General features: G+C 38.9%; 12 protein-coding genes, 1 long non-coding RNA gene and 2 pseudogenes across 20 annotated transcripts; 6 read left to right on the forward strand and 9 right to left on the reverse strand.

The window, feature by feature from the left end:
• Positions 1-2860: 2860 nt before the first annotated feature.
• On the reverse strand, positions 2861-13042 carry LOC306870321 (RNA-binding protein EWS-like). Of its 2 annotated transcripts, none has more exons than XM_079417531.1 (16): positions 12766-13042; positions 11831-11867; positions 11600-11651; positions 10376-10535; positions 8519-8702; positions 7876-8141; positions 7642-7777; positions 5867-5904; positions 5403-5432; positions 4561-4673; positions 4298-4427; positions 4062-4175; positions 3848-3974; positions 3618-3715; positions 3302-3518; positions 2861-3205 (listed from the first exon to the last, which is right to left on the reverse strand). In XM_079417531.1, exons 1-16 carry the CDS (start codon positions 12779-12781, stop codon positions 3169-3171), a joined length of 1755 nt encoding a protein of 584 aa, XP_079273657.1. In that variant the 5' UTR covers positions 12782-13042; the 3' UTR covers positions 2861-3168. The 2 variants fall into 2 exon arrangements, with proteins under 2 accessions (XP_079273657.1, XP_079273656.1); XM_079417530.1 differs by having other exon boundaries at positions 5403-5435; positions 12766-12830.
• A 26-nt stretch (positions 13043-13068) lies between these two features.
• LOC306870052 (rhomboid domain-containing protein 3-like) lies at positions 13069-17264 on the forward strand. Its single transcript, XM_079417088.1, has 5 exons — positions 13069-13506; positions 13585-13968; positions 14474-14603; positions 14699-14881; positions 14964-17264. Exons 1-5 carry the CDS (start codon positions 13344-13346, stop codon positions 15127-15129), a joined length of 1026 nt encoding a protein of 341 aa, XP_079273214.1. The 5' UTR covers positions 13069-13343; the 3' UTR covers positions 15130-17264.
• On the reverse strand, positions 16252-104139 carry LOC306870050 (EMI domain-containing protein 1-like). 3 transcript variants are annotated; one of them, XM_079417087.1, is made up of 16 exons: positions 103621-104139; positions 86538-86651; positions 86161-86264; positions 43564-43653; positions 43045-43106; positions 42708-42828; positions 37321-37365; positions 36768-36866; positions 29901-29993; positions 26429-26518; positions 23027-23079; positions 22884-22946; positions 22771-22815; positions 22602-22646; positions 19229-19313; positions 16252-17735 (listed from the first exon to the last, which is right to left on the reverse strand). In XM_079417087.1, exons 1-16 carry the CDS (start codon positions 103788-103790, stop codon positions 17599-17601), a joined length of 1416 nt encoding a protein of 471 aa, XP_079273213.1. In that variant the 5' UTR covers positions 103791-104139; the 3' UTR covers positions 16252-17598. The 3 variants fall into 3 exon arrangements, 2 of the variants coding, with proteins under 2 accessions (XP_079273213.1, XP_079273212.1); XR_013784232.1 differs by having other exon boundaries at positions 16253-17735; positions 18930-19313; XM_079417086.1 differs by lacking the exon at positions 19229-19313 and adding an exon at positions 18930-19020 and having other exon boundaries at positions 16256-17735.
• Positions 104140-110131: 5992 nt separating this feature from the next.
• On the reverse strand, positions 110132-112612 carry LOC306869711 (patatin-like phospholipase domain-containing protein 7). The gene is made up of 8 exons (XM_079416591.1): positions 112551-112612; positions 112328-112477; positions 112181-112244; positions 111335-111552; positions 111199-111252; positions 111007-111124; positions 110791-110918; positions 110132-110712 (listed from the first exon to the last, which is right to left on the reverse strand). The coding sequence occupies exons 4-8, from the start codon at positions 111422-111424 to the stop codon at positions 110644-110646; spliced, it is 459 nt and encodes a 152-aa protein (XP_079272717.1). The 5' UTR covers positions 111425-111552; positions 112181-112244; positions 112328-112477; positions 112551-112612; the 3' UTR covers positions 110132-110643.
• Positions 112613-114252: 1640 nt separating this feature from the next.
• LOC306869712 (diphthine methyltransferase-like) lies at positions 114253-118889 on the reverse strand (annotated as a pseudogene). The gene is made up of 12 exons (XR_013785820.1): positions 118768-118889; positions 118353-118437; positions 117425-117519; positions 117200-117356; positions 116750-116818; positions 116547-116612; positions 116062-116234; positions 115301-115482; positions 115092-115174; positions 114886-114971; positions 114745-114787; positions 114253-114356 (listed from the first exon to the last, which is right to left on the reverse strand). The product of XR_013785820.1 is annotated as a diphthine methyltransferase-like (transcript).
• A 277-nt stretch (positions 118890-119166) lies between these two features.
• On the forward strand, positions 119167-121263 carry LOC306869710 (protein PAXX-like). Its single transcript, XM_079416590.1, has 7 exons — positions 119167-119403; positions 119955-120015; positions 120092-120141; positions 120243-120427; positions 120516-120566; positions 120809-120899; positions 121004-121263. The coding sequence occupies exons 1-7, from the start codon at positions 119291-119293 to the stop codon at positions 121047-121049; spliced, it is 597 nt and encodes a 198-aa protein (XP_079272716.1). The 5' UTR covers positions 119167-119290; the 3' UTR covers positions 121050-121263.
• A 68-nt stretch (positions 121264-121331) lies between these two features.
• On the reverse strand, positions 121332-189385 carry LOC306869220 (ATP-binding cassette sub-family A member 2-like). Of its 2 annotated transcripts, XM_079415891.1 has the most exons (49): positions 189076-189385; positions 163042-163135; positions 154346-154457; positions 152511-152674; positions 151465-151586; positions 150907-151017; positions 149124-149300; positions 148767-148988; positions 147819-148171; positions 147579-147738; positions 147231-147359; positions 146962-147129; positions 146650-146746; positions 146208-146381; positions 145566-145668; positions 144369-144483; positions 144072-144262; positions 143788-143938; positions 143498-143702; positions 143229-143387; positions 142845-143025; positions 142468-142680; positions 142189-142385; positions 141901-142080; positions 140318-140493; positions 140074-140194; positions 139692-139973; positions 138918-139130; positions 137860-137962; positions 137427-137752; positions 136211-136424; positions 135359-135464; positions 135156-135267; positions 134926-134986; positions 134668-134842; positions 134443-134558; positions 134168-134315; positions 129852-129975; positions 129631-129763; positions 129421-129541; positions 129136-129314; positions 127870-128011; positions 127492-127626; positions 126403-126506; positions 126232-126324; positions 126041-126143; positions 125601-125738; positions 125222-125431; positions 121332-123376 (listed from the first exon to the last, which is right to left on the reverse strand). In XM_079415891.1, the coding sequence occupies exons 1-49, from the start codon at positions 189139-189141 to the stop codon at positions 123341-123343; spliced, it is 7515 nt and encodes a 2504-aa protein (XP_079272017.1). In that variant the 5' UTR covers positions 189142-189385; the 3' UTR covers positions 121332-123340. The 2 variants fall into 2 exon arrangements, with proteins under 2 accessions (XP_079272017.1, XP_079272016.1); XM_079415890.1 differs by lacking the exons at positions 163042-163135; positions 189076-189385 and having other exon boundaries at positions 154346-154726.
• Positions 189386-191554: 2169 nt separating this feature from the next.
• On the reverse strand, positions 191555-193990 carry LOC306869858 (E3 SUMO-protein ligase ZBED1-like). Its single transcript, XM_079416784.1, has 2 exons — positions 193707-193990; positions 191555-193248 (listed from the first exon to the last, which is right to left on the reverse strand). The coding sequence occupies exon 2, from the start codon at positions 192757-192759 to the stop codon at positions 191851-191853; it is 909 nt and encodes a 302-aa protein (XP_079272910.1). The 5' UTR covers positions 192760-193248; positions 193707-193990; the 3' UTR covers positions 191555-191850.
• Positions 193991-202107: 8117 nt separating this feature from the next.
• Positions 202108-202801, reverse strand: LOC306870210. The gene is made up of 2 exons (XR_013784235.1): positions 202398-202801; positions 202108-202300 (listed from the first exon to the last, which is right to left on the reverse strand). It is a non-coding gene; the product is annotated as an uncharacterized lncRNA (long non-coding RNA).
• Positions 202802-207771: 4970 nt separating this feature from the next.
• LOC306869497 (alpha-(1,3)-fucosyltransferase 7-like) lies at positions 207772-208830 on the forward strand (the record flags this gene model as incomplete). The annotated part of the gene is made up of 1 exon (XM_079416264.1): positions 207772-208830. One exon carries the CDS (start codon positions 207772-207774, stop codon positions 208828-208830), a length of 1059 nt encoding a protein of 352 aa, XP_079272390.1.
• A 1135-nt stretch (positions 208831-209965) lies between these two features.
• LOC306870279 (BOLA class I histocompatibility antigen, alpha chain BL3-7-like) lies at positions 209966-213847 on the reverse strand. The gene is made up of 6 exons (XM_079417451.1): positions 213679-213847; positions 212438-212695; positions 211982-212263; positions 211455-211754; positions 211142-211249; positions 209966-210957 (listed from the first exon to the last, which is right to left on the reverse strand). Exons 1-6 carry the CDS (start codon positions 213725-213727, stop codon positions 210803-210805), a joined length of 1152 nt encoding a protein of 383 aa, XP_079273577.1. The 5' UTR covers positions 213728-213847; the 3' UTR covers positions 209966-210802.
• Positions 213848-217087: 3240 nt separating this feature from the next.
• Positions 217088-220542, forward strand: LOC306870278 (carnosine N-methyltransferase-like). Its single transcript, XM_079417450.1, has 8 exons — positions 217088-217247; positions 217498-217693; positions 217844-218010; positions 218824-218964; positions 219098-219276; positions 219366-219479; positions 219582-219685; positions 219782-220542. Exons 1-8 carry the CDS (start codon positions 217099-217101, stop codon positions 219956-219958), a joined length of 1227 nt encoding a protein of 408 aa, XP_079273576.1. The 5' UTR covers positions 217088-217098; the 3' UTR covers positions 219959-220542.
• An 84-nt stretch (positions 220543-220626) lies between these two features.
• Positions 220627-222427, forward strand: LOC306870281 (uncharacterized protein). The gene is made up of 2 exons (XM_079417452.1): positions 220627-221078; positions 221707-222427. Exons 1-2 carry the CDS (start codon positions 220716-220718, stop codon positions 221860-221862), a joined length of 519 nt encoding a protein of 172 aa, XP_079273578.1. The 5' UTR covers positions 220627-220715; the 3' UTR covers positions 221863-222427.
• A 4025-nt stretch (positions 222428-226452) lies between these two features.
• On the forward strand, positions 226453-245545 carry LOC306869498 (transient receptor potential cation channel subfamily M member 6-like; annotated as a pseudogene). Its single transcript has 23 exons — positions 226453-226488; positions 227668-227842; positions 227927-228101; positions 228205-228326; positions 230047-230187; positions 231709-231825; positions 231934-232181; positions 234055-234248; positions 234859-234998; positions 235552-235594; positions 235748-235922; positions 236129-236209; positions 236824-236857; positions 237081-237271; positions 237690-237781; positions 237967-238892; positions 238976-239052; positions 239133-239252; positions 243366-243448; positions 243538-243732; positions 243817-243868; positions 243985-244094; positions 244748-245545. The product of its transcript is annotated as a transient receptor potential cation channel subfamily M member 6-like (transcript).
• Positions 245546-248119: 2574 nt separating this feature from the next.
• LOC306870423 (nuclear receptor ROR-beta-like) lies at positions 248120-270629 on the reverse strand. Of its 2 annotated transcripts, none has more exons than XM_079417684.1 (10): positions 270368-270629; positions 254980-255065; positions 254340-254481; positions 253787-254206; positions 253546-253667; positions 252204-252336; positions 251960-252067; positions 250946-251056; positions 250649-250761; positions 248120-250528 (listed from the first exon to the last, which is right to left on the reverse strand). In XM_079417684.1, exons 1-10 carry the CDS (start codon positions 270372-270374, stop codon positions 250370-250372), a joined length of 1401 nt encoding a protein of 466 aa, XP_079273810.1. In that variant the 5' UTR covers positions 270375-270629; the 3' UTR covers positions 248120-250369. The 2 variants fall into 2 exon arrangements, with proteins under 2 accessions (XP_079273810.1, XP_079273809.1); XM_079417683.1 differs by lacking the exon at positions 270368-270629 and adding an exon at positions 256640-256709.
• Between the last annotated feature and the right edge of the window lie 17729 nt (positions 270630-288358).

A 288358-nucleotide genomic window follows, 5' to 3' on the forward strand; every position in this document is an offset into this window, starting at 1 on the left:
CTATTATCGTTGTGCACGAGGAGCACCCATATTGGCTAACAGCGCTCCGCAACGCCTCGTTCACTCGGAGGACGCATGGCCGGTTGAGGCAGGAAGGCAGCCCCGTTCTACTGGGACACTTTAATAATAATCTTCGTCGGTTGGAAATGATGCGACCGTCCTGTGCGCCTCCTCCTGCCCAACACGTCGAGCTGCAGTGGCTTATACATTCATTGAGTTACATCTCATTAGACTAGAGGATCAAATTCAACTTTATCCCCGTGCATCCCCTTTATTTCAGTTGCCCAAGTAGCTACTGACGGCCAAACCGTTCAGATTTGCATGTGACATTCGGTGGATACCGATAATTTTTATTCAAATACAGTTACCGTTGTGCAGTCGAGCGAAAATAGAAACAAGGATGTTGCTTTTGCTTATCATATCTTCTTCAATTTGCATGCTCGTTGATGGGAACAGGGATCCTGTGATTGCTGGTTTATGTAATATGCTCATGTAATATGTTTGCACGCGCTGCCTGTGTGTTTAAATCAATCACTCATCTCAAATCAACAATGTGATGATGTAATTAAACATACCACCATCATGTGATAATAAACTGTGGTAAGGCCAGTTTAAGGATACAGTCAGGCGACGCAAAGTGGAGAGTAGGCCTTGTACCACGATGACCGGATATTTGCTGCACAAACCAGCGAATGTAACGTAACGCGTTACTAAAAAAAACCGAAACCGCGGAGTAATTTTGGAGACGTGCCAGTAGCGCCGGTGTGTTGCCATGTGCGATAAAACGTCGATATTTTGACTAATCAGATTCAGAATTAAGTATTTTTGAGAGCCCTGAAATAAATATTTGTTGTGTGTTTGGGTGTCATATATAGCTAAACTTAAAAAAATAAAATCTTGCTGTACTCGTGTAAAGACCACTGTAGAACTTTAAAGATAATCTCTCTTTGATCTCTCAGTGAGAAAACATACTTTTTACAAAAAATGTTTGCCACTTTATCTGCTCCATTGCTCAGTAAAGCCAATCTTTGTTTTAGCCACATTCCCAGAAACTCTCATTGCCAAACTTTAATCAAGTCTGTCAAATTAAATTAATGTGGTTATCCAACAGGCTCTGTTCCTGTTTGGGCTCCAAACCTTTAGTACAGGCTCATTCGCACTGGTCTGCCAATGGTCTTGGTCATCAGCAAATGAAAGGGGCCATTCTGAATAAGCAGACAAAAGACGGACATGAGGACATCATCATGATGTTAATCAGCGCTCATTCATCTCCTTTAAACACTAAGTTTAATGGCTGTAAGACAACGGAAAGGCTGTCTTCAGAAACTCAACTCTTAACAATCATAGGTCAAAGCCACACAAGGGCACATGCTGTGAATGAGAAGACAAGACAGAAAGGAACTTGAAATAGGAGTATCTAAACGTCATGGTTTAATACAATCCTTCCGATTATGTCTTACTAGTTAAAGCTAGTGGATCAGAAATTATCCTTATGAGGAAAACTCAAGTGTCCAGCTTCCCTCCCTAGTGTCATCCTATTTTAAGAGTCACTTTTGCTTGGATGTTTTTGCCGTACTTCAAACAAACCAACTGTAGATTTAAATCACACCAACTCTCTTCTAAACATTACAGCAGACCAACCATAAGACATCATGATTGCTTTTGTGCATCGTTGATTTTTTTTATTCACACTTTCTTGTCTGCATGATACCCTAATGGGATCTGAGAGCATAATGGAAATGTTTTATTTTCTTTTGTTTTAATTCCTGCTCTGGCAGTGTGCTCTTCAATAGCTCGGCCTGGACCACTGCAGCGTGTGATTCTAAAAGCAGCCATGCAGCCAAAGGGAGGCCCTTGTTTTGATTTGAAAAGCATCGGTTGTTTCTTTAAGAGAGCTAGACAGAGGGGAGGACACACAGCGAGAGAAGGAATGAGATCATTCTCCAAGGCCTGGATGAATCAGCTTTTCTGTGAACACATACACAAACCAGTTCATTCCACAGCTCTCTCAACAAGTGAGCATTTGGCTCAAAGATGTCTATTAAAAAGGCATCAGTTGGTGAAACTGAAACACTATCCATTCTATGCTTTGAAATATTTTATGACTGAAATTACCTTTGCTTAATTCAGTTTCTGTATGTAATAAGATATGAACTTAAGATGGGGTTTGCAAAAAGGCTCCAAAGCTGGTACACGCATAATCCTGTCAGCTCCTGCCAACACTTCAATTAACAAGAGCAATGATTCAACACAGGCTCATGGTGAACACATGCCAGATGCTTTTCAGATGATGTTGATAACGGTCTCAAATTTTACAGGAGACCAGTTTCAACTTGTGCCGTTACAGAAGTTAAACGTCAGATCAGAAAACACTGCAGTGTTCGTTTTAATAGAAACATTCTGCACAGCTAGCGATTGAACCGCTTTAAATTCCCCCTCCAAAATTTGACTTAAATGACCCTACAGTAACTGCTCATTACCTGAAAAAAAAAAAAACTATTTACTTATGATCATTCTAGAGTCAGATACACCAACATTGTTCATCAAGTGGTTCTAGTGGAGGCTTAGTCATGCTCCGATAACAGCCTGGCATCATTTCACTTGGTACTCAGCAGATATATCTGCTCTATCATGCACATGGCAGTGATTGAAACTAGAAATGGAACAAATGAGACACCTAATGGTTAAAGTCTGAATTGAGACTTTTGGAACAGCTTTAAGAGCTTAAAGCATGAATCAACAGGAGGCTATAATCCCTATTAGCTAACATAGACATTAATAAATGGCATGTATGAAGTAATAATTGCCAACTTCAGTAAGCAAAAACCACACTATGAAAACAAAAAAAAAAACAGCTAAATGATTGGAGGTGGAAAAGTTTATTTTTTTAAAAACAGTTCAAAGTACATAGTTACACAGGGAGACATGTAAGACGGACATCCCAAAAAATGGTAACTACAGGGCAACGGAGTATCTTTAAAAATAAAAATGCCATTATTGCATACAAAAAAAAGCAACCTAAAGGTTTAACTAAAACTACAAAGTGGTACTGAAATTAAAAACAGCAAAAAAAAAAAAAAGATAGCCATGTATAAATATGGAATCATAAATAAAAAGGACTTTTAAAATTTTCCTGTATGTAAATTTCCGTTTGCTTGATGCATGATCTCAGTAGGGTCTGTCTCTGCGCTCCTGACGATGATCCCTGTTAAACAAAAGAAAATATGTATCGTAAGTACATGAAGCACCACCCAGTCTAAAGCATTTTGCATTTGTCATACTCGTAGTAAATGATGCTCACCTCATATCCATCTTGCCTGGGGGTCCCATGCCTCTCCTGCCCCCTCTGTCCATGGGAGGACCACCCCTGCTACCTCCTCTGAATCCGCCCCTGTCCATTCCTCCACGGCCGCCTCTGAAGCCGCCGCGATCTCCTCCCCAGCCTCCACGCATGCCCCCCGGACCACCACGATCCATTCCCCTACCGCCCCTCATTCCACCCCTGCCACGATCACCGCCTGAATATACAGTTAAAACAAATCATGCTTCTTCTGTTACACAACACATCTCACTTTTAGAGATCAGCTGATGTGGGAAGACTGTCAATCTGTGTGTACCTGCAGGAGGGAAGGGAGGAGCTCCTAGGCCTTCAGGTTTTGGAGCTTTACATTGGTTACACTCCGTCCTCCAGGAGAAGTTCTGATTTCCACACCCACTGTAATGAGATAACAGATAGATAGCCGGAAACATAGGCGTCAACACGGTTTTTATGCTTATTCAGCAGGCCTCATGTATTGCAAAAGAGATACATCAATTCGATTGCTTCAAAACAGTTTATTTCACTCACGGGTTGGGACATTCCCAGTCTCCAGCTCTCTTCTGCACATTGCCTCCTGGAGGCCCGTTCCAACCCATTCCACCTCGAGGGCCTCCACGCGGGGGGAAACCACCTCTCTCCCCTCCTCTTCCCATACCTGTTGGCATTCAAAACAAAGCCACCGTAACAATACAGAAACACCCTTCACCTGAAGGATTCCTGCTGGCTTAAGGATTTATCATACCTCCACGGTCCATCCCAGGGCCACCTCTCATCGGCATTCCACCTCTCATACCCCCCATCATAGGCTTCCGGCGAGCCATAGAAACCTTTAGCCTTCGCCCCTGGAACTCCTTACCTGAGGTACAAGAAGCAGGTTAATGTTTGAGAACATGTTTAAAAGTGAAGAGATCTCTGGTCGAACGGGCAGAATAAATGTCAAGCAATTAACAGCAGATGAAAATAATCTGAGAAGCCAACCATCAAAGTGTTCAACAGCAGCTTTGGCAAAGGCAGGTTCCTCATAGGACAACGTGGCATCTCCCTTTGGTTTGCCAGTGTCTTTATCTGTGTAGATGTTTATGGCTGGTTGGTTTAAACGCCGATTTATCTATGAGAAACAAAAATTGTCAGGATGGCTATGAAAAATGGGAACTGTCAAAGCAGCCACTACAACAGCTGAATTTTGATGAGAAAAGGCTGACGTTGTCATTCAGAATGAATCTAGTCATGTAGCTCCTCACCCGTATCGCTCCAGAGTGTTTGAAGAAGTCTGCCATCTCTGGTAGAGTGGCATTCTCAGTGAGGCCTGTGATGTAGATGGTGCTGTTCTCAGAGTCCTGCTCTCCTGAATGCCCTGTGTTTGTGAAAGAAAATCTAATTTAACACTTATAACCTAGATGTATTTTCAATACATTTAACTTACATTATGGTTCAAAAATGTAAAGTCAAGATTTTTTCAAAGAAGCCTCTTATGCTACTCAAGCATGCATTTATTTGATCAAATATAGTAAAATGAAACCAGCAATATCTGAGGTTACAATTCAAAACAGCAGTTTTTTTATTTGTCTTTATTCTGACAGGAAGCAAAGTGGGAGAGAGAGTGGGCGGGATCAGGAAAGGTATTCGAGAGAAAAAAGGGATTCGAACTTAGGACACCCGTAGCACAGTAGCGTTATATGCCAGCACACTGCCCACAAGGCTATTGGCGCCGACCAGTTTTCGATTTTAACATCTTTTAAAAATAACTTCTTGTGATGCCAAAGCCAAATTTTCAGCAGCCATTAGTGCAGTCTTCAGTGTTACATGATCCTTCAGAAATCATTTTAATATGCCGATTAGGTGCTCAAGAAACATTTCAATGTTGAAATCAGTTGTTGCTGCTTAACATTTCTGTGGAAACTGTGCATTCATAATTTTTTCAAGCTTGTTTGAATAAAAATTCAAACAAGTCTTTACCGTCACTTTAGTACATATTACTGCATCCTTGATTAAAAAAAAAAAAATAAATTTGAAAAGACTACTTTTTCTCTGTGAATGTAATGCACATATATTAAAAGAGAGGGGGATCATTTACAGCACATACCCATGTCACGATCCATTCCACCCCTCATGCCTTCTTGGTTTCCATGGATCAAAGAAAAGACAGACAAGAAACATTATTAGACACCATCACATCTTAACAGCAAACCTGCCCATCTGCCAAGACAAAAAACCTGTGAGCAGTATTAAATACATTGAGAAAATGACCATTTCCAGGATTACCCTTGACCACAAAAGATTCTCAGAATGAAATGGGAAAAAAAAAAATTAAATAAAAAAAATGCAGAATTAAAAAAAATAAAAAATAAAGACGCTTCTGTCAAAGGACACGTCTCAACTTTTGAAGAAATCCAAATATAAACCATTAGGACACTTTTTGCTCTTTTGGTAAAAAAAAAAGAAAGAAAAAGTGGCACACCAAATGAATCTCTTAAGCACACATAGGCATGAATGGCCTCTACATTAACTCGAGTGGACTAGCCAATGGAATACGCTTTAGGAACTTACCACCAGGCTTATTGAAGCCCCCTCTGTCTCCAGCGATGCTAAACATGAAGATATGAAGGCGATATTCCTTTTAGTCTCCAACCATAGGACTTGAATAGGAAATGAACACAAATATCTCCCCTCTAACCTTGCCCCATGTGACAAATGTACAGTGTATTTTAGTAACTAATTGGGCTGCTTCATGACTTCTATAACAAGTTATATGGTATTTAACAGTTTGGTTGCATGTAAGGTAAAAAGACATCCACACAGGACCAGAAATACATTGCATTTTTGTAAACCTTTTTTAAAATGAGATGAATTGTCAAGTTAGCTTGATGCCTCATGCTTAGGGCTGCAACCAATATAATAAATGTTGAGGCAAATTTTAAATACAGCAATCCTGTTAGTTGGAAAAATCCCTTTAACATTTCAATCCAAAATAAACCAATAAAACATCAGCACTGAACACAAGTACACTCAAAAATGTATAGTACAAATGACAAATATTTACAAAGGGTGATAAGTATATAAAAAGAAAATCACAAATATGCTGGTTAAAGAATGATCCAAACATTAGCTAAAAAAACAATATCAAGAAAATTCCCCATGGTTCTTTGAGCTGTCGCCTTTGAAATGGAAAAAGGTACTTAAAGAATAAGTACTGCTGTTCTTACATCGATCTCTGATACCTGTAGCGCATAAATGTGACAAAGAATGTTAAAACAAGACCTTTGAAATTAGAAAACAGTTCACAAATGCAAAAATATTTAAGTACATAAAAATGTCTAAAATTTAAATATCAGAAATGTTTAATAGCATGCTCACCATCCCTTGAAACAAGTTCAGTTGGACCAGAAATAACTTGATTTTCCTGTTTTGTTTGAAGTCAGTGAATACTTACTAGTTTTATGGGTTAACGAAACCACCTACTGAGAAGTGTTTGAAGAACTGTCTATGCATAAAAGAAAATTCTTACCTCTGGTTACCAAAGTATTTCATTGTATGGGTGTCCATTAAACATTCAAGGATTCTGTACAAGGTTACTCCAACCATTTCATTTAAAATAATCTTTTCCAATGCTGAACCAACCCTTCTACTTACAGTCACCATTTTGAAACCCGATTACTTTCTGCATACTTTCAATAGACAAAGTTTCATTCAGAATTTAAAACCCAGTAAATAAAGAAAAATTAAACACCCATGATCGTGTGCCACTGTCTGCTGCGATAAAATTACACCGTAAACTACCCATTTTTCCAAGACTTGATGTGCGTTTGTTAATTTTTCCATTTCCCCATTCAAACTCAACAGCAGTACAGATCCTCATACAGCTTTTGAAAGAACCAAGATGTTGTTAATTTAGTAGGCAGCTTACTGCAACAAAAGAAATAGGTTTAATTAAATACCTCAACACCAAACAAAAACCTCAAATATTTGATACGCTGCCACACTTGAAATAACCGTGGGTAAAGAAAAGGCCAAAGACCATTAAGCTGTACAAATAAATTACTTCCTCTGTCTTAGAATAAGCATTAAGTGCCCCTTCAAAACTGTAATAGTAAAAATAAGGTTTGCCATATGCAAGACCAAAATAAAACATCCCTGCAACAATACACTTGGGGTATCACAGAAACCTCTACAAATAAAGTAATAGTTGGATGAACTACACAAGAAACTCCACTCTTCTTAGACACCTGTACATACAAACCCTGCATGTGGTGAGTGCTTCCGCTCAGTGAAATGAGCGAGCGGGAGAGCAATGAACAGTTAGTTACGTTAAAGTCTGAACTTACCCCATGCCTCCGCGGCCCATACCCCCACGCCCACGAGGACCTCGATCATAACCATCTCTGCCGGAATCTCCTGGGTATCCACCCCGCTGCTGCGACCCTGGGTAGCCACCGCTTACGCCACTCTGACTGTAACTGCCTACAGGAGAGATCATACACCAAGCATATAGCCTTAACTTGATAAGAAACTGACTAGAAAATGAACAAAAACACTGTAAAATGGTGAAGCACCCTTACTATATGGGCTTTGCTGGTTGTAATCGTTTTGTGATGCACTCTGCTGGCCGTACTGAGATTGTCCATAAGAACTGTTCCCCTGAGGGGGGTAGGCAGCAGGTGGGCCTTGCTGGTGCTGCTGAGGTGGCTGTGCCTGCCCATAGCTGCTCTGCTGCTGTTGCCCATAGCCTGGCTGCTGAGCCTGGTACCCACCCTGAGCCTGAGAATAAGCTCCAGGCTGGGAATAGGCACCTTGGTTGTAGGCCGGCTGGCCACTTGCACTATAGCTGCAATACAAAAGAATAAAAAAAAACATTTGAAAGATTAAATTAATCAAAACAAAGAGTTAAGATTTACACAATGCTGTCCTTTTGAACTTTCTATTCATCTAAAACTGTTCTCACAATAGATATGCACAACTGTTTTCAACATTGATAATATTAAGAAATGTTACATATTAGAAATATCAACATATTGGCATAAACAGCCCCTTTGATCTTACACATTCATTACAGAAATAAACAGGGTATTTGCATGGGAACTGTGTATTTATAGTGGCGTTCACATTCAGGCAGCATGAAGAAAGAACAGCATATGGAAATACTGTGGGAGGCTCCATAACAGCATCCTGTTGATGTGATGCTCTAGGAGACGGTCCAGTTACCTCTGAGGAGCGGAGGCAGCAGGCTGCTGGCTGTAGCCAGAATAGGCCGACTGGGTGGAGTATCCGGGTTGGGAGCCATAGGAGGCCTGGGCGGCAGGGGCCGCAGTGGTGCTGGGGTAGCTGCTGGCCCCGTAACTCTGTGCAGGCTGATTATAAGCTCCTGGCTGTGCTGTTCCATATGCAGCTGAGAGGAGGAATAATGATTTAACAGTTATGAGACTCATGTTCTATGTGCACCTGAATAAACAGCATGACCATGTGTACAAGAGAACTGAAATCGAGCAATTCAGGAAGCAGGAATTTCCAAGCCTAACAACTAAACGGCCTGGAAAGCACCAAACTCAAATGTCAACAAACATTTCCAATTTTTAACGTTCTTGCAAAAAAATCTACTTTTTCAGATCCTTTTAACCGTAATACAATAAAGGCCTAAGTATACTTCATTTTTTTTGCGTGTACGCTAGCGTATGCGCACAGTCGAACGCATAGCCTTTCAAAGTATACTCCATTTGAAGTTGTACGTGAACTCAGACATGTGTACTAGAAAGCTTCATTCATGTTCAGTGTCTGCTCTATTTTTCCCTGTTAAGTCATGACTGATAAATATTTTTGAACTCTTTTAAACCAAAGCTGAGCTGTCTCATCCTCTCTGGCTCACAAGCGCTCTTCAATATGAACGTCTGTTCTGATGACGCAATTCGCTTCATGCGCACTGTATGCGGTCCCTCGCAGCCGCGTAAACAGTGAAGTATACTTTGGCCTTAAGACATTATGCATTGCTTGCTAAGTGTCTCTCCCAACAAAGCTTGCTGGTCTCTGCATTTAAAAAAAAAAAAACGAACAAAAAAACCCACTTAATGAAGTATAGAAAATTGTGCTTTAAAGGAATTTTAAGAGAAAATTGAGAAATTTAAAAATCAATTACATTAACCAATGGATCCTCTGCACTGAATAGGTGCTACCAGAATGTGTTCAAACAGCTGATAGTCACAATCCACGTGACAGTGAAAAGTTGTTTGTAAAATCCATCAAGAAATTAACTTCAAACCATTGCTTCCAGCTAAAATACAGGTCCTCTAGTCATAGAACGGCATACAATTAAATTATTTCACCCTCTCTGAATCAGGAGACAAATATGCACAGACCAGACAGTCCAAAATAGCTGTAAACAAATATGTTGGGTGTTTTTTTAATGCAAGAGGACATAAGGGGCTGGACTTTTTCACTGGAGGGTGCATTATATTGGATTACTTGTATTAGAGGATGCCTTCTTCCATTGCTGATAGCTGACAGACATCACAATGTTGAGCCGACATCGTGATTCTCCCAAACCCAGTAGTTACCACACATTTTACCAGATTAGATGTTTGTCAGTTGTGCTCAGGATCTGCAAATCATTCGCCACCGTTCTCAGTCATCTCTCCTTACGCTGTGTGTGTGCGTGGTAAGTGAACTTATGTACTGTAATGTAACAGGCTACCACTAGCAAGCAGCTAACCATGTCTCTTTAATGGCTCTGTAGAATGCGTTATTTGTTTTCCGTGCCTTTCTGAATAAGGATTCACACTTTGGGCACACAACACAAATTGACGGACTGGAGTCGAATGGATTACTTGCGGATTGTTTTCATCAGCTGTTTGAACTCGCATTCTGATGGCACCCATTCACTGCAGAGGATTAATTTCTCAAAATCTGTTCCGATTAAGAAAAACTCATCTACATCTTGGAGGGCCTGAGGGTGAGTAAACTTTCTGGGAGAACTCTGGGACATTTCAAATCTGCACAGTCATGCTCCAGTCACAATGACTAACAGGCAAATTTATCTGGTGTAATAGTGAATAAGCTTTGCCTACAGACCTGGCGCTGCTGCTGCAGCAGCAGTTGTTGTTGCTGCTTGTCCATATGAGGATCCATACTGCTGCGCATACGCTCCAGCAGAGGGCGCTGCCTGACTATAGGTGGACTCGGGTGCAGCGGCGGGTTGAGTATATGAGCCATAATCTTGCTGAGAATAACCCTGTTATAAAATAGATTCTGCTGAATTACATGCCACTGGATTCTCTTTTACACAAAACATCAGATGCGACAACAAGGATTGCTCAGTTCATCATTTTCAGGCACATGACTGTTTTGAAGACCTGGAGGGCATAACATCCATTGAACTGCAGTACAAGCCTGTCAATTTTCCATGTTTCCAATCCCCTGATATTTAGATTACCTCTCAAAAGAATAAAACAAAAGATATGTAAACAAAATGCAAAGCACCCACTGCAATATTTCAATTACTAACAACAGTGGGACATTATAAAATGTTTAATGTGAAAAACACTTAAAGGGATAGTTCACCCAAAAATGTAAATTCTGTCATCATTTACTCACCTTCAAGTAGTTCCAAACCTGTATGAATGTCTTCGTTCTCCCGAACACAAAAGGAAGATATTCTGAAGAATGTGGGAAACAGAGAAGTTCTGGGCCACCATTGACTTCCATAGTAGTTTTTTCCTACTATGGAAGTCAGTGGTACCCCAAAACAGCCTGGTTACAAACGTTCTTCAAAATATCTTCCTTTGTGTTCGGCAGAACGAAGAAATTCATACAGGTTTGGAACTACTTGAGGGTGAGTAAATTACAGAATTTTCATTTTTGGGTGAACTATCCCTTTAAAGGGCCTTAATGAATTAAAAAGAGTGATATTAAAAGATCAAATTCAGTACACAGCTCTCTGATGATGCATACAGATGAGCCCGGAAAACAAACACAATGTGCCAAGTGTTTTCTTCATAATGTTTTTTATATGGATAAACATTTAATGTGTAACATTGCATTAATATTCTGTGTTCATCTGCTTGTCTGCACAAAGTATGCATCATCAATAAGTTGTATACTGAATTTGGCCTTTTAATATTAGTTTCTTGCTACTTAATGCAAACCTAAAAAAAAAATAACTAGCAGTCAGTGGAGGAAAGTTTTGTTTTGCCCTCCAGGTGGTAGTTCCTGTAAGGAAGTGACGTCATGTGGAAATTATGAATTAGCAAACAAGTACACAGCATTGGTATGGGAATTTGAGGAGTTTAGGCTCACCTGTGCAGTCTGTCCATAGCCCTGAGTAGGTGGGGTGGTGTACGAGCCATACCTGAGTAAAATGTGCATTTTATGTAACTATGCGTTATTTTTATATATATATATATATATATATATATATATATATATATATATATATATATATATATATATATATATATATATATATATAAATAATCAAAAGCAAGCATTGTTTTAATGTATACAGCATGTTAATGGAGGTGGACTTACGACTGCTGTGCACCGGCCTGGTTGTAGCTGCTATAATCTACAGGGAAGTAAATGGTTACAAAAGGTTAGAAATCCTGCAAACATTTAGAGCTGCATAACATCAGGAAAATAAGATGCATACTGACTGCACATCTAGCGTTTTATTATAGTCCAAAAACGATGGGAGAAACATGCATGACTTGAACAGACCCCTCAAAACATACAATGAAGTGCAGCCCCTGTTAAATTCCAGCTATTCAATTGGAACAAAGCTTATATCAACAAGACAGGCGTAGTTGTTTAAAGCACCAAATCATTCACAAGAAACAGGGGCCCGTGATATTGAACCACCACACATTTTAGTTAAGCGCGACAAATTTAAGAAAACCAAGCAGGTGAACGATCACGATTTCGCGTTATTTTGACTCTAAAACTGACGATGAAAAAACATCAAAAACAAGACTTGCAAAAATACAAATCTCAGGTGTTAGTTTATTTTACAACACCAAACAAAGAAAGAATGCAATACCAACACTAAACATTGCGTTCGTCGAGGTGACTGCGCCTTTATCCCGCTGTTTTTAAACCACGCCTGCTAGCCACTGTTTACTTCAAACGAAACGAGCGCTGGATTTAGGCTCTTAAAGAACAAGAAAACGCATTACAGTAAATTATTTTGATGGTGTGTAGAATATATGCTCTTAGTATACTATAAAATAATTTTAAAACCGGTTGGGCCGAGCTAACGATCCGTTAGCTTCAAACAACCACCTTGACCTAAAAACACAAATCATAGGCCGCGTGCACGGGGAATGTCGGTTATACAAAAACTCCCAAATTCTTTACATTATTTAACGATTACCTCAACTGTAACAAATTCTAGCATTTACAAAGTACTAAAATCCTAAAAAATGTAAATAATAAAACGACAAACGAAAAAAGAAAAAAAAACTCACTCGTGACTGACGCCATCTTTCCGTTGGAGAACGTACGCGATGTGAACACGACAAGTGCGCATGCGTGAAGTCAATATGGAACGTACCAACACACCGAGTGTAGAGGGGGGCGAATGCTAATCTTTGTTTGTAAATATTAACGTGTTATTTGCCTAATTATCTATACAATTGAGTCGATCAATTACTAATATGTATAGACCAGTTAGATATAGTTGAACAAATCCACAAATATGCGTATTAAAATTACGTTTTACTAAACACATTCGGATACTCTCCCAATGCGCTTGCCCGTAAGAGGAAGTTATTCGCTGTCAAAATAAAAGGGTTTGCAAAAGACATTGGTTTTTGGTGTTGCTTGGTCTTAGCCTACTTGTTTATTTATTAAAATAAATTGGATATTTGTGCAAATTTTAGTAAGTACTCTCATTGTTAGATGAAGTACCTGTTAAAACGACCTCATATGCCAGCGTCGTAAACTGGAAACATGAACACATACACTATGATATTCCTGCCTATCTAGATATATAACGTTACTTGTAATGATAGCAACTGTCAGGTGATGCGTTTTTCTTTTTACAATGCTTGATCATCTCTTTTCGGCATGGATGTGGTTTGGATCAAACCGTCCAGGTTATTGTAGTGGAACATGTTTGATAGTCCTATTAATTCTGTCGACTTGGCTCTGTGGTATTCACGCCAGTCTAAGTTTAGGACCAGGCGGGGATTTTCCTGGATTTTATGGTAAGCAATGCACGAATGTATAGGACTATGATTCTAGATTCTAAACATTCAGTTCTTGATGTTCCTTGTGTATTGCAGATTTCATCTTCTACATCTTCAGTAATGAGGAGTTAACCTCATTTCTCTACAACATCACTCTGCTGCTGTGGCTCGGGCCCTGCCAGGAGAGAAGATGGGGCACTTTTGTCTACCTAGCCCTCTCCTTTATCTCCACTGTGCTCCTTCCTCCTATTTATGCCCTCTTTCTCTTTGTTACCGGGGATGAAGCCAGCAGGGTCAGTGGTTATTCAGCCACCCACCTTGCCCTGCTCACAGCTCAGTGTCGGCAGGTGAAGCAGAGGAGAGTCTTGCGCTTTGTTCCTGTCTGGTCCTTGCCTTGGCTCCTCTTGATCCTTGACCTCTTCCTGCTTCCCAGTGCTCCTGGCCTGCTGCACTTTTATGCCATTTGCCTTGGACTCAACTGTATCCTTTCTCAACTTTTTTTTTTTTTTACTCCCAAGACTCCCATCACAATGTCCAACACAATATTAAGGCCCCACATGTAGGCTATTTTTGATATATTTCTGCTGTAACTATGAGAAAGTTTTTAACCTTTTTTTTATGAACAGAAATTGTGGTTAAAGGGATGGTCTCCCCAAATATGAATCCTGTTTGCAAAATATTGATAACTCAACAGTTCTGGTTCCCGTTGACTTTCATTGTATTTTTTGTCTATAGAGTGGACGTCAATGGGAACTGAAACTATTGTCAGCATTACATAAAAGGAAGTCATACAGGTTTGTAAGTACATGAGTTGACAGATTTTTCATTTGTGGGTCCCTTGAATTCAAATATATATTACACAATTCGTATACACAATTTTTTTTTTTTTTAGCAGTTAGATTATTGCAACTGCTTTACACTGATATTCATTTTGCGGTATAAATGAATCTCTTTATTAAAGTAATGGCCTTAATATATTATACAGACAATAAAGAGTTTATTGAAATACTGGAGCAGATAGAGAAACTTTGTGCTTGTGCCTGCTTGCCAAAATGGGCCTACATCCCTGTTACCTCTCATCCACACTTGCCTGTTTACCACAACACCTCAATAAGGTTACTGTGAACTTTATGCTAGTAATTCCATTTGTTTTGTTTTTTTTTGACCACATCATGTAACTAGAATGAGCTTTATTATTGTTCTGTAATAGACCAGAGCCATCAACCAGTAGATCCCAGTTGGAAGATCATTCGGCATGGCCTTTGATGGCAACCGATTCACAGCTGTTAGAGGAGGAGATGCTGAGAGCAGGGATACTAGCATCACTCCACGACGCACCCGAAGGTGTTATGGACAAAGTGGAAGTATCCAAGTCCTCAGTGTCCTCTATACGGTTAGTGCATACTGTACATGAGGCTTTCTTCAACAGTGATCCCTTGAATGCTCTGCATCTATCTAAACTCCTGCACTTTCAGGTTGCAACAGCTAGAGAAGATGGGCTTCCCCACAGAGAAAGCTGTTGTGGCTTTGGCCGCTACAGGGCAGCTGGATGGAGCAATCTCTCTGCTTATTGATGATCAGATTGGGGAGGAGGCTGTGGTCATCTCAAAAGGCAAGAAGTCATCATCAGCAGCATCATAGCTCAGGGATTCTGCTTCAAATTGAAGCTGTACTATAGGATTGGCCTAGTATTATTCCATTACTGAAGCAATAGTTCAACCACAAATGAAAATGTGCTGAAAATTCACTTACTCTCAGGCCATCCAAAATGTAGATTAGTTTGTTTCTTCATCAGAACAGATTTGGAGAAATTTAGTATTACATCCCTTGGGTGCCATCAGAATGAGAGTCCAAACAGCTGATAAAAACATCACATGACATACATGTGTCTCCAGTCCAACAATTAACATCTCATGAAGGGAAAAGTTGTGTGTTTGTAATAAACAAATCTATCATTAAGGTGTTTTAATGTTAAACCATCACTTCTGGCCAAATTATGTGTTCATAATCTATAACTTTTCACTCGTAAACGCTGCCAGATCTGTTCATATTTCTCTTCTGATTCAGAAAAGACAACTTTGTCACTGGAGAAAGAAATACTACGGATAGAGGATTCATTTGAAATGAAAAGGTTTTGATGGATTTGCTTTTCGCTTCACAAGACGTTAAATGATGGACTGGGGTCATATGGATTACTGTGATGTTTTAATAGCTGTTTGAACTTTCATTCTGACGGCACCCATTCACTCCACAACTGAGCTAGTGACGTAACGCTAAATTTCTCCAGACCTGTTCCGAAGAAGAAATTCATCTTTATCTTGGATAGCTTGAGTACCCTTTAAGCAAATTTTCATTTTTTTGGTGAACTATTACTTTAAGCAATGCTTCGATCTTCATGGTGAACTGTTACTGTGTATTGACTACTTCATGACGTGTGGATGTGCATCAGAAAATCCAGTGGATTATGGGTGTTGTGGAAAATTCATATATTTATATTATGGTGTTGGCAGCTTTTATGATGAAAGTTTAAAGAATGGAAAAACGCTCTGAACAGCAACCAAACTGTCCCAGTGGATGAGACATGGACGTCCAAGAAACTTCTCCACGGACATGCTATCATTAAATCCACATTAGCAGATGTCAGGCCAGGAGAGTCATGTGCATATGTCAGTATTTAAGGTTTCTTGGCTACAGAATCTTCATTAAAATATCACAAATTAAACATTCAGGTAGTATGAGTATTAATAAAACATGGATGGTCTTAAAAATAGAAACACACAACAAAGTTTATTTCGTTTTAACACCAATTGGTAAGAATGCACACTGGCAAGACAAATTCACACAAGAGGCTAGAAATGGAAAAATACAGGCGAGTCGACGTTACATGAATTGGAATACAGAGTAGAGACAACATCAATTGCTAATAGTCATCTATAAATAATTAATACAACAATATTTATATAGGAATACAAAGACATGGAAAGGTATTGAGGAAGGAAACCAGTCCTATGCATGTGCATGTAACTGATGGAAAGACATGCATGATGAAACACAAAAACAGAATTCAAGTTATATGAGTAGTTTTCCCACTTCCCCTTGTGCTCTAGTTGGATTTTGTGTGGTTTATGGTTCTGTCTCCTCTAGCTCACACAATTACACACATTTGATTTATTTAGGGTTACTTAATAATTGTTGTCCTGAACTAGAGGAGAATTCAAAAATTTTATTCAGAACCACTTAAAATCATGCTCAAAGGCACGTTTTAACAAAAGATTCTAAAAACATCGAAACAATTTGTTTTCACTAATTCAGATCTAGTTACAGCTTTAGTCTGTTTGAAAAGGGAGAGGAAACCCAAGCCCAAAGCATATTACCACAGAACTGTCTATTAAAGTTTATACATGTTTATGTCCTTCAGTTGTCCTTTCTCTTAAAAAACAAGGTGATTCTCTATCTACATAGTGCATTTAATCCAAGGAACGGAATATGAAATCAGTTTTTATCATTGGGGAAAGTGTGGCGTGTGGCTGGATAGCAGAATTGTTATGTGCATTTTGTCATACAGTACATTTGCTGAATTTATAGGGAGCTCCTAACAGCAGCTGGAAAGACTAATAATATGGTTTGATACTGTCCAAAAAAACGTTCTTCATGTCCATCACATTTTGTACCCTTCTTTGCCAACAATTTTGTTAAACAATTATATAAGCACCAATACTGTTTCTGTATATCATATAATAAAACATGTTTCCTTTTTCATGTGAAACAACGAATTGACATTGTTTTTGAGACTAATTCTGTTCATTTGGTCTGTTCATCATGTCATAAGAGTGACAACATGATGGCAAACCACAATAATTTGCCAGAGGAGAGGTGCTAGGAACCTGCGAGTCCCGTTAGAGGTGGTTAATTTATACAGCACCAGTTGGTCTTCCCTGAGGTGTCTCCCCCTTCTTGACTAACTGGAATATTCCAAAGCGGTTGGATCTGTAGTATGTGTGTGTGTGTGTGTGTGTCTTAGAAGACTTGTGTAGTTGTTGCCAGTTCAGCTGATTTATTGATAATGAAATTGAGATGGAAACGATGGCTTCGCTCTTTGGAATATGCAGACTACTTTCCTCGAACCTTGGCCTCAGCAGTGATTAAGGGAGAATTGACTCGGGAAGATGACATTCTTGCCCTCTTAATCCGGTAGACATCTGGAGACGGTGTGCCAAAGAGGCCATCTCCTGACCCTAAATCAGGTTCTGTTGAAGGAAGAGAGAGTTAAGGCTGCTAAGTGCTAATCTGTTACTCTAAATACTTTGTAAGTGGCTAGTTCATTCATTTAGTTCATTCTAAGAGAAGTGGCATATGGAGATATTATGGAGATCACGTTATACCATATTGAGATGAAGAAGGGTGGTAACAGGGCCCCAGACTGACTAAAATTGTTGCAAAAAATAAATAAAAAATTTATTTATTTATTTATTAGTCATAGTCATGAAAAGATCTGAATGAAAAGTTTCATAAAGAGTTACGTTGATGTGAGCATGGATGCCCAAAACATGAACAAATTACTCTTATGAATCGAATATTTTTTTTTATGTAGACTTAAATCAGTCTATTTAATCACTGGTTGTTCGTATGCAAATAATTGGAGATTATTGTAGTTATTGATAAAGTCTCAAAACAGAGTTTTAACTTTATGGGACACTTTGTAAAATAACAATATATTATTGTTTTTTCTTTAGTTCAGTGCCGTCCATTCGTAAGGCTAGATCAACTGTAAGGGAAACTTTTTATGGGAATGTAAGACAATCAACATAATATTTCATTTTTCTCTGAACCGGAATAAATATTCAAAATGCATGAATATATGGCACAAACATAATCTTGATCACTAGAATACCCTGGTTTATACAACGTCTGAGCAAAAGTCTTTATCAGGCAATTCCGAAATTTGACAAATAAGAATTAATTTGGCTCCTAATTTGACAGCACGTCTTTTAGTAGCCAATTTCAACCTAATGATTTTGGAGTCTGGAGCCCTGTGGTATGGCTGTGTTTTGGTGGGTAATGAAGGGTCTCCAATCATGGGAAGAAGTGGGTAAAATCTTTACTCGTAATTCAATGGATGTTGGTTCAAACTTCAGAAGGGGTGATTCATGAACTACACACTGCATGCTTGAGGGAGGCACTGAAACTGGGTTGTTGCAGCAGCTTTATCTCCATAGTAAATGTAGCCTACTGTAAGTCACTATGGACGGGAAAGCATCTACTAAATACCTAGTGGTTGCATATCAGCTTTATGAGAGGTAGTAACTGGGAAACACTGCCGGAGACTGGCCCTGGATGGAGTCTTTTTTTGGATTCATATAATCCTTCCTGTGTGCTTATCTTCTAACTGGCCAGGAGATGGCAGTAGATTGACTCGCTAGACGAGGGAAGGCGGGCATTACCTGGCCAGATGATCGCCTCCAGCAGCTGCACCCTGCGAGCCAGCAGCTCTAAGTCAGCCTGCAAGTCTTGGAACTTCTTCAAATTAAAGTCCTATCAAAGATCAAGAGTTTTTGACAAGCATGGTGGGGGGTTGGGCTTGTGGATGGCAGGCTGAGTACTTGGCCCCTGTCCTCCACCACACTTTGCTCTTCATTGGCTTTCCAAAGATGTTGTGGGGTAAAGGATGCACTGAAATCTCTGACCCCTGGTCCTAAGGCCTTTAAAATGGACCTAAATCTACTTCTGGCCTCCTACTCACCATGGATACCAATCATAGTCTCGAGGATTAAAACCCTCTCGGCTAAGATCTTCAGGGCCTCGCGGATTTGGTGTATCCCATCCCCCTGTGGAGATAGATACAGCCGTCAAGGTATTGGGCACAAGCCAAACAAAAGCGCTCGCCAAGATGCATAGTCATTCTGTTAATCAATTACATTAATCTCAATCCATTACCGTAGTTAGCAGGTTAAGTTCTCAGCTCCATTCACTACATAACTCCAGTTAATTACACATCAGATTTAGTGCCGCCTGTCTTTTCTCATTCATTTCTTCTGTCGCCATGCCGTAAGTCTTGACTAAAGAGCATGCATTGTTTTTTCTGAGGCCAGGCCAAAGTCTCCTTAGAGCAAATCAAGACCAAATGTTCAATCATTTTAGATTTAAACATGCATTTAACATTCCCAGTACACTCAAACTATGTTACTGATAGACCAAGAGGTGAGCAGCTTCCTTCAAACTAAAGAGATGTTAGAGTCATCTGGGCAATACATGTACTTAGTTGACTATGTATTGACCACTTCTTTAGCCTTTAGTCTGCTCATCTCAAGGTAAAAAATGCTCTTACACCAAAGCCACCATAATTAGCTCAAATTGAAGACATCGCTAACAAATACTGGCGTCCAATCAGAGCCAGTTAATCATTTCCATATGATACATATTAAACGCCTGATGAATTCTGACAATCCCTGTTGAAAAAACAGCATATGCTGGTTAGGTATGTTTTGAAGAATGGCAGCTGGTCCTTAATTGGTCATGAGCTGGTTTAAGCTGGTCCTGAGCTGGTTATGAGCTGGTCATGTGCTGGTCCTAAGCGACTAGCTTCTGCTCAGGACCAGCTCATAACCAGCTTATAACCAGCTCACGAACAACTAAGGACCAGCTTAAACCAGCTCAAACCAGCTGCCATGCTTCAAAACATACCTAACCAGCATATGTTTTTTTTTTTTCAACAGGGATTTCAAGTTCATGGAATTTTAGTTGGGTATCAATAAAGATTTCCCGGTTCAGTTCAAATCAGATTCTCAAACTCTCGGTTTGATATTTCACTCAGTCTGCATTCAAGAAATTCTCTCTTATAATTCAAATTAGTAACGTGTTTTTAACTATTTATGAAAAGAACCAGCTCAAATGAGTCATTCCTTTCAGGAATAGGGATAAACTGACCACCTGATGCACATTTTTGATTAATTATAAAGAACTGGCTCGTAGGAGTCATTTGTCTGTTAATCAGACTACACTGATCGAGTTGTATGTTTGTGATTCATTAAAAAATTATTTTGTGAGATATGTGGTACATTTTTGATTCACTAAAAGTAATCAGCGCATAAAAGCCATTTGTTCTTTAATCGTACTTCAGTGGTAAAATACTCTGACTGCTTTTGTCACCGTGCTGAGTGTTGTTGAAAAGCAGTACAGGAAAGACTGAGAGAAAGAACCTTCCATCTTACGTAGGCCTACATTACTAAAATATTAATAGGAAAATTTATATTTTTACCCCGCCCTACAAAGAATCAGTATATGTGGACATCAAAAACAAATCTAATGGAAAACCTTTGTGCTCTTTTACAAAAAAATTTAAAATCTACTGAAATACTTGTGGCTTTGGTAGGCATTTCTTGAACAGTGTAAAGAAACTGGTCACATAACATACATTCTACACAACAGTCCCAAGCTCAAGCACACGTTAGAAAAACGGCATTATTGATGAACTCAGGAAAGAGTTATGTAAGGCTTATGTAAAAGTTAGTGCATGTGAGCGCAGGAGGTAGTTCATCAAGCCAAATAAAACAGCAAACAATATATAATATCATTTCTTCCAAAAAATACCATATTCATTGAGGGATGTAAGAATGGCTATGGTCCAGAATCTTTCTCCAGGGTATTAAATGAGCGCTTGGCCTCACATTGATAAATGTGAAGAGATTAATCTTCAAATAATTGTATGGTCTTTATACATGTTATATATACACATCTCAAAGGAGTCTACATACAGCAAAGAAGCTACACCTATAGGATTTAATGAAATTATCTGTCTTATGATTAATAACACAAATCTTCTGGGTTCTGCAGGCCATGCAGAAAACCATACATCAATTTGCTATGAACTAAGAGGCTTTTCAAGCCTTTCACAATCGATTGAGTATGATAACGTAATGCAATTAAACAGAACATTTGTTTGACTAGTAATCGCTCAGTGCTACAAACTAAAAATCTAATGGTTAAATGTAAGTGGAGGAGGCAAAAGGAAGATCACAAGCAGCACAATGAGATGGGACCATGCAGCAATGCACTGTAGGATAGCTGTATCCATCCACACATCCATCCACACACCAAATCCCTGCAAATGCAAAAATGTAGCATATACACAACACACAGCGTCTTGCAAAGATGTTTGTTCTTATTTCTGTCCCCTGCGGTTTTGACCCAGTGGTTTGGTAGCTGGACAACCCAGATTAATCAGTTTACAATAGTGAACACACAAAGGTTATATCAACAGTATAACGATTGTTCTTTGTCGTAACAGCACGATAAAGCAAAGATTTAACTTCCCTGTGTGTTGGGTATATGCCAGAGTTGGTAGCTAAGAGACTGGTGGCTGTGAAAGGCAGCCACGGAGACAGTAATGAAAAGGAATCAGCTTTAGAAGACAGGGGAAACACTCAGAGACAGCCCCAACCACCAACCAATCAAAATCAACAACATTAACAACATCATTGCACATTCTGAATAGATTATGCCCTTGTATGCTAACATGAGACTAGTTCAGAATCCCCCTTAAACAGCGAGAAGCCAAAAACCGGTCTCAGATCAGCCATAAAGGGCAAACTCTTGTTCAAAAACATATGGAAACAATACCAGTGCACACAAAACCAAGACGTATAATGTGCTAACAGTGAGTACTGTAAGTAAGCAATGAACAGCGTTTGTGGAGCAAATCCTTTCAGTGGAGTTTTCATTCGTTCTTTAATTTGACTTATATTTTTTCACAAATTGAAAATAAGAAAATCAGTCTGCACCCATTTATCAAGATGAAAACTCCACTGATGGATTTGACGTGGTTGTTGATGTTAAAACACAGATGGATGTCAGGGTGAGCAATGAAAACCTAAAACCAAGAACGATAAAAACATCATGGCAAATGTCAAAATCTCTTACGTTCAATTCGCTCTAGAACAACGATAAGCAGGTATAAGGAAAGAGATTGTTGCTGCATTAAAATCAATCCATCTAAACAGTGAATGACATTTTCCCTGCACTCGTGTGCTCAGGGACTGATCATTTCTCTCTCACGTTCCCTCCTGTAAAGGGAGTGAGTGTGCAACTAACAGGACTCCTGATAGGGCTTGTCTTACCGGAAGACCTTTCTCCCCTAGCTCTCCTTTAGGTCCTGGCGCTCCCTAGGAAGAAAAAGTGTCAGTAATGATCTATTTCTTATACAAAGCTACTGTACAGCTTCAGGAGTCATATGGTCTAGAGCGGTCCTTGTGCTTTTTTGGATGATGTAGGAGGTGGGCATCTTACCGGCTCTCCTTTGAACCCTCTCTCTCCTGGATATCCAAGAGGTCCCTGTGGAGGTAAATTAAGGGTGAGGACTACACAGTATGTTCAGGCAGTGTTTATGCTTGTGCACTCACTCTTTCGCCTCGATCGCCCTTTGGTCCTACAGGGCCTTGCAAACCAGGAGCTCCTGGCTTTCCCTGAATACATGAGAAAAAGAAGATGTGACTAGTACACACACATATTCACACGCTTACATAAGGAATAGCCTTTAACTTACAGTTTGTCCCATAGGGCCTGGAGATCCACTGGGTCCTATCGGTCCTGGAGGACCTGCAAAAGACACATCTGAATAAACCCTTCATGATCCGACGTTATGGCATTGCACTGACTGTTTCATGATGCAGCTCGAAACAACATATTGAAAACATTATGATGTCCAGCGTGATACTCAAATGACAGAATAATGATTAAAACTGTCCATTTGGACCAAATCAAACTGTTTCAGGCTTACTTTCATTTGTTAACCTGCTGAAATAAGTTCTTACAATTCAAATGTCACATTTGGGTTTAAATATACCTGATGGATGCTGCTATGAGAAAACATCTTTTAACATAAAACAGCTGGTAATTAAGAGTAACTCAATAAAGAAGTTATGGATATATAATGGTCTGAAATTATGCAGGAACTTCTAGGTGAAATGTATCTCCCAGCAAGCATTATTTAACAATTAAGGGCTTTAAGACTTTAAAATCTCTTTGATAAAAACAAAAGCGTTGTATTGGGCTGCAAAAGCTGAAATTTTGTTACATATTAGAGAATGGCCCATTATGGCCCATGCTAAGTGTTAGTTTCGTCTTGAGCTATTAGCAGTCCTTTAACCTTATTGGCTGGGCTGATCAGAAGCCGGCCACAGCGACTGTTAAAGTATTTAAACTGTTCGTTCGCTGCTCTAAGGTTGGGAAAGCCGATTAGTCACCAGAAGAGACGGACGGCAGCTCGCGTAAGTGTTTTGAATACAACCACTACATATCTCTGACCATTTCTTAATTACATTTACTTTACATTTTGCTACCCAGGTGCCACCATCTCCCTTACCGGTTACTTTCAGACGCAACCTACGCTCCCTTTCCCCCTCCCTTCTTTCCTCTGTAGTATCCTCCTCTCTTCCCTCGCCTACCCATTTCTCATCTCTGGATGTGAATGCAGCTACTGACACTTTATGCTCTACCTTAACCTCTTGTCTAGACGACATCTGTCCTCTCTCCTCCAGGCCAGCACGGGCTGCCCCTTCTAACCCCTGGTTATCCGATGTTCTTCGTGAGAATCGGACCAAACTCAGAGTGGCAGAGAGAAAATGGCGCAAATCAAACGATCCGTCGGACCTGAGTAGGTATCAGTATTTGCTTTCATCTTTCTCTACTGAAGTCCACACTGCCAAATCTTCCCATTTCCACAACAAGATCAACAGCGCTCCAGACATGCGTAATCTCTTCAGAACATTTAATTCTCTCCTCTGTCCCCCTCCTCCACCTCCCACCACTTCGATAACCGCTGACGACTTTGCCTCTTTTTTCACAGACAAAACTAGAACAATCAGTAACCAGTTCTCAACTCCACAGGACCTCTAATCAACCACATCCACTGCTCTAACTCCCATCTTCTCCTTTTGTCCCCTCACCGAGGCAGAAGTATCCAAACTTCTCCTCTCCAGCCATCCTACAACATGTCCTCTCGACCCAATCCCCTCACACCTTCTCCAAACAATCTCTTCCACACTCTTACCGGCACTCACACACATTATCAACACATCTCTCCTCACAGGCATCTTCCCCACAGCATTCAAGCAGGCTCGGGTAATGCCACTGCTCAAAAAACCTACATTAAACACTTCTCTTTTAGAAAACTACAGACCTGTCTCTCTCCTTCCATTCGTAGGGAAAACACTCGAACGTGTTGTCTTCAACCAGCTCTCACGGTTTCTTTCACAGTACAACAAACTGGATGCTAAACAGTCGGGTTTCAGGAGTGGCCATTCAACAGAGACTGCGCTACTCTCAGTCACTGAAGCCCTGCGAATTGCAAAGGCCGATTCCAAATCATCAGTCCTCATTCTGCTTCATCTTTCTGCTGATTTTGACACTGTCAATCATCAGATTCTCCTGTCTACCCTCTCATCACTGGGCATCACTGGGATTCCACTTCGCTGGTTTGAATCCTATCTCACCGGTAGATCTTTCAGGGTGGCCTGGGGAGGGGAGGTATCCAAACCACATCAACTGGTCACTGGAGTTCCTCAGGGATCGGTTCTTGGACCCCTCCTCTTCTCCACATACACTACATCACTGGGTCCCATCATACATGCACATGGCTTCTCCTATCACTGCTACGCCGATGACACACAGCTCTATCTCTCTTTTCAAACAGATGACCCAACGGTAGCTGCACGGATCTCAGGTTGCCTGGCGGACATCTCGGCATGGATGAAAGAACATCACTACAGCTCAACCTGGCAAAGACGGAGCTTCTTGCCTTCCCTGCCACTCCGACTCTACAGCATGACTTCACGATTCAGTTAGGCTCATCAATGATTACCCCATCAACTTCAGTCAGAAATCTTGGTGTAATCTTTGATGACCAGCTGACCTTCAAAGAGCACATTGCAAAGACTGCTCGATCCTGCAGATTTGCACTACACAACATCAGAAAGATGAGGCCCTTTCTGACAAAACATGCTGCACAACTTCTTGTCCAGGCCCTTGTCGTTTCTAGACTGGACTACTGCAATGTTCTTCTGGCTGGTCTGCCATCAAACACAATCAAACCTCTACAAATGATTCAGAATGCAGCGGCACGACTGATCTTCAACGAGCCCAAAAGAGCACATGTTACACCTCTCTTCATCTCTTGCACTGGCTACCAGTGGCAGCTTGCATCAAGTTCAAGACACTGATGCTTGCATACAGAACGACCACAGGCTCAGCACCCTCCTACTTCCACTCACTTTTACGAACCTACATCCCCTCCAGAAGTCTGAGATCTGCTAGTGAACGACGCCTTGTGGTACCATCACAGAGAGGCTCAAAATCACTCTCCAGAACATTCTCGTTCACCATTCCTGGCTGGTGGAATAATCTTCCCACCCCTATCCGGAACGCCGGATCCCTGTCAGTCTTCAAGCAACAACTGAAAACTCATCTCTTTCGGCAGTACTTGACTTCATCCTAAACTCCAAAAAAAAAACTTACTCTTTCCCTCTATCTTTCTCTCCGCTTACTAGCTTGTACTTATTTGAACAATGACTGAGACTTGGTGTTAAGAGCACTTCCTCTGTCTGATTGCCTCTTCAAGATGAATTGCTTTTTGTATTCCCCAATTGTAAGTCGCTTTGGATAAAAGCGTCTGCCAAATGACTAAATGCAAATGTACTATGGTGATTTAATATAAATTCAACTGAAATTTTTATCAATAAAATTACTTCAATTACCTTCATATAATCACATATATATTCAGTGAGTATGTGGCATTAATTAATCAGATTTTGTATTCTTTGCTTTCAAATCAGGCTTTCAAAAGCTTCATTTAACTTTCGTAATAATCCATGCTATAAATGTACAATAGTGAAAAATACTGTAAAAAGCTAACAAACAAACACGAAGAAAATAATTCTGATTAACTGACCGGTGGGTCCAGGTGGACCTGGTGGTCCTTGTGAAGGGGTCACTCGGAGGTCGGGGAAGTTGTTATGAAGCAGACTATCTTTTTTCAGGCCTGTGACAAAAAAGAAAAATTGATGTCCAGGATCTGAAGCAGAGTGTCATTATGGCTACTTGCCTGTAGACGGCGCTGTTTAGACATGAATAAACAGTGATGTCATGTGTAGCAGGTTGTAAAATATTAGCGCACCATAAATTATAATAGTGGTTGTGGCATTTTGATGTGCTGGCTTTTTATTTTCTGTCAAGAAAAGTGAATTAAATCACAAAAGTTACATAAAAATACAAGCCAGCGGTTTTCTTTTGTATCACAGCCTAATGGTTTTCTTTGTCTCTTTCTCTTGTGTGGTCTGTTATTTTCCCCTTTGTCACCCAAAACCCTGAAAATCAAGGCATATATTTTATACATTTATAAAATCGACCAATAAAAACATATAGAAATGTGCCAAAAATGCTTGTCTCTTTTTTTACTGCTGAATTCCTATTTGTTTATATATTTTACTGGCACCTTGTTTTTTATCAATACATTTTCTCTTGTTTTTTGTCACTGCTTTTGTCATGTGCATTGGTGCTTTGGAAATACTGTAAGTACTGTATCACAATCAAGTCAATGCTCGTCTTCTCTGACTGGTTTTGTAACTGCTGGCAATGTTCTCACAGAGGAAAGGCTAAGTACTGATTTAGCCTTTGAAATCACAATGGCAGATTCTCATCTCTCTCTGTCTGTCTGTCTCCTCCCAGCAGGTGAGTTTGCTGCTGTAGTCTCGGTGGCTGCAGGGCATCCTTGAGCTCAGACCCAGACAGGAAACTCCAATAAAGACAGTGTTTGTCTATGGAAGCCCCTTGCAGACCCTTTAATTGATTACTGATTACTTTGAAGGTAGAATCATGGGAATAACAGCCTTAACTGAGTTTTAAAGTTCTAAGGCCCCTAAATTTAAAATGATCAAACTTTATGAGGTCTGGCCTGTGTCCCCTTCAACAGAGTGCAGATATAAAACTGAGCTGAAGTGAAGAGTCAGTCCTCTACACAGGCCAGTCCTCTTCGAGGGTGACAACACACACTAAAATATTATTGCTTCTATTCTAAAACAGTGCCTCATGCTTATAGTTTAACTGAGTGTAAGTCTCAAGACAGCACACATACACACACTTCTCCTGCTCTACCCTGCTGTTTTGGCCGTGCACATCTGGAAGTGGTTGAGTGACATCAGCAGCAGACAGACAGGCCTTTTTCCCAGCATGTGACTATTGAGTCTAACCTTTGTTACCTCCTGAAACCTGCCATTTTAATCTATGGCGGGAAAGGAAAAAAGGGGGAATGAGAGAAGAGATGCCCCTAAGTTAGACTAATTCCTTTTCTATTCATATTCATTTTGGACTCATTTGAAGCTTCCCATTACACAATCAGGAAGTATCAGTGTAAAACGTAGATGAATTTGAACTGACCGTCCCATGACTGGCTATTAATGAGGTTTTGACTTGCAGAACTGTCCTGCACTCACAGCTGAACCTGTTCCATATTGAAAGCAACTGACTACAGCGTGTGTGCGTGTGTCCACATGCATCCATCTGGTTCTGCACTACTGCAATTTCCCTCACAACTCGATTCTAAAGGTGTGAAAAATCTGAAGAACCACATGGAAGAGTGAGTGCAGCGTACATAGTTCCTGAAGCCAGACAGACAGAGAGAGAGAGAGCGAGTGAGAACAGGGTCCAAAAACAGCAAAGCGGGCAAATGTAACAGCTCTATTGGAAACTTGATTCTGATTGGTCAATTGTGGCATTCTGTGGTCAAATATTGTTGTATAATGACCACAAAACTGTATGACTGCCTTTGCAGGGAAATGATTTCCTAACTTTTCACATGCACCGTGGTCTGTTTTTTCTTACATAACAAAATAATAAAAATTTGTAATCTTTATCTTTAGATCTGTCCTAGGTCCTCTGCTATTTTCAATATACATGTTGCCTCTTGGTAATATTATTAGAAAATACGGGATTAGTTTTCATTGTTATGCTGATGATACTCAACTATATATCTCAACAAGACCAGATGAAACTTCTAAACTATCTAAGATAATAGATTGTGTAAAAAATGTAAAAGATTGGATGACCAATAATTTCCTCCTATTAAATTCAGTTAAGACCGAGATATTACTTATTGGGCCAAAAAACAGTACACAGAATCTCTTGGATTACAATTTGCAACTAGACGGATGTACTGTTACGTCCTCTAAAGTCAAAAATCTGAGTGTTATATTAGACAGCAACTTGTCCTTTGAAAATCATATTTCCCATGTTACAAAAACAGCATTCTTCCATCTTAGAAACATTGCCAAGCTTCGATACATGCTACCTGTTTCTGATGCAGAAAAGCTAGTTCATGCATTCATGACCTCTAGACTGGACTATTGTAATGCACTGCTAGCTGGTTGTCCTGCATCTTCAATAAACAAGCTACAGATAGTCCAAAATGCAGCGGCTAGAGTTCTTACCAGGTCAAGAAAATATGATCATATTACCCCAATTTTACAGTCTCTGCACTGGCTACCTATTCAGTTCCGTATCATTTACAAAATATTATTACTTGCCTGTAAGGCCCTAAATGGTTTAGCTCCTGCGTACCTAACTTTTCTTCTACCACGCTACAATCCAACCCGCTCCCTAAGGTCGCAAAACTCTGGACTTTTGGTAGTACCTAGGATAGCAAAGTCCACTAAAGGAGGTAGATCTTTTTCACATTTGGCTCCCAAACTCTGGAATAGCCTTCCTGATAACATTCGGGGTTCAGACACACTCTCTCTGTTTAAATCTAGATTAAAGACACATCTCTTTAGCCAAGCATTCACATGCATCTTATAATCTTGTACTGCAGTTATATCTGATCAAATGTACATTTATTATTATTCTTTAGCTTGGGTTGAACAAATCATTTTTGCTTAGATGGAACACCAGCTATGCTAATTATGTCTCTATTTGTTTCTCTGTTTCTTTTATCTTTTCTCAGGTGTTCAGTCATCTCAGATCATTTAAGGGTTGGATCCAACCCTTAAATGATCTGAGATGACCGAACACCTGAGAAAAGATAATGCCAACCCCTCAGAGGACTTCGGAGGATGCCAATGCTCAGATAACATACAGAATTACCAAATTTTGCCATAAATCAAACATATTAAGGTTCTGCAATATATAAATATAGTGTGGAAACTTAAATTCCGGTAGAGCTGCTTTGCAACGATTTGTATCGCAAAAAGCGCTATAAAAATAAACTTGAATTGAACTGAAACTTGAATTGAATTGAACAAGACCTAATCACTCTGGGTTCTGTTTTTTATTTTATGATAATGACTGGATGCTTGTACATTATTATTTAATCCCCTTAAATTATTGTAATCATACCATTATTTAATCCCCTTAAATTAAAGTAATCATACCATCTTGTTCAGGTACAGGGGCTGGTGGTCCGGGGGGCCCGGGTGGCCCAGGGAGGCCCCTCTCTCCTGGGAGGCCCGGTGGTCCTTGAGGACCTGATGAGAAAGCAAAAAAAAAAAAAAAAACTATGAGAAAGCTCAACTAAAAAAACCCCACAAAGTGCTACCTTTCAAGCTATCTTTCCCCTGAGTAGTCAATTATAAGGCACTCTTGTCCTATTCAACAGAAAGCTAACAGGAAACAGGAGAACATATGGAGTGTTTTTTTTGCACACTATGTTGAGCAGCTACAGTATATGATAAAAGGATTCCAAGGAAGTTACGGGATGTTTAACATCCTAAAGAGAAGGAGACGAAGTAAAAGAGAGCGCAGATTGAGGTAGAATGAGGTATTTGGTTTCTATACATGGCTGTTCTAGGAAACAGGTTAATAAGAGGGGCAGGAGAGTGGTGTGTATTTGTATTTTACTGTGTGTGTGGGCTGTAATTAACAAGAGGGGGTTCATAATGGCCATGTGCTGGGCTCTAACAGGGAGAGCTGGGAAAACTCAAATAAACATTGCTAAATGCCGGAGCATATTAGCGACTCTGGTGTGTAATAAATTAAAAGCTGGCCAGTGACTGCGCTGATTCATACAGCTCTCTGTCTGGATGTGTGTGTGTGTGTGTGTGTGTGAACGTGTGCATCTACATAAGATCCCTCCAGCTGGTTCCTTGTTGTCTGTTAGTTTTGATTAATTGGGAACAAAATGCAGGAATGAAAAGCTAGGTCATGGCTGGTGTGGGATTGTGATTGCAAAACAAACTGAACGAGAGTTTCATCTGCCTGTCTTTGTTTTTCTCTGTTCCTGTCCCTTCTTTTCTTTTCCTCTGTTGTGACATCCCTTGGTACTTATCACTCAATTTCTCATCAGTCTCTTCTTTAGGTGGTTGACAAAATGTTTACAAAAGTTATTTGGAAAAGAGGTTAGATGAGATGTAGGATAAAATTCCTTTAATATGAGCTAAAAGTTTTCATTTTCCTAGGGTCAAATTCACTTCTTATTATTCACTAACCACCCACAATCCAGCTTAAACAGGTGCTAAATGTAATGAAATAGTGCCGTTTCATGAGACAAACATACCTCCTTTCTATGTAAATTGGACTTATTATTATCGCTGTTGCTTGATTTGCATAATACCTGCAGAGAATTGGTCAGTGAATCAATAAATAAACAGCCTTACCAGTGGACAAAATTCATTCTTAGAGAAATGTCACAGCACAAGTCATGTGGAGTCTGCTGCTTTATGGAATGCTAATTGAGTGAATAGCAGTTCATTGTGTGTCTGTAAGAGCATCATTGTAAAGAGGATGTCCTGTTTCCATTTAACAGGAAGTGCGTGGACTCAGACACACAAGAATCCACACCCGGATTCACGAAACATTCTTAAGAAGAAATTTCTTCTTAACTGCCATTTTCTTCTTATTTTTTAACTTAAGAAAAAAGTTAAGAATATTTTGTATTCCCAAAAATTCTTCTTAAGAATATTCTTATCTTTTTTCTTAAGAAAAAACGTCAGAAAAATTCAAATTCTTGAAAATAATCTTCTTAAAAATCATCTTAAATAACTTCTCAAAGTTAAGATAACTGCCAACTAGTCGTAGATCCATAAAGGGTAAGATTTTTAATGAAATTATTATATTGTACATTTTAAATATTAAATATTACAAAATTATAAAACTTATAACATTCTGTGTAAGTACTACAATATTTTACTTGTATAAAATAGCATAGTTGGCTTATTATATGTTTGTGTTCCAGATGGAAATTCTATGGGTTGTCAACAGGGAGCCAGAGCCAGAAAGGCCTCTTAGAGACAGAGCAGATCCTCTCACCTTTCCTGACCATGTTCTGCTTAGAATTTATAGGCTTCCATGAAACTCAGTAATGTATCTTGCACATATTCTGAGAGATAATTTGCAGCGAAAAACAAAAAGGTCCTCTCCCCTTCCCGTTATACTGCAGATAATGGTTGCCCTACGCTTCTTTACTTCTGGGTCATTTCAAGCAGTTTTAAGTAATACTGTGGGAATTAGTCAATCTAGCATAAGCCGAATTGTCTTCAACGTGTCAAGGGCTCTCAGCAGAATGGCGAAGAACTTCAAGTTTCCATCTACAGTGGCAGAGCAAATCCTCATTAAACAAATTATTTGAGATTGCAGCATTTCCAAATGTATTGGCTGCAGTGGATGGGACACCCATTGCCATTAGGGTAAATAATATGTAATACATGAATTAGTTAGATTAACATTATTTCTTTTTAACTTGCTTTCAATATCCATCTTTGTAGGGTGCCTGATGATGAAGAACTGTATGTCAACAGGTAGAATTTTCATTCAATTAATGCCCAGAAAGTCTGTGATGCTTCACTGAAAATAACAAACTTTGTAGCAAAATGGTCTGGGAGTACCCATGATTCTTTCATACTCACCAACTCAGCACAGGGTCAACAATTCAGTGAAGCCCAATATATATATATAATTTTTTTTTGGCATATCAACCACAAATTAATTTTACATATTACATTGATTATCTTTTTCAGTCTCATGTTTTCTATGTTTTTAGTAAATTCTATGCTTTTAGTGTCTTCTTTCAAAAGTGAACACATGCTAAAAAAAAAGAAGAAGAAAAAATCATGAATAAATATTTTAGTTTGGGAATGCCATTGTTACGTTTGTGTTCAGTTAGCAGAAAATACCTGTGTTTTACAGGGGACAGTGGCTACCCCTTGAGACCTTAAGGCTGATGACTCCAATTCTTCATCCAGCATCAGAGGCACATGAAAGATACAACAGGGCACAAAGGAAAACGAGGGGAGTAGTGGAGAGATGCATTGGAGTTCTGAAATCTAGATTCCGATGCATTGATCACTCTGGTGGAGTGCTCTTGTACACACCTGAGAGGGCATGCCGAATTATTGCAGCAGTGTGTGTACTGCATAATATATGCCAGATGCATCGTGTGCCACTTCCCAACATTGCAGAGGCCCCTGATGAGCCTCTGAGGGATGTAGAAAACCCTCTAAGCAACTCAGGAATGCAAGCACGAAATAATCTAATAGCACGACGATTCACCTGAGAAAAACTAATAATGCTTTACTGTTACTTCAAAAACTTTACTGCATTTATTCATAAAACATTTGACACATTTGATTTTTCATATAAAAAATTTATTTTATTTTCAAGTAAATTATTACAATACAATCAAATTATTAGAATTCTGTCATAAAATATATATTTATATTATAATATTATAAGATATATTTCTTGAACTATAATTCTACAGAATAAATATTTGTATGTGATGTATATAATGCATAATATTAGTAAATAATAAATATTTGTTGAATTATTGCAGTTTACGTTTCTTTATTTCCAGTGTTTGTCTCTCTATTTCCAGCCTCTCTCTCTCCACCTGAAGCAACTCCTCCTGAACTTTTCGGAGTGCAGCAACTTCTTTCAGCAGCTGGGTCTGTATGTCAATCATCTCCTCTGTGCAGAACCTTTTTGGCTTGGGAGTTTGGCACAGATGAGGGTTGCCATCTAACAGGATCTGGGATAAATTCATCTCAGGCTCCAGGAGGGCCTTAAAAAAAATGCCACTTTCATGATACATATATGCAAAGATATACTAATTATAAAATTCATGATGCACAGATTACCTCTTCAACTTCTCTCTCACCAGCAAAGTCCAATGTGGAAGGTGAAACAACCGGCAGGAGCTCCAAAGTCAAGGTCACTGCATAGCAAATAAAGCATTACCCTTGGCACTTGCTGACTTGTTTGATATAGGCCTACTGTGTTTGGGTTAAAACAACGTCAAAAGTTATAATTTACAATTAGTTAAGCAATTTCAACAGTTAAGCAAACATTAAATCCGGCTATTGTAGATAGCGTCTGTAACTAGTAATGTTTCATTAAAAAAATACTACAAACATATGTGAATAATAAAAACAATTAGCTGATGTTCACTGTACCTAAACAAATGGGATAACTGCTTACCTTCTTCTGTACCCACACCGGATTTGACGCCTGTCACTGCTGTATCTCCGATGACTGACATAACCTTCTCTTCAAATGCATCCAGAATAATAGACGCCGATCCACCACCTGTCATTTTTTCCTCCCTCCTCGCTGCTCCTTTTTTTTTTAACTGCCGACTTTAAGTCATTTCTTTTTCACCCCATCCGCATCTCTAATGGAGTTGGCCACTGCTGAAACGGCCTCCACCACCCGTTCCCATGCGCGTCGCTTACTTTGCATCGAGATACGGTTATCCAGTCTCCCAAGGAGTACTTTCCTCCTTGCGCTAATTTCCTTGATAAGAACCTCCATCTCTTGCCTAGTTTTTGTTTCTTTTCTTGTCATCCATGTCAAATTAGCTGAGTAGTTTATGCTTTTCTGCGAGTAAATTTCTCTTTTGACGGTTAATGTCGTTAAACGAACACATCTCACGCGCTTTACATTCAAATAGTTGACCGGAATGTGGGTGCAATTTTAAAACAGGATAATAAAGTGATACAATTCAAATGTAGCGGTAATTAATTTGTTGTTGCTTATTTTTTTTCTTCTTAAGATTTTTTCAAGAATTGCACTTAAGAAAATTCTTACGAACTTCTCAGAATTTATCTTAAGAAATTTCAAAATGTATTTCTTAAGAAGATTTTCATGAATCCGGCCCCTGATCACTGAATTTGCCCATACCATCTTTCACTTACAAATAAGCACTATGGGATTGTCATGTTTATGCATTTAAAATAAATAAATAAATAATTTATCATGATTACAATGCATTTTGCTCTTTCATGTAAATACCATTGAATGAATGTCTATGAATATGGTATTCAGTAATTATCTTTCTCATGCCAGCACTGTACTGTAATATTGCTCCCATTTCTTCAAGATTTTGTTAAATTTATATGAATCTACAATTTATGTCATTTATTTGATTTATATTATTTCATTTTTAGAATCACTTTTTAGCTTAACTAGCTCATTTGAATAAATACATTTTTAAAAGTACAAATAATTAAAAGTACAAATGACTGTGTAATCCCTCGGTTAATATAAAGTTGTAAAACTACATAAATAAATATAGAAGAAATATCATCATGCTTTAAGTGAAGTACAGCTTGCCACACTACATGACATGTCAACTCTCCCAAAGTGTGTCATGTCAGCTACCCATATACCATGACATCGTTTTCCTATAGATCTACTTTGCTTTATGTAAACATACCTATCTTGAGAGAATACAGCAATCAGATACAGTTCATTGTGCATGACATGAAGGCATAAAGAAAAAGGCAAATCCAAGAAAAACAATACAATGGCAAACATATGGAAGAAATAAGAAGCAAGAATCGTATACATATTTCATGTTCAATTTAGATTGGATTCATATGGCTGAGGAGCCTGGGTAAAGACCTAAGGTCATTTGAAGCCCCTGTCAGTCAGTCATGGCTCTGGTAAAAGACTTTTCATACCTGTGGCCATGTTTCAAATATTATAACTAAATTCTATACTATTTTTGAGCCTTGGGGTAAAGTGATACATATGTTAGTCGATGTGTGTGTGTGTTTTAGGCAAACCCCAGCACAGCAGTACATGCTGTGAACAAAAAAGGATTTTTTATAGTGTGGTCCAAGCACAAATATTTTGGCAAGAGGGCTTGGAGCTCAATGCTGACTCGGCAACGTCTCCATATACTGTCTCTTATGGCAGAAAAGACAGCATGGCGAGAAACCACATTCTAGCAAGTCACAGGTCAGCACTCCACAAGAAAGCAGTGCTCTGCTGTAAGTGGATACAATTATGTAAACTGATGTATGAAGACAACTTTTAGGAGTCTAAGACAAAGATGAAAGCAAAAATTAAGTTCACCCAAAAGTTAAAATTTGCAGAAAATGTACCCACCCTCAGGCTATCCAAGATGTAGATGAGTTTATTTCTTAATCTAAACAGATTGTGAGAAATTTAGCATTACATCACTTACATCTTCTGTAGTGAATGGGAGCCGTCAGAATAAAAGTTAAACAGCTGATGAAAACATCACTATAATCCACAAGTAATCCATGTGACTCCAGTCCATCAATTAATGTCTTGTGAAGTGAAAAGCTGCACGTTTGTAATAAATAAATACAATCAAGGCATTTTAACTTTAAACCATCTCTTCTAGCCAAAATACCAGTCGGTAATTGATAACGCTTCCTCCAGTGAAAAAGTTATTCCCATGTTCTACCTCTCACATCAAAATCCATTGACATAATTTGTTTACAACAGTTTTGGACATACTTGTTATTAGTGATTTATCTGTGCATAATCATTTCCTGATTCAGATGACTTTTCCACTGGATAAAGCAAAATAATGGATAGGGGACTCATATTTTAGCCGGAAACAACAGTTTGAAGTTGGTTTTTGATGATGCTTTTGTCGGTTTAATGGTGGTTGTTTCTGATAAACATGTAGCTTTTCACTTCACAAGATGTTAATTGATGAACTGGAGTCATGGGATTACTTGTGGATTATTGTAATGTTTTTCATCAGCTGTTTGAACTCTCATTCTGATGGCACCCATTCACTGCAGAGGATCCATTGGTGAGCAAGTGATGCATTGCTACATTTCTCCAAATATGTTTCGATGAGGAAACACTCATCTACAGCTTGGGGTGAGTGGTGAGTGAATTTTCAGGAAATTCTAATTTTTGGGTGAATTATTCTTTTAAGTGCTCTACACATTAGACAGCAACATGAGATGTGTTAAGAGGACATAGCTAGTCTGCCACGATGTTCGTCTGATAGTACGGTGGGCTTGATTTTTTGAATGTACCTGGAGGACCAGATGTTCCTTTAGACCCTGGAGCCCCAGATGGACCTCTGCTGCCTGCATCACCTTTGGGTCCTGGCAGACCTCGAGACCCTGGTTTACCTACAGAGACAGAGAAAATATGTAATGTACAAATTAGTGCTCAGCTTTTTCCCCTCTCAGAGTGAGAATGTCAATTTTGTTATGATTTATTCATGATTTCGTTTCAAACCATACTTCTAAAGAACACAAAATAAGATTTAGAAAATATTTTAACTGATTAAAGAGATATTTTGCCAGTATATATCTGGCAGCAAAACTCGAAAGTCATTCAAGTTTTGAAATTAGTTTAGAGTGATTAAATGGTGAATTTTATTCTTTGGGTGAGTCTCCATCATTTCTTGTTTTATGCATGCAGTGATCATGGGAAACCTGCTGCTTTTAGAAAGGTTCTAGTCCTTACAAACTGTATGAATGAACCACGGTTGGGCAGCAGGCCTCTAATGTGAGTGTGCACAAGTGTGTATGTGTGTATTTTAGATTGTACTGAACAGGGAAAAGACATGAAACAACTCACCGTCTTTACCGGGTAAGCCATCCCGGCCTTTCTCGCCCTGTGGACCTGGGACAAACACACGCAAATTTACCATTATACAGGAAGTATAAGGATTCTCCAGTTCTTAAAGCGCTCTCTATTCTAATCTGTAAAAAAGTCAATCTTCTATAAAGTATCTTCTAGGCCTGCCATTGGAACCGTCCCACAACCTGATAAAAATCAGTGGATCAGTGAAGTGCCTGTTGGCAGACGCAGTCTAAATAACACTGAGCTCATCATGTGAGATCATCATCTGTGATATCACTGCAGAGACAGGATTCCCTGAAGGAATAATTTATGAACTGATACATCGATATATTTACACAGTCACTCATGTTATTCTCCCTCTGAAAGACTTTATGATAAAATAAAATCTCCTCATGTTTCTCTCCCACCAAGCATCTGGCCATAAACACATCCACACAGTTTATGTAGCAGGAAGATGGTGAATGAGTAACGCAAATTCAACAACCCTGTTGTGTTACAAAAAATGCCCCCCTATGAGGATTACCTGCAGAAGGCCACAAAGGCTTTGTAGTTTATATCTATATCAGCAACCAGGCAAGGAGAAAAAGGAGACTGTAATTTGAACTATCTTCTTGCCTTTCTCATTCGGGATATCTTATGATAGACAAACCTTACTCGACATGGAAAAAGTCCAACACAGATTAACATTCAGCTTCCATGGACTCCCGACTGAGCCGCAGAAGAGTTTTTGGGGTATGGCTTCATGCACAGCTAATGTCTTGATCAAACTAACGTCCTGTGCCAAGCATCCTGCTTGCCAATGTCTGCTCACTTGAAAACAAGCTGGACGAGGTAAGAGCCAGGAACAAATCAGTGGGAAACCAGGCAGGGACCGCTGTACCTTCATTTTCACTGAAAACTGGTTGTCTAAAACACTGTTCCGATACTGCACTGCTGCTGAATCTACAGTGCCACTGTAAAAGAAATTACATTTGTGTTTATATATTTATTTATATTTTTTAAGTTGTGAGTTTGCAGTATAAATTGAATGAGATAAAATAAAAGATATAAAACATTGCAAAGACCACACATCTTATAGTTGTTCTTATTGTAAACCCTAGTGAAAAAAATATACAAAAGGTGTTTGAAATACATTTATTTCATGCTACTGTTTCATGTAGTACTGTTACTACTGTTATCGCCCCCTCCCGGAACGGCGCGTCCTTGCGCCGACAACAGTCCAACAGAGGAGGGAGGCGGGCGTGGAGCTGATGAGGGGCAGGCAAAAAGAAAGGGGCAGAAAAAGTAAAAAAAATAAGTTCATGGGGGAGTGGAGGGTGGGAGGAGCCAGGGAGGAGCCTGGAGCAAGAGGAGCCAGGTGGCAATCCAGAGGCCAGCCAGGATGGCGGCCCATGGTGGAGTCGACGGCGGGAGGAGCCATGGTGGAGATGGGACCACCGACACCAGGGGGCTGACTGACGGAGATGATGCCAGTGGAGTAGGAGCCCAGGTTGGAGCAGAACAGCCGCAGAGCCTGGGTGACAGAGAGGATCCGGAGGGCTTAGGCGGAGACAGGGGCTCAGGCGAATGAGGCGGAGGCAGGGATCCGGAATGCCGTGGCGGAGCCGGAGTGACAGAGGATGAAGGTGGAGCCGGAGGGAAGGAGAAGCCAGAGGAGTGGAGTCCCGAGGCGGCGGATGATCGTCGACTGACCGGAGCCGGAGGGACGAGGGAGCCCGGTGGAGCTGGTGGAATGACGGGCCACGGTGGAGACAAGGGAGCCAGGAGCCAAGGTGGAGCCGATGGGTCGGAGGGCCGAGGTGGAGTCCGAATCTCGAAGGCTGGAGGCGGAGAGTGGGAATCCTCCAACCCTGAGGTAGCTGGTGATAGGAAGTCCTGAAGCGCAACCGACCCATGGCGTGCTGAGGGTGAGCTGAGGGGCTTTTCTGAGGCCGCCAAGACAGGGCTGATACAGAGGAGGAGGGAGTGGGAGGTTGGGAGGGAACCTCCTTGAGATTTTCATTGAGTAGCTGGCTGAGGAAGGAGTACTGGGCGGAACCAGCAGGAGCTCTGGAGAGCTGGACGGAACCAGTAGGGGCATTGGAGAGCTGGACGGAACCAGCAGGGGCTCTGGAGAGCTGGACGGAACCAGTAGGGGCACTGGAGAGCTGGACGGAACAAGCAGGGGCTCTGGAGAGCTGGACGGAACCAGTAGGGGCACTGGAGAGCTGGACGGAACCAGCAGGGGTTCCGGAGAGCTGGATGGAACCAGCGGGAAAGGGAGAAGCCTGAATTCCTCCTCACTCAAACAGTCCAATAGTTCAGAGTCCAGTAACAGCTCACCCACAGTGGTGTGAATGTGGGCGTGGTTATCCTCCATTCACTCGATCTCCACAATTATTCCCACGACACACAGTGTTGCTGGCTCACACACCTGGTCAGTCGAGTTCTTGAGTCCTGGCTCCGGGGCAATGAGAGGCTCTGTCACTTTAAATGGTGTTGGCTCTTTAATCGTGGCCGGCTCGGGCTCTGCGGTTGCGGTGGGCTCTGGCGAACACTCCGTGCAGTCCTCGGCAGGGCAGACAGAGAAAAACAGTCCATTATTCTTCAGCTCCCAGTCCACACAAGCGGCGAAATTCTCCTTTGGACCGTCCGCTGGCAGGCATGCTTTACACCGGTCGCTCAGGCTGGTGATGTAGAATCCGCAGAGAATCCGGTCCGGGAAGTGTGTAAGGCACACCAGATCTAAAAGGTCCCTGGTGTGGTCCTCCAGTGAATGGTCCTATTGCTCTAGGCATAGGAGTTGGATGGCTAGGTTGTCCATTCCGGGAGATAAACGAGGGAAAAAATAAATAAATAAACAAAGAAAAACGTCGCTAATTATTACTCACTTTGAGGGTCTGCTATTCTGTTACGAGTCTGGTGTGCAAAATAAAGCGCACGACGAAGGAGTACAATCAAGTAATTTTAATATTCCACAGACTGAGCAGGGCACAACCAAACATAAATCCAAAACGATAGCAGACAAAGGAACATGGGAGAACACAGGCTTTAAATACTAAACACAATCATGGAGAAAAAGAAACTGTGGAGCTAATTACCTAATCAGGGCAACTAAAGAAAACTAGGTCAAAGGAAGACTAAGGCAGGAGGACTAGAACACAAACAAAAGTCCATAACTGTAACAACTACAAATACATTTACATATTTATGTACTTAATAAAAATACCCTGCAATTGTACTTTTGTTATACTAAACTGGTATACTTAAAGTCTGCCAAATTGGAACAACTAATTTTGTGCTTAATGCACTTTAATAGTGCAGAAGTGGTCCTGAAGTTCAACTAAAGATATTTGGAAGTATACTTGATTGAACTATAGTTCTGAGTGGAACTATTGCAAGTATATTTCAAGTACAATTATATCTTGCATTTAAATAATTATATTATTCAAAGATCATACAATCCTCATCAATAGTGACATTAAAACACATTTTAGGCTTAATAAGAAATGTGCATTGTGCACAAGCAGTACTCCAAATAAAGTTTAATTTAAATTTTTATATCAGTCTTGAGCGATATGTTAGTAAGTATGATGATGTCTAATTTGCATCCACTTTTTCTATTTCAATCAGACTAAATCAATAATCGTGCATTATAGTGAGCCCTGCAGAGCATCACACACAGTTTAAGAGCTCCACACAAATGCTCGTTCCTCCCATGAAAGCACCAGATTCACTTTCACTCCATCTGTGTAACCAGCACATGGAAATAATCCCCTCAAGGCTAATTTGTGCCTCATCCTTCCACCACAAACCCTCCATGGATGTGGTATTTCGAAATGGATAGAGGATTGACTTTGCACTGAGGTGGAGAACCTCTGGGCAGCAGATCTATTCAGTGTTCCGTGTGGAAAGAACTGAATTGCCCTGATTTGTTGAATGGTACTGCCAAGTCAGCACAGGGAGGACTCTGGAAATCTCTGGACCCGCCTTTTAATCTCTTCCACACTGAGCATTGACAGCGAGGGATAGCCATGGAGTGGGTAAGGGGAATTAAGGGGTCGGTATTAACCATGCCTTCAGATGGAGAAATAAGAAGCTTCAAATAGGATAACCATACTCTGCATGATCCTAAAGTGAGATCCACCAATCAGAGAAGGGTTAACGTGGAAACTAGAACGACAACAAAAGAGCACAGCAGTGACAGCTCATTTCCATGAGGTACTACACATTTTTGCTGTTATTTGTTTTGTATTCTAATATTATTGAATAGAAAGTCTTTCACTTCAGGTCTTTTATGAGTGTGTGTAGTAAAAACACAGTCAACATTGAAATAATTTGCACTGGCTTCAGTACAATATCAATATAAAAGCCAATTATTTAACTTTGTATAATGTCACATCTTTTCACCTGGTAAATGGGTCTTTAAACACAATATATATGTATATTAAAAAATATAAATATATAAATAAAGACTTTTATGATGTTACAAAAGATTTCAAATATTTTGATATTTAAATTTAGATTTTTCTATTCACCAAAGAATCTTTTTTTTATATATATATATATATGATTTCCATAAAAGTATTAAGCAGCACAACTTTCAACATTGATGATAAAAAGAAATCAACATATTAAACTGATTTCTGAAGGATAATGTGACTTTGAAGTATTGATTATTTATATTTTAGAAAGGCGCTCATCCGATTTGGGAGTCCATCTTCAATTTTTTTGAAATACTTAGAGAAACTGAATGGGTAAATATTTCCTGAACAAAGGCTGCTTGAAAAGTCTGCGGTTACAATTTGGCTGGTGGAAATGACATCTGTGACAGTGTCAAGTGCAGTCCTACAATTTTTACTATACAATTAGCCCCTTCAAATCCCCACAAGCCTCTTTAATGTCTCAGTTCTACATCTCTATGGCAACTGGCAATGAATTGCTGCAATTCAAAGCCACATGCATCATGGCAGTCACCCAAAAAACACCCACAACCGTCAGTGCTCACATCGTCCAACACACATACAACTTAAATCTACTCTAATCTCTCCACAGTGAAATCCCCAACAACTGTAGTGGGAGATAAATGAAAATGTGGGTGGGTTCTGGGATTATCATTATTGTTATAGGGAATGGGATTATCTCCACATGCTTATTGGCTAATAAAGTTTCCTCCGGATGGATCCAGTGCTAAACTGCCATTATGAATAAACCACAAAATGATGTGATTTTAGCTGTGGCCAATTACATGGCTTTGAACCCTTGACTTTGGCACTGAACGACAGGAACAGTGGCCTTTTGTCCAATGAACATCAATCTTCAGTCCATTTAAATCAATGGTACAGGACAAACACCACTACTAAAACTGCTCTTTATTCTGTAACACAAAGTGATAAACATACCTGCGGGACACTGAGCCCCAGGATAACCTTTGGCAGGTGGCGCCCCCATCAGCAAGTCAGATTCATTTTTTAACTGCGTCTGTCGATGAGATGTGGAGGCAGGAGCAGTAAGAAGCTGAACCTGGGAGAAAGAGCAACAGGAAGGCAGAGAGACAGAGAAGGCAAAAAGGGTAATTGATTACACTGTGTTACACGGGGATTGTTTTAGTGATAAAGGAGTACTGGAGCGATGAGGACAGAGCATCATAAAACAAATAAACAAAGCTATCAATGGATGTAATTCATTCTTAGTGAATTCCCCCGTGAAAGAATCTCAAAGTGAAAGATGTGGCTTTACCTTGGCCTCCAGAGAGCTCACACGATCTGTGAGGGCAGTGATACGACTGCAATTCAAACAGTCTGAGAGAGATAGGTGGGGGACAAAGACAAGTCATAATCAATTAGATCAATAACAGCTTTCACAGTGTTCTTTCCAAGGTGAGTTCTTTTTAAATATATTGCTGTTGTTTACAAAGTTTTCTGTGGTATGGATCTCTTAGCACCCTGAAGAAGAATAAATGAAATGGTCATGCTCAAAAACTAATCAGGAATCAGTCTGAAAATGTGCTGTTTAAATGAACCAGGAAATGTGCATGCAAGCTCAAAATGGCCAACACAAGTGGGCTGTTTACTGTTACAAGCTGGTTACATCATTAAGTCTTGCAACAAAGGGCCTTGGGTACAATTTATAACAGTTCCAGATGGACAAGTTCCTTCAACGCTGTTTTATGGATGCTTTTGTCTTTATAGGGCTTTTTCATCGCTTAAGTGGAACATATTTTGAGTTGATAATGGAGATTAGAGGTTTGGTTCTTACTTGAGATATGTTCTCCTGTTTTAGAAGCAGGTTTCAGAAGTGTAGCCTGTTTTCTTACAGCCTCCTGGGCAACCAGGTTACTTGATGATCCTGCATACAGAGATTAATATATGAATGGAAATATGAAACATTTATGAGCATCACAGTTCAAATTTTGGGGATTAAATTGAAAAAAAATTAAATAAATGTAAATAAAAAAGTAAATGCTGTTCTTTTGAACTTTCTATTCATCAAACAATTCTGTGGGGAAAAAAATCAGTTTACACAAAAATATTTCATATTTTCATTCATGAAATATTTTCAACCCTGAAAATAGTAATAAATGTTGAAATAATAAGAAATAAATTACATTAAAAAATGCAGCCTTGGTAAACATATAAGACTTTTTTAAGACGTGAAAAATTCTATACAGCCACTAAATTTTACTATAAAACTCTATATATACAGAGTTCTGGCATGAAACTCTAGATGGCGCAGTCTGATAGGTCTAACTCAATCTGACCTAATAACATCATCACTTGGCACAGCTGACTGGTTCTCTCCTGTATCGGTAGCGAATGAGCTCTCTGCTCAACATTCAAATATATGACTAGTGCTTGTAGCAGTTTCGCAGCGTGCTTCAGAAACCATCCACCTTCCCCAGCTCCACCTGTATAGATCTGCTACGAGGTGATTCATGTATGCTATAGGGGGTTATTTCATGTATTGTGACGAGCGTCCCGATTACTCATCAGCGTTGCCCTGGAGACAAAGGAGAAACACCTGCTCCTGCTCATCACGGCTGGATCGCTCACACCTGAAGCTCGTCAGCCCGCGGCCAGATAAGCCGTGCGTGGCTAGGAGTCAGGGAGAGAGACATCTCCCTACACGCTGAGAACTAATGTGCCGTACTCTTCTCATCTTTTGCAGACCCCAGCGAGTGAGCGATCCTGCCCTGCCACAAGCACCGCACAGCTGCACCACCCTGGGAAGAAAGCGCACCAAGAAGAGCACCACAGCACCTCAGCCACCTTTTTTTGCACCCGACACCCCTCTGCATTAATAAATCCACCCTCCGGGGTATTTATTTTGAGCCACCCTTGTTGCGTGTTTCTTCCACCCTGCCACAGTGGTGGAGAATGCGGGCAGATTAAGGAAGTACACCAACAAGTGATCCCAACCGATTGTCTCACGATTCTTTTTTTTCCTCCCTCTCTGTTTGTACTTTCAGAAAGAGCGGCACTCCTCCCCAAGGATGGAAGATCTGCTCCGCCAGCTTACAGAGGTTAGCCTGCGTCAGCAGCAAATCGTGGAACATCTTGCTGCCCGCCAGAGCCAGGTTGACGAGAACATCGCTGCCCTTCGCACGGCCGCCCGCCAGCGCGTTCCGTTACCAGATCCGCGGATACAGGCCGCGCAGATGCTGCCGAAAATGACCGCGCACGATGATGTTGAAGCCTACCTGCAGATGTTCGAGAACACTGCCACCGCTGAGGGTTGGTCTCCGGATGACTGGACTCGCGCGTTAGCCCCACTCCTCACCGGCGAGCCCCAGCGAGTTTTCTTTAGTCTACCAACATCTACCGCGGAGAAATACGAGGATGTCAAGAGGGAAATCCTGGCCCGAGTGGGGCTGTCACCCATCTGCGCGGCCCAGCAGTTCAACGACTGGACCTACCAACCCCAGCGACCGGCGCGTGTCCAGGCAGCAGAGCTCACCAGGCTCGCACAGCACTGGCTGATGGTTGGTTCTCCCACGGCAGCCCAGGTAACGGAGCGCATCACCGTCGATCGCCTCCTCCGTGCCCTACCGCGCATGTATCGACAAGCTGTTGGCATGAGGGATCCCACAACCATCCTCGAGGTAGTTGAGGCGATCGAGCTGGCTGAGGCGGCCCAACGGCGTGAAGCTGGGGAGCGAGTGCCGCCTTTTCCCCGGAGGGTGGCTCCGGAGCAACGCGCGCTGGAGGGCACCTCGCGACACGTGGACAGGAAGGCGGTCCCCGAGCCCCAGGATGTATCCATGCCATCAGCGCCTCCTTCGCCCAAGACTCGGACTTGGATGGCAGGCTGTGTCCTTCATCAGACTCCGCCCAAAGGAGCCCCGACGGCCGAGGTAAAAATTAATGGGCGGGCCTTCACAGCGGTGCTCGATACGGGCAGCGCCGTCAGTCTCGTCAGGGCGGGGGTCCTCCCTCCCCGCTACGAGATAAAAGGAAGACTTCCTATCACCTGTGTGCATGGAGATACCCGGGAAGTCCCAGTACGACGGGTATCTGTCGCCACGTCCGTTGGCTCCTGGCCCCTAGAGGTGGGCCTCGTAAAGGATTTACCCGTACCGGTACTACTGGGACGAGACTGGCCGGGACTGGATGCCCTCTTGGGCACCGCCACACAGCCTGCCAGCCCAAGCGGGGGCCGCCCTGGACGGCAGCCAACGAAGAGGCCCAGCCGCCGCCCCGTTCTCCTAGCCTCCGACAGTGGGAGAGATGGTGAGTCCCCTTCCCAAAATCCTAACCTTTTCTATGATGTCTACCAACAGGTTGTGGGAGGGGGCTCCTTTGGCCGAGCCCAGCGAGAGGACGACAGGCTAAAACATTGTTGGAGACAGGTGTGCGTCTTAGAGGGGAAGGACGTCCGGCCAAAGCCCCATCCTCTCCCCCACTTTGTCGTGGAGAACGGCCTGCTCTACTGTGTCGCCCAGCGGAGGGGGGAGGAAAAAAAACTACTGGTGGTTCCAAGACCGAAGGCGGAGACCGTCCTACACTTGGCACACGCCCATCCGCTGGCGGGACACCTCGGCGCGGCCAATACTACTCAGCGCATCCGTGACCGGTTCCACTGGCCTGGCCTGGAGGCTGATGTGAAACGCTTCTGTCAGGCCTGCCCAACGTGCCAGAAGACATCGCCCAGGCCACCTCCCCCCTCGCCGCTCATCCCGCTACCCATCATAGAGGTGCCCTTCGAGCGTATCGGGATGGATTTAGTGGGGCCGTTGCCAAAATCAGCCCGGGGGCATGAGCACATCTTAGTCGTCGTTGATTATGCCACCCGGTATCCCGAAGCCATACCCCTCCGGAAAGCCACAGCCAAAAACATCGCCCACGAGCTGTTCCTTCTGTTTAGCCGGGTCGGCATCCCGATGGAGATCCTGACCGATCAGGGAACACCGTTCATGTCCCGGCTAATGGCTGACCTCTGCCGGCTGCTCCGGGTAAAGCACCTGCGGACCACCGTATACCATCCTCAGACCGACGGACTCGTCGAGAGATTCAATCAAACTCTCAAGCAAATGCTGCGGAGGGTGGCAGCCGAAGACCGACGAGATTGGGACCTAATGTTGCCCTATGTCCTTTTTGGTATACGGGAGGTTCCGCAGGCATCAACGGGCTTTACTCCGTTTGAGCTCCTTTTCGGAAGACAGCCTCGGGGGCTACTCGACGTTGCAAAGGAGGCTTGGGAACACCAACAACCCACCCCACACCGGTCCCTCGTCGAGCATGTCACCGAAATGAGGCAGCGGATCGATCGAGTCATGCCGTTAGTCCGGGAACACCTGGCCAAAGCCCAGCAAGCCCAACAACGCCACTACGATCGCGCAGCTCAGCCTCGGGAGTTCCAGACGGGCGACCAAGTCATGGTCTTGGTCCCCACCTCTGCCTGCAAATTCCTGGCCACGTGGCAGGGGCCGTACACGGTGGTAGAGAAGGTGGGACCGGTTACTTACCGCGTGCGCCAGCCTGGGAGACGGAGGCCCCAACAGCTCTATCATGTCAACTTGTTGAAGAAGTGGGTGGGGACCAGAGAGCAAACCGCGGCTTTCGCTACCACGGAGCCCGTCTTGGTGGACATCAATCCTGAACTGTCGGCGGCGCAGAAGGCTGAGCTGCAGCACCTGATCGGTCAGTTCTCAGATGTGTTCTCGCCTGTCCCCGGGAAGACCCAAATTGTTCAGCATGACATCAAAACGCCGCCAGGGGTCGTTATAAAGCAACGGCCCTACCGTATCCCTGAGGCTCGTCGGCAGGCTGTAGAGGAGGAAATTCAGCAGATGCTGAAGTTAGGGGTGATTGAACCATCCCGTAGCCCATGGTCCAGCCCCATCGTCCTGGTCCCGAAACCGGATGGCACCCTCCGCTTCTGCAATGACTTTCGACGCCTCAACGAAGTTTCAGATTTTGACGGCTACCCAATGCCCCGAGTGGACGAACTCCTGGAGCGATTGGGAAGGGCCCGGTTCATCTCCACGCTCGACCTCACGAAGGGATACTGGCAGGTACCTCTATCGGACAATGCAAAACCCAAGACAGCTTTCTCCACACCCAGCGGACACTGGCAATACCGGACCCTTCCCTTTGGCCTTCACGGGGCACCGGCCACGTTCCAACGCCTGATGGATGTTATACTCCGCCCCCACCAACAATACGCGGCCGCGTACCTGGATGACATCGTCGTTCACTCGGAGCGTTGGGAGGACCACCTAGACCGTCTGCGGAGGGTGCTGGTGGAGCTCCGACGGGCTGGACTCACCGCCAACCCTCGCAAGTGTCATCTAGCGCTCTTTGAGGCCAAGTACCTGGGCTTCCGAGTCGGACGGGGCCTCATCAAGCCGCAGGAAACGAAGGTGGAGGCTGTCCGCGCTGCCCCGACGCCGTCCTCGAAGTCTCAGGTACGAGCGTTCCTAGGGTTGGCGGGTTACTATCGCTGCTTCATCCCTGACTTTTCCTCCTTAGCCGCCCCTCTGACAGACCTTACCAGGAAGGGGCAGCCCGAACGCATCACCTGGAGTCCAGAGGCGGAGGAGGCGTTCCAGAGGATCAAGCATGCCCTAACGGCGGAGCCGGTCTTGCGGGCCCCAGACTTCGGCTGCCCCTTCCTGTTGCAGACGGATGCCTCTGAGACAGGGTTGGGAGCCGTCCTGTCCCAAGTACAGGAAGGTGAGGAACACCCTGTCTTGTTTATCAGCAGGAAGCTGACCAAGGCCGAGAGGAACTACGCCACCGTCGAGAAGGAGGCTCTGGCGATAAAATGGGCAGTCCTGGAGCTGCGCTACTACCTGCTGGGCCGTAAGTTCACCCTGTTCACAGACCACGCGCCCCTCCAGTGGATGGCCAGGGCTAAAGACACCAACGCCAGGGTGACTCGGTGGTTCCTCGCGCTCCAGGACTTCTGCTTCGACGTCCGTCACCGAGCCGGAACCTCCAATGCCAACGCCGATGGGCTCTCTCGGTTCTGGTCAGCCTACGCAGGTCTGTCAGGGGTCACTCCCCACCCACCCCCTATTTCCCCCTTGTTTGCTCCATATGTTTCCACCAGGACCAGGACAACGCTTAGGGGGGGGGAGTGTGACGAGCGTCCCGATTACTCATCAGCGTTGCCCTGGAGACAAAGGAGAAACACCTGCTCCTGCTCATCCCGGCTGGATCGCTCACACCTGAAGCTCGTCAGCCCGCGGCCAGATAAGCCGTGCGTGGCTAGGAGTCAGGGAGAGAGACATCTCCCTACACGCTGAGAACTAATGTGCCGTACTCTTCTCATCTTTTGCAGACCCCAGCGAGTGAGCGATCCTGCCCTGCCACAAGCACCGCACAGCTGCACCACCCTGGGAAGAAAGCGCACCAAGAAGAGCACCACAGCACCTCAGCCACCTTTTTTTGCACCCGACACCCCTCTGCATTAATAAATCCACCCTCCGGGGTATTTATTTTGAGCCACCCTTGTTGCGTGTTTCTTCCACCCTGCCACAGTATGTTATATTTGCAGCACCAGTATTTCTTACATGCTCCAGCAGCATTTTGTGGATGTATTGGCAGTTGCAAGTCTTGGCACTTGCTCTGCCACAGCAGCAGCAGCGGCGTAGCAGATATATTTTGCCAAGACCAAATACATTACATTGTCAGGTACATTACCATGCCAATCCCTCTGAGAGTTATCATGACAGAAATACGTATTTCAAGTAAAACCTTTATAGAAAATTTTTGGTTTCCAATTTTACAGTTAATCAATACATATACTGATGTAATTCAAAATTAAAACAAAAACATATTTGGACATGTTCTGGTTAACGTTAGTGCAACATGTCCACAGTTACTTTGATGAACACCACCTGTGGTTACTTTGCTAGGATTGTGTGAACTTGTGTGAAAAATGGGTAGAAAAGAGAAGTTATGGTTAACATTTTAAAAAATTTTTTGCAGACACAACTATCTATTCATAACTATGCATAACTTAGACATAACTACCTATTTATCTAATCAATGAAATTCAATGCAAATGCAAATATTTTACTTTGTCGTTTTAGGTGTGAAAATCATGCAATATCCCAATACACAACTGGCCACCAACAAACTATGCGCACTTTATTAGAAGGGTAAGGGGAAGGGTACACAAGGGTGGGCTGAACAGGATACAAATCTGGAGGGAGAAACTTGGATATGCTTTTCACAAGAGAAACACACCTTTGGGTATTATATGTTTAATTTTGGCTTAAATTAAGGAATTCGTGGAATAAAATTAATTAAATTAAGGAATAAATTAATGGAAGTCGTGGCCTAATGGTTAGAGAGTCGGACTCGTAATCGAAAGGTTGCGGGTTCGAGTCCCCGGCCGGCAGGGATTGTAGGTGGGGGGAGTGAATGTCCAGCGCTCTCTCCACCCTCAATACCACGACTGAGGTGCCCTTGAGCAAGGCACCGAACCCCCAATTGCTCCCCGGGCGCCGCAGCATGGCTGCCCACTGCTCCGGGTGTGTGTTCACGGTGTGTGTGTGTGTGTGTGTGTGCATTTGTTCACTACTCACTGCTGTGTGTGTGCACTTGGATGGGTTAAACGCAGAGCACCAATTTCGAGTATGGGTCACCATACTTGACAATACGTCACGACTTTTAAATCATTTTATGACATTTTTTCTTCTATCTTCCTAGTGATCTTGACGAGGAAGAGGTAACTTTTGGCAGACAAGAGAATATATAGGCTCACATTTAAAAACAATGGTTTCCTTGTGCTGTTCAAATGGACCTCAATTCACTTTCCCCCAACTCCTCGCTCTCTTTCTCTTCTTCTATCTCTTTTTTCAAAGGTAGTGAGAAGTTTTAATACTCCCTGGACTGACCTAACTGACCCGTTTCAGATTACTTCAGCAAATGTCTCTTATATTAGGCAGTCTGTGGCTAGCTCAGGTGCTCCAGACATAAACAACTGACCCAGTTCAACCAAGATGGCGCCGCTGATGGCAGCTATTGTGCGTTGTGCTCCAGTGTTTGTACTGTTTTTGTTTGTTTTTTGTTTGTCAAATACGATCAGTTTTACCAGGGATGACCTGCTGAACATTCGGCAGAACACACCACAAAATCTTTTACTGGATTTTGATTTTTCGGATGTTTTGCTGGACATTGTAGTTGGTGGAGCCGTAGCTCTGGTCAAACGCTACAGGAGGCGCAGGCGGGGGAAGCGAGCCGGCGTGCTCGTGAAGCTCAGACAGCGCAGATTTCAAACGGCGTTGCCTAGCATCCATCTGGCGAATCTCCGCTCTCTACCCAACAAAACGGATGAACTTCTTCTGCTCTCCCAGACAAACAAGGATTTTTCTAACTCTGCTGCCCTGTGTTTCACGGAAACCTGGCTAAATGGCAACATACCGGACAGCGCGATTCATCTGCCTAATTACCAGCTGATCAGAGCAGATCGCGATCAACGGGGAAATCGCGCGGTGGCGGGACGTGCTTTTACATCAATGAGGTGGTGTACAGATGTAACAGTGTTAAAGAAGATGTGCTGTTTAGATCTAGAAACGCTCTTCATTAACTGCAAGCTGTTCTATTCGCAGCGGGAGTTCTGCTCGTTCATTCTCGTGAGTGTCTACATTCCACCGCGAGCGGACGTGAGCACAGCTCTACAGAAACTCGCTGATCTGATCACAGACACAGAACAACAACACCCAGACTCTGTTTTAATCATTCTCGGGGACTTTAATAAAGCAAATCTCTCCCGTGAACTGCCAAAATACAGACAGCACATCACATGTCCCACCAGAGACAGTAATATATTGGATCACTGTTACACAACAATAAAGGATGCATATCACTCGGTTCCACGAGCAGCTTTAGGACTCTCTGATCACTGTTTGGTTCATCTTATTCCGACCTACAGGTAGAAACTTAAATCTGCAAAGCCTGTATTAAGATCTGTTAAAAGATGGACTAATGAAACAAAGTGGGATCTACAAGCCTGTTTCTCTCTCACTGATTGGACTGTTTTTGCCACCGATCTGGACGAGCTCACAGAGACTGTGACATCTTATATCAGTTTCTGTGAGAATGTGCATTCCTAACAGGACTCATCTAATCTACAACAACGACAAACCATGGTTCACTACAAAACTCAGACAGCTCCGCCAGGCCAAAGAAGATGCTTACAGAAAAGGGGATAAAGTCTTGTACAAACAGGCCCAAATACACACTGGAAAAGGAGATCAGAGTGGCAAAGAGGAATTATTCTGACAAGCTAAGGAACAAATTCTCTTCCAGTGATCCTGCTTCAGTGTGGAAAGGAATGAAGGATATCACCAGTTACAAGTCACCATCCCCCAGCACTGTGGAGAATCAATACCTGGCAGACGACTTGAATGAGTTTTATTGTCGTTTTGAAAAATAACACCACACCCGCCCTGAACACCTCTCCACACAATCATTAACACCTCCAGCAACCCTCATCTCCCCCACACCTACAATTCAAATCAGCAACGAAGATGTGTGCCAGGTCTTCAGGAAGAACAAAAGAAGGAAAGCACCAGGCCCAGACGGTGTGTCACCAGCCTGCCTAAACACCTGTGCTGATCAGCTGGCCCCCTTCTTCACACAGATCTTCAACAGATCACTAGAGCTGTGTGAAGTCCCCTCATGCTTCAAACGCTCCACCATCATCCCAATCCCAAAGAAAAAAATTACTGGACTTAATGACTACAGACCTGTGGCCCTAACGTCTGTAGCCATGAAATCATTTGAAAGACTGGTTTTGGCTTATCTGAGGGACATCACTGGTCCCTTACTGGTCCCCCTGCAGTTTGCCTACAGAGCAAACAGGTCTGTGGATGATGCAGTTAACATAGGACTGCACTTCATCCTAAAGCATCTGGACAGACCAGGGACTTATGTGAGGATTCTGTTTGTGGACTTCAGCTCCGCTTTTAACACCATCTTCACGGACACCCTTCAGAATAAACTAACCCAGCTCTCCGTCCCCACCTCCGTCTGTCAGTGGATCAACAGCTTCCTGACAGACAGACAGCAGTTAGTAAAGCTTGGTAAATTCACATCCAGCACTCGTACCATCAGCACTGGTGCTCCTCAGGGCTGCGTACTCTCCCCACTGCTCTTCTCCCTCTACACCATCGACTGCACTTCTAAAGACCCCTCTGTCAAGCTCCTGAAGTTTGCAGACGACACCACACTGATCGGCCTCATCCAGGACGGTGACGAGTCTGCTTACAGACAGGAGGTTAAGGAGCTGTCTGTCTGGTGCAATCTTAACAACCTGGAGCTTAACACGCTCAAAACTATGGAGATGATCATGGACTTCAGGAGAAACCCCCCTGCTCTCCCCCCACTCACCATCATGAACAGCACTGTGACTGCAGTGGAGTCATTCAGATTCCTGGGCACCACCATCTCCCAGGACCTGAAGTGGGATATTCACATAGACTCCATTTTCAGAAAGGCCCAGCAGAGGTTGTACTTCCTTCGCCAGCTGAAGAAGTTCAACCTGCCACAGGACGTACTGAAACAGTTCTACTCCGCCATCACTGAATCCATCCTCTGCACTTCAATAACTGTCTGGTTCAGCTCAACTACCAAATCTGACCTCAGAAGACTACGGAGGGTAGTCCGGACTGCTGAGCGAATCATTGGTACAACCCTCCCCACTCTCCAAGTGCTGTACTTATCCAGAGTGAGCAAAAGGGCTGGTAAAATCACTCTGGACCCCTCACATCCAGCACACTCCCTCTTTGAACTGTTACCGTCTGGTCGACGTTACAGAGCTCTGAGCACCAGAACGACCAGACACAGGAACAGTTTCTTTCCTCAGGCAATCCATCTCATGAACACTCAACAATAAACGTGGAACACACAACTATAATACATTATCCATTCACCACACTCACTTATTTTATTTTTATTTTCTCATTTCTAATTTGCACATACTTGACCTGTACATACATAGTTGTCTATATTATATATTGTGTTTTTGCTGCTTTGTACATTGCCTATTTGGATATGTGGATATTATTCTTTTATTATCTGTGTCCTGTCCTGTTGCTGTCTTTCTGTTGCACTGTAGAGCTTCTGTCACTACAACAAATTCCTTGTATGTGTAAACATACTTGGCCAATAAAGCTCATTCTGATTCTGATTCTGAGCTTCATTACTGGCTAGGGACAGGAAGTCTGCTCAGCGACTCTGATGTAGATAAACCACAGCAGTAACAGGACCAGAACCAATGAAGTGGCACCTGCCTTGTTCTCGGACTTGGTAAAGGAATAATGGTCTTGGAGTCTCGTTTTCTAGTGAAAATGTAATGGGATCATGTGAGCAAGTCAAGATATAAGAAATATACCGCAATAGAAAAAGAAAAATTAGTGGGTAAATCAAAACAGAATTCAAAGAGAAAGACAAAATGTTTTGTGTTAAACAAACCTCACAAGCGGAGAAAAGGGAATGGTAAGAGTTTCACAGTTAAATCATGAAACCTGGGATAAATGTTCCCTTCAGGAACCTCTTTTGATTTACTTTTTGTGTGTGTGGAGGAGACAGAAAGGAAATTTCCCATAGTGCATTGCTCTTACAGATGCTTGTGTTTTGTTCCAAATGTCCCTGTGATTTTAAAATATAGACCTTTCCACCTCTATGAAGTCTTTTTCCAAAAGCAACTCAAAAAGTGAAGCTAACCACAGACAAATGCGAACAGCCTTCCATCTCCCAGCAATGGCACTAGATGGATAGTTCATCCCAAAAAAACAAAAGACAAACGGAGTCCATACTGCTTTCTTCTATACTCCAAATGCATTTAGGGACCAGTGGCTGTCAAACATTGTTTATTCTACATGACCAAATTCTACATCCCTAATCCTACCCAATACCTAAACTTAACAACTACTTTACTAACTATTAATAAGCAGTAAATTAGCCAGATATTCCACAAAATATCTTCTTTTGTGCTTGGATCATAAAACACAGGGATGAGCAGATGATGAAAGAATTTTCAGTATTGTGTGAACTATCCCTTTAACACATTCCTAAATCTCTATTTAAATGGAAATATTTGAGCTGAATATATCACATTCACAGTCATCATAAGAATACCAGGATGAGGTATTCAACCACCCCCAGATTTTTAATATCCCTTCTTGGGCTATTAATATACTCCCCCATACGAGTGCCAAGAGTCACATCAACCTGCAATGTATATGAGATTGACCTCTCACCCCTGGGTGTGTGTGGATGTATACTGGTGGGAGCAGCCGTCGATTTTATCAGCAGGTTTTTAATATCCATGTTCCTTCTGAGTCTTTAAGGAGCAGAGTGGACGGTGACATCAGAGCATGTGATAAAATCTAACCCTCTCAGAAGAGTCACATGTGAATGTATGTGTGTGTGTGTGTGTCAAGGGTTGAGTGCTTTTAACACCATTTCGAGGTCACTTCCTGTTAATATGCTAGGGAAAAAAGCTGGACAGGGTTATCGTCAATTTCTTTTGACTAAAATATCACATAGGGGAAAGCACTGAAAAAAGACAGTGGAGTCTCTTTTTGCTTTCAGGAACAGCGTGAAGTGTGGGAGTATTTATCCGGAGAGGTTTTCCTGTTTATCAGCTTATATACAATTAGAGAAGTTTGTGGAAGGAAGTGCCTAGAGTTTGTGTGTGTGTGTGTGTGTGTATGTGTGTGTGTGTCTGAGGCCTGAGTTATGATGCAGTGTGTGTGACTACAGAATGTGTTTAGTTAAGTGTGGGTGCACTTATTTTAACCAACCATCCATTGCACATTAAACAAAATTACTGTTGCACTAATCTCATACATTTTTCACCTTTGTAAACAACTGACAAAAAGAGAGCTGTCATACAGAGATCAATCTCTTCAGGTTAAGGGCATTAGGACAATAACATTACTGATCTTTTATACAAGCAGCTGAGGAAATATAGGAGTGTGCCTGGAGAATTATGGGTATGCAGTGGGCCACTATAACTCACAGGAAGATTGTTCCTTGTTTAGCCCTGAAATTATTAATGGCCCAAGGTCAGCCCTTAATTCTCCTCTCAAAATAAAAATAAACCTAGGCACACGGTCACAAGATGGCACAGAAAGTTCATCCTCCAGAGCAGTGATTTATTAACTACTAAAATAACAAGAACAAATAGGCAGAATGGGGGAAAATCTACTAAAATGTCCTAAAATGTGCTCAAAAACAAGAATTTACCATTTTGCAAATAAAAGAGTTGAGTTCTTGTAAAATTATATTATTCAGTTTTTAAAGAAAATTTTTAATGAATTAAATATTAAATAATACATTAAAAAGTATGTTTAAAATTATTTTTAATTAGAAATTTACCATTTAATTTAGTCATTTTTTATTTTATTTTATAATTTTTAAATTTCCCTCTGGGTGGTTACGGTCTCATATTTAAATTGTTAAGTGCCACTGTCTACATAGCAAGGTTAATTCACTAAGAAACAGATGATTATGGCAAGTGATGATTATGTTATTCCTCTTCACTAGTAATAGTAACCCTAATACTGAACTACAATCTGCTTTGAGAGTATAGATCCAGGCGATCTGAAACAAGACCACATCCAAATCCAGTCTGTTCAGGAAGACAACATTTTCCTGTATTGAGTAAACATCTGAAGGGTTTAGAGCACTATTATGGGTTTAGGGTCCAACTGGCTTGAAACTGAACAGAGGCTTTATTTAACCTGATTAAAATCTGAGTATTGTAGAGAGGAGAAAAAAACACACGTCTGCAGACGAACAGGAAAAAAAAGAAAAAATAAGTCTCCATCCATCTCTGTCGGCGAAGACTGCTGCCCACAGCACCACAAGCTCATTAGAGACCAGGTGGTAGTGATGAAAGCAGGTGAGGTGGGTGTGTACGTCTGTGTGAGGGGGTGTGTGTGGGACGGAGAATTTTAAGTCATGCTCGCTCTCTTTTCATAAGATCCGCCCTATAGAATGTCGAGTCTACAGGGAGTCGCTTGTGCTGAGAAAGCAGTCTCTGTGTTTTAAGACAGAGTGGGGTAAGCACCTTATGTCTCTCTTTCTGTTCCACACAGTCTACATCGTTTCTGAGCTATTCATATAAGGTACATAGCTCAAGGTCGAAACTGACCGCTGATATACATATTCAACCTCGAGCAGTATGGACATTAACCCACATCTTCATGAGGGTCCAACACAACAATAGACTCTATTCTCTGTGTAGACAAAAAAAAAAAAAAAAACCTTTTTCTTTTATGTTCCACAGAGGAAAGAAAGAATGTAATAAAGGTTTGGAATAACATGAGGTGAGTAAATGATGACAGAATTAAAATTTTTGGGTGAACTCTCTCTTTAAAACAGACATAGAGAAAGAGCAGCACACACCTGACCCAAAAACATACAATGACAACTTTGGTGCAGCCTTGGAGGTCTTGGAACAGACCAAAGCCAAGCTAGAACAGACGGAGAGAGGGAGTGATGGAGGGAAATGAAGTAGAGGGGGCGAACTCACCTCCTACATACATCTCACCTCATCAGTCAACATCGCACAAACACACATTTTAGTCTGGCTTCACACACACCCACAAATTTCATATTGAATCGCACTCAACACCTTAGTCTGACTACACCTAATGCCATTGCTGCAAGACAGAACTATAGAAAGTCAGTAAGCAATAACTTTTGTTGTTTATGTGTACAATGGGATCCAGAAATCTGAAAGAATTTGTGAAAATACTTAAATTTTGTATTTTTTAAATACCATAATAACAATTTGAATTGAAAATGTAATATAATATGGAACCATAATCAATATCACAAGAGTTGCTATCGCTGTCATTGAAATAGTGGATTATTATTAAATATTTAATTTTATGTCATAGCATTTCTTTTTTATTAAAGGGGTCATCGGATGCCCATATTACACAAGTTGATATGATTCTTTAGGGTCTTAATGAAAAGGCTATAACATACTTTGGTAAAATTTTTCAATGGTAGTGTAAAAAAAACACCTTCTTTACCCTGTCAAAATCAGCTCTGTTTTCAGCACGCTGCTCTAGTCCAAATGCTAGTGAGCTCTGCTGACTCCGCCCCTCGGTTCCGTGGAGTGACGAGGAGACCATAGATATGTGCAGAATCCCTATTCGACCGCTCCAGATACGTTGATGCGTCAGCCATCTCGCATTCACCATAATAATCAATGAATATTCTAATATATACAAGCGTATAACTTGAAGTTGTATACGCACACAGTCAATGCGCTCAAAGATTCGCAGACCGTTCCAAAAATGGCGTATGGCTTATGTATCGCGGCCCATAGAAACAGTCGATAATGAGGCATCTAGGTATATATATCTATGGTGCATACTAAACTTCAGCCGTGAAACTGGCTAACTAGCACATTATTAGGAAAGGCAATTTGCAAAGATTCATAAAAACCCTTATACTCACTTCTTCTGTAGATAAAGCTGGATCACGAATGATTCGCGCAAACATAGATGCATTTATGTAGATCGGGGATCGGCGCATTCCCTTCAAAATGAAATTAACGTTAATCCTCTGCGGCTAATCCTGATGTCGGGAGTAAATGACGACTGCTATATTCATTATTACATCCAACAAATAAACACTTCAATCACTTAATTGGAGACATCTTGTCTTCCCCTGCACAGGAGGCGGACAGCTCTCAGCTCACTCAGGGCGGGTCTAAGGTAAGATGGTCTTGTCAATTAATTACCGTGTTGGGCGTGGGGGGGGGGGGGGGGGGGGGGGGGGGGGGGGGGTTGAATGACAGAACTACATCATTCTGACAGGGCTCTCAGAACAGCCTGATTTGAGAAAGGGGATTTTAAAATAGGGATTTAAAAAAAAAATCTCTGGGTGGATTTTTATCATTATAGGATGGATGTGTACACACACTTCCAACACACATTTATGTTCAAACAACTTCTAAAGTGAATTTTGCATCCGATGACCCCTTTAATAAAAAACTATCAATCAATCAATCAATCAATATTTTCAGGTTTAAAGACACCAAGATTTTGACTCCTGCAACATTTTGGACCCTAATATGGCACCATAGCAGTAGCTGGCTGCAGAGATTACCCATAATGCAATGAGACTTGAAGATTAGACCGGGATTGGAGCCCATCTTCACAATCAAGTACGACAAAGCTTGCAGACATGAGTGTTTCACAGTCTTCTGTGTGACAACTGTCACTCGCCCTGCATTAGTTAATCACCCCTCTTCTAAATGTGTGCCTGTCATAAACATAAGCATCCAGATGTGCACTTGCAAACAGCCCTTAATCTTGTACAAGAGAACTACTCTAATATCTCCCTTTTCTCACTCTTTGCTATACATTTGCCCTAGTCCACCCTAGATGCAGTAGCAAATTTATACACTAAAGGTAAATAAAAGGGTGTTTGTGAATGGTTTTGATTTAGCAATTTCATTTAATTCCTGCTGTGTTGCTGGGACTGTGTTTTTATGAAAATGTAAACTTTAAAAAATTTTCACACTTATCCTTTAGCAACAGCAAATCTCTCCGGCACCCATTTTAAACAAAGTGGACTTCATTTAAAATTAACTAACAATTGTGACTCGATGATGCAATGAAGCAGTGAAGACTGTAAACTTCGAAAACAAAGGGTTTTGTTTTCTTCTGAGTGCATGACCCTGTTATTCTGATTTTGTTTCTCTTACTTTTCCATACTAAAAATAATGAACTCTTGCAGTATCTCAGATGAAAACCACAGTAAGAACTGCAATAAAAACTAAATAGTAGTTTTAATTATTTTCTAGAATTCTAAATTATATCTATATAATAATATTTTCTATAAGTGGTTTGAACTGCAGTTGAATTGTGGCAGAAAACAGTATGCAGAAATACAAATTCCCACAATTAAAATCCATTGAAATTCTAATTAATTCATATACAGTACTACCTGGGTGTATTCTAGACGGTTGCCAAAGTACTCTGGGATGTCACAATGATTTAAAAAAAATCCTTGTCTGCTTGTTTTAGCAAACACCACTAATAAATGGTGTCTCAAAAGCAGTTTCCTGAATAACGGTGTCAGGTTTTGGAACCACTTAAGCCTCTTCTCTCAAAAAGGATTCTAAAAGAGGAGTCTGCCCTCCATCTGCTTTGATATCCTCAGGCATCTGTGTGGAAATACATTTTAAAGTATACAAGATGGAAACATTTTTCTACTGGAGACAAACAGGCATGTGGTGTCTGTGGTAGATCTAAAATAAGCCCCGGGAGCACGTGTAACCATGTAGGTCACAGACCATCCGTACCGTAAGCTCCTGAGATGAGACGTTCCACACCGCAGAACTGCCTCTTGGTTCTTTGACACTTCCTTCCACACTAAGAAAACAGATGTTGAGAGAAGACAAGCCCACTTGTCCTTTATTAGTCTGAAACACAAAACATATAGATCTTCCTCCCATCATAAAACACAATTCCCTTTCATGTCTTTATCTCGTGACCTCAGCTGACCTCATGCCAGACATGTGCCCATGTCATCTCACTTGAGCCCTATATGACTCAAACAGCTTCCTTAAACTTGTTCACTTCCGCAATTCAGTAGCTGACACCCCCTCTCCATTCAATTGTCTTCTAAAAAAACAACAGTGGGTGCTATCGAAAAAACGGTCTGTCTGAACCACGGAATGTTGTTTGCGAGGGAGACAGGCAGGGAGGGGATCATCTCGGCTACCCACACCAACCACTCCAAACACTGTGCAGTCATTAAAAACCTCTCAGCTCAGCGGACACACCACCACAAGAGATTCACAAAACAAGCACAGGAAAACAACGCCTGCCACATATTGGACCTCACAAAATCAGCTCCTCGGTGTGCAAGAAATGAACACAGACATCAAGGACAGAGCCTTAAAAAAGTAAATAAGGGCCTAAAAGTACCATGTAACACCATTACAGACTTTAAATGAGAAGAAAGAGCTGTAGTTGTCATATTGTGCCAGAAATAGTCATCTTATTTAAGTTGCTTTGCTGCTTGACAACCAAAAACAGCCTACAGTTTTATAAACAGGCTTATGAACTCATGCCAAAAAACACCCATCACATGAGGTAAAATCATTGTGACACATAACCTCAAGTGGATTATTGTTATAATTGAAGAAGAGAAAAGAAAGAGATTTTGTGGTTTGTGTGAAGATCAAGGTCAGAAGTACTGTACTATTCCAAGTGTGGCACATCCTTCTGAGTTAAAACGTACTATTTAAAATGACACACTCTCAGATCTTCAAAGGAACCTGTTTGTTCCACGAGAAAAAAAAAAGATCTTTTACTAAATCTAGTGCTTGTGTTGTGCCTTCTGGAGAGGTTTTATTGAGTTTGCTCATGGTGAGTTCAGACCAAATTCACAAAATATTTTTGGCCACAAGCTGCATTGTAAGTACAGCATGATTTTTTAACAAGACCTGCAGGCCGTATGAGCGCAGCACAGATGGCCAAATCTCATCCTACCTTTAACCCCCCAAAAATAACAAAAACATTTTGAGGTCCACTACAATAACAGTGCTACCACGGCAACGCCATAACTATTGCGTCAACTCCAGGAACTATAGCATTATAACATTACAGTTCTCCTGGCCAGCACTAAACACACATTCCAATATTCCTTGCAGCATCTCCTGATGATCTTAATCGCAGATCATAAACCTGTATTAATGTGCTAATGAACGCACTCTCACTCATCAAACTGTGTGGAAAGAGCCTTATTCTGCCTCATTTCACTCTTCGAAAGAATACCTTCGCATTAGGCTATGGAGCAGCATATGATCCAATTTTGGCATCTACCTCTACAAAACCTGTCTCACAATTTCAGATCATTTCCTTTACAAAAAGTTGGATGCACGTGATGGAATTTCGACAATCTGCTTTGGAAGTGTTCAGAAAATCGGACTTTTCCTCAGCAGGTTTATAAAGTCGTGACGTATTGTCAAGTATGGTGACCCATACTCGAAATTGGTGCTCTGCGTTTAACCCATCCAAGTGCACACACACAGCAGTGAGTAGTGAACAAATGCACACACACACACACTGTGAACACACACCCGGAGCAGTGGGCAGCCATGCTGCGGCGCCCGGGGAGCAGTTGGGGGTTCGGTGCCTTGCTCAAGGGCACCTCAGTCGTGGTATTGAGGGTGGAGAGAGAGCTGTACATTCACTCCCCCCACCTACAATCCCTGCCGGCCGGGGACTCGAACCCGCAACCTTTCGATTACGAGTCCGACTCTCTAACCATTAGGCCACGACTTCCCCTTTTATGCTACAAAAGGCCTAAACGGGACCGAGAGGAGAGTTTTGGGTTCGTCTCCCAGAGGTCAAAAGGGATTTTAGAGCAAAGATAAAATAGCTGACCTTGAGAGTGAAAACACTCTTAAAACACAATCCCTGTAGAAAACAAGATGAGAAAACTGTCTGGAAGATTTGGAAAGCCTTCGGTTATTAGTCCCTTTGGATAATGATAGTGCGCAGATAGTATAAACACCACAGTCTTTCATATTTAAAAAAAAGTGTATGCAACTAAACAGCAATAGTAATACAAAGAGCTTTGAAACAGAACAGACATTTACGCTGAGTGTAGCCCCCAAACTGATACTGCACAGACAGCACGCCAGCCGTCTTGCAAACAGAAGATGCTCTTTGTTGTGGTGGCAGCTGAGACTAAAAAGGACTAATTATTTTGAAAGCATTGATAATTAGGGATTATATAATCTAATGACATAAAAGTTCTGTAAATGCTTTAGAACACATTTAACTTATTGTCTGTGATGTCAGTTATTCCGAAGATCTTTTTCTGTAAACGCAAGCTTAGCAATTCACTCATGATGAGGTTAAGATCAGTATCACTGGACAAATGTGAAATAATTTTTTATAGAGTACTATAAAAATACAGTGCAATTGTATTTTTAGTATACCAAACTGTTATACGTAAAGTCTGCAAAATTGTGTGCTTAATGTACTTTGTGCAGAAGTGGTGCTGAAGTCCAACTGAGGTGTATTTGATTGTGCTAAAGTGGAACTATTGCAATTATACTTCAGGTACACTTTAAATAGCTTGCTTTTAAAGACCAATATTATTCTTACAATCCTCATCAATAGTAACATTAAAACACATCTTAGTCTTAATATTAAGAAATGTGCATTGTGCACAAGTAGTACTCCAAATAAAGTTTAATTATCATTTTTATATCAGTAAGTCTCCAGCGATATGTCAGTAAATATGTTTATAGATTTGAACTGAAATAAATGTATTTTAAACATACCACTTTTTTACTAGAGTAGGAAGGAGTAACAATAACTGACAAATCATTCTCACTTTGCCTCTTTCCTCAGACATCCACAAACCGCGCTTATTCATATTTTTCATAAAATGGAAACATACCCAGTCAAAAATCACTTCTTAAAAAACACCTTTCACTATGTAATGTTTTAAATGCCAAAGCTATCTTCAACTATGGGCACGAGAAGAATTGTTCCCCACTCACCCAGTCAGCCAAAGTCATTTAGTGTGTCTGTGCATGTGTGTGTGCCGGTGTGTATATAATTAGTTTCAAAGTCAGAGTTAAAGAGAGTGTAAGTGGTCGGTGAACTTCAGGGTGGCCATAGACCATTACAGGAGCAGTTGCAGTGTCCTTTGTGGTTGCGGCTGCCCATAGTAAGTCACATGAGCAATCATACCTCACTGTTTCCTTGTGTTTAACTCAGTAAAACCCAATTAAAACACTTACACACAAAGCCAAGAAATTACAAGGCTTGAAACAAAGAGGTGCAGCTGCTTTTCTAATGTCCTGAATGGATTTCTGTATGCTGTACATTCTGAGCATTGTTCTGGATTAGAAACGTCTTATTTCTTTAGATCAAAGGTCACAGTGAACGCTTGTCTAAATTTGGACTTTACACAATGGAAATTGTTTGCCGAGTGTCAAGTCTTAAGTCGTTTTCTAATTATATTTAATGTGTTTTGACAGAAAATGTATTAATCATGACATTAATTTGTGAGGAATTAGCAACTACAGATACATTTACTTAGTTAGTTAGTTAGATAATTCCGATGGTTTTCAAATGACTAAATGTACCATAACCATGATGTCCAAAAGCTGATGTAGGATCAGTTTGGATCTTATCCTGTCATCTTATTTGGAGGTGATCCTGAGATCTTTGTGTTTTCAGCACAGAATCTTAACCATCCAGCTTCAACTGCTTAATATTTTTTAACATCCCTAATGGCTAGTTAATGTGAAATGTCAAAACAAAGACTCTCAGAATCACATCCCGTGAAATGGCATACACATATGCACACACTCACACACACAGGCATTCTTACAGAGCTTGATCTTTGCGCACAGGAATTCTGACACCTCATCTGAACCGTGTGCCTTAGCCTAACACTAAAATAACACCTGACAGGAGCTTGATGAGCATAGACACCTGTATAGAAAAAGTATAGAAGCATACAAAACACAAAATGCAACATTCAAGAAAAGCCTGTTTCAGAACGAAATAAGCTATATTTTGTGAAATAATGTGCAGTATGCAGCGCTACATTTTCAATGCTGTCACATGGCCTCGGTATGTTTTATCTAGTCACTGTTACCTAATAATCATCTCAGAATTAAAACCTAGGCTATATTTTATTTTTAATTGCGTAATTAAGTCTTGAGATTATGGCAGTCTTTTCAAAAAATGTATAAAGAAGAAGAAGAAATGTTTTTCATTCTAGTTCCTGTAGAGGAACTATGCCACTATGTTCCAGTGGAACAAGCAAAACATGAAATGTACATCTAAAATGCAATGCAAGATGCTTCAGATGATTTTTTTAAAAGTATCTCCCAAATGCATTGAATATAAATTTGTCATACATTGACAGTAAAGCATGTTGCATTGCAGGATGTAGCATTTCACGTGGAGTGCCCTAATTTATTTATTTATTGCACAATTTGGCAAATAACAATCATCTGGGTATTCTATGCATATAGAACATATGCACAGTAAAAATACATACTGCAAAGTAAATACCATGACTTAACATTCTAAACTAGCCAGCAAAAATTAAATAGTTGTAATAATAAACTTTACTATGAAATAAAAACATGATAATTTTTACATTGTAGAGTCAATGTTAACAAACTGAAAAAAAAGCCTTTTAAATCTTTTACAATATCAACCCTTATAAAAATCATAATTTAACACAGAAGTGTCATTTTACATACAAAAAGCAATAAAATTACCAGTGCTGCGTTTCGCAATTTGTGCTAAATAAATGTGATTTGATGATGTTCAGGACTGAAAATTCTGAATCATAGTTTACAGAATAAAGCAATTATCATAGCTGAACTGAAGTCAGAAAAAAACAGTTCACTTGTGAACTCTGCTGATGTTGTGCTAAATCAGATGTGTATCAAAATAGTGAGGGGTTGGATTTGGCTCATGGACCGCCAGCTGAACAGTAGTAGTGCGCATCACAGTCCTTAAGACTCATTATGCAAGAGCAGTGAGGTCCATCTGACCTGGCAGAATCCAGCTGTTTCTCTTCATATTAGTTTAACAGGAATCGAAACATAAGATGATCCCTGAGGTCATATGGCTTCATATCTCTCCAGGTTACTGGCATGACTGACAGACACTCAGAGATGAGTAGGAACAAGACAATACTGAGGTTGTAAGCGCTGGGAGTTGAATGAACTGCTTTGTGCCAAGAACTCTGTATGTGTGTGAGAAGAGCTCTTGTTATCACTGGGATAGGCTTCTTATCTCTCCCCCCTCTTTCTGCCATCAGGACACACACATGCAGCCTCTTGTTCTCAGTGTTATCTAGACAGGTGTAATTATCTCTTATCTGACCTCATGTAACCTTCTTCTCCTTATCTTTGTCTTTCTCTCCTTTTACTCCATGCCTGCATCTGGTCTGTATCTCAGGTGGACAGACACGGTCAGTGTCAGATCTTCAGAAAAAAAGGACACTCCAACTCTTGTGGCTTACTTGAGTCTGTTTACACCTGGTATTGACCTGATGGGATCAGTGGTCACAAGTAGTCAGCATAGTGGACACACAACTGTGGATAACTGTTTCCGTGAAACGCACTAGCTCACATTAGTTCAATTTATTTATTTAGCAGACAGTTTTATCCATGTGCAGACATAATTCTCTGTAAATGCACATGGCATACTGAATATGTTCTGCAAGCTTGTTGACATCATTTCCTGACCCCCACCCCCCCACACCTTTCCTGCCAGTCTCTTTGTGTTTCCAATTAAATTTGACATACAAAGGCAAAACTACACATAAAGCAACTTTTATAAATTTCACTATAACTAGTTAAAGGGGTAGTTGTTAAATGTTAAAATGTATTTAAAATACATTTATTTCATTCTAAGTTTAGAATACTTAAAGTCTGCTAAATTGGAACAACTAATTTTGTACTTAATGCACTTTAACTGTATGGAAGTGGTGTTGAAGTCCAACTAAAGATATACTGAACCTAAGTATATTTTTGATTGTGCTAAAGTGGAACTATTGCAAGTATACTTTAAGTGCACTTTAATAATCTCACATTTAATTACTGATATTATTCAAAGATCATTCATCTATATTGACATTAAAACACATTTAGGCTTAATATTAAGAAATGAGCATTGTGCACAAGTAGCATTCTAAATAAAGTTTAATTATAATTTTTATATCAGTAAGTCTTGAACGATGTCAGTAAATATGTTAATAGATTTGAACTATTTTTAGAATGAAATAAATGTAATTTAAATATTACTTCTTTTTTTTTTTTTACAAGGGAAACCTGTATTCATTTATTTTTCAGCAAAACATAAAAAATATATTTAATAAAATGTCTAGATGCTTTTTGTGTTCATACAATAAAAGTCCAATAGGGTGAAATGTTTTGAACATTATTTACTTTCTCTGTATGAACAATCATGTTCAAATTTAAGATGTTTTTTTAAACAAGTCTCTTATTCTCACCAAGGCTGCATTTAATGTTTATAAACACAAAAATATTGTGAAATAATAGAATTTAAAATATTGTATTTAATTTTAATATGTAAAAATAAAATGTATTATTTCAGTTCAATTCATTTAATTATTTATTTCCTAGTTATGGCAAAGCTGAATTTTCTTCATCATTACTCCATTGTTCAGTATCACATCATCGTTCAGGGGTGTATTCCAGAAAGCAGATTATGTGACATACCCGGGTAAGTTTGAAGATAAGTGAGCAGATAACCTCAGTTTTCGGTTCCAAAATCGGAGGTTACTTTCGGGTTATGTAAGTAACCATAGTAACTTGCTTTCTGAAGATAACCTACTCCGGAGCAGGTTATGTTCGAGGGTTAGTTCCCTTCAGTGCTATCAGTGCTATCAGTGCACGCGTGACATACTGACCAGCCTTCAGTGGGCCTGACAGATAGCGCACAACATTATATAATATTAGATTATATAATATAGCCTTATATATATAAAGCGCTAATATAAGTAATAAATAAGGTAATATATTATTCGAATATGTTTATTTTATTGGCATATATAACCGTTATCTGTATAAATTATAAAACACTATGACAAGGTAATGTTTCATTTATTATATTATACATACTTATTACATTTTATATTATCATCTCACACATGGATTGACATTTTCTATAATGTATTTCTATAATAAAAATACATATCTGATTTGACTTAATATATAATTAGCATCAAACTAAAAATATAAGTCATATTCTTAAGGAATAAAATAATTATTAAAATGATTTAAATAAAAAAAATTATTACACAACCATTGTTATGAGTGTGTCAAGGCAGGAAGGCGCTGGAGACAACGGAGATTTCGATGGTGATAATATTTAATGAAAAAACTCAGGACATAAGGTAATACACACTTCAATATAACTATAACTAAGATCGGACAAAACTGCAACGAAACTGAATGCTTATAAGGAACAGGAAACAAAGGAGTAAATGAGATTATTAATACTAAACAGGTGAAAAGAATAAACGATGATGAACTTAATTAGAACCGGAAACCCCAAATAAGGAAAAACAGGAACTAAACAGAAACCAACACGTGACAACCATCAATTAGGTGGCGATATGCACTAAGCATGTAAACGACCATTGAACAAAAGAAGAAGAAAGAAACAGCATGGTGCGCTTTTTCTTAGCGTCCGTTTCTATAGTGACTCGTCGATTCGTCGCTCTGTTGAGAATGTCTTGAGTCAGGAACATACTCTGTGTTGAATGAACTTACTCCCGGATGCGTTTTTGGAACCACATACCTCGAGTAAGCAAGGTTTGGGGTTAATCAACCCAAAGTTCAGGGTTTAGCTGAAGGTAAGTTAACCGTGCTTTCTGGAATACACCCCAGAAATAATTCTAATATACTGATTTGATGCTGGAAAAGTTATAATTTCTAAAAAACAGCTGCCCTGCTTAATATTTGTGTGTAAACTGTGATCTATTTTTTCAGGATTATTTGATGAATCAAAACTTCAAAAGAACAGCCATCTTTTGTAACGTTATAATAGTTAAATAAATCCTTACCAAATTAAAGTATAATCCCTAACTTTTAAATATACAAAACAGAAACATTCTTCAATGTTTCATAATTTTCATCATCATCAAAGAAAGTCAAATATCTACACTTTTTCTCTTCCTCTGAAGTTCAAGAGTCACTCACAAAGGCTGTTTATGGAGCGTGTGATAACGCTACTGCAACAGAGAGTTCAGTTTCAGCCAGCAGAACTAAATCTTTATGGCCTTCAGACCTTCAACGTTCCTGCTAAAAGAAGCATCATCCATTCAGCCCTGACAGAGCAGCATATCATCACCTTGTCTCTCCTGTTTGCCCATCTGTCTGTCTGTTTCCATCTAATGAAAATAATTACACTCAATATTACCACTCAGCTGTCCCCACTACGACATAAGCACATACAAACACTCCCCACACACTCAATTTTACTGACAAGAAGCAGACCAGAGACTTAAATGGATTCCCACACTCCCACCATCTCTCTTCCCACAGATCTGAGCTTTATCTTAAGCAGCCACTTCAGCAGAACATCCACACGGCCTTGTGTTTGTGTTAATATAGTGGATGAAAGATCGGGTTGACTAGGATGAGAGAAACCCTGTGAGCATAGCGATGAGGGGGTATTCAAATACAAGAGAAAAAGAATGTCAAACAGCACTGATCTCACTATGAGAGAGTCCTGATCAAAACACACACAGATTCTCCATCACTAGCCAGTCAAAATACACCTGTGAGTCAAACTGGAGGGTCAGGTCACTGAGAAGCATGCTCTGGAGGGTTTAAAAAACATGGTAGACTACTATAAACCTGCAAGACAGTGTGGACAGAGATATGCAATAATTATATAATATGGTTAATGACTTCTGTCATAAAAACAAAAGTAGTACCTTTTACAAATTTCTGAGGCACTAAAATATATATATTTTGATATTTTTTAGCCTTTAATTTTGGACTTGAAAGGGTGTTTTGGTAGTTATGTTGTAATAAAATGTTTTATTTCACAATAACTAAAATAATACAGTTTTGCAATGTCTAATAATCCACATAAAATCTGCAATATTAATTACGAAGAATGAGATCATAATACCAAATGACTGCACAGAGGAAAATAATATCTCAGTCCTACTCAGCAAATTTCATTTTATCAGCTGCCTAGTAGCCAGACTCTTGACTCATAAAGCTTTTAAGAAAACAGGGCGGTTAGGCCTTTCAAACTAACTTACGGATGCCTTTAAGCTTTATGAATACAAATGACTTCACCCAGTGGCCAGATAATGAGACAGTTTGGGCAAATGGAAAATGAATTCATGCTGTCTCTGCAGGAAAATGTCTTTTCCATATATTGTGTGCGGGGTTGTTGGGTTATCATAATTAAGGAAGACTTGATATATGCAGCTCTAAGCTACTGGATGTCTGAGCAATGTGGGTGAAGGAGCTTTTATCTGAAAATCTGACGTGACTCATTGAGGGTGTCAGACTTTGTGGTTGTGGTTTGATAGACTACTAGCCTATAAAAGCTCCAGACAGAGCTGAACCAGACAACCTCCGAGAAAGAAGTTGCATTGTAAGGTGGTGCTGTTCCTGACTGTTTCTGGTGGAATAATCTCTTCAAAAGGTCTAGCACTCAAGTGGACATTTCACAATACACTTTTCAGACCTTTTTGCACTTAACTAGAACTTAATTCTCTGCACAAGTGAGTCACGCACCTGACCCTCTCTATTCTTCCCCTCCATGGTGGAATGACACAAGCAACCCTCTGCGGAACTGAAAAAAAAAAAGATAAAAGGGGCACCATTTTGTGCAAGAAAAGCATGTTTAAAAGAAGAGCTGGGTGTGGTGCCAATGTGTGGGAGATGAGACTACAGGCTGGCACTAGTGCCATGTGAAAGATTAGAGTTACACTCACAAAACAAACACTGAAATAGATCATGAAAAGATTTTGGATTTTGATAAGGGAGGGCGGTGCAGTAAACTTGAACAAACATGCTACGCACGATCAAATATAAAGAAGAGAATGAAATCATGAATAAATGAGAATGTACAGTCTTAATTTGGTCTGCTCAACTGAACACACGTAAATTAATAAAGTCTAAAATAAAATGCAAATGTGAAGAGAAAACCATGAAGTAATGTTACACCTTTATAAACATAAATTTATCAAAATTGAAATTTCAATTTGAACTTTATATTCATCGAAGAATCTTAAACAAATCTATCATGGTTTCCACAAAAATATTAAGCAGCACTGTTTTCAGCATTGATAATATTAAGAATTGTTACTTGAGCACCAAATCAGCATATTGGAATGTTTTTTGAAGACGACTGGAGTCATGGCTAAATCCATTGGCAAGTGTAGAATTCTAAGAATCTAAAATCCTTTCACAAACCAAACTAATCTACACAGCACTAATGATAGTGTAAAAGCCACGTGGGCTAGGCCCTATCATTCAGACACTCAGAGGTTCACCACGGACTCTTTTACATGTTGGATCAAGTGGAAAAAAATGAGAAACACAGCCCCAAACAGCACAGCATTCCCATAACACTCAAACCTCTTACAGAAATAGCTGCCGTACAAACCACAACTATATATGTACTCTACATACACCAGAAAAATTAATTTCTGTTTTTTTTGGGAAGCTTCCACCAAATATAAAAACTAGATTGCATAGCCCAAAAGAGCAAGTGGCTGTTATGACAGTGTTCTGTTAAATTTGGACTTGTTTGGACTACCTGTCATAGTTACAAATAACAGTTTGTGGCAATCTGACAGCCACATTGTTTAGACCAAAAGACTCAGGTTTCTAAACATCAAAATTATTAAACATTCATATCATATGTTTTTGAGGTTTCCTCAAAAAAAAAAAAAAAAAAAAAGAATTCAGTTTTACCCACTCTCTGACCATAAATAGACTGCTTTTTGCACTATTGTATCTTTAAGACTACCATGTTGCAGTCGATGTGAAGTAAAACAGCATTATTTTTGAAGGATCATGGGACACTGAAGACTGGGGTAATGATTGCTGAAAATTCCACTTTGCCATAAGATAAAACATATAACATTAAAAATCAAAAATAAAACAAAAAGGAATAATACATAATAGTTCTGCAGGCACAAATTCCATGTTGACCGGATTACATGCCAAGTGGAACAATAGTGTTGATGTATTAATAGACATGTAAATGTAGGTTTTCATATGTTAATGTATTTGACTGTCTGACAGCAGAGATTCAATGTTTTTGCAATGAGCTGTTATTACAACTTAGTTTCGTTTCATGGTCTTATTGCATTAAAGTTTTGGGTTCTAAAACATACAGTATGTTTTTATAGTGAAACTGTTTAATTTTAAAAAACAGCAAGGAAAAATATTTTTTTTATTTTTTTTATCTGTTTACCCCTCGGTAATGTTGAGAAAACATGATCACTGACATGACTACACTAACCTCCCCTTCTTCATTTAAAAACTGAAAGCTCTATCTTTCTTTGTTGCCCTTCCTCACTCTCTGCCTTTCTTTCACTCCAAGTGCCCTACAATCACCATTTTTCACCAGAGACTCAGAGGGAACTGCTATCTAAACCCTTTAGGAGCCTCTGCCAAACTGAACACAATGTCAGCCTTGACAATCAGTTAGAGTGTTAGGGAAACAGAGAAAGTGAGAGCTGATTGACTTGTTGCATCACTGATACCTGGCAGCAGTCGTAGGAAATGTGTATTTTTGGATTTCCCCAGCCTTTCACTCGCTTATCCTTCATCATGCTCTTTCTCCATGATGACAGAGAGGGAAAAGATCGTGATGCAGAGAAAAAGAGACGGGGAGCCTTTATCACACTGTCTTGCCATCTGGAACTAAAACCGATCGTTTATACGGCATTTACAGGACCTTGCGGCGTGTAACAAACTCATCTTTATAAAAACAATTTGAAAAGAACTTTTGTTTATGCAGTTTTTAAACATTATAACTTGGCCTCTAGTAAATTTGATCTAGTGGTTTATCCAAAAGGATAAGTAGGAACAGAAACTGCCATCAAATGAAGGATACTTTTGTCCGGCCAGCTTGATACTTCAAACTCTGGCATGGGAAAAGCTGAGCTGTTCAAAGCCTCAACATCAGCTCTATAAATACAACAAGAGTTCAAGACCAGCACGTCACTGACTCCAGCTAGACTGATTAAGGTCCAGAAACAGTTTGACTCTTCTGCAGCACGCACTCACACTGCCTACTACTTCAGGTGTGTGTGAAAGGCAGTTTTTAAGACAGACGACATGGAGCACGTCCAGCCCAAATAACAGAGCCAGACATCATCCTACCAGTGCCGAATAGCGCAACCTCTACTCTCCTGTCCCATCCAGTAGCATTTCAGGCAACCCTCAGCGAGCCTTCTCATTGGCTGGTGGGAGTCCAGATCCCGCCGCACACATTATGTCACAACACGGTCTATTAAAGTGATTTACTACCATCACTGTCTGTCTGCAAAAAAGAATGGCGGCTGCAGTAGCGAGTGAGTGTGTAAAAAGGGAAGCTAATTTGAAACTGTGGCTTTTCAAGTAACTACTTTACTTCAAAGTAGTTAAACTACAGTCAAACTAAAAAGTAGTTAACTGCCCCTAGTAAAAAGTAATATATTTAAAATACATTTATTTAATACTAAGTACAGTTCAAATCTATTCATATATTTACTGACATATCACATATAGCTTTTAAATTTTTAATTAAACTTAATTTGTAGTACTACTTGTGCACAATGCACATTTCTTAATATTAAGCCAAAAAAGTTTTTAATGTCACTGCTGATGAGGACTGTATGATCTTTGAATAACATCGGTCTTTAAATGCAAGATATTTAAAGTGTACCTTTAGTATACTTGCAATAGTTCTACTTTAAATAGTTCTACTTTAGCGCAATCAAATATACTTCAGTATATCTTTGGTTGGACTTCAGCACTACTTCTGCACAATTAAAATGAATGAAGTACAAAATTTCCCTTGTGAAAAAGAAGTGTGCTGGCTTGCAGTAAACGCGTACTTTTTGTGTACTTCAATTATTAAAATTATACTTTTAAAAAAGTGCACTTGCAGATAATATAATCTAAATTAAAAGGCCACTTAAGGGTAATTAAAGAGAGTACACTTTAATGACAATATGGCTTAACATACTTAAGTGCACTTTTTAAAAATGCACTTTATAATAATGTCTAATTAAGTATTACTTAAACATACATTTTACATAATTATGATTTTATTGTGTTTTAAATAAGTACACTTATTTTGATATATTTATCAATATACTAAAGCACATGTAAAATAATTTATTTTAATTTCAACTTAAGTGTGTTCTTCAAAATTACATTTGTTAATGTATTTTAAATGTATTTAGTCTATCATTTATACTATGTGCATTAATGCACTTTAAATGTATTTTTCTTCTAAACTTAAATACACTTTCTTATACAGTATACTCAAATAAAACTTGTTGAAATTTTCATCAGCTCTTGCGCTATGAACTCTATGAAGTTTAATTTTCGACATAACATTTGACATACAGTGTCATTTATGAGAGTACTGCATTTGTATGTAATATTACTGTACTTTACATCTATGTACAGAATACTTTCAATACTATTATGTTGTTCTCACTTAAACACACATTTAATTGCATTAACTGCAAGCAATAGTTTAACAGATCTAAATGAAATTAATTAGCATTCAAATACATTTGATTTTAATTAGACTAGGCTACACGGTACTGTAAAAAATGTCTGACCTTTAGTCAGGTGAATGAGTCATGAATGAGTCTAACCATAGTCTTTGGTCTAACTACACAATTAATTAGGACAACTTGAACAGAAATGAAAAGCCTGAAATAACATGTAACCATGCAAAGTATCTCTTGTTTTATATGCATATGCCAAAAATACTATGTCTGCTACTTCAGCAGAGTTTGAAAAATACGCTGCGCGCCATGTTTCTGGAGTCGCGACGCGTGAGGGAGCTTCGCTGATCAACCGACAACAAAGGAGCTGGATGATTACAGATGAGAATTTCTGTACTGCAGTTAAAGAATCAAGTAAGTATAGCTTAATATAAGATTTCTTTATTCTTAATTTAGTCTTGCCATTCCTGCAATTCACACCCGGCAGTTCTTGCTATATGGACTTGGGAGGTGAATTAATCGTGTCCTATAATTTATCTATGAATGCATTCTGATATCGGATTATTGCGTGTGTGGACCAAGAGATTTGGCTGCTGAAAATACAATATTGTATTGTATTTTTAACTAAACGATTTAAAATTCCATTTAACGCTACTAAACAAAATTCAAAGATCCGATCTTGTAATATTTAATGTATATAATCGATATTATAACCACCAGTAATATTCAATATATCAGCCACCTCTAGACATAATGTTGTTGTTGTGTTTTTTTCCTTTTTTTTGCATTTGAAGAGCGAGATGTTCAATTACTGGTTGTGTTTGTAATATGTAGTAGTGTTGTACTTATCTGGAGTTATTCATTTTGCAGGATCAGCACAGATTTGTTACTGGAGATACAGTGTGGAAACACGTGATGTTAGAAGTAAGTCAGCTCACCCTGATAACACATTACTCGCTACGTAAGTCTGTGATGCAATGCCCTGTTACACTGCATTTCTTTGTAATATTTATGGTTTCTATAGCAGTGGCATCATTATGATGGCATTAAGAGGTGGATTAATTCATGTAGGATGCCATTGAAGGCCTAGGTGTAAATTGCACAGCCCGCCACTGCATTTAAGTATATTTTAGTTCACATTAATTGCTTATTGAGAAGTACATATTTACCATATTTCAAAGTACATATAAAATATACTAAAGTCCCACTTAAGTGGTTCAAAAATATCACTCAAAAGTTCAACTAATTGCATTTAATGTAATTTTAAACTAATATATTTGCAATCAATTACAAATAACATGCATTTAGGTGGTCGAAAACATTACATTTAATTCATGCTTAAGTGTATTGTTAACTGACATTAAAGTATATTTTAGTTAACATTAATTGCTTGTCAGTACATTAGTAGTACACTTTTAACATATTTTAAAGACACTAGAAACAATTATGAAAGTACATATAAAGATGTACGAAAAAAAGTCCCACTTAAGTGGGTTAAAAAAAATCACTCAAAAGTTCAACTTATTGCATTTAATATCCCTTTAAAATGTGATACATTTGAAGTTAATTACAAATACAATGTATTTAAGTGTCGAAAATAACACTTAATTTGCACTTATGTGTGTTCTTTTAAAGTATATTATACTTTAGAACACTTTATAAAAGTATACTTAAGTGCACTTCTTTTCACAAGGGTAGTTGTTCCAATTTAGAAAACTTTAGGTATTCCAGTTTAGGGTATTTTGCAGGGTATTTTTATTAAGTATATAATATGTAAATGTATTTGTAGTATGCTTAGCATTAAATACATGCATGTCAAATACATTTTTAGTATATTTCTTTTTCACTAGGGACAAGCTACTAACAAATGGCTATTTAAATATGCATTACCATTCAAAAGATTATTTTTATGTTTATGAATGTCAGGTTAAAGATAACATTAAAAATGATTTCCGACCACATCCTGTGTGCCTTATGCAGGTTTAGAATGACATGAAGGCAAGTAGAGTAAATCGTGAACTACCCCTTAATCCACCTTCTCAAGTTACTACTACTATGCAGGCACACATTAAGTTAGTCACACACAAGATCAGCAAGCACACGCATGAAATCAGTTCACTTTCAATTTCCTGCTGCATTTCATGATGGATCTCTTTTCCGACATCGATTTGCTCTGTTAAGATGAAGTCAGCACTGCACACTCCTGGCCAAAACCACAGGCAGAAAACTCTAATGAACACAGCATACTGCAACTCCATCATCCCTCTGTGAGCACCAGGACCTCCATCATCTCTTAATACAATAATGCTGTCGCTAAAACCCCAACACAACAGATTAACATTAACACAGTCACTTACGTCTGACTTTATCATTTGTACTCACACATACTGTTTTACTATCCTGCTAGTAAAAAAAAAAAAAAAAAAAATCAGGTCGGGTTCTGAAAAAGTGCTTTTCTAAGTGCATTTAAATCTGTTCACTCAGGCATTTATATGTGATGTGGCAAGACACAAAAGGTTACTTATGATAATGTACTGTATTCCTTAAAGCATATAATATCACTCAGCATACACGTGTGAGGAGTGTAAATTTACTTTGAGAGCTCCGTCATGGATCGCTAATAAAGGAAAATATAAAATTTTCTTTAATATACAATACTTTGTGTGAATGGGGGTAAATTCAAACATAATCTATGAGCAGAAAATAAAGATACAACATGACAGCCCTCAATGCACAACGGGGAATCACTGCAGTTTACTGTAACACAACACCCCCTGCGGTCAGCTTTCTTCTTAATCCTTTTATCATATAGGTTTCTACAGCACTGCTGCGGAGCGTGGCTCTAATAAGCATGCGTTTGTGTAAAGCTCATCCAAAACCTGCCTCACTAATCACAACCATCTTTACACCACCACGTAAGCACGCATAGATCCAGACGCATACAGTATGCACACACCAACACACACTTACAAATGTTTGCAAATGACATCAAAGAAACACTAGTTTTTATGTCTTTGCTTAATCAGCGTGTCAGGATTAAATGAGCTCTTGGAAACCACAAAATAACTTGAATATGTGAATGACATCAAAACCATTCGCCACAGATGAAGACTTCTGTGGTTGTCTGTCAGTCTCAGACGACCACAGGAGTTAGAAAGAGAGGTGGGAAACAAGAGACAAAGAAACTGCGTTTTCTCTGATTTTCTAATCTTGTTCTCTAATATAAAAACACTGCAGTGCCTTTTCATGTGGCAGATGCATAGTTAAGTTTTACAAGGCCATGAAAAAATACAACAATAAAACCAAAATACAGCCCAAACAAGATGTGATGTATGCAACAAACCTCTGTTTCAGTGCATTTAACAATTGAAGAAAGCCAAGAAACAACAGGTAGAAAATAAATTAAACGGCTGAGAATTGTTGCACATGGTTTTTTTATGATGCCAAAGCCTCCGATATATGATGAACCCTTTACGAGTGAGCCCCCTTAAAAAATAAAAGACCTCCTATAGTGTGTAATGAAAGATATTAAGCATGATATTACACATTGGTTGTTTTCATGCCTTTCACAAGACGTTGTACTATTGTTTCATGCTTTTCAACTTCAGACAAATCTATCTTCTTCCCCATATTGAATGAAAACTATGACTTGCTTAATAAATAACCTCTTCAAGCTATTTTTACATTTACTCTACCTAAGACGACACAATAATTTCACAAACCTGTCTGAGATTGATACAAGTTATCTTAAAGGAGATAAGAAATAAAATAAAGAAATATTTTCTTTGAAAAACTCAAATCTGAATATTATATAATATTATATTATACTTGCATAACAATTTGGAACACAGCATATAAAGATGTTTTCAGCTAAATTAAATTATTGATTTTTACAGTGTCTTTGTACTAAACCAACCTTCTACCAAAAAGTACTGTTACATTTCTAAAAAAAATTATTTGTCTGGCACTTTCACAGCCAATATAGTTTCAAAGCAGTTTTACAGAAAAAATTTTTAAAAATCCTTTAACGGAGTTAAAGGAGGCCGTTGCAATGAGAAAAAAGAAGGTCACTAATCTTCACATTACATTTTATTTCTAAATGCTAAAAACTAGAAGTGTAATAAAATAAACTGCACATAAAAATATTGTTAAACAATTAAATAAATTAATATTGCAAGTTGGCATGCTAACTTTTACATCCCAGATTTTGTCAAATCTTTGTTTTTCTTAAAAAAAATTCTGCAGCCCCTGACCAAAATCATCATAAAACTATATGAATTAATAATATATAAACTTGATCTCCAATATCCTTAGAAAAAGAAGAGCACTACTAAACTAAGACAACTGCTTGAAATGGCAAGCTTAGGGTGAAGAAAAATAGAATGTCTCCTCTATAAATATGTACTTTCCTTCCTTAAACTCAATTCATTTGTTTATTTCCATCTCCAGACCTTCACTTCCTCCAGTGGGGCCCCGTGCAATGCAGCACTTCCTGTTTGAGTTTATGTGGTGGGATGCAGAGTGATGGGCCTGTTAAACCTGAAATTTCTTGGTTTATACAGAGACGAACGAGTATACATAGATTTCACACTCATTTCAGCAGGTGGGTTCTGTCGTCCTGCAGATTGATTGGGGCCTTGGGAAGAAATGGACAGCTCAGAGCAGAGAAAGGAAAAGAAGGGAATAATTACAGTACATCACAAATATACAATATACAGAACAGGCAGCAAGAATTTAGAATACCAAACAGCTCACACAACTTACAAAGTTGTTTACAGTAACGAAGATGGAAGATGTGGGGTGAAAGAGAGAATAAGACTTCATAGTCCGCTGATAGGCAATTTGCAATGTGAATTAAGAATGTGTTCATAATGTGTGTTAATAGGGTGCATCTCGGTTCTTGAGCTGTGTGAAAGGTAATGAATACATAAAATGTACAGTATATGTTATTATTATTTGCGCAAAGTCAAAAGGTGTCTTCGGAATGTTTGTTCATAATGTGTTTAGAATGTTTGTTCAAAGTCTGTCTTCAGAATGTTCATTCACAGTATGTTCAGAATGTTTGTTCAAAATGTTCATTCAAGCTGCGTTCTCAGATTGTTTGTTCATAGTGTTTTTAGAATATTCATTCAAAGTGTGTTCAGAATGTTCGATCAAAGTGTGTGTTCAGAATGTTGATGCTCACAAAGTACAAATGCACACAGACACAACAGCTGCACAATGCACTTCTTGACACCATATCTCCCACACACGCTCACACACATGCAGTGTCTCGCTTGAGGAGCATAAACACACTGCAGCCACACAAAGCTGACTGGCTAACACAAAGACAGGCAGGAGGCTCTGGCTGAGGGTTTGGCCCTTTCCCAAGTCATTAAGGACAACTTAAATCATCACAGAATGAAAAGTGCTCTTAAAAAAAGAGCCAAAAACCGCTCCCAGCTGACTGCCTCCATAGTGAGTGTGTGTAACTAACTAATGTTTGAAGCGTGAGAGCTTAGCATGGAACCCCCAGATAAGCCGAGCTGAGCTGTGAAAACACAGATTACATTTCTATGGCTTTAAAGCGCCCGTCGCATGCCTGCGAGCCGAGCGGGTAATTAGTGCATCAAAAGCGCACAGCCTCACTTTGACCGAGGGGCGGAGTTTGATACGGGGCCCTTCGCACTTCTGAGACAAGCGTGCTAATTCAACACGTCCTCCCACACGACAAACACACAAGCTGTTCACTTCCACTGCATCACTCGCTGACTGTCAGTCAGTTTCTTTTAACTGCACACACACACACTTGAGTAGGGTGAAGAGTTAATGTGTATAAATATAAACATCTCAGAATTAATCCTCATCATTTTTTAAAATAAAACACTAAAGGTCTGTGGAGAAATCTTCTAAAAACACTGAGACATTGAGGGGGGAAATAATGATTTAACAAGTGTTAGGTCATTACATTTATCAACAACATAATCTGTGGAGCTCTGTTGAAATAATAAACTGAACTGCAAACAGATATGTCTGAACAATATGTTGACAAAGCCTTGATAGACAGTATTTCATTTTTATAGGATAATATATGATGTAATTTGTTCAGTGCATTTTAATCTTTGTTTTTTTTTATGATCAAGGGTTGTTTTTTTTTTGCTTGCAATTCCAATGAATTCTTTACAGATGAGACATGAGATATCCATTAATGCTTGCTTACAATTACAGTTCAGTGTTATTTAACAGAAACATTTATCAGATGAGAAACTAAAAAGAAACAAAAAAATTTCAGAGGAGACACCCCCCTTCTATGTAAAGCGCTTTGAGTACCCAGAAAAGCGCTATATAAATGTAACAAATTATTATTATATCAGAAGAGGATGCACTACAACACTGGGCATTTGAAGTGGTCCACTAATACAGCTTTAAAGGTCTGTGTACAGTGTGTGTGTGTGTGTGTGTGTGTGTGTCTGTGTGAGAATGTGTGAACGTGTGAACAAGGGTGGGACACTGATCTTTATGAAAAAGCTTGACATTTACTTCAAATATGTTTTTGTGTCTTATCAGTGATGTAATGTTTTTACTAGTTCAGACGACGCCGGTGAGAGAGGGAGAACTAATGAGCAAAGAACAAGAGATTACAAGTATGAGAGCAAAGAAGTGTTTGGGCCGAAACTGAATGAAAACAAGATAAATATTTGGTATCTCTAAATCACAATCAACTCTTTAAAGCAGGCCTGTTCAATTAATATCCCTGCAGATAAAGAAACTGCAGATCAAACAGGTCACTACCAAATCTTTTTTTGGTCTGTACTTTGTCAGAATTTTCTTCTAGCTATAAATGTTTCTCATGACAAATAATAATATATTAAAAAAATGCTATAACGCTCAAGTTTTACACACCCATGAAATAGTATACAGCATCACAGAACTGCTATCTGCAGATAGTAGTTTTTGTTGCACTAAGGAGTTGTTCTGTTTGGATTACGTGAATAGCTCTGCTTTAAAGTGGAGATGGTGTGTAAGAGATATTGTTTGACCGAAGCAGCATATTCCTCTTTCCTCATTCCACACACCAGAACACAACTAACTGATCCTACAACAACACAGATTCACTGCGCTGAGATGCCATTACACTTTACATTTCAAACTACAACCCATACTGTGTGCATGAACATGACCTGGAGCCAATGTAGACACAAACAGAGACAGAGACAGACAGACAGTGTTATAAAACAAGATAATGTGGGGGCTGTCTGGACAGTATATCTCACCATATATAAGAGAATAAAGCTCATTCTCCACGGTCTGATATACCAGACACTAATAAATGTTCATGCATTGCACACAACATGCTTTCTAGATTCTGTTCCTCGCTACAGTGTATTGCATCAGTGACATGAGCATGTCTTGAGGGTGCTGAAGCCCACTGTAAACTGTGGTTTCAGAGAGACAGAAAGACAGAACGGAGCTGTCAGTTCCACTCAGGGGTGTCTGTGATCAGAGTTTGTCTCACATGGTACCGATAAGACATTAATGTTCACAGGCCTCACAGTGTCCCGCTTAAGGCGGTATCCTCTCTCCATTTCATCATCCCTCTCTTATGATGAACAGCTTTAACTTAATTCACCCACTTTATCTCTCATTTCATGGATGTCTGCTGCCTTTGGGGTATGTAATTGTGTGAAAAGAGAACCGTTTAGATTTTGGTTGGCGGTGTGGGTGTGGGTTTGTCTGTGCTGTTTCATCTTTGGATAAAAGTAAACTCGTTTAAAAAATAAGGAACTATTAATGCAATAATCAAGTTCGGATTTGCCCTCTCGGATCAAACCGATTTGCTATCCACATCAACTCAGTTCGCACAGTTACTTGTATAGAGTGCATCTATGAGTTAAACAGCACTACTAAATGGTCAGTGTTGTATTTTTTTTATCAATCTGAAAGCAGAAATAGTTTACCCAAAAACTCTTAAGACATTCAATCGAGTTACAGGTGTAAGATTTGTGTCCTTGTTACAATTTACATTTAAGAACTGAGTAATATTAATTAACTACCCTTAGCAGCCATATCACCCTGCAGCCCAAGACTGGTTGCCCACTGAAGCTAAGCAGGGTTGAGCCTGGTCAGTACCTGGATGGGAGACCTCCTGGGAAAACTAGGTTGCTGCTGGAAGAGGTGTTAGTGAGGCCAACAGGGGGTGGGGTGCTCACCCTGCGGTCTGTGTGGGTCCTATCACCCCAGTATAGTGATGGGGACACTATACTGTAAAAAAAACACCGTTCTTCGGATGAGACGTTAAACCGAGGTCCTGACTCTCTGTGGTCATTAAAAATCCCAGGATGTCCTTCGAAAAGAGTAGGGGTGTTACTCCCTGCCATCCTGGCCAAAATTTGCCCATTGACCTCTGACCATCATGGCCTCCTAATCATCCCCATACACTGATTGGCTTCATCACTTTGTCTCCTCTCCACCAGTTAGCTGGTGTGTGGTGGGCGTTATGGCACACGATGACAGCTGTCGCATCATCCAGGTGGATACTGTACATTGGTGGTGGTTGAGGAGATTTCCCCCCCCTTCTATGTAAAGCGCTTTGAGTACCCAGAAAAGCGTTATATAAATGTAACAAATTATTATTTACTTACGGTACTATATGATTAGGGTTTGGCTTAGGGATACTTTCATGTAATTATGCATAAATTTATTGTTATTATAATAGTAAGTACATGTAACATATGTAACAAGGACACCTTAAAATAATGTGTTACCAAATTTTGAATTTATTCATCAGGTTAAAATGGAGGGGAAACAATAACTCAGGTAAAAATATCGGGAACACTTTACTTAAAACCTGTATAGGCAGTGGCTATTTGCAATAAGTGTAAATAGCAACGGATTCCATTTACACCAAGTGAAAATAGCAGCATTTTTTAACAATATGCTATTTACACTAAGTGCAAATAGCTATAGTTTCTATTTACACTATGTTAAAATAGCATGTTTTTCTGCTATTTATACTACTTATTGCAAATAGTGGCAATTATCTTCACCTCAGTATTGTAGTACATTATAAAACATTATGCAATAATAACGTATTGAGTGTAAATTATCGTTTTAATTCAAATTATTAAATGGATGCCACCTTCTTGGGACAATAAAGCCCTCCCTACACCTACCCTAACCCTACCCGATACTTTTATTTTCAACTTTTTGATTATTTCCTTAATTTTTATTGAAAATAAATGCCTTTCCGATGCGATATGAGACTTGAAAAGGGAGAAAAAAAGTTTGGCAAAAGGCGGTCTCAAACTCGGGTCGATCGCATCAAAAAGTGAAACTGACACTGAATGAGTGTCTTTTTTTTAGTGTTGACTAACCCAAGGTGGGCGGAGTTAGTGTAAATAGAATTTCCCAACAAGGCGGGCTATTTGCACTTAGTGTAAATAGACACTCCGGGTTATTAAAAGGTATAATGCATCATAATTATTCATAATGTGCATTGTAATACATTATATCTCGTCGTAAATAAATATAACTGAATTTAAAATGCATACTGTAACAATGAATTGATAAGTGTTATGGTAATTGTGGTTACAATTATTCATGATTTTGCCTTATATGATGTATTACAAGACAATTAATGCATTAAAATTTATTTTATAATGCATTATAAATAAAGGCTTCAAATAAAGTGTTATCAATTTGTTTTGAAGATGAACAAAAGTCTTATGGGTTTGGAAAGACGTGTGTAAGTAAATGATGACAGAATTTTCATTTTGGGTGAACTATCCCTTAAATTAATCATTAAAAAAAGAATGCATCTGAGCAGTCACTGAATAAACATCTGAATTGTTTATTCAGTGAAACACTGAATAAATCATGCATTAAACCTGCATTAAACAACATAAAAAAATGGCTGAGAGGTTTTTATATGCAAGCAAAATAGATATTATAATAGAAAGATTTACCTAAATTAATCTGAATAAAATCAAATGTTATGATTGAAAGTTATGAAATGAACAAATTAATTTAAATCAAGCCGTTAAATAAAGTCTGACTGAAACCAAATTGACTTTAGATTGGACACATACGTGGAGAAACATGAGAGTGAGTAAATGATGCTAGAGTCATTTTTGAGTGAACTAAACTTCTGAAAATGTATTAAAATGATGAGTGTACATATTACCCAGAGAAGAAAAAGAGCTCCAGGTGGCCAAAGGCTTTGGCTGTAGGCTAAAGAAACGCCACTTTGCCTCACAGACAAGAAGTAGTAAGTACAGTTAGCATAAAGTTACTACTTGAGATTTTAGCATACGCACACACACAAACAAACACACAACCACATGACAGACACAGTTCAGCATTAAGATCCCTCAAAGCAATTTACAAGACACATTAAAACCAAACCTGTCTATAAAAGTAAATTAAAGTTCAGTCAAATGAAGACTTGCCACCCTGGCAATGCCTGCCATATTAAATCATTTAGCAGTGCTTAAAAGAGTCCAAACCAACTTAAAAACTACTAGTGGGTCAGTGGGTACAGCTGGTTCAAACAACAGCGTAGAAAGCCCAATTTTGGCCAGATCACACAAGACCTGGCTCATTTGGGAGAGGATAGGAGACTCTCATAGCTGCTGGCTGGTCCTCACAGTTACTCCCAGCACGACTCACAATGAGGCTCTGGCTGACACTCAAGAGAATGCAGCCAAACACACACACAGTCACAGAGCAAAGCAGCCAGAAACAGCACACAAACACAGCTGAGACACGCGCTCACATTAATCACACACTCGCTCACACACACACGCATGCTTTTGCCGTCTCATAATAGTCATCCATCCCGTTTCTCTTCTTTTGTCTTCTCCGCTATTTGCTCTCCTGACAGTGGGACATGATTTACAAACAGACAGTGGAGCAAACGAGAAGAAGTAAGTGAGACATGAACTGTGGCCAGGGAAGGACATTAGTTGTGCAGTGGTCTCCTTGTGTGAGCCTGTATAAACATTAAATAACAAATATGGCTACCTCGTAGACCCCAAACACTTGTGTATCATCGCCCATTCCGAGATCATGTCTAGTTCTGCACTATGAGTGTTCTGGGGAATATCTATTAGGAGTAGCTATGCTACAAAGTGTTTTTTTTTAGCCATGCGACAGCAGTTCAGTCTTCCAGCAACGTTTTCCAATGAGTAGCATTATGAAATCCTACATAAATGCTTTTTGTCACAATGTGTATCGTGCACACAGCCAAGTAAAAGAGGAAATATATTCTCTCTCAAGTAGCATTGGGAAGTCAGATTAACTTTTCGTTCTGTCAGGCAATTTATTTTAATAAACCTGTTAAAAAATACACAGTCCCTATGCAACATTTCATGTTTAAAAAATTATAGATATTAAAAGGAACACTCCACTTTTTTTCTGTTTAACTCCCCAAGAGTTAAACAGTTGAGTTTTACCATTTTCGAACCCATTCAGCCGATCTCCGGGTCTAGCGGTAGCACTTTTAGCTTAGCTTAGCATAGATCATTGAATCGGATTAGACCATTAGCATCTCGCCCAAAAATGACCAAAGAGTTTCAATATTTTTCCTATTTAAAACTTGATTCTTCTGTAGTTACATCGTGTACTAAGACCGACGGAAAATGAAAAGATGCTATTTTCTAGGCCGATATGGCTGGGAACTATACTCTCATTCTGACATAATAATCAAGGAACTTTGCTGCCATACCATGGGTGCAGCAGGCACAATGATATTACACAGCGCCTGAAAGTAGTCCCCAGTTATATCATAACTAGTTACCTAGCTGGGGACTACTTTCAGGCGCTGCGTAATATCATTGCGCCTGCTGCACCCATGGTACGGCAGCAAAGTTCCTTGATTGTATTCGGTATAAGTTAAACGCTGTCACCCAAATTTTGGGCCAGAAAGCCAAAAAAAAACAAAAAACAAAAATTGTTTCATAATCTCATAGTCGATTTTATAATCTAATCTTTTGAAAACTTTTTTTTTTGTCAAAAGAGCAGCTTGATTACTTTATAAGTTTTTTAATTTGGTAGATTTCCCAACACTGACAAAAAGACACGCACAGTACAGAGATTCCTTCTTCATACATTAGTTCTGTTTTGGGATGCAGTTAACATCACCAGTCAGTCTTACCTTCCTCACACTGAGGTCCGCTGTATCCAGGACAACATTTCCATTCTAGAGAGGTGATGGTGCGGTACACGACTTTATAGGATGGCCGGACCACCGTACGATAGCTGCAACACACACACACAAAATTTTTTGAATGGTAGCATATACTTATAGCATTTCATGCATATTATAAATCCTGTCAAGAACTGCAAAACGGAATTATGAGATTATAACTTTACACATGCAATATTTAGTTTTAGATATGTTTTTGGGACTGTGTCCTGTTAGCACATGACCACTGAACAGGAAAATGCCATTACATTTACTGCACAGGCTGCAAAGGGAGCTCCCTAAAATGATATAAACACCTAGTGAGTGTGTGTTGATAATAAACCCACCTTCCTCCATTGCATCCCTGAGGCCACCTGCAGGTCTGATAGACCCTCTGGAGAGTGGTGCCATTCTGCACCTGACAGGTCACCGTCTTAGTCACTGTCTGCAGACACCAGTTCCTAACAGAGAGACAAATATGAGAATCAGAGTACAGCAATCCAACTGACCTCCATCCTGTACTGGATGGCTCTGATGACATAAGAATAATAACACCATAAAATGATCGAATCCAACTCCCACATACTGTAAAAGTGATCAATGTCATCTTCTTTGAAAACTCTTTATGATGTTTACGCAGGTTAAATGATCCGTACGCCCAGCAGGAGAGCATTGTCAGCTCTCTTTACTTTGCGGCCTTTCGCTAGCAATACACATCCGCCCATTTTTATTCTTTCCGTAGCACTACAAGCAGGTCAAGTCACGGAGGGGGACAATGTCCTGCACGTGTGAGCATGTGGGCTGCTCAAAACCCGAGCAGAGGCACAGTCCCCGGGAGAAAGACTGGTTCTTTTGTGCTGCTTTTTATCAGTGCTTCACTTCACACAGCTGAAAAAGCCCAGAAACATTTAAGCCACTCGAAAAAAAAAAAAAATGGCTTAACATGAGTGACTGCTGACAAAAGCCTGAATCAGGTGCCCATTTATTTTGTTTGACTGATTAAAAAAGTAATAAAGGTCTAGAGAGAAATAGAGTGTGAGAAAGAGACTATATTGACATAAATTGTGATATATATTATTGTGAACCTTAAAAAATCCTTCAAAATCTTTAAATTGGGTGGGATGCTAGATGGTGCTGTGTGGTTATCTTTGTTGTGCAATAGCCTACACAATAAAGGCCCCGATACACTTCAAACGAAGTTCGTTTTCGATCTTCGTTTGAGGGCAAAAAAAGTTTGGAAAGGCTGAGCGACGGTATACTGTTTTCGAACATTCCAACACCCCTGCGCTGCTGGTGGCGGGGTGTAGATTAATGTAAACGTGTTGGAACGCTCGCGTGTATGCCCCAACCACAACAACGATGCAATGATGGTGTATCTAAGTGTGAGATAGGTACCAATGGTTAAATATTATAGACAAAAGAATAATGATTAGCAGCGGTTCAGAGTCAAGTATCATGTCATGAACCATACCATTTCCATAATCAGTTCTTTCAGTGTGAATGGCTCGGTTTCATAGACAGGGTTTAGCCTAAACCAGGATTAGGCCATAGTTCAATTAGGACATTTAAATAATTTTTTATAAACATGTCTTAGAAAAAAGGATTACTGGTGTGCATCTTAAGATAAAAAAAAGCACTGACATGTTTTAAGATCAGTCAGTGCACGTTTCTTTCAGTTGAAAAAGTTCAGATTTACATTTTAGTCTAGGACTAGGCTTAAGCCTTGTCTGTGAAACCGGGGAATGTCTGAAAACTTTAGCATGATGTGGAAAAAAATATTTTATTTTATTAAACTGGATAAATTATTGCACCTTTTTATATTTTATATGGTATCATGATTTGATAAAAGCAAAGGTCTATTATTGTATGTTCTTTTGGCATTTCATTTGTATACCTTTTAAATTCGCTTATTGAAAGAACAACAACAGCAGCAGCAGTAGGCTATGGTGTAACATTTATTTGAAACACATGTTTTTGGTACTTGCTACCTTATATCTTTACTCTTTCCTTTCATGGCTTTGGAAAACTTGCATCTGATGTTTATCTACGTCGCTTTTTGCATAACTCCGGGTCGTCGTCGCCAAGCTTCATTGCAATTTCTTTCTAGGAATTAAATGCTTTCTCTGAATCTTTAAAGTCTCTCCGCGAGCGATAGTACAGGTGCGGATATATTTGTGGCAGCTCAGCTATTCGACAGTGTATTTATGTTGCTAGTGACTTGAAGATGTTGTTCTCCTGCCTGGCCTCCATTGAATGAGAAATGAACCGGGGGGAAAAAAATAATAAACAAATTTGCACGTCAAAGAAGGTGGAGTTCCAGAACACACCCACCGATTGCATAATCGCCACGGACCAATGGTAGCTCAAAGGTGTTTAGGAACCAAAACGAACTCCCCCAGAAAGTTTGCTTTGGTGAGCTGTATTGAACTGCCGAAACGAACTGAAAACAAATTTTGTTTCGGCCTGATTTTGTTCAAAATGACGTCATATCAGTTCTTTCTTCGATTTCATTTGAATTATATCGGGTCTTTAATGCAAGGCATTTTTACACTGATATTTTTTTATAAATATTAAAATATTTTAAATTATTTTAATAAATATAGTATTAAAATTGCATTCCCTCAAGCTATTAATCAAAATACAATTTGACAAAGATTTCAAACGATTGATTTGATCTATTTTCTAGCAGAATGAGAAAATTATAAATTTCTGATCTATATCTGAGAAATTTCTGATCTATTACACGCGTAATAAGAAAAACTGTGCAATATCTGCAGACCCAAACCAAAATTCAAACCCTGATTAAAGATCAATACTTGGAATTCATGTCACAATATAATATAGCCATGTGATACAAATGTATCGATTTTCCTTCCACCTCTGTACATACATACAGTATACATTTGAAATCCAGACTGCCCTAAAGGTAGCTTTGTAACATAGAAACTCACTCAAGGTATGATTTCAGTCATTATTTAGCGTAAAATGCAAACAAGAGAAACAAGCCTGGGAGACTAAAGTCATCTGGAAAGTTTGCCACGGTAATCATTAAATGTGCCCATGTGGAACTTTCTAATTGGGAAGCCAGTGGCAAATCCAGCCCTGATGAGGAGCAGATCAGAGGCAGGACAGAGGAGAGGAGAAGGGGAAAGTAACACAGAGAACCAAAACAAAGCTGCACGGCCCAAGCCCAGACTCTCAGCACATGCCAGAAGTCACAAAAGAAAGGAATGAACGTGGGTTTGAAGAGAAACACCAATCAGATCTCTTTCCCCCTGAGCTCCCTCATGATTTTTACACAGAGCGACTGGAAACAAAGAGCCATTGATATGTTCACCTCAAACAGACCTTTGTATGAACCACTATGTCTCAAGTTGAGCAAACATAAGTCAAAGAGATGTGGAGCAGAATTCAAAGAGAGTTAATGCACGTGTAACATATGGAGGTCGTTATATCTACTATACTTCAGCGGCTATTATCAATGGCTCAGTTTATGCACAGCTATGATCACACACCAGGAAAACAGGCCAGAGGGCAGTTACATGCTCAATAATCAGCATCAATCTGCCTAGATTACTGTAGATTGTCTGTCTGTTGCATTGATTGTATGTAGAATTTTAGGGGTTGCTGGAATTGTGAAAGCGTTTTCAAGCACACACGACATGGCATGCCATAACAGCCAAACAAATAAATTTTAATGATGCAGTTTAATACTAGGTGTAGGTAAGAGCTAGATGACTGGTGAAAGATCAGTCTCTCTTTAATCTATGAATATTTTTTATATAATACTTGAATAGGATTATCTTTTACATAAAATATATAGATTTTTTTAAATAGAAATATAAATAATTACTAAAATTGTTTGCGTACATATATAAATCTTTATTATTATTATTATTATTATTATTATATAACAAATAGTTCCAGTCCTTGTTCATGTTTGAAGCTGTAATAAAATAGTCTGTAACCATTCTGCAAAACAGATGAAGAACTACATTTCTTGGCTTGGTGGAAGAACTGTTATTTGTAATCAATAAATTATTCATTTTTGTTGCTATGTGTTTATTTCATAAAACTTTGCTATTGTAGAATAGCAAACTTAACTATTGTAAATCATTCTAAACCAAACATATGTTGCACACAAATACATTTGCATAATATAAAAATGTATTAAATGTATCATGTATTATTGGAATGAAGTTGTAACCAGAAGCAACATGGGGTGCATCTTCTTCATGCACACGCATTTACAGATCTCACACGTGCTGTTTCCTATTCCATTCCCAGAACCTGCTAAAACTGTGGCCCACAGAACCAGCCCTCAAATATTCCAGAAATTTCCAAAGCCTATTAATTTTAGGTGGTTTCCATGCCCTGCTTGAGATGAGGGCCCCGGGACTCAGAGTCTGGAACAGAACTGGAGTGGCCACAGCCTTATCCGGTCACTACCTGCCCAACTGCTCCGGCCCAGCCAACAACACAGACTGGACACACAAACACAAAGGCCCTCTGGCCACAGCTGAAGATCATGGAGCTATTTCTGTAATCTGCTTATTATTGAACCTAAAACCACAAATCATACCCTTGCCCTTCTCTAGGAAACACAGAAATGCACATCTAAACTCTACCATAAAAAAAATACACATATACATACATATATATATATATATATATATATATATATACACACACACACACACACACATATAAAAAAAAGGAAAGAATCACTCGATAATTTACCCAAACAGGCCATGTTCCTACATCAACATACCCTTACAATCCGAGGGCAATGATGGGTTGAGAAAAATGCAATGTAATTCAATAAAATGCAATAAAATAAAATGCAGTAGAATTAAAATATATTAAAAAAATGCAAATCAATAAAATAAAATATGTATTTTATTATTGTTGTAAAATAATGTTCTTCGAAGCTTGAAATCTCCATCCAACAAAAACATCATCTTTTGTTTTTCAAAGAAGAATTAAAGTCATATGGGTTTGTAATGACATGAGTAAATGACAGCAGAATTGTATTTTTGTGGTGAACTGCATTTGTACAGTCACTTCACCTCTGTCAACACGTTAAATCATATAAATTCACCTAAGCAAAAACTATCATATATAATTTCTTCCATATTTCACAGTGATTTCAGTTGCACTGAACCCCATCGCACTGATTCTGTCCGTTCATCATCATTTTAGCCTGCAAATCTGCTACATAAGAACAGAAATGAGCCGAACTCACTCACAGTAGGAGGAGACGTCCAAGCAATGGACAGATAGAGATCTAGAGCGGCACAGTCATCAGAACACAGTTCCCACACTTCCCCCAATCACAATGCCAGTTTGGTGAACAGGGTGATTTGTTCGAGTCGCCCCTCTCCTCTCCTCTCATCCAGAATTCATTTGGTACTTTCCTCAACTGTAACTTCAATTATCTCCTCTACTCTAAAACACAAAATGACATAAAAACCATGCAAAATATCCTCTCTACTTTAAAACAGCACACAGTGCATAGCATTCTCTGGACCTTCATGGACACTTTCTGGACACAGTCCAGCTCCATATAAACTAATGAGAGGATTTATAGGGAACACATAGCACGAAAGCCTTTCAATGGGAAATGACCCCTCGCCCGCTTTCTGAACGGAGAGAGATAGAGGCGAAGGTGATCCAGATTTAAACCTCTGGGCAGGGAGAGACCGAGGGTTAAAAGAGGAGCAGCAGTACTTACAGACCATTATTCCTGTAATCTAACATCTCTCCATCACAAAGCATTTATGAGGGCTCATTATGCAACCCAGTTATCAACCCGCACTCTAATTCTCTCTATGATAACAGTTCCACTTATTGTTGTGCCTGGAAAATTCAGTAATGTGAGATGTAAAGAACTATCAAAAACCATTTTTCATTACAAATCATTTGAGTTGGCGATATGGTTCACACCACTTCAACAAGAAATGTGAAAAAAACAACAAAAAAACCCCACCAAATGTTGACTATCGGGTCAATGTGATCATGACATTTCCAGTATGTTTTCCAACATTTAAAATACCTAACACATTAATATAGTGCACTTTTTAAATAAATAAATAAAACAATTAAAAAAATAGATAGATAGGCCTAGATAGATATATATAATGCCTATAGAAAGTCTTCATACCCCTTCATTTTTTTCACATTTTGTTATGTTGTGTTCTTATGTTAAACTGCTTTAAATTACTTTTTTCCCCCACATAAATCTACACCCCACTCACCATAATGACAAAGCAAAAACCGGATTTATCACAACTTTGCAAATTTATTAAAAAGGAAACACTGCACAAATGACATTGCACAAGTCTTCATAATTTTAACTCAAAACTTAAAGCACTTTGGCAACAATTACAGCCTCAGGTCTTTTTAGGTATGATGCAACAAGCTTTGCACATCTGCATTTGTTTTTTTTTTTGCCTTTCTTCTCTTTAGATTATCTCAAGCTCTGTCAGGTTGGCTAGGGACCATCGGTGGACAGTCATTTATAGGTTTCTCCAAAGATGTCTGATTGGCTCCAAGTCCGAGCTCTGGCTGGGCCACTCGAGGACGTTCATAGAGTCGTCTCTAAGCCACTCCTGCATTGTCTTGGCTGTGTGCGTAGGGTGATTGTCATGTTAGAAGGTGAACTTTCAGCCCAGTCTGAGGTTCTGAGCGCTCTGAACCAGGTTTTCATTATGGATATCTCTATATTTAGCTGCATTCAGCTTTCCATCTTCTCTGATCACTTCCCCAGTCCCTGCCGCTGAAAAACACCGCATGATGCTACTGGCACGGCATGATGCTACTGCCACCATGCTTCTTCGTTGGGATGGTATTATGCAAGTGATAAGCGGTGCTCGGTTTCCCTCAGACATGAAAAAGGAATTGAGGTTCATCAGACCAGAGAATCTTTTTTTCATACTCTGAGAGTTATTTGGGTGTATTTTTGTAAATTCCAATCAGGGTTTCATGTATCTTTACTGAGGCGAAGCTTGAGTTTGGTCACTTTGCCATCAAGCCCAGATTGGTGGAGTGTCGCAGTGATGTTTGTCCTTCTGTAAGTTTCTCCCATCTCTATATAAGATCATGGAGCTCAACCAGAGTGACCATTAGTGTCTTGATCACCTCTCTAACCAAGACCCTTCTCCTTCGATTGCTCAGTTTGGCCAGGAGGCTATCTAGGAAGAGTCCTGTTTGTTTCAAACTTCATCCATTAAGGATTATGGAGGCCAAATGCTCCTGTGAACCTTCCCCAGATCTGTCTCAACACTATCCTGTCTCTCAGCTCTGCAGGCCATTCCTTTGACCTCAGGCCTTAGTTTTTGCTCTGACATCCATTTCAGCTGTTAAACTTTGTATAGACAGGTGTGTGTGCCTTTCCAAATAATAATTATAACTATAATTACTATAATAATTATAACTATTATAACTATAATTACACACACAGCTTTAGGTTTAGGGCCAGTTTTACTAACAGCTTGCGCCAGCCAGCGCAAACCGTCTTTCGGTGTTAAAATTGTACTGTCGGGTTTTACTAAAGACGCGCAGTGACGAATTAGCACAGAAAAGGCGTGGACACTTTTTTGCACCTGACCTTATTGAATATGCATTTTTAGTAGTTTCCCTTTCAGATGCCAAATTTACGGGAGGAGAGTATTCAAATAATAATAAATTTACTAATGCGTGCGCTCGTCACATTACTGGCATTTGCGCCATTATTTTAATGCCCCCAAAAAGCATGTCTTAAACTATTTTGTGCTTGAAATGGCTGCAATTATTGTTGCAAGGAGGAGGCACCGCAGAGAACAGAGAGTGCATGGTAGAAGGGAGAGGATTTTTTCCACACATATTAATTTATTTTGAATGCCAGAAAAACACATTATCCGAACATACCTTTTGCCAAGCCATGATATTTTTTTATTTGCTTCAGGAAATAAAAGACGACTTGGAACCCTCAACTAGGAGTCACGCAATACCAGGTCTATCAAAACTTCTAGCAAACCTTAATTTTTGGTGTCCGCTTCCAAGTTTATTTATTCTTTATTTGCGACTATGCTAATTTGCGCTGTGCTTGGTATATTGCGTCGGTCAATAATTTAATTTGTGGTTCTTTAATTTGTGCATTGTTATTAAGTCACCCGCAGAAATGTCCCCTCCCATCGGCGCTGTTTTGGAATTGCGCTCTCGCACTAATTTGCCCTGTTTAGTAAAACTGGCCCTTAAACCCTTGAAAAGATGATGTACTGAAAATCACCACTGAGCCCCTGTACAATCTCTGTAAAGAGTGCACTCTGAATTCAGCATCTGCTAAATGAGTGCTTGCATACTTTTCTTTCTAAATGAAGGCAATTGAAGCACAAGCGAATACAGCATCATATTTATTGGCCTTTTCAAAACACATTGCACAGAAAGCTTCATTGACTTCAATACTGCTTCTATCTTCATTGTGTCTCAGATATGCGGTAGGTAATGCAAGTTAAAAGGTGTGAAAGCTTTCAACAGCCCAGCAATGCTACATTTCACTGGCATCAACATGCACTTGGCCAACAAATCGAAAGAATGACTCTCTTCCTCACATACACACATGGGACCAGAAATGTAATAAATAACTCTGCAATGCACGCAGATCATAGCACAGACTGTAAGGGGGAGATAACTCAAATCAGAAGGGATGGCAGGAATCACATAGTGCTGGACTGAGTGCAACTCAGCACGCAGTGAGCGGCAAGCAAGCCAAGGTCATTAAATAAAAGCAGCACAACACACACATGCATACAAACCAGAGGAAAGATCATGAAACTGTAACTGAATGCTAGCTTTCAACACACAACACGTGAGACAACGCTGAGACGTAAATGTTGACTCCCGCAATGTAGCACAGACTACAAAGATGATTGACTCTGGAGGCAAATAAATTAAGTTTGAACAAGACGACAAAGGAAAGCTGTGGCAGCTGGACAGAAGGGGAGGAAAGAGAGCATTTCATCATCAGGTTAGGAATGAAGCCCTCCTGGGATGCACTAGGGGGGGTAAGATAACCCAATTAGGCCACGCTCATGACGCCCAATGCTAGGCAAAACAGTGAGGGACAGATAAGATTAATGGGCTGCTGAAAGAAAGCATCAAAAAGTACTAAAAGAGAAAAAAGAAAGAAAGAACGACAAAGCAAAGGGACCCCTTTTCTGTTCCTGCGATTTGCTCAAGAATGGTTCAAAGGACAGGTCAAAGGCCATGGTGGGAGACAGTCCTTCTCCAGAGTCGGATTTAAGGGCCAGCCTCACAGGATAAACAGCCCTGAAGCGGATGATATGGATGAGTGAGTGCACACACAGAAACACCCATAAATCATGAAGATTACCAGTGCATATTTTCTTAAGTATCTCTATCCTCACATTGAAACCGACTCCTTGACTGAGTTTCATGCTCTTCCCTCCACGTGACAATCTTGATTTATATCTGACACCAAATGAGAGTGCTGACCTTATTTTCCAGAACAGGGACTAAATTCATGAAACAATCTTAAGAATAAATTTCTTGTTAACTGTCATTTTCTTCCCATTTTCTAACTTTGGAATAAAATCAAGAGTATTTTTTATTTCACAAACGTTTCTTAAGATTATTCTGAAGACAAAACATAAGAACCTGAATTCCTGAGAATAATCATCGGTGAAAATTATTTTTATTGAGTTGAACAGTCTTTTGTGAAAGCCTGTCACGTTCTTCTTTAAAAAAGAAAATAGCTTAATATCTCAAGAATTGTTTTCAAGAATGACATTTACAAACTTGACAGAATTTATCTTAGCAATTTTTTTACTTCTTTTTTAAGATTTTTTGCGAATCCACAGAATAAATAAATTAAATGTCATATACATATTAATACATATTAAATAAATTAAATATGTCTATTAAAACATGAATGAAAGTAATGAAAATTATAGCCATACATATAACAAAAATTTGCTCCTCCTATTTTACTATTTACAGGGTACTCACAATGCAGAGGAGAAAAACAAATACAGTAAACAAAATGTATCTAATGTGTATAACCCACGGAAGCATCAAAGAGTCCCTGCTTTCCTGGAGGCAGAATGAGTTAGAGTTAGAGGTATGTTGGTTGGTGCTGATGGGTCAGCAGTTAAAGGTCCCTCTGGGGCCCCAAGTCTCACACTCCCACCCTGAGCGCTGCTCTCCAGGGCAGTGAAGCCGAGCAGAACAGGAAATAGCTGCTGACTTAACCCCCAACTGCGCTCGGCTTCACCGGCCTAATTAGACAGATATTATTAAGGGGATTTTCTCAGAACATTTACGTTTCAGGCATTGTCTTGGCTATGTGCAAAATGGATTAGGTTAAAGGTTAGGATGTGGATCGGGGGTTAATTATGATTTATGGCAGAAGTTCATATGCCTGTTCAGCCTCTCTCAGTGATGCTTTAGAAAGCAGAATAAACAGTTTCTCTGTGCTCGAGCATGGGAAACTAAATTATGCAGGTATCTATACAGTACATTGACATGCATTTCTAACTGACAGTCAGATTCTGTGTAGCTGAACTACAGTAAAGTATACGCAACATATCAAATTCAAATTCAAATTTTATTTGTCACATACATATACATACATAGTACGACATGTAGTGAAATGTATTGTACGACTGTCCAACAAATTGTCCAACAAAATTAAGAAAAACCTCAAGTTTACAAAAATACAAATAGAAAAAGTACAGTAAACATATATACAGAAATAAACTAGCAATAAAATAAAATAACAAATAGATATGAGAATAAAAATAGATATGAAGAATAAAAATAGAATATGATTCTATATAGATTCTATAAAAAGTAAAGTGTATGTCAGTGATAAAGTGTCCGTGTGCTGTGCAGTGCAGTAAAGTGTATAAGTGAGTAAAAGGAATACTAAAGACAAAGACAAATGGTATGTAAGTCCCACTCATTTATCCTTACGTAACCTTCTACAAATTAGTGCAGATTGTATTTGAAAATGTGCAAAGTGGAAGTGTGGGGTGATGTGATTAGAGTGGAGAGTGGTTAAGACTCCGAATGGCCTGCGGGAAGAAGCTCCTCCTCATTCTCTCTGTGTTCGCCTTCATGGAGCGGAAGCGCCTCCCTGAACGCAGCAGAGAAAAGAGTCCATTGTTGGGATGGCTGAGGTCCTTCACTATCTTCCTGGCCCTGGTCAGGCACCGCTTGCTGTAGATCTCCTGCAGGTCAGGGAGCTCGGTGTGAATGGTACGTTCCGCTGAACGCACCACCCTCTGGAGGGCTCGTCTGTCCTGCATAGTGCAGTTCCCGAACCAGGAAGTGATGCTGCCCGTCAGGACGCTCTCGATGGTGCAGGTGTAAAAAGTCTTAAGCACCCGAGAGGGAAGTCTAAAGTCCTTTAAGTGTCTCAGATGGTACAGACGCTGCCTGGCCTTCTTCACCAGGGTGCTGGTATGACAGGACCAAGTCAAGTCCTGCGTGATGTGAACACCCAGGTATCTGAAGCTGTCCACTCTCTCCACTGGAGTCCCGTTGATCGTGATCGGCTGGTATGACCGCACCTGCTTCGTACTGAAGTCCACTATCAGCTCCTTAGTTTTGCTGATGTTCAGGTGTAGACTATTCACCTGGCACCAACTCTCCAGGTTCTTAATCTCCTGTATGTAGGCCGTCTCGTCGTTGTCTGAGATCAGGCCCAACACAACAGTGTCGTCAGCAAACTTGATGATGGTGGTGGAGTTGGAAGTGGCCACACAGTCATAAGTGTACAGTGAGTACAGCAGGGGGCTCAGAACACAGCCTTGAGGGGCTCCAGTGCTTAGGGTGATGGAGGATGAGGTGTGTTTACCCATCCGTACGGCTTGCTGTCTGTCCTTCAGGAAGCTGGAGATCCATTGGCACAAGTATGTGCTGAGACCAAGGACCTCCAACTTGGAGGTGAGTGTGGAGGGAATTATGGTGTTAAACGCTGAACTGTAGTCCACAAACAGCATTTTTACATAATTCCCTTTTCTGCAGTCCAGGTGACTTGTTGTGGTGTGGAGGAGGTGTGAGATGGCATCCTCCGTGGAGCGGTTATGTCTGTATGCAAACTGTAGTGGATCCAGTGTGTCTGGTAGTGATGCAATGATGAAGTCTCTGACCAGTCTCTCAAAGCACTTCATCACCACTGATGTGAGGGCTACAGGGCGATAGTCGTTTAGGCAGGTGGGCTGCGGTTTCTTGGGGACAGGAACAATGGTGGACTGCTTAAAGCATGAGGGGACTATGGACTGTTCCAGGGAGAGGTTGAAGATCTCGGTGAACACCGGTGCTAGCTGGTCAGCGCAGGCCTTCAGAACCCGACCTGTGATGCCATCTGGTCCTGCTGCCTTCCTGATGTTCACTCTCCTGAATGCCCTCCTCACGTCATGCTCCGTGATGGTGAACACGTTGTCCTCACCGGCTTCCTCAGCGTGCATGCAGTTAGCACTGCTAGCGCCGCTAGCGTGATTAGCTGCAGCCTTGAAGCGAGCATAAAAAGTGTTCAGCTCGTCAGCCAGAGAAGCGTCCGCATTCCCCGATCTGGAGGGTGGTGTTTTATAGTGATGGTTCTAAGTCCCTGCCACAGGCTCCTAGAGCCGCCATGTTGGAATTGCGACTCTAGTTTCCTCCCGTAGCGCTGCTTCGCCTCCTTCACTGATCTGCGCACGCTGTAAGATGCAGCCTTGTAGTCATCCATGTTCCCGGTGATGAGCCCTGTGTTGTAGGCAGCGGAGCGGGATCTCAGGGCGTCGCGGATGGTTTTATCCACCCACGGCTTCTGGTTGGGAAACGCCCTGATGATGGTTTTCTGCACCGTATCATCCATTAGTTTCTCTATAAATCCCACAACTGCTTCCGTAAACAAGCTGACGTCATCAGAGCTGCGCCGGAACATGCCCAGTCTGCGTCATCTAGTGCGTCCTGCAGAGCGGCCACCGATTGGTCCGTCCAGCGTTGGACCTCCTTCTGCACCGGGGCTTCCTGTTTCAGCCTCTGTTTGTAAACAGGCATGAGGAAGATGGCGGCGTGGTCCGATTTCCCAAACGGTGGTTGTGACTGTGCCTTGTAGCTGTTCTTGTATGGGGTGTAACAGTGATCTAATGTCCTTTCGCCCCTGGTGGGGCAGCTGATGTGCTGATGGAAGTTCGGCAGTGCACGCTTGAGGTTGGCACTGTTGAAATCTCCCAAAACAATGAATGCGGCGTCCCGGTGCTGTGTCTGGTGAAGGTGTAGTGTTTCATGTAAATCCCATATCGCAGTGTCCGTGTCCGCTTGAGGTGGAATATAAACGGCACTGACGATGACCGAGCTAAATTCCCGAGGGAGATAAAAAGGGCGACATTTGATGGTCAGAAGTTCAAGATTCGGTGTGCAGGAGCGTGAGAGGGGTACAATGCTCGCGCTGTCGCACCAGTGTTTGTTCACCATCAGACATACTCCACCTCCCCTAGTCTTCCCCGAGTCCAGCGTTCTGTCCATGCGGTAAACCGAGATGAACTCGGCTGGCTGGATGGCGTGGTCTGGTACCGCTGGGTTCAGCCATGTCTCGGTGAAGCAGAGAAGGTTGCAGTCCCGAATGTCCCTCTGGAACCTGACTCTTGCCCTGAGGTCATCGAGTTTGTTATCCAGCGACTGGACATTGGCGAGCAGGACACTTGGTAGGGGAGCGCGGTGTGCGCGTGCCCTCAGCCTGTTCCTGACGCCGGCTCGTTTCCCTCGAGGACGCCGGTACGGGTCGCGTCCTTTGTTCCTCCTCAGGATCTCGCTTGGCCAGGATGGGTCCGGGTTCAAAAACGGCGAAAGGTTAGTGCATTGTGCACCAATAGAAATAAGAGTGGCCCTGTCGTATGTAAGAATGGCCATCTTACAAAAAGAAACCGGTGTTTATAGTTAACAATACGAAAAAATAACAAAAGAAGACAAAGTTTGGTCGGAGAAGTCGTGACGGCAGCCGATCTCACCGGCGCCATCTTAGTTAATCTTAGCCCTAATGCGTAATCGAATATTTAAAGGATTAAAAACATGTTGTGCATCTTTCAAAACAAGTGCACAATGCTAAAACCAGTTGTAGTCTGATTAACGAATAAAAAATGCTGGACAAAAGCTACAAACACATGATTTAGGTCTGTTAATCAGGTTTCTCAATTTTAGTTGAACTAAAGCATTTAAATAACATTTTAAAAAAGATGATTATTTTAGTCATACTGAACTTCTATACATCTAAAAAAATTAGAATATCGTGAAAAAGTTAATTTTTTCTTGTAACTTATTTCAAAAAGTGAAACTTTCATATATTTTAGATTCATTACATGTAAAGCAAAACATTTGTAAAACAGTTTTTTTGTTTTAATTTTGATGATTAGGGCTTACAGCTCATGAAAGTCCAAAATCAGTATCTCAAAATATTAGAATATTTACATTTGAGTTGCAATTAATGACCATCCCTACAGTATAAATTCCAGGTATCTCTTGTTCTTTGAAACCACAATAATGGGGAAGACTGCTGACTTGGCAATGGTCCAGAAGACGAACATTGACGCCCTCCACAAAGAGGGTAAGTCACAGAGGGTCATTACTGAAAGGTGTAGCTGTTTACAGAGAGCTGTATCAAAGCATATTAAATGCTAAGTTGACTGGAAGGAAGAATTTGGGTAGGAAAAGGTGCACAAGCAACAGGGATGACCGCAAGCTTGAGAATACTGTCAAGCAAAGCTGATTCAAACACTTGGGAGAGCTTCATAAGGAGTGGACTGAAGTTGGAGTCAGACGTCTTCAGGAAAAGGGCTACCAAGCCACTTCTGCACCAGAGACAACATCAGAAGCGTCTTACCTGGGCTGTGGAGAAAAAGAACTGGACTGTTGCTCAGTGGTCCAAAGTCCTCTTTTCAGATGAAAGTAAATTTTGCATTTAATTTTATTTTTTATTTTTTTATTTGGAAATCAAGGTCCCAGAGTCTGGAGGAAGAGTGGAGAGGCACAGAATCCACGTTGCTTGAAGTCCAGTGTGAAGTTTCCACAGTCAGTGATGATTTGAGCTGCCATGTCATCTGCTGGTGTTGGTCCACTGTGTTTTCTGAAGTCCACAGTCAACGCAGCCATCTACCAGGAGATTTTAGAGCACTTCATGCTTCTTTCTGCTAACAAGCTTTATGGAGATCCTTATTTCTTTTTCCAGCAGGACTTGGCACCTGCCCACACTGCCAAAGATGCCAAAAGCTGGTTCAATGACCATGGTGTTACTGTGCTTGATTGGCCAGCAAACTCGCCTGACATGAACCCCATAGAGAATCTATGGGGTATTGTCAAGAGGAAGATGAGAGACACCAGACCCAACAATGCAGATGACCTGAAGGCCGCTATCAAAGCAACCTGGGCTTCCATTACACCTGAGCAGTGCCACAGACTGATCGACTCCATGCCACGCCGTATTGAGGCAGTAATTCATGCAAAAGGAGGCCCAACCAAGTATTGAGTGCATAGAAATGAACATACCTTTCCGAAGCCTGATATTTATGTTTAAAATATCCTTTTTTTATTGATCTTATGTAATATTCAAATTTTCTAATTTGGTAATGTAATATTCTAATTTTGCGTTTTCATTATCTGTAAGCCATAACCATCAAAATTTCAAGAAATAAAGGCTTGAAATATTTCACTATATGTGTAATGAATCTATATAATATATGGGTTTCACTTTCTGAAATGAGTGACAAAAAATATTGACCTTTTTCACAATATTCAAATTTTTTTTAACACACAATGAAATATGTTTTGCAGGTAACCTAAATGACTAAGTTACAAAAACAAGTCATTTTTATAAATGAGGTTAGGAATAAATTGCTGTTTAAATGTAAAAAAGAAAGGCCGAACATGATTTACTATATAAACAAGTAAACTCAAAGCAGCTGCATCTTGAGTATTTCAAACGTCCTAAAGTATAAACACAGACTTTGTTCTTTATATCTACAGTTATATTGCATCTCTCAGTAAACAGTGCTGCCTAACCAAGGCATCTCAAAGATGTCTGTGACCTCTCCTCACTGAATCATCAGACAGCAGTCCAATAAACTTCTCTCTCACAGCATGTAGACGATGCAGCTGCATGTGTTTAGTAAACACCGTCTGTTTCATCAGTCTGTGACTGATGGGAGGAGGGGGTGAGAGATCAAACCATCAGCACAGAGAGCGAAGACGACTCAACACCTGCATACTTCAGAGACACCTCACAACAACTCTAAGCCATTTACCCAAATAGAGTAAATATTTACATGAAGATATGAGGGTCAGATCAAGGCCATAAGCTGTGGTCACAGGTCAGTCAAGGTGATGAGGTCTGGACAGAAGTGGAGGGCTCACATGTTGGATGATGTTTTGCCTAATTTCTTGCCTTGTTATGTCTCAAAAAAGCCTAATCAACCACATGCAAAGCCAGCACGAGAGGAGGGAAATGAAAAAGATCATATACTGATAAAAGAAAACACTGTTGATTACATCTGATTTAGCATTTCAAAAAAAGCTTGCCTGAATATAAACCTGAAAGCAAGACTGCATAAATATGCAAATATTCAAAAGCTCTCTGTCCTGATGAATGGGCGAGTTGAAGTTTGAATAAGTCTGGACAGTGATTCTAAAACATTTTACGCATGTTTTAACTGGAATAAACCATGGACAAAGGTACAGACAGGAGAGATGGGTGTTCCCCCATCTCAGGAAAGAGGAAACAGACTGTCAGACTCACAACAGGAGCATTAGGTGGAGAGCAGGGATATCAGAAATGCATTTAGATAGAAGTACAAACAGAGTAAAATAAAACTGATTAATAGTTTATTCTCACAATATATCAGTCTTTATTCATCTACAAAATGCCACAGTTATAAGCAAGTTACCAGCTGTCATTCAATTCTGCTGTGTGCTCTTCTGGAAATCCCATCTTAAACTGGTATCTGTTTTGGAGCATGTTGGTTTCTAGCTGGTCATCATCAGCTAGGCTAATTGACCAGCCACAATGTTTTAGAAACTAGCTTAACTTTCTGGTCCATTAGTTACTGACCAGCTTGGACCAAATAGGTTTTCACACAGCTGAATTTTTCAAATGGGAATGTAGCAAATTCAACAAACATTGAAATATGAATTTACATATCTCAGCTCTTTATACACTAACGGGTTGCCTCTTGTTGAAATATTTTAACGGTTATCTATTTTGTGTGAAAAGGAGCATATGCTACTTTTCCCCTTAGAAATCTTTACAGTGTTTGACTGTCAGCAAACAATCGATAAAAAGTAGCTAGTTGAAGTGGACATAAATGGCAAACATTACTCGAAACAATGTAAAACTTCAACTGACAACTACTGCTTGTACAACAAGTTACTTCTGTAATGTTATATAAACCTTACCTCTTCGACTGATCTTTGTGGAGTGCTGTCCCGGTCTGGTATTTGTAAACTCCGGGTCCCCACGTCCCCTGAACGCATGTCAGCCACAGTATCAGCAGCAGCAGCAGCGTCCTCAGGAGGAAAGAGCTCCGGTGAACCGCAGACACCGAGCGCCCGTCACCCGCTCCCATTTCAGCCGGAGACCCTAGTCAGCAAAATACCTCTCCTATTACTGTCCCGCTTATGTTCAAACTGTGACTAGAGGACAGATATACGACTCGCAAAACTAATTTCTGAACTGCCGTTTCTCTTACGAGCATTAAAATAATAAGTTTTGTTTATGTGCACTGTTGCGTCTCAAACACGAGTTAAAGTTTCAGAGGATTGTCATCGGCAGACCCCGCCACAAATAAATCTCCTCACAAAGTTTGCTCGCAAACCGCAAGACAAACGTTTCTTAGCAGCCAACCAAACCGGTCCCGCCTCACTACTCCATCTCTGTCTCTGTCTGTACGTTACGGTATATTTCTTGACTACATCAACACAATGGGCAAGAAAGCTGTTTTATAGTCGCCTTGAGTCCCACAGCCCGTGTAGTTTTTTTTCCCCACCCAGCCCAGTTCCCTCTCCCTCTGTCCTCTCACACATGCAGCACTGCTCTTGCAGTGAAAACTTTTACACATGCAATTATGCACAGAATTATGCTGGTCTCATTTTAAAAATAAAAAAAGAGCCATAGAAGGCTAATGAGCACATCAATACTCACAGAAATGACAACTGTCTCCTGAGGTTCAGAAGCGACCTGAGCAATGTCTCACACTATGCTCAAAATATCCAAGATACCAAAATTTACAATCAACATGACCTCTATAAAATAATCTCATCAATATGTTCTTCCAAGACACATGCTATCAATATAAAAATAAAAAAAGGTTAAAAAAAACCTCATCACTTGTTTCATTTGTGTGTTTTTATATCTCCCAAGAAATATTAGGTGAAACATCTAAGACAAAGTTAATGCTTTAGGAATTTGTATTTGTATAATTTTCATTGTTACTTGCACTGATGCCAGAGCAAATAATAAAAAAAAACATTTATTTTAAGTTGACCTTGTTTCCTTTTCTATTCACTAATGAAGTAATGGTAGAAACATTTCCAATTTATATTTATTTATTAACAATAACAAAAATAAAGGTTCCAAACGTTTTCACAGCAACGTCATATTTAGAACCATTTTGGGTTCCCCACAGAACCCTTTAGTAAACCGTTCAAAAGAACAATTTTTTCTTTGAGTGAAAACATTTTAATAATCAAAAGAAACTTTTACCACTATAAAGAACCTTTTGTGCAATGTTAAAGGCTCCTTGTGGATCCACACTGTCAAAAAATGGATCCCTAAAGGTACACTTTTTGCACAACAGCTTGTCACTAAGTCTTTGTCCTTATCATCCCTGAAAGTTGCATACCTTAGAGTAGTTCTTAAGGTACTACTTTGAATCTTTTAGGTGTACTGTAAATAAGGAGTTAAGGGTAGGCTACTGCCTCAGTGACAAGCTGTTGTACCCCTAAATGTAATTTTTTCCTAATATTTCAGACTATAAAGCCTTTCATACTAAAGATAATTTCAACTGTGTTTTACGGTTCTCCCAATGCATTTTATAAAAAAATCTTTTTTTTTCCTTCTCAGTTATTTGGTCGACCCCCATTATAAATGATAAATAAACAAAAGAGGTGCTAAAGCATTCTTTTCAGCATCGGTCTCGCCTCTTCATATGCTTACAGTTCAGATGGCTTAATGAGTCATACGACTGCCATAACATGAAAACCTCCTCCAGAAGACAAAGCACAGTCTAACGTCTGGATAGCATCCAGAACAGGGCAAGGGGAGAGAGCGATACAGAACGAGAACCTCAGGAACATGGTTTACTCTAACCTCTCCTCTGCCCAGTGAAAACAGGGAACTAAGGGGTTTCTGAAAACCACAAAACTGTGGTCCACGTCCAAGTTAAACACGTGGCTCAGCAGGCAAGATGGACTCCAGCCCACTCATCTATATCTGAGGTCGAGGTGACTACGCTCGGCGGACCCCCTGACAGCCAGAGAATAAGCAAAGCACGGAGCAGGGGCATCAATCACACAGGCCGCCAAGATCTGCAGGTGTTGAGGGGATGCCACTTGTCATACATTGTTTGACATGTTTGACTAAAATAAAGGGCAACAATGAACTAGCAGAATGTGAGGTACTGACAATGGAAAGTAAAATTAGTGCATCATATCCTGTGTTTGATTAAATAGGCTTTATTCCTGCTGCCAGATTTGGTCAAAAAGAAGCAAGAAGGAAAGTTACGACGAGGGGGTGTGCAACATCTCAGCACTTTAAGTTTGGTGTGCGTCCGTGGCATTTTAAAAAGCAGCCATGCCAACCCGGCACTGGAGCATTTCAGGGTTAATATAAATCCCTGCTGTGGAAGATATCTGAAAATAATCTGGGCTTCAAAAGAAATAAAAAGTTAGGCCGGTAGTGGTAGGAGTCTTTGAATTAACAAACTCTCTTGTTTTGCTACTCGATTTTCTGTCTTCATCGCTCCACTGAGAAATTAAAGCTTGTTGTGGCATAATAATGTTGGAAACAAAATGTAAAATGCTAATTATTGCCCAGCTCTAATCTGCTAAATTGTGGCTATAAAAAAAAATGTCGATATTAAGATATTACAATTATTAACATTGTGATTTTCTGCAAAGCTGCTTTGTGCTATAAAGTGCTACACAAATAAATTTGGCTTGATTTCGACTTGACAAATTTTTTTAGCAAATTCAATTTGGGTTGAACAGATTATCTGAAAAGGTTTCACTTGGTCAGTTGTAAGAAAAGGTTTGTAGTTTACGCAGACAAAACGTTTCTGCTTTGAAATCCATAAAAAATGAGTCCCATTCACTTCTACACTAAGTGCCTCACCGCAATACTGTAGTGTGTCCTTTCATTACGCTACAAATGCTGAAAATTGAGCTTAACCTGTACTGAACCTGAAATATTTCTAAAAATGAAGCCACCTTATTGTTTCCTCTGATTATTTACCATTCCATCTAAAATTCCTCTGTTTCCCGCTTCATTTCATCAGAGTTGTTAAACACACTCTTTATAGCTTTGAATTGATTGTGTAAACTTTTAAAAGTGCCCCCAATGAGCGTTCCTTGTGGTCACCTCTATTGTTAACGGAGTTCCTGGTGCAAACATTGAGCACTTGTTGGCACTTAAAACATTCTGGAAACAAGGATTTAGAACTTAGTGTTGGCAAAGCTGCCTGTATGTTCTCTACGCTGTGTTGGAAAGATTTTGTCCCACTTAATTATAAAGAATCGGCTCACCTGGCCATAATTCATCTATTTTTAACAAGGAGAACAAAGAATCAGCCAGACTCAAGACAAAAAAAAAGAGGAGAGGAAGAATAAAAAGAGGTGGAAAAGTTCCTTTCTGCTCTATTTGATACAGATACAGACGCTTGCTTTCTCTTGGGCAAACTTTGAGCTTTCAGAAGCAGGAAACATATATCAAGCTCTATAAGAATGGGTCGAATTCCTCTGGTGACCCACAGGTTATGTATGAAAAATGTGATATGCCAAACCGAAGCATAAACATATGCAGATCGGACATGAAAAGACATGCATCTTAAATTTATGCTCTCATATCCATATCCTGTACGTATATATGCCATATGAGTTATGTTATGATGAATATGAATATGAATATGATGAATATGTCCGAATATGAATATGATGAATATGTCCGCCCTGACTGATGTGCTTTTTTTCTTTGAGGTTTTGTTGGAGAATGTACTGTTGAACAGGACCATGAGTGAGGGGTCTGGGGGAAGCCTCAGATGGGAGCTGGTACGGATGCCTGGGTGAAACAATCTATAGAAAGAAATGTTAGGACTGTAATTAAGTGAACACAAAGCAGCCCCTCTTTCTCCTACTGGTACCATCCCCCATGATTCTGAAGGCCCATGGGTGTCAGAACCGTCATGCAGAATCATATAGACAGAAGAGTAAATAAAGAGATCTATCCTCTGAGATTATATATATCAGGGTCTGGAGAGGGACCAGGAGATCGAGGTGAGATGGGGTGCATGAGCTGTGCTGGCAGGAGTCCAGACATCAGACAAACAGAGAGACAAGAATATAGTTGTGTTCTGCTTCTTGTGGCTCAATGGTACCACAAGACACTAGTTTGGAGTGTGCTGCCTCCTAGTGGTACACACACACACACACACACACACACACGTTGGTTTTTGTGGTTTATGGGGACTCTCAACATAAACCATAGGCGTAATGGTTTTTATACTGAACAAACTGTGTGTGCTATTGCCCTACACCAACCCTACACCTAAACTTAGCCCTCACAGGAGACTTTGTGCATTTTTAGATTTTCAAAAAAAACACCATTTAGTATGTTTTTTAAGCCTTTTGAATTACGGGGACATAGGCAGTGTCCTCATAAACCACCTTCATATTGTAATAGCTCTGTCATACCCATGTCATTATACAAATTTGTGTCCTCATAAACCACATAAACATGCACACACACACGCACGCACACACACACAGTGTATATATAGAATAGAATACAAAACTTATTTTAGATTTTTACATTTTATATAATTTGCAATGGCAAACATAACATATTACTGTAAATTAGCAATATAAGTGTAGTTTTGACTAGTGATCTTAAAAGTTTTTGGCCCCACTGTATATATTTTAATCTTAAAATCTTGACTGGCCAGCTTGTGTCTAGACTGTCTCTAGCTCCTCTCGCAGAACTAAGTTTTACAGGAGCATATAAAGACTCCGGAAGGCTGGGTAAGAACATCAGTTTATCATTATAGATCGTAAAATGTGTTTCCTTTATGCTCAGCTTCAGCTTCTTACAATTTAAAGGCAAGGAGATGAGGAGATGCACATTACAGTATATAATACAGAAGTAAAAAACCTAAATCCCTTAAATGTAAATCAGAGGAGTGTCACTTTAATTTGACTTCCATGCAGGTCTAAAGCAGTTAAGTGTGTTGTGGAAGTCTTTAATGAATGGAGTGGTGAGCCACAGACGGAACTCTGTGTGAGGTTTACTGATTATTTCCAGTGATTCCTCCAGGTCTTTCATTTTCACTAATAAGTTGAGACGTATTCACCAAGTTTTGGTGAAATCTCCTTCCACTTTCTCAAAATGTGTGTTTAATAACATACAGTTTTGGTAGACATTGTCATTTACAAAATATGTTTTATATATTCATTATAAATACTGACAAATCCACCATTAACTTCTACGAATGAGTTAAGATGTTCAAACGTTGATAAAACAGCGTATTTTTAAGCACATCCGATATGTATACTCTACCAATTAAATGCTTGTTGTCAGTAAATTTTTTTAAATGTATTTTTTATTTTCTTGAAAAAGAAATTAATACTTTTATTCCGCTTTTATTAAATGTTGTTCTTTTGAACCGCTTTTATTAAATGTTGTTCTAAATGATCATGTGACACTGAAGACTGGAGTAATGGCTATTGAAAATGTAGCTTTGCATCACAGGAATTAATTAAATTTTAATATATATTAAAATAGGAAACAGCTGTTTTAAATTGTCATAATATTTCCCAATATTACTGTTCTGTATTTATTTAATCTAATAAATGCAGCCTTTGTAAGCATTAGAGTCTTCTTACAAAAACATTAACAAATCTTACTGACCCCAACTCGTTGAGGTCAGCTATTTTTAAATTTCTACAATTTTGTGCAATTCCCCCCAACAAAGGGCATTTCAGCTTATGAACAACAACATATTTACTTCTACTTCAACATATTTCTAACCTCTGCACCTCCACAGTAGAGATGGCTGAAACCCTGATTCAGTCAGATTTTTATTCAGCTTCTCTTCTCACTGGTTGCAGCACATTTTGATCTTGTCATGCAGTCAGTTAATTCTGAAGATCACTGGAGGTGAAAGGCACAAATGAGAGACATGTCACTATCAATCTGCGAATCAAACCCTTGGTAGGAAGCAAATTTCAGAGATCTCAGAGTGCCAGATCAATAAAGAACCAGTCACTCATGCCAACCAGAATAAAGTTTGAAAACACTGACCTTTGTCATAAGTTCTTCAGCAGTATATGAGGAAATACCATCGCCTGTGTAGGGGGGTCTTGGTATCTTAACTTTGACTGGAGTTACAAAGATGGAGATAGCATCATGGTTTTAGTGATAGTGTACAGTATTTATTTTCTGTAGTTGCAGAATAAGTTTTCATAAATTATTCCCCAACACTGAATTGAAAACATTTAGTAAGGCCTTGTCCAAGGTCCTGAAAATGATTTTGCCGTGACTGCTTCATTTTTGAGGAAGACACTACAGATCCAGATATTTCAGGCATCTTGACATGTTTTCATAGTACAATAACCTCTCGTTTCAGAAGATGAAGGAAAATGATTCCTCATCATGTGAGATACTAGATATCTAGTATTTAACAATCAACCAAATATTCAGACAACTATGAACTTTTAATAAGGCAAATAACACATTAAGACATTGTCAGCTGCTTCAATCAACACTTCACCCAAAATCCACAATAAAAGGATGGTTTATATCGTGATTTACCAACATATAAATGGCTACAAATACTGAAATCAGAATATCAGTTATCTCAGTTCTGTTTACTAGTTCATCATTCTCTTCTGGTTATAACCCAGTTGGACTAGTGTTAACTTCACATACTAAAAGTAAAGGCAAGAAAGCCACTTTGTTTCAGAGTTTTATCAATTGTTACTGGACTCTGAGACAGCTTGGTGTTGTGTTAGCAATCCTTCCCAAAGAATAAAAAATGAGAGTGGTTGCTTGCTTTTTCTCTTAAGCACATGTTAGTTTCTAACAATTCAAGTAAGTCAATTCCAATACTGATAATGTTACTTATTAAAATCCTCAAAAACCCTTATAAAGGCTTTAAATACTTAAAAGAAGAAAAAAAAACAGAACATCTTGGAAAAAAGTATTTGATGTCAGGTGGTATGATGGCTGTTGTGGTTGAGTACTCGATGTCGCCTTGTCCTGATCTCCATTTCATCATCCTGTTTAAAAGTTATAAATCGTAAGTATTATGATTAACCATACGAAAAAAAAAAAAACCATGCACCCAGTTATCTTACTGTATCTGCGGTCTCATCCTCTTCATCTTCAGTATGCTCACGGTGTTCACTGTTTGGATTGGACAGATCAAATTCTGATAGCACTGCATCTTCATCATAGTCATAGTCTGTCTGGTACTCAGACTCATCTGTGTGTGTTAGTGAATGTAAGAAACAAAACAAAGATGAACAAACGGCATGGAGAAAGGACATGAGTGAAGATCATCCATTTCTCACCATCCACCACGGTCTGCTTCATTGGCTCTATTCTGGACACTATTTCAGCTAGATCAGTGAAAGAAGCATTGGGACAGGTCATCTGGAAGGTAGCTAATCGTGGAATTAGTTTGTGATGCTGCATAAGAAATAAGCAAAGCTTAAAATAAGGAATTCCTCTTGATGTTGGTCTTTGAGCATTGTCTCTCTCACCCCACTCCGACACCACACGTCAAACACGGTCTTCCCATGCTGGTAGCCAACGTCCTGCAATAACAGAAAAAAAGTCATTGCTGCAGTCAAGACCAAGGCAAAAGAAGTTTCTATGAGATGATGACAGCCCACTCACAGCAAACTCATCAAATTTGCCAAAGTCCAGTGTGCCATAGCGATCTATGGGCGGTCGCAGGTACTCGCAGTATTCGCTGTCTTTTACCATCTCCAGCTGATGCACAGAACACACATAAGCCAGACGGGTCTGTATCTCTGCCACGTTCAACACCTAGAGGATCCACAGGAATCCCTGCCTCACTCAACGCCCGAATGATGCCCACTTGAGAGCAGCCTCTGTGGGTACAGTGTGTTTTCATATTCACATATTGGCTTAGAGTACTTAGTTGAGCATTGTGTTATATTAGTATTTTTGGTTACACTTTATTTCGATAGTCCACTTTAGACATGCTACTAACTATAAACTTTAGTCTCTTTCAGTTGCAGAAAAATGGTAAGGAATGCAGAAGTTGCTTCAGTGTTTTTCTTTGCATGAGTGTAAAAGTTAAGCAGGCCATAAAGATTTGTAAGGTAATGAATTTAGCTAGAAGTTAACACCTACATCTGCACATGCAGATGCTAACGTTACAAAGGAAGCCTGTGAAATAAAGAACATTCATGATGTAGTAGTGTGTCCAAAATCTGGCATAATGTGTTTACACATTTCTATTAAATAATATAAGTATATTTTTCACATGCATTTCCCAGTGCATAGTATACAAGTATCCACCTTTTTCTTCCTGTAAAAATGGGCTAGCCATTTGTAAAGTCTGTGGGTCTAGCTTCCGGTCTCATCCGCGTCCAGCTATTTTTAGCTGTACAAAACAGTTTGTTTTGCTGCTTGATATTGAAAATTGGTGTCTCACCATATTATTTTAATGCATTATCTTAAATATTGAAAGAAAAAGGTGGATACAACTCTCACCTGTCCAAGGCTGCAACACCCAGCCGCTGTCTGATGACGTCACTGGTTAGGAGCAAAGTGGGGCCTAATTAAAAAGTTAAGACAGTCAACTTAGTATTAGCTTTACTTTGAAGCAAATTAAGGAGGGAAAAGAGATCAATAGCTGACCAATAGCACTGAGAGCATGCTGCAGCTCCAGCGTGAAGGCGGTCAAAGGCACCTCCTCAGACACAGGAAGTATGGCGACCGTTGACAGATTGGCAGATGGGTTACCTGCGTCCCACTTACTGCTAGGGGTGTGAAAACCCAGACTGCGTACTGTGAAGGTCATTAATGTACATTAGGGAAAATACAAAACACAAACACACAGAAATGTTTCATAAACACACACCTGATAGTGGACCATTCACTTGCTGCATGTTGCCCAAGATTTTCTGCCCAAGAAGATGAATCAGGCGAGTCACAACCTATGAAGGAGTGTGACGTGTTAATATATATGCAACAGAATATCATGATGTGTTAATGATTTTCTTTAAATGGTCTAACCTGTGGGTATTTCCTCTTAATAGAGTTAAGAGCTCCTTCAGGCAGTTTGGATAGTTCAGAGTCTCGGACTGCATGGACTGTAGTGGCTCTGTTTAAATGAGTCAAAGCTTCCACTTAACACCAGCACACACATTTTTAAAAGATGGAAACTACAGCAGGAGTTTTTACTAAACACTCCACAAAATTATCTAAAATGATTGTTTCCTTTCATTTATTTCCTATTAAAACATTTTCAATATAATCGGTAACACTTGACTTAAAGCATTTATGTATAGTGTATTTTAAAGGGTTATTAAGGGGTATAATACAATAAAATTATTTATAATGTACATTATATCTTGTAAATAATTCTAATTAAATGTAAATATTGTAACAATTAATTGATAAGTGTTATAATGTATTAACTGTAGTTACAATTATCCGTGCAATTGTACAATGCATTATAAGGTGCATTACAATACATAATTAATGCATTAAAACTACTTTTATAATGCATTATACATAAAGGCTTTAAGTAAAGTGTTGCCAATATATCTTCTAAAATTGTATTTTATCAACTTTTGAAAGTACACCAGTATATAGACAGGCACAAACATACACACACCTCCACTTACCACACCAATGAGGTCTCCCCGCCCATACTCTCCTGCAAGCTCTTTTTTCCCATCATCCTTCATGATGACAGAACGCAGACATCCACTAAGAACAATGAAAGTGCTGTCTGACTTATCACCTTGTCTGAGAAAGACAAAAGAGAAAAATGAAAGTATTACTTGAAATATATTTTACATGCACTTTCAAGTTCTTACAACACCGGAAAGCAGAACAGTGACCTTTGACATAGAGATCTGGAACTGAGAGATTGTATTGGAAAAGTGTGCTTACCTATAGACAGCCCGTCCGGCTTCCAGTGCCAGCCAGTCCAGGGCAAAGTCAATCTGTCGGACAAAGGAGGAGACCCTCCGTACCACTGTGTGAGCTACATTTAACACCATCCGAGGCTCAGCACGCATTATCCTAGTGGATAAAACACACATGTTAAGCAGTGTTCTGATACACTATACTTCATTTTATACAATCTTAAATTATTGCATAATTATTTTTTAATTTACATTTTTTTGTATAATAATTTAGTTTTTATTGAATTATGTCCTACAAAACAGCCAAAGAGTAATTAAAAATGCTGAAAAACATTTACATAAAAACCTGTCTCCATAGGGTTTAATAAACCCAAAAGGGTTTGGTGTCTATACTTCATTTTCAGAAGCAGTTTATAAATACTGGAAAGCATCAAATGATGAATTTTTCTCAACAAATGATGAATTTTTCTGCATAATAGTCTTGGATTTTGTTGGATTTGTCCTTACAGCTGGTGGGGAGTACATTTGCTAGAATTTTTTAATTGTCTTAAGTGAAATTTGGTGAGCATCACATACTCATAGAAGTGTGTTTTGGAGATAGACAGGAAGCTGCAGTCACGGTGGGCACGCACAGAAAAAATGAGAGGCTCTCCTGTGAGAGTGGCCCACCATCTCAAGTGGCCCACCATCTCTCCAGGGTGAGTCACAAGAAGACACGTTTCGTTCTCTCTGTCAATCAGTCTCTGGTACACATGGAGAGTTCCTGAGATGACAAACTGCACGCTCCCATCCTGTCACAGACACAAAGAAGAAACAGATTAACATGTGACTTGAAATTGATAATTACACTACAGGGTAGTTAAAGTCACAGGTATCTTTCTACCTGATCTCCTTCGCTTGCAACAACAGAGCCTGCCTTAACTTGTCTCAGAGTCACCCTATCATCCAGAAGACTGGGGTCCTTGAGCACAGTTACATTTTTATATTACATAAAAATCCAGGGCAAACATTATAACTACATCAAACTTCTTACTTCAGTAGATCAATATATAAAATGCGGCCTGACCTGAAGCTGAATAATTTTAAGCAAGTCCTTCTTGGCAGCTTGGAAAATGGCATTAACTTTACAATGGTGCATGTGGCTGGATTGCCCCCCAGTGTCTGAGTAGTGAAACACACCTGAAGGAGAATGTTGCATTGTCACCGACTTCTTCCGTATGGACTGGATGAGAAACAAAAGGAACACTTAAGGTATACAAGAAAAAGAAGGACAGTTTATGGCTTTTTTATGTGTGTTATAAAATTACACCAATAAGGTACCTTATGAATGGTAATAGGACTTGTAGGGGCTTCCTCTTTTGTAATGCGTGCCCTGTCAAAGGCCATATTGTGGTCAGGAGAACCAGCTGGAAGATAAGCACACATTAGCACACTTAAAAATGTTCATTGTAAATGTTTTCAACCATTTTGAACAAGGTCGAAGTCAGTACTGGGTATTTTGTCAAAGGTGCATGGTGAAGCACTACCATGGGCGCAACGAAAGGTGTTGACAGTGAGCGAGACTTCCTGAATGAAGCGGTAGGACTTTCTGTACGATGCTTCCCACCATCTTAAAAAAACAAAAGAGAAAATAAGACCTAAAGGCTGTTTTATAACTCTTAGTGATTAATTAGGATAATATTAGGAAAGTTTGAACAAAATTGTACAGATTAAAGTTATTGATTAGCCTACTTACGGACAGCACTTTGGTTCATTCTAATGGCTTTGAAAGTGCTTTATAAATAAAAGTTGAGTTGAGTTCTTGAGGAGAGGGGGGTGTGGAGTTGCTTAGGGGGAGTCTGGACCAGTGTGCTCCATATGCTAAGGAGTTATGTAGAATATAGGAGGCCAGAACTGGGCATGGTGCATCTTGTCTCTCTACAAACATGAATATTAGGGGAAAAAACAGCATAAAGAGTAGAATTCAAAAATCGAGAACTGTTCAAACGTTAGGGATTGGTAAGATTTTTAATGTTTTTAAAAAGAAGTCTCTCAGGCTCATTTATTTGATCAAAAATACAGTAAAAACAGTAATATTGTCAAATGTTATTGCAGTTTAAAATAACTTCTATTATAACATTTTAAAATGTTATTTATTCAAGTGATGGTTAAGTTTTCAGCAGCCATTATTCTTCAGTGACAGTTGATCCTTCAAAAATCATTTTTATATCCCAATTTGGTGCTCAAGGAACACTTATTATTAATAATGATGAAAACTTGCTGGTTAATATTTTTTTCCATGCAAACCACGATACATTTTTAGATAGATAGATATATAGATAGAACAGTATTTAATTGAAATAGAAATAACATAACTATGTCTCTTTTGATAAATGTAATGCATTCTTGGTGAATAATAGAACTGATTTCTTAAAAAAAAAAAAAAAAACATTGACCCCACACTTTTGATCAGTAGCGTACATTTTGTAATTGCCATATATTAAGAGTAATTCTTACCAATAGCTTTCTGGCAGTGGAGGATATGGAAATCATTATGCATGCATGCAGCTAGCAACAGGTGCTCTTGACTGTGGTGCCACTTGAGTCTCCACACACCTCCACCTACTGCAGTCTCACTCAAGGGCTGCTTCACGTTCCTCCCGTCCCAGAGCAACACGTGCTCATCATAGCTGCAAGAGGCACAAACACATAAACCGCTACACTGTTGACAGCAGTCAATGGACATTTTTTGCCCATGACATTAAACAAATGTGACCACACATTAATACAGCTGCTGAGGGAGTAACTATAAATTCTTTCTTCTGACTGCCATAATCCATTTATCTATAGCTTTTTTAAATCTTTTGAAAAATGGAAATGCAATCAAGGTATATATATAATTTTTTATTTTTTTGCTGGAGCAAATGGGAATGCAAAAAAGATATTTGTTACAGTTTCCCATGTACCCCAGTCGAGGGTTTTTTTGACTGAGAAGCACTTACCTTCCTGAGGCTAGTATGTGCTCTGGATGGGGGTTACGGTGTATGCTGCATACTCCCATAGTGTGTCTGTGACCGGAGAGCAGTATTTACAATGACTGCATAAACAGCATGAACAGTCATATAGAACATAATTAAGTTAAACAGTGACTCAGTAAATGCTATAAGTAATGCTGCTGGCTGAAAAACCATAGCTTGTGTCTGACCTCTTGCTGGTGAAGGTAGAGGAAGAGGGACCCATTCTCAGATCCCAGCCCTTTAGTTTACATCACCACCTGGGACAGCAGATACACAAAAGTTCTGATGGTCAGAAATACTTTTACATAAAATCAAACCAATGCATTCAAACCATTTCAGTATTGTATTGTATACTATTAATACATTGAATTTGCTGATAGTTTTATATTTTCAATTTGAATTTTAAGTACAATTTAGTAACTTTTCAGCTTGTAATTTTTTTTATATATTTCTATTTAGCTTTATTTCCCCCCTGTTTCTTTTAGTTAGTTGACAAGTTTTTTCCCCTACATTTTTTAATCTCAGCTTTATTTCAAAGAACAAAAAAGTTTTAATAGTGTATAAATTACCGTGAATAAATGAGCATACAGGCAACAGCACCACAAACAGCTCCTTTTGCTTGCTCTTTTTCCTCATACCTGAATAAACAATCTGTATCTCCCAGTAACTAAATGCTGAGATCCAAGCTTCAAAGTCATGAGCTTTCCACTGACACACAGCAGTTAAACTGGCTTCCCTTAGAGACAGCGCTGTGAACGAGCCACTCGAGTCACTGGACACCACACGCCATCACTGCTGCAAAAACACAACAGTAACCATTATATACAGAGACAATGCAATACTAAATCATCAATGACGAGCACACCTTACCTCTCCCTGTGGACCAGTCTAAAGACAAGGCCAGTCTGTCAGGACCCAACTCTGTGCTCAACTCGTACTCCAGACCGCACATGCCCTGCTACTGGAGACACAGTCCAGACAGGCAGAAGACACTTAATGAAGTACAAATACAATAAAATGCAGTGTCCAATGCCTACAGTAAACATTAAACTGCTAATTTTGTCTGGCCAGAGGATAATGACACTATTTCAACAAACTATTTCCCCGTCTAAATACTGTAAAGCTGATATAAAGCCACTCAGCTTTATATCAAGCCGATGTAAAGCTGCTTTGACACAATTTGTATTGTTAAAAGTGCTATACAAATAATAGTGACTTGACTTAGAAGAAAGAAAGAAAGTATTTAAAGCAGTGGCTCTCAACCAGGGTACCTCAAAGGAATCCACAGGATGACTTTAAATGAGATAGATAGATTAATGAATAAAAGTACTGACTGAGTGACATGTATGAATTTCTTTCTTCTGTTGAACATAAAAACATATTTTGAAGAATGTGGGTAACCAAACAGCTGCTGGTCCCCATTGACTTTCGTACTATGGAAGTCAATGGAGACCAGCAAAAAGAAATTCATACAGGTTTGGAACAACTTGAGGGTGAGTAAATAATGACAATTTTCATTTCTGGGTATTAAATTAATATGATAAATAATATAATATATTTAATAATAATTTGAATATTAAACTTAATTATTTAACCTTATTAACATATTTCCTTTTTATTCTAACTTTTTTTAGAGATCAACATCTAGTCATACATTTCCAGCATAATTCCAGGGGCTGGGTTTTTCTTTGATTATTATAATTGGTGGTGTAAATAGAGATGAACTTTGATTATATCAGGAACAGTCCTTGAATGTGAATTTCACCATGCAGCATGAGAGGCATTTGTCACCTGAGGTATCATAAGCTTGTACAACTGGATTTCTCCACCTGCAGTGGCCATACCCAACATTGGCTCTGATATCGGCACGTGACACCTGAGAAATTAAAACAAATAAAAACACTCATAATTCATGTTTATTGGCCAGTTACATAAAGCATTTGACTCGGCATCAACTCCATTACTCCAACTCACTCTTCACACACTCCCATTATATACATATGGTGTGTAAAGGTGTAGGTGAAGAGTGAATTGTAGTGAGCAGAATGAATAGTGAGATTCACTTACCATTTCAGGTCGAGTATAGCAGGAGAGTCTATCCTCTGAGTCTCAGTGGTTTGCTGTTAACAGAAAACACTGTTTCAACCTAGAACTGATACCACACAATACCATAAGCTAAAGCCGAAAGATATTTGCATTAAGTTACCTTCTCATCGTCCCACATGCCAGAACATGAGACCACTGTATTAATGGGCACCACTCCACGGTATCAGCGCTTAACTCCGCGTCAAACACCTGCAGGGTTCGGGTTCGAGACTGCCAACCCATTTAAGCGGCTCGGCATAATATGAAGCAACTACAGTAACTGACCAAGAAATTACTGACTGTAGGCGTACTGTCAGTCTGTGACCCCTAACGTTACATGCATGCTGCACGCTAGACCAACTGTCATTAAATATTTTATCTAAAATTGTAATTTTATATCATTTTTTATTTTAAACGAATAGTATATATTATAACTTGGTATCAAATATTAGTTTCCAGGTCATAAACATTTTCGTGTAACTTCGCCTTTTATCGTTTTTATCGTAGCACAACTACTTCCGGGTTGCTGAGATCTGACTGGCTGAGCGTTTAAATCGCGCCCTTGTTGATGACGAGGAGCAGTTCCTGGTTGAGAAGCATGTAGTTTTCAATTTTGTTTTTATGTGATTTTACGTTAAATCAGTATGGAACAAAACTCCGAGTCAAAAGCTGTCCTTTGCACATTGCTGGATAAAAACGATCAGTCCAAATATGTGTTTTTTACGCAAAAGCGATCAGCAGGAGACATAAACATAGGGTGAGTTGTTCACATGAAAGCAGTATGATATGCAGTACTGCTTTTAAAATTACATATATATTTTTTTTTTGTTGCGTGCGCAGTTATAAATTCAGGTTAAATAAACCAGTGTTGTAGTATTTTTAATATACTATTATTGTATTTATTCATATTTTGAATTTGCTTTTGTTTTTATATTTTCAGTTTAGTATTTTTACGCGGTTTTGTCATTATTATTATTATTATTATTACTATTATTATTTAAATATTTCTATTTAGCTTTAATTTATTTAATTTTTGTAATTCAAGTAGTTCAGCTTAAACTTACTCCAGGTGGTTGCTTTGGTCTTTCAAGGTTTTTTATGCAACAGTTGTATTTTATTTTATTTCAATTTTATTTTCTGTATATAATTAATTCTATATATTATATTCGGTATATATATTTTTGATACATTTTTTGTTAACACTAAATTACACACTCATATCAGTTGGCTACAACATTTGTCAATAATAATAATACATATTATGAATTGTATATAATTGTATATATCATGATGTCCCGTTTGCCGTAGACTTACCAATGGTGAAGATGTTTGGAAAACACATCTTTCAGAGGAGATTCTGTCTCAGTTTGTAAGGATTTTTTTCTTTCTACATGACAGATATTTGTTTCTTATAACAATAATACAATGCTTTTATTTCTTTACAGTTTAAGAAATTTTCATTGAAGTCCACAGAGGATTATACCTTCAATCTCAAGTGAGTTGCAATCTGAGGGCCAATTAATGAATCAAAAATCTGATGTCTCGGTTGGCAAGATCTACTGTCCTCTGAGTACCGTCTCTTGTGTATGTGGACAGATGTGCGTGTAAAGCTGGCAGAGCATTTGTGAAGCTGCAGGAGGACAGTGCTGTGCTGCATTTAGGAGCGGAGCCCACAGACCTCAGTCTGTCCCTGTCAAAACTCAAAGACTCAGAGGGAAGGACAGAAGTCAAGGAACTGCTTTTTAACATGGCTGACAGCTTGCAACAGCTAGAAAGTCAAGGCAAGCAAATATATTTTCATTTATTCTACTCATTTTCAAAATAATAAAACCCTGTCATACTAAATGTTTGCTATTTTATCATTTTTAGGTTCTTCATCCTCATTTAGTCCAGTCAAGAGTCCTCAGAAAAGGAGTTCTGGTAAGTTAATGCAGTAACTTTTAAGCATGCTAGCTGTCAAATGGATCTAAATAACTTGTTAAACATCCAGGGGGGCCTTATAAATCTTTAACTGATTTAGTTATATTATCAATCTTAATTAAACTGCTAAAAAGGGCTTTTTTAAATTTATTATTTGTTTATTTTATTACATCAGAAGTATCAGTGGTGTACTGTATATCAGAATTACTTGTCTAATTGTCCAAGCTTATTTCTTGTTTTAGAATTTGAACCTAGGAAACAGCATAAGGGTCCAGTAGTAGCAGTCAGAAAACGTCTTCCTGGAGATTCTCTCATCAACCCAGGAACAAAAAGGTGAATATTTTCATTGATTTTAGTCTCCAAAACAAATGAATAACAATCTGTGAATATCTTACACGGGGTATTCTGCTCACTGAACATTTCTGTTTATTTTATAGAAAGAAACCTGCAACAGGTGTGGCTTTTGATGAAGACAACGAATGAAGTCAACACGACCACAGAGTTTTATAAAAACATGAATTGTACCTTTTTAACCAACTCAACACTATCTGTTTTTAAAATGTAGCTTGGATAGAAATCACAGTGTGTACTGTTTTAAGTCATCATGTACCGTTTAAGGTTTTAATAAATGACATAAAATAATTTCCTCCTACTTTTTTCCTTTTGAAATGTGTTGCTAATAAAAATATTTATTTTTAAATAACTGTGTTCACTGAGAATGTTATTTTCAGCAAAAGAGTAGACAAAAAAAATTGAGTCCGAAAATCAATTTAACAATTTATTGATTTAATTTTTCTCTTTTCTCCCTGTTAATATTAAAAACATCAGTTCATCCCAGTTAGCACAAGATTATAGAAACAATAAAAGTAATTTAAAACAAGCTGAAAAGGTCCAGTCAATCTTGTTACAAGGGAATCCACCTGAACATAGGTATTACTGGATGAAAAATTTTTCAGAAATATCGAATCATATTCACATGTACTGAATTTACATTCCAACGCACTTACAAGAAAGATAAAACTAAATCATCTCCTTAACCATAATGCTATTTTATATGATACAGAACCACACTCGTGTTTGCTGGTGTCTTAAATCACTGCACATGTTAATTTCCAAAGTGAAAAGCAGCTTGCACTGATCTTTAGTTAGGCTGTTGAGGTTCTCCGTTAGCAGGAAATATATTGTGAAGTGGCCCAGACGCCTGATCAATATGTAAATAAGTGTTCAGTAGGTCAGTTTTCACATAGCTGGTCACAATTAATTTGCACATTTCAAAAACTACGCTTCATTTCCCTTTGGTCATCGTACATGAAAATGCACCAAGGGCCTCCTTATCGGTCTCTGCTTTCCTCTCTTTGAGGAGCTCCCAAATATCAATCATACTCTTTTACGCAGTAATGTCAGAAAAATAAGACACCATTATAGTACTAAGTGCAGACAACTGTGCAAGATTCAGAGATTAAGCACGGTTAGACTGTCACTGAGCAATAGGACCTAACCGTCATGTACATCACTGACATGAAGGAGAAGCATCATTTCTTTTCAAATGAACAATACGATCGACTAATTTCAGGTCAAAACTAAAAATGTACACTTGTTACATTACAGTGCAAAGGACAAAACCACCTGCTATTCAATAAACAAACATTTCAAGGGTTCTCATAAATACAATAATCAATAGCAATGACCTGATTTCTGTCTATCTGTAATAATAGTGACTAAGAGCTCACTTTTGGCTTCACAGTGATAGCGTGACAATTATGAACTTTCTACTGACATCTGGTGTAGGAGCTCTTTAAACTGACATCTGGTATTACTCAGCTTTTAACCATGATGCAACGTAAATTTTCCACCGAGACAGACACTGGTATCAATTACAACTCATATCAGAATTCATTCATCAAAAAAAGAGAGAACCCCCTGGTTTGGGAGACACAAAAGTCAGCACAAAACACGTATGCCGTTTACATTCAATTACAAGACCATATATATTTCCATAGCAGGGCTGGTTCGGTACGGTTCAACTAAAGGCCTTTGAATCGGTCACGAGTCATTCACTATTGAGTGTCCGATTTCAAAACTTCAATGAAGGTGCACAGGTACATTTGCATTCTTCCACAAGAACAACAGGTCTGTTCAAAACATTTAAGCATAGTAAAATTTCTTCAACCCACAACACGACAGGCTTGTCTTTTATAGCATGCTCTCAATCAACAGAGTAGGTCCGAGTAAAGAAAAAAGATTAGTTTAAACTCAACGTGAGGATAAACAAGTTGCAGAGGCTGAACCCATTCGAGTCCTATTCCTTGAGGGATGATTATATTATGACAATCAACACTATAATTAAAACAATTCAACATGTGATTCGTTTAAAGATAGTATGATCATATTCAAATTTAAAGCGATACCAAAATAAACCATACGGCCGGTATATAGCCTATCTAAGAAATACATTCTCTTTAATTCCCATCCAGCAGGCTTGAATATAAAGTACAGTAATACACGATTCCATAAACCATCATCTCCGAAATGCAGGAGGGGAGGCCTGATCACGTCCAGGCACCGACTGTGTCCGCATCTCTATCCCAGAAGAGCCGTTCTCTCGCTCCGCTACTGAAGTGCAAATGGAAACAAGAACAACCCACTCATTGGGCCAGAGAGATGGATCCTCTCCAGCAAGAAAAAACGCACAAATGTCTTTCACCATACAGACACGGGTCTGAACTTGAGGCTTATTTTTTAACATCTCTCCGTCTGTGAGATTAACAGCTGTTTCAGCACAAAGTGTCCGTATTAAATGACAACTGCACCTGTGAGAAGGCAAAATAAACATGACAGAGAAATATTTTAAATAATGTAGTTTAATAGTCTTGTATTAATTGCTGTTCTTTTAACTCTTTTCTATTTGTCAAATAATCCTGAAAAAAATAAGTCACAGTTTCCGCAAATATATTAAGCAGGAAAACGTTTCAATTGTGATAATATAAAAATGTTTCTTGAGCACCAACTCAGCATGCACTCTTAAAAATAAAGATTCTTTATTGGCATCAAGGGTTCCACAAAGAACCTTTACCATCCATGGAACCTTTTTATTCCACAAAAAGTTCTTTACAGTGGGAAAAGTTTCTTAAGATTATTAAAATGTTCTTCACACTAAGAGAAAATGGTTCTTTAAGAACTGTTCACTGAAAGGTTCTTTGGGGAACCAAAACTGGTTCTTCTATGGCATTGCTGTGAAAACCCCCTTTTGGAAATGTTATTATTCAGCGTAATTAAAATGATGTGTTAAAGCTGCAGTCCGTAAGTTTTGCCTCTTTGTCGCCATCTCTGTTTGAAAACCTGGAATTGCAGTTACTTGCGGAATTATCTTGCTTGTGTGGGCTGTGCTCCGACGCGGATAAATATAATGTTTTGAGGTGAATGTGGCAGTCAGTCACCGCACCGGTGTGGATGTTTACTGTACTTCTCAATCACAGATTCTAGTCTATGTCTTGGAATATATGACCCAAATAAGAATTTTCCCCGTATATTGCCATCTGAACAAGTAAGTAACAAGTCTGCCACGTTTGTTCTGACCAACTGAAGAAAAAAGCATTACAATAAATCGCACTACCAATGGTGATTAAATCTAACGATTGGTTAGCTCATATCACATCAAACCGTGCAAATTATTATTATTGTAATACTTTATTCTCAAATTATTAATGCTCCCTTCGAACTGGTTTTCTTTAAAATACAAATCTTGTGTAATCCCAGGCTATCTGTAATCAGCACATTTAAAACTGGAATATAATTTAATTTCATTCACATGTGTTTCATAAACACATAATACTTTCTGGATTACAATCCACCATCAAAATGATACATTTAATTATTCTAGCTGCTGTGAGAAAAGGCTAAACGATCTGCCACCTGCAGGATCCTCACGAGCGATAGCCTACAAGCCGGGACATCTTTGTGTTTGCAGACGTGACGTAATGACGCAGTGCCATGCTCCAATTTCCCGCGAAAACCTACCCATACTACTCAAATTAAAAACATTATTATAAGCTAACCGTTGTGAATCGGAAGGAAGGCGATAGTTTTAAACACTGGCTGGTTATGTACTTGCTCAAATATTGATTTCGGATCATTTTTAACCAAAAAAAAGTTACGGACTGCCCGATAAATTGTAATAATATTTCATAATATTTCTGTTTCTACTGTTTTTGTAATTTTATTTTTGATCAAATAAATGAAGCTTTATAAGAAACCCATTTCAAAAACATAAAATCTCCAAACTTTTGAACAGCAGTGTAATATTTTGTTTAGTATGTTGTACAATTTTTGAACGTTTAATAGTAGTATCTTGCCTCATTTTTGTCTTCCATCGTTTTACAAAAGTTATTGTTAACTTGTGAGATTATTAAACATTATAATCCATTTAATTTACTTTGTGACATTCCAACAGCCACAGCCTGATTCTGAATCCATAAGAAATTTTATTTGCTGTATCATTTTTTAATAGAATAAAGCTTTCTAATAACAAATGTATTTATAAATCATAACCAAATAAATCATAACCAAAGTCTCTTGCAGACTGTGCCAAGCAGATTTAATTGAATTATCTTTTCAAGTGAAATATAGTTTGTATGCGCCTGTGTCACAAGTCTTACCCTCTCTTCCTCAAAGCTGATCAGTCCTTCATCATCATCACTCTCAAGTTCTTCTGGCTCTTCACTTACGAGAGCGTTGAGTTCTGTGTTAGTGGGACGCGGCCGGAGGATGCCGAGCAGCCGCTGCAGTGGTGACTGACCAGCACTAGATGGGGAACTTTCTTGCTGTTCTAAGTTATCGCTTTGCTTTTTTGCAAAGTTGACAAAGACCTAAAAAAAAAAAAGAATAGAAAAGAAAATACTACTTTAATTGTTACAGTATGTAGCTTTTGAATTTATATTTAACACATTTAGTTAATATTTTGCATCAATAACTACTGTCTGTTCACTTTCAATATTGACATTTTTCTTTCATTATTAGTCACTGAGGTATACTTACGTTGTCCAAAGTTGTCTGGCTGACAGAATAATCTTCGATGCTCAGCACTTCGACCACCTGCTCCATTTTGCTGAAGACCTGAGCCAGAGAGATGCTCTCTGACTTCAGCTGGTACTGAATCTTTGTGTGGTGCCGCTCCTTATGTGAAAGAATACGCAGAAGTTTACAATTTTTACTGCAAGCAAAGCAAGCTCAAAATATATGCACATGTACACTTAGTTTTGTCAGCACTGCACAAAAACACCTTGTGAGAGCTTCTTGCGACTTTGAAAACTCATCGTCTTTTATATTACAATCCAAACTGACAACGTGGAGGTACTTGTATACCACGGCCATCTGTTTTGGAGAAATTGCAGCTGATGCACGGCAAATATGAAATATTTGCATTTCCAGTGTCCTTAAAATGACCTTTATATATGTATTTCCAGTCAAAATCTCACCTTTAGGATGGCCTCTGGAAAATTCCTGTTGAAAAACCGTATCACTTCCTTGATGCTAGCGGTGGTCTTAGTGCGTACTGTTATCATGTATCCATCCCCAAATCTGAAAAAAATTTATTAATTAATTAAAGAACAAACAGTGAGAACTGCAGTCCTGTATCACACATTACAGTGCCTGAGACTTTTCAAACCTGTTTTTGAGATGCTGGATGCTTCCTAGGCACTTGAACCTGCCGTTAACCATGATGCCGAGTCTCGTACACAAAGCTTCACACTCCTCCATACTGCAAACAAATACATCAGCACATTAGTGTTATTAAAACTAAATGTAAAACAGAAATTAAGACTTATAGTTACCACACCTGTGTGATGTCAACAACACAGAGCGTCCGGTCTTGATGATGTCAAGAATCAGATTCCATAAAAAACGACGAGCCTTTGGGTCCATACCTGTGGTGGGCTCATCCTATAACCAAAAACAACAGATCACGAAAAAAATCATGTTTAGACCATTTTACAGTAATTAAACTCATCTCAGCTGTAAAAATTCAATCCAGTCTTGTTTTAAGGATGTTTTGATATTCCTTACTGGAAAACATATTCGATTACTTGAAACACTTTTTATTAACAAGTTTGTTAACAAGAAGGGACTTGTGTTCAGATAGTATATTTTTAGTTGTATTTTTCTTACCCTGTTGACAAATAGTTTTTTCTTTTTTTAAGAATAAATCCTAAATAATCTTGTGACATTTGTTTTTAAAATAGTGTAAAAATAGCACATTTTCCTGGAGTTTTAAGCTTAATAAATCACTAATAGAGTAAAAACAATCAGCTTAATTCAAGACATATTCTATATTCTGTCAAAAAATACCATGTATTTTTAATACTGAAAATTAATCAGTAGCTTCATTAGCATAGCAACACGATAACATCAAAATTTCCAAAATAAAACATAAAATAGCGCAAGATAATCCTTGTTTATTTATTTATATATTATTTACACGTACATTTACCAACATTTGATTGAGGTTTATGCTTAAAGAATCAGAAAAAAACCTTAGTTCGAGATATACTCTACATTCAGCCAAAAATACCTTGCATTTTAAGCAATTCAAATTAAGCAATACCGTCGTTAGTATACCCTAGTGAAAAATAAATATACTAAAATGGATTTTAAATACATTTATTTCATGCTAAGTATAATACAAATACATTTACATATTTATGTGCTTAATAAAAATGCACTGCAATTGTACTTCCTCACTGGAGAGGATCCGTCTCTCTGGCCAAGTGAGTGGGACATTTTTGTTTTTAAAATAGTGTAAAAATAATTAAGAATGATTTTTGTTTTTTTTTAACCATAAATCAAGACAAAATACTGATTAAAAATTATTTTTTGCAGCAGCGAGTGTGGAACAGAAGCAGATAAAACAGTGATAGGGAGATCTAACCAGAAAGATGAGTGAGGGATATCCAATCAGAGCAATAGCTGTGGAGAGTTTGCGTTTGTTGCCTCCACTGTAGGTGCCAGCAGGTTTGTCAGCATACTTGGACAACTCCAACTTCTCCAGAGCCCACTTAACCACCTTCAGGACACAAAGAGAGAGTGAATTAGAGAGTGAGATCTTTTATTCTTAACTACAAGAACAATGAATTTCAAACTGCAGCTGACAATTATAGATTGCTAAGTGCTCTTGCACTTTTGAAACTGATTTCAAGAGAGCTTTCAGGAGCTCTTATACACACTTGACTATCACTGATAAGTGCAACACAACCTTTAACAGAATGTTGTGTGACTACACTGAGTGTGTGTGTGTTTGTGTGCTCACCCGTTCTTCATCTTTCCAGGGGATGCCGCGGAGGCGTGTGTATAGCTCCAGATGTTCTCGAGCAGTCAGGTCATCAAAAAGAGCGTCAAACTGAGGGCAGTAACCGATGCTCTGCTGCACGCGTAAAAGCTCCCGCAAGATACTGCAGGATAATGAGAGACTCATTAGTAGTATGTATGCAAAATAAAGAAGAAAATGAATCAACAACACAGAACTGCATTAGGGATAAGCGGTAATAAAATTTAGACAATAAGACTTGTTTGAATTGTTTATTTTTCTTAATTCTTGGGAGAAGAATCCTTCTTAGTATATATATATATATAAAAATTTTTATGCTTAATAAATTACCAATAGGGTAAAAACAATCAGCTTAATTCAAGACATATCCTATATTCTGTCAACAAATAATTTGTGTTTTTAATACTGAAAATTAATCAGTAGTGTTTGTTATTACGGCAACATGCTAACATCAAAGTTTCCAAAATAAAACAAATAAATAAGCATTATCGTAGGCTATTTTATATTTTATACACAAATTTGCCAACATTTGTTGGGGTTTATGCTTGAAGAATCACAAAATAGGGTAAAAACAATAAACTTATTTCAAGATATACTCTACATTCTGCCAAAAATACCTTGCAAATATGTGAAGCTTGAAGTCCAACTAAAGATATACTGAAGTATATTTGATTGTGCTAAAGTGGAACGATTGCAAGTATACTTTAGGTACACTTTAAATATCTTACATTTAAAGACCAATATTATTCAAAGATCATAAAATCCTCATCAACAGGGACATTAAAACACATTTTTCATATTAAGAAATGTGCATTGAGCACAAGAAGTACTCCAAATAAAGTTCATAATGATTTTTATATCAGTAAGTCTCAAACAATATGTCAGTAAATATGTTAATAGATTTGGACTATACTTAGTATGCAATAAATGTATTTTAAATATATTACCTTTTTACTAGCTAACATCAGAAACATTCAAAATAATTTACTTGAGAATTAAAAAAATATATATATATACTTATGCAATTTTAAGTTTATTTTTCTTATTCCTTGGAAAAATGTTTTTGCCTTGTTTTAATATATATACATAAATATATTTTAAGCATAAACCAATAATTTGTTTATAACACAAATAAATAAAACTAATTTGATATATATTCTATATTCTGGCCAAAAATGGAGAAGGATGAGGAAGAGAGGGAGGATTTAGAATTCTGTTAACACATCAAAGCTGGTCTGAATGTAGCACCTGTGTCCCTGAATCAAGGCCTCTCCCCCTGTTGTGCTCTCATCTCCAGTCAACATTTTGAAGGTGGTGGTCTTTCCTGCCCCATTCACTCCCAGTAGCCCGAAGCACTCCCCAGGACGGACCCCAAGACATAAACGGTCCACCGCCAGGATCCGGCCCATCTTGCGAGACTTGTACACCTGTGAGGAAACACAGGCACTGAGCATACTTTGAGGACTGAACAATGGGTTCAGGTCAGATGCACTGGGTTAGGGGAAAGTTTTAAAATGTCATGGCGTGTCTGACCTTGGTTAGGTTGTCGATCTTCAGCATGTCATTGTCAGCATCTCCCCTCAGCACTCTGCGTCTCTCACAGGCCACATCAACATCATCGTCCTCAACTGGCTGACTGTTGACAGGCACTCTCCTTCAATGAAATGAAAACAGTGACCTTTAGAACATTTTCATTTTAAACTGTCAAAGGCACACACATGCTGTAAACAAAATCACACCCACTGGGCTTTCCTGAGGAAGTTGTACTGGCACAGAATTGTAATGAGAAAGCCAACGAAACCCTCAATGGTCATTGCCACCAATCCCCGTGTCACAATGTCCCATTCAAATGGAGACTTCACCTTATCAAACTGGCCTGCAGGGAAGAGAAGGCATTTAACCATCTGAAAAGAGCAAAGAACAACCCTCAATGATGCCTTGAGATGAAGAATGCATAAACACACCTATCTTGGCGTAATACTCATTGATATACTCATTATAGGCCATCTCCATCAATCCATGGCCCAAGTTATAATTGGGAAAGATGAGAAAACAGGACTTCAGATAGCTGTTTACCAACTTTAGATCCTGTGAGGTAAAAACAAACAAACAAATGTATATTAGTGATAAAATGTTACATTGTTATATGATTTTAATAATTGGATACAGTTGAAAAGGTCAAGATTACCGAGGTGGGACAGGCAAAAATGTCCATTTAAAGGGATAGTTCACCCAAAAATTTAAATTCTGTCATTGATTATTCACCCTCATGTTGTTCCAAACCTGTAAGACCTTCATTATTTTTGATGAAATCCAAGAACTTTCTGACCCTGCATAGACAGTAACACATCTAACACATTCAAGGCCCAAAAAGATAGTAAGGACATTGTTAAAATAGTCCAGTCGAAGACTGACACAGAAGAGAAGAAATTGTTAAATAAAGTTATTACTTTTGTTTTCTTTGCGCACAAAAAGTATTCTCGTAGCTTCATAAAATTACGGTTGGACCACTGATGATTTTAGCTGTAGCTGTCTATGCAGGGTCAGAAAGTTAGTTAAACTTTATTGTTCGTTCTGCTTGTCACAGAGCGGAAATTTGTATTTGACATTGGTGACATAGATACATACACATTAATACTTAAAAAAACACATCACACATTAATAACACAACGCAAAATTACACAACTTTGGGCAACTGACTCAAAATAAGTAAATAAATAAATTTTCCATTAAATCCATTAAACACTGTACTACCAACCACTCTCTTGCATTTCCTTCAAACAATAATCCGATTTAAAATAACAACTGCCATTGGGACAAGTAATTTTTTATAAGCATTTCTTCTGGCCAGAGGAATTTTAAACCTACGCACTGATGGAAGCATTTCAAAAGTAGAGTGGAGGGGATGAGTATGATCTTTAAAAATCCCAATTGCTGTTTTTTCCATAAAACAATCAAATAAGACCTGAAGTGAATGTTGTTTATAGCCAGTAATCTTATTTGCCTGATTAATTATTTGTGAGAGTTTGTTCTTGTTTAACTGTTATATTACCGTATATGTAAGAATGCTCTCAATCATTGACCTGTATACCATAGTTAGAGTCTGTGTACTAGCATTAAAGCTCCTTAATTTCCTAAGAAGACCAAGGCGCTGTCTTGCCTTCTTATAAACAGACTCTACATTACTTTCAAAGTTGAGTTTATCGTCAATAATTGTTCCTAGATATTTAAAATTTGAGACCTGCTCTACAATTTTTCCTTTTATAAGTATGTGAAGTTCTGACCCATACTCAGAATTTGTGCTCTGCAATTAACCCATCCAAAGTGCACACACACAGCAGTGAACACACACACACACCGTGAACACATACCCGGAGCAGTGGGCAGCCATTTATGCTGAGGTGCCCGGGGAGCAGTTGGGGGTTCGGTGCCTTGCTCAAGGGCACATCAGTCGTGGTATTGAAGGTGGAGAGAGGACTGGACATTCACTCCCCCCACCTACAATTCCTTCTGGCCCAAGACTCGAACTGGCAACCTTTGGATTACGAGTCCAACTCTCTAACCATTAGGCCACAACTTCCCCAATAAGTGGTATAATAATATGGGCTAGTATCTACTATTCTTTTTTGACTCCTCAAGCATAGCTCTTTTGTTTTTCCGATATTAAGATGTAAAAAAAAACAACTATCAAGCCAACCAATAATGCTATAGATATGCTCAAAATATAAAGGGCTATTAATTTCTTCCTGACAGGAAACCAGTGCCATATCATCAGCATACTTTATGATGGAGAAATTATCATCATCAGACTGCAGTTCATTGATGTATACAGAGAATAATATTGGGTATAATACACATCCCTGGGGTACTCCAATATTTAAAACCAAGCAGTCAGACATTACATTATTAATACAAACGCGCTGTGCTTGGTTTTTTAAAAATTCCTTGATCCATAAAATCAACCAACCAACCACTAACACCTAATTTGTGAAGACGCTTTAAAAGAATGTTAGGTTGGACAGAGTAAGAGAGGCATCAAAAGAGTAAGAGAGGCATCCACAGTGCTCCGATTTGCCCGGTAGGTAGGCAAACTGCAGGGGATCGATAAACCTCTCAATCTGGAATGACAATTCCTTATACACTATGCGTTCCATACATTTGCATAGAACTGATGTGAGCGCAATAGGACGAAAGTCATTTAACAATTTTGCATGAGGTATTTTAGCTACCGGGATAACTATAGAATTCTTCCAGGCCAATGGTACAAAGCCATTGTCTAAAAAGATTTGAAATATCTTTGTACACACATATCCAAGTTGTTCTGCGCATTCTTTCAAAATTTCCCCTTCAAGCCATCCGGGCCAGATGCCTTGTGTGATTTAACTTTACGAAGCACTGTGACAACCTCTCTTTCCTGTATGGTCATGGTCTGTGATTGCTGCATTACTAACAGTGGACTCATTTAAATAATCAAATCTTGAATAAAAAATATTAAGATCATTTGCAAAACCATAAGAGTCCTCACATTGTTGAATTATTTCCTTTGAATTATTTCCTTTTGCCTACCCATTAATGTATTCAAGCCCTTCCACGCCTCTCTTATATTTCCTGTTTTGAATTTCTCCTCACTCTCTTTATATTCCCTCTGTGCATCTTTTATCTTACATTTAACTCCTTTATTTAACTCCTTTACCTTCTGCTGATCATTCTGCGAGAAAGCAATTTTCTTCATATTTAAATAATGTTTTAAATCTTTGTTTACCCATGGCTTATTATTTGGATAAATTGTGACATACAGAATTTACACAGAAATGAACACAGCCAGTTATTGTATTATTCAACAATTCATATTTACTACAACAATCGTGATCATTAAAAAACAAGTCCCATTCCGTACACTCAAAGCAACCTCTTAATTGTTCTATTGAGTCTCTGGATCATATCTGAACCTGCTGAACGGCAGGATTATTCTTCTTTAATAGTTGCCTATATTTCGGTAACAGATGGATAACATTGTGATCCGAGCATCCCAGAGGTGGATGTAATCTTGTCACATATGCACCTTCCACGTTACCAAAACATTTATCCAGAGTCTTAACCAGTCTCGTCGGAAAGGTTATATATTGCTCAAGATTTGGCAACAGATTAGATACAACACATTTATTGAAATCTCCAAGCAGGAAGACTGGATCACTCGCAGAATTACACAGTGCTCTGTTGTAACTAGCAGCTATGCCTTCGGTGGCCAGAGCAAAATTTGGTCCAGGCACACAGACTAAAATAACTGTTATTTGTCCGAATTCACGAGGTAAATAATACGGTATGAGACAGTCAAAAGTTCATAATGAGCTGAGCAATGTGTTTCACGTACCGTTATGTTCTTCGCCCACCTACTGTTAACGAACATACATAATCCTCCTCCAATGGCTTTAGTTGATTTGACACCGTCACGGTCCAGAAGAATGAATGAATATTCATCCAGATTTATATCGTCAATCGCCTCCGTCAGCCATGTCTCCGTGATGCAAATCAGGTTAGCTCTGTTGAAGTCTCTGTTATAATTCACCAATGCTGTAAGTTCGAGCATTTTTTTAGTTAAAGTTATAGCTGGAAGAGGGAACCGATTGCCGCGATGTTTAAGTCTGTTTCGGATTCTGCCTCTGGCACCCCTTTATTTTCTTCTTTCCATAGGTAGTTTGTGTGCAACAATTTATTTTAGTAGGGGCATATAACTTTGGTAGAGTTTTAACATTATATCGGAGTCTCATCAAATCTTCGCGGCTGTAGAACATCGTCCGCATCAATCCGTTGTTCCTTAAATTTCCCAAATTCACTCCATCGCCCAACGCACAAACACAATCGATGACGCATTTTAAAATCCAAAACACAACAAAAAGCTTAAAAAGCATATTGCTTTCAAAACATAGACTTTAAAACAAACAAACAAACAAACAACACGAGCACACCAGTGTCTGGGGTCAGCAGGTATGCATGTGCCCCCGGAAGTAAGAGAAAGCTCTCGGATTTCATCAAAAATATCTTAATTTGTGTCCCGAATATAAACGAGGTCTTATGGCTAAGGAACGACAAGAGGGTAATTAATAACAATTTTCATTTTTGGGTGAACTAACCCTTTAAGGTGGTGGGAGATAAAAGAGAAAAAAAGAAAATAATTTCTTCTATAGAGCATGAGCTCAAAAGAATGTTGTCATACAGCTTATACACACAATTTATACACATGCCATGCCTTCAGTGGTAAAAATTTCTCTGTCTGACCTACCTTGTCACGCTCGAACAACTGTAGGAGGAAAGTGGCCACCGTGGCTGTGATGCCAATGAAGAGATTGATGACTATGAGGAAAACATAAGCTGTGCTGGGCACCTCAAACCAGAAAGAGGCTGGATACATAATGGGGGTTATAGACCAGCTAGAAAGAGAGAGCGAATTGTGACGTTTTATGTGGCATTTTAAGACCTGAATAAAACTGACAAAAGAAAAAACTGTATTTATTGTCTCTCTACATCTGATTGAGTCTTCATACAGAAAGAGCTTACCCATAAAGGAGGAAGAGAGAAAGCACTGCTGGGAAGTTTGTAGGTGACGTGTACGCAGGAAGGTCAAATACAAACAGAATTAGGACACAGCACGTTGCTGGAACCAGGTAGTTCAGCTAACGAAGAAAAAACAAAAGAAATCTGTGTGTAAACCAATTTAGCCCTCAGGACTGTTCTTGTTTGTGAATAGACACCAAATCCCATACAGTCTCTCCTTCACCCTACCATGTCCCATATGTAGTTTGCTAGCCAGTAAGTGACAGGGTCACATCCGCTGACAAACTGTAGGTGTTTGGCCTTGGTGGATTTTTCTGCTACCAGGAAGACCACGAAGCTTGCTGGCACAAAGGACATGGCTACAATGATGAAGATGGCAATAACCACATCAGTGCCCTGGAGCCTAGAAGAGCGGATATGAAATCAGAAATAAGCAATGAGTGTTTGAGAGCTGGAACAGGAAGAAGAGAGGAGAGTAGGACTTACAGATAATCCAGAGAAAGACTGGCACTGGTTCTGTTCATGGGATGATTGGTCACTGTGATGCCTGTGAACGTTTGCGCATATAGAGTTTTCAGTACAACTAAACAATCTTTATGACAAAAAAAACAACAGAATGCGGACTTAAAAATAATTCAGTAAACATGCACAATTAAATAGAAAAACAATTGATGATTTGACTTCTAGCTAGTTAGCAGAAGCTAATTCAGACTCACCGTATGCAGCAGGGTTTCCTTTACTACTGGGCAGATTGGCTCTGAGGATGGCATTGTTCAGAACATTTAGGTAGGTGGGCATACTATGATATCCTTTGTTATTGTAAAGTACCTGTAGAGTAATACAAAAACATTAAAATTACGATGAAATACTAGCTCAGAAATATATATCAGCTATAAAGGGTAAGTATGCTCTGACTTGCCTGTGAGGATCGCCTCACTGCTATTTTGCGCACCATAGGTGGTGTTTTTCTCCCAAAGGATGCTGGGACAGATTTCTGAATGTTTCCTACAGTAAAGCCTCCATATCTACAGGACAACACCAAAAACATGCAGTTTTTGAGTTCTTGTCAAAAGAATGAGAGGTTTAAAAAAAAAACTTAATTTAAAAATGTATGAGAATTTAAAGTTGGTATGAAATAGTAACTATTTTACCTATTTCATTTTATAAATGCATTTTATTGATCTCATTGTAAATGATTAATTCATACATACGTTTTATTTTTTTAAATAAAAGTAGAACTGCAATTTTTTGCCTCCATCCAATCAACAACCATACATTAAAACAAGATCACCCAAGACTAGGGCAGGGCAGTATATCGAGATTGTATGATATATCGATATATTATTTATAGAATCTAAAATTAGAATCTAATTTTAACCCTTTTTAACATAATATATGGTTACATTCACTTTATTAGTTTATTTGTTTAATCTAAATTCAAAAGCGTAGAACATACCGAGATTTATACTGTATCAGCCAAATAGAGATATGAATTTTTGCTCATACCACCCAGCCCTACCCAAGACCTGTCGCTACTTCTGTTATAAAGCGATTTTAAAGGAGTCATATTTTGTATCCATGTTCAAAACCCAAAATGTCCAATCTGTCTAAAAAGTCCATTAATCAAAAACTGCAAAGTCTATAAGTAAACCATAGCAAAAAAAGCCATCTTAAATCTAAAATGCTATGTTACTATGTTATATTAATTCAATTTGTTAATAAATGAAGTAAAATATAATATTATTCCTTTGACACGCTTTCAGAAGATTACCTGTGTAATCTGAGACGATCAGAGGTGTACAGGAGATATTCGGACACGTTGCGACCTGTGATGTCCACCAAGATGTCTCCGGTTACTACCTTCATAAGGGGCGGTCGACCCCCAACTCCACTGGGGCAGGAGAAGCCCGTGCCCTGCATGGAGCAGATACAGCGTACCGGCTCCCGGATGGTCAAGGGCAGCGTGGGGGGAGACGTTGCCATCTCTGTGGGAGCACAGCAGGGTGAGAGGAGCCTTATCAAATGAGTGGAAGAATCCATATTACACAGCTTCATGGAAAAAGACAGAGTCAGCACACAGGATGTTCTAGAAAAATCTACATTATGCAAAGAAATACATTTTTCAATTTTAGCAATAGTCAGCAGGTGTGCGGCACAGGAGTTATTTTCAGTTTTTCCTAATATCATATCCAAAGGTGCATAACTTTAAGTATCAATTACTATTTTTCATTCTTTTACATCTGTTGGCTGCCAGCGAGTGTTATTTTTATTTTTTAGCTTTTTATTGTGGTCATAGTTTGTGTCTTCTGATGAAAATTCATACTAAATTATAGTTTCATCGTGATGTCATATTCATTCACTTTGACTCACAATTACTAAAATGACGTCTAATTTTTGTCCAGAAAAATTACAATGTATTTCATTTTAAAAATGCTAAATTAAACCAAATATTCAATCATTTTTATATATTAATGTAGTATTAGGTTTTTTTATACTGTTCTTACACTACTGTAAGATGTTACTACTGTAAATACTTTTCGTTCTGCTAGGATGCATTAAATGGATTAAAAAAATATATAATGTTACAAAATATTTCTATTTCAAATAATAATTTTATATTCAAAGAATCAAAAAAAAAAAAAAAAAAAATCACAGTCCCCACAAAAATGCCAAAAAAACAATACAACTGTTTTAAACATTTATAATACTACAAAATGTTTCTTGAACACTAAATCAGCTTATTACAATGATTTCTGAAGGATCATGTTACACTTGAGACTGGAGTAATGGCTGCTAAAAATTCAGCTTTGCCATCAAAGGAACAAATTACATTTACAAATTTATTAAAATAATAAAGTTTTAAAAAAATTTAAATTGTAAAAATTATGGTGAATGTGCAGCAGTATCTACATTTTGTCAGTTTTACAAAAAAAAAAAAAAAAAAAAAACATGCATATTTAACCATACACCAGTCTGTAAACTCTGACCTCGGACAGTCGTGGGAGGAGCAGCAGTGTAGTTCCAAAGGCCATCTTCAAAATGCGCATCTGGGTCATCTGAGGGGGCAGGAGAGGGTGGCGGGGGCACAAAATTTGATAAAGGCACACCCTGTGTGAAGGAATCCAGGCACATAGAGTCAAAGTAGCGGGCTGCCAGGGTTTTGGAGTTGTTGGCATATGGATTCAGGGTTTGGGCCAGTTGGTCCAGAGTGCTGTTGAAGGGAGTTTTCAGTACACATGTCGCACCAACTCCAGAGGGTAGACGCAGGGTGTTAACAATCCTCTGTGGACTGGCATCTGGAGAAAGTTTACTCCTGGAGCAAAGAAAGGTTGATAGGGATTGAGAGAGACAATGTCTGTGTCTTCATTATAATGCAAAAGAAGCCTGTAGATATTTAAAACGATATTTCTTGTGGCTGACCTGTACTGAAGCCTGTCTTCATTGGCATAAGGGATGAAGTTTCCACGAGGCTGTGTATAGTTGTGATACTGAGATGGAGACAGCATCAAGGGAGGAAGATCACCTACAGAGCCAAAGAGAGACCAACAGAACAGTCTTCACTTAAGTCTAATTAAGATCTGCATCATTTTTTGTGCCAGATAAACACTGCTCTGATTAAATTGTATTATCTTCATAATTATATTTTTAAAAAGATATTAGGCCTTAAATTAGTTTAATTGAGATCTAGTGGTTCTATGTTAGTAGCTTGTACTACTAGCAAAGCTTTCATTTGTAAAGTATTTAATTCACTGGATTCTTCACATTTTAATTGATATAAATTATAATTAAATCATTTAAAACTTATATAGTATACACTGTTTAAAGGTTTGGGATTGGTAATATTTTTTAATGTTTTTGAAAGATGGTTTTATGGTCATCTAGGTTGAGTTTTCAGTAGCCATTACTCCAGTTTTAAGTGTCACGTGATCCTTCAGAAATCATTCTAACATGCTGATTTAGTGTTCAAGAAACATTTCTTATTATCAGTGTTGAATATTTTTGAGGAAATCATGATACAAAAGAACAGCATTCATAATATATATATATATATATATATATATATATATATATATATATATATATTTATTTATTTATTTATTTAGTCATTTAGCAGACGCTTTTATCCAAAGCGACTTAAAAATGAGGACATAAGAAGCAATCAAAACCAACAAAAGAGCAACAACGTGCAAGTGCTATTACAAGTCTTGGTTAGCCTAACGCAGTACAGATAATTATTATTATTATTGTTATTTTTTTAATAAAAAGACATAGATAAAATACAATTAGAATAGATAGTGCTAGAGTTAGAGGATATATATATATATATATATATATATATATATATATATATGCTTACCATGATTTGTACCATCTTGATATAAATTATTTATGCTGTGATACAATATTTTTTCAACCTACATCCTCTAGAGAAACAGAACATACAAACAATCACAACACAAGGTGCATCATGTCCTTACCAATCTCAGGCACAGATAGAGCTACAGTCATTGCCACACAGATGAAGAAAGCAGGCAGCAGGATCTGTGAGAAAATGCCCTTGGTGTTCCTCTTTGCGCAGTGAAACCTTTTCACTATCAGCCCGTGAAACTGCCGGAGTTTCAGCCACCAGCCCTCAAGCTTTAAGCTGCCCTGGCCCTCGTGTATGGTCGGCTCCGGAGAGGACTCTTCATCTGGAGAACAGAGGGTATATACTGTATACACTGAGCGGTAGGTAATCTTTATCTGTTACCTACAGGCCATTCAGAGATGCATTTGTCTCAGACAGACTTCCGCTTTGTGTCCAAAGGCGGCAAACAGCACTAGACACAATGTTCTTTTCAAAAGCCTTCAAGATATAACCACAAAAAAAACTGGTTCCTAGTCAGTTCCTTCGCAGTCTACAAACACAACTACCAACTGAGCTATGAAGAAAAGCGTCTAAAATATCAGTGTAATTAAATTGATAATAAAAATAATTATCATTAATTAGGGCTGTCATTTAAAAACATTTAATACAAATGATCTGTGCTAAATCATTTATGTAATTAATGCATTCAGTTTTTTAAAGAAACAATATGATAATGTTTAATTGTGTTAATTTTTTTTTTTTTTTTTTTAATCAGAAATGACAGAGACCACAATAAAACAGTTACAATGTCAAACTGAGTAAATGTGTTTTAACCTACAATTATCCACTTATAATTGGATTAATAATAATAATAATTCATTATTATTTAATCCAATTTACTCACCTCTGAGACTGGCTGTGTCAGGATCCTGGCCATTGTTAAATAATGGACAGTAGTCTCCATAGAAGTCAGAATAAAGGCCCCCTTCATCCCCTCTCACTGAGCCGAGAGAAGAGCCGGACTGTAGAGATGCTTGGCTTGGGCTCAGCCTGGAGCACATCATCAGGTTACTGAGCTCCACCTCTGGCCGGATCACAGCAGGAACTGGTGCCCCCTCACACTGTGGCCCTCCTACAAGTTTAGAGGGCTTCCGAGCTGATGCTTCGCCGGGAGAGTCCTTCATATCTGACAGTGAAAAATGAGATGGAGACATGAAATGTGAACCATAAATAAAATCTCATGGCTTTAGATGCATTGCTTTAATAGATCTGTCTGACCATCTAACCTGCATCGCTGTTCTCCAGTGAAAGATCTTCTTCTGATACTTTCAGAAATACTTCCTCCAGTGTGGTGTCCATCACACCAAAGCTGGTCAAGGCCAAGCGGTCCAAACTCTGCTCCAGAGCCTGAAGAAAATACACCAACATATGTGCCCATCAGTGAACGCTTCATATTCAGTTTAATAAAGATTTTACTGATATCAAATTATGTCTTTCTAACGGTCTAAAAATGTTTATGAGTAGGCATACCTGAAACAGCCTCTCGAAACAGCCTTTCTTGACAGCCTCAGACGGTAGGACATAAGAGAGCTCAGTGTTGGAGTCGGACACCAGCAGACAGGAGGCAACGTACTGACGTATGAACTGTGTCACTCTGCTCTCTGAACATGGAGATATGGAAGAGGCGGGAGACCGGCTTGACTGATCTGAGAATAAACAGAAACATGATATTGGGTCATGGCAGATGAAAGAGCAGAAGGAAAACTAAGATTTTTAGTCTGCTCTTTTGATATTTTAAAAGGAACAAACAATGAAATGAGGAACAGAAGAACCATATAAAAAATATGGAGATAAAACACAAACAACAAATAATAGGTTCACAGAAAAACTAACAGTGAGTGTTTTACATTGTAAAACAGACAGAAGTGATAAAAATTTGTATACATTTATAATGTTATTTTAGTATTATTTATATACTATTATTATAGCTTTTATTAGTTTTATATTTTCAGTTTCCATTTTTATTTTAGATACTTTTTGATTTTATTAATTGTGTAATATAATTTGCTTTTGCTTTTTTAAATATTACTTTAAGTTTTTAAGTAAATTTATTTCAATTTTATTTTTATTTTTTTAGTTAATTTTACTGTTTTAGCTTATTTCAGTTGGTTGCCAACAACCAACTTCTACCACACTACAATCCAACCCGCTCCCTAAGGTCTCAAAACTAGTACCTAGTACCTGGTAGTACCTAGGATAGCAAAGTCCACTAAAGGAGGTAGAGCTTTTTCACATTTGGCTCCCAAACTCTGGAATAGCCTTCCTGATAACGTTCGGTGTTCAGATACACTCTCTCTGTTTAAATCTAGATTAAAGACACATCTCTTTAGCCAAGCATTCACATAATGCATCTTATAATCTTGTACTGCAGTTATATCTGATCAAATGTACATTTATTATTATTCTTTAGCTTGGGTTGAACAAATCATTTTTGCTTAGATGGAACAGCAGTTATGCTAATTATGTCTCTATTTGTTTCTCTGTTTCTGTCACAGGATTAACATCCCATGGTAACTAGGAATGACAGAAGCTTCAGTCTGGATCCAACCCTTAAATGATCTGAGATGACCGAACACCTGAGAAAAGATAATGCCAACCCCTCAAGAGGACGCCAACGCTCAGACAACATACAGAATTACCAGATTTTGCCATAAGTTAAATATATTAAGGTTCTGCAATATATACATATATTGTGGAAACTTAATTTCCTGTAGAGCTGCTTTGCAACGACTTGTATCATAAAAAGCACTATACAAATAAACTTGAACTTGAACTTCTAATTTCCATTTAGTTTTTCATCATCTAATATTTTATTTCAGCATTATTTCAATTAATATTTTTTGATAGTTTAATAACCCTGATTCATAAATTTTGAAGACATCAGGACATTTTGGTAAATTTACTGATATGAGAGTACTGAGAGAAAAATGGGGAATCAAATAGGGAAATTACGTGAGCTGTACTCAAACTCATAATGCTAACATGCAATCTCAGACATTAATAATTACAATTTTCCAAAATGTGCACGTCCACAAATGAGAAGACACATATACCTGCAGTGTGTGAGTCACTCTGTTTCTTGACAAGTGTAAGTTTGTAGCCATCTCCATATGTGCTCTTGAGGAACAGAGGGGAACCGCAGCACTTGAGTTTGCCATGTGAGATGATGGCAATACGGTCTCCAAGCAAATCAGCCTCATCCATGTGGTGAGTGGACAGCAGGATGGTGCGACCTGCTCACACACAGATTCTAGTTTTGGACTGATCATATATTTGGAAACTAATGACTGACCCCAAACTTTAAACAGTACTGTATTTATGATTAATAATGATAGGATCACCTTGTTTATATTTAAGGATGAGGTCCCAGATTGCTCGACGGGCATACGGGTCCACTCCTGCCGTGGGTTCATCCAAAATCACTGCCCGGGACCCACCTACAAACGCAATTGCCACAGACAACTTCCTCTTCATCCCCCCAGACAGAGTCTGAACCAGACTGTGACGCTTGTTGGACAATTCGAGATCCTCTATCATCCTGTGAATTCCGACACACAGCCTTTATGAACTCAGGAATGGGTACGATTGAGTGTTAACAAAATGTGAGTGCGTTAACCCACTTGTCCATCTCCTTCCGGATATCTTCCTCGGCCATGCCCTTCAGACGCGAGTAGAACCACAGATGTTCTTCCACACTGAGCTTGTCGAACAGAACATTGTGCTGGGGACACATGCCCAAATTCTGCCTGATGCGCTCCATCTCTGTGCGAATGTCATGGCCATATATGGTGGCAGATCCAGAGGTGGGTGGAAACAATCCTGTGAGTATGGACCTACAAGAGATTAATTGGATACTAAATGAATTTTCTGCAAAACACATCAGTTTCATACATCATCCAACCTTCAGGTTATAGAGCGCTATTGTGAGAATAAATAAGCACAGCATGGGTCTAGAACCACCCTGACACACTACGAAACTCAATATCCAAACACTCACATAGTGGTGGTCTTGCCAGCCCCATTGTGTCCCAAGAAGGAGACAACCTGGTTCTCATGCAGGTTTAGGCTCAGCTTGTTTAGAGCCAGTTTGCTGCCCGTCTTGTAGACTTTGGTTAGTTTATCTATGCACACCACCAGCGGCAAGTGACTGGGTTCTTCTTCAATTCCACGAGTTTCTTCTGTGCAACAAACAATCAAATTTAGTAACATGCCTAAAATTCTCTCAACAAGTTACATTATTCTTAAGCAAAACATTCTAACTCCAACAAAGAGTGTAAGCTGATAATATGATGGAGGGATAGAGGGAGGGATGGATGGAGGGTTGGAGGGATGGATTGAGAGATGGAGGGACAGATGGATGGATTGATGGAATGAAGTGTACCTGAGCGTCTGTGTTCCATAGCACAAGCCTGGTCCTCCTCCATCACGCTTAGCCTTGTGCTGCCACCCCACGGCCAATCCCATGTCTCTATACGGCCACTTCCTAACCAATAGGATTTCTGCAAGGGAAAATACCATGGCCGGGGCAGTCCGTACATCCCTGGAGGAGAACATTACAGAAACCAAAACCAAATACTTTAAGTTTGATACTGAATAACAAGAACATGGGCAGTGTTTGCAATGCACAATAATGACATCACTGCAGCTTACCTGGATGCACAGCCTCTATATACCATGTCAACACACCATATACAATGGCATCAATGGTGAGCATAACCATAGACAGCAGAAGGTTAAAGTCATCGCCCTCTACAGGTGACTGGTTGATAGTACGCCACTGGATTCCAACCCCAGCAACTTCATACAGGGCAAAGTACTTAGATCCCAGACCGAACGCTGTGGTAGACATCAAAGACTGCAGAGAGAGAACCACTTGTTTACTGAAGATCAATAGACTATCAAAATGGAACATGAAAAGGATTCATGGGAAGCCTTCATACCGCTATGCACTTCTCAAAGGCAGTGATTTTGTCGTGAGCCACCTCTTCTCTTATGGCCACATACATGTACGGCACATAACTCAGAAAGTAGATGATTCCTCCACATGCTGAAGCCAGTTTGGCTTTGGAGTACAACACCGACACAAGGAAACTTCCCAATGGAGATGGAAGGAAATGGAGAGAACTTTTACATAACATCAACAACTTTTGACTACTGTTCTTGACTGAAAAACAATTTAAATAGAATGAAACAGCAAGTAAACATCAGAGTATGGCTCCAGTACCAGAACATGATGGTGGCGATGGCGTAGATTGTGAGGAAGAGCCAGATGATAAAGGGATCACTGTGGAGAAGGACTTTGCCGTATTTCAGTATGGCAGTGAGGGCCGTCACTGAGATCGAAAGCTGCACGAAGCCCGTGATGAACCAAGCCACCCAGTGCACTGCATTATTCAAGCCCATCATCTTCATCACCTATGGAAAACACCTTGCGTCAACCATGGCACCAGTCTTGAACTCTCTCAGAAGTTTGTTAGTGACACCAGTTTGTTTTAAAAGAAAGTTCAGTCTGTTCTCTCACCTCTTTCAGTCTTTGCTCCTTCTCTGCTACGATGTGCTGGATCATCATGGCTACAGAGTAGACCCAGGATATGACCATACACAGAGGCATCATGTGCTCGATAACAAACAGAAAACTGCAAATGGAAAAACCTGTTACAACTCCTCACCTCCACAAGCTGATACATTACTAGTTTTGATCCCTAAAATGCAAGCACTTGTACAGTATTCCACCAGTGCATCGCTAGTATTAACTTAGAAAACGAAAACGTCATTTTATTCATCATGGATGTATTATATTGATCATAAGTAACAGTAAAGACATTTATAATGTCACAAAACATTGCTGGGCAGGGTTTGTTTTTTTTAGGATTTTGGTTTTTCCTTGACTGTGCCTTTATATATTTCTAAATGATAGTGACACTGAAGACTAGAGTCCTGATGAAAAAATTACTTTTAAAATCAGATTATTGCAATATTTAGTGAGCATAACAGACTTCTTTCAAAAACATTACAAAAAGTATTGTTTTACTAAATAATGGCAACCTAAACCTACAACCTTGAGGCAGCATCTAATTCTTGGTAAAGTGGGTGCTTCTGATCTACGAGAAATTTATTACTGATATCCCTAGAATACCTTTCTTGAGAATACCTAAAAGTTTGCTTGCAGTGGTTAGGATTCTCTTCAACTGCTTTGTTTCTTCACAGTAAGATGTCTCCAAATGTGCAAATGATACAAAAGGTCATAAAACCCAAGATGTTTACACTTTATGACTTTCTAAATGGACTCTCTGTTAACAGTAGAAACACACATCAAGTTTTTTCCCCCAAAAAATATACCCACATCTGTTTGATCTTAAAAGTTTTAAGTAGATCAGAAGCATCACAGCACAAAGTAAACTGCCCTAAGATGATTCTATGATTGTCCTCTTTCCCCTGAAGGAGACTGACTAATGCTGTGTCATCTGCAAATTTAATGCGGAGTGGAAGTGGAGCAGGGAGCTTGCGTGATTTTGCCTGGAGCGAGGGAAGGTTTTTTTTTCTTAATATTAACATCTGTGTTCTTTCTGGCTCTGAGAGCATTCAGATCCCACTCTATAATGTGTATAACACACATTAATGCAATACAACTGAACATCTGCGATTCTCCACGTCTTAAACACAACATTTTAGACTATGTACATACAAGATATACAACAAAAGTAAAGACCAAGCTCACTCGTCTCTAGTGTAGCATGGATAGGGAAACACCTGCACGTAGTTTCCAGGCTCAACAACATCATGGCCCACAAACGTGTTGATGATTGCCCGCTCAATCATATCTAAGAGGAAGAAACATGGAAAATGTCAACAGCATCAAGTAGACAAGCTGAAACTGAATTTACATACTGCAGCTTTACGCTGAGGGAAAGCTTTGATCCTCTTGGCTTTTCTGAGCTCTTAAATAAGTGCTTCCAGAAATGCCAAAGCAGCACTTTACTGACTGGTGCGCCAAGCTTTACATAACCAGGTACACATTTTACCAGAATAACTTTCATTTTAAATAAAACATCAAATTCATTCCACTTTTCCCATGCCAATTCAGTACTCTGTGGATGTTGTTTCAGAGAGAGCGATTTATTGCTTTGTCAACAGTTTTGTAAAGAATTTTGCACAAATGGCAGAACTAATGCTGATGAGTTTAGATTACCACTCTGTAGATGAAAGCTTGATCTTTCACTGCCAATAAGATCAAAACTTTAAATTGCTCACAGCTAAAGTAATTTACAGGAAACACAAAACAATATCTGCTTTTGGATATCCTATCCAAAATTTTATTGTAGGGGAAAGGAAAAAGTCTTGCTAAGACTTCTTATCATACCTTGGATCCACACAAAGCCATAAAGGAAGTAGAATTTGCCACCCGTGTTTGGCCCAGGGCGCCAATAAGCTCGACGGATTTCATTCGTTTTCTCTGTGAAGCTGGAGTTCTGTCGAATCTTGTACATCACATGGGGTGGCAGAGATCCATCTTTATTGGTCTGGAAAATCACACCTAGAGAGGATGCACAGATTAAACATATGGCTACTGGCTACATTTAACAAGGTATGACTAAGGGTTAAATGAATCATGCAAATGTAGTTTTAATGGGGAATGGATGGGTCAGTGTCTCAAACCTTGTTAAGAAATATTATACTACAAAATCATATGAAAAAACATTTACATAAAAATTAAGCCTACATTGCATTTTGATATTATCTTCAGGACAATTTTATTTCCCCAAATTCTCATCACAATAAATGCAATAAAAGTGATCACTCACTTGCAAAGACTGAGACATTGTCCTGGTAGGCCTGGTTCAGTGTGTAATTGACAATGCTCTCTTCATCAGGAAAGCCTCTGAAGACATCCACACTGACCTGAGACATTCAGAACAGATTTAGTTTTTAGGGGAAAAAAAGTGTTGAAAAAAGTCAGAATTATATTTTTTCTACCAAAATGTACAATGCAATTAAATAAAAAAAGAAATAGTTGTATTCATGTTAATTCTAATTTAACCTCAAAACAGACAACACAAGGTTTTTTGCAATAGATACGCAAGATTGGACAAGTTAAATCAAATTCTTCTCCAGACCTTTGACATGAAGTTTGTCCAACCACAGGCAGCATTATCAATGGTGTGCAGCTGCTCCAGTAGAGTGGTTGTGTTTGGCAGGGTGAAGTTCTCCTCCAGCAGACTGTTCATCAGCTCACTGTCTGAGATGTTCAACAGTTCATGGTGCTTCTTCAGGTCTGCAATGAACTACGACACACAGACAACAAAAGACATCAAGCACATGCACAACACAAAGTGCTTTTCAAACTAAAAATTCTTAAATTAGCGACTGAAAGACAGAATGTTACCTGCTGGAGCCACATCAGGTGATTGTGCAATTTACCCTCCTCAAGGAAGGCCCTTAATTCAGCTGAGATGTTGAGCCACACACGGGCATAATGAGTCACGTTCCCCACAAAAGCAAACGTCTCATTGGCCTTGAGAGAAAAAAATAAAATAAAAATTCTCTATTCAAATGATTCTCTATTAATTTTGTACAACCAAAATTAAATGAAAGAATGACCAGCAGGAAGTTTTAAAAAAATTCAGGAGTAATTAATTTGCAATTTCGTTTTTACTGCAAACCATGTTTCTACATTATAAATGCTCATTGTAAGATTTTTTCAGCCTTGAAACACCTCAGAGTCTGGACTTGCCTTTTGTATGACCTTGTCCACCTCTGAGCCAATGGGAGAGTAGAGGATTTTGGGATTTGTAGTCATGAGATGGACAAGTAATCCTAAATTTCTTTGTTCTTTGCTGGTAAAGCCCAAGGAACTCATATTGCCCTGTTTCAGAGCTTCTGGCTCAATAATCCTGATAAAACAATAAAGATTATTGAAAAAAATTAATTTCTGATTCAGAAAGGTAACACACCGTGACACTCATTTACACACCTGTTATTTCCACAAAGAATGGGCTGAAGACCTGCCCACAGCTGAACAAAGGCAGAAAACTGGGATCTAGGGTTTTCAGCCTCTGCCTCATTTCCTGCAGTTCCCTCTCCTTCCTCCACAGGGCTGCCTGTTGTGTTGGGACCCCATGTTGTTGTGTTGGAGCTCCAAGAGGTGGTGTTGGCTATAGGAGGAGGCTGGTGGCCTGCACAGGCCCCTTTAGGGAGCAGTCTAGCCAGACCTGACAGCAAATCCACATCCCTCAAGAGCCGTTCTACATCCGCCAGGTTCTTCAGCAAAGCGCCGAGATGGGATTGATCCAAGAGACCGGATATGTTGGACTGCTCCAGACGCAACTGAGGACAGGAGCGAGTGACATACGGAGAAAGGAAAGAGGAGTAATACTTAATACTAAGTAATATGTAAAGTATCAGTGTTTCTTCAACTAATGGCCACTTTTTGACTTGTACACTTTTTAATACTCTCAATAGTTTAATTTGTCCACTAATAATGTCCAACTATATGGGACAAGTCTTTTTTCTCTGAAAGTAATGAAAATTCCTACCACAGTGTAATTTACAACACATCTTAAATTGTATATAGTGTTTAATAGCACTCTCTGCCCTTTTTATTCAATTACAGTGATAGAAATTATATTTTTTGCAATAATGAATGGAATAAAATGACAGATTCCTGTGTCTTTCTAAAACTAGTTTCAGAGTTAGCTTTTATATATCCTTAAAACACAAAATAAATACACAAATAAATGGCAAAATTGTTCGATGTGGTACATTACAACTGGGACTGTTACTGATAAATAATTTTCACACAAAAATATTAATGTGTTTAATTTCTTTATGTATATGTATGCATGTATAGTTAATTTTTAAAATAAAAACTAACCCCTGGAACATTAAGTGCAAATACAAGATGTGCTGTTCTTGCATGTACCTGATCAAACACTCTCTGTGTATCAATCTGATCTCTCAATTCTTCACTTAACTTCCCGAACAGCTCCGCCCTCTGTTCTGCCCTTCCACCACAAACAGTCATTTGATAGGCTTGTAAAACTGCCTGTTGTTTCTCAGGGACCAATAGGATTTTGCTCATCTCACTGTTCCCTCCTTCCCCACAAGTAAGGGTTTCAAGCACTGCACCAGTCAACAGAATCCCCTAAAAAATAGGGAAAAAAATGTTAGAAGTTTTGTGAGGTGTTATTAAACTGAAGAGTATGATTTCTGCAGAACAAAATGACAAAAAAATCTATTTAACATTTAAACCACTTAAAAAGTGGAGTTGCAGACCAACCTCCATCTCGCGCAGTGCTTGAGGATCAAATTTTTGGCCTCCTCCACCTCCAGCAATCCCGAGCGCCTGGGACAGGACTTTGAGCAGAGCTTGACGGTGAGCAGCTTTGGTTGGGTCTCTCAATGCCTTCTGAATCAGACCCCCTTCCAAACTACGCCAGCCTCCAAGTAACTGCTTCTGAGCATGAATGAGAAGAGAGACTGAAACATTGTGATTGCTTTGTAATTGCAAGGTTATAAGCAATTGCATGCCCTAATTAGAAAGCCCTTCACAGCAAATGACTAACTTCTAGTACCTATAAATATAACGGGTGTTTTGTCCCTGTTTTGAGTAGGCGATGTCTATGCAAAACAAATTAGCACTAGAAAATGATAAAAAGTCTAAATGTACTTTTTTACATTTAAAATGCTTAAACTTGACGAGACTGGTGTGAAATGAATGTGCAGACATCATTTCAATTGGCCCAGCAGCATGAAATGTAACCGGAACTTAAGAATTTATGAAAATATGAACGCACCCCACAAAAAAAAAACAACATAAAAAAACTAAATACCGACATGTAGGGAAGGGACTTTGTCTCATTTCAGTATTCTGCTACATGGCGCTGATGCATAGTGAGATCACACCTAACTGTCTACTGAATCCAAATCAAATTACAAGCACAGTATCAGTTTCAAAACTCATTTTTATGCCTGTTAAAATGAATAGAATGCATATTACTATATTTCATATTTTCCATCTATTAAGCATTCTAACAATCTGATATCATTTCAATCTGATATCTTAACCTCACAACCTCTCTCTAAAAGTCCTAACCCAAAGACATGCCAACAAATCAGCAAACACAGCAAATGCTAAAGAAAAAAAAGGTGCCGTCTAATTCCCTGACTCTTTTTTGCTGTTTACAGTCTTGAGGGCTGGGCCACAGACAGGTGATTTCTCAGGACTCGGTGATATCTGTCAAGTAGTAGGTACATTATGTGTATGGTAGTCAAAATAAGTTGCTTACAGCAGCTCAACAAGTATGAAATATGAATGAGAAAGGCACTGCAGCAGCACTGGCAAAGCATTAAGTCTGTAAAATATGGGACAATTATTATATCATTTAATTATTGCAGACTTGCATTACTGTAAGTTTAGTGTTTGCACTTCTTGTGCATTTTAATGAATTCTAAGAAATATACAGTCAGTATGTTATTTTTAAACCAAATAAATTTTATATTTATTCAATTAGAAGTTGCTGTTATACAAAAATCCATTGCTCCATAAATGCACCTTTATAGAATGTGTTTTATTTATGAATATGCAATCCGCTATCAGTGTCAACCACACAAAAACTGCAAAACCTAATAATTATAATTCAAAAATATGGGGTCGGTCATACAGTAAAACAGTAGTTTGAATATATTTTCTAAGTTAATGTACTTAGAAATTTGAATTATTCCAGTGATGCTAAAGCAGAATTTTCAGCATCATTACTCCAGTCTTCAGTGTCACATGATCCTTCAGAAATAATTCTAATATGCTAGCTTGCTGCTCAAGAAAAACATATTTGTTGAAAACAGTTGTTCTCTATTTTCACGAGTCTTTGATGAACAGAAAGAAAATAATTTATTTGAAATGGATTTTTTGTAACAATGTGAAAGTTTCAATGTTGATTTAATTCATAATTTCTAAATAAAAGTATTTGTTTCTTTTAAAGTACAAATTACTGACCCTAAACTTTTGAACAGAAGTGTATATACACACGCACAAGAAAATGTGTGTTTCTGTCATTCTGTACCTCAAGCTGTACAAGCTTCTCTCCAGAACTGTGGGGTTGATGCTGTCCTTCATCTTTTTCTCCTATCTTTGATCCCACTTTAGGATAAGTCCCAAAGACAAGATTGTACACCTGATGAGAGTACACACACACACACACACACACACACACGCACGCACAAGCACAGATTTAGAAACTCCTATCTCACACACACACTTTAAATAGCCAGAGTAGAGAAGAAATGAAACTCCCTGAGGAAAATAAAGATTTCATTTGGAAACTCACAAGAGCATATCTCAACACTTTTACATCGACTACAGCACGCTAACACGACACATTAAAGAGCGTTACGCTGGAGCTCCTCTGCCCTAAAGCATTAGATTCTATCGCACATCCTCTCTCTCTGTTGTCATGGAGCAGAATCGTTAATGGTGCTGCAAACCCGAGCTGAGACTCCAAAGAGGATGAAAGAGCAAGAAGGCTCAGAGGAGCATGACGCTGAGTCATGATTTGGACTTCAAAAGCACTGCTGTCTGACCTGGGTTGGAGGAAAAAGGAAGTTGAGGTGAGAAGACAGACCTCTTTCAGGTTGATGGGGGAGGAGAGCAGTAGGCTGGCGGTGTCGTTTGGCAGGGAAAGGTTTCTGATCAGGAACTGCTGGAACATCGACTGGTTCCTGAGGACACTTCCCACAGTAAAACCTGAAGCAGAGACATGCACAAAGTTTTCAAAGAAAATTTTATTTGCTGCACTTGACGTATATTTACAATACCGTTTAAACATTTGAGGTCAGTAAGTATTGTTGAAAGAAATTCATACTTGTATTCAACAAGGATGCACTAAATAATTACAAGTGACAGTAAAGGCTTTTACATTGTCACAAAAAATGTCTATTGTTGGTCAGTGTTGTCCAGACTGACCAATACTGTGTTTTGAGAATTTAAATTATAGATATATTTAAACATTTTTAGTTAGTCCAAAAAAGGAATCACAAAATCATAATATCAAGATTTAGATGTTGGCATAATACTGTTTCACCAGGTCCTTGTAGTGTTAGTATTACTTGTATAATATAATATTATAGTATATTAATATTTTGAATTATAGCTTTTACATTGTTACAAATAAATGTCTATTTCAAACAAACTGCTGCTGAAGTCTTTTGGACTGGCTATTCACTTAAAAACCCTGAAAAAAAAATATTACAGCTTCAACTAAAAATTTGAGCAATAAGAAATATTTCTTGAGCACCCAACCAGCATATAAGAATAATTTTTGAAGGATAATTGAACATTCTGAAGGACATTAAAGACTGGAGTAATGGCTGCTGAAAATTTGGTCTTGCCATCACAGGAATAAATTAAATTAAAATTAGAAATACATTCAAATAGAAAAGAGTTATTTTAATTGTAATATTTCAAAATATTCGTTTTTACTGTATTTTTTATTAAATAAATGCCGCCTTGGTGAATATTCTTTCAAAAACTTAAACATTATCAACCTCAAATTTTGGAATGGTAATGTAGATGCTCAATACAATTTAAGGAAGTGCAGTATAAAGTGATTAATGTGATATTTAAGAAAAATTGGTCAAGGTTGGTGCATGTATGCATGTGTTTTCTGACCATGGCTGTTGTTGTAGTGGCTCTCTAGAGTGCCTTGTGCTGAGCTCAGACTTTCAAGGTGCTGCTGCAGTGACTCCAGCTCCTCTCCCAGACTGGGTCTGTCTGATGTAAACAAGTGATTCTGCTCCACGACTTCACTGATCCTTTCTAACAACTGAGTCACACTGAGAAACAGGAGAAAAAGAAAGGTCAAGGAAATTAACAACAAAAAAACAACAAGAAGAGCAGAATAAAAAGAAGAGAAAGGCTAATCGTATAAGTGGAGTAACCAATTGACAAAAAAAAAAAAGGTTAGACCAGTGTGGTCCAGACTGGCCGATACAGTTTAGAGAATTTAGATTATAGATAAGATGGGGAAAAAAAGAACATTTTAACCTGTTATTATATCTCACTCCAAAATGAAACATTTTTAGTTATATTTTTCAAATTTAATTCTAGCGCAAAACACCAAAGTCCAGAAAAAGAATCACTACATCATCATATCAAGATTTAGATGTTGGCATAATACTGTATCACCAGGTCCTCGCAGTGTTATTTTAGGATTACTTATATAATATTATAGTATACTAATACTTTGAATTAGATTTTTTTATATTTTAAGTTTTATATTATATTATTTTTATAAATTCAACTATTATTTTCTGTTGTGGACTATATGTAAACATCTTTTATGTGAAATATCTTATTCAGGTCAGTACTAAATAAGCAATAACGTGCATTTTGTATGATCCCTCTTATTTTGGTAAAATAATTAACATTTTGCAGATTCTGAAAGGTGTATGTAAAGTTTTGACTTCAACTGTATGTATATATATATATATATATATATATATATATATATATATATATATATTAGTGCTGTCAAACGATTAATCGCTATTAAATCACATCCAAAAAAAGTTTGTTTACATAATATATTAGTGTGTACTGTGTATATTTATTATGTATAAATACAAACACGTATATTAAAGAAAAATTTTATGTTTATATATTAAATATATTTATATATAATATGAAATATAATAAATATATATACACACACACACATGTAAATATTTTCCAAATATATATTGTATGTGTGAGAATTTATATACATAATAAATATAAAAAGTACACATACACATTTCAGGTAAACAAAAACTTTGTTTTTGGATACGATTAATCGCGATTAATAATTTGACAGCACTATGTTTATTAATTCAGCATTTCATTGATATCTAATTTTAAGAGATTTAGTTTTAATAACACAGGGTCCCTTTGAGAAGCATTAATACTAATTTGTAATATCACTGTTGATCAATGATTTCTCTAAGTGGTAAATAAAACAAAGATTATTGGAGCATGTTTTATAATTAAATACTTTAAAATTTCATGGGTAATTCTATGTTATTTGCTGTTTCTTTGTCATTTATTGTGAAATTACAAGAAATTTCTGAATTCTACACCATTTTTTCAGTGTAGTTTTGTGCTGTTCTGGCTGGTCGATGAGAATAGCCATGCTCTTTACCAGAAAATTTGAAAAACAACTTTAGTAAAACTGATCAAGGAGGCAGTCTTGCTACTTAAGCTAGTGCACTCCTAAGCCCAAGAAATGCTGCTGACCAGTCATGCTGAGGTCATAGTTATGTAGTTCTATCACTACAATCCATCAAACGATCAAATCACATCTAAACACAAAGACAAGATCCATTACACAATCTAACAGCTCGTAAGATCACTATTACAAGTGGTGATGGTGACTGCTGTTCACACCATATAATGAGAACTGAATCCATTAGAGCCCATCTTAGTCATCGAGAGAGGAAAAATCAGAAACAGAGCGTAGGTGGACTCACGTGGAGTTTTTATACTGCAGGAAGCCAAACTCATCCCGCTGACCATCCGGACACAAAGACTGCATGATGGGAATGATGCCCGCTGAGGTGAGAGGGGCTGCGCTGTAGAAGGCTGGACAGAACCGGGGAAAAACAGACCACCAGGGTGGAAGGACGGAGAGGATAGAGGTGACAGAAAAGTGAAATCCAGTATTGCAATGAGGTTTAAATGGTTTTGACGAAGGTGCAGGTGTAGATGTAGAGGAGAGGAACATAAAACAGAGCAGTGTACAGATGGAGATAAATATTTATGAATGAATGAGCGGCATCATAGGATTTGGGATAATAGAACAAACAATGGCAATGGTATTTTCCAAGGTCCATGGATTAAAGATTTGGGGAGAGATTAAAAGACAGAGAGAGAAAAAGAAGCAGCCGTCACATATCAGAGAGCAAACACAGAGTCAGAGAGGGTTTCAGATGTCAGATCGCTTCGATAAACTCCAAGTGGCCTTCAAATTATTCACTTCATCACGCACGCAGAGGTTGACCAGACAAGCTGTCACTGAAGCAGAGAAAAACTAGAATCGCTGTGTAGCACAGCTCTTCTAGACGCACATGTTGCCAGTCACGTCTTATAGAACACAGGAGTGGACATGTGTGTTTAGATGACTCACTTCCCTACTGCAACCTGCTCCTCTACACACTTGATATGGAGTCAAATCTCAGGGATGGATAAATGATTGTATTTGTCTCCCAAAGGCCACAAACATTATAGGAGTGACAACCATGGATCAAGAGTTGCTGCCTTCAAGACCTCCTGGGAATTTCCAAGAAATCGTAATTTTGTCATGAAGTGAGTGATTCTGGTGAAAATAAAATGCAGGCTGGCAATTTTATAACAAAGGGAGGAAGGTTTTTAGCACTAGATTAACAAAATAGCAAAGTGAAAAAAAAGCCGCACATTTAGTGTATAATTTTTGTATTCTCCAGCTTTATGTAGTTTGGTCATGTAAACATGTCCCCTAAACTATAGTGTTTTCAAGTACGGGGTCATGGGATGCGATTTCAAGTTTTCCTTTCTCTTTGGAGTGTTACAAGCTGTTCATGCATAGATAAGATCCCTCAAGTTGCAAAGACTAAAGGTCTCAAACCCAAAAAGATATTCTTTATAAAAGTTAAGACTTGTCCACGCCCCCCTAAAACGGCTCATTCAAACACGCCCCCACATGTCTACGTGACGATATGGGGAGATTTTTATAACACCGCCCAAATGTTTACGCAAAGAAAGGAGGCGTGATTTTTATTTTCGCTGTAGTATTGCTGCTGCCGCCGGCGCTATGTCCTGGAGACGCTGTGTTTCGTTGTGATAGCGAAACTACTTAGTTTGGCCTTCCAAAAGAGGACACAACTAGAAAACAGTGGTTACGTTGTATTTACAACACTATTCCAGGACAGTACAACGCAAATATTCGGGTATGTACGGTGCAATTTACGGAGGACTATTTCCTGAACCTGGGAGTAGCCTGCCAGCTGTGCACCAAGGCTGTTTCTATAAAGTGGTGCAATTCCAACTTTGCAAGGACAGTCTCGTGCTTCTGACTCACAGCCTGTAAGTACGTTTCTGCTACTGACTATTCAAACACGAGTTTTGAGCAGTATAGAGTAGTGCTTGTTGTTTTTTTTAACCGAGCAACGACACCGAGCACACACTTAAGTATCGTTTTTATCTTCCCTCACACTTTCATATCCCCTATCCTTCCACCTCTATCATGTGTTTCCAAACCATTCCGGTTCTCTCTCAACCTCGCTCTAAAAACACACGCAGAAGGCTACGTAACCCTGCTAACCTGCGCCCTATCTCTACATCTTCCACTGCACCTCTTTCTTTCTCTGTGGGTCTTTGGAATTGCCAGTCAGCTGTCAACAAAGCCGACTTAATTTCTGCTTTTTCCTTACAATCCACACTCAGCATCCTGGGCTTGACTGAGACCTGGATTCATCCAGAAGACTCAGCAACCCCAGCTGCTCTCTCTCACAATTTCTCTTTCTCTCACACCCCTAGGCAAGTTGGCCGGGGTGGGGGCACTGGTCTGCTCATTTCAAACAATTGGAAATACTCAACCCACTCATCTCAACTCATTTGAATCTCATGCCATTACTGTACCAGCTCCTATAAAACTCCAGATTGGGGTAATCTACCGTCCCCCTGGCCAAATTCTAGCCACCTTCCTAGATGAGCTGGACGGACTGCTGTGCTCTTTCATGGAGGATGGCACTCCACTCTTAGTCTTCGGCGATTTCAACATTCACCTAGACAGGCCTTATGCTACAGACTTCCATTCACTCCTAGCTTCATTTGATCTCAAACGCCTCACCACTACTAGCATGCACAAATCAGGTAACCAACTTGACTTAATTTACACACGCAATTGTACTACAGATAACATTCTGGTACAACCACTACATATCTCTGACCATTCCTTCATTACATTTACTTTACATTTTGCTACCCAGGTGCCACCATCTCCCTTACCGGTTACTTTCAGACGCAACCTACGCTCCCTTTCCCCCTCCCTTCTTTCCTCTGTAGTATCCTCCTCTCTTCCCTCGCCTACCCATTTCTCATCTCTGGATGTGAATGCAGCTACTGACACTTTATGCTCTACCTTAACCTCTTGTCTAGAGGACATATGTCCTCTCTCCTCCAGGCCAGCATGGGCTGCCCCTTCTAACCCCTGGTTATCCAATGTTCTTCGTGAGAATCGGACCAAACTCAGAGTGGCAGAGAGAAAATTGCGCAAATCGAATGATCCGTCGGACCTGAGTAGGTATCAGTCTTTGCTTTCAGCTTTCTCTACTGAAGCCCACACTGCCAACAGCGCTCCAGACATGCGTAATCTCTTCAGAACATTTAATTCTCTCCTCTGTCCCCCCCATCCACCTCCCACCACTTCGATAACCGCTGACGACTTCGCCACTTTTTTCACAGACAAAACTAGAATAATCAGTAACCAGTTCTCAACTCCACAGGACCTCCAATCAACCACATCCACTGCTCTAACTCCCATCTTCTCCTTCTGTCCCCTCACCGAGGCAGAATTCTCCAAACTTCTCCTCTCCAGCCATCCTACAACATGTCCTCTCGACCCAATCCCCTCACACCTTCTCTAAACAATCTCTCCCACACTCTTACCGGCACTCATTATCAACACATCTCTCCTCACAGGCATCTTCCCCACAGCATTCAAGCAGGCTCAGGTAACCCCACTGCTCAAAAAAACCTACATTAAACACTTCTCTTTTAGAAAACTACAGACCTGTCGCTCTCCTTCCATTCGTAGGGAAAACACTTGAACGAGTTGTCTTCAACCAGCTCTCACGGTTTCTTTCACAGTACAACAAACTGGATGCTAAACAGTCAGGTTTCATCAGGTTTTACTCTTTAAATCATCTCTCTTTTCAACCAGATGACCCAACGGTAGCTGCACGGATCTCAGGCTGCCTGGCGGACATCTCGGCATGGATGAAAGAACATCACCTACAGCTCAACCTGGCAAAGACGGAGCTTCTTGTCTTCCCTGCCACCCCTACTCTACAGCATGACTTCACGATTCAGTTAGGCTCATCAATGATTACCCCATCAACTTCGGTCAGAAATCTTGGTGTAATCTTTGATGACCAGCTGACCTTCAAAGAGCACATTGCAAAGACTACTCGATCCTGCAGGTTTGCACTACACAACATCAGAAAGAACAGGCCCTTTCTGACAAAGCATGCTGCACAACTTCTTGTCCAGGCCCTTGTCGTTTCTAGGATGGACTACTGCAATGCTCTTCTGGCTGGTCTGCCATCAAACACAATCAAACCTCTACAAATGATTCAGAATGCAGCGGCACGACTGATCTTCAACAAGCCCAAAAGAGCTCTGCACTGGCTACCAGTGGCAGCTCGCATCAAGTTCAAGACACTGATGCTTGCATACAGAACAACCACAGGCTCAGCATCCTCCTACTTCCACTCACTATCACGAACCTACATCCCCTCCAGAAGTCTGAGATCTGCTAGTGAGCGACGCCTTGTGGCACGACGCCTGGCTGGTGGAATAATCCCCCCCCCCCTATCCGGAATGCTGAATCCCTGTCAATCTTCAAGCAACAACTGAAAACTCATCTCTTTAGGCAGTACTTGACTTCATCCCAAACTCAAAAAAAAAAAAAAAAAACCTTAATCTTTCTCTCTGTCCTTCTCTCCCTCCCTTACTAGCTTGTACTTATTTGAACAATGACTGAGACTTGGTGTTACGAGCACTTCCTCTGTCTGATTGCCTCTTCAAGATGAATCGCTTTTTGTATTCCCCAATTGTAAGTCGCTTTGGATAAAAGTGTCTGCCAAATGACTAAATGTAAATTATGTCCCCACTGGATGCAACAAATACCTTGTTTATAATGGGTTTTATTGTTTTAGTCTCGTCGCACCAGGACACGGCGTCACAATACGGTGAGGGGCGTAACATTTCCATCACACGCTTGAGGTATTTGGCCAATCACAACGCACTGAATAGCTGGCCAATCAGAGCACACTTCGCTTCTCAGAACGATGAGCTTTGTAAAATTCAATGCGTTTCAGAAAGGCGGGGCATAGTGGAGCAACAATAATGTACAGTATGTGGAAAATAATGTGTTTTTTTTTTTACTTTAAACCACATAAACACATTGTATTACTCCAAATACACAAAACATTGTTCTTTTTAGCAACGTCATATGACCCCTTTAATTTATTATATTTAGTATACTAATTTATTTTATATATATATATATATATATATATATATATATATATATATATATATATATATATATATATATATATATATATATATATATATATATATAGCTCTACTTGACTTCCTCTTTTCTTTTAGCATCAAAATTGCTTGCTTTTCTCTCAAAGTCAGCTCCCTCGTCTTCATCCTGGTTTGTGTGTGTCATCAACGAATGCAAGATTCAGAATGCAGAAGTAATGGATATAACTGTTACGACACATTCCCTGCATTTAATATCTGAAGAATTAATGCAACAGGACACAGGTGATCACTTAGAAAGACCTGTAAAACATCTATGTGTTGAATCACCCAATAATAAAATGTGATATTCTGTAGTTTTGTCTCAAATTCATCTTTTAATCATATTTGTAAATGTCTCGACTCCACAGCCAACAGAGCAATTTTGTCTTTACTGTTCCAATACTTTTGGAAGGCACTGTATATGTATATTATATATATATATATATATATATATATATATATATATATATATATATACACACACACATTTATTTCATACTATGCATAGTTAAAGTCTATTAACATAAATTACTGACATATCGCTCAAGACTTATTGATATAAAAAAAAAACTATAATTAAACTTTATGGAATACTACTTGCGTACAATGCACATTTCTTAATATTAAGCCTAAAATGTGTTTTAATGTCACTATTGAGGATTGCATGATTTTTGAATAATATCGGTCTATAAATGCAAGATATTTAAAGTGTACCCAAAGTATAGTTCTACTATAGCACAATCAAATATACTTCAGTATATCTTTAGTTGGACTTCAGCACCACTTCTGCACAATTTAAGTGAATTAAGTACAAAATTTCAATTTAGTTCCAATTTAACAGACTTTAAGTACACCAGTTTAGTATACCAATAAAAATACTGTTAAGTACATAAATGTATTTGTAGTATACTTAGCATGAAATAAATGTATTTCAAATACATTTTAGTATATTAAAAAAATTAAAAAAAATTCACTAGCGCATATATACTTTCACAACTTGCTTTCTTTTCGATTCTTTAATTGGCAAATCATCGACAGCCGATAGTTTGTCCAATGATCACACAGGCTGTGACATTTGTTCACTTCACAGTTCAGTTACTGGAATAACACTACCTTTCAGATGACACTTCTCTCATACAACAATCCCCTTCTACGAATTTGCCCTACATTGATCTGCTAATGACTAAATTAGGCCTATAATTGCTGAGATTATTTAATGAAGCCTTATTTAATGAATGGCTCTGTGAGATGTGATCCTCCATTAGAGTATCAGTCAATTCAAATTCAGCTTTCGCCTCTCTTCACTTTGGCAGCCCTGCCTGAAATGTAAACACGAGGCAGCTGTCGCAGACGGAGGGTTCTAGAAGGTTACTTAATGGTAAGTGCTGACTCTTTTTGGTTCACCATGACATGGTTCACCATCGGCACTTGATGACTCTGTGAAAAACGTCCCTCGATTGACATTAACACTGAGCCGTGTTATATTTCTGCTGTTCCAGTGACAGGTTGTCTGCTCACAAGAGGTAGATGTGTTTATTGCCTCGGTTTCCTAACTCTTATATCTGACATCTGCTCCCGCTCTGCAAACACAACTGAGGATTAAAAGAGCAAAGATCAGTCAGGGGAAATAACCTGATGGCTCAGTAAGTGGATGAATTCAGTATGTGTGTGTGTTTATGTGTGTGTGTGTGTGAGAGAGAGTGTCAGACAATTAGAATCAGTTTGTTGGTTGAAGAAGGCACAGATGTGTCATTATCAAGTCAAGGTGTTCGAATAACGTGCCATCGTAAGAAAGGTCCTTCGTTCACAGTGGGTTGTGGATTATATGTTAGTGTTCACAGAGAGTTATGGGGGCCTCTTACACCAGGCATGACGCAATAAAATGGCAAGCGATAAAAGCGATGCTAATCCGAGTTTCTGAAATCAGGTGTAATAACGACTAGTTTACATTTCTGCAGCATTATGACTAATGTTTGAAAACGCCCTATGTGGAGTGAGGTTTTGGATTACATTATCATGATATTGTAGAATATTATTACAAATTAACATGTTTTGTTGTTACAATGCTTTATGTTTTCTATTTTAAAACGTTATTTATTCCTGTAATGGCAAAGCTGAATTTTCAGCAGCCAGTCTTCCATTAATCCAATCTTCAGTGTCTTGTTCCTTCAAAAATAAAAATCTTTCGTAACATTATAAATGTCTTTACTGTCAGTCTTGATCAGTTTAATGAGTCCTTGCTGAATAAAAATATGTATTAATTAAAAAAAGTCTTACTGACCCCAAACTTTTCAACAGTAATGTAAAACAAAATTAAATATAAAAAGGGCTTGTCTGACTTGATGTGTACTGTATATTGCCATTATTTAATCGTTTTAACTCAATGGTTACTTTAATGCATTTATGCCAAGAAATGGAGAATTTATGCCAATACTACTTAAAACTCCAATGTAGGGCATTCCAAACTTTTCGTGGCCACAGTATATTTAAAGTCAAACATGGATGGGTCTTCAGTGTTGACGTGCAAATTTCATATCGCTGGAATCTTGATGCATCACACCTGGTTATGTCACAATGTTATTATTATTTATTTATTTAATACATCATGTGCATGTGTATATGTTTACATATGGGCAGGCTCCAGTCATTTGTGCCCTTTTACCATTAGATTGATGCAAGAGACAGTTGATATGACAAATACAGCACAATAAACACGTTAAGAGTCCATGAAAAAACAAACACAATTAGAGTACACACAGTGAAATGATCCCACATATTCAAAAGAGTTAAGAATTCAGCCACACACACACACACACACACACACACACACAAAAACAAAAAAACATTTTGACTTACACACTGGTCCAGCATGCAGTTAACATGCACGGTGAGAATGAAAGACAGAGGTAGAGAGAGAGATACAAAAGTATTGAAGACAGATGACAGAAAGAAGCAAAAATAAAAGAAAACATGGTGTGATTTCAGCATTGAAAATAACAGACATTGTGATGACATACAAATGAGGGTGTTCTGTGAAAGAAAAAAATACTACATGGCTAAAGCTCTGTCTAACAGCCAAAAATCTTTGCAATCAATGACAGATTGGCAAAGTTGTATGAAGCAACCACGGAGAAAAAAATGCATAAATAATCAGATTATTATAATGAACCACACACAACACTTTTTGAACAATAGTTCGTCCAAAAAAATGAAAATTCTGTCATCATGTAATAATCACCTTCATATCATTCCAAACCTGTATGAATTTATTTTCTTCAAATGGAACACAAAAAAGTGATGCCAGGCTAAATGTTTTGCTTTTTCAATACAACGAAAACTTAACTTTCATTGTTAGCAAACCAGCGATTTAAATGTACACAATAGAGAAATATATTTAAGATCCAGAATAAGAATTAAGAACTGTTTCCCACACAAATATATCTTACAGCTTCAGAATGATAATTGGATATAATCTATACAGTATATAAACACACACACACACACACAGTATACATGTGGCATTGTGTAGAAAAGAACTGTCAGGACATTCTGTCGTGTAATTCCTTTGGTGTTCTGCAGAAGAAAGGAACCCAGACAGGTTTGAAAAGACCTGAGAGTGTGTAAATGATTAAAGAATTATTCATTTTTGAGTGAACTGTCTATTTAATTACTGATAAAGGGCCTAGTCTAACTAATTCAGACACACTTACACTATTGTATTGCATATGTGAACTTCATAAAAACCCCAGGTGACAACAGAAGTGATCTGACCACTGGAGGGTGAGAGAGAGCTGGGTTGGGGTAAAAATGACCTTACACTTCCTTCATCTCCTACTCTATCCTTCTCTCTCTGTGCTGTCACTTAACTTACCTTCTTTTACAGGAATGGCCGGCTTCTTCTGCCGCAAGCCCAGGAGTATGAAGAAGAGCACCAGAGGGATAAATATCTCAAATGCAAGAACCCACTGCAGAGATAAACATACAGAGAAACGGGTTATGAAAGCCACACCAGCCACTGTGGCTGCTGGTGATTACATACATACACAATAGGTGATTCACTACAGTTGCTGTGAACCTCTTTGAACATCTGAAATGTCACACACTAAAGATGTTTTCAACAGTTATAATTATTAAAAAAAAGAGTTTCTTATGCACAAAACCAGCATATTAAAAAGATTTCTGAAGGATCATGTGACACTGAAGACTGAATTTATTTTTGATACAGCATTGGTGATTCATGAGCATAAGAGATGTATATATATAGGTAGTGATTATAAAAATACATAATATTTCATAATGGGGCCAGTGAAAATGTTGACTGGCTCAAGTGGATAAGCAGGCAAAGAAGCTTGAGGCTTGCCAACCGATTGAGTTCAGTGTAAGAGATTGATCCAGTAAACACACACTGGCCAATTGAAGAGTTTGCTTAACATGCAATATTTGATAGTGGGTTGGCCAAAAGACCTGCTAGTGCTTTCAAACAGCCCGTTCCAACAATTATTAAAAGAGGTGGAAGAGAAATGAAAGATATCGCATACACGTACGCACACACACGCACACACACACACACACACACACACTCCACAGCAGGTGGTTGGAAAGAGATGTCAAATGCTTTCAGGCACATTGTTTAAAGTGTGCAAAGTACAGCAGAAAAGCTGCACCTTCCAACATTTACCTCTGCATTATTTCCACTACTTCCTTATTTGCACTCTCTCTCTCTGCAGGAGGCTCTTTTTGGACAAATCTGAGCTGAAGTTACTGAGAAGTAAGCTGTTGGTTGAAGTGTAGACTGTATTTAGAAACTCAAGAGTTCTAGCCAAGGATGCTATTTATAGCTGAACTGAGATCAGCCTATTATTCTTCCTCCCTCTACGAATGCATGCGGCTGCCATCTGTGTTTGACTGTGAGAGGCTGATCTCAGATCAGTATCTAAGGGCATCCTGTCCTGACCACAATGCGTCTTTCACTGCAGCACAGCATCATGCTGACCCCACATCCCGTCTCTGTTGACAAGTGACAAGAGAAGGTGCAGAGGTTTTTCTCTCGCTGTTAGACATTCTCCCCATCTCTGCCATTTCTGAAGGTCACAACAAACAAGAAGCTCCTTTTACATGCATCTCTCACAATACACAAAGCCGCATTTGACACAACACACAAAGCTTCGCTTACGAGACCCTCGGCGCTGAGCACAGGGGGTGTAAACACCAGCGAAAGAGTGCTTGTTTCTTTTTAGAAAGTCCTGTGGCTTATTTAAGCTTTAAAGGGGCAAAGAAAAACATTGCTTCACTCACAGTCAGTTTTAAACCGTAATTTGTATGTTGGAGGCTGTTCATCTTATTTATGGAGCTATTGTGTCTGCCTATGAGCACTGCTCTTATACTCAAGTGAAGTCAAGTCTATTTGTATAGCACTTTTTTTTTTCTTTTTTCTTTACAGTACACACTGTTTCAAAGCAGCTCTACAGATTGGATTATTTTATTGTGATATATATCTTTACCATGACCCATCTCATGGTACAAGATTTTGCTCATACATCACCCACTGTTCTGCTAGAAAGTTATTACATAATTTAAATGTGGAAGACAGACGGGGCATGCAAACAATCAATCGTTGAGTTACCACAATATTTTGGCACAGGTTGCAATTGTAGTCGTTGGACAGTGTCATATCATGGGGGAGTATCTCATCTGGCTTGGTGAAGCTAGATCTAGAAGGCCTTGGTACTAAAAATGAGTAACCTTTATAACTGTGATGGATTAAAACAGTGGAGAAACCATAAATGGTGTGTTCACGGTGTGTGTGTGTGTGTGTGTGTGTGTGGATTTGTTCACTACTCACTGCTGTGTGTGTGCACTTGGATGGGTTAAACGCAGAGCACCAATTTCGAGTATGGGTCACCATACTTGACAATACGTCACAACTTTGAAAAAAAAACTTTGAAAAAAAAATAAATGTCTTTTTTGGTAATAATCTTATTTGTCTAATATAAATATGCAACAACAGTTAAGGCTGGAATACGCTACACTACACAGATTTTTGCACCGATATAGAGTCTGAAGGAGTTGACACGCCAAAAGTTAGAGCCAATCTGCAACTATTGAAAATATACTTCAGGTAAACTTCAAATATCTCGCATTTAAAGACCAATATTATTCAAAAATCATACAATCCTCATCAGTAGTGACATTAAAACACATTTTAGGCTTAATATTAAGAAATGTGCATTGTGCAAAAGTAAGTAGTACTCCAAATGAAGCCAAATTATAATTTTTATATCAGTAAGTCTCGAGCGATATGTCAGTAAATATGTTAATAGATTTGAACCATAATTAGTACGAAATAAATGTATTTTAAATATATCACTTTTTTGGCAAGGGCAATGTCACAGTTTGGTAATACTTTTTAATGTTTTTATCAATGTTCACCAAGGCTGCATTAATTTAATAAAAAATACACAAATGGTAATATTGTGAAATATTACTAAAATTTAAAATAACGATTTTCTATTTTAATTCATTTTACAATGCAATTTACACATGTGACAAACCATATTCCTGATTATCAAGGATTCCTTGATAAATAGAAAATTCAAATGAACAGCATTTATTTTATCTTAGACAGTAATGTTATTGTTTCATTGCTGCATAAAACTATTATATAACAAACACACACACACACACACACACACACATATATTATACACACACACACACAGAACAAAATTATAAACGCAACACTTGTTTTTGTCCCCATTTTTCATGAGCTGAACTCAAAGATCTAAGACTTTTTCTATGCACACAAAAGGCCTATTTCTCTCAAATATTGTTCACAAATCTGTCTAAATCTGTGTTAGTGAGCACTTCTTTGCCGAGATAATCCATCCACCTCACAGGTGTGGCATATCAAGATGCTGATTAGACAGCATGATTATTGCACAGGTGTGCCTTAGGCTGGCCACAATAAAAGGCCACTCTAAAATGTGCAGTTTTATCACACAGCACAATGCCACAGATGTCACAAGTTTTGAGGGAGCGTGGAATTGGCATGCTGACTGAAGGAATGTCCACCAGAGCTGTTGCCCGTGAATTGAATGTTTATTTCTCTACCATAAGCAGTCTCCAAAAGCGTTTCAGAGAATTTAGCAGTACATCCAACCGGCCTGATAACCGCAGACCACGTGTAACCACACCACACCACACCTCCACATCCAGCATCTTCACCTTCAAGATCGTCTGACACCAGCCGCCCTGACAGCTGCTGCAACAATCGGTTTGCATAACCAAAGAATTTCTGCACAAACTGTCAGAAACCGTCTCAGGGAAGCTCATCTGCATGCTCGTCTTCCTCATCGGGGTCTCAAACACAGGTGCATTTTATTGATGGCATTTTCAATGCACAGAGATACCCTGACGAGATCCTGAGGCCCATTGTTTTGCCATTCATCCACGACCATCACCTCATGTTGCAGCATGATCATGCACGGCCCCATGTTGCAAGGAAGTCGTGGCCTAATGGTTAGAGAGTCGGACTCGTAATCGAAAGGTTGCGAGTTCGAGCCCCCGGCCGGCAGGAATTGTAGGTGGGGGGAGGCAATGTCCAGCGCTCTCTCCACCCTCAATACCACGACTGAGGTGCCCTTGAGCAAGGCACCGAACCCCCAACTGCTCCCCGGGCGCCGCAGCATGGCTGCCCACTGCTCCGGGTGTGTGTTCACGGTGTGTGTGTGTGTGTGTGTGTGTGTGTGCGCATTTGTTCACTACTCACTGCTGTGTGTGTGCACTTGGATGGGTTAAACGCAGAGCACCAATTTCGAGTATGGGTCACCATACTTGACAATACGTCACGACTTTTTTTCTTTTATCTGTACAAAATTCCTGGAAGCTGAAAACATCCCAGTTCTCGCATGGCCAGCATACTCACCGGACATGTCACCCATTGAGCATGTTTGGGATGCTCTGAATCGGCGTATACGACAGCGTGATCCAGTTCCTGCCAATATCCAGCAACTTTGCACAGCCATTGAAGAGGAGTGGACGAACATTTCACAGGCCACAATCAACAACCTGATGAACTCTATGCGAAGGAGATGTGTTACACTGTGTGAGGCAAATGGTGGTCACACCAGATACTGACTGGTTTTCGGACCCCCCCGAATACAGTAAAACTGCACATTTTAGAGTGGCCTTTTATTGTGGCCATCCTAAGGCACACCTGTGCAATAATCATGCTGTCTAATCAGTATCTTGATATGCCACACCTGTGAGGTGGATGGATTATCTCGGCAAAGGAGAAGTGCTCACTAACACAGATTTAGACAGATTTGTGAACAATATTTGAGAGAAATAGGCCTTTTGTGTACATAGATAAAGTCTTAGATCTTTGAGTTCAGCTCATGAAAAATGGGGGCAAAAACAAAAGTGTTGCGTTTATAATTTTGTTCAGTGTATATATATACACACACACACACACACCAGTGCAATAACATTTCCCAACCTAACACAGACACCATTATGCACTAGAATAGACTAGTTAGTGTCTTTCAGCTGTCCGCTCTTTATGCTTTATCTGCTAAAACACACTTTCCATTCACCAAATCACTGAATTACATCTTTGTGCCACTGTCCACCGAGCACAGCATCCATCACCAACCAACAGGCAAATAATGCGAGCTAAAACACTTATCCTCCAATAACAATGCATGCTGAGAGATATGAGGATTTCTGTCAAGTAAATTTGAGATAATGGAATTGCTTTTACTGTGCGAGAACTGGTGAACGGCTCATATAACCCTCCATATACACCTCTGAAAAATCTGTCTTCTCTTTTCTCTGCCCGTCTCTCCCCAGACAGCTCATATGAACGGGGCCTGCATAATCAGATAAAACTCACATGCACAAAACATCATTTAGCATTCATAATTACATTCTAACCAACGAATGCAAACAGGCCCCACAGTCGCCTGGGATCGAGACATCGAGCACTGTTTGTGTTTGTGTGAGCTGTGTTTTTGAAACGGGTATGTTTTGTAATTATTATATTGTGCGTGATCAGAAAGTCTGTGTGTTTAAGTGATTTTTCCACTGGTATGAGCGCATTTATTGCTTAAAACGGCAGCAATAGCACCAATGTACAATCAAATTAGTCACATTTATTATTGGAATAATTACTGATGCAGTACGTAATGCAGTAGTCACTTTTTATGGTTCATCCAATCAGAATTTAGATTCCATTTTTATATCTGTATCTGCTTGTAAGTGCAAGACTTGGACGTTAGGACTATGTAAAGCTGCTTGGTGAGATAAATGCGACTGTTAAAAGCCCAATACAAATAAATCTAAACTGAACTAAAATGAGTAAGGTGTATTAATGGCAAGTGTGTTGAATGTGCTTCATCTAAAAGGTGTAATGCAGTTACTCGTTCCTCGACTCTAGCCTCGCACTCCAGGCAGCCGGGGCTTGAAAAATGGATTTGTGGTCATTCAAACTGGATTGATTACCCATCTTTCCCTCTGTTAATACCCAGCAGCTCCAGACTATAGACATATTTCTCCAGAGACTCACCGGGACATTGCTGCATTTCCATCCCGTCAGGTTATACAGAAACAATTCCACCCATACAACAACAAAGGACGAGGTACCTCGATACAACATGCAATGCTTCGTTTATGAATAACTATATTTATAATATTTCAGGCGCTGAGAGCAGATCATTAAAGTTTATCTGAAAATGAAACCCATTTCAGCAACAAAGCAAGCTGAATAAATATTGGTGGATTTGTTCAAACCTCAATACAACAGCACATTCAAAAGTGATTAACAAGTGCATTAAGAACTAAAAGCACTAAAGTTGAAATGGTTCTAACTTATTGCTCATGTAACTTGTATTTGTAATTACTAACAATTAGCTTTGTGCATTTCACATTGCAGCTCCTTTGCAAAACTATCTCTGAAACTAGACACACCCAACATTTGCACCAATGAATTTACATGATTTTTCCATTTGTTTCTGGTAACTGGATAAGGATAAAAAAAAAAAAAACAACCTTTTATACATTTTATGTGTGGGATTGAGTGGAATTTCCTTGGAATTAATGGTTTTAAAAGATTATGCTTAATATACAAATGTCTCTAATAAATCTCTCCTAAAATGTCCTGAGGTTTGAAGGCCGTTACCCTCAATAGACTGATGTTAACACCCTACCTAGCGCTTATAACAACTAGTCAATAAAATATTTTAAAGCAGACTGAAAAAAAGTGAAAAAAGTAAAAAAAAAAAAAAAATTCACTAGGGATGCATGGCCATATCAGTTATATCAGTTGGCTGATATTAGAGATTTATTTATTTAGTAATGATATTGAATACATACAGTGGGGCAAGTAAGTATTTGATACACTGCCGATTTTTCCAAGTTTTACCACTTACAAAGAATGGAGAGATCTTTAATTTTCACACCTCAACTGTGAGAGACAGAATATAAAAATAAAATCCAGAAAATCACATTGTATGATTTTTGAATAATTCATTTCCATTTTATTGCATGAAATAAGTATTTGATACAATAGAAAAATATAACTTAATATTTGGTACAGAAACCTTTGTTTACAATTACAGAGGTCAGACGTTCCCTGTAGTTCTTGACCAGGTTTGCACACACTGCAGCAGGGATTTTGGCCCACTCCTCCATACAGGTCTTCTCTAGCTCTTTCAGGTTTTGGGCTGTCGCTGGGCAACACAGAGTTTCAGCTCCCTCCATAGATTTTCTATTGGGTTCAGGTCTGGAGACTGGCTAGGCCACTCCAGGACCTTGAAATGCTTTTTACGGAGCCACTCCTTAGCGTCATCGTCATGCTGGAAGACCCAGCCATGACCCATCTTCAATGCTCTTACTGAGGGAAGGAGGTTGTTGCCCAAAATCTCACGATACATGGCCCCATCCATCCTCCCCTCAATACGGAGCAGTCGTCCTGTCCCCTTTGTAGAAAAGCACCCCCAAAGCATGATGTTTCTACCCCCATGCTTCACGGTTGGGATGGTGTTCTTGGGATTGTACTCATCTTTCTTCTTCCTCCAAACACGCGAGTGGAGTTTATACCAAAAAGTTCTATTTTGGTCTCATCTGTGTCTTTTATACAGGTAACGAGTTCAAACAGGTGCAATTAATACAGGTAATGAGTGGAGGATAGAAGGGCTTCTTAAAGACAAACTAACAGGTCTGTGAGAGCCAGAATTCTTGCTGGTTGGTAGGTGATCAAATACTTATTTCATGCAATAAAAATAAAATGGAAATTAATTATTCAAAAATCATACAACGTCATTTTCTGGATCTTTTTTAATATTCTGTCTCTCACAGTTGAGGTGTACCTACGATGAAAATTACAGATCTCTCAATTCTTTGTAAGTGGGGAAAATTTGAAAAATCGGCAGTGTATCAAATACTTATTTGCCCCACTGTATATGTATATATATATATATATATATATATATATATATATATATATATATATATATATATATATATATATATATATATATATATATATATATATATATATATATATATATATATATATATATAGGGTATTAATTGCGCATGCTAATTTCCACTATTTTTACATTCAGATTACCTTCACATAACATTTGTTTAATCTATAAAAACTATTTACTGGTAAATGTGATCATTGCCAAATCCATTTTTCATACTGTACATTACAATGTTGTGATGCTAAAATTGACTTTGTAGCATTTAAAATGACTAGTTTTAATTTTGGGTGATTTATTTTTAATTAATTTGTCAAATAAGTTAACTATATTATCACTCAGCGATATATTAAAAGGATATATCCCACTTTACCTGCATAAAGTACATACAGTATTACTCATGTAAACCAATATAGGAAATCATTCAGGAATTTTTTTATTGGCAGCGGCTATTTGCACTAAGTGTAAATACTCATAAATGCTATTTACACTATGTTATAATAGCAAGATTTTCTGCTGTTTATACTAATTATTGCAAATAGCAGCCATTATCTTCACCTCAGTATTGTAGTACATTATAAAACAGTAGGCAATAATAACATATTGAGTGTAAATTATCTAGTTTTAATTCCAATTATTAAATGGATGCCGCCTTATTGGGACAATAAAACACCTCCCTACACCTACCCTAACCCTACCCGATACTTTTATTTTCAACTTTTTGATTATTTCCTTCATTTTTATTGAAAATAAATGCCTTTCTGATATGAGATTTGAAAAGGGAGAATAAAGTTCGGCAGAAGGCAGACTCGAACTCGGGTCGATCGCGTCAAAGCATGGGCCTTACCATCTACACCACTGAAGCTGCTAAATTAACGTCTTTTTTTAGTGTTGACTAACCCAATCACATGTTAGTGGGCGGAGTTAGTGTAAGTAGCCTTTGACAACAAGGCGGTCTATTTGCACTTAGTGTAAATAGACACTTATTTCATTACAAAATGTAACTATATCACCCAGCTCTTTATATAAAATATGGGTGTATAAATGTGTTTAACTTTATCCACATACAATCAATCCACTTACTTGCATCAGGCTGCTTTGAAACAATGGGTATTGCCAAAAGCGCTATATAAATACATTTAACTTCAAATATTTAGACAAAAACAGCACAGAATTTTAATGCAGCCATTTATTGGTCTGGCCTAGATTTGTAATATTGGTGTATCTCTAATATTAATGTTATCCACAAACTCTGACAGACACTGGGAGAGTGAGTGATGTACTGAGCGGTTTTCCTCAAGGTCGCTCACCTCTCACACAGCAATACTTAAAGTATCACTCTCAAAAGACTCTGTTCTTCATCTACTGTGACGTTAGGCTCTATTCAGATATCCGGTTTCCGTTACTCACAAAGGCAAGGCTGTGCTTCTCCTGTCCTTATTGAGCTGGAAGAGTTTCTGAGGAAAATTTGTAACAGCTCATTTTGACAGACCCGCTTAGAATTGGTTAATCTAACAAAACTTTAAATCCTACACATAAGTGGCAATAAAATGTACGAATATAACATAAAATATACAGTATGTTAGATTCACACACTGTATATGCGAAAATGCACTGGCCCTGTGTCTAGAGGCCAGTTACACAGATGGCAGCATTACAGAAAACTGCTCACCTAATTTAAAGGTTAATTAACCTCGGTGTTCTTTCAGTTGCTAATTCATCTCAGTGTAATGACTGAGGAGAGAGTCATTACAGATGAACCCATTAACTATAAAAAGATTCTGAAAACAGGAGTCAGAAAAGAGGTGGAATGAGAGAAGACATTTACATGCATGTGTTTAAAATTGTATGTAGTCTTCCCTTTCTGTGGGATCACTGTTCATGTGAATTAAACAGAGTGGGAGTCAACATGATTTAAGAAGAAGGAGATTGAGAGAGAGAGAGAAGAGGAAGGGTTAAGTACAGGTCAGTGGTGGGTGGTGTCTTTTATATTTAATGACTAGCTTTATAACAGCTTTCCGTCTCTCAGCACGACCATAAAACTAGATAATACTCCATAATACAAATAACCGTTTAATGAACATCCAAGACGTACAGTATAGAATGAATAGAAATATTAATGTTGTAGGCTCCAATTTCCTGTGCATCTTATTCTGGAGGGATCTGCATGCACAGATTGAGTATAGATAAACTAAAGTCACTACACCCTGTAATATTTAACATTATATTTCTACAGGGATATGAAGGACGAGACATAACTAATAAAATCACATTTAATAAACCAAATTCCGTCCACAAAAATGTTCTTTTTGAGCTTGACCACCTGTCTTTTATAAAAAAAGAGATGAGTTAATAATTTTATGAAGCAATAACTAAATTGGCTGGATCAATGACAACTGCTTGCTCTTTAGAAAGCTAGTTTTTTTAGCTGAATCTAATTAGTTTCACAATTATTAACTCTGCACCATCAACGCGGTTATTGAACTGAATTAAATCAACACTGAACTGACTTGGGCTGAATAACAACACTATTGTTTTCTATTGAGCTGCTTATAGCTGAATTAATCTTGCTGCATAATTTGATGAATTTTGCACCAATAAACTGAATCAACGCTGAACTGATTTAAGATGAACATAGAAACTAGTATCTACTGTAGAGCTGCTTTATAGTTGAACTGTGTTCGCTTCATAACCAATTCACACTGTTGTTGAACTAAACAGGGATTAATAATGACACAAGTCTTTTTAAAGCTGCATTACATCTGAAATTCCTTTCATAATTGAAGAAATTTCAACATTAATACTACTATTTCTTGTTTATTACTGTGAAGCTGCTTTGAATATGCATTGTAATAAATTATAGCACATAAAACACAACTTGACGGCTTAAAAGTCACATATTTTTAAACAGTGTGAGGGAAAATGGACAGAAACAGCATGAAACAATGAAAAAGATAATAAAAAATGAGGAAACCATTAATGAAATTCCAGTGGGCATTCAGTGTTTTGTACTAAGACAGGTGTAAGGTTGAGAAAGGGCATATTGTCTAGGAAAAAAAAAAACCGGAATACGGAACCCAACTGTGCCACTTCCTTTAAGGGAGATAGCGATAAGGGGCGAAGGCCAGCATGTCAATCCCATCATGAATTATGCACGGCCCGCAGAAGATGAATAGACATGTAACGCTTACCGGAGCTCAAGGCCCGGAGCCCGCAGACGACACAGCAGCTGTAATCTACTGCAGACCTGACTGAGAATCAACCTCCTCACCTAAATACACTCATCTGCTGAAACAACTCCACACTTTCTCGGCTTCCTTTGTTTACTGCAGTTCAATCAAATTGAACTAATAAAAATAATTGGAGAGAGCAAACAAGATGGAGAAAAACTAAGAGGACAGTGATGTAAAAGAGGAAAAAACATTTAAATAATAGAAGACAGAAAAACACACCATTTAAGATGTATGAAATATTCAAATTTAAAAACTATTTAAACATACATTACAAATGGAATTCATACAGAAAATAACTCCAATACACCTCTTGATCAGCATGTTATGTTATTATTTGTGGGCATTCAAAAATGTCTAGGTGGTGTAAATGTCCAGAGAGAGAGACTATAAGTGTAAAAAAGGCTGAAATCAATCAAATAAAACTTGAAATAAACTTGTCCCAGCAAATCAAAGTCTGCCACTTATAAAATGCATGACATGCATGACTTTAATATGCAAGATACATGTACATTAAAACCATTAAACAGGATATTTGACCACAAAAACACAACTTTCATAATTCAAATATTTAAATATTCAGTTCTGAAAAAGATGTTTGAACAAGAGTGTGTGCTACTGATCTCTAATTGGGAATAAACAAAAGCAGGTTTGTCAGCACTTATATTTCTAACATAACTACATTTTTCATTAGCATGAACATAGCTTGTCTGTTTTCAGTATAGTGTATAATAGCTTATTTCAGAGACATATTTCCAAGAAGTAATGGTATAGTGAGACACAAATGCTGCATTGCTGGTCATTACATCACACTGTATGAACTGAGGCAATAATTTAACACACTCTGGGAAATCCAGCTCATTTTAGCAAACTGGTTCACTGGGACTGTTCATTTCAATAAACCAGTTTAAAAAGCCAATTCACTGATTCATTTTAGTTGCTCCCCCACACTGCATTCTTTACAACACTGCCCTCTTAAAGAGATAGTTCACCCAAAAATTACAACTCTGCCATCATTTACTCCCTAATGTTATTCCAAAACTTCATGACAAAAAAACATATTTTAAGATATGTCACACTGTTTTGTGTGTGGGTGTCCATACAATAAAAGTCAAGGGTAACAGATTGTTTGGTTACAAATATTCTTCAAACTATCTGCAGAAGAAAGTCATACAGGTTAGGAAAGATGGCAAGATTTTCATTTTTGGTTGAACTATCCCTTTAAATATAACTACTTTTTACTTCAGTACTTTGAATAATAAGTAGCTTAGTATCTTAGCAAGCTACAGTTTCAAAGTAGCTTCCCCAACACTGGTAAGCACTGTACACAAAGACATGGTAAGAATGGGGAATCTCAGTGGAATCTCTGCCCATCTCTCCATGCACCACAGATCTCTTTCGTTGCCTCATCCTTATTCGGTTATAATTTTTCTGTACAAGCGATTCTCAGTTCTTTTCTTTCTCCTTCTCCAATTCAAGGCCTCATTTCTGTGTAAAACAAAAGCCTGTCCTAGTCTCTCCCACACAGCATTCTTGAGATTGCAGACCGCTTCGGTCTCTCGTTGTCCCTAATCACATTCCTTCCCTTTCTCCATCCTTCAACGCCACTGAGGGAGGGAGATAATCCCTCTATCAGCCAGAACTTAAGATCGCCTCATGTAGAATAGGAGTCTCAAAAACTCCTTTCCCTTTAGTAAATGGAGTAGTTAACATTTTTATGCTAACGGCTCTATGCCTCACAGAGCGTAGGCTGCACTTTAATAAGGAGCGCAATCGTACAGTCTGTCTTCACAGGATTCAGTCACAATGAGAACAGGATTTTGGACGTAAGAGCAATCCATCATACCTTATTTCCATTTTGAAACAAGTAAAGGTCAAAACCAAATGTACAGAAAGTTTCTCACAATACTTTGTTGAAACTCAGTTTTAACTTCCGATTTTGATTCTGTATTGCTCCATGTAGGATACATTTCTTGCATACTAAACCCTCAATAGAATTACCTAGTATATACGCTCACAACAAAAATGTAAAATGTCCAGGACATCTCTGTAGGCTGCTAACAGCAGAAGACAGATCTAACTATCATTCTTTGCTCATGGGAAGTCAACCGCATTGTTCCAGTTTGTGTCTATAACCTCTGTGCTGTTGACACATTTGTCCCTCTAGGCTGTTTTCCACTCTGTAAGCGCATGAAGGATACAGCAGTGAAGACAGCAGCTGTCATAGGCACAAATTAGACCTCATGCCACAGAACGGTAAGCCTAATTAGAGGAGTATCTCACTTTATGCAGCATCGTTTATTTAAATGGTGGCATATGAGATGCAACTGACCTGGAATACCAGAACAGAGCACAACAGTCAGGTTTCGGAAGTAAAAATCCCCCTCATTTTCTCATTAGAGAATCTCTCAGTATGAACCTACCATGAGCTTTGAGAGTAAAGACAGGGTGATTTAAACTTCTTTCTTTAAAAAAAGCATGTTGATATTGCCAAATTCCTGATGAAGAACTACACTATACCCACAATCATAAAAGTTGCTGTTAACATAGAAACTTGCCAAAAGAGTTCAGCAGCAACCTCACACCCCCGTGAGCTGCAAATGACAATCTAATTTAATCAGCCTATTTGTTTGTACACATACTCTTAAAAAGCTTGAGGTCAGTGTTTTTTTTTTGTTTGTTTGTTATTGCAAAGAAATTAATTATTTTACTCAGCAAGGTTGTATTAAATTGTTTAAAAGAGACCGTAAAGACATTAATAATGTTACAAAAATATTCCATTTAAATAAACGCTGTTCTATTGAACTATTCTATTAAAGCATTACAGTTTCCACAAAAATATTAAGCATATGATAATTATAATAAATGTTTCTTGAGCACCAAATCAGCATATTAAAATGACTTCTGACAGATCACATACTGGAGTAATGTTGCTGAAAATTCAGTTTAGCTTTCACAGGAATAAATTACATTTTATAATATATAATATATTAAAATAGAATATAGACGGTTATTTTAAATTGTACTAAAGTTTCTCAATATGACTATTTTTACTGTATTTTTGATGATGCAGCCTTGGTGTTCTTAGGCTTTTACCATTGTGCTCCCACTACACCTGCAACAACATGACTCTCCTGAGAAAATGTATCATCTTACAACCAGGAAACTGAATCAGTTAAAAACCCTTGAAAGTAGACTGTCCTCCATATAACATTTCTCTCTTTTCTGACTCGGTAATCTCCCTCCTTCAGCTTTTCTCTCTCTCTCCACTAATTCCATTCAGTGTTCACTTTACATCTGGCTTGATTAAAGGGAAACTGCAGTCTTCTTTTCCTCTGTTCTCCCTATTTCTAAGTGCTGGGCTGTGAAAGGAGAACATCTTGGCACATAAACACCCTCTGCAGAGAAAAGCACAGACAAAATGGAAACTTAAGTGGCCAGAAGAGTGTGAATGAGCCAGGATTATTATGATTCATTAGCTCATTTTTTGATGAGAGATGCCTGGGAAAAAAATAATACTAGCCGACCAATGACAGAGGCCTTCTGGGAAGACCTTTAACACTTTCAAGCCTACAAGATCTGCTAAGGTTTGGATAAGACTGAAGTACTCTATGTTTTAACAATTACTATTATTTTTTTAAGATCACTGAATGAATATTGTGCAAATAAATATTTAAATGTAATTTATTTGTGTGCATATTACATTTTCTAATATTAAATTGTAGTATATCATTCAAATGCACATTGTTGAAATATCAACCATAAGTCACCCTGCTGTCTATCGACAGTAGAAAAGATATAAAAAAAGAAAAGAAAAAACCTATTATAATGCATAAATAGCATGAATAATCAAAGCATCAGAGAAACATTTGATTGGTCAAGACTGTGAAGCACAATTCTGTCTTTCTAATGATATAATTATCTTATTGTCTCAGAGGTCTTTGCATGACAAATCACAAAATTAAGGTGAAAAGGAACATTTATAATAGATGAATATTTCATGTTTATCAAAGAGGTAAATATTTCATGAAATGCTTTATACATGAGGACAAAATTAGCCCGGGCTGAAAGCAATTGCACCTCATTTCAATAAGAACACACGCTATTTTTCCTCCTGAGGAGGGCGAGGAGGAGAGAGACAGAATGTGAGAGCAGGAAGAAGAAAGGAAGAAAAGAGTTGAAAGAGCAGTTGAGCTGTGAGAAAAGAGAAACTGAGAGCAAGTGTTCTTGAGAATGAGTGGAGAGGGCAGTCGCAGAGTTCACACTCCCCATGGTGGATACATCAGGGCACGTAAAAGGAATAATGATGCGGTTTTCTCTTTGATATTAGCAAAAATTCAATTACAATTAAGATAAGAATTAATAAAGTGGCTTATTCATTTTATGATAGTCTTAAAAGTTTAGATCTTAAACTGTTAAGGGAAAAAAGCAGTTGATTTTCTTTCATTAAATACATTCATATATATATATATATATATATATATATATAGTATACAGATCCACACTTACAGAACGGAAAACAGGTGACTCCCACAGCAGGACTTGGAGAAGAGCCCTATATGGAAGGAACATGTGCGCTTACACACACACACACTGCATGCACAGATAAACTCTTGATATCCATCATCAAAATCTCACATACACAAAAACAGATCAATAACACGCTTCCGTGACAGTGTTTGATGGACGGCTTCGATTCATTTCTCTCATTTTCCAGGAACTGGGGCGGGTGACAGTGAGAGAGTAGCATTTTGAAGCTTTTAAAAGATAAATGAAGCAATGGAAAAAGGTTCGGGACTCTGCATTGTTGTTGAAACTGTGTTTCTCATCAATGTTTTTTTTGGGGGGGGGGGGGGGGGGGGTGATGATTAACTGTCACAAGATAACTGTGATATATATATATATATATATAGCTGTCAAACAATTAATTGGGATTAATCACATCCAAAATAAAAGTTTTTGTTTACATAATATGTGTGTGTACTTGGGAATATATATTATGTCTATATAGAAACACACATACATGTATATATATTTAAAAAAATATGTTATGTTAAATATTTATCTGTAATATAAATATATACATGTAAATATTTTCAATATATATACTGTATGTGTGTGTATTTATATACACATAACTATACACAGTACACACATATATATTATGTAAAGAAAAACTTTTATTTTGGATGAGATTAATCGCGATTAATCGTTTGGCAGCACTAATGTATATAAAATTTAACATAACAGAATAACAGAATTTTAACCCAGCAGACACGCTCATAAACTTTTAAAAGGGAATTTTAAATGTTTTATTTTATAAGACATTTTATATTTAGTATGGTTAGTATATAACACAACTGTCCATTGTCACAAGTTCAAGGTTATTTCCAATTATTTCTGTAAATCTGAAGTAATTGTATTTCCTACAAAAGTCTCAATATTACCAAAATGTTTATTATAGGTGGGGTAGTTCATGTGACAGAAATATATACTCCTTTTTACTGTTTTATTATACTCTACTATTTTTACTTTTACTTCTTTTTACTTAGAGCATCACTTTTCCTTAAACTTCCTGTAATGGTAGAGCTAAGGTCATAAATATCACCTAAAATCAACTTGTTTAGTTGTGCTAATTATGAAGGTAATTAGTGGACATGTCTAATTATGGAATCCTTCTATAAGTCTTCATTCTGCACTGAACCACTGAAGCCACAAGCCAGAGGGATTAGACTGAGATAAAACAAACATGCAAAATTTTAATTTAAATGAAAGATGTCAGAATGTAATGACAGTCAGTTAAGTCACCGTTTAGCTCTCAAGTTAGTGGAAATACAGGCTGGTTCTGATTGAGGTTCACAGACACTCAGTTCTGAGAATCAGAACTATTTTGGTGGAAATCTTAAATCTATCTCCAAAACGAGCCCGGTTCTCTGCCCCAATTTATGGCTCCCTGTCGGAGCTTGGTTTTACAAGGTGAACACTGCTGCAATAATTATCATTTAGGAGGGGCCGTCCCTTACTCCAGACACATATTGCCATTCATTTAAGGCAGGCACACAACGAGAGGCTTAAAGGTCAGGGTTTTATAGCCGAGTTCTGTACTCCGCAATCCCTCTTTCCGGTCCCACTTCATTTAATTTCTGTCTCGTCTCATGCCTCCCTAACACCTCTATTGTCTCACTGGATCCTCATTTAACACACCTGTCCTCATTACAGTCCTCTCTCGCTCCAGCACTCGCGTCATTGACTCTTGCTTGTCAGCGCCGCTCTGACAAAAGACGTTTCCGTCCATCAACTTTCTCCTACCTAAATCTTGCTCCTCCAGAATGGCTGACCATTACAGTACTTTCCTCCTGTCGCTCTATCCCTCATTTCTTTTCTCCTCTATCTCATGTTTATTTCATCCAATCTGCTTTTCTCCCAGGAGTACGGAGAGATCTCAATAATTCAGGAGGCTGTCTGAGCTATGCTGGGCTAGCAGGACAACCATCACTGGACACGAGGAACTTTCAGTGCCCCACTTACTCCAAAAGCAGAGAGATAGTCATCAATACTGCTCCAAAGCACTGCTTTCTACCAACGAGATCACTATGATCTACAGTTAACTGTCCATGAACATCCATGCTATCCTTAATGCCGCTTTTTCTTTATGCAACCGCTGAATGAGTCACAAAGCTCCATAATCACACAAAATGTTAACAGCATTCATGTCACACAATCGTCCTACTGTAGTAAATGTTACTGTGCAAGCCAGTTTACTGTACTGGTCTGCCGCACTTCCACACAAACCATTTAAAGGGGTCCTATTATGCTTTTTCACTTTTTACATTTTAGTCAGTGTGTAATGTGCACGTTTGGGCATAAAAAGATCTACAAAGTTACAAATCTCAAAGTCCACTCCAAAGGGAAATATTTTGTTTAAAAAAAAAAAAATCCCTTTTCAAGAACTACAACGAACGGCTCATTTGGACTACAAAGTTGTTTTCCTGTATTTGTGACATCACAAAGCGGCCTATTAGAATATCATTAAAATAAATCCCGCCTACAGAAATTCGAATGGTTGACGGGTGCACGTTTCAAAATTGAAACCTGGTGCAGGTGTTTTTATATCACTGTTTTTCAAGAGCGCACACACATCAGAACAAACTATGATCGGTTTCGATGTAGCTGCAGCTGCAGAACATTCTGTGGACTGTCCTTGACTCCGCCCACATGTGATGTCACTGAGTACTTCAAAATAAGAGTTCAACAGGGATTTTATACAACTGTATTTCTGAAGAAAACCGACTGTCTTCAGAAAGTTTTGGATGTCATTTTAATTTCATCTTGCGTGTAATGTCTGATAAAGCAGTGTTTGTGAGCAGAGCTCTGCTTTGTGTGCAGCGTTCCCGGGAAAACCTTGCTCTCTCCCGCTCCAACAGCGCCTCCTGCTGGTAGAGAATTAATTTGCATATATATGCCGCCACAAATAGTGTAACTCTGTGGGATTATGCTATAAATTCAACTGTATAACAGTTTCACTGCAATTCATGTTATAATGTTAGCATTAAAGAATAATAAACATAACACATATTACCGTTGCACTTATCTGTACATAGTAAATGCAGTGATTTTTAAGCTGTTGTTGACATATCTAAAACGTGATTTAGCCAAAAAACAATAACATTACCACTTTAATATGTCTTGCAATTTCCGTGCGTACAAAGGTTCTGCGCGATCCTCTTGTTTGATATTCTCGGGGTCTGAATCCAGCTCAAATTGATCAAGACTTTGTAAAAGAGCTTAATAGGACCCCTTTAACATCTGATCACATTATGCAAATGTATAACGAATAAATTTGCTCAGATGTCATCAAAAATCACTATGCTAAAGTTTTTGGGAAGGTGGTAGGCTTTGGTTCTGCATAAATTGTGCTCTTCTCTGTTGCTGTGTTTAAAAATGACAGCATCTTTGCAGTGTACAGGTACTGTAGGTTCAATAGATGCAGGACAGAAGAAACCAATCCTAATTTAGTAGACAAACAGAAGAGAAAAAAAATTGCATAGTATGCAAATAGTATGATGACATCCTCACAGGTGCTTCTTATTTTGAAGGCTAAATAATCTATTATCTATTATTAATGCTAAACAATCACTACCGTTAAAAATTTGGGGTTGGTAAGATTTTTTTTTTTTTTATTGGAATCTTCAAATAGAGCGTTCAAATGAAAATCCTCTATTTGAATTTTTTTACACTATAAATGTCTTTACTGTTACTTTTGAGTGTTGAAGTCCATTTAGAGATTTTCAATGTTTTTTATTTTAAACATGTAAATGAAAAACGGATATTAATTTTTTTGCTAAAGATTATAATGTTTTTAAATTGATCCGATTTTTAAGATCAACTTTAAATAAGCATTAGATGACAACAAAGGAAATCTAAAGACAAAAAACTGGGGAAATCAGCATGCACTATTAAATATCCAACATTAGTTGAAGGAAATTAATATACTTTTTTTTTTTTTTATCTTGTACCACCAATATGGTACCAATATATTGTGTGTCCTTTTTCCATCTTAGAGGATTAGTTCTCTTCCAGAATAAAAATGTCCTGATAATTTGCTCACCCCATGTCTTCCAAGATGTTCATGTCTTTCTTTCTTCAGTCGAAAAGAAATTAAGGTTTTTGAGGAAAACCTTTTCAAGAATTTTTCCATATAGTAGGCTTCAATGGTGGCCAACGGGTTGAAGGTCCAAACTGCAATTTCAATGCAGCTTCAAAGGGCTCTACATGATCCCAGCCAAGGAATAAGGGTCTTATCTAGTGAAACGATCGGTCATTTACTGAATTTTCTTTTTTTAATTAATATACTTTTTAGCCACAAATGCTCGTCTCCCACTAGCTCTGCGATGCGCATGTGCAACTTCACGCATTACGTAATCACGTTGGAAAGGTCACGCATGGTTAGTTGGTAGGGCAAAACTCCATCTCATTTTCTCCTTCAACATCATTATTTTACCTTTTTTGTAATGGGCATTTGACTTTCTTTGCACATTTGCTTTGTAAATACGGAGTCGGTACTTCTGCCTACATCACGCGTGACCTTTCCAACATGGTTACGTAATACATGAGGTCAAGCTAGTGCAAGACGGTTCAAAAGTTTTTTGTTTTTTTTTAGAAAATGATCAATCGTTTCCCTAGATAAGACCCTTATTCCTCGACTGGTTTGTGTAGAGCCCTTTGAAGCAGCACTGAAACTGCAATGAACCTACAATGTTTTCCTCAAAACCTTCATTTCTTTTCGACTGAAGAAAGAAATACATGAACATCTTGGATGACACGGGGGTGAGTAAATTATCAGGAAATTTTTATTCTGGAAGTGAACTAATCCTTTAAAATGATGTACAAACCAAAATTAGAATGGAGTTGAGGGCAAGTTGGGCTAAATTAATTGCAGAAATTAATGGAGAAGAAAAGAAAGAATTAAAAGTTGTACAAAAAATATAAGGGCCATAATTGCTCTGCTGCCATATCGCCGTCATTTCTAATTACAATCCAATGGATCTCAAAAACATACTGCTTCTCAATTAACTTCCTTTTAAAGTAATTGAATCATTTTGTACTTGCATATATGATTAGTCTTTCACTGACGCAGGCTAAGTCTCAAAAGGGGCTTGCTAGTGCAGCATAACTTTATTGCTTGCTGAATCAACAGTCTTGGAACACTTAATACTTCTCATGGATCTTCCCATTTAATTTTCATCACAAAAATGGAACCCTGTATATTTTGCCAAATTCAGATTACATGTCTGCCAAATTAGAGGACCACTGATGTCCTCTGTTATTTCTCACAGCACTGAAAGGAAGTTAATGCAACTAATGTAAAAGGAACAGGGTTTTCTACTCAGTAAATGGCATACTTACGTTGTCTTAAAATGCTTAATGTTATTATAACTGGCGTTTAGGCTAAACAGTTACTATAGCTCAGATCTATGATGTCTTCGAAACTTTAAACCCACATTTAGACTGCATCTTAGTAGCAGTTCTTAATGGAAAGCAATGTGCAATACCATCATCCCCAAATACACAAACTGAATTTTTAAATGATGAAATGGTAGAGTATCTGCATTTCTACAGCATAAAACCAGCTCACAGAACACAATGTGATGCCATTAACACAGTCTGCATGCATAATTCAGACTGCTGCCATTACAATAACTCGCTCTCTTGACAACTGTCCGGTTATCAGACTACTGTCTGTGTCTTGACTCTTTCTCTTACTCGCTTTATCCATCTCTCTCTCTCACTTTCTATCTCTGTCTCCATAGATACGTAGACAGTTTTGCCCATCCCTGCTTCAACCAATTGTTCAGGGATTGAAGCTCACAGGAAGTAGGTCAGCCTGTGTTGCACTTGGCATAAGGTAAAGGCAGCCGGTGCATTAAAAGACCAATTTTGGGTTAATGTTCATCTAACCTTCAAACAGGGACTGTAACACAATCCATAACACAGACTATGAAATGTGGAATTTTTTTTTTTATGATGGGGCAGGAGGTGGAAATATCGCTTTGTTAAAAAAGAAAAACAGGCACCCAGTCTAGTTTGGAAGAGGATTTAAGCAGGGCACCAGACTGTCGCACATGTAGCAAAAATAAATAATAATAAAAATTGTAAGAGCAATTTAAAATCTTACTGCATTACACAACACAGAACAAACCATGATTCATGAAAACATGGCCCTTATGAGCAGATTGTTATTAATGAAACGATCCTGACTGAACTGACTGAATGAAACACACAATATCACAATGGGGTTTTACCAGTTGGCTGTTCGTATGACCATATTAATGTTACACAATCAGAACAGAATTTATAATAAAAGGTTTTTCAATTAAAAAATATATTATTTATGGTTTATAGTATTAGCAGGCTTGCATTTTAGCAAGCTGAAATACATTAAAAAACTAACAAATACAATCAAAATCACTGAGACATCATCAAATTGGAATACAAATTTAAAAAAACTAAACATAATTAGGAAGGCATGATAGTTTATATAATAAAAATATGCATTTCAATTTAGATTTAATTCACTGCAGCAAAGGAACATGTAACGTCAATGCGCTATTTTTACTTTATCTAAGCTAAGCGATTCTGGAATTTGGCCATTTAGTTCTAATTTTAAGAGCCAGGTTTTTAATATGGACAGTGCTTTAAATATAACTGCATCCTCACCATCAAATCAACATATCAGACTGCAAACATTAGCGGAAAGCTGTTAACCACCAACTGCATCTCCATCAACTGCCCAGTAAATCAGAACTACATCATCAAATCAGCAAAAACATCTCTATCTCTGACAAACATCTGAACACACCTACACTCCAACGCCATCAAACCACACACACTCTTGACAAAGAGCTTACAGCATTCACCAGCAGTGAGTAACCAATAAAGCCAGGCAGCCAGTGGAGAGCTGAACTCACTGGACCTCATTCATTTAGCATCCACAGGACAGAGCGGGCTGAACCTTTTGCTGACTAGCCACTTCCCAGGGTCCCATCAATCTACAAAGCCTTCAAACTCGCTCTGAAATAGACCTATGTGATCAAACTGGCCCAGTGACGTAACTGTTACTATTCTTAATGGGGTGATCCTTACCTCCAGGGAGCCTGACGTCTGCTGCAAACCTGAGCTATTGCAAAATGCTCTTGCTTCTAAAAATAACAATGGAGCAGTGAGGCTCATAAAGATAGGAACAATGCTTAGTAATTAAGTATCTTCTTGGAGGTCAAAACGCTGCTCAAAGTAGTGTGGCTTTTTTCCTAATTGAGTGTTAGGACAGGGCTCTTGAGAGCCCACTTCTGTTCAATACCAGATTTGGTTTCACAGTAACAGAAAGCTGATATGATAAAGATAAGGATTAAGTAACAAGCATTCTTAAAATCCTGCTACATTTAGTCATACAATAAAAAAATGGCCTCCCTTTATATGAATATTTAGAGTGCTATATTACGCCCAGAAACTCCAAGTTATGAGCCAGTTTGCTTTAAAATTTTTGTTCACACCAAGAACGATAAAGATAACTAATGATAACCATATTTGCATCCACCCCAATGCACAATTATGTTCTGTTCATAACACTATACGCACACACTGCAGTTTTGTCAAGCTCTTTGAAGCAGGATAGATACTGATTGGCTGTGAATTTTCTGTTGTTCATAAGCTGGAAAAAATTATTGTAAATGATCTCCGTTATTGTTATAGTTGTGGTGTGGACTCTGCTATTCTTTTACATTTAGAATGATTTTTAAAACTGTATCATTATCATTATGGCCTTATGATAGCTTTCAAATATTAATGCTATTATTTAATGCTTAAATGAATGTTGCAAATATACACAATGTATTTTTTCAGTACTATAATTTCAAATAGTCTATATTTTTATTACATTGTAATGTTTCCTCTAATGAAAATGTATCTATTTTGCATATTATATATATATATAAGTCACTTATATTACAAGCATTCTAATTAGTTAGGGAAAAGAGAATTCAACAATCAACATAAAATTTGATCTGAAAACCAAAATACCACTTTTTAAGGTGGTTTCAGACTTTTGGATCCTCCCACTGTCCCCTGTAGCCAGATGCAAATAGGTAAAAATACTCATTACATTTGGGTATTAACATAAAGGCTTTCTTAGGGCAGTCCTGGCCTAATGGATAGAGAGTTGGACTTGTAACCCGAAGGTCATGGGTTCGAGTCTCAGGTCCGGCAGGGAATGTAGGTGGGGGAGTGAATAACCAACACTCTCTCCACCCTGAATACCACGACTGAGGTGAGACCCTTGAGCAAGGCACCAAACCCCCAACTGCTCCCCAGGCGCCGCAACATTGGCTGCCCACTGCTCCGGCTGAATGTGAAAATTAAATTAAAGACATTTCTTTAACCTGGCTTACACATAACACACTAATACACTTCTATTATTCAAATCCGTTAAAGGATTGTTAGGCTGCATTAATTAGATCAACCGGAACCGGGAACACTCCCCATAACACATGATGTACTCGTTACATCATAAGAAGAATGGCATCTACACTAATATTTGTCTGTTTCTATTCTGTTTCTCAGTCCGTGTCCGGATCAGATGGTGGATCAGCACCCAGAGACGACCTTTACAGCCCTGAATGTCAGTAAAGACCAGGACACCGAGATGAGCGCCAGAGACAGATCCCCAGTGAGGACCCTGCCACTTAGACAGCCATCGAGAAAGACCACTGGAACCAGTTGAGCCCTTACAATCTGACTTTGCTGCAGTTGGAATTGAACTGCTGGTTCGTTTGGCCAGAGGAGAACTGGCCCCCTGACTGAGCCTGGTTTCTCCCAATGTTTTTTTTCTCCATTCTGTCACCGATGGGAGTTTTTGTTCCTTGCAGCTGTCGCCTCTGGCTTGCTTAGTTGGGGACACTTCATTTCCAGCGATATCGTCGACCTGATTGCAAAGACACTATTTAAACTGAAACTGAGCTGGATGATGACATCACTGAATTCAATAATGAAATGCCTTTAACTGAAAATCTTTTTTTTAATCTTTTAATTTTACATTATTGACACACTATTTTCCTTTTTTTATATTGTGCAGTTGCTTTGACACAATTTACATTGTTAAAAGCACTATATAAATAAAGGTGACTTGACTTGACTATGTTCACTACTGTGTGTACACCTGGATGGGTTAAATGCAGAGCACAAATTCAGAGTATGGGTCACAATACTTGGCCACACACCACTTCCCTTTCCCTTAACTGAAACTTTGTTGCAGATGGTGCTGCAACATTACATTTTCCCCTCCCACAAGTACTAAAATAAAAATGACTCTACTCCTACAAACACACCAAAATTAGCCCTATGGAGGTAAAAATGACAGAAATAAATGATAACACCTTCATTCAGTAAGAATAACCATTTGTCATCTGGTATAAGGCTGCTGTAGAATGCAAATACATGGAAAACAAATGCCCTGTACATACATTTTTGGAGTGCTCTAGCACTCACAAACCTAGTTACGGGTTTGCTCTAAGCTTAATGCTATATTACATCCAAATGTAACATCTAAATTAATATGCTGCCTATATTCTAGCTCATTTTGTATTTTGTGAATATATATTTAGGCACAATGTATTTTCTCAGTACACTGTATAGTGTGTGCGCAATGGGGTCCACAATGACCACAAATGAAAAAGTTATGTTAATTAGAGTGTGAAAAGAAAGAATTGAAACATCTAAATACTACATTTTTAAGGTGGTTTCACACTTTTGGACACTGTATACTAAAACCGCTTTTTGCTCTGTGGCCAGTTGTAGCTCTTTGTAATAAAACCCATTACATTTGGGTTTTTACATAACGGTTTTCTAAACTTAGGGGGTTTGTTGCAACTGGGCCTAGATTGAGTATTTTGGTGCTGCAACATTGCATTTTCCTCCCACAAGGATAAAAATAAAGGTTACTCTACTCCTTCAGACATGCCAAAATTAGCCATGTGGAGTTAAAAATGACGGAACTAATTTGTTTCGATAAGAATAATATTTTGTCATCTGGTATAAGACTGCTGTACAGTACTTCAGTCCTTGAAGCACCAGGATCATGTTTCCTTACAGTTAATGACCAGTGACATGTCATAATCCATAGTTTTTGCATATGCCATATTTGTTTAAGTGCATCTGAACGTTAAAAGGGGCTGAGCTTCAACACACTGATACACACTTCAGAGATAAAATGAACATTGTTTCCTCAACGTCAGCAGCTGATAACAATATATCACCTTGCTAACAGGTTGTTTAGCGGCACCTCAACTTGCTTGAGATTTGTGGTCATAGTCGAACCAACAGACAACAACCTGTTAGTTTCCTAAACAACCTGTTAGTAGATGATCGACTGTCAACACCACAACTTCCTTTCAGATAAACGGTTCCGCCCACGTTGTTTAGGTAGATGTGAAAATTGTGAAACAGTTAGAAGGCCAGATCGTGTTGAAACTGTAACACCGAAGCCATCTGAGTAACATCATTTTTTTGTCTGTAGGCTGTGTTTTGCAATACCTCAACGTGACTGACTGACGCCCGCCTGCTCGTGCAAAACAAAACCCCATCAAGGCCTAAATTAAAATAGAAAATACTCGCGACACATGTAAACTAAAACACTCTTACCGGTCCTCTCCGCTTTAAAGTCACGTTTTTCCACAGGAGAAGGTGTAGCTGGTGAAGAAATCCCATTTTCGATGAGTTGGAGAATGAAGTCGCAAATTATACTATATTCATCACAGTGTTGTTATTGTTTTGAGATTCAGCTCCGTCTGCATTTTGTCCTCCCCGGCGTGTGACAAAGCCAAACATCCTTAATTAAGAGGGTTGGGCTTGTGAACAAAATGCTCTTTTGATAGCAGCAGATGTAGATGTTCGCATCTCATTGAGCAGTGGGTGGAGATACTCCTGTCAGCTTCAGCCAAACGTAGAGAACGAAGGTATCTTATTGCTCTAGTAACTTGAGCGCATTGCGCGAGCGACAGATGTGTCAGATAGATCAGATGTGATTTTTATGGTGATCTAGCGGCTGGATTACTGATGCGCTGCTGAATCCTCATCATTCTGCGACGCCTGGCTATTTTTAGAAACTCCATCGATGTGAGAACATTTTAATCTCACCCTCTTTAGCTTTACTTCTGGGACTGAGGTAAATCCTCCTGCCTGGACTGACTTCACCGAGATCACATTATTTTGAGGCTCTCGCGGATTGCATGAAGTTTGTGATCTTTGATCAGAGTCCTGTATGTTATTATAGTGAGTTACCCTTGAAAAGAGTTGAGAGCGAGAAAAGCGAATAGCACCCTCTGCTGCATGGCACTGGTCTAAATAGTGCATTGTTACAAAAAAAAACTAGCTCGAGTAATCAGTTCCCACAGGACATGGCTTATAATAAACACGTTCGTAGTAACGAACAACCATTAGACACGCATCGAGGCCAGATGTTGTTGGGCAACTCTGTAGGAGGCCATTAACTGTAGGATTAGTGTGGTTCTAACCCTTTCCTCTCCAAATCAACAATGCAAGCCTTTTCCATTCACTAAAATCTTTGTATTCTAGTGTTATTAATTTGAAATGTAATAAGTATGTGTGTAAAATAAAATAAAAAGTATGATAGTGTAATTTTTTTTGACAGCATTAATTGGAAGAGGGCATGGTTGCTCCCTGAAAAATTCTGCATCTCTAATAAAATCAGAGAGGTACATTTTAAGATTTTGCATAGTTTATCCAACAAACTCCCAAATTGCTTCTTTTTTTTGATCTCTCCAACTTACTGTATGTGTATTCTGCAAAGTTGATGAAGAACCTTTACTCCATTTATTTTATTATTGCAATCAGGTTCAATCTCTTTGGGAGAACTTAAGTTGTTATTTATCTTCTTTTATGAAATGTGATTTAAAATTTTTTTTTTTGTATTTTTCTGGTAGTGACCATGCTATCGATCTTGTTGTTAATTTTTTTGTTTTGCATTGTAAATTTTGTATTCATAAAACCAAATTTCTCAATACGTTACCTAGATTTGATGTCTTTCTTGCAGAGATTTTGCTTATTGTTAAATCTCTTAAACACATTGATAACAATAAGAATAACAAGTTTATTAAGGCTTATGACAATATGTTTCTTTCTGATTGATTGATTTTTTTTTCTCCTTTGTTATTGTATGTTAATGCAGTGCTGTTTTGTGTGGTTTTCTTTTTGTCTTGCAATAAAAAAAAGAAAAAAAAAATAGAAAAGTGGACTGAAGTCGGGGGGCGGCCAAGATGGCCTCCTTTAGTTATTTTTTTTTCCGTTGCATTTTTTTGCTGTTTGAGCTTTACTGAAGACGCTTTTGTCAGCTAGTCGCTAAGAATAACCCACATGCTTTTGCTATAAATTGCTGTGCTGACTTGTGAATATGGAGGATAAAGAAGAAACTCTCCTTGCTATGCACAGCTATGCAAGGAGAACTCTAAACGCTGAATTGGATGCAGTTGTTGGACAGTCTGAGTTCATGCTTTTACTCGATACATCTGAACCGAACCCTGCAAAAAAGTAAACCGAGCTCCGACGCCATGCTAATGAGATTCATGCAGAGAATGGAGGCCATGCACGAAGAAACTTTGCGCCGAATTCAAGGAGTTGAAAAAACGGTACTGAAAACTCAAACTCTATTAAACAGATAATCAGCTCCCTCGAATTCCACGGTGAACAGGTGAAGCATTTGAATGATAAAACTGAGGATCTGGAAAAGAAACTCGTAAGATTGGAGAAAGACAACGTCGAACTTCGTGATAAGTATAATGATCTGGATGCGTACAAGAGAAGATGGGATCTCTGCATCGCTTGTATTCCGGAGAAAGCAGGAGAGAACGTAAAGCAGATGATCATCGACCTCTTCATCCAGGTTTCCCCGAGCATCGCTGCAGATCTGCACCGTGGAGTTGACATTAGGGCTGCAACAAACGATTATTTTGATAATCAATTAATCTAACGATTATTAGAACGATTAATCATCGATTATTTCAATGACTAATCAGTAGGTTTTGAATGATTATTCAGCTTTTGCAACTAGTTAAAACATTGAGTTATACATATTCTAAGTAATAAATAAAAAAGAAAATCACTTCAGCTTTTGAAATAGTTTTAATGAACTTTGAACCAACTGAACAGGTTACTCTCTTTAAGTTTTCTGATTCTGTCCAACTCAAATCACACAAATACTCTCCAAGCATTGTTTAACTTTGTTTCCTTTCAATATAAAAATAAATAAATAAGCTACAATACAGACAAAAAAAAAATGTTTAATGTAAACAAATCTCTTGACAGCAGCATTAAGCAGCATTTCTATGACAACAGTTCAGTTTAACAAAAAGCACTGTCTTTTTTTGGCTTGTCAAATAAGTGAGTTAAAGTGAAGAAAGGTCAGCATGTCAACGTGTTCACGTGACAAGCTTGCTCTTTTTTGTGAGCAAATGTTTCCTGCAGCAGAGAAGATCTGTTCTGCTGGAGTGGATGAGGCAGGAATGCATAGAAAAATCTTGCAAGCTTTGACATGTTAGGGAAACGTCCCTCATTTTCCTTCCACCATCCTAGAGGATCTTCTTGTTTGGGTATTTGCGATTCTGAGAAGTACATTTGTACTTCCTTTCTCACCACCTGAAGCTTTTGGTCCTCATGCGACTCCTCCTCTTCACCGAGGCTGTCCGTGTCAGAATGGAGAAGGTTTTCTAGCACTGACTCTCCCTCTCTCCTTGGAACAATGACACCCTGATACTGCCCTTCTTCTGTAGGTTTCCAGGACTCTTTTCCTGCTTTAATAGCAAGGACTTCAACGGTGCTTTGAACCTCTATTCTCTGTTCAGCAGGCATAAACTTGAGCTTTCGAAATCTTGGATCTAGGGCTGCACACAGAAGAAATGTGTTATCTTTCTCCTTAAAGAAAGTGCTGATACACCCCCACCTCTCCGTTAACTCTTTAGAAGCTTTGGTTAAAAAGGCTTTTCCAGGTGCTGTTTCAAAGCTAAGGGACTGCTGCACAGACCTCTGTAGCCCTTTTGCAAGTTGAGGAAAGCATGGTAGTGTTGCATACTCTTGTCCACTAAGAAACTCAGTGGCACATTGAAAAGGCTGCAGGCCCTGGGTCAGCTCTTCAAGCAGTGACCACTGATCAGGATTCAAATCAAAGTAATGTTTGCCCCTTGGTGTCACTTCAGGATCAGAAAGTGTGGCCGTAATGGGCCAGCGCTGCTCCAGCAGCCTCTCCAGCATGTAGAAGGTGCTATTCCATCGGTTACTAACGTCTTGTATGAGCTTATGCTCTGGTGTGTTCATCTGGTGCTGCTTTTCTTTCAGTATTTATTCATTATTGTTATCATAAATAAAAATACAGTTCATTGTTTGTTCACAATGTATAAATGTTAACAAATGTAGTAGTAAATGTTGAAATTAACCTTAACAAAGATTAATAAATACTGCAGAAGTACAGTTCATTATTCGTTCATGTTAACTAATGAACCTTATTGTAAAGTATTACCATAGATTGTTCCTAAACATGTATTTGCAATTCTACATTAGGTGTATGTTTACCTTTTGACAGGTTTTTTCATATTTTTGTTCCATTAAGCTTGTAATGTAGGTTCTTGATGGGAGGATATATCCAGGGTGGAATGCAGAAACCATTCTTCATCAAACATGGAGAGAGGTCTCATGTCTTTAACAATCATGTTCAGAATTGACTCTGTAAGAGCAGCGGCTTGCTGAGGAGTACAAGAATTCCTCCTCAAAAGAAAGTCATCAATAGGCCCACTGCTTTTCTTAGAACTGAAACAGAAAAAGGGGCATTTACTTCAGGACAAATAGAATGCTAAAATATTAATCTGCAAACAATTATTAGAAATATAAAATTATATAAAAAAAGAAATTACACTACAAATTAAATGACAAGCAGAGACATTCTCATAAGTAACTTACATGATATCATTCTTCCTAACATCTCCTTTTGTAAGTTGTCATGAATATGGAACAAAATAAAGGCAAGTGATAAGTCTTCACTTAACGTACCTCTCTTATAATCACTTTCCTCTTATGTAATACCTAATAGTGTTATAATAATCAAAACAGTCCTGACTCCTAAGCTCGATCAAGCTTTATTCTTTGCAAAACAAATAATATTACTGTAATTATATTATTATTGTTGCTATTATCATTACTATTATTATTGCATTCTCTAATAAAAAGATTTACTGCTAGTTAGTTAGCTGTAGATGGAGAACACTCACCTCTCTCTTGCTCCTGCTCCGGGATGTTTCCTCTTTAAATGCTCCAGCATGCAGGTTGTGCTGCCGTGAAAGGCAAGTTCCGCCTTGCATGTATTGCACACAACCGCATTTTTTGTTTGAAGTTTTGTGAAACTTTCCCACACCTTACTTGTTCGAACTCTTTTGCACTCCATCAAAATTCGCGTTAGTGATGGGTCGTTCTTGAACGATTCGTTCATTTTGAACGAATCTTTAATGTGACTCGGGAAGAACAAGTCGTCTCGGGGAGTGATTCGTTCAGTCGCGCATGCGCATTGCACAGCATTCTCGGGTTTGAGTCGTTCGTTCATCACGTGACAGCCCCATACGCTTAACCAAAGCAGCCTGAGCCGGAAAGAGAATTGATTAGTTCTTCGAACGAGTCTCGGGTTTGAGTCGTTCGTTCTTTTGTCACATGACATGACAGTTTTGGACAGAGAAATTAGTTAATTTACAACCTTCCTTACAAACGGGTTCATAGTCATTATTATTATTATTAGAATTATTAGTATTATTAGTATTATTATTTACTCTTACAATTATGTGATGCTTTTCTGGTCTCAAATTATTGCTTTTAATTTCTGTCACATGGTTCTTTTCCATAACACCATGTGGTAAAAAAAGATAATAACGAGTTGGTTAACCTCTTCTTGAACTACACATATATCTGCACAGTTTTGTTTTATTTAACTGGTTTGCACTCTATCTATTCTGCCGTGTGCCTTATGCCACTTTATCTCTTTTTTTATTTTTCTACAATGTCCTCATTTTTTTATATCTGTATAGTTGTATGTACATATGTTTAAACTGTATTTATCTGTATTTGAATGTCTACTGTCAGTGTCTTAAATGTTAACTGTATGCACCAAGGGTCTGAGAGTAACGCAATTTCAGTTCTCTGTATGTGTCACAGGCCGGGGCAGGCGACCGGACCTTTCTACACCGCCCCTCTGAACCGTACCACCTCAAGGAGCTAGCAGAGAACACCACCAGACCAGACAATCAGATAAAAGATACAAAGTTCGTCTTTATTGAATTAAAAGTATTTTTAAGATAAAATGGCACTCGATCCACTCCGTCTTCCTAGAATCCTCTTCGAAGCAGGCCAAGACAGCGAGAGAGGAATAACTCAGCCAGAGAATGGGAAGTACGTAGAACTCACAGCTTTATCAGGTTCTCCAAGCCTTAGCAGACTCTTCGCTGGACTCAGACAAAGGATAGAGGGTTAGTATAACTCACAGCTTTACCAAGCTCTTCGCTGGAATCAAACAGAGGATGGAGGGTTCATTTAACTCACAGTTTTAGCAGGTTCTTTGCTGGACTCAGACAAAGGATGAGGATTCGTATAACTCAACTTCACAGGCTCGTCGCTGGACTCAGGCAGAGGATAAAAGGTACGTGTAACTCTCCGCTTTAGCAGGTTCTTTGAGCTTTAGCAGGCTCTTGGTGGGACTCAGACAGAGAATGGGGGGTTCGTATAACTCACAGCTTTAGCAGGCTCTTTGCTGGACTCAGACAGAGGATAGAAGGTACATGTAACTCTCAGCTTTAGCAAGTTCTTTGCTGGACTCAGACAAAGTATGGAGGGTTAGTATAACACAGCTTTTACAGGCTCTTTGCTGGGCTCAGACAGAGAATAGAAGGTACGTGTAACTCTCAGCTTTAGCAGGTTCTTCGAGCTTTAGCAGGCTCTTGGTTGGACTCAGACAGAGGATAGAAGGTACGTGTAACTCTCAGCTTTAGCAAGTTCTTTGCTGGACTCAGACAGAGAATAGAGGGTATGTATAACTCACAGCTTTAGCATGCTCTTCAATGGACTCAGGCAGAGGATGGAGGGTACATATAACTCACAGCTTCAGCAGGCTCTTCACTGGACTCAGACAGAGGATAGAAGGTGCAGATAACTCACCGCTTGAGCAGGCTCTACAATGAACTCAGACAGAGGATAGAAGGCACGTATAACTCACAGCTTGAGCAGGCTCTTCATTGGACTCAGGCAGAGGATGGAGGGTATGTATAACTCACAGCTGGAGCAGGCTCTACAATGAACTCAGACAGAGGATAGAAGGCACGTATAACTCACAGCTTGAGCAGGCTCTTCACTGGACTCAGACAGAGGATAGAAGGCACGTATAACTCACAGCTTGAGCAGGCTCTTCACTGGACTCAGACAGAGGATAGAGGGCACGTATAACTCACGGCTTTAGCATGCTCTTCAATGGACTCAGGCAGAGGATGGAGGGTACGTATAACTCACAGCTTTAGCAGGCCCTTCATTGGACTCAGACAGAGGGTGGAGGGTACGTATAACTCACAGCTTCAGCAGGCTCTTCACTGGACTCAAACAGAGGATAGAAGGTGCAGATAACTCACAGCTCTGTATAATACACTCCACAAGCACTGGTTAGCGAGACCCAACGCCCCTCGAGTGAGGCGATCCAACAGGTCAAAGGCACGAACAAAGGCAGACTTTACTCCCCACACTCGTGTATTAAATAAAGCACTCGAAGACTTCACACGTGTAATTGTCCAACACACACTGCAATCCACACACTCACAGTAAACTAGGGCCTCTGCTCGTAGCTCCGACCAAACGCCTCAGTCTTCAATAGCGCTGTAACCCAGGGACAATCGAGAGGATGGATAACAGCCAACAGTATTCGCTTGGGAAGAATCAAATCAACATGATGTTTAGTTTTCAAACCCTCGTCTTCAATACATTTGGTCGACCCAAGATGACAAAAGATGGAAAACGGCAGGCAGTAAGACAGCGGGAGAGAGAGATGGACGACCACAAGCACACTGGCTTGGAGAAATTAGCACATCAGAAAACTTAGTTACTGGCCAGCAATCATCTGACCATCACATCCATGGAGAAACACAAAGCTTTATAAAGCAATATAAACGGGTAGGATGGTACTTAGCTCGTTCCAAAAGATAACATGTGTACATCCGTCCTTCAATCTCCAAAGTCCTCCTTTTCAGCATCAATGTTTCCTCTGATCAACAGCCTGCAAAGAGCCGTCCCTGCCCCACTTCCTCTCCTCGCGATCTCTCACTCGCACTGGTTTCCTCCTCTTATCTCCTGCTTACCCACCACCATGCCTTTTTATAATCCACATCTCAATTACGTGTCTCAATCGCCGATCGCCACCCTCTCATCACACACCTGACACTCATTTCCTCATCTAATCACCCGTTTACTCACAACTCACGGGACAACCGGAACCGGCCAGGTGTTACACCGGTACAGTTCCGGCAGGGAAACATCTTCCCGCACAAAGGTTCCGCCTGCCTCTAGTCACTCCGTGACATCCTCCCCCACCAGTCCGTTCTAGTCCCTAGAACTGGGTTCCGACACCCAATCCCCATACCTCTCTGGGGGCTGTCCCCTATTATCCCGTTGGGAACGTCTCGGTGGTGAAGCGGGATCCACCCCTCTTGGCTCGATGTTCGGGCCCCTCGGAACCACTGCCCACCCCACTAAGGGTGGCCTAGGGGCCACAGGGACTGTTGGAACCTCCACTGTAGGCCTCGGATAGTTCGGACAGGGGCGGAGTAAGTTCCGATGTAAAACCCGCTCTGGGCCCGACGTTCCCTCAGGGCGGATACTGTAAACCGGCTGGTCGGGGCGTTGTTGACGTTGCACCACATAAGGCAGGGCCTCCCACCGGTCACTAAGTTTACCCTTCCCTTGGCGCCGATTGTCCCGTACCAAAACTCTCTCTCCGGGCAGTAACGGAGCCTCCCGTGCCGTCCGGTCATACAACCGCTTGTTTTTGGCAGCGGCTACGTTGATTCGGTCAGTGACCTGTTCATACGCCGAGTGGAGTTGTTGATGATGTCTGCCTACCCAATCAGTCAGACTCCCAGTCTCTCCAGCCACAGCCGTTCCCAATAGTAAATCCATGGGTAGACGCACGTGTCTCCCAAACATCAGGTAAGTTGGAGCATACCCGGTGGTGCTATGTACACTATTGTTGTAGGCCTGTACCAGGGCGGGAAGACTATCAACCCAGTTACTCTGATGGTCCGTGTCCAGCGTCCCCAGTAAGCCCAGCAAGGTCTGGTTAAACCGCTCACACCCCCCGTTACCCTGAGGATGGTATGGCGTGGTGTGAGTCTTCCTACACCCATAAAGTCGACACAATTCCTGGACAACCTTGGATTCAAAATTTGGCCCTTGATCTGAATGCAGGGTCTCTGGGCACCCAAACGGTTGGAACACCGTCCTCCACAGAGCGTTTGCAGTCGTAATAGCTGTCTGGTCCAGAGTCGGAATGGCCCAAGCATATTTCGTGAACAGGTCAGTTACCACCAGGATATTCTGGAAGCGATCCGTCGGTCGACCCAACGTCAAAAAGTCCATAGCCACAATGTGCAAAGGGGCCTTGGGCCGCATGGGGACCAGTGGAGCTCGCACCTCCTGTCTAGCTTTAAAGAGCGTGCAACGCTGACATTTCCGAATGAACGACTTCACGGACGTCTCCATCCCTGGCCAGTAGAAATACCTCCGCAGCAGGGACACCGTCCTCTCCTGCCCTTGATGTCCCAACTGGGTGTGGTAAGCTTGTAACAAGGCCTGGATCTGACCCTCGGGTACCACCACCTGACACACAGCGTCATGCGTCACTGGGTCTTGGATGGACCGACAAACCACCCCATCTCTCAGACAGAGCCTCTCCCACTGCCCGAGGAGTTTTCTCACTACCCATGTCTGGGCCCGTCTTTCTGCCACCTCAGGCCATAACCCCTGTACCAACCAGGACCGTATCGCCCCTAGACCAACATCCTCTTCCTGCCGTTCCTTCCATCGCTGCGGATCCCAGCCCCAACTAGCGGGGGCTTCCTCTAAATGGGAACCAGGTGCTTCCACAGCTCCTACCATGAGCTCCCCCTGGTGTCCAATAGAAGGCACCAACGGAGGACCACGGGCCTCGACCTCCGGGAGTCTGGACAGCACATCGGCATTAGTGTGTTCCCGGCCCGGTCGATACTGAAGTTGATAGTCATAATTGGCCAGTTGCGCTACCCACCGTTGTTCGACTGCCCCCAACTTGGCTGTCCGCAAGTGAACCAGGGGATTGTTATCAGTTACTACGAACACCTTGGCTCCCCACAGGTAATCCTTAAACTTTTCACACATGGCCCACTTCATGGCCAGCAGTTCGATTTTAAAGGAGCTGTAGTTAGAATCGTTTCGTTCGGCGGGGTGAAGACTTCGGCTTGCGTAAGCTATAACTCGCTCCATTCCCTGCTGCCGCTGGGCCAACACGGCTCCCAGGCCAATGTTACTGGCATCAGTATACAGGACGAAGGGCTGGGTGAAATCCGCATATGCCAGGATGGGAGCCTGTAACAGCTCTTGCTTGAGCCTCTGAAAGGCGGCATCGCAAGCGGAGTCCCAAGCGACAAGAGGAGACCCCCGGCCACGGGGACGACCTGAGCCCGCGAGGAGCTGATTTAACGGCTTAGCGATCTTCGAAAAATTTTTAATAAACCGCCGATAATACCCCACGAAGCCCAAGAAAGATCTCACTTGTCGCACTGTTTTGGGTGGGTCCCATCCTTGAACGACCGACACCTTTTCAGGATCCACAGACACTCCAGAGGCACCTACACAGTGGCCCAGAAATTTCACTTCTTTTCGGAACAGTTGACATTTCTCTGGTTGTAACTTAAGCCCGTACTTTTCCATTGCCCGAAACACCTGTTCCAGATGCTGGAGGTGGGATCCAAAGTCTGGGGAATAAACTATGACATCATCTAGATATACTAACGTGGTGTCCACCAACTGGCCGCCCAGACACCGCTGCATCAGCCGCTGGAATGTGGCTGGAGCATTGCAAAGGCCGAACGGCATCCGGTCCCATTCAAAGAGCCCGAAGGGGGTAGTAAATGCGGTCTTTTCCCGATCCCCCTCCTCCACCTGCACCTGCCAGTACCCGCTGGCAAGATCTAATGTAGAATACCAGGCGGCTCGAGTCAGGCTGGTAAGAGAGTCCTCAATCCGCGGTAGCGGGAAGGCGTCCTTCTTAGTTACTTGGTTCAATTTACGATAGTCCACACAGAACCTCCAGGCTCCAGTCTTCTTTCGTACCAAGACGATAGGAGCTGCCCAAGGGCTACTACTCTCCCGAATAATCCCCTTCTCCAACATCCCCCGCAACAGGGTACGAACCTCAGAGTAGAGAGTTGGCGGCACCGGACGATACCGCTCCCGACTTGGTGCGGCATCACCGGTAGGAATCTGATGTTTTACAACATCAGTACGACCATAATCCTCATCGTGTGTAGAAAATACGTGCTGCCATTTCGCCAGAAAATCCTGGAGCTGTTGAGTATGACTCTCTTCCAGCCCCTCTCCTCGCAGGGATTCTCCCTGAAGATGAGCCGGCATCCCCTCTCCAGAAAGACTCGTAGGCTGGTCCACTCGCCTCAGGGCCACTTCGACCACCGTAGAGCTCACTTGACAGAAGCTAACCTCCCCACCTTCTCTCACTTGTTGGGGGCTCACTGAAGTAACTCGGGCCAGTCGTTGATGGCGGTACAGGTTAACGGGATAAGGATTCACGTTCCGTACTCTCACAGACACTCGGCCCCGATGGACCACGGCCAGTCCTCGAGCCACCTCCACGCTCTGACAATCCCAATGGGGCTCGACAAGGACCCAATCCTCCGGTCCATAGGCCCGAGCAGGCAACCGGGCCCAAATAACAGCCTCACTCCGAGCCGGGATAGACAGGGTATATCGACAAGCCACCCGGCCGGTATCCTCACGGTCTCTTTGGGAACTGGCCGTGTGGATCCGGCGACAATCAGCAACAATACGTTTCCATTCCCATTTCTCGGCTGGCGGAGCGGCTCGAGTGGGCCTAGCTTGAAACAATTCCTCCCAACAATCCATTATGACATTCATGCCCAAGAGGGCTCGATGCGCCCCCAAGCAAGGGTCTCGAACCACCACAACCCCCTTCTGCGGCACGGTGACCCCATGGATCTCAAAGTCTGTGACCAGGTATCCAATGTAGGGGATGTCCAAACCATTTGCCCCTCGCAGGGTAAGCCAAGGAGCCTCTGCCCCCTGTAACCATTGGGCACTGAACAGTTCTTTAGACAGGCTTTCGGAGAATAGAGTAACTTGGGACCCGGTGTCCACTAGACACCGGACTTTAACGCCGTTCACCTGAATCTCCACAAGGGGGCAATGCCCGACTAAACTATCTCTGAAGCCAGGAGATGAAGGGTCCATCAAGGGGGTCCCGGCCACTTGACCCACAGTAGCCGGCAACTCTAAAAACCCCCCTGTGAACTGCGGCGAGAGCCGCACTGGCGACGATAATGTCCAGATTCTCCACAACCATTACAAATCGGGCGACCCTGTTCGTCCCACTGGAATCTAGGGCCGGCAGGCTGGAATGGGCTTCTTCCTGGGTCTCGACTCCCATCCGAGTAAGAACGTTCCCGGGGTAAAGTCAGAGGAGGCCGTTCCCGGCGGAACTCCTCCAGAAGGGTCTTGGACAACTCGGTCATTTGTTCACGGACATCCTTCATAAGGTCAGCACGTAAGGTGTGCCTCCAATCGGACAGCCCCAAAGGGGAAGGGTCACTTGTTCCACTGGCGGCCATGCAAACGGAGGAATCCGCAGTCTCCGCATGGTCCAACTCCAGAGCCAAGGCTTCTCTCCGCAAATCCTCAAACGTCAGCCCGGGGTCCCGGCGGAGCTGCACCCGCAAGCTCTGACGAACAGGGCCTTCCCGGAGCCCCAGGAGAAATTGGTCCCGCAACAGAGTCTCCTCTCCTCCCAGACCATGATCACGCCTCCCCTTCAGCCTAGTAAACTGCTCCCGCAATCGTAGAGCGAAGGCCCGTAGAGGTTGCCGGGGTCCCTGTTTACAATTAAAAAACTGAGTCCGGAGGACAGCTACTGGAGTGGCATCGCCATACTGCCCGGCCAAGAAATCAAAAATGGCTTGGGCCGTAGCTCGAATCTCTTCAGGTGCAGCCTGCACCTCTCTCTTGGCCTCGCCTTCAAGTGAATTCAGAACGAACTGTAACTTCTGTGGGGCACTTAGCCCCTGAAGTCCCGCCAGGTACTCGACCTGGGCCTTCCATTCTGATAAGCTCAATTCCGAACCTGGTCCCCCATACCTCTGGGCCCAGGGAGCCCCCATAAAAATAGGCGTAACTTGAGGCCGGCCCGCCGGCAAATCTTCGTCTGCCATCGGGGGGTCTCTGGTCGCTCAACTCAAGGTGGAACCCTGCCGACTGCGCCAAATCTGTCACAGGCCGGGGCAGGCGACCGGACCTTTCTACACCGCCCCTCTGAACCGTACCACCTCAAGGAGCTAGCAGAGAACACCACCAGACCAGACAATCAGATAAAAGATACAAAGTTCGTCTTTATTGAATTAAAAGTATTTTTAAGATAAAATGGCACTCGATCCACTCCGTCTTCCTAGAATCCTCTTCGAAGCAGGCCAAGACAGCGAGAGAGGAATAACTCAGCCAGAGAATGGGAAGTACGTAGAACTCACAGCTTTATCAGGTTCTCCAAGCCTTAGCAGACTCTTCGCTGGACTCAGACAAAGGATAGAGGGTTAGTATAACTCACAGCTTTACCAAGCTCTTCGCTGGAATCAAACAGAGGATGGAGGGTTCATTTAACTCACAGTTTTAGCAGGTTCTTTGCTGGACTCAGACAAAGGATGAGGATTCGTATAACTCAACTTCACAGGCTCGTCGCTGGACTCAGGCAGAGGATAAAAGGTACGTGTAACTCTCCGCTTTAGCAGGTTCTTTGAGCTTTAGCAGGCTCTTGGTGGGACTCAGACAGAGAATGGGGGGTTCGTATAACTCACAGCTTTAGCAGGCTCTTTGCTGGACTCAGACAGAGGATAGAAGGTACATGTAACTCTCAGCTTTAGCAAGTTCTTTGCTGGACTCAGACAAAGTATGGAGGGTTAGTATAACACAGCTTTTACAGGCTCTTTGCTGGGCTCAGACAGAGAATAGAAGGTACGTGTAACTCTCAGCTTTAGCAGGTTCTTCGAGCTTTAGCAGGCTCTTGGTTGGACTCAGACAGAGGATAGAAGGTACGTGTAACTCTCAGCTTTAGCAAGTTCTTTGCTGGACTCAGACAGAGAATAGAGGGTATGTATAACTCACAGCTTTAGCATGCTCTTCAATGGACTCAGGCAGAGGATGGAGGGTACATATAACTCACAGCTTCAGCAGGCTCTTCACTGGACTCAGACAGAGGATAGAAGGTGCAGATAACTCACCGCTTGAGCAGGCTCTACAATGAACTCAGACAGAGGATAGAAGGCACGTATAACTCACAGCTTGAGCAGGCTCTTCATTGGACTCAGGCAGAGGATGGAGGGTATGTATAACTCACAGCTGGAGCAGGCTCTACAATGAACTCAGACAGAGGATAGAAGGCACGTATAACTCACAGCTTGAGCAGGCTCTTCACTGGACTCAGACAGAGGATAGAAGGCACGTATAACTCACAGCTTGAGCAGGCTCTTCACTGGACTCAGACAGAGGATAGAGGGCACGTATAACTCACGGCTTTAGCATGCTCTTCAATGGACTCAGGCAGAGGATGGAGGGTACGTATAACTCGCAGCTTTAGCAGGCCCTTCATTGGACTCAGACAGAGGGTGGAGGGTACGTATAACTCACAGCTTCAGCAGGCTCTTCACTGGACTCAAACAGAGGATAGAAGGTGCAGATAACTCACAGCTCTGTATAATACACTCCACAAGCACTGGTTAGCGAGACCCAACGCCCCTCGAGTGAGGCGATCCAACAGGTCAAAGGCACGAACAAAGGCAGACTTTACTCCCCACACTCGTGTATTAAATAAAGCACTCGAAGACTTCACACGTGTAATTGTCCAACACACACTGCAATCCACACACTCACAGTAAACTAGGGCCTCTGCTCGTAGCTCCGACCAAACGCCTCAGTCTTCAATAGCGCTGTAACCCAGGGACAATCGAGAGGATGGATAACAGCCAACAGTATTCGCTTGGGAAGAATCAAATCAACATGATGTTTAGTTTTCAAACCCTCGTCTTCAATACATTTGGTCGACCCAAGATGACAAAAGATGGAAAACGGCAGGCAGTAAGACAGCGGGAGAGAGAGATGGACGACCACAAGCACACTGGCTTGGAGAAATTAGCACATCAGAAAACTTAGTTACTGGCCAGCAATCATCTGACCATCACATCCATGGAGAAACACAAAGCTTTATAAAGCAATATAAACGGGTAGGATGGTACTTAGCTCGTTCCAAAAGATAACATGTGTACATCCGTCCTTCAATCTCCAAAGTCCTCCTTTTCAGCATCAATGTTTCCTCTGATCAACAGCCTGCAAAGAGCCGTCCCTGCCCCACTTCCTCTCCTCGCGATCTCTCACTCGCACTGGTTTCCTCCTCTTATCTCCTGCTTACCCACCACCATGCCTTTTTATAATCCACATCTCAATTACGTGTCTCAATCGCCGATCGCCACCCTCTCATCACACACCTGACACTCATTTCCTCATCTAATCACCCGTTTACTCACAACTCACGGGACAACCGGAACCGGCCAGGTGTTACACCGGTACAGTTCCGGCAGGGAAACATCTTCCCGCACAAAGGTTCCGCCTGCCTCTAGTCACTCCGTGACATATGTATGTACTGTACATGTGGAAGAATTGACAATAAAGCAGACTTGACTTGTTATGCTTTTTTTTTTTTAGTCTAATCTTCATAAAATACAATACCTTGTTGTATTTATGTCTTTTGAGTTAACCCTTTAGATTGGACTATAGTGTTACTTACTATACTTTTGTAACATATGACACTTTAGACATTAACACTCTGTACACACTCCTGAATTGTTTTTTATTGTTTATTTTTGTGCCAGAAAAAGCTATAGCAAAGAAGATAACTATTCCAAAATGAATTTAAACTATTTAAATAAAAAATACAAGAAAATTAAAATATACTAAAGCCACAGAGCCTTAAAAATCTAAAACAAAATACTGCACAACAAGCTAGGCTTTTTTAAATAATAAATAAAATAAATAAGCTTTAAAATAAATAACACTTTTGTGCCCAAAAAAAAGCTTTCTAGCTAAGAGAATAACTAATCCCAAATGAATTTAAACAATGGAAAAAAAAAAAAATATATATATATATATATATATATATTAGCACAACAAGCTAGGCCTTTTTTAAATAAATAAAAAATAAATAAGCTTTAAAATAACACTGTGGCTATATTTTAGAACATGCTTTAAGGCATGTTTGCATTCAAAAAAATGAACAGACCATTTTTATTTCTAGGAAAATGCTTATTACACATATTTTGATAATTTTATGATAATTCTTAAATATGATCCAACATACAAAAAATACAGTTTTACTTTATGGTAGCCTATTTGATATGTACTGATCCGGCAAGTGGTCACTATATAATTTATTTCTGTGATTCAAAGCTGAATTTTCAGCATCATTTCTCCAGTCTTCAGTGCATGATCCCTCAAGAAATCATTCTAATATGCTGATTCATTATCAACATTGGAAACAGTTGCTTTTTATTTATTCATTTGTTTATTGTTATTATTATTTACTTTTTGGAACCTGTGATACTTTTTGGGGGTTCATTGATAAATAAAAAATGAAAAGAACAGTATTTATTCAAAATAGAGATGTCTTCTAACAATATCATTCTTTATCACTGTTTCTATCAATTTAGCAAATCTTGCTGAATGAAAACTAATAAAAAAAAAAAAAAGACTTCAAGCTTTTCACCGTATATTGTAACAAAAGTTATATTTTAAATAAATGCTGTGCTTTTTAAACTTTTTATTAATCAAAGAATCCTGAAAAAAGTATCACAGGATTCCAACACTGATAATAAATCAGAATGGCATAAAATGCATTTTAAAGTATATTAAATTTCGATCAAATAAATGCAGGCTTGATAACCATAAGTGACTTCTTGCAAAAAAATATAAAATAGTAATGAATCCAGACTTTTGGCCTATAATTTTTATTTATTTATTTTTTACCTAGCCCCTATTTTACATTTGAGCCCCTGTCCCTGAGGAACTCTCTGCATGTCCCTGCTGCGTAACTGAATCACGAGGGAGGAATGTCATTCATTCAGTTTGGCATTTGAGTCATTAATAGACTGACGGATGAATTATGAATGTTTAATGCGTCTTTATATTGTTTTATTGTTGTTGTTGGTTGTGGTGGTGATGTTACTGTCCACTGACTGAAAGCATCTGTCGTCAAGACAAATTCCTACTGTGTGTTCACATTTGGCAATAAAGCTCATTCTGAATTCTGATTGTGAGAAGGCTTGTTTAGTGTACAAATTCAAAACATTCGAGTCACTGTGATGAATCAAACTTTCCATAGCTAATGTTTGAATAGACGTGGACACTAGCTGAGGTGCGACAAAATTGTGTAATGCAAAGAAATATATACACACATATTTTGTAAGACATTTATCCATAACTGAACTGAATTTTGCTGTGTATATTGTGCTGATGATTTTATTGATTTGTTGGGGATACAAGATCATCTGTGATGTGATGGCTTGTTTCCCCTTCAAATATTTGGTAAACACCTTGTTTAGTGGCTAGAAGTATTACGTACCATTAGGGAGACTGGGGAAGAAAGTAACACTTTTTTGTTAGAGCATCAGTAACTCAGTTGTTGTTTGTGTAGATCTTTCAAACTTTGATAAAAAGCTATATTTGTCCACTACAAACAAATCACACATGGACTTACTAGATAATCATAGATTATGAGTTACAAAGAGTGTTCTGACCTACCCCACTATACTGGTATGAGTTGTAACACAGGCTGGGGATAGATGTAACAGTGTGTGGTAATTTGCAGAAATACTGTAAGTTCAACACTATCCAATTCATGCAAGAACTTTATTGAAGAACAAAGAATAATCAGTTTTGAATAAAGTTAACAATTTAAAGTGACAAACATCATATTGTATTTTTTAAGGCTTTAAATGTAGCATAAAAATACTTGCTGTGTTTGTATGAGTGTTCGTGTGTGTAATGTATTGCAACACTCGCCGGCAATCTTGAGGCAATCTTGCTTGCTCTGCGCTGAAAGAGGTGTGGCCTCTAAACATGTGCATGGTGAATCTTTGCAGCACAGTTGATTTCATGTGTCCAAATTTCTGCATTGTGAAGTTATCTGCCAACAGGCGGGGCAAAACCGGATATACACTCTTGGTTCATATGCCATTCACCCATTAAGCAGTGATGCTCTTGGTTTATATCTTACTGACACTCAAAGCAGTGGCTTTTATACAAACAAACGGCTTACATCGATTTTCATGTTGTTCCTGGACTCTCAACTCTAGGCAAGTACATGTTTTGATTGTGCCTGTTATTATGTTAGAAAATACAATTACAAAAATTACTAAAATAATAAAGATAAATATATTTTTATATACATTTGGACATGTAAATTATTGACCTTTACTGGGAATAATACATATATTACTTGGCTATTCAAATGGGGTAAAATATGTGGTAAATTTATTTCAGCCTGCTTTAGTACTTATGCAGGTTTATTTTAGCAAGTTGTGACTAAAATGCAAAGTGATGATTAAGTTCACTCCATCATACTGTATCATGAGCTCAGTTTTAGTCACTACTGTCAAAAGGAAAAGACAGAGTTGATTTTATTTTGTTATTTTACAATCATATTTTTTATATTTGTTTTTATTTTCATATTTTCTGTTTTTATTTTTACATTTAATTCAAGTTTTAGTCATTTTGTTTTTGGGTTGTATATATAGTTTTTATTTATTTAGTTAATCAAATATGAATAGAAACAACAAAACATTTACTTGTCACCTACCTAAAATAAGTATACATACTTCAGTTAATATTGATTTTATTTCAAGTAACAATTTTTTTTTCATGATTTTAATTTTAGTGATCTATAATAACCCTGCTGTGACCACCTCACCACTTTGTTTTTACAGTATTTGTGCCATGCGATTAATGAAAAAACATAATCGTGCACTCTGTTGTCTGTTTGGCTTTGTGCTGCTTTACAATTTCTTATCCTGGAGCAAAACCACGCTGCACTCGAGTCAGATTGAGACCAGTGGGCCCAAAAGCCCAGAGTACAACATCACCATTCTCCTGTGGCACTGGCCTTTCGGAGTTCGCTACAGACTGGAGAGAGGGGTCTGTATGGATAAATATGAAATCCCTAGATGCTTTCTGGAGGATAACCGATCCCTTTTTGCTCAGGCAGATGTTGTAGTCTTCCATCACTATGAACTCTGGACTGGCCACTCCAAACTACCTCTCCACCTTATGCGTCCACCAATGCAAAAGTGGCTTTGGTTATCGCTGGAACCTCCTATGAACAACCACAATCTCAGCAACTACAACAATTTGTTCAACTGGACAATGAGTTATCGCCGTGACGCTGACATCTTCATGCCATACGGAGAGCTTGTTTCTAAAAGGACTAATGCCACATATGTTATTCCGAAGAAGAGCGACTGCCTTGTTTGCTGGGTGGTCAGCAAATACAAAAACAATCAGAGTCGCTCTCTAGTTTTCCAACAGCTGAAGAAACACATTCCATCAAAACTAATAGAAGTATATGGTCAGTGGTCCCAGCGGCCGCTCTCAAACAAAAAGCTGCTTTCCACAATATCTCAATGTTATTTCTACCTCGCCTTTGAGAACTCAGTATCCACTGACTATATCACAGAGAAGCTGTGGCGAAACTCGCTTCAGGCGGGGAGTGTGCCGGTGGTGCTCGGCCCACCCAGGAACATTTATGAACTATCCATTCCACCAGAGTCATTCATCCATGTAAATGATTTCAGCAGCATTAAGGTGCTGGCTAACTTCTTAAGTCAAGAGGCTGCTGATAGAGAGCGTTATGAGTCTTATTTTAGATGGCACAATTACTATGATGTTAGAATGTACACAGACTGGAGAGAGAGACTCTGTAATATTTGCATGCGTTATGACCAGCTCTCTAAGCATAAAAAAGTGTACAATGATCTGTACAGCTGGGTCAACAAGTAACTGACTTTTTCAAGGAAGCTGTTTCATTTGAAAGAGTGGATTTTCAAAGAATAAGTTCACCTTATCTGTTCTTTGCAAATGCTCTCAAATGTATTTGAAACCTGACATGTCCAAGGACTTCAATAAGTGCTAGTAAATAATAACATTGATTTTTCACAGTGTTGCTTTATTAATATTTAAACAATAGCATTTTGCTTCTCATTCCAACCCTGTTTTCAACATCAGATACCATGTTACTGAATATAGTTGTGTGCATTCAGTTTGTGAGAACGCCCTTCCGATTCAACATTCACAGTTTGCTAATGAGTTTTCATCAAGTCCTCTTAAAGTTAATCAATATAGTTTTATGGTCAGCAATTCATGCATCCATATATTTAACCAATTTTTATCAAATGAACTAATTTGTAAAAAAATAATTTCATTTTACATTTATATGCTTTTCTGTGGTAAACTATTTTTTGAGACTGCCACACCTGAAAGACCCCAGAATTCTTCCCACAGAAAGCTAAAATGAGTCAGAGAAGCATGCCAGCTCACTCTTGCACCACTGGGTGTTATTTTTGTGCATGCCAGGCTAAAAATCAGTTAAAAAACTGTTGTGCTTTTCTTTGTGGCCTTGTGGTTCTTTCTTTATAAGCGTTAGTACTTCTGTGCCTTTAGTAGCCTTCTGTGCTTTTCTAAGAACCACTGACATTGTTTTAATTTGGACTGATGCAAAATCAAGACAGTATTTAACGGTTAGTGCTCTGAACAACAACTCTTCTCTTAGTGTGGTGATTTGAAGACCCCAATGACATAACTCATGTTACAGAGAAAAAACTGATGTGGCAAATGCAATTTGTAACCGATGATCGGAAAAAGCTGACAGCGGACGAAGTCTCACATCCTCTTTAACAATGAGGTATCTTCAACTGGCTGTTTCTGTGGTTTCCTTTTAGGAACTTTTAGGCAGGTAAGAATTCTTGTAGAGATTTTGTAGTATAGGCTAATTTTTAAAAAGAGCAGATAAATTCATATTTTAACGCATGTTTTAAAACCCATCAAAATTTTGTCATCACTTTGTAATTAGTAAACTGTTAACTTGATCGTTAATTCCATCCTATCACAAACTCTCAGAACAAAATACCATATAGATATAATCAGATGTTTCTCTTCTTTTTTAATTTGCTGCTTTTAAATGGCATGCAAATAAAACATTTGGGTTCGACTAAATTAAACAGTGATTTACTGATTGGCTTTGAATCTATTATCATGAAATTTAATGACACAAAAAGATGGTCACCTGTCGCCACCTATTGTCATCATAGATTTTAAATGCACTCTAGTCTTACATAACAAAAGCACAAGCCTATTATATAGAAACAACATCATTATTATCTATACATTTCTAGAGTGTGTTGATTTTGCAGCATCAATACTTTAATTTTTTTTCAAAGTTTAATTCAATAGAGTATAGTGGATGCTGCACACTGGTGGTGGTTAAGGAGAGACCCCCCACATGATTGTAAAGCGCTTTGGGTGTACAGCAATACACAATAAAGTGCTATATAAATGCATCATTCATTCATTCATTCATTCATAGAGTATAGTGATGTGAATAAAGAGAAATTCACATTTTGTCACGGCGCACACAGCAAGGAGGAATGAGGAACACGAGACGAGGATGTAACTCAAAATAACAGTCTTTGGCAAGGCAAGGCACACAGGAACACCAGGGAGTAACAAGTAGACCAGACAAAATCAAACTGAACAGGCAGGACTATAAACATGAGAAACATGAGGCGGGAACACATGACACACGACAGAGGACTGAAACATGTAAGACTTTTATAAAAATACTTTCATCGTTTAAACTTAAAATTAAGAAATTGAAATTTAGTATGGTAACACTACTTCTATAAGGCTAATCGCTAAGGCTTGAATTGTTCTAATTTGGATAAAAGCTTCTGTCTAAATGAATAAATGTAAATGTTCAGGGACAAACCCTCTGGTGTGACCTGTGTTTGGTGCCTTCGATATCAGCCAGAATACCACCTTTTTCTATACTGTCCGGTCTTCCCCCACATGTGTTGTAATTATTTAAGGTCAGTTCAGTGTTGCTTCCAACTGTGTCATTCCTGTTGTTGTCTGAAAATGTGCATGAGGAAGAAACTGAGAAAACATTGTAAAAAACTTAGATTATATGAAAAACAAATTGCTCAAAATAAATACCAATACAAATAACAATAGTACTAAATGGTTATTGTAGTAATGTTTAATGAAAACTGTAATGTAGAAATGTAGTGTTCATGTAACAAAGATGTGGACTTACTAGTTTTGGATTTCCTGTAGCATTTCTTGGAGACTACAAGCACACACACACTAATGAGAGTAATGAGAGTAACTAACACAATGGTGCCTATTCCAAGGATGTTTGATTCTGTATAAAACACACAAACATACAGAAAAAAAGAATACAGAATTTTACAATAATTAATTAACAAATGTGGCTCATCCTATAACTAAATTTTAGCCCCTGCTTTTTTTTTTTTTTTTTTTTTTTTTTTTTTTTGTAGACCTACATTGTTCAGAGGGAAAATGTTGAGTTTACATTTATTCATTTGAGTATGGTCTATTACACTTACTGTGGTTCCTAGTGATCTCATCCTCTGTTATAATCTTCTCAATGTCTTTTTTCAAACTCTTGTGTTGCACCACACAGGTGTAACGGTTCCTCTTCCACTCTTCTTTCTTCACTCTGAGACTAATGCGCTTCTGGAAGGTTTCATCCATATTTTTTAAAGTTTCTCTTGTCTCCACATTTTCATGGTGCTCCTGTCCATTTTTCCACCAGGTAATATTTACTATTGCTGGGTAGAAACCTGTTGCAAGGCACACCACTGGAGAGGAGGAGTTCTTTTGCAGCAGATACACTTTGGGAGGGACTAAAAAGTCATTTTCATTAATTTTCCTACTTGGTGCATACTACCTAAGTGCATTAATGTTATAATTACAACGCAAAGACTTAAGTATCTGTTGTGATGTTAGCAAAATAAAGATACATTAATATAGTTCGCTCGGTACTGATAGCATCACATCTGTAATTTGTGTAATATGTTCACATGTATCACAGCGGAACTAAAAAAGCTTCAGTACGATGCAATAGGCCTACCTGTTCTGTTAAAAGTAGTTCTGCCATGCTCCAAGTATTTGCGTAGAAAGAAAATACAGTCATCTGTGATGAATTGTAGAAAACGTTGAAGCAGATCTGTTTTATTATTCCAGCTGTCTGCTTCGTTGGCTGCCTCCTGTATTTGTGGGATAAATATATATTTTCCCTCTAAATCCAGTTTCATATAGTCCTCTCCATCAAAACCAAGATGATTATACCTATATATATGTTCAGTTTCAACGTCCCACTGACAGTGGCATATCCACAGGTACGTATGTATATCTGAAAGGAAATAAGGGGTGTGAGGGGGTGAAAGTTTTAAAGAGACCTGTGAAAACATTTTGTGATGCGTTTGTATATTTCTGTTATCAGTAAATTTTATACTAAAAAAAGACATACACTGTATAATACTGCAAAAAAAAAAAAGAAAGAAAGAAAAAGAAAGAAAGCACACACCTGTTTTGTTGTAACTTTTCTTTTTAACATCAAAAGTCTCTTTCAATTGCTTGTACACTTCATCATGATAGGCACTAATTTCTTTCCAGACGGGTTTAAATTCAACAGTTTTCATCCAGTTTTGTTTGGGAATATGCTCATTTTTATTACTGTCAAAGTAATGAACCTCCAGGCCATCCACTCTGGTAACAGCAGTAAAAACAGGAAGTTTTGGAATACCTGCTACTCCAGTATAAGTGCTGGTGTAAGAGTGGAACTCTAAAAAACATAACATTGAAAATACTTGAAATACTACAAAATTAAATCGGCAGCATATGCCAAAATTATTGTTTAATGCCATATACATCTGTGATGCCAAACAAACTATTAGCATAAAAAATATGATATTTTCTCAGCCAGCCAGTTCCAGTTCCTCTCTTTTGAAAGACACCACATTTCTATCATCAAAGAAATGTTGAAAAATCAGCCTTTTCTCTTTGCAGCAAGAGCCCTTTCATTACCTAGCTTCTGTAATGGATAGCTATTCTATTGTTTATCTCAGCAGCCCCTAGTGTTAATTACTTATATCAGAGCTCTTGCACATTTTGCATACTGCACATGGACTTTCCCTGCTGTGTGTGCATGGTTTCTCTTTCTCTTCTGCTTTCTTCAAAGTTTCTTTTTCAATCTACCTATATTAGAGAGTTATAACTTGTAACTATAACTATAATGCAACTATAACTAGTTGCATTATGTGCAAAGCTGCTTTTACATAAAACTGAGAAAAAAAAAACTTGACTACTGTCTGAAGTTCGGGAGGATAAAAAACATTTCAAAGCTGTTCAGGGCTGTATAGGATTCACATAACAATCTTGTTGAAACTTGTTCCCATGGAACAACTGTCTTCAATATTTAAAGGAAAATACATAATATTTTAATAGAATTTTAATAAAGCAAAACAAATATAAATAAATAAAATAAAAAGAGGAAAAATAATAATTTATGTTGTTTTCAGAGGTAACCCTTACCTAACAATATCGTAGGCTAGGGATGTTGCATTTAAATGAATAACATTCTTGTAGCTAATTTAACTTTTTTTTTTTTTTTTTTTTTTTACTGAAACTAAGCATTTGTAATAATTAAGTCAATGTATGAAAACTTTTGAAAATGTAAACATAACAAAATCTTTTTTCATAAATTAGCCTACATCAAGTCAAAACAATTTAGGCGATAGGCTATACTGTGTAAAGAAAGATTCTCACCTGCGTGTGCAGAGAAGAAGATGATGAAGAAGACAAAGAACACGTCCATAACTGCTCCAAAATATGATTCTTCTTTTAAAGAGTTATTTCTCCGAAGAGGAAAAAAAAAGGAAAACCACTTGATTCAGTAGAATCAGAACTAGTCACATGTCATTCTCCCTACGTATGCACGTTTCATTTTAATACGTGAACACTTTATCTGTTGTGATTCTCTCAAGAAAGGGAAGGCCTAATATGAATTCAATTAACATTTAACGCTTGTTAAACAAATAAGCCAACAAACGTATAGAACAACAAATATTTAACCTATTTCAAAATTCAATAGTAGCTGGTGTATTTAAGAAGCAGAGAACTTCAAGTCCTTGAACTTCAAGCCCTCTTTAATAAAAGAGATCCATCACTATTGCCCCGTGGTTGAGGATGAGTTGGAGGAGATCAGAAAATCCCTAAACTTCATGTCGGACAAGTTGAGCAAAGTTGCTAAACAACAAACTATGCTACTTGATCTGATGGATGAAGTTAAACAACTGAAGAACCTTGTGAAAGAGAAGGACAAGAAAATTGAAGGATTGGAGAGAAGGATTGACGAGCTGGAGCAATATACAAGAATGGAGAATTTAATTATAAGCAGACTGGAAACAAAACACCGGATGTACGCCAGTACAGCGGCCAGAGACAGAGAAGGTGAAGGCGCCCTACCAGAGGAACCACAAATGCTGGAAAAGCAAGTAATCAAGTTCTTTGAAAGCCAGAATATGATCATTCAGAGCGATAATGTTGTGTGGCCTGTCATACCCTTCCACAAAGGAATGGCGGAGCGAAGCCTGCAATAGGCCTAGTTGTTCGGTTTGTGAATCGGAAACATAAAGCCGAGTTACTGGGGCAGGCAAAGAAGTTGAAGGGTACGGGAGTGTACCTGAATGAACATCTTACAAAAAAGAATGCTGACATCGCTAGACGTGCACGCATTTTGAGGAAACAAAACAAGATACAAGCTATATGGACAAGATATTGCAAAGGGATGATACGGCTAAATGAAACTCCTGAAGAAACTAAAGTATACGCAATTAGAGAACTCAAAGAACTTGATCAGTATGGATAAGTGATGACTGTGTTACGGCAAAATGGATCACCTAAAGAAGCCAAAGAACACACTGTAAGAGAACGCTATGAATTGGATCTGTAATGATATTGACATGTCGTTAATAAAAATATTATATAACATATAGTAAAACCATTTACACACATTTGTAATCAGTCATTTTTAACAGGAATATTCCCTAGTAATATGAAAACAGCTAAAGTTATTCCTATTTTTAAAAATGGAGATCGTCACTGTTTTTCCAACTACAGACCAATTTCTCTTCTTTCCCATTTCTCGAAAATATTAGAGAAAATATTTGTGCACAGGCTTGACAATTTTATAGATAAACACAAATTATTGAGTGATCATCAGTATGGTTTTAGATCAAACAGGTCGACCTCAATGGCTGTGATGGAACTCGTAGAAGAGATTTCTTCTTCATTGGATAATAATGAATATACTGTGGGGGTGTTCCTAGATTTAAAAAAAGCTTTTGACGCTATTGATTATGGATTATTAATGATGAAACTGGAGAGATATGGTATAAGAGGGAAAGCTTTTGCTTGGATAAAAAGTTACCTCGATGACAGATATCAATTTGTACAAATTAATAATGTTAAAATCAGATTTAATGAAAGTTACTTGTGGTGTGCCGCAAGGTTCGGTGCTAGGCCCTAAGTTGTTTGTACTGTACATAAATGATATTTGTAAAGTGTCTAAAGTATTAAAAATGGTTTTGTTTGCTGATGATACTAATTTATATTGTTCTGGGAAAAGTTTGGAACAGCTTCTGAATACAATGGAAATAGAATTGAGGGTTTTCAAAAAATGCTTTGATGATAACAGACTTTCACTGAATTTAAGTAAAACAAAGTTTATAATATTCCGTAATCGACAAAGTAACAATTAAGTGAAACTAATGATTAATAATGAGGGAATAGAAAGAGTGTACGAAAATAAATTTTTGGGTGTTATAATTGATCATAAATTATGTTGGAAATCACATATTAATCATGTAAAAACTAAGATGTCCAAATCCATTGCAATATTAAATAGAATAAACATATTTTTAATGAAAAAACGTTATATATATTGTATTGTGCGCTCATAGTTCCATACATTACTTATTGTGTAGAGGTGTGGGGTCACTTAAATTCATGGTGTGGGGTGATGGCGCAGTGGATAAGACACATGCCTTTGGTGTGAGAGACCCGGGTTCGAATCCACTGTGAGACACCAATGTGTCCCTGAGCAAGACACTTAACCCCTAGTTGCTCCAGAGGAGTGCGACCTCTGACATATATAGCAATTGTAAGTCGCTTTGGATAAAAGCGTCAGCTAAATGAATAAAATAAAATATATGTTACAAAAGAAAGCTATTAGGATTGTTAAAAGGGTTGATTATTACGAACCAACAAATAAATTGTTTATTAATTTACATGCATTAAAATTTTTAGATTTAGTTGATTTATATACTTTACAGTTAATGTACAAAGTTTATAATAATTTACTTCCAAATTGTATTCAGAGGCTGTTCAAAATAAGAGAAAGTCAGTATAATTTAAGAGGATTGTATATGTTCAAAAAAGTAAGGGCAAGAACTAATGCAAAAGGTAGGTGCTTATCTGTTAAAGGGGTACATTTATGGAATAAATGTGATAAGGAACTAAAAGTATGTAATTCACTTTGCCAATTTAAGAAAATGTATAAAAATAAGGACATAAACAATTATATGACTCGGTATTAATAAATTGTGGTTGTATTGTTAAAAAATTGAAGTAATAGCTGGAGTGTGTATTTTTATGTTTGTACATTTTGGGAAGTGTTTTTGTAATATTGTTTATTTTGTGTTATTTAACTTAGTGAAAAGTGTCGCCCATTCAGTTAATTATGTATAAAGGCTAGGCATAATATGCAAGGCTTCTGCCTACTCCTTTTTCAGTAACTATGTATTTTTACTGTGAGGATCAGAATAAAATTATTATTGATATATTGAATGAAATCACGAATGTAGGCATGATTTAGTTACATGAAATACATGATGTCTGACAGAAATATTCGTTATCACTCAAGATCATTTTATTAAATGATACAAAGCATAGGCCACTTGAGTTGTAGGGCATCCTTAGTGTTTTATTTTTTTGTTTAGTCTCCCTTTACTTAAAAACAGATACTTTATAAACATATCTTTTCACTGTGTCTGTATTTGACTCTATGCAAAAATACTAGGTAGTGTCAAGCAATGAACCCACGAATCGACTGTGCGGGTTCAATTATCTTCCCTGTATTCAGTTATGTAGTCGATTGTCGATTACTTACGCCTGCAGTGTACAGCAATGGCTGACATCACGGATGAAATAGTAGCAGCGTCCAAACCAGAGATATTTTACAACTATCGGGAGAGGAAGAAATGTTCCCCCGAGGAAGATGCGCGATTAGAGAGACAGCATTTCTGGAATGTCATCAACGCGTTTAAATACTACAGGTAAACACTTGATTGCTGGAGCATCAAAGACACATCTGCTTCACACCAACACGAGCTGAGCAACTGTTGTTTGAGCTTTAATATTTAAAATTAAAAATATCCTTATGGAATTCTGTTTATCGGCGCCAATGCTTATATATTTGGATTTTAAAATAATGCACTGGTCCATTAAACTAAAGTCCATATCCTTTCTTTCTTTCAATCGACCTTTTCCTCTGTCCTCAAAATTGTTTTGTCTTCATGTGTTCAGAATTCATGTTCATGAACGAGTGAATCGAGCCGAGCGGCAGTTCCGATTTCTTCCAGATCACCACCAGCAACTTCTGACAAATTTCATTCCCAATCTGAACAAGATCCGCTACTGTATCGACCGAAACCAAGAGGTTCTGCAGGCCGTAGTGCACAACTGCCTCCATATGTTTGAGAACATGGAATATGGACAGGATGTAGGTGGCAATCAGTGGCTGTAGGTCTTACAATTAATAATGCTGTATTTTGTTTCTTTTGGTTATTGTGATGACAGAAGTCTGACTTTTTTTTCTTTAGTTTGTTGTAGTTAGTCCATGATTCTATAATGTTTTCCTTGCATTTCAAAGGGTGACCCAAGGAAAGTACGGCCTTGCTCGACTTTTGACATGGACAAGCTGAAGTCAACCTTAAAGCAGTTTGTCCGTGACTGGAGTGAAGCAGGAAAAGCGGAAAGGGACAGCTGCTATAAACCTATTGTAGATGAGATCCAGAGGCTATTTCCTCCTGACCAGTGGTAAATATAATAAACATGTCATTCTGTGAAATTCTTCTCATTGGTACATGGCTTTAACTTAATTACCATTCACATGTTTGGGGTTGGAATTTTTTGTTCTATTTTTATATATGTTTTTTAATGTCTCTTTTGCTCCCCAAGGCGCCTTATGTGATTAAAAATACAGTACAATTGTTATATTATTAAATAATATTCTAATGTAAAATAACTACTTAAATATATTTAATAATGTGGTTTATACACATGATGGCAAAGATTAATTTTCAGCAAACTTTACCCCAGTCTTTCACAAATCATTCTAATTTGTTGATTCGGTGCCCAAGGAAATCAGTGTTGAACACAGTTTTTGCGGAAGCTGTGATACACTCACTATATAAATAGAAATGACTTTAAACAAATTACCGTTTACATGCTTAGGGACGTTTGACTTGTAAGAATATGCAGGGAGACTTCTGATATAAATGCAGTGACTCGTTAGGTAATGTTTTCTCATTAAAATTGAACAATTTCCTATTAATTTTATAGAATGTATGGGAATATTAGGGAATAGCAATATGATGGCGCAGTAGCTTCACTTTTTATGATCTCATGAGCAATTCATTTCTCTATTATAGATCAAGGCCATTCAAAAGTTTTTTTCTTTTTTTCTTAAATATTCAGCATGGACACATTAAATTGATCAAAAGTGACAGTAAATATATTTATTATGTTACAAAATATATAAAAGAATTCTATTTCAAATAAATGTTTATATTATTATATATTATAAATAAATTGATAAATTTGTAATTCTTGCAATATTTTTCTCTGCAGTGACGTGTCTCAGGTCAAAGTGTTAGTGCCGGGGGCAGGTCTGGGTCGGCTTGCATGGGAAATCGCTCATCTGGGCTATTCGTGCCAAGGCAACGAGTGGAGTTTCTTCATGCTCTTCTCCTCTAATTTTGTTCTGAACAGGTAAACCACATTCTAGGATAGAAATGTCTATCTAGGATAGTGCACATGATACTGACCGCAAATTTCAATTATGAAGTTGGAATGTTTATGACATTTGTATTTATGAGGACACTAACTAATATTTGTCTCTCAGGTGTGATCAGGAAAATGCACTGACACTGTATCCCTGGATTCACCAGTTCAGTAATAACAAAATGTCCTCAGATCAGACAAGACCCGTGTCCTTTCCCGATGTCAATCCACAGAGTCTCCCAGAAGACTCAGACTTCTCTATGGTCGCTGGAGACTTCCAGGAAGTATATAGTGACCCTGGTGAGTTTTTGTTTATTTTAATAAACATGAACATAATTATAATTTGCACTTACATAGCATTAACATTTAAAGTTTTATCTTCCATACAGAAATGTGGGATTGTGTTGCTACTTGTTTCTTCATTGACACTGCTCACAATGTTCTTGATTACATTGAAACCATCTGGAATATTCTAAAACCTGGTGGTGTCTGGATAAATTTGGGTAAGTCACAGATTCTGCATAATCATTTTCAGTCAAATGTTATCTGCAAATGAGCAGCTGAAAACACACGTGGTTGAAAGCTTTTTGTATTTGTTCTCAAAGGTCCACTTCTTTACCACTATGAGAATATGGCCAATGAATTGTCCATTGAGCTGAGCTATGAGGAAATAAAGGCTGTCATTTTAAAATATGGATTTGTCCTGGAGGTACATAGCTAAACTTTTAATTTTTTTCCCTCCAGTCTATTTTTTCTTTATCAGAATAAATTATTATAAATTGTATTACTGTATTTTTATCCACAGTTGGAGAGAGAGTCTGTTCCCAGCATGTACACAGAGAACGATTGCTCCATGCTCAAGTACCTTTATGACTGTGTCTTTTTTATCGTACGGAAACCTGCAGAACAGTTGATCAATGGAGATCAGACACCTAAAGATGGCCAGATTGAGGATTCTTTACAGACAAAAAAGTCAACATGACATTTAGAAAGGTGAAGCTCTGGACGAATTCACAGACAAATGGCCCAATAATAAACTGATGTTTTTAATCATGAATGCCAGCATTATAGCATATTTCTGGTAATAAAAGAAGACTGGAGCTTTATTATGTGCTGAATTGTCTCAGATATTTACCAAAAAGATGTGTTATAATTTGGTGCTTCGCTTTGCATTCATATTCTTCAGGTTTTGGGTGCTGCTTCACAACTTACTAATTGTCACTCCATACATACATTTCAGTGTTTTCCTGCAATTGTTTACATCTCCAGAGTTTCTATGATCAAAATCATAGTAACTGTCTGAATATGAGTCTGCTCTGGATCTTGCACAAGTACTTCATTATCTCCTAGGAAATATGTTGACCATCACAATTGTACTAGTTGGCAGCATAAAAATAAAGTTGTTTTAAACTTAACAGATTTTTCATGATCTTGTACATATACTGTAATAATTTTACAATCAATGACAGAAATTTGGAATATTGTTTCATATACATGAATGTGTATTCTAAGCGTTTGAGTTTGTTTATTATTCGCCCAGGTAGTGAATAAATTGACACTTATCGTAACAAACGTTGTTGTTGTTTGACCTCTCTGGCCATAGAGGGCGCTATATTCAGACACGCGTTTCAACTTCAGATGAAACACAACTGTCGCAAACAAGCTGAAAAATTCAACCTCTGCGTACTAAAAAAAAAGTCTTGCTGGTCTTTTATAGAAGCTGAGTTTTGGTCGCACACATGACCAAACGGAGAGCAGAGAACATTTTGCCTCCCGAAATACCTCATAAAAGATGTTTTCGTTCTCTCTCCGACAACGACAAACTAGTCGGAGGCGTGAACGTGATCCAAAACGCAATTCCGTTCTCGATATTAACGCTGGCTGGACAACGCTGCAGGAAAAGACCGAGCTATCGCGAAGATTCACTGGATACAGATAACCTACCGAGAAAGGTGGCTGCAAACGGGGTTAATTCGGTGCTGGCAGACGGGAACACGTGCAAGTCTGGAACATTCGAGGATGGTGCTGGTAGACCTGTAACGCTTCGGACGCATTCAAATAAACAGACAGACGAAGAAAATAACATTACTGCTGGAGACAAGGTAAAGTTTCACACAAACAAGTACAAGCACCTGAGCGCAAACTCGTGTTACTGTGTAGAATAATATGCAATGCTTGTAGATGAACATTAGGTGGCAGTACATGACCAATATGTTATCAGTCTACACATTTCAATAGACAGATCTATCTATCTAGCTGTCTATCATTATATGTATAGTCAGACTGTTAGCTACGTGTAGGTTTATATAGGTTATATAATGTTTATATGCTTTATGTGATATATGTGTTCTGTGTATATATTTCTTAATGTTTTATGTCCAAATATATGTATAGTCAGACTGTTAGCTATGTGTAGGTTTATGTATGTGTTTTATATACTATATCTTATACATATGTATGTTCATATGGGTTAAGTGTTTCTTAATGTGTCATTATCTGTCTGTATGTCTGTCTATTGTTCTATCTATCATTTTATCATTGTCTCTTTATCTGTTGTTCTGTCTGGCCCGACTAATTTTTTTTCTTTTAAACACTACTGTTGATTTTTATTAATTTTAAAAAGTCTATTAAACTTTAAGTTACTTCAGGTTTAAGCAATTTCTATTCAACATCTCCCGTCAGATGCAGGTTGTTTCTGTAGTAAATGCAACTCTGCTTGTATCCCACTAGGCGATGCACACAGATGAGGACCTCTCTCCGTTCAGTGCCTTCCAGTTCTGGCGGGTTCCACTGCCTGAGTTGGATCTCTCTCTCCTGGAGACTGAACCCTCAGCTGGGTCCCACATAGCCTCTTCCACCAAAGATTTAGAGGCGATGGAAACATGAGGAGATCCCCAATGCACAGTGACATTTTTGTTAAGATGTTGTCTAGGTGTAGCCAAATTACCTGATTGGATATGACGAGATGATTCCCCCTAGTCTGCACTAGATGATGACCATATAAACAAAGCCTAGTGCTGTGAACAGCGTGAATGCTTCCATTCTGATAGAAACACATGATGGTCACATGACCTCATATTCCTGTCCTACAGAGGTCAAGTGTTCAGAAGTGTGAAAGCATATTGTACTAATCTTGGGTGTATTTTATTATTTCAGTATAGCTGTGAAAGCAAGTGCACGTCAAGTGTATGTTCTTTAGCTTGGACTGAGCCTGTTTTTTTATGTTTATGGTGTTCTGTAGTTATTAGCCACTTTTATTCTTTAGGTGTTTTGTTTTTGTAAACATTAGGGCCTTGTTCTTTTTCTCTGAGCAATATTATTATTTTGACAACAGTATGTGCTACTTCTGATCCTAGTAGAGACAGCAAGTGCTTTGAATGTCCCAGTGGCATAATTGCAGTGTTTTTGAAATTTCTCAACAGCAATAAACTGTATTTTTTTTTTATACTGACATTGGCTTGCAATATCCTTGGTGAACAGTCTGATTTCATGATTCTTAACTTTTAAGAGGTAAAGAACTAGTGTGAAATATTGTGTGTGGTTTCTTTACCCATTCATCACCCAAAGGAAGTGAAACATACCTGTTTCCATGTTGTTGTGTCAGGTGCTAATGACCTTTGATCTAGGTGGGAATAAGGGCTGAGAACATGCTAACTTTATCAGGAGATTGCATCGCCAGAGATCAGCATGTAGAGATAGTCCTGCTCATCTGCTAAGCTAAAATAAGCATGCAACTAAATTGCTGCATTGGTATGACAAATTTTGATACTTCGTCCTATTTGGGTTCTCCTCTGGGAATATATGGAAATGGGATGTACATGAAAAATTATGATAATGTGCAGTCTTGTTAGTACTTAATCTAATGTAACTCAGTAATTCAGAGACATGCTTTAACCTCAAGGGCAACGAAGATTTTTTATTTTTTTTTGGTTGACCTATAGAAATAAAATCAGAAATGGAAGAATGTGAGAATTAAGCTCTACATCTCTGATGAGAGGTTAGATTTTTTTTTAATTATTGCATGTTTTATCTTAATGTTTGTAAATATGCCGTTATAGAGTGTTACTCCTATGTAAAGTGGAAACATTTTTATGCATTACTTTTGAGTGAAAATCTGTACGAATTATTTCCCCCTTTCGCTTCGCTGCTTTTGAAACCAATGCAAAATGATATAACACTTTAAGCGAGAAAAAAACAACAACTAAATCTCATAGCATCTGAGAAACATTTCGAAATGAACACAGGAAGAATGTGAAGAATGAAGGTCTACTATCGGTAATAAGCACGAGCTTCCCAGAACAAACACAAGTTCGCATTAAAGTTCTAGTTGCGTGGCTACACTCGACACTTTACAGCCCTTGGAAGAGACCACCTACTTCCTAGCTGATAGCATCTCTACTATTATGCACGTTTAATGCAGGAATAAGAATCCTCTGAATCTGTGGAAAACATGACTGGGAAAACAACGCTGTTACACAGGTAATTAAACAGCTACGCAGAGCGTGAGCTTATGGTATTTAACTTAGTAGCTGCTTTTTTTTGTATGAAGAAAAGTTGTATCCTACAGGGCTTTACTCTAAGACATGTTAACTTGTGTTTGAGTTATCTCATTCCCCATTCCACACAGCACTGTTGTTTTGAATGCGTACAGCAGTTTGCGAGCATTTTTCGTTCAAATGCACTTATCTATTTCTGAACAGATGTGGCTCTTCAGGTTGTAGTACAGTAAGTCAAAGTACTGTATGTAACTGCGCATTTTTACTTTCTCAAAAAAAAAAAAAAAAAATCTATATGAATTATAAGCCTTTTGAAATATGGGGACATGGGGTAATGGTCACCTTAAGTCACCTTCATGTAATACATGTTATATCCATGTCATTATACAAATTTTTGTCACACACACACGCTATATATATATATATAAAAGAGTATACTGTATGTAGGCTGTATCTGTAAAAAAAAAAGGTGGCATAGAGGTGCTTTTGGCTTCTATTTAGGTGTCTTTGACTGTTTAATGCTGCTTATAGAGGTGTCATAAATGCATTTGCACAGCAGTTATACAGTTGTGGTCAGAATTATTGGAACCCTTGGTAAATATGATCAAAGAAGACTGTGAAAATTAACCTGCTTTGTTAATCCTTTTGATCTTTTATTAAAAAAAAATCACAAAAAGCTAACCTTTCATTGGATAATAAGAATTTAAAATGGGGGGAAATATCATTATGAAATAAATGTTTTTCTCAAACACACGTTGGACACAATTATTGGCACCTTTTTATTCAATACTTTTTGAAACCTCCATTTGTCAGTTTAACAGCTCTAAATCTTCTCCTATAATGCCTGATGAGGTTAGAGAACACCTGACAAGAGATCAGAGACCATTCCTTCATCCAGAATCACTCCAGATCCTTTAGATTCACAGCTCCATGACGGTGCTTCTTCTCTTCAGTTCACCTCACTCATTTTCTACAGGGTTCAGGTCAGAGGACTGGAATGGCCAGCAGAAGCTTGGTTTTGTGCTCAGTGACCCATTTTTGTGTTGTTTTTGAGGTTTGTGTTTGGATTATTGTACGGTTGGAAGATCCAAACATGGCCCATTATAAGATTTCTAATAGAATCAGTCACTTATTGATTTTTTATCTGTTGGTATTTGATAGAATCCATGATGCCATGTGTCTGAACAAGATGTCCAGGACCTCCAGCAGAAATATAGGCCCACAACATCACAAATACAGCAGTATATTTCATTGTACACATGGGGTACTTTTTATCCCTGTGTTCACCAAACCCATCTTGAGTGTTTGCTGCTAAAAAGCTCATTTTTTAGTTTCATCTGACCATAGAAGCCAGTCCCATTTGAAGTGCCAGTCCTGTCTGATAACTGAATATGCTGGAGTTTGTTTTTGGATGAGCTAGGAGAATTTTTCTTGAAATCCTCCCAAACAACATGTGGTGATGTAGGGGCTGTTTGACAATTTTTTTTAAAGGTTTTCTGACCCCGAGACTCAAGTATTTTCTGCAATTCTCCAGCTGTGATCCTTGAAGAGTCTTTAGCCACTCAAACTCTCCTTCTCACCGTGCATTAGGACGATATAGACACACGTCCTCTTCCAGGCAGTTTCATTACATTTTCTGTTGATTGGAAATTCTTAATTATTGCCCTGATGGTGGAAATGGGGATTTTCACTGCTCTAGCTCTTTTCTTAAAGCCACTTCACTAATTTGTGAAGCTCAATTATCTTTTGCTGCACATCAGAAATATATTCTTTGTTTTTTCTCATTGTGATGGATGATTAAGTGAATTTGGGCTTTGTTTTCCCTCCTATTTATATTTCTGTGAAACAGGAAACCATGGCTGGATAATTTCATGTTCACAATCACCCTAGAGTGCTCAAAATTGTGAATATGAATGGGAGTATACTTCAGATATTTTACTCTTAAGAATTTCTAGGGGTGCCAATAATTGTGTCCAACGTGTGTTTGAGAAAAACATTTATTTCATAATGATATTTCCCCCCATTTTAAATTCTTATTATCCAATGAAAGGTTAGCTTTTTGTGAATTTTTTAAATAAAAGATCAAAAGGATTAACAAAGCAGGTTAATTTTCACAGTCTTCTTTGATCATATTTACCAAGGGTTCCAATAATTCTGACCACAACTGTAACTGTATACGTGGATACTATAAGACAAAGTGGGTCATAATTTAATCTGGTTTTTATGGCATTACCCCTTTACACATTTTGAGCAGGCACAGAGGCACACATTCAAAGCAGCCCAAATTCCGGAAATGTTGGGACATTTTTTAAATTTGAATAAAATGAAAAATAAAAGACTTTCAAATCACATGAGCCAATATTTTATTCACAATAGAACATAGATAACATAACAAAAGTTTAAACAGAGAAATTTGACACTTTAATCCACTAAATGAGCTCATTTCAAATTTGATGCCTGCTACAGGTCTCAAAAAAGTTGGCACCGGGGCAACAAGGGCTGAAAAAACAAGAAATTTGGAAAAGATTCAGCTGGGAGAACATATAGCAACTAATTAAGTTAATTGACATCAGGTCTGTAACATAAAAGGGATGTCTTAGAGAGGCAGAGTCTCTCAGAAGTAAAGATGGGCAGAGGCTCTCCAATCTGTGAAAAAGTGTGTAAAAATATTGTGGAATACTTTAAAAACAACGTTCCTCAATGTCAAATTGCAAAGGCTTTGCAAATCTCATCATCTACAGTGCATAACATCATCAAAAGCTTCAGAGAAACTGGAGAAATCTCTGTGCGTAAGGGACAAGGCTGAAGACCTTTGTTGGTTGCCCGTGGTCTTCGGGCCCTCAGACGACACTGCATCACTCATCGGCATGATTCTGTCATTGACAATACTAAGTGGGCCCAGGAATACTTCCAGAAACCACTGTCGGTAAACACAATCCAACTAAAGCTCTATCATGCAAAAAGGAATCCATATGTGAACATGGTCCAGAAGTGCCATCGTGTCCTGTTGGCCAAGGCACATTTAAAATGGACTGTTTCAAAGTGGAAAAGTGTTCTGTGGTCAGAAGAGTCAAAATTTGACATTCTTGTTGGAAATCACAGACGCCGTGTCCTCCGGGATAAAGAGGAGGGAGACCTTCCAGCGTGTCATCAGCGTTCAATTCCAAAGCCAGCATCTCTGATGGTATGGGGGTGCATAAGTGTATACGGTATGGGCAGCTTGCATGTTTTAGAAGGCACTATGAATGCTGAAAGGTATATAAAGGTTTTAGAGCCACATATGCTCCCCTCCAGGCGACATCTATTTCAGGGAAGGCCTAGTGTATTTCAGCAGGACAATGCAAAACCACATACTGCAGCTATTACAACAGCATGGCTTCGTAGTAGAAGAGTCCGGGTGCTGAATTGGCCTGCAGTTGGCAGTTCAGATCTTTCACCAATAGAGAACATTTGGCGCATCATTAAACAAAAAATACGTCAAAGACGACCATGAACTCTTCAGCAGCTGGAAACCTATATCAGGCAAATTCCAACACCAAAACTCCAGAAACTCATAACCTCGATGCCCAGTCGTCTTCAAACTGTTTTGAAATGAAGAGGAGATGCTACACCATGGTAAACATGCCCCCGTCCCAACTATTTTGAGACCTGTAGCAGGTATCAAATTTGAAATGAGCTCATTTTGTGCATAAAATTAAAAAAATTCTCAGTTTAAATTTTTTTATGTTATCTGTGTTCTATTGTGAATAAAATATTGGCTCATGTGATTTGTTTATTTAGTTTTCATTTTATTAAAATTTAAAAAATGTCCCAACATTTCCGGAATTCGTGTATACAGTGCCCTCTAAAAGTACTGGAACATTAAAGACAAAATTGCTCTGTTGGGTGTGGAGTCAAGACATTTACAAATATGATTAAAAGAGGAATATGAGACAAAACTACAGAATGTCACATTTTATTATTAGACGTAACATTTTATTATTAGACACAAAGAAATGTGATGATATAAAACAAATAATGCATTTAAGATTATGCATTTCTGGACCACTGCAGTAAATCTGTGACATTGACAATTTGTTAATTGTTATTTTTTTAAATTATTATGTGTACTGGTTTATTTAGAATATTATGTTATATGTATTTTCTGTATTTTGTTTTGCTTCTGCTGTACTGATGTTGGGGTTTATTGTCCTAGGTTTTGAGGCACTACCAGGCTCTAGGTAATCGTCTGAGTAAGCGTGCCAGCCTGAACGGCATGCATTCACACTTCCTGTTAGTTGATGATGGGACCATGGGTAAATCGGGTTGTCAAATAGACTTCAGGAAAAGGCTAGAAAGGCATATACACTTTCAGAAAATCCACCCTAAGTGTTTTCTTACAAATGTCAAATGTCTTTTGAGTTAAAAGATATGTGCAAGTCTGATGCATGTATATGCGTGTGTATTGATTTTAGGGCTGCCTCAGCATGTGCCGTTAGTGTGTGTTGTAGTAGAAGGAGGTCCTGCCATCCACTCAGTGGTGCTGGAGTATGTGCGCAGAAGTTCTCCTGTGCCTGTGCTGGTGTTTGAGGGAACAGGCAGAGCTGCAGACCTGCTGGCTTTAATACACAAACAAACAGCTGTAGAAAGGCATGTCTCACATAAGTGTATATGAATTTAAATAGTGTTTGGGTTCTGTTATATTGAGTAGTTTGACCTGTTTCTGTATGTATGCCTTGTATATTTGTCATAGAAAGTTGGATTCAGATATTAAGGAGGATGTCCTGTTGAGGATTCAGGAAATGTTTGGTGTGCAAAGACAAGAGACCTCTGAGCTTCAGCATACTCATGGAATGCATGGAATATAGAGAGCTTGTAAGTTAAATAACCTTATTTGTGACCCTGGACCACAAAACCAGTCTTAAGTGTAAATTGGTCGAAATTTAGATTTATACATCACCTGATAGCTGAATAAATAAGCTTTCCATTGATGTATGGTTTGTTAGGATCAGACAATATTTGGCCGAGATACAACTGCATATTAATAATGCATATATAAATGCATATTACTAATCAAAAATGAAGTTTTGATATATTTACAGTAAGAAATTTACTAAATATCTTCATGGAACATGATCTTTACTTAATATCCTAATGATTTTTGGCATAAAAGAAAAGTCGATCATTTTGACCCATACAATGTATTTTTGGCTATTGCTACAAATATACCTAAGTGACTTAAGACTGGTTTTGTGGTTCAGGGTCACATTTTACATCTCGTTTGAACACATGACCCTGATTGGTCAATTAAGACAAATTTTTGTATAATGGCTGCTGTCAGTGTCATAACAGTGTCATTGACCATTGTCACAAACAACTGGTTTCCTACATAGCTCTGCTAGTTTCATAAGATTCATATCACATTCTGTCAGTGTTTATTTATTTATTATGACCGACTGTACATTTTCTGGATAGATGATGCCAAATGATTTGATCTCTTTAATCATGTGCTCACCAAGGTTATTATTGTTTACTAAAACCAAAACGGAATCTAAAATTAAAATGGTTAAAAGACATTTTCACTCTCTTGGTTTCAGGAGATACAGATCAGTTTGCAGATTCTAATCATCGGTTCAGGAAATACCAGTCAGTCCTAACTTAATCTCGAACTCCTCACTCATCAGCGAAGTTCTTGTCCTCAAAGCTGTGAACCAATGCAACATATTCAAATCTCCTTTTGCATTTCTTTGGCTGTTTCCTCTTCTTCTGTCTTCTTCCTCTCTCCTCCTAGTTGGCGGTAAACACTGGTTGTTTTGTGTGATAAGATGCCTGCTGTGTATTGGTCTCTGTCACTACGCCGAAAGCTCTGATGCTAAGCCTCCATCAAACGGAATGTTGTAGTTTACCACACCCATCTCACATCTCTGAGCTTCTAAATTGAGAGAGAACAGAATAATTGGAATGATGGCGCATGAAACGTATTTCCATATTAATGGAGTAGAAGGGATTAATTTGGTCCCCAGGCGCACAGATTCTTTGATTGGGTATGAATCACTCATGTGAAGACAGAACATCTCCTCTGGGTGTCTTATAGAGTTACATGCATTTATATATTGGCATGGGATGCTGGTGGTTTCATACTAATACCAAACAAAATAAATAACTGCTGGCTATATTGTATACACTAGTCAACATTTGAAGTGGATCAAAACCTTTCATCAAAGTTGTCCTAAAACCTAAAACCAAAATACGTTCTTGTCTTAGGACAATTTTGATTAACTTTTTTGATCAACTTCAAATGTTGACTACTGTATATTATAAAAGAAAACTTTTATTTTTAATTGTAAAAATATTATTAGTTTACTGTATTTTATAATATTACTCTTTTTGTTGGATTTTTAATACAAAATGCAGCCTTGGTGAGTATTGGAGACTCCTTTAAAAAAAATAAGACAATCTTACTCTGACTCCAAACTAAAGCTTTACTGAACCCAAAATATATTATATATTACATATAGTTATTGAAGGCCGGGGTTAAAATGCTCCATTTGTCAATCCGCCAAGGGGTCCATAAGCCTTTTCTGTGTTTTTGTAGACTCGTCTGCCTGCTTTTTATAGGATATCTTTAATCAACGTTGGAATGGTGATTGAATACCTTATTGGCGGAGCTTATCGAAGCACATATACACGCAAGAGCTTCAGAGCTATGTACAGTCGCTTCCATAACCCAGCTAAAGTCTGATTTCTTTCCCATTCATTTAGATAATAATCCATGAATTTCTGTGTTTTGAGGTTCCATTTCTTTTAGACATTATTGAACTTAAAGGAACACTCCACTTTTTTTGGAAATGGGCTCATTTTCCAACATCCCTAGAGTAATACAGATGTGTATTACCGTTTTTGAATCCATTCAGCCGATCGCGGGGTCTGGCGGTCCCAAAATTAGCATAGCTTAGCATAAATCATTGAATCCGATTAGACCATTAGCATCTCATTATAAAATGACTAAAGAGTTTCGATATTTTTCCTATTTAAAACTTGACTCTTCTGTAGTTGCATCGTGTACTAAGACTGGCGGAAAATGCAAAGTTGTGATTTTCTAGGCTGATATGGCTAGGAACTATGCTCTCATTCCGGCGTAATAATCAAGGAATTTTGCTGCCGTACCATGGGTGCAGCAGGCGCAATGATATTACGCAGCGCCTGAAAGAAGTCCCCATCTAGGTAACTTTCAAAGTCACCGGCACTATGTTTGTGTAGTAGAAATAGCACATCATGAATATAAGTTTGAAAATGCATACTGACAGTACGCATTCTATATCTTGCAGTCATGCATTGTAATGATTGCAGAAATCACTTACTCTAGCGACAGCTGTCCGTCAGGTCCACTCGGCATGGGACGTTTTTTCCAGTTTATTTTGTCAAACCGGAAAAAAAATTTGACCACTGCAGGATGCAGCATTACTAAGAGGTCCTCGGATGTTGCGATACATGCCACTTCCTCATCAGGTAGATCAACCCTTGCCATCGATGGCAACACCTGGTCACACTCGCTACAGCACAGGCACTCACTTTCGGTCGGCATGGGCTGGCAAGCCCCACACTTGCACCACCAGTTCGAATCAGCTCTCCTCCTCTCTTCTGCCATAGACTGTTCAGCTACACTTTCCAAACTTTCCTGTCTTTCATGCTGTAAAAGTTCGTCTTCTGTGTATTCAGGTTCAAACAGATATGGTTCAGGTTCTGTACCAAAGGAAATGTTTTCTAAATCGTCTCTTACTAATGTCTCCATGGTTGCAAGGCACGCTCCCTGTGCAAACAGGTGGTCACGTTATACTATTAGCAGGCGCTGCGTAATATCATTGCGCCTGCTGCACCCATGGTACGGCAGCAAAATTCCTTGATTATTACGCCGGAATGACAGTATAGTTCCTAGACATATCAGCCTAGAAAATCACAACTTTGCATTTTCCGCCAGTCTTAGTACACGATGCAACTACAGAAGAGTCGAGTTTTAAATAGAAAAAATATCGAAACTCTTTAGTCATTTTATAATGAGATGCTAATGGTCTAATCGGATTCAATGATTTATGCTAAGCTATGCTAATTTTGGGACCGCCAGACCCCGCGATCGGCTGAATGGATTCAAAAACGGTAAAACACATCTGTATTACTCTAGGGATGTTGGAAAATGAGCCTATTTCCAAAAAAAGTGGAGTGTTCCTTTAAATTTAATGAGGTTTTTGACCTGGGATAGGAGGATGGTAAGGAGAGGTCCAGCCCTTTCAGCAAAGCCAGGAAAGCAGCTCCAACTCCAGTGACCTCCACATATCGCTCCCATTTCCACAGAACTGCTTGGCCGTGCAGACACCAGGTTCTTTCAACAACTCCATTCTGTTCACAGCCGCAGCATTGAGTACACTTACAAATATATTCACAATCATTCCATTTATTAAAAACACCCAGAATTGTGTCTTTGCAGGAGGGTACGGTAGTGTATCAGGATGTCAAGTCAACCCCAAGCCCAGAGTTTGTCTGCACTTTTAACAACGTGTTTGTGTGGGCAGTGCTCAAGCATCGGCAAGAGATGGCGATGTTCTTGTGGCAGCATGGAGAGCAGGCAATGGCCAGGGCGGTTGTGGCCTGCAAGCTTTACCTTGCTATGGCGGTGGAAGCCAGAGAAAGCAATATGGGTGACAGCATGGCCCAGGAGCTGAAGAAGAACTCTCTGTCAGTTTGTGTTTTTCTTCACTCTAAAGCTTGTAAAACAAACAACATGTGCTAAATACGGTGGCCCAATAGTGCACAATACAACAACAGCTCCAAAACACAGTGGAAAAAAAGCCACAATACAACAGAAACTAGATGCAACACAACGGAAACAAGATGAAACACAGCGGAAACAAGCCGCAACACAATGGAAACAAGTCGCAACACAATGGAAACAAGCCGCAAAACAATGGAAGCAAGTCGCAACACGCAACACAACAGAAACAAGACGAAACACAACGGAAACAAGCCGCAACACAACGGAAACAAGCCACAACACAACGGAAACAAGCCATAACATAACGAAATTAGCACAAAACAATGGAAACAAGCCACAACACAACAAAATTAGCACAACACAATGGAAACAAGTCCCAACACAACGGAAACAAGCCATAACGCAACGAAATTAGCACAAAACAATGGAAACAAGCCACAAGACAACGAAAACAAGTCCCAGCACTATGGAAACAAGTCATAACACAATGAAATTAGCACAACACAATGGAAACAAGCCACAACACAACGGAAACAAGCCATAACACAATGAAATTAGCACAACACAATGGAAACAAGCCACAACACAACAAAATTAGCACAACACAATGGAAACAAGCCACAACACAACAAAATTAGCACAACACAATGGAAACAAGTCCCAACACTATGGAAACAAGTCATAACACAATGAAATTAGCACAACACAATAGAAACAAGCCACAACACAACAAAATTAGCACAACACAATGGAAACAAGTCCCAACACAGCGAAATTAGCACAACACAAAGGAAACAAGCCACAACACAATGAAATTAGCACAATACAATGGAAACAAGCCACAACACAGCGAAATTAGCACAACACAAAGGAAACAAGCCACAACACAACAAAATTAGCACAACACAATGGCAATAAGCCACAAGACAACTAAATTAGCACAACACAATGGAAACAAGTCACAAGACAATGGAAACAAGCCACAACACAATGGAAACAAGTCGCAACACAACGGAAACAAGCCACAACACAGCAAAATTAGCACAACAAAAAGGAAACAAGCCACAACACAATGGAAACAAGTTTCAACACAATGGAAACAAGCCACAACACAATGGAAACAAGTTTCAACACAATGGAAACAAGTTGCAACACAACGGAAACAAGCCACAACACAGCGAAATTAGCAAAACACAAAGGAAACAAGCCACAACACAATGAAATTAGCACAAAACAATGGAAACAAGTCCCAACACTACGGAAACAAGTCATAACACAATGAAATTATCACAACACAATGGAAACAAGCCATAAGACAGCGAAATTAGTACAACACAATGGAAACGAGCCACAACGAAATTGGCACAACACAACGGAAACAAGCCACAACAAAATGAAAACAAATCACAACACAACAAAATTAGCACATCACAACTGACATAATGGAAACAAGCTACAGCACGACAAAATTAGCACAACACCATGGAAATAAGCCGCAACACAACAGAAACTAGTTGCAGCACAACTAAATTAGCACAACACAATGGAAAATAGCAGCAACACAACGATTTTAGCACAACAAAAACAAAATTAGCACAACACAGCGAAATTAGCACAACATAATTAAATTAGTTCTACGCGTTGTGTTGTGGAGATTTCGTTGTGTTGTGCACTACTGGGCCACCATAGCTAAATGTTGCTTAATGGAGATTTCATTGGATTAGAAGTAACTGAATCTTAAAATATTTAGACGTGTTTAAAGATTTTGAGTTTGGAACTTGTCTAGTAATAAAAAAGTTGTTAAAACAATGCAATGTGATTGTATTGATCTTTTAGAGAGTTCGGACAGTTGGCTGTGGATCTCTTGGATCAGGCTTTCATAAAGAATGAAGGACTGGAGTAACATCACCTGTCTGCAAATGGCCGTCTCCTCAAGACTCAGGCCCTTTGTGGCTCACAACTGCACTCAGATGCTCCTCACAGACCTGTGGATGGGCCGGCTCAACTTGAGCAAGAACTCCTGGTTCAAGGTGTGTTGAATTGAGATGCTTGACGATTGTTTAAAAAGTGTAACACACTTTGATATCCTCTTCTTCTACATCATAGCTAATATGAACCACTCTTTTTTAATTGTTGGACATTGGTATTTTTAATTAGTTGTCATTTACTTTCTGCAGTTACAAAGCTGCAGAATGAGTAATTATCTGTTGAATTTGGTTGCATTTAAAGGTTTAGTATTTGGGGTGTTGTGGAATTATAAACGCCACCATTTTTATGAGCTACATTACAGACTTGTTTAATCAGAAATATAGTCATATTTCTCAAATATGAATGCATAATTTACTTATGCATGCTATTATTAGCAGATGTGCATCCAGACACGTTGGACTGTTGTGCTTACATGAAAAATGCAGGTTTAAGTCTTACCTGCAATATGCTTTGATTCCATTCTCCTCTTCACTGCAGAAATTTCTTATTATTCTCTGCTGTAATTTCACAACAAAGAGGCAAAAATAAAAATAAGAAATGACTCATCCGTCAACTTTCCCAGAAGCAAAACAGAAATGACACGAATATCGCCAATTTCAAACATATTTGTGAAGCTTTTTTTTTGTCCAAAACCACATCCTTTCTCTCCAGATTATTGCCAGTATCCTGATGCCTGTGGCCATTCAGATGCTAGAGTTTAAGAGTCAGGCAGAGATGTCCCATGTTCCTCAGCCCCAGGAAGCCTTGCAGTTTGGGTGGGACCGAGCAAGAAGGGGCAGCAAATGCAGTAAGCAATCTAGACAGACACTACACACACTTTAACAAACATTCACGGTTCTGCTAACACGCTACGCACTAATTATGTGTTTGTAGCATGTAAACCCATTTAGTTTGTTGGACTGATTCAAACTGACCACTCTTTTTGCGTCCTTTGTTTACGAATGAAACTATACTTTTGAAGAAAATGCTAGTAGCTACAATAGGTAGCTATCAATGGAGCCCCACTGGGACATAGTGATGGAAAAATATGAGATGCGAGGAAAAATGCTTTTGTGTTGTCTTGGAAAAGTATTGCCTCCCCCCAAAAAACTTTGTGTCCTCTCACAAAAGCATTGCTTTCCTTTAAGAAATTGTGTATTCGTTGGCAAAACATTTGCATTTTCATGCAGAAGTATTGCATTTCCCTGAGAAACTTTTTATATGGTGTTATGCGTATATTTTATATATATATATATATATATATATATATATATATATATATATATATATATATATATATATATATATATATATATTTATATTAAGTGTATCCATAGTTTATATTCTATTCTATATTCTATATAGGTATTGTATAAGGCAATGGAGAAAAACCATGATCACCAAAATGGTGTGTAATTTAAATGTATAAGTACATAATTACAGTCTACATGCAACATTTGCTGTTGTTATGTTTTTCATAAGATCAGTTATTTTCTAATACTGTGATACATTTCACAAAAATAGAAACTATCATTTAAAATGTGTATATATTCTCCCACAGATGAGCAACATGTTCTATATCGTAGTCATTATGACAATTGTGCTGGTCAGTTTTGGCACGTCCAGGAAGTCCATCCTGTCCCCTAATGAGGATCCATCCTGGAATCTGCTCAGAGATGTAGTCTTTCAGCCCTACTGGATGATCTTTGGGGAGGTGTATGCTGGAGAGATTGATGGTGAGTATAACAAAAGGGCACCGTTCAGTCTGGCCAGTTAATCTGATTTGAATACACCTTTTCCCTAATATTTGGTTGTCAGGTTATGTTTCACTCTTCATGTCTTGTATATGATCTGCTCTATTATTACTTTTATCTATTATTATTTATAAAATGTGTTATTTTATGCTATATTCTATTGTGATCATCTCTGCTTGTTTTGACAGCATGTAGTAATCCGGAAACCTGTGTCCCTGGAGCTTTCCTCACCCCCTTCATGCAGGCCGTCTACCTTTTTGTTCAGTACTGTGACGAGTCGGCTGCCTCCCCCATTTCTATCATCACCACCCCGTCCCGTATTCGCCGCCCTTCACCAGGCTCCCGACGGGAGTGGGTGTGCGAGAGAGGAGGGGCGCTGGATAGCCACGGCTGGCGGCGTGTGATGAGGCGCACCTGATGTGAATGGAGCCTCATCAACGCCGGCCGCGCCTCTCCTCGGGAGACAGGTCTCTTCCCCGTGCATGCACGCTGGTGTCCTCGTGGGTCCAGGAAGGGTGCGTTGAGGAGGAGGACTGCCGCACCCATTAGGCGGCTGACGGGCCAGGATGCCGGGCCGTCGAATCCCCCAGACACCGGGAATTCAGGAGATGGAAGAAGCTGCGCAAGAGACGCCGCCGCCACTCGCTCCCGGCCCCGAGAGGGGAGCGCGTGCGGCCACCGGACTCCGCCCCTTCCCTGGACCCTTCCCTTCTGAACACTACCTTCCTGCACAAGCCCCGCAGCACAACGAGGACACCAGATTCCCCGTTTATTTGGACACTTTTCCCCCTTTGGACACTTTATTTTACCCTTTATTGTTTAATAAAAACCTCTCCGAGGCTTGACGCCACACCCACTGTGTCTGTCGTTTGCTCCTCCTGTATTATCATGGTCAATGTACTTATTGCATTCTTCAAGTATGCACTTCATCTTCATCTTTATGACTTGGCATGAGCGTAATTTGCTCACATGTTTTCATTTGTTTCCTGGCGTGATGATAATTTGGTCAGTTGAGTTGTTGGACTAACATGCACCATGACATCCAGAGTGGAAGATTGTTGCAGGAGTTGGTGTTGATGTATTGTTGAGTCTTGGTAGCTTTGTGATGGTTTAACCTACTTTGCATTATTTACTTCACAGCAATGTTTACTTTGACATGAGCTCCATATCCCGTAAGCTATGGAAATACAACCGCTATCGTTACATCATGACATATCAGGAGAAGCCGTGGCTGCCGCCCCCTCTCATCCTTTTCAGTCATGTAACATTGTGTCTCAGCTCAATGTGGCAAAAGCACAGAAATGCATCCAAACGGGGAAGAACTGGTCCGAGTAAGTGTGTGAATTTTTTTTTAACTATCATAGCCCTCTGTTTTATGTCTTGCAAAACTGACATGTCTTGCATAATTGACTTGGCAGGATTGTTGCAATACAACACTACCCCCCCCCCCCCCCCCCCCCCCCAAAAAAAAAAAAAAAACAGTAGAGGATACCAATACCAGTTTATTACACACACAATCTATAATTTTACAATTCTGTCCAATTAAATTATTTTAGAATTTACACTATAGTTAAATATTGACAAAATGACACAACATAATATGGTTTTACATTTACAATTTCTTGCATAAAAAAACTAATGTACATTTATGATTGATCCAATACAAAAAGGGCATTCTGTTGTTTCTTAAAATCCTTTTTTATACCCAATATTAGCACATATTTAAGTGTATTGCTGGTATGTGTACAGAATTACTCCTGGCCCCTAATGATCTGAAGAAGTTGCATGAGTTTGAGTCAACAAGGCAGTCAAATCAACCGGATTCGCTCCGCAGCTGACAAGTGAGTGTATCTGCCAAACCTCGTTTGGATGCAGGAGGAAATTACATCATTTGTTTTTCAGTTAATCTATCAGTCGATTGAACTTTGTAAATAAAAAATATGCATCTGAATTTCCATTTAAAATGATTTGCTTTACCTGTAATCAATGGAATGAACTCAAGTTTGTCTATGGTGTTTTTTTCTAGGGCTGAAGAGATGGCTGGAATATTAGTTGAGGTTGCTGAGAAGATCAGTATCATCCAGAACAATATGCGCACTTTAGATGGGCACCTGGGTCAGTTGCAGGACTTGTCTGCTTTAGCAGTCGACACTCTAAACTTCCTCTCAGCCACAGACAACCAGCAGCAAGAGGTGGCCCGTCTTGGTCAGAGCCAGCCAATTGCATGCCGCCATGAGCAAATGTCCCATAGCTGCTGTCTCCGTATTGACGGAAGTGTTGCTCCCAGCCAAGTACTTCCATCTCCGAAGCACTACCGCAGTATGCCACCTTCCTTACTCCGAGGCTTGGGGCCTGGTCGGCAGCGTCCATCCCTGGAGCTGCCACCAGGGACGAGTGTTGGACCCTTTGAGGTCAGGAGCAAATTCATGTTGGCAGGCCCAGAGGAAGAAGATTGTAGTTTCAGGTGGCCCCTACAGCGTGGCGATTCAAGAGAAGGTGTATGCCATCTCTCTTTACCTCACATATGCACTGGATGGAGGGACAAGGGAATGTATGGATCTGGGGAACCATCACGTGCTAGTTCTCCCACTATGCCTCTGATGAGAGACTTACAGTTTCAACCCAGCCATGAGGAGTCTATGGAGGAAGAGGATGATGAGGACGACTTGCATGCGATGTCCAGATCCTCCAGGCATACGTTTCTGCTTACAGATTCCCACAGTGATGGGGATCGATCAGTGGGGATCAGAAACCCGGCATTCTACAGGCTTGATGATGCTGAACACTTCACAAGACCTCAAGGACTTTTAGGCAGGAAATGGGCCTTTGATCTGGAGCAGAGCCGCTTGCTCTCGGCCAGCGTGGAGACTATGGCCATGCCTGATGTCTCAACATCAGAGCACAGGAGACGGACACTTCTAGCGCCTCCCCAACACAGCCATGACCAGAGAGGTATTATGGAAGCAAATCATAACCACACACTATATATCAATCTCAATTTGTGTTAATTAATCCATTAATGTATGTCACTCTAGGGTTATCTAAGATCTTTAAGAGACAAAGGTCATTTGGGAAAAAGTCCATAAAGACCAGAGCAGGATCACCTGAGAATGTAAGCCAACCTGCTATGTCTTTTTAATTTCAAGCAGTTAGACCTAGTGATAATGGTTAAGTAATGCCACTGTCTCTTAGGTAAAACTTGATGAAACACGGGGATGCATGCATGAGTTTGACCCACGCAAAAAAATGAGGAGGAAAGTAAAAGGCCTGTTTGACCGGAGATTTAGAACCTCAGTCAGTCTAACCCAGTATGTTTTCAAACTTTTTGATGGCCAAATGTAGGGTTTCTGCAGGTCTGAAAAGGTCTTAAACAGTTTTAATGTGCCCTCTCCACTAATTGAGGGCTAAAAAGAATTTTTTAATTTTTAACTGAATTTTGCGCGCGCTGCAATGTATCTTCCTCATTTTTGTTTTGTTTTCCAAAACAAATATCTTAATGTCCTTGAATCAATAGGCTTAATGAAAACCCAGTCCAGAGCATTCAGAACCTCGGACTGGGCAGAAGGTTTACCTGTCAAAAGGTAGGACAGTGCTGCTGTACCTTCCAACCCGGACTCTTCTACTACGAAGCCATGCTGTTGTAATAGCTGCAATATGTGGTTTTGCATTGTCCTGCTGAAATAAATGTTGTCTGGAGGGAAGCAGATGTTGCTCTAAAACCTTTATATACCTTTCAGCATTCATAGTGCCTTCCAAAACATGCAAGCTGCCCATACCGTATGCACTTATGCACCCCCATACCATCAGAGATTGGATTGGATTGGATTCAATTTATTGTCATTGCACATGTAGATACAAGGCAACGAAATGCAATAGAGAAGAAAAATACAGCACAACATGAGGAAAGGAAAGAGAAAAAAAATAATCCTCACACTATGCTCCTGAACGGGAGTACAGTGTGAGAACAGACAAAAAAACCTCAGCATAGAGCACAGTCAATACAGGAACTTGCAGAGAATAATCCAGTTCAGACGACCTGCCATCCGGTCTGCAGCCATTACAGCGCTAACCCAGACCCGTTATCAGACTGACGGGAAGAAGCGGCAAAGGCGTTGGATGTGGGTAAAGGGAGGTGAATGAATATCTGTATCTATGAGCATATGAGTGTGTGTATGTGTAAGTTCGTGTGCCTAGAGATCCGCCGCGCTGGCACTCCAAACAAGTTGTCTCAGTCCGCAGGTTGTGGTGCGACACAGCAATTGCCATGGAAACGACCTTGGCCGGAGCCCAAACGCTCGACAATCACAAGGTGTCTGTTGGGGGGGGGGGGGGGGGGGCATTCGTTCGGGGCGTTAGATTCCAGAACAACCTTGCCAAGCTGTTCTGTTGTTTTGGGAAGCCGAAAAGAGATAAGATTGTTTGGTCTTTGGGCGAACAGCTGCCTAATTTCACAGCTATTCTCATTGTCCATTCTGATCTCCTTGTCCATCAATTTTCCTTTCCAAAGCCGAGAGCTTATCCGTGATCGAATCCATATTGCGGTTAATAGTCTCTGTCTCAGAGGCGACCGCTCTGCCGACTGCTTCAATCATGACGGGCAGCCTTGTGAGGTTTTGGACAGCTGTTCCCGTCTCCTTAATTCTCCGATAATTCAGGGCAACGCCTAATCCAATCAGCAGAAACCCAGTTATCATGGTTCCGAATAGGTGATGTCTTCAATGTCCTCCACGGAAAGAGCCGCCAGACACACGACCCGCCACCTCTCCCATGCGTCCATCGTGTAGCCTGCTGCGAAAGTTCCAGCAGGACACCCGGGCTCTCCCGATCCCAAACTTCTAGTCGAGAAGATGGTGTCAATTGCGTTAAGAGACCAGTTGATCAGATCCATAATTTCGGTTTTGTCGAATAGTGCAGAGAGAGTCTATTCAGTGTTAGACAAGGACAAGACGAGAGAGCAAGCAGGGGAGATAAGGGTAGGGAGGGAGGGAAGAAAATGCGACTGCCTTTGCTGAGAGCCAAACGAGAATGTTGATGCTGGCCTTTGAACTGAACGCTGATAACACACTGGAAGGTCTCCCTCCTCTTTATCCCGGAGGATACGGCGTCTGTGATTTCCAACAAGAATGTCAAATTTGGACACTTTTCCACTTTGAAACAGTCCATTTTAAATAAGCCTTGGCCCACAGGACACAACAGCGCTTCTGGACCATGTTCACATATGACTTCCTTTTTGCATGATCTGCAGATGGCACGGAGGATTGTGTTTATCGACAGTGGTTTCTGGAAGTATTCCTGGGCCCATTTAATAATGTCAATGACAGAATCATGCCAATGAGTGATGCAGTGTCATCTGAGGGCCCAAAGACCAGGGCCATCCAACAGGGGTCTTCGGCCTTGTCCCTTACGCACAGAGATTTCTCCAGGTTCTCTGAAACCTTTGATGATGTTATGCACTGTAGATGATGAGATTTGCAAAGCCTTTGCAATTTGACGTTGAGGAACGTTGTTTTTAAAGTTGTTTTTAAACAATCTTTTTCCACACTCTTTCACAGATTGGAGAGCCTCTGCCCATCTTTACTTCTGAGAGACTCTGCCTCTCTAAGACATCCCTTTTATGTTAGACCTGATGTCAATTAACTTAATTAGCTGCTAGATGTTCTCCCAGCTGAATCTTTTCAAAATTTCTTGCTTTTCAGCCCTTTGTTGCCCCCGTGCCAACTTTTTTGAGACCTGTAGCAGGCATCAAATTTGAAATGAGCTCATTTAGTGGATAAAAGTGTAAAATGCCTCGGTTTAAACATTTGTTGTTATCTGTGTTCTATTGTGAATAAAATATGGGCTCATGTGATTTGAAAGTCTTTTAGTTTTCATTTTATTCAAATTTAAAAAACATCCCAAAATTTCCGGAAATCGGGTTGTGTGTGTGTGTGTATGTATATATATATATATATATATATATATATATGTATATGTTTAAAACGAGGCATTTTACACTTTTATCCACTAAATGAGCTCATTATATATATTGTGGCGGGAGGAGCCAACGACAGACACAGTGGGCGTGGCGTCAAGCCTCGGAGAGGTTTTTATTAAACAATATTTAAAATAAAGTGTCCAAAGGGGGAAAAGTGTCCAAAATAAACAGGGATCTGGTGTCCTCGTTGTGCTGCGGGGCTCGTGAAGGAGGGCAGTGTTCAGGAGGGAAGGGTCCAGGTAAGGGGCGGAGTCCGGCGGCCGCACACGCTCCCGTCTGGAGGTCCCGGGGTGCGGGTGACGGCGGCTTCTGTGGCGGCTTCGTCCAACTCCTTCATCCCCGGGTGCTCGACGGGATTCCACGGCCCGGCGTCCTTGCCCGACGGCCGTATCGCGGGTGCAGTGTCGGCCGGACTGCGGGTCCGGCCGCTCGCGTCTCTGGCGGCGGCAGGTAGTTCCCTCTACGCTCCCTTTCCTGGACCCACGAGGACACCAGCGTGCATGCACGGGGAAGAGACCGGTCTCCCGAGGAGAGGCGCGCTCGGAGTTTAAACGGCGGCGGTGATGAGGCTCTATTCACGTCAGGTGCGCCTCATCACACGCCGCCAGCCCTGGCTGTTTCAGCGCCCCTCCTCTCTCTCACACACCCACTCCCGTCGGGAGCCTGGTGAAGGGCGGCGAATAAGGGACGGGGTGGTGATGATAGACAGGGGGGAGGCAGCCGACTCGTCACAATATATATATATATATATACACACACACACACACACACACACAATTAAAACTGGTCAAATAATTGAATTTTTAATTTTTTTTCTAAGGCTTCTCAAATAGTAATTTATACAAATAGTAATTATCACAATTTAAAAGAACTGTATTTTCAGGAGCCATTACTCCAATTATCAGAGTCACAGGATCATTCAGAAATAATTCTAATAAGCTACTTCAAGAAAAATTCGAGAAGAAGTGTACAAGAAACATATCTAATTTTTATTAACAGCCTTTGCTGCTTAATAACGGTGTTTTTAGCATTGATAATAAGAATTATTTATTAATTAACCATTCATTATTTATTAATTGAGCACCAATAATAATCTATAATAACTAAGCACCAAAACAGCATATTTGAATGATTTCTGAAAGATCATGTGACATCATGGCAATTCTGAAGGCAAATTGTTATGCCAATTACATTTGAAAATATATTAAAATGGAAAAAACTTCTTTTAAATTGTAATAATATTTCACAATAATACTATTTTTACTGTATTGTTTTATCAAATTCCAACCTTTTGACAGATAGATGGATAGATAGATAGATAGATAGATAGATAGATAGATAGATAGATAGATAGATAGATAGATAGATAGATAGATAGATAGATAGATAGATAGATAGATAGATATTATTCTCTCTGCTTTTCTGTTGACTAATTTCTCTCCACCCTGCAGGAAATCCAACAACAGAGAGCAGCACAGAAACTCATGCAGCGATTCAACCAAATTAAGCCCAGCAGTGTGCCCTACAGTCCTAGGTCAGCATTATGAATCCTTTCTCTGTAGTTAAGATGACAAGAAGTTGATGATTAAGTATACATAAGTCTAAGCACGTGTATGTGTGCAGGTTTCTGGATGTCTCCTTGCTGCACCGGCCAGTGGTTGACTGTTGAGAAGAACATGAGTGGTCATTTCAGGAAATACAACAATAATACAGGAGAGGAGATCTCGCCCTCCTCTGGTCTGGAAGAAGCAATACTAGCGTTCTCTCACTGGACATACGAGTACACCAAGAGGGAACTGCTAGTGTTGGATCTACAAGGTATAAGACAGGCTTACTCCAAGAGCCTGTATTTATTATTATTATTGGAAAGATGCTGAATTGATTCTCTGTTTTTGGCTGAAGGTGTGGGAGCAGACCTCACAGACCCCTCACTGATCAGAGTTGATGATAAAAGGTAAATAGGCACAACAAATGTGTAGCATCCAAAACGTTTCAATGCATTTGCTGAGATTTGTACTTCTCAACGTGTTTGTTTATGCTGCTTCTAAGTAAAGTTAGCTCCTGTTGTAGCTCCTCTGGAGAGATGGTGTTTGGACCTGCCAATTTGGGTGATGATGCAATCCGGAGCTTTGTTCTCAAGCACACCTGCAACTCCTGCTGCAAGAATCTCGGTCTCTCAGGTGAGGTAACACTCGTGTCACAGGTTGAGGGTTGAACTTTCAGTACTCTTCTATTTTTCATTCCCTGCAGTGGCAGCTCTCGCAAATACGTCCACATGGCATACCTCCATGTTTCCAACTTAAGAAGTGATTTGATAGTTCGTTTGAAAAGAGCAAACTTCAAAATGAACATCTAATTAAGCCTGAAGGTTTAGAAAAAATTCTAATGAGGCAGAAATTATTTCATTTCCATGACAGCAAAGGCATGCAGAAGAGGGGCGTGGTTTCCTTTGTGGCATGTGGAGTGTTCTCTTTGATTACATATTTAATAGTTCTTTGTGCGTTAGAGAGTGTTGACTTTGATTAGATATTAATTACTGTCTCATGGAAGACATATGAGATGCCTGTTGTTTGTATCAAGAGAGAGGCTTTGCTTCAGAAGTACAGGGATAAAAAATAAACAAACAAACGAAAACCACTCCGCCACATTTGTTTGATATTTCAAAGGTGCTTTGTTTTTTATTCGTCTTCGTCCTCTCCAAGAACCACATCAAATCAAAACAAATTATTCATGTACAATCCACAAATTTCATTTTGGATCTTAAGAAAAGCATCTCTCTGTGATAAATTATGAATATGCATCACAATTGAGTATATTGTGTTTGGCTTTTCAGATTTGAGGAGTTGCGGCAGCCAAAGGAAGTCGGTTCCTGCCTTTGATGAGACGAGCAGCACAGTTTAACCTCTAACCTGGAAGTAGACTCAGTTTCCAGGGAGCTCGTCTTGTTCACATCCTATTTGGAGTTTTTACTGACTGAATATATATAAAAATAGTAAAGAGCTGTTCAAGGTGACCGAACATTTACTTTTGAGTTGGTCATAGCTGATGCTTTTTTTCCACGATAAACAATATTAGTTGATAAGGGAAGTCAGTTTTCTATTTCAGTTCTTTTAATACTTTATTTGTGTGCCTATACTAATGGTGTAAACATTCTTCAACGTATATTTTTATGTTTAAAAATAAATAAATAAAAATATAATAGTATGTGAGGACTTGAAACTCCCCATGAGAGCAAAATCTAATTTAATATTTTTGTCTTCAAGTCTTCAAGTTTGGTCTGTTTTCGAGTAAGAAAAACTAAACATCCCGAAAAAGATACATTTATTTTAATTGTTTTTGTAAGATGATAAGAGAATGTATCTTGAAGCGTGTTCTTCTTACTTCACTGGCAAAAGTCTCATTCAATTCTGCTGCCAAAGTCAATTTATATTCATATCACTGCGTAAGATAATAAGACTTGTTCTCAGAAAATATATATACATTTTTTATCCAATGGCAATTTTTAAAATTATTTAAGCATAAATCTAAACAAATGTAGTGAGGTTTATTTTTACAATTAGAACACTTGCAAAAGAGTTAAAAAACCTGTTCTCTAATCTTACACACTCTTGCTTCTAAAATAAATTAATCTTGTTTTAAGGAAGTTTCGATATTTTTACTGGAATACAACACTGATTAATAATAAAATGAAATGAAGACAAGATTGCATCCATAAAATTTTCTTTATTTTTTTTTATCCCACAAAGAAATGTCTACAAAAGCCATAAAATATAGAATTTAACAAAAATCACTTAAGTCCTTCGCTTAGTATATACAACATGGAGGAGACACTTTAAGGTCTCGATTAAGCAGTACTGTTACATGCCCATTTCACAATGCTCGCACATCAAGCTCAACCCCAACCCACCCCCCTCACATATTCAGTCCATTACACAAAGTGCTATTCACCATTCGCTTCTAGACTGTCTTACAGTCCAACTCACATATACAGTACATACAACACACGTACACACACACTCAAACTGTTGGCAAGTTAACAGAAGCCCCCATGCTACATGTGCTTTACTTGTATTGTGGACATGCACTAAAGTTCTGTCAATCAGAGCCTGTTCTCCATGAACAACAAACAGTTGGTTGTTTGAATATTCACACTTGCATCTGAATTCCACTTTTTGATTGCTTCTCAAGTAAACAACTTATACAGTAAAGCATCTACCCCGTAATGCCATTCAGCTTCACTTCACACTAGCTATGGCACTTTAAAATAAAAATGTTTACATATTTAGTACATAAAAAGATGCTGCACGTTAAGTACAGTCTTAAGGGTTTTGGTAACAGATGCTACCTTTGTTTGTTTTGCTGTTGTTGTTGTTTTCATCCAGTGAGACAGACACATTCTGATTCATAAATTAACAAAATATTTAAGAAAAGAAATGGAAAAAATTGAAATATGTAGTATGCATCAGTAGTGTTCAGAAGAATAGCCGTCTGTGGTCACATGTGGGTATACCACTCAAAATCAAACACAGACATGTTGTTTCCCTCATTTCATGTGTAGAAGGACTAGTGTATGCCTAGATGATATATTCATACTGGATTAGCAGAAGAATAGGAGAACTTGAATCGGCAAGTTTGTGACCCTGGACCACAAAACTAGTCATAAGTAGCACGGGTATATTTGTAGCAATAGCCAACAATACATTGTATGGGTTAAAATCATCTATTTTTCTTTTGTGCCAAAAATCATTAGGATATTAAGTAAAGATCATGTTTCATGAAGATATCAATTTTCTACCATAATATATAAAAACTTAATTTTTGATTAGTAATATGCATTGCTTAGAACTTCATTTAGACAACTTTAAAGGCGATTTTCCCAATATTTAGATTTTTTTTGCACCCTCAGATTCCAGATTTTCAAATAGTTGTATCTCGGACAAATATTGCCATATCCTAACAAACCATACATCAATGGAAATGTTATTCATTCAGCTTTCAGATGATTTATAAATCTCAATTTCCAAAAAAAAAAAGACCCTAATGGCTGGTTTTGTGGTCCAGGGTCACATTTGTAAGGGCCGACACATACTCAAAGTACGCATGCGCAGACGCACTCCCAACGTGAGCTCTTGCGTTTGTTTAGCGGCGATACCAAACCTCACGAGGGCGATAAAGTTACATTCATTTTCTCTGACAGAAACCCAGATGTTATTCAGGTAAGTTGTAATAAACAAACATTAACTAAATGTTGCTCCCACATAACAGAATATGTACTCATATTACCATAACGCCCCTCGTGCGCAACAACCAGCGAATTTGAGCTTGCGTTCTCGCACTTGCGTAAAGTATGTTTTGACCTTCAATGCCCTTGTATTACTGTATTCCTACACAGTAAGAAATACTTTGTGCTTATGTCTGTGTGCGCGAACAGAATGAACAGGGTGTGTTGTGTTCCGTCAACACCAACCCAGAAACATTCAGAATAAAACGAGCCCCAGCCCGAGCCCAACTCCACCCCCTCCCCATTGCCCACCCTCCATCAGCAACACATAAGAAAACACAAAAGCCCAAAGGTTTCATTATTATGAACCAGCATGCAAGAATAACTGAACAATAGGCTAATAATAATATAATTATTATAAAATAAAAATAATCTTAAAATGCAAAGATGACTGTAGTAAATGCTTCCAGTTATTGCTACAGTACCTAACAGTGTTGAACCTCTCATATAGATACAAATTCCTCTCTCCCTCAATTCACAGTCTAATACAAAAAAAGCCTTCATAAGTTTAAAATGATTTCTGACTGAATCCATTTTCTGTAATGAGCATAGAAATAGATAGAGAGCAGCTTATTCATGCTCTGTATAAATAATCTAACTTACATAAAATACATTTCATTTCAGGAGATGCTTAATAATTACAACGTTTTAATTTGGAGCACAGGCACCGTTGCTAGTACACTGCTGCACATTGATATTTACAGGGAGAGAGAGAGCTGTTTGCTGGGACGTGGAACAAGCGATGCAGTGCGGCGAGGCCTGTTCCGCAGTCGAGCTTGTTTCACCTCTCAACGATGGGTATATACGCTTTACACACACATACACTCACACACACACCAAAGCCTTGTCTGGGTTGGTTTTGTATGTGAAGAAACCGCTGTGATTGTATTTTATTCCCTAAAAATTTCCTTTTTTTTTTTTTTTAAATAGTACTCTCTTTCTATTGAAAACATTAAAAGAGAAGTCCCTGAGATGGGTGCCAAGAAAAATTGCACCCAGAAATGATTGTCTTGAACAGGAAACTGACACTGAAGGAATTGGAAACATTCCCTAAAGTTGGGCTGAGAGCGTTTGGTTCAGTAGGACTTGAACAGGTAGTATGATTGCTTCTCAGCAGACTACATTTGTGCATGTATTTAATACCAATACCATCTGTAGTTATTAATCCTTCATTGTTAAGTGCTTTCAAGTGCATTTCACAATATAAATGCATCAAGACGTACTAAAAATTCACTGATCGTTGTTACCACATGTCAACTGCTTGCTTGAGTGTTTGTGTTCATTCCTTCATAAGAAACTGACATATGGCTTTACATCCTGTGAGTACAGGTCAAGAGAAGGGGGAAAAGCGCTCTCAGTATCTCCACCTGGTGGTATAAAGGTGGTACTTTACAAGATTTACCTTCGACCAAAAGGGTCCAAACCCAAAATGCCCTCGTAGAACTACTAGTCTTCCTACAGTAGCTGCATTTTGTGGTTCTACGCTGCAATACGAATAGTCAAAGATGATTGTCACTTCCTACTTGCATTAAGATTTTTCAAACAGTGAATTACAGCAAGTTAAGGATGCTCAGCAATATTGAGTAACAGGAAACTTCTCTGTGGTTGTTAAAGACTGTCTAAGAATGTCGTATTTAAATCTGCTTTGCTAAAATTGTTTCTTAACCAGGTAAATTCCAAAACAATCACCTACTCCGAATAATATTCCTTTTTTATTCCTAAATGTAGCACTTTGTGTTGAAAAAGTTAATAAATAAATAAAATAATAAATACATAAATAAGAACATGAAAAAAAAAGAAATTCCCGTTTATTCACTAGGATCTTAATTTATATAGGAATTCCGATTTGACTGATCTTTCAGGATTAGTTAAAATTCCAATGGAATGTCTGAAATAATTTTTTTTAAATAAGTCAATTTTCCAATTGATCGCTTAAATTCCATGACTGTTTTCTTTGAAAAATATCATTTTTGGAATTGACTTATTTTTATCTTGTATTACGCATTGCCAAAAAACACAGACAACATTAATAAATTGATGTTAAAAATAAGGATGAGTGCTTTACATTTAGCATAAGGTTAAGAATACCACAGGCCCAGGCTGGCCTGGGCATATAATGACATATTAGACATTATTGCTAAAGTCAGAGAATCGTCTATGAATGTGGCAGAAAAGAGTTGAGTTCACTGACTTCTTATCAGTGGCAGTAAATGATCATGTACTAGTGATTTATGCCTTCACAGACAGAAGGTTGCAGCTCCACTAAACTAGTGCTATATTAGTTTTGGCAGTGTGGCAGTAAAAACAGTATTTTGAGGCATTTAGAGCAAACAGGATAATAGATTTGAAGCAGTTCTGAGGGCTTTCCATAAAGTCACATTTAACCGGATTGTTTTTAGCAGTTACAGAAACTGTTATTGCAGCTATGACTGACAAGATGGTAATCGGCCATACAATTTTTGTAAAATATATATCTCTATACTTTTGTATGGAAAAGTATTCATTATCAATTATTTTCCACTTCAAAAATCCTTAGTTGTAGGATTAATGTTGTGGTGCCGTTTATACATATCTACATAGCCCAGACAAGGCTTTTAAACGTGGCCAAACAAAGTTGGTCCCTCGTTAACCTTATACCAGTTTCAACTTCAAATATTCTGTACAGGTAAAACTACAAAACAAATACGAAAAAGTTATATAGACAAGGTACGGGCCTTTGAGACCACTGTTGTTTTTAAATTATGACTAAAATATTAACAGAACAAGATTTAATACTGGAATACCACTTTGTACTAGAGAAAAACTACATTATCATTTTGAATGCACTCCCCACCTTCTCATTTCAATAGAACAATATTTTGTAAAAAAAAAAAAAAGAGAGCGAGCGAGAAAGAAATTAACTTACTCAATTTACAGACAGCTTAAATTGTCCTAAAGTCTGTACATTTCTTGTCAAATGGAGGGCGTCTTTTGCTGCTGGCGCATATATACATTCTTATGACTGTACCGGTGAAATTGAGTTGGATTTTTGAAGTGCAGGACATTCCTAAAGTTTTTTTTTGTTTTTTTTGTGGTTGCAAAATCTGCGTATGCTGCGACACAGTGCTCATCCTCTGCAACATCTCCGGTTGTTGAATGAAAGACTTTGCGAAGTGTGCGTGTGAACGTGTGCGGTCATTTGGGCATGACGCCAGCGGCATCGGGATTGAAAAGCTCCTTATAGAGGGGGGGAAACAGCATGTTAACCGTCTCTGGGTGGAGCTGCTGGAAAGCCTGAAGCTCCTCTGTGTGGAGAGTGCACAGAGCCGCCAGCGTGGGGATCCGGCTAATCAGCTGCAGAACGGGGTACAGAGGAATAGGGGTCACATGATAAAACAGCAATCTATTTGAGTTACGTCAGTCATGTGATAAGTCCCTGTTTGAACTGTGTCATGGTCACTTGAGACGTCCTACCTTGGCCAGCGCGTCCTCATCCAGATGGTTCTTTTGCATGATGTGCTGCAGGGCAAAGTAGATTTTCTCTTGTAGCTTCTGCACTTTCCTGGGCTCCATTAACCACGGCCGGTCTAGAAATGCAAGAGAATCATCTTTTAATATCTGCTGGTGTAAAAACTCTGTGAGAATTCTGCTATTATAAGTAGGACTCAGATTGTAGTTTCATTAAATAAACATACTAAATGTTGATTTGGCCACATTAATACTCAATGGACACATCTTTATGTTCTAACTAAGATACTGTTGAGGCCTGACCTGTAGAAATGAGCACTGCAGCAGAAAACAAGGCGATCTCCTCTTCCGTTAACTGAAGTGAACACAGACTCTTGGCAAAGTCAAACACTGTACTGACCAGGTCGTCACAGCCTGCAGGAGGGTCAATACAGTATATCAGAGTACATGCTTAAATTATCACCAATTATTTACAATGAATGCAGTTTTATTAAAGGGTTAGTTCATCCAGAAATGAAAATTGTCATTCCAAAACCTATAAATCTTTGTTCATCTTCAGAACACAAATTAAGATATTTTTTATGAAATCCGAGAGCTTTCTGACCCTCCACAGACAACAATGCAACTACCATGTTCAAGGCCCAGAAAGGTAGTAAGGACATCATTAAAATAGTCCATGTGACATTAGTGGTTCTGCCTTAATTTTATGAAGTGACGAGAATACCTTTTGTGTACAAAGAAAACAAAAATAATGACTTTATTCAACATTTCTTCTCTTCCGTGTCAGTCTTTGTTGTGCATTCATGATGCCACATGGACTATTTTGATGATGTCCATACTACCTTTCTGGGCCTTGAACATTTCAGTTGCATTGCTGTCTATGCAGGGTCAGAAAACTCTCAGATTTCATCAAAAATATCTTTTGTGTTCTGAAGAAGAATGAAGGTCTAACTGGTTTGGAATGACATGAGGGTAATTAATGACATAATTTACATTTTTGGGTGAACTAACCTTTTAAGATGATGTTCAACTATTTTTATTTCATGTACACTCTAAAAAATGCTGGGTTAAATACAACCCAGCGCTGGGTAAAATATGGACTAACCCAGCACTTAGGTTGTTTAGACCCAGCGGTTGGGTTACTGCCCAGAAGGATGGGTTAAACATTTAAACCAACTATTGGTTGAAAACAAACCAGCATGTGTTCTGTCCTATATTTACCCAGCACTGGGTTGTATTTAACCCAGCATTTTTTAGAGTGTACATTTTGTAAATGATGCGGAAAATATAATACGAGAGAAAAGGAAGTAGATGTACCTAGAGCTTTAAATAGCTGCATGCCTCCATATTTCCCCTCAAACAGAACCGTGTTGTTGAGAGGGTTGAATGCCCGGCACATTCTGACCAGCACTACTTCCAGACACCCTGAGTATGTGAGAAAAGTGTTAAGCAGGCCAGTCGTAATTAGCGTACAGTAGCAGTATGGTATGTTTATGTACAGTTGGTCATTCTGTTTCATAGTGTGGACCCACGAAAGAGTTTAGCAGAGGCTGTTTCTTACCTGATTTCAGTAGTAATATCTGGTCATTCTGGCAAAGCTCCATGAAGCCAGTGATGCGCTTTGCAAACTCTACCACATACTGAATGGCATGAGTTATCTGTATAGCACACTGCTGCCACAACACGTCCCGTGTCTGAAACACACACACATAAGCCTCATGCATAAGCTTGTCATCTGTGACGTATTCAGGATAAATTCTTGTATGCTTCTGGCCTGGGAAACATTTTTTTCTTTGTTAATAATTGCAGTAAATGCGCTTTTTTTTTGATGCATTGAAAATATTTGAATTATTATCATTGTTGATAATTGTTATTGTCTAATCACATCCCCACAAAAAATTAAAGAAATAACAAATATCACTAGGGATCAAAAGTCTGAAGTGAAGACGTATTGCTTTTTAGTCTTCTTTGCTCACCAAGGCTGCTTTTATTTGATAAAAACACAGTAAAACAGTGATATTATGAAATATTATTACAATGTAAAACAACATTAACTTTTTAAATATATTTTAAAAAGTTGAATTTTCAGTAGCCAGTAGATTTTTAGATTTCTGATCCTTCAGGAATCATTCTAATCATTTTAACATTCTGCTGATTTCGTGCTCATTAAACATTTTTTTTTATTATGATCAGTGTATAAATGAAAACTGATAAATTTTTTCAGAAAGTGTTAATATATTTAAAAAATGGAGTTGAAACAAAACAACATCTTCTGTAGAGTACATTCTGACTCTTTAATTAACTTTTAAAAAGTAATGATTGAAATTTTCAGTACTCATGAAAAAATCACGCCAAAAAAGGCAGAATTTGTAGTTTCCCATTTATGAAACATCCTTTCAGAGCACACAGAATACTGAAAATGTGATATCAGCAAATTGCTTTTGTGAGCTCTCCAATTCACTCCCTGTATAGCGAATCTTCATAGGCACTATTTCAAAGGGCTTCTCGGTAATTACCCATAATCCATTTGACACAGGGAAATGAAGAGGGCTTGTAGTACGTCTGGCACCCTCCCCTATTGTGCTTTGAGTGTTCGTTAGCTAAATTCGTTAGCTCTCTGGCTTTCTCTTTTTCTCCATATCAGTGCGAAAGCTGGATAGGATCAGCTCCAGGGGGCTGAGATACTCTAATGAACTCTGATCTCAAGCGTGCAATGTGACTATGAAGAGGGAACGAAGTATGAGTGAAGAGGAAATAAAGGGTGAGAGATGACAGAGTCAGCACCAGGTGTAAAAGCATGTAAATGAATGTACGACTTGGCGTTGTGAGTCAGATTCAGGGACAGAGGAAGTGTTTAAGCATGTAAACAGAGCTCTTTGCTCCTTGAGGGAGTGACCTCGCACCTTGCTTTGGTACATCTTGACCTCTTCATAGGAGTGCGTCTGCCAGGCTAGCTGCTGAAGCTCCTCCGCTGTGTACTGACACGTCTCCAGGTGGGACTTTATGATGTTCTGTGCAATTCGGTCTGGTAAAGAGAAAATCAGAATATAGGACCACTGTTTCTTGCAACCAAGGTAAATATGTTTGCTAGAAAGCATTTTGAAGCATTTTGTACACCAGTGAACCATGAACTTAATTCCGTACCTAATTCCCCCATAGACACTCCAGGTGCTAGCTGGCTGTCTTGATAGGAGCCGTAGGTGAAAAGGTTGGGAACAGGGGTGAGATCGTATATGGGTTCCTGTTTGATCTGCTTCATTCCAGTCATGTCCAGTCCTGACTGATCCGGGCTGGCCTGTGTGGAGTCCATGCCGTAGTAGCCACCGGGAGCGCCGTTCGGCTGACCCTTGGGCATGTCTATGACGTGACCATTGGCGTACGTTCCCCCAATCTCGTGGTTGAGGGTGTTGAGGCCGTTGGTGAGGCTGGAGGAGTAAACACGGGCGAGGGCCTCCGCTTCGCCCGTCTGTTGCTGCCGCTGCTCCTGCAGCCTCTGCTGGTGTTTCTGAACCTCTGCGTATAAAGAGTCCCTCTGCTTCTTGGACATGCGGCCAAACTTAACAGCTGATATGGGGGAGGGTGAAAGAAAATGAATGAGATTAGTGCAGGTTTAAAGCGATCAATAAGATCAATCTAGCTTGTCGACAAGCAGCTGATTAGTTTGTTCGTTTGTAAGAAAGAATATGATTCCGCTTACCATCCCGGGACATGCCCAGAGCCAGGCACTTTTGGAGCCGACAGTGCTGGCAGCGGTTGCGGTTTGTTCGGTCGATCAGGCAGTTGCGCTGACGGGGACAGGAGTAGGACGCGTTGTTCTGTTGACTGCGCCTGAAGAAACCCTACAGTGGACACAACAACAGAAAATGTAGATAAGTAACATGCAGAAAAATCAGTCAATACTTTAATACAATACAATACAATAATTTTTTTTTAGATTAGCTTATTTTGATTGATGAAGTTTTGTGTATTATTATGCATTGTTTTCTTTTCATTTATTGTCTATGTATTTTATTATGTGTCCTTTTGTGATTTGAAAGGCACCCATAAATAAAATTAATTATTATTATTATAGTAAATGAAAAAAGTATATTAATATAATCTGTCATAGTTAATCATTCATTCTCTGAAATCGTCTAAATATTGAACTGTTAACCTGCTTTGGATAACTTTATCTTGTTTTAAGAATGCTTACATAGCTTTTCTGCAAGACAAAATATAGATTTTTTTCCCCTTTTTTTGTGCAATTGAAGATGTTTTTGCAAAGTCCATGGATGGCCGGAAAACACCTGTATGATGACTAACAAATGCACAAAAGAAAAGGCACATCTTCCACTGACCTTGCAGCCTTCACATGTGATGACTCCATAGTGGATGCCTGATGATTTGTCTCCACAGATTTTGCATGGTATGACTTCAATTTGGGCTGAAAACAGACAGAAATGAACAAAAATACAGTTACGTAACCATATGTCTTCATTTGCTTGATGAAGACTGTGGGATGCACATCAGGGCTTCTCTCAGGTGACACAATGGCCACCTTGACTCTAAGAGTGATGTCGCTTTTATAGTGGACCATGATGTACCCTTTAAATTTGTGTCAAGACACTTTGACATTTTGTAATGTGCGGTTCTTTCAAGACAGAAAGAGAAATATTAGACCAGCTGAGAGATGTGAGTCAAGGTCCAAACCCCTTGATGCATTTCTCTCAGGTTCACCAGAATAGGTTCTCACCTGTGCTTTTGTCAAAATTTCTTCTTCCATTATCCATTTAAAGCATAATGCTTGAGAGAGTTCCTTGATGAAAATAACTAACCCTTATAACGCACATGTACAAAGGCAAAGGCAGAAGCAAGCTACACACTGAATTATGTAACCAGAATATGGCAAGTTGTTTAATGAGGAACCAAATACAAATACATGGCTGTGAGGCTCAGCTCCAACCTTCCCGTCTCTTGCACGTGTCACTAGGAAATGTAAAAGAAAAGATAAAAGGAGACGGAAAACCTTTGAGAGAGCGAGAGAGAAAGAGAGTGAGGGAGAGGAAGACAGAGAGAGAAACCCATCTCCCTGCTGAGACTGCACACTCACAATAAAGAGATTAGCCACCCAATCTAATCCTAAATTATTTCTACACATGCTTGTTCCCCTGCTCTCAACTGGCTTATCTGATGCAGCAATTCTCAATTAATCTTTCCTCACTCAAACGCAAATTCACATCTGCCTATAATGACATAAAAGATGTACAAAAAGAACAAATGCTATATTTATTAGCTGTTAATTTCATTCTTGTACATTTGCATGTAGATTTTGTTTTCTTTAGGACCACAGGAACACGCAATTAGTCCAAGCAGCTTGCTAATGAAACAAATACAAATGCAACAGCAATCTCAGAAGCAATTCCAATATAGTTTAGAAGCAGAAGAACTGCTAAGTGTGTTCCATGCAAGGTCCATCACTCACAATATAACTTCCCAAAACTGACCACAATATTAATAAAGTCATATAATGTCAATCATGAGTTTCATGATCTAATATTTAACCGCAATATTAGTTTACACACATTTATGCTTTACATTAAATCAATTAAACATACAAAATACGCATCTGAGCTATGACTCCAGATCATAACGGTTACATTTTTCTATATAAATATATATGTACAATAATTTTACATAATTGTTTTACACTATTTTACATTTATGAGTTGAGTTTATTTCCATCTCCACACAGTTTACAGGAAATTGACTTAAAGAATAGGATAATACATAAAAACAAATTAAATCATGCAATAAATTAATATTTGTAAAAGTGACAAAATACATAAAGCACAACTGCTATATTCTACTGCCATTATTAAGAGCAGTAGTTTGCATTAGATAAAAGAGGTAAATGAAATGTTACTTGACTGTTACTTCAATTCTTATGCTTGAATGTGAAGTGAACATTTTAACAGCAAAACAAACTAAGACCCCGTTAAACCAGAAATGTCCTCTTACCTACAACATCTGTCTTCATTTTCAGACAGAAGCACTGTAGACGCAAACACACACCTGACTCGAGACCGCAGTGTGAACCTCAGAGGTTGGGAAGTGTGAGTGCATCTCTAGTTATGTGTGTGCGCAGCTAATCTGACTGTGAGAATAGAAACTCAGACAGGCTGACTAGTGTATATATTACACGCTGACCAGAATGTATCTTGTATTCATACAGAGTATATGCATAAACATGTTTTATGAATGATATGTGAATATTTGCTTTTGTCAAATTTGTGCAACATTTATTAATATATGAAAAATTAAATGTAAACACATAAACACACACACACACACACACACACACACACACACACACACACACACACACACACACATACTGTGGGCAATATAATGGGATTAACACACACACACACATACATACATTAACTAGTGCTGCTTGGTTAAGCTGTGGCTGGTCTGGGCCATAGCTCTTCCGGTCTCAGTCTAGCACACTAGACTTAAGCCACAGTGTCTGTGGTTTTGGTGGTTATGGGGGTGGGTGTTTGCCCTCAATGACCCTCAGTTACAGGGACCACAACCCAGGACAATGTAACCTTGAATTGACTCCCCTGTGTGAAATGTGAAGCAGGATTGGCAATAGGGGTTATGTGCAACAGACGTCTGTATACTGTTAAACGGGTCTCGTCGCTTCTGGTTCAAGCGTTTTGCTTATACTTCGTTAAATATGAAGCTGTTTTACTCAATATACAAAAATGATCATAACCAATGTCCATCACATTATAAGGATTGGTATCTAAAAGTTTTTTTTTTTTTTATTCTTTTCACTAACATTTACATATAAAAATGGAATAAAACATCAACAATAAAACAGCTTGCTAGTTTAACTGATTACGTTAAAAGTCCATCGATATCGCTGTTATTTAATACGTCTGTTAATACGTTCTCCGACAAGCGGAAACGATGAGACCTGTTTTCCGGGTTTGGTCAGGTGATTTTCTACGCTCGACATTTTTACCAGGAGAAAAAAAATCTAGAAAGAACATTTTAGTGTTGGGATGGGATAGGTTAATTGTGTAGCCATATACCAATGGTGGGAAATTATAAAACAACAACAAAAAATACCTCAGTAAATATAATATTTTTAATACATTTCAATGTCTTTTTGTCATTGAGACTTGTCCGAGACTTGTCATAGCACTTGCATATTATTGCTCTTTTGTTGGTTTTGATTGCCTCTATTGTCCTCATTTGTAAGTCGCTTTGGATAAAAGTGTCTGCTAAATGACTAAATGTACTATTTTTAATGATAGATGGATGGCTGGATGTGGTTACTGACAACATGCCACAAATATATTCCTATATGGATAACTGTGCCTTTACCTGCTTTGCATTAAAACTGAAACCATTCTGCTTAACAGTAACTTATGAATGCTTCTGAGTGTTTTCATTTTACTTCATTAGAATGAGTTATATACACTTTTAGGGCTCCTCAGAACAATTACTTATTCTGTAATCACTGCATTTCATCTTGAGATACTAATATTATCATCTGCGGGACACGGTAAGCCTTGTGAAAATAGTTATTCAAAAAGAAAAACTAGCACACCCTGTCCTTGCTTTTAAGGCCAAATAATACAGAATGATGATTTCAGCAGTGTAAAATGCCCTGGTACTTAAATCTTCAGGCTTTGTGTGTGGTAATGAGGACTGTGAGTTCTTCGCCATTGGCCCCAGACTCCGAACACTGGACCGGTTCCTCTCGTGACCCACTTTGACCAGTGCCAGAGCCAAACTGGGTCAAATGAGCATAGAAACCTGAACACATTCATACAAAAAACGGTGTTGTAAATAACTCTTTTAACCTTAAACTGCACACAACAGCTATAAAGTTATTTATAGCCCTTTAAAAGCAGGGAGCTGGATCGCTAGGCCACAGCAGTATTGACCTTTGATAAAATATGCCATGCTCCGCGCGTTTATGTCATGTTAGAATTAGTTTAGTTACTGTTATCAAGTCAAAATTTGAATCGATGACTGCAGTACAGAAGAGAGTTGAGAAATACATTCAGCATACGCGTGTTTAATAAATGGTTTGTGGGTTGAGTATGAGTGTGTTTGGGTCTGAATGAATATATTGGATGTGTCTGTTTGTGTGAGAATGGCCACAGGGCCTGTGTGTGTAGACCTGTCATATGAAATAAGGAGATGTCCGTGTCTGTGTCACTGTTGCCAGGACAACCACAGCCTCCCTGGGTTTGTGGGTAGGAGGCCTGTATAGTCTGCCTGTCAGAGCAATCATCCACACCACCATGACATTCCAACAGGACATGATGTCATCGCCATCCCTACCAATACAACGACGCTGCACATTTGTTATTGTGGTACCTATACTGATTTGATTTCCTTAAGGGATTAAAAACCTAAAAGGATGCGATGAAATATGTAAATAGAAAAACCTTGAGGGATGTTAGCGACGGATTTAACTATCTCTTTAGGTTTTTAACATCTTAGTGTTGCTAAAACCATTAGAAATTGGCAAATTTGTTTTCTGTTTAACTACACCAAGACGTGCGCATTTTGCATCTGTCGAAAAGCATCAGAACCAAGGAATAAGAATTAGCGCACACGTTATACATTCATAAACAATGCTATTATTGCACAAAATAGCATTGTTACAGCACCTCTGTCCGCTGTTACGCATAAGGGTTAGGCCTATCAGAGGGTTACGTAAGAGAGGGAGTGCAGTGCTGGCGATTCCATGGTTAAGAGGAGCTCAGCCCTGCAGGCTTAGCCGAGGACAGACAGGAGCTGCGGAATACCGCACATGCTAGCCTCACAGTTTAGCTGCACACAAGTTACCAAGTGGGAAGTAAACGCATAAATATTGCATAAATAATGTTTCTACTGCACATATGAGAGCGTGTGTGATTTGAGGAGTAGTTTACCCAAAAAATGAAAGTTATGCCATTATTTACTCACCCTCAATATCCAAAACGTACCATGTTTTTATATAAATATATGTGAAATTACATAAAAGCAGGGGAAATGTAGTCCATATGTGTTGGTAAAGCAAGTGCTACTTAGTAGCGGCCCCATATCGGGTTTAAGAGGTTAAGGTTAACAATTAATCGATTAGTGGAAAATAAATATTTAAATTAAAATTAAAATTAATTACATATTTATGTGCTTAATAAAACTACCCTGCAATTGTACTGTTGGTATACTTAAAGTCTTCTATTTTGGAACAACTAATTTTTGGGCTTAATGCACTTTAATTGTGGGGAAGTAGTGCTGAAGTCCAACTAAAGATATACTGAAGTATATTTGATTGTGCTAAAATGGAACCATTTCAAGTATACTTCAGGTACACTTTAAATATCTTGAATTTAAAGACCGATATTATTCAAAGACCATACAATATATATAAATGTACATTGTGCATAAGAAGTACTACAAATAAGCTTAATTATAATTGTTATATCATTAAGTCTCAAGCAATATGTCAGTATATATGTTAACAGATTTGAACTATACTTAGTATGAAATAAATGTATTTTAAATATATGACCTTTTTACTAGGGTATATTCAAAAGTCAAAAGTCTTTATTCATAGATCATTTCCTGTCTTTACAATAATTTTGTATGGCTTCAGTTGAAAAGTGTACAAATCATACAGAGCATTTTTATGATATTTTGGTGCTTATTTTGGTCATTGTGGAGCTTGACAACTTTATTCACTTTCATTATATGGAGAAGAGAAGTCAGGATGTTCTTCAAATATTACATTTTTACTCTGTTCAACAGAAGAAAGTAAGTCATATAGGTTTGTAACAACATTAGGGTGAGTAAATAATGACAGAATTTATTCATTTATATTTTATTTTTGTGAACTAGTCCTTTAATTTGTGTGCGAGTGAAAAAAGAGCAACACACACACACACACACACACACACACACGTGGATTGTATAATTGATTCCTAATGATATGAAGCTCTTTTCTGTCCCAGGAGTAGTTCCCTCTCTCTCTAAATAGTTCTTTAATTAGCTTCATTAAAGTGGATATGAGCACCCCTGCAACTTAATTTATTATAACGCATACACCCTTACACGCTGGAGAACACTAATAAATATTTGGTGTCGATAGCAGCTGTCTGGGTGACAGATGTGTACCAACACGACCCACAATGCGATAATGTTGTAATTCATAATTTAAATGATAACATCATCACTTTCTCCTAAAAATGTGATGGATATATAACTTCAGAGTAACGCACCAACAGCTACCTTTCGTGTGTATTGCTATTTTTTGTATTAGTTTGATGAGATGATGATGATGATGATATTTGGCAGCTGCCTCAATGATACCCGCAAACCTTGTTTGCAGCATTCCTTCAGGTGAATGTACTGATAATGTTGCCGTCTTTTAATTTTAGCCTGCAGATGGAAGGCCATTTGAAGTCTTTGTTGTAAATCTTGCCTGTATGCATATGATAAGATGTTGTTTTGTCATCTGGCATCAGGCCCAATGATATTCCAGAGCCTAGTTGGGATATGCTAAACAGTGATACTAATACATTGTGTAGGTGGGAGATTATCTTCAGCGCTCACACTTGTGAGCATGTCGACAATCCATGTTTCTTTCATACAGACAAACATTAGAGGATGCGATCGCACTGGAAATGCTTGAGATTGCAGATGAATGTGCATGTGTTTTTGAAGGTCTAGCAGTGAGCTGAGGTGAGAGGGTCAGTGTAATGGCAGCTTGTCAACATTAGGTGGCACATTGTCCAGATTGACAGTGGCCTAAGGGGTAGTGGTTGCAGAGGGGCAGCCTGCGACAGCATGTGGTGTTCATCCATGTTTTACATAATTTCCTTCAGGGAAGGACTCTGAGATGAAGGCCCTGGGCACTTACTAAACAGCTTTCACTGTCAGCAACATTAGCATTCTGATTCAGCATTGATGCCACTGTGTATTGCTACGAAAATAATTAGGACAATTCCACAGGGAAATCCACTTTTATTCCACTTTTTCACCACTTGGCCCTTTAAAATATTTAGATGTAAGTATCTGACCACCTGCATTATCTTTAGCTAAAAAGCACTATAAAGTCTTCAAGGTTTCAAGAGACCAGCATCTCTACATTCAGCCGAAGAGCCAAACCACGCACTCTATCCGTATGAAACTCCTACACTGTCTCTTGGCTCATTCATATAATCCTTGACATGAAATCCTTAGCAATTGGGCTAAGTAAGTCATGTAAATGAGCTAATTATTATTAGCATATATTGTTTTGAAACCCAGGTTTGTTTAATGATCCAAATGCATTTTCTCTGCATGTCCTTGTCTGTAGACTAACATATAATAATTGGGTTTTGCGGTACACTTCAGGTCATTTTGGTGACGCCATCTGTGCCACCTGCTCATGCTGTAGACCTTTTTAGTCTGCTCTGTGTAACGTGCTTTCTATGCTCGTATAGGCCAGTTTTATTATTGACCTTCAGATGCCTCTTTGACAGCCTCGTTTATGAAATGTCAAACAAAGACGGTTGCAATAATATCTAATAATAATACCGTTACCCCACTCACAATTATTAGAGTTAACAGAAACTAAACATAAAACCACATTTTTTTTACTTGAAATAAAATACATATTGAACTAAAATCAAATATATAAAAAACTTATTTTAATTAAGCTTAGCTGCAAAGGCAGTATTTCTTTTTTAAGTTTTTTAAGTTTAGCTTCATGTACTAAAATAGCGAATTAAACAATTATATAGCAAAAACACAAAATAAAATTAGTAAACCAAAATGAAAGATCAAAATGAAAATGGAAAATATAAAAATGTATTCAAATTATTTTAAAATATGAAATATCAATAAAAACTATAATAGTATCTCGATTATAATAACCAAAATAATACTAACCCCACTACATGTATGGCTGTCTGTGCATCTCTATACACGTTCATACTGTATGAACATATGAGACCCTACTGTATGTGCCACAGTTTGCTGGGATTTTATCTCTAATGCAGAATATGTATTTGTTGATGAGGCTGCAGGCATTTCCCCATTGGCTTGTCATCAGCTGTGCTAGTCTCATGCATCTTTGATCTGAGATGTGATTGGCTGCCTCAATGAGGCTACAGAAGGGGACATGCTGGCACAAATCCAACCTCTGAAGAATATAAAACAACATATATCTGACATTACAGAATACATGTGCTGTGTGTTCAACCAGTCACTGTATACTGCAATACTGAAGCTCATTATTGCAAATCATTATTGTTTCAGAATAATTATTAGGGAAATATACAAGTAAACCATTTACCCTATCATTCAAAAGTTTTTTAATGTTTTTGAAAGTCTCTTGTCCTCAATAAGGCTGCATTTATACGATACAATAAAAACAGTGATATTGTAGAATATTATTACAATATAAAGTAATTGTTTTCTATTTTAATGTTTTTTAAAATGTAATTTATTCCTGTGATGGTAAAGCTGAATTTCAGCAGCCATTACTCCAGTCTTTAGCATCACATGATCCTTCAGAAATCATTCTCATATGCTGAACGGTAAAAATTTTATAAATTCCGTGTATGGCCTTGGTAGACATAAAAAAATATAAGGCTTTTTTTTTTCCATTCGCACATCAAATTTTTTGCTTTCCTTAACAAATTACACTATAGCAACCATGAAAGAAATAAAATGTTGAATTAGCAGTGTTTGCACTGTACTTACAAGACATTTAATCAAAATGAGTGTTTTTCCTCATTTTGTCATCTCAGCTTTCATGCACAAACCAAGAAATCAACTTTCCACACAGGTTCTCAAACATCAGGACAAAAATTAAAGATTAATTTACATATTTAATTTTTGATTTTTACTTACACATTGTGTGTAAACATGAGCAAAACAAACAAACTCTGTTCCCGGTATTTCATATACTAATATTTCATTTTAACATGTTTTGGGGACAATTTGTAATACAAAAAAGGGTAATGGTTTAATAACTTGGCAGAGATTCATAGCAATATCTAATTTTATTGTAATATTATTTAGTTTTTAGCCTATTCACCTGCTGTGTCTCCCTAAGAGGTGAAAAATACATGCACTAATATAGTAAGAAAGCAAAGAACCTCTACTAGCAAATAACACGGAGACCCATGACCACCCATGATTTTATCGCTTTCAGTGTGAACAGCATCTTTTATCTCAAAGAAACTCACAAAACTGAATTGCTGGAACCCAGAAAAAAAGAAACAGAATTAAGAAACTGTGTGGAGGTCAATTCTGATACTGTGGGTGTAACCATTTACTAGGCACAAAAGGACCACGAGTCCATCAGTCTGACCTTCATGACCTGCCCGCCCTCCACCAACACAGCCTCATTGACCTCATCAACCTTTGAACTTTCTTTAAGACACTGACTGTGTGTATGTCTGCATGTGCAAAGCTGGAATGAATGAGTGTTTTCACTCTGATAAGCCATCAGCGAGACATGACACAAAATACTTTAGTAGTACTTTAGTATATATATATATATAGTCATGAACTCATTGCTTCATTTTTGATGAGTGTTTTTAGGTTGTTTCTGGTTGAAAGCTACAGTATACTGTAGTACGCAGAGGCTTCATAGAGCAAGGTTTGTGACTGTGGTCCAATGGGTTGTGTGTGTGTGTGTATTTGTGTGTGTAAACTGTTAAAGTGGGTTAGTAAGTCACTCAGCCTAAGGGTAGCATAGCCATGTCATATCTGGGTGTTTGGACAGTGTCCTCTCTCACTCTTCCCTCTTCAGAATTACATAATCCTACATGATTGGTCAAAGGAAGTAAATATGGATGCACTGTATTGCTGAAGAAACAAATTTAGATGAGGTTATCAAATTGAATGCATTAGAAAGCATATACTGTGAAAAATATTTTGTTAGGTAATTTCATGCTTCTTGTGGTATTTTTTTTAAATGAACAGGTGTTATTCAGAAATAGCACAAGTGATATTCTCTTTCGAATTAGAATATTATTATTATTATTATTTTTATAAAAACCCATGGCAATTATTTGAAGGCCTCCCACATCTAAAATGCATCTGTAATTATATATTTATTGGTTTGGGACATCACAATTTTTTTGTAGCACATTACATGTGTATGGAAACGTCTGGTGCTTTCAACAGCTAAATATAGATTTATATTTATAGTTATAAATTGGCCTGATATTCATCAAAATGCCTGTTCTCTAAATGTTGGTATATCGTAGAGTGTGTGTGTGTGTGTGTTCTGCATGCCTCTTTACAGCTTTCCTCTCAGGACGGGATGGTAATAGCTCGCCTTAGGCCACAATTTAATTCCATGTAACGAGGTCCTTCCCCAAAGTGGCCCCAGGAGCCCCTCTCTGAAAGAAGCAAATTGATCACAATCTAAAGGCCTCTCTTCACCTGAGAGCGCAGTGTGTCTCTCTCTCTCTCTGTCTCACTTGATCACTCCATCTCAGTCTGATTCTCTAAGATCATTCTTGCTCTTCATCTAAATCTCTTTTAAGGGCCTCTATTTCAAAAGCTTGCACAAATAGTACTTCTGTTGCGCACCTTTTTGTTCGACATTTCCTCTCAATGCCGTTCCTAATGTAATTTTCCTAGAGGATTCCTAAAACAGATATAATCCTATTAGCATGCTTTAAAAATCTGGTTCAAAGAGTTCGCGGTGTACGAGCGAGTATGCAGGCAAGATCCTTTAAACATAGAGGAGGACTGTGAAGGTGCAATGAATCTGAGCTAATGAGATTTCTGTGTATATAAGCTGAAGTTTAAAAGTCAATGAAAATACTAGATTTAAAAAAAGGAAATGAATAAGAAATATTTAAGATTTTGCACAAACAGGTTGTTAATTAAATAAGTAAATTTGATTGGCATTGATCAAGAGACTCTTTGTGCAGATGGTCAAATGTTCTTGCTTCCACTGAAGCACAAGATGCTCTTCAGATAATTTCAGAAATCATGCTGGAGAACATGATCTTCAGGTTTTACACAAACTTGTGGAGTTCATGAAATTTGAGTGCTGCTGCCATTAAAGCAATCAGAGGGGAAAAATTTAAATTGAATTTATCACACATTGCTGATAACATAAGTAATTAAATATGTTGTATTAAATAAGGGGGATAAAGCATTTGCACTAGTGGTCTCTGACTTTTGGACCCCACTATATGTGTGTTTTCTATGGACCCTGCTGTGGACATGTCAGTATTGACATGTATGACAAAACAAGTCTGTGCAAACAGATTTTCTGATGCAACTGAAACTGAAAGAAGTGGAAACTAACTGTGAGCAGTGGGCACACGACCCATACACCACACAGGAGAAAGAGAGAGCGAGAGAGCTCTACTCTAGATCTGATTTCAGTGTTACATAACTATGTGTTTTAATTCTTTCTAAAGAGTAAGACAAAGTTTCTCTTTCGTCCGTGCCTGAGGTGGAACAGTAAGCCTATTAAGCCTTGTAAGTTATTTTCTGGACACTATATATCACACCGAATCTGACTTTTGGACAAAATCAGCATGATTTTAAAAACTGACAGACAAAAAAGACCATGATATTCATACCGTAAGTTCAGCATGCAACATCATTGTCATGTTGGAGAATGGTCTCCAGTGATGTCAGCTCCCCTCCTGCACCATATCAAAAGCCCCAGGTGCCGCTTTCCAAAGCGCACATTACTGAATGAATGAACACCTAGCAAAGGGTGAAACCAGTCGAAGAGAACTAATAAATCCGACGCGCAGCAAAGCAGAGAAAACATGCAGAAATGCCACTGCTGCAATGCCACTGCTGCAAAGGGCAAAATGCAAACATTAAACGGACATGTTTAGCCTTACAGTTCAGCCTCTGTCAGAGCTGCTCTCTCATGCACACTCAACCATCTCAAACAAGGGCTCAGCAAACAGATGACACACTCTAGTCCACACATTCTCAGTCGATACTCAAGAAAGGTGCGCTCACAAAAACACTACAGGGGACAAAATCTGACACGCTCACACTCAGAAATAGATGTCAAGACATCTGGTTGAAGTTATGTAGTCAGCTAGAAGGAAAACTCAGATCTACAATTATGCAGAATCCAGAATTCATTATTTAACGTGTAAAGGCCCATAAAACTGAGTGGAGAATAAAGAACGCAACATACTTAATGGATTAGGTTTGCGCTGGCTGTGTAACTCCGTTTCTGCCTCACTTTAGGGGATTACATCTCTTGGTTTTCTTTGCGTAATCTTTCACAGGTTATGTAAGTACAAGCCATTAGTCAGCAAAGCAAAAAGAAAAAACTAGCAGCTACAACTGACCAGATGATATTAGTACCAATACAAACCTAGGCTTCAAAGTGAAAGTTCGGATAGACTCTGCCTTGCAGTTTCACGGTTATATGTATATCAAGACTTTATTGTCTTTTTAATTAATTGAAAACACCAGATGTGGCAGCAGTGGCTGGTTATTGCTAGTTTTATCTAGTTATTGTTGGCCTACTGCCTGGTTAGAGATTTGCACTGCGTAATCCATGTCTGCGATGTGGTCATGTGTGTGGTCAGTCAAACAAACAATACTGTGTTTATTGATCCACCCCCGAACTGTAATATAAAAAACACACTTAAATAAAAAAACAAAAAACAAAAAAAAAACACAGGCCATGCATATTGATCCTGCTCTTCTGCGAGCTGAGCCACGCAACGTCAAGCAGGTCGATGGAGAGATGGCCTCTCACTCTGTAAGCCAATGTGATGCTAAAAGTTATTGGCATTGGGAGTTCATGCGTAACTGTCTATCTTAGTGTCTGTGGCTCAGAGTTTCAGGGGTGCAGCAAGGACTGAAATGAGCATGGACAAAGCAATGCAGCTCAGAGACATTTGTGGAAATTATGGTCAGATATGAAGTAAACACAGGCCAGATATGTTTCTTTGCTGTTCTTTAAAGACAAACAATCAAAACGGGGCTCAAGCAATCAAGAGGTGTTGTGTAGGCTATGTGTGAACGTGATCTGCGTGTGACAGAGTTGTGGGAAAACTAACACCAGCCCTGAAGCAGCACTGCGCACTGTAATGGAGAAGACAAGGTTTGGAGCGGATGTAGAGTTGAGTTACTAGATTGGGTACCACAGTCCATCAGATATATGCATTGGAAGATATTGCAAGTCCATCTCTGATCAATGAAGCAACCTGATAAATGTTTTGACCAATAGGGCACATTTATGTGTACACAAATGACACACTAACTAGTGCACTAGTGAAGCCAGTCAACAAAAACACCTTTAGTATCATTTTCTACCTCTTATAAATATATTTTTGTACTATTAATATTTAATATTGACAAACCCTGCAGTGAGTAAATATGAAACAAAATAGATTCATTTAATATTTAAAACAAAAAAAATCATAGCTGTTCCCAACACTTAAAAAGGTAGTTCCTCTAAAATTTTTATCATAGCATATACCATATGACTTTATTAATTCCATGAAAGATAATGTTGGGTAGAATAACAGCCTCGGTCACCATACTTTGTCTTGATTGAAAAGATGCAATGAAACTGAATGGTGACTAAGACTGTCATAACATCTCTATTTGTGAACCACCAAAGGAAAAAAAAAGTCATTTAGATTTGAAACTACATAAACGTAAATAAACGATGACAATTACTATTTGGTTTGGTGAACTGGCCCTTTAAGAAAAACTTAATCAGCTTTAAAGTGGAACCAGCAAACACATACATTAATTATAAACAAGAATGTGTTGTAATTAACACCCACCATTAACTAGAAATTATTAATAACTATATTTAATTTTTACTAGCCTATCTAAATCAACAATTGGTGAAAGATTTAGGCTATTTTATTTTTCTCATTATATCGAGTTAAATGTTTTTCTGCCGGCGAACCACATAATAGAGTAAATATAAAAAGCAAAATTTATAATGATTAAAAAAACCTTTAAACGGATTAATTCCGTAAATAATTGAAACAAATAATAGCAATTGCTTCCGTCCTGTCGATGCCATTAAAAAGACAAGTAGGCTGTAATCTTGTTTGAAAATTCTATATCTGGTTCTTGTTCCTAAAAATGATGTCCATGCAAACTTCAAAAGTAATTGGGCATTTTACAAGATTGTAAGTAGATTGCATTTCTATATCTGATTAGCTGACGAAGTTTGATTGTTATGTGAAAAGGAGAGCGTCGGAGAGTCGTGCTCGGTGAGAGGCCCCTGATACTGATGTGATTCTTTCTGACACGGTCCTTTGGGGCACAGAAAGAGAAGCAGAGAGGTGCTCTGGGGGCGTGACACAGAGATGGAGAACTGACTTTTTGGTGCTTCCCATGCAGGCACGCGCACTAAACTTATTTCTTTCCAACGAAAAGACGAAAAAGACAGCTGCCTAGACCCTTACAGATTAGACTGCCTACTTGTCGGCATATAAAAAATCAAAATGTTTTTCTTTTCTACGTGTAATGTCATGCGCGTGCATTGTGTGCTGTATTTGTTTAGATAGGCTATTTTACTATAAAACGAAAATTACTTAAAAAACGAAAACAACAGAAGATTGCTTACAATATAAATACATATATTTGAAATCAGTTTTCTATCAAAAACTGACTTTAATGCACATTTTAATTAACAGTTCAACATCTTTATTTATTTATTTAATTTTAGTCCAATAATCTAATTTCAATGCCATGATAAAGACCTGGCCGTGAACTGTAAATTTTATACATGAACACGACTTTAAAGACTTTTAAATGTTTAGAAAAGGTAGGCTTATGTTAAAAATATTTCAAATTGTCATCCACAATCTAAAAGAGGAATTAAAACATCTTTATAGCATTAATCTATAGCAAATGTAACAGAGCATTAGTATGTTGCACTTTAAAACATGAACTCCGACATGCACTTTAAAACATGAACTCCGACATCTTATATCAGTCAGAACATAAAGCGTTCTGACTGATATAAGACACGTTTTATTATTGAAACATATTTGCATTTTTAAACAAAAACTCTACAAACACTTCTGCTTTTGTTTATTCCATATTATCACAGGTGTAACTGCTAAGAGTCCGACAAGAGCGCGTCTGATGGGCAAAGCGCGCGCTCTTCAACGCGTGTGTTAAACTGGACTCGCGCGGACATTGCTGCTGCACTTCGACGCTTTCAGCGCGCAGCGGCGCCTGACTGACGGAAATGGGTCAGTAGAACGCACGACACGAACTCCACTTTACCCACACCGTGGTGGTCTGCTTTAAAACACTACCCACATTACTTAAATAACTAAATGAATAAAAATAACACGGGTAAATTTTGGTGCAACTGTTTCCCCTGCTAATCTTCTAATCTGTGACAGTCTAAAAATAAGCTGCAATTTCTCACATGTACATAAATGAAATGAAAAGCCCAAGACTTAAAGTAATATACTCAGTGCTAAGACTTCATAAGATCATAAATTCCACTCTTTAGGAAAGTTGGAGTAAAGTTGTCTCTGTCTGATGAAGTCTCCATAAACACGAGACCGGGAATAATGTGCGGTGTATCATAGACTGCGTATGAACCACTTGACTTCGGTATGACTTTACGAAACAGACCGTACCAGGAATGATGGACAAACTGTGGGTACAGGACTGTGGGATGAGAATGAAAAGAACACCCTATACTTCATTATTCAAATGAGCTGTCACAAACAGTTGTAGTCCTACCTCGCATAGTGGTGGCGACTCGCTCCCGAACGCGTCAGTCATGAAGAAACAAACATAAACCAGAGTAAAAAAACAAAATCCTCGGTGGTGAAGTTTGGTCTCGTCAAAGCGGGAGAGTACTACTGTGCAAAACCATTCCAGAGGTGCGTGAAGCGGTGTTCGGACTCTTCAGTTGTGCGGTAAGGCCAGCATGCGGGGTTTCACATGACATCTGCGAGCGCATATACCCACCGGAGGTTTTCACTGCCTCCGAGAGCGCACTGGAGAGCGCGCAGCAGGCTACGGCAGCCCGGATTGGACCGACACTTTCCGCTCCGCCCACTTTCTAGCGTCTTCAGCTGCATAAGCAGAGACGGACACTGTGCGGTCTGCGCGTACGCCAGCGCGACGCGGAGCTTGAGTTTGCGACGCACACAGACATTTTTATCGGTTTTTAAAAGAAAATATTTAAAAACCTTCTTCTTGTACCTATCATTTTATTAACCTTTTTCTTTGTGTTTTTTCTTTAATAAATTGCTTTTACAATTAGTAGTAGTTGTAGTTATTATTATAGGTGGGTTGAATGTTCCACATGAATTGAGTTGCACTGCATGGATGGTCATATAGGAGTAAAAATGTTTGGAGACTTTTTAAAGTTTATGTATTTTAGTTTCAAACATACTTTCAAAATCTCTAGAAATTTTCCCTACTAGAGAGCAAAACACTCCTTCCCACAAACATGCTAATATATATATATATATATATATATATATATATATATATATATATATATATATAATTGCAAACTGTATATAGCCATAATAGAATATAGCTACTATTTATCAATGACCCACTGGCCTACCAGGTCAGCAACGATGAATCTGTCAGATGTTTGATTAATGTGCAGTAACTGAGAGTTTTTTTCACTGTGCGACATATCAGGTGCCAAATCAGACAATAGCAGTAGTATTAAAGTAGTAAAAAAAATCTGAAACTTTTATTAATTATAGTTTTCTCTATGGTGCAAAAAGTAAAAATAAAATTATTAAAAATATATATTTTTAATTGAATAATATGGTTTCATATTTCTTTACATTTGACTGATGAACCAATATAGACTTTTATTGTCAATTTTATAGTCAACAATATAGACAATATTTGACTTTTTAAATCCCCTTTATCTACTAGCCATCAGTTTAAACAGCAAATAGCTAGGACAGTGTGAAATTGCCTACTGCCCGTGTGTGTATGGGGGGAGGTGGAGACAGAGACTGAGCTACATACCCATCCAGGGAAAGGCAGAGACTAGCTGCCTAGAGCACATCACCACTGACCTACATTTCTTTTAACCCCCTTTTTTATTTCCATTTCCCCTGTATGAACAAACTCATAATTGTGATGTAATGACAAAAAGCAAGCATGACAATAAAGCCAGACCAGTCCATTGGAGATTGTAAGGCACTGTCCTGGAGTGACAGCACTGTTGTTGAACAAAAAGATTTTTCTGGCTATTCAGGAAAGGCCTGAGTGTTGCAAAAAGAAATACATGTAACCTGTGAAGTGGAATAGATAGGTTATAGTGCGTGTAACCTTTGTGAAATCAACATGCAATATTTTGCAATATTTTTATTTGACAAAGTTTTTCACAAACCGAATTAAAAGTCATTCTGACTCACAATCAAAATTTGAACCTTATCTTTTTTTTTTTTAGGGCTGCAGATTTACAGCAGACCTACAGGAAAAATGTAATGATCCAAAGACAGATGCAGCCATACGGTGCCTGAAAACTAGTCAGAGTGAAGGTAAACATATTTGGCAACATACAAAGGCTTAAGAAAGAGCTTGTTGTGCAAAGCTTTTGTATTCTCTTCTATTGCTTTACCTTGGTCTACACTATGTACTGCTGTCAAATAGAATAGCTCAAGAACGTCTAAATTGTGATGTTATTTCCCATAAGTACGTAGTTTTCCTCACAAATGACTAACTGGACTGTTGGTCAGGCCACCTCACTGTTAGTCATTATTTCTGAGAGAAGACAGGACTGAGGTCCAAAGATAGAAGCATTAAACGAGTTGATACATCTCCCTGGTTTTAAGGTTAAAGCATATTTGTGCAACTCTTTTGTCCTTGAATCGACCATCAGGAAGTTAACTTAAATATAATTGGATAACTTTCCATTGAAAATAAAAATTAGGGCACTATTTCTCAAAGGGATTCCCCTTAACTCTCAAATGACACATGCCTTTATATTGTACTCTGGAAACAAGCAGGTGTTTTTTAAAAAGAGAACATTTTACTGGGGAATTGATTGAATACCATATAGGCCTAAAGAACATGATACTTTTTTTAATTATATATACACATGCGTAAGGTGCGTTCGTGTTTGAATCTCTTTCCTATCACTGTTCAACACGATATTTATGTATGTAGATCATAGTTCACCCGATAATTGTCTCCCCTTGCAAATCTACATGTCAAATGTCAACATGCTGAATCTCAGACAAAATCCTCGCTGTAATGAGTCGGAAGAGAGAATGGCATTGGCTTTCAGAGAGAGAGAGAGAGAGAGAGAGAGAGAGAGAGGGGAAAAATACACTTGAGAAATTTACAGAAAGATACCACAAGTGACAGAGGCAATTTTCTGGGAAAAAATTACTTCATCATAATTTCAATCCCAAAAAGAATTGCAAAGAAAGCCCTGAAGGAGCCAAGCAGTGTCACCTTGAAAAATGGCAGTGGAAAAGATCACTAAACTTCTCCACACACACGCAAATGCTCTGACACACACATATACAGATGTACACAAACACACACAATCAAATTAAATATTAAATCTATACTGTTTCTTTATACACAATTTTGTTCTTGTATTAAACTGCTTTGCCACTTTTACAGGGATGCTGCAATTTCTTCGAACCTTTTTTTATACACTGTTACATTATGAACCTTGACAGATCACTTATCAAAAGTATGGTTAAAATTTAATATAATTAGATGGCCTAAGTTTTGCACACTAGTAAATGATCAGATCTAGTATATGGAATCATTTCAGCTGGATGTCAAAATGGCCCAAATAAAGCCAAAGGGACTGTATTATAATTTTATTGCGAGACTAATAAAGTTGGAGCCCATCTCATCTGTATCAGCAAGTAATAAGCAGATTTCTCATCAAAGCTCTTAATAAGACCAATCGTGCAAAATATAACTGCCTTCCCATCAACATAGCACAGAAGCCTGCCAATCAGTTGATTTTAATTGGATTTTTTTCTTAATCCATGATTTTTTTTCTCTTTCACTCTCTCTTAACAAAGCTATTAAGATATTAAAACTAATGTTACATTGAGTGTGTAGTTTTTTTGTATGACACATTAGAATATGCTCATATGCCCTAAGGCAAACTCTCAAAATAATTTCTTCTGCTGATTTAGTTTTCAGAGCCTAATAAATGTTGATGTTGGATACGTTAAGAGAGACTTTTGTACAGAAACACTCTATAATTCTTGCTTTTGAACGATCAGCGCATAACACAACATAAAGACCAGCTACTATATCATCTGTTTATTACAGTGATAAATGTCAGATTAACTTCTGGCAGACGATCAGTCGCTGGACAAGATAGTGCTGCATGAATGAGAAAAAGGTGCTCTAAAATGTTGCTCTGAACCGATTATGCTGCTCTCTGTACCACTTGATGCAGATTGGTCAATCGTGCCACCTAGAGATTAGCCGTCAACCATGGCAATATTGTATATTAGACCACTTATTCCACTTATTATATATAGTAGCTTTGCTCAGGGTGATGTACAGTCAGCCAGTAATTGTTGCAAAATAAACCTCGACAAGGTGATAAGAAGCCCATCGTGGAACGTGATTTAGTTGTGCATTAAAAATCCCAATCCAATTCAAATCCTCATTTGTTGCAGTTTGAATTACCCGAAGCGACCAGATTCTGTGTCAAAGTGTGACCTCTGTGTCCTACATAAACCAAGTTCAAACAAATCGACACTTCTCAGAACTTCTTAGTCTACCACAGATATACACCATTAACTTAACATTCCTTATTCAACCACGGACATAACTCGCAGTTAATAATTCACACCTACATACTTGATTCGCTCAATCGTTTTTAAGGGACCATTATCGCAAATTGGCCTTTCCAATTTATGAATCTAAAGGAACGGATCTAATGGGGGAGACCTTCATCTCTCTACACCCCCAAAGAGGAAGTTTCTGAAGAAGAAAGTCTAATGGCTGCAATACAGCCACCTCAGGGGCTGAAGACTGGAGTCAGAGGGGTTGAGGTAATGGAACATACGCCAGCAGTAGCTGAATTATTCACTCGATCCACTGATGCAATATACACTAACACGCAAAACACACACACACACACACACACACACACACACACACTACTGGCTGTCTGGAGTGAGACTAAATTTCTCTCTTCTCTGATGAGCAACTTGCTGTCGTGTGCACATTTTCAAAGAGTCTCCCCGTGTTTTAACATCCCATTCTTCTCTTTGATGTCTGCCATTTATCTCCCATTTGTTAGTTCCACAGATTGTCACTGTTAAACTCAACACGTTCCCGACTACGGTTGGCCGCTGACCAATCCCAATCTTCTGGCATGATTTTAAACAAAACATAACACCGTTACGGATTCCAGCTCTCTTTTCCTCCCGCCTTCCATCTCTCGCTCATGAAAAACAGATTAAGTTAATGAATTGATGGGCATCTTGCCTGCACAAGCTGAGAGTTAGGCTACGCGGACAAATAAAGTAGCATTACAATACAAGAGCACAGACAGACACAAAGGAGAGGCTGCATAGCTTCCCTATTGTTCGGCTGGGAGAGTATAGAAAGGCTTACAGACTGCTTGTCTCATGAGCCAAACAGGAAACAAAGGGGAACTTGTTGCCAGTGTTGAGGAGAAATTACAGTAGTGTCAGGATGCTTGTAGAGATGTGGGGGGCACCAGACTCATAAACGCACAAACAGAGACATATTTACTGTAGCAAACGTCTGACAGCTTGGGCCGCTGGAGGATTATGGGGCTTCTCGAGGGAGTCTGAGTCTCTGAGAGCCATAGGAAGAGGATGATGATGTCTTTCTTTTATCATCCTTGATATAGATACCATAAAAGCGAGGAATATGTTAGTGATGCAACCGTGGTACAACTTTTGCGCTCTCTGAAGAACTGATATCGTGTCATAGTTTATCATCTCCATACAGAAACTCATTGACCTTTGCCCTCTGACTACTGGCATCATGTTTGAACCCCATCAGAAATCACGTTGGCACCCACCAGAGCCGGGGTCTCACTATATCCTCTTAGCGTCTGCCCAGTCAACGTGTCGCAATTTAATCTTCACTGGAACTGTAGTGTGGAAGCGTATGCTGGGGAGTTTGAGGAGGACTGGTGTGTGCCATGTGTGTGTTTCTAATGACAATGATGGGGGGTGATGAGACCTTCTGTTTTTAACTCTACCCTCCCTCCCTTTCGGCCCTGGCCGGCTTAATCCTGAGTCTAGGAGAGGGATTAGAGGGCACTCGACCATACCAACATCTCACAACAGGCATCAAATCTTAACGCACACATCCAAGATTATGTATATAAGCAGTTTAGTGTATGACGGCTGTAGGAATATTATAATCTGATGGGTGATAATGATCTTTTATACAATTAGATGATGCTGAAAACACACAAGCATGTAAACACAAAGACAAACACATATAAACCACAGACTGTTATACTTTTTTCCTGATAATTTCAGTCAGTTCACTGTTTCTGGTAAATTGAGCTGGTTTATAAAGCAATGACAGAGGTTATATTTGGACTTAATGCAGACTTAAAATGTCTGAATTTCATTGAATTAAATGCTGAATATAAAATCAAGTAGCTGCAAACAAATAATGCTAAAGCTTTTCTCAGAAATAACTTCACTTTTTACAGCATTTTTTTGCAATTATTTTTAACCTGCTGTATATTTCAACACAGTCTCATCCCAACTCGTCACATATTGAAGCTTGGTCAGGACCGTTTTGGCGTCGCTTTTTGACGCTCAAGGTACCCCTTTAGCGTCACTTCTCGACGTAAAGGGTCCTCCATTGTTTTCAGTTGTTTGTCTTAATTTACTGGTTTGCATGCATTTGTAAAACATATAAATAATTATATATACATTTTTACTTTCATTGGAGAACCTAACCCCATCCCTGCCCCTAAACCTACCCACCTCTGAACAATATAAAACACACACAGGCAAATATACAGGTACATGTCAAAAAATTAGAATATCATGAAAAAGGTCAATGTTTTTTGTCTCTCATTTCAGAAAGTGAAACCCATATATTATATAGATTCATTACACATAGAGTGAAATATTTCCAGCCTTTATTTCTTGAAATTTTGATGAATATGGGTTACAGATAATGAAAACTCAAAATTCGGTGTCTCAGAAAATTAGAATATTACATAAGATCAATAAAAAAAGGATATTTTAAACAGATATGTCAGGCTTCTGAAAAGTATGTTCATTTCTATTCACTCAATACTTGGTTGGGCCTCCTTTTGCATGAATTACTGCATCAATGCGGCGTGGCATGGAGGCAATCCGCCTGTGGCACTGCTCAGGTGTAATGGAAGCCCAGGTTGCTTTGATAGTGGCCTTCAGGTCATCTGCATTGTTGGGTCTGGTGTCTCTCATCTTCCTCTTGACAATACCATGTCAGGCGAGTTTGCTGGCCAATCAAGCACAGTAACACCATGGTCATTGAACCAGCTTTTGGTACCTTTGGCAGTGTGGGCAGGTGCCAAGTCCTTCTGAAAAATGAAATCAGCATCTCCATAAAACTTGTCAGCAGAAGGAAGCATGAAGTGCTCTAAAATCTCCTGGTAGATGGCTGCGTTGACTGTGGACTTCAGAAAACACAGTGGACCAACACCAGCAGATGACATGGCAGCCCAAATCATCACTGACTGTGGAAACTTCACACTGGATTTCAAGCAAGTTCTGTGCCTCTCCACTCTTCCTCCAGACTCTGGGACCTTGATTTCCAAATGAAATGCAAAATTTACTTTCGTCTGAAAAGAGGACTTTGGACCACTGAGCAACAGTCCAGTTCTTTTTCTCCACAGCCCAGGTAAGATGCTTCTGACGTTGTCTCTGGTTCAGAAGTGAACTAAAGACGTCTGAGCGTGGTGACTCTTGATGCACTGACTCCAGTCCACTCCTCGTGAAGCTCTCCCAAGTGTTTGAATCAGCTTTGCTTGACAGTATTTTCAAGCTTGTGGTCATCCCTGTTGCTTGTGCACCTTTTCCTACCCAAATTCTTCCTTCCAGTCAACTTTGCATTTAAAATGCTTTGATACAGCACTCTGTGAACAGCCACTCCTTTCAGTCACTTACCCTCTTTGTGGAGGGTGTCAATGATTGCCAAGTCAGCAGTCTTCCCCATTACCGTGATTTCAAAGAACAAGAGATACCTGGAATTTATACTGTAGGGATGGTCATTAATTGAAACTCAAATGTAAATATTCTAATATTTTGAGATACTGATTTTTGACTTTCATGCGCTGTAAGCTCTAATCATCCAAATTAAAACAAAAAACTTTTGAAATGTTTTACTTTCACATGAAATTAATCTAAAATATATAAAAGTTTCACTTTTTGAAATAAGTTACAAGAAAAAATAAACTTTTTCAAGATATTCTAATTTTTTTAGATGTACCTGTAAGTGCAGTCACAGGTATTTATTGCAAAAACTGACCATAAACAAGCAGTATAAAAACATTACAAACATGTCGTATTGCATTCCAAGTCTTCTGAAGCCATACAAAGTCTTTATGCGAAGAAGAGAGTAAAACACAAGGTTTTAATCGCTGAAAATGATCCCGTTCCGTTAACGCACTCACATCTCATTAAAAAAAATACTCCTGTCCCGTAGCATGACGCAATTGGCCACGAGACACACGAGCCAATAGCCTTTCGATCACGAAACACGCAAGAGCCAATGGCATTTCACAACCATTGATAATACGAAATATTTAAAATATTAGAATCATTAATTTCTGAAAAATGTTGATGCTTAAGATTTGTTCAAAATGTAGCTTTGACATCACATGAATATAATAAATTTAATTAAAATAAATAAAATTTATTAAAATATACTGTAACACAGTTAAAATAACATTTTACAATATTACTGTTTGTATTGCATTTTTGATCAAATAAATACAGTCATTAAAAAACGTACCAACCCCAAACTTTTGAATGGTAGAGTATGTCATTAAAGGGAATTTTGTGTTTTTGTGTTATTTCTAAATATATTTCTGCCTGTACCTGATTCTTGCTTCCTCTCTGTAATGCTGACTGCCAGGCAGATCATTTTTCATCTCAATTTGTCTTTGTTTCAGCTGAGGTACAATCGTTAATCTTGAGGATTAAGTAGTTGCAACAACTCTAACAACTGCGTGTGTGTTTGGTGGGGAGAGGAGGGGGAGGTAGAGAGATAATAAAGGGAAGGAGAAAATTACTCAGCTTTCTTATTGAAACAAACTACACACGCATGTTTATTAAGTATACAGCTGATTCACTAGAACAACAACAGCAAATTTGACATTTTTGATATTGCAAACATGACAAATGGTGTGATAACTGAAATAAACTAATTTGCGACATCATACAGAATTATTTTTCAAGTGTAAACGCTCTCATAATCTTGCAGTGTCTCTTGCAGTAGATATTTTCTTGAGCGTTTGTATTTGTGAGTAGAGAAAATAGAAGCGTGGGGGGGGGTGTTTGGGGCTACACAGCTCCATATGTAGGGGATGTAAGCCTTTACTTCTGTGGTATTATGTCTGCTTTAAAGTATGCCTCAAAACCATACACACTTTTGTCTGATTCTGCATGCTCGAAAACATCTTTTTACACACAGACACACATGCACACACACACACACACACACACACACACACACACACACAGATGCAGACAAATACACATTAGCACAGTCCAACTGACTTATTCAATACGTAAAGAAACTGAATGCAGAAAAGCGAAATCTCTTTGACAAAGGAGCTCAGTCTGGCTCCTTTATCCTCATCTGAAAAACATGGGTGAAATATGTGCTCTTTAGACTATATGCTTGAACTTAATAGGTCATGTGACTTGAACTGAAGTGCATTTTCCCCCTCATCATTTTGCATCCTCCAAATAAGAGTTAGGCTGTTGTGTTTTTTGCTGCCTCCAATTGTGTCATATTTCATATTCTGTGCCATGTCTTCGGTCTGGATGCTTGATTCTTAAAGGGACAGTGCATTCAAACAACGATTAAATTATGAAAATAATTCAGTCATCATTTACTCACACTTTGCATTGTCATTGCAAACCCATATTACTTTCTTTCTGTGGAAAAAAGGAAAGGTCTTGCAGAATGTTCATCACACTTTCTCTTTAATACAATGAAAGTGGATGGAGACTGGGGCTGTTAGGCTCCAAAAAGGACAAAAACAATAAATCCACCATAAAAGTAGTCTAAACAACTTGTTCACGGTATTCCAAGTCATCGTTATGTGAGGAACAGCTGTAGTCCCCATTCACATTCATTGTATGGAAAAAGAGCAATTTCTCTTTTTGTTCTATAAAAAAATCAAGAGATAACAGTGAAATGTAATTAAATTGAATTGCATCTATTTTGTTTTATTTTATTTTAACTATTCCTTTAACTGTTATTGCATTTATATTTTCTGGCTAATACTACCCTAACCCACCCATCTCACCTACTCGTCTGTGGACAAACTCTACATTTCTCTGTATTGGTTACTCTCGCTCTTTTCTTTTTCAATTCCACATTATTGTTATACTTCACTCCACTTTTCTGTTTTTCCTAGCCACCTCACTCTGTCTTTTCTCCCTCCACTCTCTCACATTTTCCCCATCTCTTCTCCCCCTGTGCACACACTCTCTCTCTCTCTCTCTCTCTCTCTCTCTCTCTCTCTCTCTCTCTCTCTCTCTCTCTCTCTCTCTCTCTCTCTCTCTCTCTCTCTCTCTCTCTCTCTCTCTCTCTCTCTCTCTGTGACTGGAATGATGGCTGTAATAGTGGGATGTAGGTCATCAGGGCAGCTTGGCTGGCTCGTGTCTAGACTCAGTCTTCAGGGCATGAAGTCACAGAAATGTGCACATTGACCAGCATAGTCAAAACTCTGCTGCTAAAAGTGCCCGCACACGTGTGCACATACAGTATAATGCAAAAGAGTAAAATATCTTATGAGACTTCACATAAACTGCTTGCATTGTCTGATTTGCCAAAATGTCATTAAAATGCCATGTGAAATTTACATTAGGATGGGGCATCCTGGGGTCTTAATTATTAGAAAACAGCCACTGAAATTTGCTTTTCAGGCAAATATGCATGCCAAATTTGGTGATGGTTTCTGCGCAGTTTTGCTCACACACACCCTCCTCTGATGCCCCAGGTGAGACACATATGAGCATTTGCACTATGCTCATGTATCTGTCAAACTCACTCAACACTCACACCAGCCTTCTCTCTTTATGCTATGAAAGATAGCACAGGACAAAAAAAAAGATGAAAAAAAAAAAGGTTATTGTGACTTTTTGACTCATAGTTCAGATTTTTCCACTTGCAGTTCTGAGAAAAAAGTCAGAATTGTGAGATATAAAATCCGAATTGCAAGATAGAAACTCAGAATTGCTATATACAAGATTGTAATTCTGAGAAGTTGGATTTGGGAGAAAAATTCACAATTGCAAGAAAAAAAGGTCTAAAATGTGAGATAAAAAGAAAGAAAGAAAGAAAGAAAGAAAGAAAGAAAGAAAGAAAGAAAGAAAGAAAGAAAAAAAAAAAAGTCACAATTACCTTTTTTATCACATGGCAGATACAAGCTTCCATATTATGGTTATTGACAGCCCAGAAGAAATGTACATAAACAATTTGGGGATGGGTAAAACTATTGACTTTATTTTTCAATACAGAAATAAGCTATTTTCTGTGAATATGCCAAATCAAATAATGTGTTTATAATAAATTAAAACAACATAACAAATAGTTGCAACATCATGCAGCATAAAAGACTATTTTTGTATAGCTAAAATAACGGGAAGCGGATGACAAGAGAAGCCTTGCACATTCAGTGTATAAATGGCTGCACCTGTTCTTACGTTAAAAATAAGGTGGATATGCAAAGTGCTTGTAACAGAGCTGCCATAAATGAGGTAAATGAGGTAGGTTAAGCCCATCCTGAATTAGCATAAATACCTAACTGACTGATTTGTTTAAATGCATCATCACTGTATCTCAGATACTGTAGCTCCATCCATTATTGTCATCACACACTACCCATCATTGCTTGTCACACCTAATATCAGTCTATAAACTCAGTCGGTGCAGTTAGTGCATGCAACATGTATTCTCTTCACCCACAAAATGATCTGTGGACAGTGAGTGTACAATAGCGCTCATATTCACAACTAATATTCAGTGAGCGGAGGTGAAATCTGGTGGCCCAATCTGCCTAGCAACGTAGGCTAGTTTCTAACTATAACGCTGAAATATTAATTTATGCAAAGTATAAAACGGTATATTACTTTAAGCATGTCTGTGAGGGCCAGGTTTTGCATACATTCTGGGGACCAAATGTTTTCACAAGGATACTAAAACCTACAATCAACTAAATGTCAGTACCAGTCAAAAGTTTCCAGAAGGAAACTTTTAGTTTCACATTCATACTAAATATTGTCTTAATGAATATCTGAAAAATGCTAAATGGTTTCATTCTTTTCAAGAAATGTTAATTATGAAATAGCCAGTTAATATTTTGATTTTTGAAGTGGATTATATATTTTTTTTGTGTGTTGGTTAGAAATTGTACAAACTGTTATGGAAAAACAAATGCGTGTGGTCTAATATGTGATGACTAAAATGTGATCGAAAGCCTTCAAAAATTATTATTTTTGTTATCCACCATTCCTCTCTTTCCCCCAACTCTCGCTTTCTCACTTGCTCTCTCACTCTTTCGCGTCTCTCATGGGTTGCGATGGTAAAAGCCTACAGTCTGGCATACTTTACGATATTTTATTCATGGCTATCAGACACAGTTTTTTCTCACTAATGGAAAACCCTAAGTGACCTTTCACCCTCTTACTGCTGCATAACTAAGAAGTTTACAAGGTCCAACATACATCAGCTATTTTCAAAGGTGTTGATTGTCCATATACACTCACCTAAAGGATTATTAGGAACACCTGTTAAATTTCTCATTAATGCAATTATCTAATCAACCAATCACATGGCAGTTGCTTCAATGCATTTAGGGGTGTGGTCCTGGTCAAGACAATCTCCTGAACTCCAAACTGAATGTCAGAATGGGAAAGAAAGGTGATTTAAGCAATTTTGAGCGTGGCATGGTTGTTGGTGCCAGACGGGCCGGTCTGAGTATTTCACAATCTGCTCAGTTACTGGGATTTTCACGCACAACCATTTCTAGGGTTTACAAAGAATGGTGTGAAAAGGGAAAAACATCCAGTATGCGGCAGTCCTGTGGGCGAAAATGCCTTGTTGATGCTAGAGGTCAGAGGAGAATGGGCCGACTGATTCAAGCTGATAGAAGAGCAACTTTGACTGAAATAACCACTCGTTACAACCGAGGTATGCAGCAAAGCATTTGTGAAGCCACAACACGCACAACCTTTAGGCGGATGGGCTACAACAGCAGAAGACCCCACCGGGTACCACTCATCTCCACTACAAATAGGAAAAAGAGGCTACAATTTGCACGAGCTCACCAAAATTGGACGGTTGAAGACTGGAAAAATGTTGCCTGGTCTGATGAGTCTCGATTTCTGTTGAGACATTCAGAATGGTAGAGTCAGAATTTGGCGTAAACAGAATGAGAACATGGATCCATCATGTCTTGTTACCACTGTGCAGGCTGCTGGTGGTGGTGTAATGGTGTGGGGGATGTTTTCTTGGCACACTTTAGGCCCCTTAGTGCCAATTGGGCATCGTTTAAATGCCATGGCCTACCTGAGCATTGTTTCTGACCATGTCCATCCCTTTATGACCACCATGTACCCATCCTCCGATGGCTACTTCCAGCAGGATAATGCACCATGTCACAAAGCTCGAATCATTTCAAATTGGTTTCTTGAACATGACAATGAGTTCACTGTACTAAAATGGCCCCCACAGTCACCAGATCTCAACCCAATAGAGCACCTTTGGGATGTGGTGGAACGGGAGCTTCGTGCCCTGGATGTGCATCCCACAAATCTCCATCAACTGCAAGATGCTATCCTATCAATATGGGCCAACATTTCTAAAGAATGCTTTCAGCACCTTGTTGAATCAATGCCACGTAGAATTAAGGCAGTTCTGAAGGTGAAAGGGGGTCAAACACAGTATTAGTATGGTGTTCCTAATAATCCTTTAGGTGAGTGTATCATGTCACCAATAATTGTGTCCAACGTGTATTTGAGAAAAACATTTATTTCATAATGATATTTCCCCCCATTTTAAATTCTTATTATCCAATGAAAGGTTCGATTTTTGTGAATTTTTAAAAATAAAAGATCAAAAGGATTAACAATGCAGATTAATATTCACAGCCTTCTTTGATCATATTTACCAAGGGTGCCGATATTTTTGGCCATGACTGTACATATATGGACACTTTAGATATCTATTACATATTCAGAAGAGCTATTCAGGCAACAATTCACCTAATGTCCCATGATTCCATGCCCTTTGTAGCCTGGTTGTGCCCACATTGTTAAAGGAGCGTCTGAATACGCTTGGCACAGTGCCGAAACCATGACTCAAATGCAAATATTAGAGAGAAACAGCTGAAGGGAAAAAAAGCCCTCCGTGACCTGTCAAAGCACATTAATGCACGTGGACTGCACGCTGCATGTATCTGTGAGACTATATTCTTCTATAATTTTCTGTCTGTTTGTTGATTACATTTAATTTTCATTTCATCTGAGTTCACACATCAGTGATATAATCATGCAATTTCAGCCGTAACATGACTGTGCGAAATTTTTTATTTTATTTTTTCAAATCCGTATGTACATGTATGCGTTTGAATTGCTCTGTCTGCAATCAAATCAAGAATTCCTCAGAATACAGTCGTATTCTTTAACAGGAAGCCTGGCTGCTCGTCTCAAACAGCGTGCCCCTCCCTGCTGCCACCTTGGTAGGCTCCACCCTCTCAGGGGAACCCCCGGGCGGTGCTGTCAGGTCCCATCATGCAACTCCTACGGTAGCGCAGTTGCCAGGGTAGCTAGCCGTTAGCAGATCTGTGTGTAGGTTTAGAGCTTAGCTGTTAGCGCCAGGTTTAATTATAGATTACAATGAGCTACGAGCAGCCACTCTCTTTTACAGCAGGCATGCTTGGTCATGCATGCAAAGTCTAGAGCAAAAATGACACTGTGTTTGTAAGGAGGCAGAAGTATAAAAACTAGAACCTTACATGTCCAGTCTGATTAATAACCACATGAATGACTTTACCTGACCGTGTGCCTCATTTGTCCAAAATCTAGCTATAATTATATAACAGGTTGCATTAAAACTTTCACATTATTACCAGATAGCATTAGCAAGACCAAATCCAGGACTAGGCTAGCTGGTATCTCCATAAATCACCTTTTAGAAGACCCTGAAGGGATAGGGATAGAGAAACTTTTGTTACCATTTACTCACCCACACTTAAAAATAAAGTTTTTTTTTGCATCAATGGTTACATGAACGTTTTCATTGCACAAAATGTCCTTAATAGTGGAAAATGGTTCTTTATCTTATTGGCATGTTGACACACTAATAAAAATAGTTATTTTAAGAACTGATCACTGAAAGGTTATTTGGGGAACCCAAAATAGTTCTTTATGCCACCGCTGTGAAAACCCTCTTTCTTTTGTGGAACTCAAAAGAAGATATTTTGAAGAATGTCTCAGTGTTTTTTTTTTTTTTTTTTGTATGGATACATTTGTATGGAAACATTCTTCAAGAGTTTTGTTCCACAGAAGAATTAAAGTAATATAGGTTCAGAACGACATGAGAGTGAATAATAATCTGTTCAACTACCACACCCTCACAATTCATGAGGCTACAGGATATTCATCCATCTATGTCCTGTCCCTCTCCTTGTATCCATAAAATGCTGTTCTATCACTCTCATGTTTACCCACATTTGATTTGCCCTCTTGCTCGAGCCCCACCCCCGAATCCACCATTAAACTTTCAGATCTCAAGCAGACTATGCATATTTCATTTGGCATTTTGCAAACAAAGTCTAAATAAAATACAGATAAAAACAAAGGTCTGAGACTCTGCATGTGCAAGCGCATCACTCGTCCCCTCCCTGTCTTGTCTCTATCCCCCTATCTTTATCAGCAGATGAGTAATGTGGGTTCAGAGGTAGTCGTCCAGTGTTGTTCAAGCTGGGGAACATTGTATGCCACACTGCCACACTGACGGCTATTACATGCATCAGCCATTGTGCTCCATTATTTCTGAGATGCATTTATATAATTTGTCCGTCCATTAATAGACAATAACACGCAGGCCTTAGCAGAGCAAATCATATAATCACTGTGTAGAAAAGAGTTTCCATTATGTTTCAGAGAGATGAAAAACTGAAAAAGAAAGACTGGGGGGAAAAAAGAGACAAACCTGGGGTGGGGGAGGTTCATAATGCTCTCATCTTTCATCGAGTGTAAAACAGTAAAACAGGTCATGATCTTTGATTTTAATTTGCCATGTTTTTAGGTATCTACAGCTAATTATAAAATTCTTCAGCTGTGAATAGGTTGAGAGAAATAAAAAACAAAGCATGCCATGGACTTTATTCTCATATTTGAGCACACAGTTAAAAACAGACGAGATTTAATTTAATTCAACTTAATTTCTTTTCGATCTGTTTAGTACTAGCCTTATACATATAATTTTGGCCTTTAAAAATGAAAAAGACACAACTGACATTAAATAGGCCTAAACAGCAAATTATCAGTCCATTTATGTTTTTCATTAATCACGATTATAAAACATGGCCATTTTTCAATTTAAAAACCCTACAATCCACAAAAACCTACTGCTCATACTTAGTGCACTTCTGCTCATATTTAGAACAGTATAAGAAAAATAGTTAGTATTGATGAATGAAAAATCTAGTAAAATCCAGACAAAAAGAAAAATCTCTAACAATTAACAAGTACAAACTTTAAAATATATATTTTTTTAAAAATAAATGATAATATACAGTACATATATGATAATAAAATGATAATAACCCTGGAAAGAGCTGAATACCAGTGACTGAACCGTTTAGCTACTAAGTTAAAAACTTACCACATTTTAGTGTAAATCAAATGGATTAATGAAAATGGGATGGATGGATAGATGGATGGATAGATAGATAGATAGATAGATAGATAGATAGATAGATAGATAGATAGATAGATAGATAGATAGATAGATAGATAGATAGATAGATAGATAGATAGATAGATAGATAGATAGATAGATAGATAGATAGATAGATACATATTCTTCAACTTCAAACCAAAGACAGTACAAAAACATGCCCATTCTGAGGAAGTCGTGGCCTGCAGTGATGCTAATACTACAGTCTACATGCGACTCAGACTCCAAATTGATCAGACTCTGTCAGAATCATGAATGACCTTCAGTTCTTTTGTCTGATGGACAAGACTGAACATGCCAAAGAGGCCCACAGCAAAGACACATGGACAATAATTTGCCATGTTTCTCCAGGACAATGTGTGTTCTCATGTGAGTGTTGTTATACTGTAACAATAGTGTACTCAATAATTAATAGCTAATGTCAAATGTTAAAGACCAAGCATTTCATTTGTTTTGCAGACCGATGCTCTCCTTGTTGAAACCACAGGGGACTTTCCAGCTATGAGATGTAAACTACTCCCTATAATTCATGGCTCTATTTATTAGAGATGACCTCACAAATGATGAAAGCCAAATCTCTGACATAATGGTCGGCAGTAGTGCTTACTTCTGATTGTGACTAAACTTGGATTAAAACCATTAAAACCAATCACAGCATTCGACCAGACAACCTCTTCAATCAGGAGGGAATATATTGTGAGTGAATGCAGTCGAAGGCTTTATTGTTTATCTTTTACAAAATAATGATTTTTTCTTGTCCTCCTTGTTGATAAAAAATGTTTTTACACACAGAAGTATAGGTTGCTCTGTCATTGATTTGCCATTGTTTCATTTGGGTATCAACTATCTATCAGAGGTTTTTCCTATGAAAACTAGCAGTTAATTTGCTCTTGGGAAATGTTAAGAAAAAATATACGGGTGAGTTCATACTGAAATCACTCACGTTATCCAGATGTCTTCTTAAACTTCCGTAGCTGGTCTTTTTCTCTGGAGAATAATCTGGGAAGCAGGAGAATTAGCAAAATCTCATTGCTTCCCCAGGAGAATCAGCTGAGATATTAAGGAGATCTTATTTGTGTTTTTCTTTCCTATGGGGCAGTCGTGATACATTTTCTGGCTGAGCTAAGTTTATTTAAAAGTCATTGTGCAAATGACTAATTAGAGCATGCTGCAAACTCCAGTGCAGAGCAAGCGCAGAGACGAGTGTTAGTTTAAACAAAAAAAACGCTGCAAACGGTTAATGCTGCAGGACATTTGCGCAACTAATGTGGAGTGAAATGTTCATTGATTTTACTAGAAATGTGTAGCGTGTGCAGTGCTCGGCTTTTAACAGAGCAAAGCTTGTGTTTTAACGGAGAGGCACTGATGGAGGAGCATGTGTGTGTGTTTGTTGTGGGGGTGAGGGGAGGAAGTGGGTGTGGCTCTGCCTCTCACTGTCATCCAGATCATGATTATTATGTTGGCAGGATCTAAAAGATTAGACACATCAATAGTTTATGACTCTGTAGAGAGTCTCACTCAATTCCCACATCTATAAATTACTAAACAGGGGCATTTACATCTGTGTTTCTC

The sequence above is a fragment of the Barbus barbus genome (genome assembly GCF_936440315.1).
Source record: "Barbus barbus genome assembly, chromosome: 5".
NCBI lineage: Eukaryota > Metazoa > Chordata > Actinopteri > Cypriniformes > Cyprinidae > Barbus > Barbus barbus.

Coding starts and splice junctions, on each gene's coding strand:
- LOC306870321 (XM_079417530.1), bottom strand. Junction 10,536..11,599: donor GCTATGGACAGACTGCACAG/GTGAGCCTAAAC, acceptor ATTTTATAACAG/GGTTATTCTCAGCAAGATTA. Junction 8,703..10,375: donor TGCTGCAGCAGCAGCGCCAG/GTCTGTAGGCAA, acceptor TCCTCCTCTCAG/CTGCATATGGAACAGCACAG.
- LOC306870052 (XM_079417088.1), top strand. CDS start 13,344: ATGCTTGATCATCTCTTTTCGGCATGGATGTGGTTTGGATCAAACCGT. Junction 13,969..14,473: donor CATTTGCCTTGGACTCAACT/GTATCCTTTCTC, acceptor TATATTATACAG/ACAATAAAGAGTTTATTGAA. Junction 14,604..14,698: donor TACCACAACACCTCAATAAG/GTTACTGTGAAC, acceptor GTTCTGTAATAG/ACCAGAGCCATCAACCAGTA.
- LOC306870050 (XM_079417086.1), bottom strand. CDS start 103,790: ATGGGAGCGGGTGACGGGCGCTCGGTGTCTGCGGTTCACCGGAGCTCT. Junction 43,654..86,160: donor CGGACCTCAGTGTGAGGAAG/GTAAGACTGACT, acceptor CTCTGTATGCAG/GATCATCAAGTAACCTGGTT. Junction 22,947..23,026: donor CAGGCCCTATGGGACAAACT/GTAAGTTAAAGG, acceptor TCATGTATTCAG/GGAAAGCCAGGAGCTCCTGG.
- LOC306869711 (XM_079416591.1), bottom strand. CDS start 111,424: ATGGTAAAAGACAGCGAATACTGCGAGTACCTGCGACCGCCCATAGAT. Junction 111,125..111,198: donor ACGTGTGGTGTCGGAGTGGG/GTGAGAGAGACA, acceptor TTTCTTATGCAG/CATCACAAACTAATTCCACG. Junction 110,713..110,790: donor AGGATGAGACCGCAGATACA/GTAAGATAACTG, acceptor ACTTTTAAACAG/GATGATGAAATGGAGATCAG.
- LOC306869710 (XM_079416590.1), top strand. CDS start 119,291: ATGGAACAAAACTCCGAGTCAAAAGCTGTCCTTTGCACATTGCTGGAT. Junction 120,142..120,242: donor GATTATACCTTCAATCTCAA/GTGAGTTGCAAT, acceptor GTATGTGGACAG/ATGTGCGTGTAAAGCTGGCA. Junction 120,900..121,003: donor ATCAACCCAGGAACAAAAAG/GTGAATATTTTC, acceptor TTTATTTTATAG/AAAGAAACCTGCAACAGGTG.
- LOC306869220 (XM_079415891.1), bottom strand. CDS start 189,141: ATGGGATTTCTTCACCAGCTACACCTTCTCCTGTGGAAAAACGTGACT. Junction 147,739..147,818: donor ATTCTTTGTGGAAATAACAG/GTGTGTAAATGA, acceptor TTGTTTTATCAG/GATTATTGAGCCAGAAGCTC. Junction 145,669..146,207: donor TGGCTTTGTGTGGATCCAAG/GTATGATAAGAA, acceptor TCTTCCTCTTAG/ATATGATTGAGCGGGCAATC.
- LOC306869858 (XM_079416784.1), bottom strand. CDS start 192,759: ATGAACACACCAGAGCATAAGCTCATACAAGACGTTAGTAACCGATGG.
- LOC306870279 (XM_079417451.1), bottom strand. CDS start 213,727: ATGGACGTGTTCTTTGTCTTCTTCATCATCTTCTTCTCTGCACACGCA. Junction 212,696..213,678: donor CTTCTTCTCTGCACACGCAG/GTGAGAATCTTT, acceptor TATGTTTTTTAG/AGTTCCACTCTTACACCAGC. Junction 210,958..211,141: donor CTACAGGAAATCCAAAACTA/GTAAGTCCACAT, acceptor GCACATTTTCAG/ACAACAACAGGAATGACACA.
- LOC306870278 (XM_079417450.1), top strand. CDS start 217,099: ATGGCTGACATCACGGATGAAATAGTAGCAGCGTCCAAACCAGAGATA. Junction 219,277..219,365: donor GGAAGTATATAGTGACCCTG/GTGAGTTTTTGT, acceptor TCTTCCATACAG/AAATGTGGGATTGTGTTGCT. Junction 219,480..219,581: donor TGGTGTCTGGATAAATTTGG/GTAAGTCACAGA, acceptor TTGTTCTCAAAG/GTCCACTTCTTTACCACTAT.
- LOC306870281 (XM_079417452.1), top strand. CDS start 220,716: ATGACCAAACGGAGAGCAGAGAACATTTTGCCTCCCGAAATACCTCAT. Junction 221,079..221,706: donor ACATTACTGCTGGAGACAAG/GTAAAGTTTCAC, acceptor GTATCCCACTAG/GCGATGCACACAGATGAGGA.
- LOC306870423 (XM_079417683.1), bottom strand. Junction 252,337..253,545: donor TCAAGATGTACCAAAGCAAG/GTGCGAGGTCAC, acceptor TGTGTGTTTCAG/ACACGGGACGTGTTGTGGCA. Junction 251,057..251,959: donor GCAGCTATTTAAAGCTCTAG/GTACATCTACTT, acceptor ACCCTCCTGCAG/GCTGTGACGACCTGGTCAGT.